General features: G+C 40.2%; 1 protein-coding gene across 1 annotated transcript; it reads left to right on the top strand.

The window, feature by feature from the left end:
• Positions 1–61129: 61129 nt before the first annotated feature.
• On the top strand, positions 61130–247214 carry tsnare1 (T-SNARE Domain Containing 1). The gene is made up of 12 exons (XM_029505222.1): positions 61130–61199; positions 102830–102951; positions 136764–136841; positions 137585–137654; positions 156136–156226; positions 156333–156407; positions 156592–156648; positions 162079–162234; positions 181232–181304; positions 190684–190766; positions 213830–213943; positions 246898–247214. The coding sequence occupies exons 2-11, from the start codon at positions 102867–102869 to the stop codon at positions 213923–213925; spliced, it is 864 nt and encodes a 287-aa protein (XP_029361082.1). The 5' UTR covers positions 61130–61199; positions 102830–102866; the 3' UTR covers positions 213926–213943; positions 246898–247214.
• The last annotated feature ends 41144 nt before the right edge of the window (positions 247215–288358 follow it).

The following is a 288358-nucleotide window of genomic DNA, read 5'->3' as shown; positions in this document are numbered from 1 at the left end:
AAATCTTACCGAAATAAAAAAAGACAGCTGTGTTGTCGACATATGACTTGCATAGTAAACTTGAAGCCGAAGGTAAATAATGTGGTAAAGCACCAATTTACCTTGAGTGAGTTAGCAGTCCCTTTGATGCACACTGTCAGTGGTCAGAAGTCGGTGCATTCACAGGCATTCACCAATTCCTCACGCCAGGAATAAGTCCTAGGGTAAGTCCAAAAAACGCATTGTTTTAAAAAGAGATCTTGGGCTTTAGCTGGTTCGAATAAACGGCAGAAAGAAGAAGGGAAAGTCAGAGAGTTAGTCCGTTAGTTCCGACTGCGCTTCGTCTTCAGAAAATCCCGAATGCGTTCATTGACTCTTCTCTTTTTCTCACATTGTTCCAAAAAAAAAAAAATAATAATAATAATAATAAAAATGTGTGAATAAAAAATCCCCTTTCTGTTTGGTTTTGCTTTGTTTGTTTGTTTGTTTGTTTGTTTTTTGTTATTCCACAATGGCCCAGGTCGCGGATGTCACACTGAAAAAAAAGTTGTCCAGGTCTATCATCCCTGCTGTGTTCAGGGGATACGGCTCCCCAGCGGCACGCGGAGGTTCACCAAGGCCGGCAAATGAAAGAGGGCTCGCGCGACTCTCTGGAAGCGTCGTCTCAGGCTCCCGGGCTCTGGTGCGTCCTTGTCTGTCTCTGTGTCCGCGCGCAGCAACAGCCGGATTCCTTATTTGGAATCCCGGGGCTCGCGCTACTGTCAAGAGAATCAAAATTATGGCAAAATGACTTCCAGTCAAATCTTTCAAAATAAAAAGGGCTAATTGAGAGAGAGAGGCGCTGCAACGCTCAGGAGCTCTTTTATTTTAAGCGGGGCTATCGACGCACGTGCATTTAAATGAAGGTTCAATTGTCGTATCAATAAATATATTTCTTGTCTGTCCTGTCCTGTTCAAAAACTGCTCATATCTGAAAATCAAAGGAAAAGATGCGTGTCAGCCATTCAGAGTTTGGAGGATGAGTATACACACACTGGCTTCCTGCTGCCAGCTGCAATGCCTCCAAGTTAAAAAATGCGTTTTTTGCACGAAATTGTCTTTGTTTTTATCGCGAAATTTGTCATTAATTTGTTTGGTGAATCATTTTTATGACGTCATAATAGCAAAAAATAATTTACAAAAGCATGGAAGTTACGAATACTACCATTGGGAAAGCTTTTACTTTGAAGGCAACACCGTCTACTTTCCTGTCAGATTGCTCCTTTGTGTTCAAAGCTGAGGGGTTCCCTTTCAATAGAAAAGTCGCCCATCAGCCCCCTCTTCTGGAGCCGAACTGTCAATTGGATGTTGTGCGGTCTCTGTGTCACCACCTACATCTGCTACACAAAAAGGAGAATGTGAAGAATGAATGGCTAGAGCAGGGCTTTTAGAAAGCATTCTGGGGTGTATCTAATTCAGCGATGCATCAGTATATGAGAGAGTTAGAACATCAGCAATACACATTGCACATCACACTCCTGCCTCATCAACAAGGAGATTTAGCCACAGTGGGATGTGCAGACCCCCCCCCCCCCCATATGCTATATTCTAGCTGAGATCAAACCTTTGCAAGTTTGCAAGTTGTAATTCAGTTACATCATTTTATATGAGAATTAGGAAGTTAGATACCAGGCAATGTGTGCCATGCCAGGGTTTCTATCTTCATGAATGGTCACTGAGTCCATGAGATAGTGAGCACAAGCTGGTGTGATGCGTGAGAAATAAAAGTCATCAGACATTTTCCGGTCACTTTCATTCAAACAGATCCCCATTTACAGGGCACACACAGCCCGGAAACTCCATTTACAACCTCAGCATTACGGCTGGCAGGTACATATGATAGTACTGAGCTGTCAGCTGAAAATATGTTCCATCTGCTTTTCCTGCTGTTGCCTGTGAAGAAAAGCACCATTCTACAGACTTCATATGCATCCTGTAAAGACCCTCAACTTTGTTTCCCATATGTGCTAGTGTGCAGACAGTTGTACAATAATTTTGATGTTACTAATCCCTTTGATACGTTCAGTATCACCCTTGATGCCAAAATATTACATTGTTGAAGGGTATTTCCTCTTAAAAACACCAACACCCTTAACTGTAATACAAAACGAAGCACCAAATGGAAATTTTCGCTTAGTCTCTGTGACAGCAGGCTATCCACATTCCTTGAAAGTTTTTGAAAAGTTTAGTTTATAAAATATGTAAAATAGTGACTTTTTTTTTTTTTTTTTTTTTTTACAGTGTAAACAAGAAGGTTCAGATAAAAGATGAATGATCATGGGCTTTGGATTAGGATGCATGAAAAAAAAAAAAACGTGCTTTTAGAAACGTTTTTTTTTTTTTTTTTTTTTCAATTACACCCAAATCTTGAAATAATTGCATACAGTCATTTATTAATTGCATACAATAATAGCCATGTTTACATGTGCAACATTTCTTCAGTCTGATTAAAATTCAAATTAGAGCTTTACTGTTCACATGGACCCAAAAATAATTGATCACATCATGAATAAATTATTTTGACATGCACAGTATTGTCAGACATGTTGTCTGAATTTAATAATTCCAGTAACATCTTTCTGTTCTCTTTAACTTCGTGCCTTTCACTAGCTCTAGTATAGGCAGGAATATGTTGGGTAACGTAACAGACATGTAACAGACATGGGCAGTTAAGCTCATTTCTACCAAAATTTAGGAATACGTGTTTACATGCACAGCAACTGGAATAACCATCCATCTTGATGAAAAAGGAAATTTTGATCCGAATGAGTATGATTGGGTCAGAGTCAGCCGAGTGGCGTGTTTACATGAAGCATGTTTACTCTGGTCAAGCTTTTAATCTGATCACCTGTGTCTGCATAAACATATCTAATGAATCTGTAGAAAACACGTTGGCAGAATCTGTACTGAAACACATGGAAAATTACATTTAAACTGGAGCATTCATAGCAGTTTCATGCCCTGTAATGAAGAGAAAACAATATAAAACTGGAGACAAGTCATTTCCTTATTGAACCAGAACATCTACCTCAAGCAATGGGGAAAGACAACGGATGACCAACAGAACTCAATCAGATATGTGGGGAGTGATTAGACTGAAAACAAGAACCAATCAGTAACGAAAGGAAAGGAAGTGAAGTATTTGGTGAATGGAATAGGAAAATTGAAGGTTTATTACAGTCATTTTTTTCCAATTGTCTTTATATTTACTTATATTTCTTCAACAGTATGAATTTAAATTGGCCTTTCCCCCCTCTGATTCATTTGAAGTTCACTTGTTGATAAAAAATAAAAATAAAAAAAAGGAGCACCATTTTCACAATAAACATCTATCTTTTTAATGCCTCAGGACCCTACATAGAGTCACTATTGTTATCCTGGGCATTTCTTTTTTTTAAATATTATTCTTCTTTCGTCAGAATTTCTATTTGTCACTTGTTCAAGGTTTCGCAAAAAACCCAACAAATTATATGTCAAAACGTGCATCTCAGTCTCGATTGGTGTCCTTTGTATTTTCACATACACATTTTTGGTGGTGTATGCAGCAAAAAAGGGGCCAAAATGGCCATTCATCACCGTTTTCAACAATTTCATATCCTTTATACCTTTTGGGCAGCAAACGTTCAAGTGTCATGCTCAATTCTGACAGATGTTCAGTTCATAATGAGTGTGTATTGCACTGAATGTTCAGAGTTAGAGTGATGTATAGTTTCACTAGAGTGGAGAGTTGAGGCGAAGAGTTGAAAAAATATTAATACATCGTCCTCATAGGCTATTTGTCAGAAACAGTCTTGCCTTGAAGTTGGTGGTGATTTCTGCTTGGCAAGAGATTCGAGCATGGTTGCATTTACAAGAAAAGAGGTGATAATCAGCCTGTTTAGCAAGGCAATGTCTCAAGGGCACACTGGAGGCTATGAGAACAGACTTGACCAAAAGGACCCTTGATGCAGAGATGGAGACAGGCGATGTGAATTACAGTCCAAAGTCAAAATCAGTGGTTCCGTCAGCTCGGGCAGAGGGATCAAAATCGTTGGACACTGATGAGATGATCTGGCACAAAAGGGAAGGAGAACAGAGTTTATACACACAAAAGGGCGGCGAGACAGTAGGACACAGGTGAGATACATACGGGTAATCCCAAAGGCAGGAACTTCAGCAGACATGGAGAAGGACAGACTACTCGACAAAATAAAAGAGGAAGTGACACGCAGACACTAATGTGGCCTGACAGAGGCCACTATTAGAAAGTAATGAAACCATGGCAAGCTGGTTTGCATGCTTAGTTCAAAACAAGAAAAGATCGAATAGACAAAAGTTTCAATTGTCTTTGTTTCCCAAACCTGGAGACAGATGTTGCTGAGTGTGGTGGGAATTGTTTTATCATATCCTGGTGAGAAAATAAACAGGCTAAACTGGGTCAAGCTTGAATATTTTATTATAAAATAATAATAATAATAATAATAATAATAATAATAATAGGCAATAACAAAGCATGCAACAAATTTGGAGTCACATGCTGTCCGGCCAAACAGGGTGAATTATTTTTCCCATAGTGGGTTGAAGAAGTCTGACAGCTCCTCTGTGGATTGAGCTCACTTTTATACATGCAGTTTACATGAGCCAGATATTGGATACCACATGAGTATGTTGCTTGGTGGAGTTTGACCACTCCATCCTGTTCTGAGACCATTAGACTACATGACTGTCTTGACAGCATGCTGAAAGATGTTGAATACTGGTTAATCATTCATTCAGGACAGGTCAACAGTCCATTGCAGGACCAACACACAGAGACAGACAGAGACAAACAACCACTCACATTCACACACAGATCTGCAGTCTATTTAGAGTCACCAGTTGGCCCGAACATGGCGTCTTTGAATGGTGGGAGGAAACCAGAGTACCCAGAGGAAACCCACGCAGACACGGGGAGGACATGCAAACTCCACACAGAAAGGACCCAGGCCCAGGCCCAGGAATTGAACCCACGACCATCTTTTTGTGGGGCAACAGCACTCACCACTATGCCATCGCACTGCACACTGGTTAATCAATTAAGACCAAATGTTTCTGAAAGAACAGTACTTATACAACCAGAAGCAATCAGTCAATCAATCAGTTCAGGTCATTCAGTCCAGATTCCCTCAACAGTGAGTGGAGGAATCAAAATGCTGAATAATGTAAATAGTTGTTAGCTTGATTGTCACATTAGCTCTGTAACAATGCAAAATGCACAAAGAGCTCCAAACAAACAAACACAAACAGATCATCTGAAACCACCCTCAAGTTTTCATATATACATTGTATAGCACACAATAAAACAAGGTGAACAGTTTCTAAAGTGGGGCTCCAAATGTCACACCATTATATTAATGTAGTCTCATTCCATAATTTAGGACATGCTTTTTTCCTTAATGGTATCAGGTGGGGGCAGCACAGTGGCGTAGTGTTGATGAATGAATGATGAGAACCGAGTCGCAGTATATGTGAATGGCTTATGACATCTTTCAATTTCAGAGTTGTCCACGACACTCTCCATTCATGTGAATGCATCTATGCACAGATGTATCAAGTTGGGGGAAGAGATATAAGTGAGATATAAGCGAGCGCTGCCTGACTTGCTCAAAAAACCCTGCCACATTGCTGCTCTACCATAACAGGGAGGAGGAGATAACATGGCCAGCATTGCCCAACAACAAAAAAATAAAAAATAAAAAAAATATAAAACATTGCCAAAATGAGCCAAAGAGAACATGGCATCATCAAATGCATTGGATGACAAGAAAGGTAAAGCAGAATTAGACATTTACCAGGAAAGCATCTAATTCAAGTCCAGGTCAACAAACAATGAAAACTTAACACCCGACAGTAATGATGTTGTGAAAAAAAAAAAAGAAAAACAGACTGACTCCTGCACTAATGAGAGTGATGTCTCAGTCACTGAAAGTCTCTCTACTTTCACAGATTCAACTAGTTCTGCCTCTACCAGAATGTGGTATAAGACGCTAGATCACTATTATTCGACAGTATCTTCAACACTAGCATCAGCCAACGCTCCTTCAGACACCACTGGGCCTGGCCAAATGAAATTATAATCAGTATTTCAGAATAATTCCCACCAATATATTTGCTGGGATGTGTAGTTTCAATAATTATGATCCAAATCTTACCGTATAATTGCTACCAGTGATTATTTTCTTGATAAAAATTTGTTACCCTCAGTTGACTTCGAAAAAATAAATAAATATAACAGCGAGCCAGTCTTTTGAATGGCTCTTTGAAAAGAGTGGCTCCTCAAGCCATAAATCTCATCTCTATTTGAGATGTTTCACTACAGATTGTGCTTAGATTTCATGACCAAAATAGTCACACACTCTGCCATTGTGCTAATTGTAATTGCAAACATAGTTAAAATAAATTACCCTCCTGAGGAACCCATGGGCACATCTGTACCCGATTTTGAGAGCCACTCCATTAGGTATATCTGATATTCGCACATAAGCTGCAACAATTTGAATAAAAATGAGGTCCAAACCACAGTTGTTAGTAGGTTTTTGCAAAACATTTTTTGGATTTGCATGATTGGAGTCTCTGGTAAGCATGGAAAATCTGTCCAGTGCTGTTTTTCCATTGCTGATTGTGGATGGATCTGGCAGGTCGGTGGTATGCTTCTCTATTTCAGTTGACCCTCTTCCAAACTATTCAGCCATAACCCTTAATCACTGCCACATTATATTGTTATTTTATAGAATTGTGACCAGATATCAGAAAGCAAAAATTCTGTATATGTAAGTATGTCTACCACTTCAAAAATGTGACATAGAGCAAGAAAACTCAAGAGATTTACGCGTGTAATTTATTTCAACTTGACCAAAAACATGAGAGTGTTCAATACAATAAATGTTCAATGTTTTTTTAGATTACACTATGAGACTACATCTTTACTCTTCAGTGGTTTTTGAGTGGTGTGATTGGTAGGGCTCGATCTGGAATGATTAGCCAACCGTGATCAAGTGACCTCTCACACCTTAAGCTATTTTAATTCCCCATAGAAATCCACTGAAGAACCCACCTACAGTCACAATGATGTAACTGTTCTGTTACAAACTAAGATAACTAGAGAGAGAAAAAGAAAATGAAAATATACCAGAGTCATTCAAACCACTCTAGTGTGTCTATAACAACTGTAAGCAGCCAGCTTGAGTGGTCAGGAGGAAGCTTGCTGGACAGCTCTAAAGCTGTGAACCACACAGGATCAGGACCACAGACAGCTCCACAGTAAGCCGTAAGGTTAGAAGTGAAATAAATATCACCTTTATTGTCATTTGTCTTTGCATAGTTACCTATCAAACTAATGTTGTCATTGTCCATTGTCTAAGGATAAGTCAGATTGTATTGAAATCAATGGGAAAATTTTCTTACTTGATTTCTCTGCTCAGGAAATGTTCTCCAAATTAATTTGTAGCCTTATTTTAAGTCTTCTTCAACACCATGATGCTTACTTTTTTAAATTATGATGCTTTTGAGGCTAATAGACAAGAAAGCAGGCTATGCATACATGAATGGCAACAATGTCATTGACAGACTGAGGATACAGTCCAGAGCAGGTCAGATCCAACCCTCACTCCTCCACCAGCTCCACATTTTCTTCCAAACATTGTTTCTTCTGATTGCAAAAAATCAAGATTGCAAAAAATTACAAACTGGAAGCATCAAAACAACATTTTACAAATCAATCAATATCTCACCATTCTTTTGTACAACTACTGCCCAAGTTCAATAATGAGAGTCTTTAATATGTAAGACTGATATTAGAATATTTCAAATATGTGACACAATTCTTTCACTTTCTTCTTTTTGTCCTTGTTATGCATTGGCAAAGATACTAACACTACCCAGCACACGATTGCTCGCCCCTTGTCCTGCAGTTGCCCAGCATTTCCATCGTTCCTTACTGTGACTCCTATACCCAGCTGGACATTTGTTTCCCATTCTCTCATCAGTCTTGTCATGTTTATAATCACATGAGATTTATTTATATAGTGGCAAATCAGAACAAAGTTACATCAAGGTACATATAGAGCAGGTCTAGACCAAACTCTGAGTAAAATGATTTAAAGAGGCCCAACAGACCCCCCGATGAGCAAGCACTTGGCAACACTGGCAAGGGAAAACTTCCTTTAAGAGGCAGAAACCTTGGGCAGAACCAGGCTAGTGTTTTCATCACGTAGCAGATATGACTGAAAATGAGTTACACTTCAGTTGGTTATGAAGGGTCATGGGAATAATCCTATTAAAATAAACAGCATTACTTTTGTACAGTAAGTTTAACTAATTGCTGTTTCCATCTTGACAATGCTTTTGGCACTATTAACAATTACTTTTATTACTACAGTATAACCCTTGTGTTGTGTTCATGTTTTTGTTACAATACTAACTTTTTTACATTAGAATAGTGAAAAGATGTTTAGTTCATCCCAGTTACAGTTAATATTTGTAATTTTACCTTAAATAGATCACATTAATGAATTAAAGTGCTTTTTTAATAAAATGAAATAAAAAAAAATCTGTTACAATCAAGATGGATGAATAAAATTCAACAAATTTTATAAATGAAGTAAGGTCTTTCAGAACTATAGATTTATTTATTTGAATCTCATTAGAAATTTACAGTCTACACAACTGAAGCTGAACACACACAGTAACCATGCCAGTCTAGACAACTTGACTTGGCAGGCCTGTTCTCTGTAGTTAGACTGATTTTTGTGTATTGTTCCCACCATGGTCAGCAACGTCTTTAGGGGCTTCTGCCCCAGCCTGTTAGGGATAAAAACATTTTCACACTCATTGTGTCCAACGAGTCCCTGTGACAATTCTCTTTGCTTGTTTTCCTTTTTTCTTTCAGGGATTCCTCCATGAGCTTTCCCTGTACAGACTTGTAAATTCCAAGCATATGAGGAAGTGGCATCACATTCAGATCTTTATATCATATTTTGCAGGTTTAGATGGTACTTCCTAAAGGGGCAGCGCCCCCTGAATAAGCATCAGCTGCTCATCAATGGTGACATTAGGCCCAGAGGTAGGCCGTGCACCCATTTATCCCACGCTGTCCTGACAGCATCTAGCTTGTCTCTCTGATCTTGAGGTAGTTGGTTGTCTCACTTGTAGACTTTGTTGTACTGAAACGTTTTCTGACAGTTTCAGCACAGACAGTTTGTATTCCCCTTTGGACTGAAAACTCCAACGAGGATAAGAACCACAAAGTAGGCATGTAAATGTTGGCCTATCTTCTTCTACCTTTCTCCAAAAACACACTTTATTTCAAAATTAGTGCAATCCAGAATAATTTTCTGGACGGAGTCTCAGATGAAAAGGTCAAATGAAGACCTAATGTCCTGCACATGGGCATCATCTCGGCCCTGATTGCATCCTTATCAGATTGGCAGCCATGTAGGCTCATTTCTTGGACAAGAAGACAATTTAATTTCACCATTTTTTGACGTCCATATTACTTCACTTGCTGACTGCTGATGAACTTCTGGTCCCGTAGCTCCTTTTTGTTTTGGAACTAGCTGACGTTAAATGTAATATCTTCTTCAAAGTCACTGTCAGACTGAGCATTTTCAGAAATGTGATCCTTACGTCCTGAAACCTTTTCCTCTACATCATCATCAAAAGCTTCTCTCACTTCCAAAATCAACTGCAACGGCCTCTGAATAGAGATTTTTTGGCCATCCTGTTTTTTGTGATAAGGATTTATTGTTCCGTACTGGAATTTTGCAACAACGTTGTAACCTTGTGCTGGAATGGCGGGGGCAGAAACACAAAACTTACACTGACACTCACACCAACAAACACACACCAAAATAAACAACAGGCCCAGACAGGAGGACAGAGTCAAGGTACACAATTTCTGCAATTTATTTGGCTGGATCCAGTAGACTTGACTATGTAATATAAATTTGTCTAAATGTGCAGTAGCTTGCTGGATAATACACACCCAAACCCAAACCTGTGCACAATTAATACAGAATAATTTTTAACAAGTGGTTCATTTCACTTTGTCTTAATTTTCCAGGCCATATCCCATCAATATATATCAGTATCACATCACTGCTGAAATAGTTTTATTGGGACCTGCACTTTAAAACTGTGGTGGACAGTACAGCAGCTTCTAACACTGTAGTAGCTTATCCTTAACACTGTGTTTTGTTTTAGAAAGTTTAATTAAATTAGCAAGTAAGCATTTAGCTCCAATGCATCACTATGCCTGAGTGTAACACTACAGAAATTCCAGCAGGGCGACAGAGGGCCCATGCTAATGGGCTAGTTCACTGTAGTCTCATCAACATAAGGCAACTGGTGGACCCTCATGGACAAAAAGCAAATGATTCTTTCTACTTGGGCCTCCTTAGATGCTCATTCGCTTAGTTTCAGCATCAAATGTTGTATATATTCAGATACTGCCCTTTTTTTTTTACACACACACACACACACACACACACACACACACACACACACACACACACACACACACACACTATACATGAAACATGAATATATGCTTTGAGGTTGGCCACAAATAATGGGAAACCCCTCTGGTGTGAAACCCAGAGTGATATGAGAGGCTTTGAGAGGTAAGACAAATAAACATATCCGCCTTCCTTCAACATTATTCACCAGACATGTACTAGAATACATACTGTAAAGAATCACAGACAGAATTCCATCTGAAGACCACAGTGTTCTCAGGGGCAGGCTGTTTGACTTATGAATATTTGATTTCATTTGACAACTTAAGAATTGCATGTTTATAAATATTTTCTTTAGTATTGTGATGTCTGCTTTTTTTTAAACATATTTCATCCAATTTTCTCTTAAACATGCATAATATAACACAGTGTATCCAAAACGCTTGCCAACATCTCCTCCTTTTTGCTGCACCCATGAAGCAATCAAATTCCTGGCACAATCTCCTGCAGCCTCGTCATGAATTGCATTTACAAGAGGCTGAGAATGCATTTTCTGAGGTCTTTTGTGTTGGAATTATGTTCAGCTAGAGTCAAAGAGTACAGGGAGAGCGCAGGGATGAGTATGACGGGCTAGGCAGCTGAACTAATAAAGAGCATTTGAGAAGAAAAACCCCCATCTCTTATTGCCTGACACTGACTGACATAGAGGAATTAATGATTCCCATGTTTTCAGGAATATGGCTTGAATGGCTATATCCATTCATGCTTAGCATGAATGGATATAGCCATTCAACATAATTTAAAATAGTAAAAAAGCCATCTTCTTATTTGTGCCAATAACATTAAGTTGTAAATTTGGGCACATTGGTTTAAATGTTTTGACATCGTTTTATGACCTTATGGTGACGCAATATTGTTTCTTTTACTCGGTCAATAGATGTGGTCGCACATTACATACATTGCTTACCCACTGTGATTATAGAGTTAAACACTTTAATTTTTAATGCAAACCTTTACTGAGGAATGATGAAGAGTGCGTATAAAACATTACAATTAACTACACATACTTACAAGGTGCATAGAGAAAGGAGCACTTACTGTTTTGAGTAAATTAACAAACGCATATTTACTTCATAAGTAAATATCCATTTTATAGAAGCAATATCTCACTTCAGTCCACTCTGCGAACATTGCACCTTATTTGTGAAATAACAAGCTCCTTCCTCAGACTGTCATGGACTATTTCTGAAATAAAGAATGCAAAGGACATTGAGAACGTTTTCATAGACCGCTAAAGCTTTTAAACTATCTAGAACTCATAAAGGAGTTTGAGAAGCTCCTTGATATTCTTTAAATAATGTACCATCATGATGATTGAGATTAAAGGAAAATCTAGCATTAAAGCTCCAACACTAACGCCATGAGTGACACATTGGACATGTCGCTCCAAAAAATATATTGAAAATGTAGTAAAATTGGGTGATATTATTCTTTAAGGACTGAATGAAGCCATCAACCTGTCACAGTCATCCTCTGTTCCTCAGCATGGGCTCAGTGATTCTCCACTTCCCCTCCCCCCCAGCTTACTCTACACATCTGTCTTCACTCATCTGATCACCCACCTGCAGCTCATCCAATCAAGCCCTGTATATAGACTCCAACCTCACACTCATCCTGTCACCAGATTGTTCTTTGCCATGTGAGATGCTCCAGTAATTTTCTGCCCGATTCCTCGGTACCCTGACTGTCTCAGACTTATCTGTTTTGCCTCCTGAGGAGTGTACTATGAAGGAAGCTCAACAGAGCTGGGCTTTCTTTGGTTAGCTGGCTCAACAAACCTGAAAGCTCCAACCAGAGTATCCCAATGGTGGTTATCAACTTGATTTCCTCATCAAGCTCATTGCACGTTCACATAAAAAGGGGCGTTTAGACGTCATTTGACACCATTTCATCAGAAAAACTGTCCGATTACGTGCTGCATATTTCAACCAAGAGGAGCAGATTACAATAATGGAGCACTATGAAGAGTTCGGACCGATAAGAACAGCTAAAAGCAACACTTCTGCTGCAAAAAATTGTAGATCATGTAAATGCGTAATATAGCTGATATACTATAATGTGATATATATATATTATATAATTTTAATTCTCTCCCTGACATTGTCTCACAATAAAAGATACATGGAAATCAGGTTCATCAAGGCAAAATCAAAGTGAAATCCATTTCATTTGTCTTATTTGTAAAGTCTAAGCAATTTTCTAATTGGTGTGCTATTATTTGTAGTGCCAGCAGTGCAAAACAGTCTTGGCAGCAAATCCAGACTAAGCACAAAAATATAATCCAAAGTGGTATGTATTCATCACTCATTTAGTGTAATGTGGATGATACATGCATGTTAATATTATCTCAAGCAAACAAGAAGAAAAATGAGAGGAGAAAGAGTGGTGCTTGATGTCCTATTAATGCTGCAGCAGACAATGTGAGGGCCCTCTATAAAAGGAATCTAGAGCTGGATAATCAGAAAAAAAAGAGCTGGAAATCAAGAAGCTAACTGGAGCATGAGAAAAAGGCACTGCAGTAAATGGTACTTTAAAATGTTTTGTTTAGCATGATTGACATTGTACACCTACTTTTCCCAGAAAAGGCAGAACTTTAATAAATAATAAAACACATCCTGTGATTGGTGGTGTTTTGTTTAGTTTTTTTTTTAATTGGGTGAAAAACTGCTCCTGATAGCTGAGTTACTGTAAGTGCATGGCTTTGTTTGTTACATTACATACATATGGTTCAACAAGATTGTATATATATAACATATTCCCTCAGCTGAGAATCCGTAGCCTATCACTCATAGAGAATATCGTCAGAAAACACCAACGGATCACTCCGGTCTTAAAAAACTCTCTCCCTCCGAAGAGCACCTGCAATAATTTGAACACCTAAATCAACTGGATCGTCTACAAACCAGGATACCATGTTCAAACAGTTGATCAGCGAAAGGCTGATGCTTTTAATTGTGGATTTTAAGCCGACAGACCAGTTTTTGTTTGTTTGTTTACCCCGGTGATATAGCCAGTTTAAAAGAGCGCCACCTTCGTGACATGAGAAAGCTGGCTTTAGGCTCAACATACCTCGTTCAGGCACTAATCTCACTTTGTAGTATACCCCTCTGTGAAATCATCTCAGCCTTTTGTCCCTGACCACGAGTTTTGCCTTTGCCCTCGTGGTTCCTGTTTCCTCCACTCAGGCTGGCCTGATAACCTTATCAGGCAGCGAATGCAAATTGCCGCTCCGATCAAATAACACTGCAAACATGCCAAAGTGATTCCCCCGCGAGAAGAGGACTTCACAGCTGTTCGAACCAACGAGATAATTTGGCTGAGAATTTACACAGTCCATAGTCATACGTTTCTGATTTTCCACAGCCAGTCAAGATATGCATGAAAATGTTCTTTTCTTAGTTCATTTGTTTGTGTGCTCTGTGATGTCGTGATTACCTAATAATCATGTAATTGTGTTTTACAGTGAATCAGATAAAACCATCTCCACCGAAGTAACCACATCAAGAAGAGAAAAGTGTGCTTATCAAAATGATGCATTTATCTTTGTTTTATATATAACTTCAAACTTGGGTGAATGAAAGGCGTAGTTAAAATCCAAACACCGCCCTTGCTATGCCCTGAAGTTAAATGGAGAAATTTGATCTGGCCGACAACCAGACCACACCCGTGGGTCGGCCCCCCAATTAAAGTAGTGAAAATGAAAGTTTAGGTGGTCTTTAGGTGGAGTTCTGGGGAAGTTCTAAAGAGGAGAGCGGAGACCGGCACAAGTTTGGCTGCACTGCACTCAGCCTCCAGCGTCTCGAGTCGCCATGGTAACCAGGGCCTCTTGTGCCGCCTGTGGCTCTAGTCTGTTTTCATCAGGAAAGAGAAGGATAATTTGGATATTAACTTAATAACCAAGCCAATTGCATGAAAGACAGCCACTTCTGCCAAGGACCAGTCTAGCTTGGGAGGCCACAACAAAAGACCTCGACACGGCCGCTCTCGTCAGACATCTCCTGCTCTGCATGGCCAGTTGACTCCTCTATCTTCTATCTTCTATCAAAGTAAGGTGGTGTTTATCTGCTTCCCCAGCGGGTAGTTCTGAGTGGTGCAAGGAATGGCTAACAGACAACAGTGAATCAAATTTTAGTTTTAGAGCTCTCCTTCCTCAGACAGACTCCCCCTTTGTATTTTGATAAATAATCTGCCATTCATTCGCCCAAATCCTCAAGAATCACCAGAATCAATTATCATTGTTATATCATGCCATTCCATTTAAATATCCAAGCTCACCTGTTTCTCCTAGTTTATGCTTTGATTTGCACCTGTATATAAAGAGCATGTTTAAGCCATATTTACACTCCTTCCTTCAGTAATTGTTCTTAAGTCAATCCACAGTAAAGAACATTCTTTCGAGATTGAGACTTGATAAGAGGCAATGCTATACACAATCCTAGGCACAACTTTCCTGTCATTGGAAATAAAGAGCGTAAACACACACAACATTAAGTAGAAAAGAAACAATGAAACCATCTCAGGTCCAGTTTCCAAAAGTAGAAATTGGTCCTTTTGTTGAACTCTGGCACATTTACATCAACATGGACGTATACATTAATTATATGTATTATTATTTTAAGTGCAACAAGGTGACACTCCAAAACAAAACCAATATTATAATGTCCCAATCAGCACTTTCCCTGTTTGTTACCCACACAGATTTTCTTTTTCATTCAACCATCCATCTTCGACTGCTTTTCTGTTTTCGGGTCACAGATTGCTGGAGCCAATATCAGCTAATGTTCCGGGCAAGAGGCAGGGTACACCTTGGACAGGTCGCCAGTCCATCACAGGTCCAACACACAGAGACAGACAGAGACCAACAACCACTCATACTGAGATCTATGGACAATTTAGAGTCACCATTTAACCTAAACATGATGTCTTTGGACGGTGGAAGGAAACCCACACAGACATGCGAAGAGCATGCGACCGAGGCAGAGAACCCGCAACCTTCTTCTAATTTGTGGGACTAACCAATACACCAGCATGGACTTGTCCAGGGTGTACCTTGCCCTCGCCCGATGTGAGCTAGGATCCCACCCCTCCGACCCAGAAATGCAAAGCAGTAGAACATAAATGAGTGAATGAATGTATCGAAGTCCAAGTGAAAATGACTACTTTTCATTCCCTCACTTTTTTATCCCCAACGTCTACGAAACATAGATTCAAATCTCATTATTCAATAAATGTGTAGCCACAAAAGGAAGCCCTCTGCCTCATTTTTATTTTCTGCTTCACTTCACTTGACACTGGACGTTTGTGTGCTGTGCAATGATCAACAACAGACACTGGGCTGCATATGATGGGAAAAAAACCTTCATGGATTGATGACTATCTTTCTTGGGAACAAGATGTTATTATGTAAGTCAGACAGCTTTTGAGTCAGCTCACATAATGACGGAGCAATAGAAGCTGTTCTCTAGTCCTCTGGCTTTTGTGCCAGACTCCAACAGGCTAAACATAGCCTGAAACTATCTCTGCATCATACACAGATGAAATTGATATTGATTTTCTTCTGTGACCAGGTTTTACAGAAAATAAGCATATTTCCTTTAAATGTGACTACAGTCACACCGCAGGCTTTAATGTTGAATCTGCCCATTTTCTATGACAAAAGCACCACACTTAACTCTACTTTTCTATTTGCTAATATGGGTGCAGAGGTTGTGCTGCAGGGCTCTGGATACTGCAGAGACCTGTCATCTGCATTGCACACCATTATCAGACATGACTAATTCAGACTGTGGCCAAAATAGTCTAAATGTGTAATTTAATATTTAATAAGGCCACAGACTACCCAACTGCCTTCTGTGCAGCCTTTATGCACCCTTACCTGAGCACACTGTGGCTCTCAGGGCTTGTTCTTGTCATATTTGGATTTGCTGCTGGTCAAACGTAACAAGTGTTGTCTAGGATTTAATATATGCATGTGAATTTTATGGAGAGAAAAGCTAATCATTATGTGAACCATTACATACATCATCTTATGTGTACATATGTAGTCAATTTGTTTCTGTTGCTGTTTTGCTTAGACTCAATCTGTTACTGTATCTAATCTCAGGATGCAGCTCCATGCCATTTGGATTTTTGTAGAGTTCATGCTGAATTGCACTAACTCAGGGAAAGGCAGCTTCTCTTGTAGTGAGGATTTCTTCCTGAGCCTGATTTGGCTATTCATAGTCCTTTCCTTATGGACGCTGACCTGTCCAAACCTTACACAAACCTAATAACCTTTTAATTTGGAAGTAGCTATAACCAATGTATCTTTAATCACAAATCACAAATAGTTTTTTTTTTAAGAGTAGACTTTCGCACAAGGCTTATTTTAAGTGATGCTTTGATCCTCTGTGTCTGGGTCCATTCAGACCGTGTCAGACCCATCATGCTGAGCTGGGATCTGGCCCAGTCCAGTTCCACTGTGGTTGGGTCTGGCTCCAAGCCAGGGAAATTATTGCCATTAAAAATTACATGATTTTGTTGAGAATATAGAAGATAAGGGGGGCGCCACTGATGTCTGTGAGTTCATGGTGCATGCAGTGAATAAATTGCATCAGTGAGTATGTGTTGGGAAAAGTTGACCAGAAAGAGGGAAGGCTATTCATAGATATAACTTCGGATGTGCTGAATATATCTTTCTTGGTGCTGCTATTCCTGCAAAGAGTAAAAAGTGAAGTTCCATAAGCAACTCTAAAGGTTAATAATTTCATCAACATGATAGCATCAAACAAGATGAAATGGAAGCATCCGCATACAAAGCAAAAAATCTAGATCCCCCTAGATGCTTCAGTTTTCAATTTATCCCATGATATGAAAGCTTGGTGGGAGTGGTGTTTAGTAGATGAACAAAAACTGGAGGATACTGTTTGTGTACTGCGCAGTAGAGTGCAGAGCACAATGGTCGTGAGAGTGAATAACGGATGTTACACAATAAAAAAACAGCTCGCCTTTAGCAGAAAGGGGAAGTGCTGTGAAATTCAGGTGGCCAAAGGAAAGAGGGCCCTCCTCTGGTGTTCAGTGAGGCACTTAGTTATTCTGAGTCTCTACATGCTCTTCTGGCTAACCAGAACACTATATAGAGAGCGGCTGATGTTGTCCATGATGGAGAGGAGTTTTGACAACTTCCTCCTCTCAGCAACCACATGTGGAGGGTCCTGCTCCTCTGTCAGGACTGAGTCAGGAATCAATTTGTTATGTTTGTTTGTGTCAGCCACCCTTAGGCTACTGCCTCAGCAGATCAAAACGTAGAAAACGACACTGGCCATAAAACATCCGCAGCAGGATGCAACAGAAGTTGAAGAAGTTGAAGAAGCTGAGCATTTCCTGTTGTGTAGTCCTGCTCCGTAGACATCCAGGTGTGTGAATTCCAGGCAGCTGAGTGATCATATTCTGGGTGTTCCCCACTGGGCCATCCAGGGGGGTTGTGGGCATGACAGAGCAGGAATATGATGGTATTTTCCAATCTGACACAGCTGAAGAAGCCCAATGAATTCATGAATTCATTCATTCATTGAGCTACCAGTCTTTCAATAGCCTCCATGATGTGTGATGCTAATGAACCTTTGTTGTTGGTGGCACCTCCATTACAGGAACCATATCGCATCCTCCGCAGTTATTTTGTGCAAAAGCAAGTTGAGGTTAAAAGCTGTTTGTAGGTTGAATTTTTGCAGTTATCCTTCTGCCTGTTGTCTCTTTTCATGTTCCCATCTACTGTCTGAGAGTTGGGCTTGCAACCAGTGGTAGTCTTCATGGCTCTCCAGACATCCCTATTGTTGTTCTCCCACAGTCTCTGCTCCAGCTTACTCCCAGCAGTATTTTTTCATTCTCTGTTTACTCACAGCTGTGTCCAGACTCCCTGTCTTCTGAATGTGATTTACTGGTCAATGTGCTCACTATTTAGCACATCCTAGTCAATGCATTGCAAGTAACTGATGAAGGGGCAAATATGTTCAAATGGTGGTCCTTGTTGGAAAGTCATGGGTCATTAAAATCAATGGAAAACCTTGAAGATATAAGAAAAAAAAAAACAGCTCTGGACCTCTATAATGCTCTCACTATGCCCACTCTCAAGATGTCGCATTTCTAATTGCCTCAGGCTTGACCTGTGATAATATGGAGGTGGAGGCAAGGTATCGAAGGTTATGAGAATTCACACCATCACTCACAGACATGCAATTAGTCCAATAATGCATACACATCAAATACTCGAGCCGTTCTGCGAGCAGTAGGGACAGAAAAAGGAAACACTATAGAAGGCTTGGTTCCATCCAATAATTCCAGAAAAAGCTGCTGTTACATCCAACAAAGACATCGTAATTATAAGCATGATACTGACAAAAACTATTTTTATTGAGACAGTAGCACCTCTGGCCACGACAGCAGTAGGCTAGTTGTTCTTAATATTACAACTCCTAAAGCAGATGTATGAAATCAATTCACTTCAAAAATGACACAACCAAAGCAAACAGATACAAGCAAATTTTTATTTATGATACCTAGTATGACAATGCTGATAACGATTCTGAACATAGCCAATGTGATATTAAGAGGGGGATTAGTTGATATAGTTAATGAAAGAGGTAGGCAGTGGGAAGTGGGAAGTAGGAGTTAAAGCAGTTTATCGATGAAGAAAAACATCAATGGATAAGATGTGGGAAACTCATACCGATTTTAACTAAGTAAACTACTTGGGTGATTTCATGGTGTCTAATCTAACATCACATCATTGTTTGTTAGAACACCTGTTTATTGAAAAGCCCATATCATTAGATTAAATGTAACTATGACCAGACCTGCTCAAGCTAGGTGCAGATCCTCCTCTCTAGTCTTCACAAGTTGCTTGTTCACCACCCAGTGTTAACACCAGCCAGCTCACAGTATCACTACTTTTGACTTTGTTGTTCTTTTTTTGGAACTTTTTAAATCTGGGTTCCCCTTACAATATCGGCCAGTTATTACCTACCCATGTCTAGCCTGCAATCTTTTCCGTTGTCATTCACCAATGCTCTGTCTACTCCACCATTTACTCATGTTTCCAGGACCTGGCGGAAAATCATTCAACATCTCCAGAGAAGTCCACAGTCCTGAATTTCAACTGAGTCTCAGCACCAGTCTGGAACTTGAACTTCTTTCCTGCAACCTGTGAAATGTACACCAGAGATCAAAGACTTTGGATGTGCACATATCTCTGGCAGGTGCAAGTGCAGAGCTCCTACCACCTACCGTGAGTCCTGTCTTCAGTCAGTTTCTCCAATTTCAGCCCTGTTCATTGTTTTTTGTTTTGTTGTTTGTTTAACCATTCAAACTATACCAATGGTTTCTTCTTAGCTTTGGATCCAGGAACATATTATTCGTGATTATAAAGTGTCACATCCTGAAACTTTTGTTCCTAATTTCCTCATGTTCCTATTCTCCTTGTTTTTCAGTTTGCTTTCCCTTCCTCTTGTGCCAGTCTGATTGTCTTTCCCTTTGCTTGCATCTTATTTGCTACTTTGCTTTGTTTCCTCAAAGAGTGATTTTGGGTTGAACATTTTAAATAAAACATTTAATTAACATAAATATAAATTGAAAAAAAAAAAAAAATTAGCTGCTTTGTCTCGCGAGTTATGCATTTGGGTTCAGATTCATACTGTTCAGTCACTAAGTCAGAATGAAGAAAAGACGATATCAACGGTTGCCATGAAGTTCCTATTTAGATTTCTTTATGAAATACTAGCTTTGAGTGAATGCTTGATGTCACTAAAAATAGTTAGTTACCTTGGGCCCGGCATAGAGTCAGTGGAGTTTTAGAGTAATAGTTATAGAGTTCAATACTTATCCTGTGTGTTTCTACCACTTATTATTAGTCTTCTTCCGTCAAAATTTCAATTTGTCACTTGTCCTGGGGTTTTGAGAAAAACCCAACGAATTATATATTAAAATGTGTGGCTTGGTCTTGTCTGTGCTATATTTCCTCTACTGGATATGTGTTTTTTGGCCGAAAGCCAAAAAACAACTTGCAGCCAAAGCAACCAAAAAAATAATGGTTTATTAGGCTTGTGCATTTTTGAGTAACTCAACTCTCATATATTCAGCTTTTTTCAAACGTGTACTATTTCCGCATGCTTACAGGTACAGACTCTATTTGAATTTGAAAACATTGACAAAAGTCTTTTCTATTCATAACAATGTTCAGCTGTTTTATATCTTTTATAGTTTTGGAGCAGCAAATGTTCAAATAGCATGCTCAATTCTTACAAAGTTTCAGATTGCACTGAATGTTCAGAGTCAGAGTGGTGTGTAGCTTCTTTAGAGTGGAGAGCTGAGATAAAAATTATCTGGAAAAAAAGATGAATAAATCATCCTCACAGGCCAATAGTTGGAGCTAGCCACATTTTTTCAAAATAGTAGAGATTCTTGCCCTGCTTCAGACCATGTGTCTACTTTAACAGTGAGTCAAACCCGGTTGGGATGAGAGTGGGAGAGAGAGAGAGAGAGAGTGAGACAGGTATTGGAGGGGGGGGGGGGGGGGGGGGTGTAGGCAGGAACATGTTGCTGCATGAAATTCATGGAGTTGAGCTGTAGTACAGAATTCATGCTATATGGGACCAGCAGGTGTTGCAGGAACATGGGATGGCGATGAGTCACCACCTGCAGGATGAGGACAGGGAGAGAGAGGAGAGGAACTGGGAGAGACAGAGACTTTGGCAGAACATGGTTAGTAAATGCAGTATACATGCTTAGAACTGGGTGAAAGTGTGTTTTTTAAGAAGGATGGTTCTTATCAACGCATGCAAGAGGGGAGGAAGGGAGAGCGAGCAAGAGGGAGGGAGAGAGAAAGAGGGAGAGGGGGAGAGAGGGTGACAGGGAGAGACAGGGAGAGACAGAGAGAGAGAGAAGCTCAGTCCTTCCCCCAGCAGCCTAGGCCTACAGCAGCATAGCTAAAGAGTAGAGGACTTTAACTTTTTAACTATAAGCTCTCTATAAACTTGGTCTTGAAAATTACTAAAGAGTCTACCCCCTGGACCGATACTGGAAGTTGGTTCCATAGAAGAGGAGCCTGATAACTGAACAATCAGCCTCCAGATTTACTCTTGAAGACTCTAGGAACCACAAGTAAACCTCCATCTAGAGAGCGTAAGGAACAGGAACAGGAACAGGACAGCAGTAAGTATGAGCTATGAGCTCTCTGAGATATGATGGCGCTTGGCCATTAAGAGCTTTATATGTTAAAAGAAGGATTTTGAATTCTACTCTATATTTTACTGGCAGCCAATGAAGAGCAGCTAACACAGGAGAGATCTGATCTCTCTAGTTCCTAGTTCCTGTTAATATTTGTGCAGCAGCGTTCTGAATTAACTGAAGGCCTTTTAGAGATTTGTTTGGACATCCAGATAGTAATGAGTTACAGTAGTCCAGCCTAGAAGTTACAAATGCATGGACTAGTTTTTCTGCATCATCCTGAGAAAGGATGTTTCTGATTTTCCGAATGTTTCTCAGGTGGAAGAAAGCTGCCCGACTAACTTGTTTTATGTGAGGGACAAAGGACATGTCCTGGTCAAAAATTACTCCAAGGTTTCTTACAGTGGAGCTGGAAGCCAAAGTGATGCTGTCCAGACTGATGAGATGATTGGATAGTATTTTTCTGAGGTGTTTAGGGCCGAGTACAATAACTTCAGTTTTGTCAGAATTAGTAGTGAAAAGTGATGGGTCATCCAGACTTTTATGTGTTCAAGACATGTCTGCAGTCTGCCTATCTCACTGACTTCATTTGGCTTCATTGATAGGTACAGCTGAGTATCGTCTGCATAGCAGTGGAAGTTGATGCTGTGTTTCCTGATAATGTTGCCTAGAGGAAGCAGATAAAGAGTGAAGAGGATTGGTCCAAATACCAGACCCTGCGGGACTCCATGACTGACTACAGTACATGAGGAGGAGCTGTTGTTAACATGAACAAACTGATGTATGATAAATAGGATTGGAACCACCTTAGTGCAGTTCCTTTAATTCCAATTTCATGTTCCAGTCTCTGTAGTAAAATATTATGATCTATGGTGTCGAATGCAGCACTAAGATCTAGAAGGAGAAGTATGGAGGCTGATCCATTGTCTGAGGCCATTAGAATGTCATTGGAGACTTTAACCAGCGCTGTTTCTGTGCTATGATGGGCTCTAAATCCTGATTGAAACTCTTCAAACAAACTGTTCCCATCCAAATGGTCATGTAGTTGGATCAAGATTTGGCTTTTTAAGCTGGGGTTTGATGACTGCGGTCTTCAGAGTCTGAGGTACATAACCCAAAGATAAGGTAAAATTAATCAGGTCTAGAATGAACGGCTCAACTGAGTTAAAAATCTCTTTAAAGAGGCTAGTTGGTTCTGGGTCTAATAGACAGGTTGACGGTCTGGATGATGAAACTATAGGAACTAGCTCTGAGAGATTCAGAGGTGAGAATGACTCCAGATGTAAAAGAGGCGTTGCAGTAGATTCAGGAGTTGCTGTATTCAGTAGGAAATTTTTATCTAACGTAGGCAAGAGCTGATAAATTATTTCTCTGATCGTGAGAATTTTATCTATAAAAAAGTTGATAAAATCATCACTGCTTAGAGCTAAGGGGATCACTGGTTCAACTGAGCTATGGCTCTCTGTCAGCCTGGCTACAGTGCTGAAGAGAAACCTGGGGTTGTTCTTGTTTTCTTCTATGAGTGCTGAGTAATATGAACTTCTAGCACTGCGGAGAGCTTTTTTTAAAATAAGTTTTTAACCTTTCTCTCCAGGCTTCCAACTACTGGAACACTCTAATTTCCGTCTCCTTTAAGGCATGAATTTGGGAATTATACCAGGGAGCCAGCCTCCTCCTTTGATTACCTTCTTTTTGAGAAGGGCTGCATCGTTAAGATTGTGTGGCCATAGTGCTAATCACAAGGTCATCAACCTGTGCATGGGAGAAATCCTCATTTGAATTTAGATATGGCATCGTTGGGCCACAGCAGCTTCAGATAAACATCTTCTATAGCTGAATTTATTCCTCAATGCTGTGGAGCCCATTAAAGTAAACTCAAATGTAATAAGGTAATGGTCAGACAGGAGAGAGTTTTGAGGAAAAATTGTTAGCTTGTCAATTTCAATGCCATATGTTAGAACAAGATCAAGGATATGATTGTAGAAGTGAGTGGGTTCATTCACATGCTGGGAAAAGTCAATTGAGTCTAGTAGGGAAAGAAACCCAGAACTAAGGCTGTTGCTTTCTACATCAACATGTATATTGAAATATCCCAGTATAATGATTTTATCTGTACTAAGTACTAACTCTGATATAAACTCAGAAAACTCTGATAGGAATTCTGAGTACGGACCAGGTGGACGGTATACTGTAACTAACAGAACTGGTTTTTCACCTTTCCAGTCTGAGTGGGAGAGACTAAGAGTGAGGCTTTCAAAAGACCTGCAGCCAGATTTTGGTCTGGGGTTGATTAATAGGCTTGACTGAAATATCACAGCCACCCCCCCTCCTCGACCTGCAGTATGAGGGACATGAAAATTATGAGTGGGGGCTGTAGCTTCATTAATGCTAACGTACTCATCCTGCTGCAGCCACGTTTCAGTTATACAAAATAAATCAATACGATGATCAGCTATGAGATCATTGACTAGTAGAGATTTTGATGATAATGACTGAATGTTCAGCAGTCCACATTTGATTGCAGTGTTATATGAGATCAAATTTGTGACTTTTTTGATTTCAGTTAAGTTTTTGATTCTTAGCTCCTCTTCTGTTTAATTTGGGTTTATTAACTTTTCTAAATTTAGGTGGTCGGGTGGACAGACACAGTTTCTATAGACCTAAACATAGACAGAGACTCTATTCTATTCTCAGCAGGTGACCACTCTGACTGAGGCGCAGAGGAGCGTGTTAAACTGCAGCTCTGCCTCCTGGTCTCGACTCGGGATTGTCAGGGTTTTGGCTTTCTAATAAAATCGGCCATATTCCTAGATATAAGAGCGGCTCCGTCCAAGGCTAGCTAATTCTCGCCTCCATTTCTGCCATTATCCTGCATCTATGACAAGAAGTACTATAAAATAAATAACAACAAATAACAATAACAATAAATTCTCTGCAACCATTTCCGTGTTGATTGGAAACAAAATATGATAGTCCAACCTTAACTGTTAGCTTAAATTGTCTAAGCTATAGTCAAAGGATTTACAGCAAAGCATTTGCCAGTCCCTTTCAGTGCTGAATTTCAGAAAAATGCAGCTCAATGCAAATAAAGTATTAGGCATGCTGTGCAAAGCTCATTTCCTTATATCTGGTAAGAGAGTGCACTCAGAGGTCAGAATTAAGTACAGAGCGGAGGCTGTTTACTTCCACCTCATATGCTTGGTTTGTCAGTCAGCTGACTCTTTGCTGTGCCCCATTTGATGTTTTTCTCCTTGCAGATTGGAGGAACAGACTCAGTCACAGACTTACTTTAAATGACCCCCCCATAGCGGTGAAGGTCACAGCCCTGAAATCCAAGCATGTGCTCCATGTGTTCAAGTCAGGATGCCTGGAGGTAATGCTCACTCTGAGATAACATGCCAGAAAAATGGCCCACATTCATTGCAACACACGGACACACTGATACGTATTAGCTTTTGTACACACACACACACACACACGACTGACATTACACACATACACCCAAACAGCATATGTGCTCACTCACCCAGTTAGACACCCTTCGCCAGCAGCTACAGCCTGTAGAAGATATTTGATTCCAGCTGCTGTGTTACAGAACACACAATCTGATGTTGCACTAAATTCACTTGTTTGACATCAAAACTCGCTAGCTTTAAAATCAATTTCATTTTAAAGCTACTCAGTTAGCTCGCTGAAAAAGGGAAAATAGGGAAAATAATATATTTGTCTAAAAAATGATTAACTGCATTTACTATTTTTTTCTATTTGTTAGATGAGATTGGCATCACACTCATCTCAGTACATTAAACATTAAGTCTGAGCCAAAATAGAATAATTTTTTCTTATCAAGAAAACAAAGAAAAAAAAAATAAACTATTAAACTACTATAAAAAATAAATTATTTTGCAGTAGGCAGAAACAGTTTGGTTCTGAAAATTTACTGTTTGGCAAAATTGTCTGGGTGCTACTCCCTCACATGGGATAAACTGAGCATGTGCAAAGGGAAACGGGTGATTGGCAGCTTGTTCCTGACCAGACAAGATAATTTAATATCAACAAGATTTAAGCTGACAATATTTAATATAAATCAAGCTTCACTGTTTTTCTCTCAATAATGATAGTTTTACAAGCAAGGTTTACAGCTAAACAGTTCAGCACTTTCAAAACCATGATATTGCAACCTTAAGAATTTGACATGAAAGAGGAGACCCCGACGCTTTGAAAACAACTTTACAGTTCCATGGTGAGTGGTCAAGCTCAACATGCTGAGAAAGATGTCAATATGATCAAAGGCTCAGGAAAGAGACAAAGATTATTTCCTTTAGCAGCTGTATTAGGGGGTGTTTCATGAAGGTGCCTTGTAGCACATTTGTACATGTTTAATTTCATTATAGATGAATGAGGAATATTTCTCTCTACACAAAGAATCAGACAGATTGTCTTTCAGTAAAAAAAAAGATGTTTTAAGTGGCTGAAATATAGCAGGATATATATCTTCCATCATGGATTTCCCGTCCATTATAAGTACCCTTCTAAGATCCATTTAGCTAAATCAGACTACTGAGGCCTCTTTAGTGTAGCAATACAGGGCAGTCTCGCCAAGGCCGGTATGTGCATGACATTACATTCAGATACATTTGAGATAATTCTGACCTGCCCTTTAAAAGATTCAGTCAGGAAAGTGTTTAGCCTTGATTAGCTTTGAGACCAGAGGCAGGGGACCTGCAGATAGCCTTAATTAAACTGCAAAACAGACACCTCCAAAGTTCTTAAACACATATCTTCAAAGGTTGCAAGCTACTCAGAGTCCTAGCCCTCAGAGTATATACTAACATGTTTCTGCAAACGCTGGACTCCTGGAAGTAAATGAATGGCTCAAAGCTGTCAATGGTTCTTTTGAATCTCATTTGTCTTTTTTGAGTTGAATGAGCAAGAAAATATTGTTGGCAGGTGTGTGTGCCACTACAAGGCTAGAACTTTCACTCTGGTTCTTGTCAGGGAAGCAGGGTACAGGGTACCCAAATCAGACTCATACGAAGCAGACTCTTGGCACGGAGGTAACTGTGGTCAAAGTCACGATTACATACAACTATATAAAGGCAGGGCAATCAGGCAAATATTACTGGAACTGTTAGCACAAATGGACAGAAATGCGCAACTTCTCCAGGTTCCAAATGTATATATTGCGATGCAGTCGTGGGGTTTCCCATTCCCCTTGTTTTGCCCCAACCTGCCTGATGTGATCGGGTTTATTGGCATTACTGTCTCCATTATCATGGTCGACCTTCTGGACCCACTGAGCTAGCCGTGCTGGACTCTCCTATGTCTTTTCTGTCTGAGTCTGTGATTCTCTCATTTTCCTCTGCTCTCTAATTCATTGGTGCAACTGTCGAAAAACACACAACTATGTATCTATAAGGCTTGATTGAGTATCAAAAAAACATTTTTAAAATTGTATAAAACAAAGTAGCATCAACAAAAATAGAAATAAAATAAATAAATGCTTCATCTTAAATTATGAATGTTGGATAAAATCAGCAGATTTATTTCCTGAAATCCAGTGATTACTTTAACCTAAACTCAATCAAATCTTAACCACAGCGAGGTCACATCACATTGTTACTTATCCTTGAGCACAAAGGGTCTCTAACCTTTATTATATGTGAACTGTGGTAAATTTGACAACCTTAGCCAAGGAGGGTTACACGTGAAAATATTTGTATGTGTTGGGAATGACCACTAGTTGCACAAGTTAAATGTATTTTGTGTTTGTCTCAAAACCAGGAAGCTATATTTGGAGGAAAAAGTGCAGTTGAGAAGGAGTGAGAGCTGAGTCTGACCTGCTCTGTAATCTATCCTGATTCTGTGGCACAGTCAGTCACACACTAATTCATCCCCTGCTCTTTGACCTATTTTCCTCTAAATGCTAGTTTAAGAAATTTGGCAACATGCTGTATTAAAGAATACTGCTGAGAGACTCAAAGACCTTTAGCATAAACTCATGAGGGTAACAACTTATAAGGCCGTAAATCAAGTAAGAATGATATGGTGAGCTTCTTAAGAAATGGTTATTATTTGTTATAATGAGAAGCAACAGTAGCAGTAGAAGTAGAAGTTGTATTTGTGTGTGAATGTGGTCTTGTAGCTCTGTGTTTGGCTTCATTCCCTTCTTCCTGAGGGAGACGTCTGGCTCTTTGCCTGCTTGAAGCTCCATTTTGTCCAAAATCTGCTCTCTGACAGCCTCTGTCTTTGCAGTTTGGTAGTGGGCAGTAATGGTTTGTGTGGCTGATAATGTTGAGAATCAGGAAACTGAAACTAAGTCGTTTATATGAAAGACTGTGCATTGCATGCATCGTTTGTGCATTCACAGCTGCAGTTCAAAATATATTGTGTCATCAGTTTTGCAACCCGTTTTGTAATCACAGAATGTCACTGTGTCAGTTCAGCTAACTACCTGAGTAACTGGATATTGAAATTAAGGGTCTGATGTCAAACAAGTGCATTTAGTGAAACATTAGAGTGTAGATTCTGTGACACAATACCTAGAATCAAATATTTTCTCCAGGTTGTAGCTGCAGGGGAAGAGTGTGTACATATGTATAAGTATGTGTGTGTGTCTGCCATATAAGCAAAGAGCCGTGAATGTCCAGTGCTCATGATTGTGGTCACCTGGTGGACAAAGCAGTCCTATAGATAGGCCTACAGCTTTGGGGTCAGACGGCAACAGCTGTTTTAGGGGGGCTTTGACCAGCCTGCTGACTTTATAGACACACTGTTTGTTAGGTAAAACTTGCATGGAAGAAAGCTCACAGCCACTGATATGCTTCATGACCCTCTGCAGTGTTTTGTGCTTTAGGGCAGAGTAGTTCCCACAGCATGCATTACTGCCCCCTCTCAGAATCCTGGGTTCAGACCAAAATGTTTATTCGTTTTAAAGCATGAGCACACTATGGGTGTGAGGGCAAACAGGACGAGAGTCACTGAAGCATGTTACCTTGTCTTTTACGAACCATGGAGAAGGAGGAGTTAAATGTGTCTCAAAGCATACCAGCCATGTATACGGTATATGTTCTGGTCACAAAGGAAATTGGACCAAACAGAGTCCAATTTCCTTTGTGTGTTGATGTGTGTGGATGACCTGAATAGTCATGGCCTAGGTGTTAGAACTTCTCTCCAGGAGACTGATAGCCTCAAAGTGGCAAAAACAAAGGCTTGTCTAGGAGGGCAAGCTGTTAGCTGAACAGCTTGGTGTCAAGCTAATGTCTAGGTTCTGATCCATGTGCAGAGATCATAACAGTTTTTTTCTTTTGCTCTGCTTTCTTTTGAGATATCGTAGTGTCATAGCACTATATCTCATCTGACAAGTCTCTGAGGAAAATGAGGCTACAATCCCTTGTTTCCTGCTGGATGGAGATCCCTGCTCTCAGCTTGCACAGCTTGTTATCCAGGGATTGACTAGCAGGATGCTGAGAAGCAGGAGGCCGTTGGCATGATGCCTCAGCCTCAGCAGCACCCTGGCTCTTCTCCCTTGCACTGTTGTAGTGTGAAAACCATCTGCAGTTAGAGTGAGCAGAGCATCCCAGTCGAGAAAGTCTAGACTGGAAGTAATCACTAAATCTGTTATGTCCAACTTACACATTTTACAATTTTTACAGATAAGACATAACATTATGACCACTGAAGAGAAAGAAATAAAACTGATCATCTGAATACCATGGTAAATGAACATTGATGGGAAATGAAAAAACATCATCTATCAACTTGTGAAGGACGCAGGAGTGCTGGAGCCAATTCCACCTGACTGGTGATGAGCCTGAACACCCTGAATGGCCTGATGTACAGAGACATACAGCAACAAACAACCCTTAACTCTTACACTCACACATTCAGACAACCTCAGAGAAACAAATTAACGTAAATGTACATGTCTTTGGAATGTGAGAGATCAGAAAAACACACAATTTAGATGACTTCAACTACAAAGTTTGTTCTCCTCTGTGCTCAAACTCCAGGCATTAATGTGTTGCTGCTACAGGCTCCATCCTTCTGCTTTCAGGCCTTCTGACATATGTTCAACCTGGCTGCAAGGATTTGCTCTCATTTAGGCACTAAATTCACATTCCAATTCATCCAGACCATGTGACCATGCAGACCAGTCAGTCTGTTCTAGAATGTAATCATGGGGAGCTTACACAGCACCATTCAGTGCTTGCCATTGTTCACGGGGATCTAGCTCTTGTGTGTGTGTCATGAAATTCCCAATGAAGACTGATGGTTACACTTCCCCCTGATACAGGCTTAGGCTTGGTAGTGAGAACTGAACCCAAATCTCTCAACACATTGCACACTTTAGCACGTGGCAGACCTGTTCTCTGAGCTTTTATGGCTAATTCTGCAGCAGCTTAGCTGTTGCTCCTCCTACTTTTCCACTGTACAATTAAACCAATGTGATCTTGGATGGTACTGACATTTTCTGATGCCCAGCAACTGCAATTTGTACACAGACTGCATGGTAAATACTTTGATTCGATGCTATTATGTATTTAATGGCAATAAATGTTACTGATAATGCAGTTGTGTCATATAACATTTTAAGTGTAGACGGTAATCAAATAATTATAGGTCCCACATTTAGCACTTTACTTATATTTTACCTTGATGTGTGTTGATATCCATAAGATTATATGATTGTGTTCTGAAGAAGCAAAACCTATATCAGTGTAGATTTATATCCCTCTGCAGCTTAGTGATAGCAGATCAGTGACTCCTTCCTCTCTGATTAAATACAAATAAATAAATAAGATTTTGGCGAGACCCTCTTTGTGATGTTACAAAGAGATGGGCATGATGTTACATTGTATACAGTCATACAGCAGGTTAGTTGTCCTCTGATGTGTCATAACATACACATAATCTATAACTAATGTAGATGTAGCCATACCAAACTGACTTTTCTGACTACCCCATTCTGTCTGACCAGAAGGGATCACACCAACACTGAGAGGCCTCTGCAGACATTACACAGCCAAAGCCGTAGGTATCTAATCCAATCGCATCTGTCTTGCATGAGAATCCTGGCAGAGTAGAGCATTTGATTTTTGGATGGAGATCAGTGAGCACATTTAAACTGAAATTGTTCGATCCTACCCTGCTCTAGTAAACACAACACCCCTGACTACTAGAACTGTCAAGTCAATGTCTTTACTGTAACTTCTCACCTGAACTAGACTCAGGTTCTAATCAGGGGGATCATTGACCAGGTCCCCTAACCCAATGCTTTATTAATGAAGTAAAGACCATGGTACAAATATATCAAAGAGTGAGTTAATCTGGCTGAGTGCAGGATGCGAGTGCAAGATTAAACTGTCCACACAGTCTAACGGTAGATTCTTTGACTGTCCTGAGAAAGCATCAAGTTCCCATCAATCTCCAGAAAGGTGCCTGACAAAAGAGAACTAAAATTCGGGGGGGCTGTCTTTGGTTCTTAAACCTGAAAAAATATCTTATTAGTTGTTCTTATTGCTTAAAAAATTATCTTTGTGCATTATATAAAAGCATTGTCATCAACTCTTACTTGATGACAATGTGTTGGTTTGCCTTCTAATGAAATTGTCCTAATGTGTGATGATAATATATGACGGCCTCTGCAGTTAGTGCAATTCATATTTATATATACTGTATTTTGCGGACCATAAGGCGTAATATCAATAAACGGGTCTATTTTCATACATAAGGCGCATAATGAAACATATAAAGCGAAGCACAATACGTACCAGTTTTACAAAAAGTGGCGGAGGTAAGCGTACTGCGTTCTGTTCTCTGATTGGTTTATCGATGCCAGCGATAGCAAACACCTGAAGTTAGTGTGATGTTGGAACAACATTGTCTCCCAACATTTGATTAGAATTGGATAATGATATGGATTTGAAAATTGGGTTTGCGTTAAAAACCTAACGTTGGCTTGACGTCTGATCATAGTAAGGTAACACTGAGTAAATGTTGGATGGTGGTTGTTCCCAGCACTACATAATTAGTTATCTAACATTGTTTTACGTTCTAACCCAAATCCAACCAAGCACCGACGTTAATACAACGTCCCTGTGTCAACTGGGAATGCTCAGACAATCCATCAAGCGAAACCGCTTCGTCGCACTAAAACATTTTGACAGATTTTTGAGCGCAGTGTACAACATAAAATTGGTTCCTGTAAATGATCAGAACTGCGATTGATTTCAGGTCTGTGCTGTGGGATTGTACCATAACCACCAGGTCTGGTGTTTAAATGGGTTTGCAAGATCCCCATCACTGCTCAAAATGTTACATAATCAATATCATTTATTTGCCACTGATATCAAAAAGTATAGTATTGAGCTGTGCATGGGTTAGCGCAACATTGACCCAGTCCTGATTTAAGGCAACTCAGACAGCCGGGAACCTGATCCTCTCCTCTCTGGGGTCTCTGCTTTTTTCTCATTCAGTGTGTTCTGAAGTGGTTTTCTTCCTCCTTGTGTAACCATCCTCTTCCTTTTTATGCACTCTCGCTAATCTGTAGGATTAATTTGGTCTGCATCTACCTGTATTCTTTGATTATTGCTGAAGGCCTGAGTGCTTCAAACTGGCTGGGATTATCTCCCAGCGGAGTGTTTGATGCCCCCCTCCTAATGAGACTGGCAGCAGACAGCTTTTGCACTTAAAACCTTCCCTTTTATGTTGATGTAATGCTGTAGACATTTTAAAAGCAGTTATTACAGAGCCATCGTATTCACTCAGGCATGTCCATTCCTGTATCAATTTAAGGTCACACTTGGGTCAAAACGGTTTCTGTTCTCAACATCTGGTAATAGTTTTGATCGCTTAAGGCAATGCTGAGGGAAGCATTTTGAGCTGCAAATGTTAAGCAAATGCAAGATAGCACAGACACACAGAGCTTAGATTATTGACTGATTAAAATATGCAGTGTGTGTCTAAACGAAATTATCATATCAAAGGACCAGAGACTTAGACTGTAACACTTCTCTTCAAACATGAAGACTCCCATCTTGTTACAGGGTTGCGCTACAAACCGGAACCTGCTACCAAACTTGATTGCCCCATACATCAAGGTTCTTCTTACATTATCAATCACTGTGGTGCCCCCTTGGAAAATGATGCAAGAAACAAATACTTCAAATCTTTGCCAGTTTCATCAAGCGTCAAAAGGAAAGTAATCTAATTATGTTTTTGTCTTCAGTTAAAATAAGAATTGTTTTCTAAAACCATTGCTGCAGTCAAGTCACCAAACCAGTTCCCTTTAGTAGAGCCTGGTCAGCAAGTTGAGTCTTTTCTGAGATTAGTTCCAGTTCTTCACCCTGCAAATTGTCATGTCCAAGAACTCATATTAAGTTATGTTGATTAGTTTTTGTCTTGTGTGTATGTTGTCTTGCTATGGTTTCCTGTTTTATTTTGAAATCTAACTCTCCTCTCGTTTCAGGTAACTTTCCCCTTCCCACCGGTCTGATTGTCTGCCCCGTCCTGATTTTTCCACCTGTTTCCCATTACCTTGTGTGTGTGTATATATAGTCTGTGTTTCCTGTTGTCTTGTGCCAGTCTGTCATGTCTTGTGAAGTCAGAGCACAGATGCCATTCTATGCTACAGCTCTTGCCTGTTTTTTCCATAGTTTTTCCAAGTTTTTCCTCAACAGAGTTGTTTTTTTTTTTTTGTGTTTCGTCCCAGTGAGTGATTCTTTGATATTTCTGTAGTTAGCAGCTATTGCAGTAGCAGAAGACACAGGATTAGATGACAGTCAGCCAGTTGACCAGGCTATATATATATATATATATAATATAATAATATAATATATATTAGTTTGTAACAATCAGCTGACAGCAGCTGGTTTCTGATTCTGTGGTGCTGTCCAGTGCCAAAAAGCAGACATGGAAATAAATGAAGTGATGACTGCCACCTGGAATCAGAGCAAAAACTCAGAGGACTATCATGTCCTAGTTACACAGTATACTATATCGTTTGCATCTCTCTTACAAATCAGGAGGAGTAATTCAGGGTCTTGTGTGTAGCAGAATATATTTTGAAATTTTACTGGTAATGCAAAGAATAAAAAGTGAGAGGATGCATCAGTTGGGCCTAGATGTGAAAGGAAAAAATGGGAGTTGTATGAATGTGTGAAAATCCCCACGTGTGTCTCCTAATTGTTGGGTCTGATGTGTCTCCTCCTCTGTATCCAATCAGGAGCACAAATCCTGAGCCTGCAGTTTAAGCCACCGACCATCCCCCCTATATCTTCACACAGCATGTTGGATTGCCTTTTTGCCCACAAAACTCCAACTTCTGTGTGGATGGTTGTGCTGGAGTCTCACTGCTGACTCATGTTGTCCACATCAGCCAACTGAGACAGGTTTATCTGATGCCAGGTGGAAACACTATCTGCTCTCCCAGGTCTAATGATAAATATTATTCATTGGGTTGGATTTTAGGTGCACGATTATTCATTTTTAAAAACTTAAGGGTCTCAGTGTTTCTTCCCTTTATCTCTCTGTGTTGCTGCTGGTCCACATTTCTTTACTCTGCAAAACATTTTGTAGTTTTGAACTCGCCTCTGGTAACAATACAAAAGGAATTAATTGCTGTTGAGGAAAAATAACGTTTTTAAGATTCCTGCTATTGATTCTGTAAAAGACTTTATTTCCTTGGTCATAAAAGAAGTATCATGGCTAAAATCAACCAGTATTTGTCTACAGCCATGAGACCAAAAATGAACAACTGGGCTGTGCAGAGAGTAAATGTGAGGATTTGGCCCATCACCAGGCTATAGTGAGACGCCCAAATAAACTTCTAGACAAAAGAGTTAATAACATCCTTATCAAAAAGAGGTAGTTGACATGAGCTTTTGACTCTGTTTGAAAAATTTTGCAGCTCTACCAAATTTGATGCAATTTAAAAGGAAGCACGAGACAGCATCAATTTTAACCATTTGCAGTGCTGACTGCTCATCTAAAAGTTACATCTCTTGATTTCACTGATGGCTCTTATTCACAAATATACACACAATACCTAACAGATATTCAACTTTTACCTTCAAATGGGCTGTTGTTACTTCCCAAAACCCATGCAAGTCCAACTTGATCAGTGTGGCAACATTTCAAGGCTTGTGGTAAACAAGCAAAACCAACTCATGCAGTAAATGAACAATGAATTAAAGCTACAAGGTAACGTGTGAGCTAATGAGAAAGCTCGTGCTGAGAGATGTAACAAAGTTTGAAGTTTTGGTTCATATACTTGTGTAACCAGCAGAGGTTACACAACTGTATTTTCATGACTGAGGTTGTCACCCTCCTTTCAGTAATAGATGTGGATCGGTGAGGTTTATCTGGAATAAAATAATGAATGCTCTTGTTATCAAATTGGTTTGTAGTGACAAACAAAGTTTTTTTCTACATGGTTGGGCATTTTGTGCTTTTATTTTGATGGCTACAATAAGAGAGAGACAGAAATGCAAGGACCACAGGTTGGACGCAAACCTGGAGCATCCCACTGACTTTAAATTCTGTCTTTCCTCTGACAATTAACCAACCAGACCTCCAACCTAAACAACAGGTCATTTTCTTCACCCCCCCCAAACCCTGTACAGGCCACAACAGTGTCTCCTGAAGCCAACTTGTCTTTTAGACCTGATACCTACCAGGCTATTCATTTTTTTTTTTTTTTAATCAAAGTATTCTTGATCTAATCAATGTGAGTTTATGTCTTGGTTATGTACCAAAGCCTTTCAAGATATTTTCAGAAAGCCTCATCTTGAGCCTCCAGCTCAAACATCCAGGATGCAGAAAAATGAGTCCATGCATTTGTTACCTCTAGGCTAGACTATTGTAATTCATTACTATTAGGGTGTCCTAACAATTCTCTGAGAAGCTTTCAGTTTATTCAGAATGCTGCTGCACGAATATTAACAGGAACTAGCTTCTCTACACTGGCGCCCAGAAAAATTTGATAAAGAATAGAGAATAGAATCCAAAATCCTAACATACAAAGCTCTTATTGACCAAGTTCCATCATCAAGCTACATCATAGTTCGTTACTGTCCTAGTAGGCCACTCTGCTCTCTAGATGGAGGTTTACTTGTGGTTCCTAGAGTCTCCAAGAGTAAATCTGGAGGCAGATCTTTCAGTTATCAGGCTCCTCTTCTATGGAACCAACTTCTAGTATCGGTCCAGAAGGCGGACTCTGTCGCAGATTTCAAGATAAGGCTTAAAAACTTCCTTAATGACAAATCCTACTGTTAAAATTTTAAGATTTGATTAATGTTTTGTTAGTTGCTGTTATAAGTCAATGCTGCTAGACTGAGAGCACGAAGAGCACCTCTTTCTCTCCCCCAGTCACGTTAATCACAACATTCCAAGTCACTAACTTTGTTTCTTTTTATCCTGTGTTTTGATCCTCCTGTCCTCTCTTCCTGTCCCTGTCCTACATTTGCTGAATCACCTCTGCTCCACGATCCTGTTCATTACCTGGTGTTGCCATAGCTGTCATTAGCTATCATTACCCACTTTTATTCATTTACCATTTACTTCTTCTGCTAAAAACACTGTTAATTTTTACTAGTGGACACTGAGTGCTACCAGGCTTCAATCACTATTTACATCTATAAACTTTGACTGCATTTTTATGCCATCTTCTCTCCTCCTGCTCTTCTTCTCCCTCCATCCCTCTATAAATTTGATTTGATTTAATTTGGGGCAGGGGTAGTGGACCATCATCATCCTCAATATGATAAAGACAGTCATAGCATGCTTAAGTCTACAAAAAGACATTTATGTGGGTCACCTCCTCATTGAAACAATGAACAACCATGGATACCAGACACAACATAAACTGCTGCTTTGAGATGGGAATCAAACAATACTCTCCTGCAACATATTCATTTGTTTTGTTAACCTGTCCATCCAAGCACTGCCTAGCAACAAAACCTGTTGATAGATGACCTCTGTTTTTTTTTTTTTTTAATAGATCAGTTTCTCTGCTCACATTGTTATTTGTTTGCCATGGAGAGTTTAGTTTTTTTCCCACTGGTAGCTGACATCTGTGCTTATCAATATACTAAACTATTCAGCACACATGTTATTCTTACATAGTCTGGGTGGATATCTGACCTTTTCAATACACAGAACAGAATCAGTCACTCTTTCTCAAAATGAATGCGTTTTCAACAGATAGGGACGAACTGAGGAAAAGGGGTCAATAGACTCTACTATTCATTGATAATCAGAGGAAGAGCAGAACAAAGCAATCAATGGCAATGGATGTTTTAAATAATAAGGTCTTCAAACCAAGCACTGCCCCCTGATCCTAACCTAAGCACATAAACCTTTAGATGAGAGTGCAGTTTGCAGACCGGAAAGACACAAATGTCTCCTGTCCCGTCCTAAAGCCTGATGAAGAACTACAAAGAGAGCTCATTATTAAAGGTGGTGATATTCTCATGGCAACACTTCATCCTGGGTTAAGTGTTAGCAACATGATCCATTTTTTCCTTTTTTTGGTCTTTGCCTAATGACATGGTGGGGGTCATGCCAGAGTGTATGAGTAATTGCTGGGTGTATTGATGAGAAAATTATGCCAGTTGTGGCTCCAGGTCAACAGAGAGCCACGATCCTCTTCTTCGTCTATATAGTCTAACTGTTCCAACTGCTCCAGAGGCAACCAATGAGCCACAGTTCACTAAACTGACCCCCCAAAAGACCAGTCACGCAAGGCTGAATTTGTGAAACTGATTGGCTGGAAAACCATCATCTAAGCAAGTGGGGGTCACAGTGGCATTCTCATGCTCTTGTCCCTTGCTTCCTTTTCACCCCTCCCTCGTCTTTCGACAAACACAAGGAATAAAGCTTGCATATGCTTCATGAAAGAGAAAATGAGAAAGTGCCCTTGTGGAACCATATTGATCCAGAAACGTTTTATTGTGTTTCTATAAATGCTTCTCTCATCAGATTCTACTCTCAAGTTGAGCGCTCAACTCAGTAATTTATTCTGCTTTGATGACGTAAATAGGGAATACATTATGCCAAAAAGATTCTTCTTGTCAAATCATATGTCAAATCCTGAAAATAAAAACAACTGCACACAAAAGAAAAGTAGTAAAGTGAAGTCCAAACCCCCTTTTCACAGCCATCGGTGTCTCGTTGCAGAGCTGTGATTGATTCTGTCATGTAGGTGTCGATGGATGATAAAAGTGTCTGCCAATTTATAACCTTTTGCAAAACATCATCAAAACACATGTTCTGAGGGGGAAAAATGTCTCAGTCCTCTTCATAAAGCCAAAATGTGACAGGAAATCAATGTCTGTCGCATGCAATTAAAAGCATGCTGATTTGGGGAAAACACTCCTACTTTATATTTTATCAAGGCCATAAAGGAGCTGAGGTGGTGCTCAGTACTGGCCTCCAGAACAGCACCCAGGCGCACACACACAAACCCACAGACATACACAGACACACATATCCTATAGATAATAAAATATGTACATGCATGCAAAGGTGCAAACCAGTAAAAATGTATGCGGAAGAAGAAAGAGAATTTCAGAATTTTACATTTCTGTAATCAATAAAAGATTTTGCACATAAAAAAACACTGAAGATCATTCTTTTTATTAAGCTGCAAAGCACACACACACTCTCATTCTTGTAATTCTATCTTTGTGAGATTTCACATAATGCATTCCCTTGGCCTTTACCCAACCCTGACCACCGCAGCTGAATGCCTAACCCAAACATGTCCTCTTTGCAAGATCAACCATCTACCACCTCACTTAGTCGAACAATCCGCTCACATGGCTTTGCTTATCACTGCTACATTTATCAAACCAAGCTGTACCTGCGGTTCCCACCCGGTGACCCCTTCTGATCTCAGCATGTCTCTTTGAGATATTCCCATGGATAATCAAACATCACTTAAACTCAATTGAAATCATCCCAAGCAATTAGTATCTTCATCATGATATCTGAAACAAAATGATTCTCTTCATCACTTACCCCAGCCAAGATCAAAAGAAGCATGGGTGTCATGTTCAGTGACCATTTCTGACCATTTGTACCATAGTTATCTTTATTTTTACCCTCACCCCTGTGTACCTGAATCCTGGACAGTACCCACAAGTACACCATCTGGTTTTTGGCTATCTTGGTTACTGCCTTGACTACTGTCGTGCTCTTCTGGCTTTCCTCTGTGCTCAGTGAAACCCTCACATATCGATCCAGCTTATCTGGTTTTCAGTAACCCAAAGACATCATCTTAATCATCTACGAATCAACCCATGCCAGCTGCACATGTTCACCCAAATCACCTTCAAGTCTTTGACCTTTGCCTTCACAGACAAAGTCATTCAGCCCAATGCTCCAGCTGAGCTATTGTATTCCCCCGAAGAATGAGGTCTGGCATCACCATCCTTATCCATAATACTAATACATAGGCCTTCTAAAGCAGTAAAATCCCTCATTGAATGTTGCTTTGGATGGAATTGCCTGCTAACTGAGTAAATGTATATGAAATGAAATGTAGGTTAACCATTAACCTGGGCTTAATCCTAACCCTAACCCTAAAACTGAGTCTTACTCATCAAACACAAAAGTCAGAGACCGTCCCCCAGCCCGAAAGGCTCCAGCGACTCGAAGCTTTTTCCTGCTCAGGACCTTATTCCATGTCCTTTTCTGTTCTTATATAGCAGACTGAGGTACAATTTACACTTGCACTCATTTGGATGAGACTTTGTCACATACCAGTTTAGGTAGCTTCTTGCCACTTCATTTGTCCAGATCTGGGCCTCTGTGTCTGCCTCAGGGTCACACAATTATCTGCTGACTGCATCATGAACTTGGTTGAAGTTGCAAAAAGATCAATCTTATTGATACATCTATTTGAAAGCTGCATCATCTTACACACAACAAAGAACTTATATAAATAATATAATATAATATAATATAATATAAATTTAGAAAAACTGTAGTTCCTGGAATGAAGCTTTGTAACTGTCTGATGATACAAGAATCCTGGGAGAGATGAAATTAGATGACATTAATTAAAATATTTTTTGCCAACAATCACTGAGATTTAGTTGTGTTTAGGTGTGTCTTTAGAGTATCTCGCAGCTGACACAACCTTTATAACAGCACTGCTAAATGGGATTGTGTTCCTGTAGTGGTGTGATAATAGTTGTGGTCCAAGGGAAGGAGAAGTTGTATCCTGCTAGGACTCAGGGAAAACCTGGGAAAACAAAAAAAAAAAAATAAACAAATGAGAAAAAAAACAAAACAGTACGTTCAGTGTATGTGTGGGTAAAATATGCTTATGGGATGAACATGAATAGGTGAATGTGTGCGTGCATGTGCATATAAGTTCTTTTCTCTCTGCTTTTAACCAGGAAGGAGGAACTGATGCTTGGAACATTGTTAAATAGGAACCTCTGCCTTTATCCATTATTAACAATCTCCCTCTTTTCCAGCATCCGTTAAATGTATAAAAATTAAAACTTTATGAACATTTCATGCATGAGCAGCTTGCTAATAATAAATAAGTTAAAACACAAATGTCATGTCGTCTACGGTTTTACATTGTCTTCAAGAGGAAACATTTGAGTTCAACATTAGCGTTTAAACATTGAGGCGAGAAAGAAAAGCAACATCTTCTCCCTTCCCCTTCCTCTGATGCATTCCACAGTAATGGCTTTTTTAAAAGTGGGGACCAAAAAAGTGGTTTTTCGGAAGAAGGGATCACACATACACACACAGTGTACAATTTTCAAATTTAAATGTTGTTGGGTACTCGTATGTTTTTCTGTGTGTTGTTTAAGCTCTGGATGTTTCTTTCTTACCTTATATACATCTATTAACCATAAGGTTTGGACCACATGCCTAATTTTGTGTAGATCCACTTTTACTGCCAAAACACTACTAACCCATTCAGTTCTGGACTCCTCCAGAAATCTGAAGGTGAGGTGTGATATCTGACAATAATATATTAACAGCAGATCCTTTAAGTCCTTGAAGTTGTGAGTCTATATGGGTCAGACTTGTTCATCAAGTTCATTCCAAAAATTTTGGATTGGATTGAGATATGGCGAATTCGGAGCCAAGTCAACACCTTGAACTCGTTGTTGTTCCTCAGATCATTGCTTAACTGTTGTTGCAGTGAGGCAGGTAGCATCACCCCGTGGTGTTTCCCTTAAGGACTGGACTCCAAACAGAATATTCTCCAAAGCATAACTCAATCTCCACCAGTTTGTAATCTGGCTTTGGAAAGATGTGGATCTCCACTGTTTTCTTACTGACACCTGAGCGTCATATAAAGTGTAACTGCTTAGAACTGCTATGTTGTCCATTAAGGGAATGGGATATTATGGGTTTATGTTTCTCATCATAAACACTCTCCAAGAAATATTTACATGTTTTTAAGGTAAGTAAGTCTCAAAGGTTTATGGCTTTTCCATGGACATAGTAGTCAACATATCAAGATGCCATGGAAACTTTGTGAGCTTCACTCATCCCTCTACATCTCTTTTTTTTTAACATTATTATAGATCTTTGAAGTGCTCTTGCAATGGATCATTTTCAAGAATGCTTTGATTTAAAATCATGCCCTTGATGTTCTTACTTTCAAATTATTTCATTGAAGCCACTGCGTACTTGAAAAATAGATGTTGTTGGGTTCAAACTAAACACAAGAAACTTGTGCTAACTCCCTAAACTTAACAACAACCTTGCGACCTGCCCTACGTGTCCTAAAGATAACTATATCTAGCCCAGTGAGCAGTGATAACTAACATGTCTTTGGGGTCATCAGGTGGGAACCTCCCTTCACTGGTGTTTCAACTAGTTAGGCCCACAACACCTCCAGGAGGCTGGACAGTGATCACTGGCATCCCAGAGTCACTGCCCTAAAGCCAGCTATCACCACTCCTCACACTAAGACAATTATCTCAAACAACACTGTCGTCAACTACTCCGACCTCTCACCAACTGCACCCCCCCTACCCTGGTTCGGGTAGGGGGGAGAAATAGAATAGGAATGTAAGTGTAAGTAAGGAGTGTAAGCTCTATCCTCTCCATTCAGTCAGAGTGGAGTCACACATTTCATTTAGATAAAATCAAAACTATCTGCCAATATAGTTCCATCTGAGGATTGGGAACTAAATTTGTATGTCTCATTTGTGTGAATCAACTGTTTAAAAAGTGTCCAGTTTACAATTGAATAAATAATTTGAAAATGACACAACATGACAATGGTCAGCACAGGCAATCTGGCGAAACAGATTATGTGATTTCCATTTTAAAATGTGCCGGACTTGCAGGCACACAGTGTATGTACATATTTGCATATATGCACACACCCACACACATTTGTGATGGAAACCATAATTACAAAAATGGAGGCAGTTTTAAACAAAAAACTACTAATATGAGCAGCAGGAGGCCAGTGTGATCCAAGCAGCCTAACCCAAGCAGCTGCATTATACATCCTCATACACATGAGCTGCATGGCTCAGTTCAGTCTATTAGCCTCGTCGCACACTTCAGTAAGAGTACCTGGAGAGCAGAGCGGCACTCAAACAGAGTGAAGCTGAAAAAGCCACCAGAGACTTCCACTGGTTTAACTTGAATGCATCAAGGTCCCAAGATAATAAGAATCTTTTAGGGGTGAATCTACATACATAATTGTTACAGGGCCTTGAAAGTATCTATTTTTTATTTTTATTGTTTTAAGAGCTTCATTTTGTATTGAAGAAGACCTGACACATTCAACCCTACTACATAGCAAACTTTGTGGTTGTCACACATTAAGAGAGACCTTTGAGATAAATTTGTTGATATTATTTGGAATATGGTGAGTGACAAAAAGCATGTACATATATGTTGTGCACTAGTGGGGGTAATTTGGAGATTGGCAATGAATATCAATGATTATGAAACTGATTATTGATATCTAAGAATATTTACTATAAGTAGTAAATTTCGGAGCACCACCCTGCTACCAGGGACCAATGTCCAAATTAGCAAAATCAATATCAGTCTCAAAAGGGTTAACAGAAGGAGTGAAATCCGAGCACTGACAACGAAAGTTTAACATATAACAGAATTTATCACCAGCAATTGTGACGAGATGGAGATTAAGAACCCACGGGCGGGGGATGGGAGCAGCCTCTGGGGAAAGGTAAGCCACCCACACACAGCACAGACAGGAAAAGGAACTCCGGTGACAGTTTTTCAGAATAAAGCTATGAGTCCAGAACCACCACAGTACCCCCCACCTCAACAGACGCCTCCTGGCGTTCCTCAGGTCCATAACCTTTCCAGTCGACCAGGTTCTGGAAACCACGTCCCCGAGGCCGCACATCCAGGATCCTGGAAACCTCTCTGACCCCTCTCCAGAGGCAATAAAATGACCTGCTTGGCCACAGTAAATACACAATATCTGGGAGATTCTTCTCTGTCTCTCTGTGGGGTGCAGCCGTGTCTGCCCTAGCTGCATAGGCTCCTCTTGAGATGTCTCAGGCTGACCTGGAGTGAAAGGTTGGGGAGCTGATCTGACTCGAACTACAGGGGGAGCTGTAACACTAGGGGGAAGGTGACTCCTGACCTCTTTTCCCTGTGCCTCTCTCTCAGGTGACTGTCTATGTGGATAACTAAGGAAATCAAATCCTCCAACGAAGCGGGCTCATCCCGGGAGGCGAACTCATCTTTGAGTTGTTCTGATAAACTTCTAACAAAAATCCCTTTTAGCCCCTGTTCCCCTCACCCGCTCTCTGAGGCTGCTATGCAGAACGCAATAGAAAAATCGGTGGCTGACTGGGAACCCTGGGAAAATAAACGTTTAGCCGCCTCCTGGCCCCAAACCAGATGATCAAAAACTCGGCGGAGCTCTTCCGCGAAAGTAGGAAATGAACCTAATGTTGGGGATTGTTGGTCCCAAATAGCTGTAGCCCACCTAGCAGCTTTGCCTCTTAACAGGTTGATCACACGGGCGGTCACACAGAGTGGTCGGAAGGGTAACTAAGGGTTTGCTGACCAAAAACTAACAAACATCGTAACAGGAATCCCCTGCATCTACCTATCTCTCCTGCATATGGTTCTGGAGGAGGAACATAGGGTTCCTTGAGGGAAGGGGAAGATGGAGTGGGAACTGGGTTAGCAACAGGAGCGGATTCAGAGGATTGAGGTGGAAGTTGAGAGGTGAGTTGGTCTGAAAGGTGAGTGACTTGTGTACTGAGCTTTTGAAGTGAGTCCATGAGCATAGCATGTCCTGGTGTTGTCCTAATCGGATTGCTTGATTGGCGACAGCCCTTCTGATGGGCTCTGGGTCCACTGGGTCCATGTTTGGCCAGAGTATTCTGTGACGAGATGGAGATTAAGAACCCTAAAGCAGCCAGACAGGTGGAACGGTAAAACAGGTTTTACTGTGACACAAAGTGTTGGAACAAAGGGTTAGGGTTAGGGTCCAGGGTGGAACGAAAAGGTGAGAGAGAGTGCTGGTCTGGGAACGGTTGTGAGGCACAGAGGGAGACACTTGAAAAAACAGAGAATAGGCAGATTAGTGTCAAGGTAAGTCAACACAATAAAACACATACACATACAACACAATAAAAAACAAAACCGCCCTTGTGATGCCGAGGAGCTAGGAAGAGAAGTATGATTGGACTGAATTTGCGCTGACAATCAGACCACGCCCATGGGTCAGCCCTCCAATAAATAGACCATACAAACTTTTATAATGGGCAGAAGTTGGGAAGAAGTTGGAGAGAGGAGAGCTAAAACAAACACAAGAGTTTTGTTCCCTTTTGGTCTACTCAGAAGTCAGGACTTGGTCACTTGCCAACGGAGGAGACTTGACTCATAGTAGAGACCGATGGCGATCGGGACAAGTTTGGCTGCAGTGCACTCAGGCTCAGCATCCCAAGTTGCCTGGGCAACCACGGCCGCTTGAGCTGAGCCTGTTCCCATCTGCCTTTCCTCTTTTTGTCTGGGGTTTTTGTTTTTATTTTGTCTTTTTTTGTTTGTTTACGTAAGAAGAGATGAATTCAAACGTTATGTGGATTACCAAGCCAGCCGCACGATAGACAACATTGCCGCTGAAGAGGGACGAGCCAGACTGACAGCCACTTCAGCCGAGGACCCTCTAGCTTGGGAGGCCACGAGTCCGCTCTCGTCAGACAGCCTCTCTGCCCTCTGCATGGCCGGTTGAGTCGTCTTCCAAAGTAAGGTGGCATCTATCTGCTTCCTCAGCGGGTAGCAAAGAACATTAACCCAAATTTTAGTTTAGAGCTCTCCTTCCTCAGACAGACTCTCCCTGATACTTTCATAAATGATCTGCCTTTCATTCGCCCAAATACTCAAGAGTCATCAGTCGCTTCATTAGCATTGCCCTATTATGTCATTCCATTTATGTATCCAAGCTCCCCTGTTCCATGTAGTTCTGATTTAGTCTGCACCTCTATATAAGGAGCACATGTTTTGACGTATTCCTCGCTAGTTATTAAAAAAAAAGGAAATTTTAAGATATTGTTACACATTCTTTTTAGTCAATCCCCAGTAGATAACATCCCTTCCAGATTGAGACTGACGAGAGGCAATACGATACACAATCCTAGGCACAACAGACCAGAGACCCCTGCTGAGGGCGCTGGTGTCCAGCCAATGCCCTCCTGTTCAAACTCAGATCCACACCTTAGGGGTGGATCCTGGGGTCGTGGTGCCATTTTCAAACAGGCAGACAACTCATTGCCCAGGCATCAGGAGGGACATGTTCTTTTCAGAGAGTCTCAGGTGATCCCAAAATATACTTACTATACATATTTATATATATATATGTATATATATATATATATATATATGTGTGTGTGTGTGTGTGTGTGTGTCATACACAGTACAGGCCAAAAGTTTGGACACACCTTATCATTCAAAAGAATAGGAAACTTTTGGCCTGTACTGTAGATATTGATTCCATTAATTACTGAAAATCTTCGACCAGACTGCTTTGTTATCCTCAGACACGTTTTCAACTCAATAATAACAATAATGTCAGTTTTATTTATTTAGCTCAAAGTTCACAGACTTCCAGCACTTTACTATCCGAGACTGAGCACAAGCTCTTTGCCCCGCGTTTTTACATGCTACTTGCAAATATTTTGCAGGGCGACTTAAAAATCCATTTCCCACTTCACGTCCTTGTTGGCAGTCCATCCGTCTTGCCAGCATTCCAATGTTTTGTGTATTGATTTGCTGCCGCATGCTGTCATACACCAGACCAGTGAGGACTGTAAGAGGAAGAGAGGCCAGTAATGGAGTCATGTCTCCCGCCTCCCTCCCTGTTTTTCCCACTCCAAGGCCATGCTGGACTGACAAATCTGACCTTCCCCTCCTTCCCAAAAACAAGAGATAACAGGTTGGCCTGCTGGCCAGTGTGTGCCACGCTTCTCAGTCAGCAATGTGCTTAGTTCTCCCTGCATCTCTGCACGCGTCATTTTCCACAAACTCTGTGATAAAAGCAAATGTCAGAGAATAAAATGAAAAGAGCACATGGAAGCACACCAGTATACAAGGCAACACACAGAGAAGAACTATAATTTAATTCATAAGCTAATTTACATAACTCCAGTAATTTCTCCCCAGACCACTACAATCTGGTTCTAACAGTGAGTTAGTCTCCACAGACTTCCATGTTAAAATGTCCAATTTTACAGCAGACATAAAAAATAACTTACAATATGATAAACTTTATTGTCCCTGAGAGTATATTCACCTTGGGCTTCGTGGTGCTGCATACATTAGCATAAATCATGAAAAAAAACCCAATCAATAAAATAAGCTTTAAATAACAACACTTTCAGCAAATGAACAATCCATTGATGAAAGCTACTTTCAGTAGGTACAAACAAATAACATTACAATAAACATATGAATGAATAAAACATCCTACACATTGTGTCACATGGAGAAAGGCACAAATGGGTTTCTAAAACAGCTAAGTCTACATTTAGGGAATCTGTATCTCATGCCTGTTGACAAAAGTTCATATTCAGCGTAAAGGATATGGGAGGAGTTACCTAAAAGCCTCTGTGCTCCTTTTAAAACTGACTGCCGGTAGATCGTATGGATAGATAGATATTCTTTTCGCCCTATAATTTTCATGGCACTCTTTATGAGTCAAGCCAATTTCGATTTTGTTGTATAGATAAGTTCCCATAAAATGCCTGAATTTCATAATGTACCAGACTTTGTAGTTCTGCCTGTTAAAAAATAAGGAGTCTCTAGTTGACACCATACAGTCTCAGTCTCTCAAGAAGTATAGATGCTGCTGAAGTCAAGAGCACTAGCTGTCAATAGGAGTTTGCCAAGTGAGTGACGTGAACTCCCTAAAACTTATATGAACGGACCTGTTTCATTTGAGTGTTATGGATGACCAGAGGGCTCTGGTCACCTATTGCTTTTGGCTCAAACACATTTCCTCAAAAGTTTGCAGTCTGATACAAAGCAGTTTTTGTCTCTGTAGCTTAAGACACACAAGCAAGGTGAGTCATTGCAGGCCAGCGTTATAGTGTACATCAATAGAAACAAACAGGAAACTGAATTGATCAACTGAGAGAGAGTTGGAGTAACACAGAGGTTACATGCACTGGGAAGACAATTGTAACTGGCAGCAAGGGAGAGAAAAAAAATCAACTCAAAGACTGGGCAGAAAGTCACACAGAGGGGATGATCTGGACAGTTTTAAATTGCTGTGAATGAAAGTGACTTGTAACTAAGTGGCAACCTGAAATATAAAGCCGATAGTGAAGAGCTAGAACTTGCATTTCTTCTACACTCTACTAGAATTAGCCCACATCGACTCCCATGCTAAAATGTCTAGCATGTCTAGCAGGTCTGTCCAGATATAAATGGTCCTGTAGGTTTTGGTTTTACTGGGTAGCTACTACAGAGTGATGTGAAAGTGTCTTCTTGTAAACCAGAGGAGGGAGCTTCACTGTGTAATACTCCTGAAATTGTTTTAAAAAAGGAAAGTTCCAACAGAAGAGAGAATTAATATGTTTCTTCTCTTCTTTTGGTATCTATAGCTAATTTCCTAGCAAGTCTACAGCGTGAACCTTTATATTGCATACTTGCAGGCTCACAGTTTCATTGCAACGTGAGGTTAGATTTAATTGTGGCTGTGTTGTTTTGAGTGGCAGGTGGGTGAGTGTATAAGCTGCATGCAACAAAGCAAGGGAGGGGGCACAAGCATGTGCACATAGACAGTGTAATACAGTGAGACTTTGGTCCACATTTAAGATGCTGTGCATGTGCTACACTCCATGCCATGTTCAGCAATGTTACCATGAAATGAAACATGACATGTGGTCTGGCCTTCGTCAGCAGGACAGCATGTTGCTTGACAACTGCAAAATTCAACATCTGTTACTCTTTGTTTTGTGTAAATTGTCATTTAGACTACACACTGATGCAATGTGATAAAACAGATTGCTACACAAGGAATAGCATAAATTGATTTGGATGCTTAGATTCCTGTGAATGGAATGCACGCCAAAATTCAAAGTCTGTGCTTCTTACAGAAATACTTCTTTTTTTTTCTCATTGTTTCTGGTTGCTACAACAACAACTGTGCTGTGAGCTGATGCAACAGCTATGTCACTGAAGGCTGGTTAAACTGCCTATTGCCTTTACCATTGTAATGTGTAATTGTATATGATACTGTAATATTCATTTATATAGTTTTGACCTACACTCCAATGGCCATAAAGGATGTAATCTAGAATGAGAAATCAGTAAGAGAGCTGTTGTGTGTGTACCTTTACACACAAAATAACAAAAGCTCTACTCATATGAGATATCTTCAACACACAGTGTGCTATCAGTGAATTTCTTCCATCCCCCAAGCTACAGCTACTTCATACAGCCATAGTTGTGATGGCAGCAGGTCAAGCAAGGTATTACAAACATTCTTCTCCCAGGCAATGTCCTTCTGGGCAATCCCAGGTTGTTCGTAGCCAAATGAGATGCATAATCCCCCCAGTATGTTCTGGGCATGCCCCAGGCTTTTCCACCTCTTGGATAAACCTGGGAGACATACACAATGAGATGCCCACACCCTTCCCAGATTCTCACACAAACTGGCTCCTTTCAATGAGAAGAAACATTGAGTTTACCAAAATATCATTCCTTCTCGTCTCTTTACCCTCCAATGCTGAGCACAGCCACCCTGCTGGCGAACCTTATTTTGGTCACTTGTGATTTCTACCAATGACCAAATGAGGAAGGAACATCAAGTTTTGCTGCTGATGCAGCTCAATCCTATTCCCATAAGCAACTTTTCCACAAATGGTAAACATTATTTTGTTGATACCAATGATATGTGGGACATACTCACAGATAAAAGTAAAGTTATACTCATTAATGGTTTGACAGCAGCAGTCCCTGTGTTTTACTATATATAATTCATTTTGCAAACCCTAGCAAATATAAGGTGTAGACTAAGAGTGTGCTGGAGAGCCTGCACATTCCTCTGACCTATTGGAGTCCACTCAGAGAGCTGTGGCCATCCCCTGGGACACACATTAACTGCGCTATCAATGAACAGCTTATACCCCACTGTGTCAGGTGAGACGGTCAGACAAGTTGCGTTAGGATGGGTCTCTGTGTAGCTCCGTGCCAAGATGCTTGCAGCAAGAGGCAGAAACTGGCAGGCCCACTGAGAGAAAGCCATGAAATGTTTCTTTTTGGAGGAGTTGTACATCCACTTACAGACACAGTCATAATAATGGACACAGATTGACTTCACTTATAGAGATGCATGCTGCATTATATAAGCTTGTACCATTAGGGAAGAAAATGTGTTTTGATAATCAACAAACTTTTTGCTCTGTAGGTCTCCCTCTGTGGGAGAGAAAGTGACGGTGAGTGCACCTTTCATTCACTTGATAATGTGGGTGCTTATTAGCCTGACTGAGAGGTTCACTTAGTACTCAGTTTACATACCCCTTCTTCACTCTTACTCTGGCTCTTTCAAGTGTCTCCAGGATGATTACTGTGTGAGTAATTCCTCCACTTGGTGCCATCTGGGTGGGAGGACAGGAGCACACAGCCATCTCACCACCAGGCCGTCTGCACAGCGCAGAATCATACAGCTAGCCACGTGTGAGCTGCTGCAACACAGACATGAGAAACAGCTGAGAGCCACATACTGGAAACAACATGGCGCATGTTAAGTACAGAGGACTGACATGCTATCAGGCTTTACAAGGCACAGCTATAGCAAACGTTTTTTGTCTTATATGTGCATGGACATTTACATTCCCAAGTTCATTTGCTGCATTTTTTGCAATATCCACGTAAGTTAGTTGTGTCTCACTTTGCCCTGGTCTTCTTTATTCCAAAAACCAAATGATGTCATAATATCTACAATTTAAATTTTATTAATTTGGTTTAATGGACAATATAACCTAAATTATAGCATATATGAAAACACAATACATATTTGCATGGAGTAGGATTGTGTAATATATTAAAAAAGAAATGTGATGAAATGCAAAAAAAGATGCAATGTGTCATATTACTGAGAAAAAAAATATGTACAAAATTGTATATATATAATTATGTTGAAAACAACACATGTCAGGGGACAATTATGAGTGTTTGTAACTTAATTAACATGCAATGAAAGAATTATTAATTTAGAGCGGTGAAACTACAGCTATGGGACATAATAACTGACTTAATTAATGGAAAGTAATCATGACACTTGAAGCCTGAATGTTACAAGTTTTAACTGTCAGATAATTTATCAAGCTCTGGAATTGTCATCAGCCACCAATTTCTATGATCTGGGTGTAAATTAAATGATACACCTGTACCTTAGATGTTGTACATTTTGTATCAATACAAGTTCAGGAAATAACAAGAAAATACATATTTATGTGAATAAAGTCTATTGTATTGTATAAACCTGATTCTGGTTTTGATTCTATAACCAGTATTTTCTTATCTTCTTTACACGCTTTGGACAGATTCATTCTGTCAGTCCAGGTATGAAACAGCAACGTTGAAGTCATCAGAGGATTTTTCCTGAGCCAGTAAAATAAAAATGAATACAGGCACCATCAGACAATGACAGATTTAAAATATGATTTCTATAATATAGAAGCAGAATCCAGTGTACATGGTTATTGGGACTAGTTCTACTGGGAATACAGATGCACACTTCATGTTTGCTCTAAAGTCATTGAAGAGTAATGTGAATGGCACAGTTAACCTGAGGGACTGTATTCATTGTAGATGCACTGGGCTGATGAACTATGGATCTGCATGAAAAGAGTAAGCTTGTATGTATCTCTTTGTGTGTGTGTGACACTGAGGAGGCCTGACAGACTTGTCCTCTGTCAGCAGATGGAGGCATGCATAATTCAATCTGGAGGCAGTTCCATGCTGTTTCTCTTCCTGTCTCATCACTGTTCCCAAAGACAGACAAAGCAGGATTTGGCTATAGAGGAAAAGCAAAAGCTACAAGATGTACTCTCTCACTGGCCCTGGAGTTGTCTGGTACCACCCACCCCCAGCTCCATGCAACCCTCCCACAAATGCACACACAAACACACATTAAGCATTAAAAAGTCAAATAGAAAGACATATCAAACTGATTAAGATGTGTGGGCTTGGTATATACTGTTCACAGATTTTACTCTGTGTGGTTGCTTTGCCAAATGTTACAATACAGACACAAACAACTGCTGGCTGGCTGAACAGTTATCAAGCCATCGTCTACTGCTCGTTATGTTTGCATATTGTCAATCTATTGCTCATTCATTTATATTTTCTCAACCAAGCTTCCAACTTGCAGCAACACATGAATGCACAATAAATAGCACAATTGGTTTTCAGCATACTTTGTAGATTCAAAAGCATTGGCATGAAATTATAAGGAATTTATCAAGGCCAAAAGGACACAATCAAGCTGCACCATCTCAATGACATCACCCACAGCGTCCTGAGGGCTGGTCTGACTCCACCTAACTCCTGCCTAATCCGAAAATGGGCAAAGAGGTGGAACATATGTGAGAAGCTGCGCTGTCGAGGCAAGCCAATTCTTAGGAAGCATACGGTCACCCACCTGTCACTCACAATGGCCAAACAATGGTAAAAATACAAAGAGGGACAACTGATATAAAGAGAGAGAGAAAATAAGGTAAAAAATATATTACATAAAAATATAACTTTAAATATGAATTTACAGTGCAGATTGAATAGTGCAAATGTGGAAGTGGAATTAAATAAACCATGTGTCATTTTACAGTTGTGAACTTGAGTGCTCTGGCTGCACACTGTTCATCAGAGTGACAGCCTGGGGGCAGGAACTGTCTCTGTGGTGGCCTCTGCAGCGCCTGCCTGAGGGGAGAAGTTTAAAGAGTTTGTGTCCAGGATGTGAGGGGTCTGCAGAAATGTTTGCTGCTCATTTCCTGATCCTAGACCTGTGCAGGTCCTGGACAGTGGGAAGATCAGCACCAATAATCAGACCTGATTATCAGTTGCAGTTTGACCCTGTCCTGTTTTGTGACTTATCCAAACTAGACAGTGATGGATGTACACAGGATAGACTGAATGATGGCATTGTAGAAGATGAACAGAAGCTCCTGTTGCAGATTGAACTCCCTGAGTTGCCTGAAGTACAACCTCTGCTGGGCCTTCCCCCGACAGTGTTTACCTCAAATCAAAAATGGATCCTAGGAATCTGAAGCGATCCACACTGTGTTGTTGAGGATGGTGAGTGGGGGTAGTTGTGGGGGGGGGACTTCTCTGAAATGCCATCGTCATCTCCACAGACTTGAGCAGGTTAAGCGCCAGATGATTCTGACTTCACCAGTGGACCAGCTGATATTCCTGTGTGTATGCACTCGTCACTGTCTTGAATCAGACCAATTGCAGTGGTGTTGGCCGCTCAATAACAGTCCTGGAATTTTAATCTTTAAAAAAATGTAATGACTGATTTGTCCATTGATCTGTCTTAAATAGTTTTGCAATGATTTTTGTTCAGTTTGTAAGGTCTGATCAGGGTGAATCCTTATGACTTTTGTGATCCCACATGTTTTCCAGATCAGCAATTAGTATGATGTTATTTTAGTAATTGTAATTTGTAGTGAGGTCCTAAAATAGAATGATAAGAAATGTGTTCACCTCAGAAAGAGAAAACAAGCATTCTCATCTCACTTGCTGCAGTAATTTTTGATTCTGTACAATAAGACATTCCCATCAGCCTCTGCTGTATTTTGTGTTCAGTCGAAATTAGATACACTAAATTCAGAGATCTATTGTAAACTAAGAGCCTGTTAATTCAGGGTCTCGTTAGTCAGAGGCTGCATTTAAAGAACAATGGAATCACAGTCACTGTGACTAGACTGTCCCATTTAGAAGACCGGCCTGCATCAACAAGCAGCCTACAAACATGTCTAATTTTCCTGGGAAATAAAGACTCCAATAGGTGGACAGGCCTGTCCAAATGATTCACAATGGTTATGAAAAGTGCACCCTAGGAATGAAATTAACATGGTGACAAAAAATTCCAACAAAGAGTCAGGGGACCAGACTGTTAATGCAAGCATTGGATTTTTGTTGTAATCTGGACCTTAAAAATGTAAACAACTTTAAGTGATGTCAAGGTCAATAGACATGTTACGACCCCTCTGACAGACTGGCTCAAATGAGGGTGCAACATATGAAAAAAAAGTAAAAACACAGTAACAAAAAAAAAAAAAAAAAAAGGACGGGGATCTCAGCGGAAATAAAAAAAAGAAGGAGAATCGCTGGGCCAACCATGCAGTGGGCCGTCGCACCCAGCTATCCCCTCTAAACTATCAAAAATAGAGAAAAAGGAAACTAAACCTAAATGATAAAAGAAAACCAAAAACGGATCTACTGAAGATCCCAAACCTAAAGCAAAATAACAAACAAGGTAACAAAAGAATCCCCAGCACAAATACCTGCAGGGAAAACCAAAAAAAAAAAATGTGTTCCTGAGCAGCGGCTCAGACGTGAAAGAGAGCAAGAGAGACCCCTTCCCTCTCCTTAAGTAGATCGGTTAATTGGGATTGCCATCAGGTGTGCCTGCAACAAAAGCAAAAGGTTAGGGAGACAGGGAGGAAATACCTTTGACACTGGCCCATTATGGGACCCCCAGTAACAAGACAACAGACGCACAGCTTTACAGTGCAGCGGTAGGTGGTAACAACTGTACCAGCAGAAAATCCTCTGTAGACCTCATCATCCAATGCTCTCGGTCTACATCTTCTTTGAAGTACCACACCTTCAACATCTGAGCTGGGACACAGCTAACGTCACATTAGGTGTGAGTTACAGCAATGCTTGCCTCTCTCTCACTCACCATAACTGAGGTGCCCTTCCCTCGCCTCTTAATTCCAACTGCTGTTGTCGAGCAGCTCAGGGATTGTGCTCCAGATTTACTGGGATGCTTCCATGTGTGAACGTGCATAAGTGTGCAGTTTTTACCAGGCACACATTGTCAGGGTACAGTGTAACTGCTCTGCATGAATAAAGATGAATAATAATAGTCAGTCCCCCCGTCCATCATGGTATTGTCTCATTCATCAATTTGTTGCTGATCACAACAGCAGCATTAAACCTAAATACCATAAGCAGATGCCAGGATAAAGACACAGATATGACCTAGCAGCTCAGCCAGTGATCTTCACCACCACTATATTTGGATCAATAGGAAGGGCGTTTCTATTCAACAAATCAACATGTTATTTTCTGTTGAAGAAATGTTGGATTTGCATATTTACTAGTGAAATGTTGATTTTTTTTTTTTTTTTTTTGCCAACTGCAGTTGAGTTCCTTTTCAGAGCCTTTACTTTGAAACATTGTAAAACTGAACATAGAAAAAGAAAGCATGTCGGTCATTTTATAAAATAATAACAACTGAAATCTCGTTGACTTTATCATACAATGGAATGAAAATGAACAAATGCGATAGCTCGTAGCCAATTTACATTGAAAATCCATTGAAACTCCTAATGCCAAGCAATTAGCATTAGCGGACTTACCTGATGCTTTTCTGGCACGTGTGAAACGACAACCAATACAGCAACCAAATATATCTCCCTTATGTAGATCTATGATACATAATAATCATAAATACACACAGTCAAACACTTTTCAAAGCTCAACAAAGAGATGCAAAGGACACATGTATCCACATGTACTATGGCATCTCCACTAGGACATACCTTGAGCAAATTAATACTTAAAACTGATATTTAAATGATAACAGAAATTACATATTGCAACTAAACAGCACTAGATAATCTTTTTTAATATGAACAATTATGTTGATTAATGAAGTGCGCTGTTACTACGTTTATTTATGGCAATAGAATGTGACTGTGAGTACTGGGTGAAAAGTTAAGTGCACTGAGATGCAACATATTCTTGTGCTTTTGCCGCCTTAAACTAAACTCAGATACAAAGCAGAGTGTGCGTTGTCATGAGCATTGTCACCCACTTGTCCAAAGCCTGTCACATCCCTGCTGCTCTGCTCCACTCAATGAATAGGCCTATAGTGCTTCATTCATTTCATAAAAAAGGCCATTATGAAACAAAACCTTGGCATTGATTACACTTGTCACAACAATGTCATCAGAAAGCCAATTTAGAAAGATATAATTGTAATTTCTAAGAGAAAGGGTTTATTTCAACCTATCACGTTGGCATATGTGTATAGCATTAAGAATGACTTACCTTTAACCCTTTAATGTCCTCACTAAGAAAAAAGCAATGGAAAATTATTTATGTCCATTTTCATTTCCTTGGGGCAATAACAACAACAAAATAAAAACATTTTTTAAAGTTTTTAAAATATAGGCCTCTACTGAACTGTTGAGCAATACATTTAAGGGTTACACAGACTGACAAGGTAAGACAAGACTCATTTCTTTACTTTCCCTTTCCAAAATATACACTGATCAGCTTCAGCATTAAAAGAAGTGAGTCATTTTAAGTTGTGGCTGATTTCAGGCAGGGTGGATATGACTGTAAAACACAGTGTATTTGCTCTCGCAGACAGCCTCAGTTCTCCTTGGAGCTCTTTGGGCGCCCTATGCAGAGCTGAACTGTGATAATGTCTGGAGCATCTGTCCTGTTAAATGTCCGTCTGCTCCCGTCTGTACTGCCACTCCCTGCCGCTGCTCCTCTCTGCTCATGTAATTAGTGTTTGGCATATGCTCCCATGATTTCCCCCACTCTTCTCTGAGGCATTTTAAGTGTGTGTGTAGAGATACACCACCGCTGTCATCTACGCAGGGTGCCCTCACACTCACATCAGTGTCAGATATGATATTTTTCTTTGGATCGGTGATGCTTTTAACTGTGGGCAGCAAAATAACTTTGTCCTTGGGACATGATATTACTTTGCCTTTGTCCTGTGGAGACTGTTCTACTTTTTCCCTGTTTTTCTTGTTAAGAGATGGGTACTGAAACTCTAAGAGGCAAGCCTCATGATCAGTGTTCTACCTGAATTGTATCTGATAACCATCAGAGGGCACTGGTTTTGAATAGAAGTCAGATTATATTTAAGTCAATGTGAAAATGGTCTTACTTCTTCATAGTTGATGTTTCCAATGGTCACATTTAGAGGAAAATAAGTGATAAAGTGAACAGCATGGCAGCATAGTGGTTAACTTTGTTACCCCACGATGAGAAGACCCAGATTCTGTTCAAGGACCTGTGAAGCGTTTGCATATTCTCAGTTTACTCCGCCCCCTCCCCATCATCCAAAGCACGCATGTTTACGTAGACTGGTGACTCTAAAATGCCCGTAGCTTTGTGAGTGGTTGCTCGTCGCTGTCTCTGTATGTTGGCCCTGCGATGGACCTTTCTCAAACCCCTGTGACCTGGAAACGCGTAAGCAGTAGAAAATGAATGAATGAATGATAGGCCATAAAGCGAGGGGATGCTTTGGGGAGTGGCTATTATGTGATAGTGGGACTGTACCATGAAATCAGGACAGAAAAGTGTGGGTCAGATCCTACCCTTACTCCCCCTTCACCTCCAAATATGCTTCTTCTGATTCCTAAAAGCCAAGGTGGCTGACAGACAGATCTAAAACTGGAGGCTTCAAAAAGACAGCTCACCAACAATGGCTGCCTTTGCAACCAGACTTAGTAATTTTGGACAGAGCTATGGTTGTAGGGCATTGTCCATCGTGATGATATCCAGTGAGCAGCTGTAGAAGAACTAAAGTAACAAAAAAAAAAAAAGTCTCTGTTATTAAGTTGCTTGAAGATAACCCACAACACTAAATTAAAGTCACAGGCTGAATGGGACTGAGAGTGTGAAGATTGAGTAAAGACAAGAGAATCCTCTGTCATCTGAGTCACTGACTGGCTGCGACCCAAAGACGTCATTAACGGCTCGATAACCAGATATATTAGTCTCACTGTGGACAGGACAGCTGGCCACAGTCGCTGGACATTTTCTCACCATGAACACCACACTGTTCAGGCAATGAGAGGCTATGAAGGGCACTTTGGTGTCAGCAAGGAAGAAATCTCTGTGGACACGACGCCATCGGAGAGATCCTAGTTTTTGGTTAAAGAAGCTTCAGTCTCACAACAAACCAGAATACCTGCCACATTTACAAGAAAGGGTTCAACAGCAGTCTGGGTCACAATGGTGAGTGGTGATGAAGTGATTTAATTTTATCTGGCCATGCTGTGGATCAGCCTGTAGGACATTTCAACTCTCATTTACATAGAATCACTTTCACATTCTGGAAAGATGAAGAGACTGTTGCCCATAGAGTCAGATCTATAATATACATAATAGAGTTATATATTATATAACTCTACTATCTGTACATTTGGTCCATGTTGTGCTGAGTGATAATTTCTAACCTGTGAAACTGACTACTTTTGTTAGGACCTCAAAATGCAGATCAGAGACTGGAGACAGAGGTTGGAGGAAGGAAGGAAGGAAGTCTATTGTCATTGTGGTTATTCAACAAAATTTAGTTTGGCACAGTTACGGGCTCTTGCCCTGCAATGTTAGCTGGGATCAGCTCCAGCACCCCCTGTGACCCTGATGGATAATCATTTGAAAATGACTGAATGAACACTTGTAGCAGAATTGAAGAAAAAAAAAAACAAAGTTGAGGATGTATGAGTATTAACAATACCCAAAAACAAAGGTGGTAGTGAAGTGGGCAAGATGTTTTCAGAGCAGGATGGTTTTGTGAGGGAACCAGAGTTGAATCCTGGAGATGTGAGGCGCTGATTAACCTGACCAAGAGCACAGGGAAGCTTAGAATGGCCACAGGAGCTCAACTCTGATAGTGGGTCATGAGGTCGGCATAGAATGCAACAGGAGGATAAATCCTGCAGCCAATGGAAAACAGAGGACAAACAGGTAGGCTGATAAGCCAGGAACTGTAGCCACACGAACAGAAACACAGAGAGGGACAGATCAGGAACTAACCACATGAGAGAGGGAAAGCAGGAGGGGAAACATGGAATAAAGGAGGGAAAAAAGGGTTTGAACAGCCCTCCCTGCTTATTTATTGCTCTGCTGCCTGGACTCTTATGGATAGTTCAGATCCCTTTACTCTAAAAATCATTTTGGCATAAACTTAACTTGCCTGAATTAGCTTTGTTTCTTGTGTCACTGGTAATTATTTAATGCTACCATGAAGAGAAATATTTTTTTGCAAATATTAATTCACTACAAAACTTTATGTAACTATCCAAACCCTTGATCTGGTACAACTTTTCCAAATAAGGGGTTATGTTGCCTCACAGTAAGAAGCGTATGGGTTCGATTTGTGGGCTTTAGGCCTTTCTCTGTGGAGCTTGCATGTTTTCTGAGTACTCTGGTTTCCTTCCACAGTCCAAACGCATGTATGGCTGGGTCGATTGGTGAGTATGAGTGGCTGTTCTTTCCTGTCTGTCTCTATATGTTGTCGAGCTGGTCGGTTAGGCTTAGGGTTCAGACACCTGGGTTACTGATTTGAACCTTCGTACTGAGGAATGAATTACAAGTCTGAGGTCTCCATTAACCCAGATCCTATGAGTTCGCCGGTTGGCTGCTGCTAAGTACACAATGCGAGTTGGCGGACTCAGATGATGTGGTTCGCTGACTTCACTCCAGTCAATGAATTTAAGATAAAATAAATAGGGGGGGGGGCACAACACTGACTCTAATGATTCAAATGAAACTGGTGACCTGTCCAGAATGTACCTCACCCTCATGTACAACTTTGACTGGGATTGGCTCCAGCATCTCCCATGACCCTTACAGATAAGCAATACAAAATGAGAGAGTGAGAGAGAGAGAGAATCACAATTTGTAAGGTCCTTTCAGATTATGAGCACTTACCAACATGGCCCACACCCGGCAATATTTCTGTTCTCTATTTTTGCAGCAGCAGGACTCCGACTCCCAGCTGCCTTATCTCCTGCCAGTCTGCACACTACAAGCTGCTGTATAATTTATTCATGTAGCCCAGCAGAGTCAGTTTTAGTTTGAAATGTGGAGCTTTGTTGCCAATATGATGTGATTAATGCAGCAGTTTATCAAGATTTATCTTGGTTATGGACTTCTGCTTTATGACTGTAACAGAAATTGTGTCACTGTATGCATCTGCTGCCAACCAGGCGTGGCTCCATGGAGAACGTTCACAGGAAGCTGAGAGGGAGCAGCTCAGATTTGGTGTGAGAATAGTGAGGTAGTGTCCAGCTGGGTCCCTCTTGGTTTTAAGCTCCAGCACAAGATGCCTATCCAACCTGGCCTTAGCATATGTTCAAAGCCACTCTTTACCTGTAATATGTGTTCAGGAAAATCACTCTTGTCTAATGTGCAAGAATCACAATGGCAGATGTCCGTCACCAAGAAGCAGCAGTGAACGCCATGCTCTTCTTGGAGAGGAGGGTATTTGATCCAGCCTCAGAGAGAGCACATTTGGTCATTTGCATCTCATAGCACCCTGTTATAGTCTGTTGTTTTATGACTATTGATTTGTTACTTGTCTCCTGAGGGACTGCAGCTGAAAATCAACCATATGGCTGATGTAATGAAGGACATTATGGCCCAGTGTCAAAAATAAAGCTATTGTCACATGTGTTGGATGCATGATATACCTGAACAATTTCAGGACATATTAACAGTCAGACGTTCAGAATACCTTTGAAATAGTATTCCACATCAAACCTTGCATATGTGCATATATATTTAAAATATGAATTCATTCATTTTCTACCGCTTATTGGTTTCCAGGTTGTGGGGGGTGCTGGAGCCAATCCCAGCTGATATTCGGTGAGGGTGGGATACACACTGGACATTTTGCCAGTCCATTGCAGGGCCAACATACAGAGACAGACAGAAACAAACAACCACTCGCACTCACCTACAGACCTACAGACAATTTAGAGTCACCAATCAAACCAACAACAGCACTAACCACTATGCCGCTTAATATAAACCTAAATCTAAACCAAGTTATATTTTAATACAGTATTGTGGCTGTCATATAAAATATTCTCATGATATATGATTTTTTTTTTATGTCTATGAGTCGACTAAAACAACATAAATATTATTATATAATATGCTAATATAAGAATCATATCAGCTTATTTATATTTTTCCTGTTGATCTCTGGTCTTTTGAATGCCTATTGAATTAGCAGAAATGTATAAACCTATGGGCTAGACATATATGTCAAAATATATTAAATGTTTTTTGATATAGGATCCATGCATAATTCATGTATATTTATATATGTGTGTGAATAAAATTTTACATATGCATGAGTAATATGTGTGCCTTTATTGAAGTTATACATAAATATGAATTCAATAAATAGACATATAATTCCATATGTAAAATGTTATTTGTATTTGTTTTGCTTTAAAAATAATATATATATATATATATAAATAAATATATGGGAACTGAAAAATATATTTTTTTATATTTTTTCTTCATATTTCATTACATAATTATTGCTACTGAATTCTGTCATATATATATTGTCATCTGATTGTTATGACTGATTGAACATCAAATTATAAATATTCATAATAATTTTGCTGTTGATCCAAATGTTTGGTGTGGCTCTCCTTAGCTGCTTATGTTATGGCTTTCATGTAAATAACATTCAAATATCACAAAATGAAATAAAACACATCATATACACATATACACACTGCACACAAAGACACACTACAATCTATTCAGGAGTGAAATTCCCTGTTATGCTGTGGACTACATATCCCAGCAATCTTTGCCTCACGCTCTTCTGGTCATATGACCAGGCAGTAGGAGCAGGTGGTTTGTGGTCATATGATGATGTTAGCCGAGGCTGAGGAGCAGCACCATCTGAGCTGAATCACATCCCATTTTCACTCCCTACGTTGAAAGGTAAAGCTGGAGAAATTTTTCCTTTTCTCCATTTGTTTTTCTGCCTTTGACAAATGTTGCTGCCTCACACAGACACTGAAGAGGAGGAGAGGGGTGGAGGCTGGGAGGCAGGGATAAGGGGGATGGGTAGGCCATCAGGGAAGCTTCACCGTTGCTTTCAGTTGGAAAACAAGGAAGCACAGATGTTTACACTGTGAAAATCTTCATGTGTTGTAAATACATTGAGCCTGAGGTTGTGCGTGAGGATTGTGCATCTATGGATGGATGGCAAATTGTTGATAACATGCAGAGATCTGTTGCAGAAGAGTGTTGGATTCATGTGTGTTACAAGTAGTTTCTCCTGAATAGAAGCTAAGCTCCTGAAAAGAGCTATTAAGCTGTTCTTCTGCCAGATGATAAACATGGATAAATAGTTGCTGTCTTCCTCCTACTCTCATTTCTGATCCTCTCTCCTTCAGAAGCGAGCTTTGTGTGTAGCATTTTCTGATGAAGTTTGGTATGTCTTTCACCACTCAGGCCATTTTTTTGCATTCAAATGTTGTAAAATAAGGGCAGGTAAGGTTTCTACTGACAGCTATGATGTATAGGTGGACACCTTTTATAAATATATTTTTATTTGTGTGGGTGTATATGTGTGTGTGTGTGTGTGTGTGTGTGTGTGTGTGCGCGTGCTGCACTGCTCCTGGTGGTAAACTCGTCATTTCAGATCACTGATGGTGCTGTTTGACTTTCTGTGATTATCTCTGTGGGTTTCTGTGGTTTAAATCAGACTGAACTCACAGTCAGTTAGTTAAGCATTCCTTTTTCACTATTTTCTAAATCACTCGGGTGATTCCTTCGCTCTGCTAACTTGTCTTAGCAATTAGCAATGACCACTATCTCCTTCTTTCTCTCCTCTTTGTCCTTCTCCCTCTTCTGCTCTGTGTGCTTCATGTTCAGTTCCTCCTCTGCCTCATTTAGTGAAAATGGTTACATGTCATAAATGCAGGTTGTTGATAGATATGGAGGAAGAGTTAATGAGTCGGAGTAGTGGCTCCGCACCATAGCTTGTCCATCTTATTCTACTAGTGTAGCTAGCCGGTCCCCAGTAGTAGGTGTGGGCTGACCTACAGCAGCTCCTACAGAAACTCAGAGAGTTACTCCCCTCCAGCGGCTCCTGATCAGCCAGGATCTAGTCAGGGCGGCTGGGTGACTGTCCGAGACAAATGGCTTAGCCGTAGGCAGCAGCCACCGGCTCACCACCAACCGTTCACGCTTTCCAACAGGTTCTCCCCACTCAGCGACACACCTACTGAGAAACTAGCTCTGGTTATTGGCAAATCTGTTCTGAGGAATATGAAGTTAACGACATTAGCAGCCATAGTTAAGTGCGTCCCTGAGGCCAGAGTGGTCGACATCCAGTCTTATCTGAAACTGCTGGTTAAGGAGAAGCGTAAATATGGTAAAGTGGTAATTCACGTCAGCAGCAACGACACCTGACTATGACAGGCGTAGGCCACGATTCATGTAGAACCGGTGTGTAATTTTGCTAAAACGATGTTGGACACCGTCGTTTTCTCTGGACCGCTGACCAATCTGACCAGTGATGACATGCATATATGAGTGTTGTCATTTAAATGCTGGTTGTTTAGGTGGTGTCCCGAAAACCATGTGGCCTACATAGATAACTGGAAAACTACATTTTAAGCCTTATTCACAGCTGTGCTACTTCCCTATACTTACAGCTATAGACCATTTAAAATGTTGACAAAAGTCTTTTCTATTCATCGCAAGTTTCAGCTGTGTACACGTAATGAGTGTGTATTACACAGACTGCTCAGAGTCAGAGTGGTGTGTAGTTTTGCTAGAGTTGCTGAGGTGAAAATTATCTGGAAAAAAATATGAATAAATCATCCTCACAGGCCAATAGTTGGAGCTAGCCACATTTTTTCAAAGTAGTAGAGATTCTTGCCCTGTTTCAGACCATGTGTCTACTTTAACAGTGAGTCAAACAGAATTTGATCTGTGAGCCTCTGAAGGACATGTCCACCATCTCTTTCTCCAATTCACTCCAATCCAGTTTCGCAGGAGAAAAGCCAAACTTTCTGTTTTTCACATCGTTGTCTTGTCCACATTTTGGACTCTAGAAACACCAAAGACCATCCACTGCTTCAGGAACTTGTTGTAGCAGTCACTGTCTGCTCAGTTCTCTGGTAGGAGTTACCTTTTTGTCTCAGGGCTTTGACACAGCAACCCTGGAGCTACAGGTGACAGCTGCAGGTGTGAGGCAATGACTTCAAGACAGACTGCTGTGATATTAGAGCAGCTGATCAACGGACATGGACACACACACACAGACGTATAAAGACAGATATATACACCCACATATTCACACATGAACACACTAACACACCGACTGACATACACAGACATATACAAACATATATTCACACAGACACACACACAAATCACAGTTTTTCACTATGATCATACATGACTTTTGGAAAGAAGTGACAAACACAGGGAAAAAATGGGTTAGACTTCATGTTGTTTGCTTTGTTCATTACCGTGGAACACACACAGACAAAGAGACGATTAAATTCCACAGATGCTGTGAGGACTTACTGCTTTCTCATAAATGGCTCCAGATGGAGGGCTTCAGCTCGCCAAAAATTGGCTTGTTTTGGACTCTCTGTCTCCACTCTAAGGCAGTTGTCCCTGCAACCCTGGAGCTTCAGGGGATAACTGAAGCTACAGGTGTGTCTGTGTGTGTGCTGCAGGTGGAGAATCTTAAATTAGAGTAGTTTATCAGAGTACTTGAACACACACAACAGTGATGAAATTGACCAATTAATATTTCCCTACAACCCTCTTCTCTCTGAGCACTACTTAAGAACATTTGATTTTACAATAAATGGCTGCAAAGCATTTGGGAATAAACTCAGCTATCACAGATGTTTATCTGAAAATGCTGGAGTGAAATTCAAGGAGAACATTGAGACATTTGCTAAACTGCCATGTCTAAAGTCAATAGAGGACTTCTCCCTACACAGATTGATGACCTTGTGAATAAAACTATGGCCTTAATGTGTTTAAACCCTGATTCTGTGGCCTCTGAAAAAGAAAGTAATGAAACAGAGGAGGCTGGAATCTTGTTGTAGCCCTCAAATTTGTGCCTTAAAGCAAATGTCAAGAAAATTGTAAAGGAAGTGGCCGTCCAGTATTGCAGATGAATTCTGCTTGGCTGGAAAGAAAGCTTGAAAACGTATAAAAAGGCTCTTTGCATTGCCAGAAGCTCCTACTATTCAGTGTTGATACAAGAAAAGCAGAACAATTGTTTAAAACAGAAGACTAAAAGGTTACCAATGGAGGTAGTGTGAAAGTAATGGCCACCATTTGGAGGTAGAAAGAGGGGAATGGGCACTTATCTGACAAGAGGGGCATGTCAGAACGCCACCCTCTGCCGCTGTTAGTTGGCTCCCCCTCACTCTGCCACCTCGTGCTGCTCCAGCTGACGTCCGTAGTGGGGCTGTCAAACACAAGGCACAACACGAGTCTCTGGCCACACACAGTCAGTCCCCTCCTAATACCTGGCCCCATGGCCGGCCTCAGTGTGTCTCACGCTCTTCCTCGGTGAAAACAGGGCCCCATTATGAGAACAATCCCAGGTTTCTCTTCAGTTCTGTTGCCAAACTGACAGAGTCAGAGCTCAGTGAACGCATTGATTCCTTTAGCTCTTAGCAGCGATGATTTTATGAGCCTTTTTACGAAATCTTAGCAATCAGAACAAAAATTCTACAGCTTTTACCTACAACTGCCAGCAGTCCACCAACAAATGCAACAGTTTCTTAATCAAATTTAAATCTCACTGAGCTAGTTTCTAAAGTCTCATCATCTAAACCATCAACTTGTCTTTTAGACCTGATACCTACCAGACTACTTAAAGGTGTTTCTCCACTAATTAACCTGTATATTCTGGAATTATTGTGAGTTTATCTCCAGGTTATGTACCAAAGCCTTTCAAGATTGCTGTTATTAAACCTCTCCTCAAAACACCTAATCTTGAGCCTGACGTATTGACTAATTATAGACCCATATCTAACCTCAATTTAATCTCCAAAATTCTTGAAAAGCAGTTGCAATACAAACATCTGGATAGGAAAGGTTTGTTTGAAGAGTTTCAGTCTAGTTTTAGAGTAAATCATAGCACATGAAGAGGACTGGTAAACGTTACCAATGACATTCTAATGCCTTCAAACAACGGATTGGCCTCCACACTTGTCCTGTTGGGGCAGCACGGTGGTGTCATGTTTAGCACTGTATCCCCCCAATAATTGATAAGTATAACTGGAAGAAAGTTGCGGGTTTGGTTCCCAGTGTTAGTACTCTGGTTTCCTCCCACTGTCCAAAGATATGGATATCTAGGTTAACTGGTGACTCTGAAGTGTCTGTGTCTAAGTGTTGTTGTTGTCTGTAAGTTGCCTTTCTCTGTGTGTTGGCCCTGTGATGGACTTGCTCAGAGTGAGCTGGGGTTGGCTCCAGCAACCCCAGCGACCTGGAAATGGACAAGCAGTAGAAGATGGATGGACTTCTCCTGTAAGATCTCAGTGCGGCTTTTTAATATGCTGTTACAAAGGCTGAAATGTGAAATTGGGATCAAAGGAGCCGCACTAAGCTGGTTCAAATCATACTTATCAGCTACTTTGGTCATGTTAACAATGACTCTTCCTCAAGCACTTTAGTTAATTGTGGAGTTCCACAGGGTTTCCCTTAGGCAATGGTATCCAGAAGCACAGCATCAATTTTCATGCAGATGCAAATTTTTATGCAGATGATACTGAGTTATCAAACTATGAAACTAATCAGCTAATCAGACTTCAGGCATGTCTTACAGACATTAGTTCCACTCTTAGGATCCTTGCAGTCATTTTTTATCAGGACATGTTCTTTGTCTCTCATATGAAACAAGTCTGTCGACACTACTAATTTAGTAGTCTACATGTGACAGTCAGTAGTAATTCATTACTATCAGGATGTCCCAGCAATTCTCTGAAAAGCTTTTAGCTGATTCAGAATGCTGCTGCTTTTGCAGCCAGGCAGTGAGGCTAAACTCTTTAGGACCCACAAGGCAGAAAAAAAAAAAAAAAAACTCTGGAATGTTCAATACAACCAAGAAGTTTAATTAAAAATATAATCCAGAAGGCAAAATCAAAATCACTGCACAGGCCAGGGGCACAAGAAAGTAATAAACATAAAACCACTGCAAAGCCTGGAAAACAGAAATCAGCAATATAAAGGTAACAACAAAAAACCACTGCAGAGCAGGGAAAGCACTTCAACAGTCCAACAGTTCAGCAAAAAACAAACCAAAAACCACTGCAGGGAAGCAGGGAGATGAGAGTAAAACACAAAAAGTATCAGCTGAAAATCACTCTGAGCAGGAAACAACTAGGGACATAGGTAGCACAAAGAAGACAGGGAAAGCCAGAAGGTCAGGACTGGAATGCAGGGACACAAGGCGAGAAGGCAATACGACAGTCTGGCAGAGAACAAAGAGTGATGAGGGGTATATATACAGAGAGGGAGCTGAGTAGACAAGGGACAGGTGCAGGGCATGAGGAAAACGAGGAGGTGATAGCACAGGGGAACACGTGTGCTGGGAAGCAACAAGAGACAAGTCAGGAAGTACTACAAAATAAAACAGGAAACACCACTGAAAGAAAACAGAGGGATTCTAACAGCTGCGCAAATATTAACAGGAACTACAAAAAAAGGTCACATTTCTCCTGTGTTAGCTTCTCTTCATTGGCTCCCAGTGAAATTCAGAATAGAATTCAAAATCCGTCTCCTAACATATAAAGCTCTCAATGGCCAAGCGCCATCATATCTCAGAGAGCTCATAGTTCCTTACTGTCCTAGTAGGTCACTTCCTTATCTGGATGTAGGTTTACTTGTGGTTCCTAGAGTCTCCAAGAGTAAATCTGGAGGCAGATCTTTCAGTTATCAGGATCCTCTTCCATGGAACCAACTTCTAGTATCGGTCTGGAAGGTGGACTCGGTTGCAAATTTCAAGATATAAGCCTAGACTGCTCTATGATTTGCAGCGTAAGATGATGCAATAGGTGAAATGTTTTGGAAAAGCCCTTTGGGTTTGCACTCAGCAGTAGTTCAATAGCAACATGTTGGGCAGGTGACAGATCTGTATGATGTAGAGTGACAGTGTTGTGTCTTTACCACTCCCTTTGTTTGCTTAAGAGTTTTCCTGATTAAAGGCAGTTTTTTTCTCTCCAGTGTCATTCAATGCTGCTAACTAAAGCAACTGTTAGGTGTCTCTCCACAATACAGTCAAACAGACCAGTGTTGCCAGGTCTGCTTGATTAAAGGCATTTTTTTTTCTCTCCAGTGTCATTCAATGCTGCTAACTAAAGCAACTGTTAGGTGTCTCTCCACAATACAGTCAAACAGACCAGTGTTGCCAGGTCTGCTTGTTATAAACGACTCTGGTCTTGTTGTTGTTCTGTAAAGGTTAATGATTTGAATCTTCCTACTGAATCATAAACCACAAGTCTGAGGTGTCTACTAACCCAGATCCTGAGTCCTCTGGTTGGCTGCTGTTCATTACACAAGGGGAGTCGGCAGACTCACCAGAAACAGTTCTGAATCAGATGATTCAGGTGCAGCGGTTCATGTCAATGATGAATGATGACGTCTGTGAGTAGTATTGGTCATGTGATCAGGTGCTGTACTCCATTCACACTGTGACGACTTCAGTCATGCTTCTCTTGATGGATATTAGTTCTTTTCTGACACTGTGTTAGTTAGTTTTGTGTTCATTTGCCAGTGTTGGTTAGATACAGCTGTTTCGAATGATTTGGTTGTGGAGCCTGTTTGAAAGGGGAAGAATTAGCCTGTAAAACTGCTGATCAGAGGCTAGTTAGCACGAGAGAAGTTGCCTGGTGAGTGTCTCCATGGTGACAGTTGTCTCCTGCAGTGGTTCTGCATGCCCACATATGCATGAACGCACGCCTGTCTCTGCTGTGACTGTCGCACATGAATGAATCTGGTGGACCGCGCTCTCTTTTGTATTCTTCAGAATATGTCTTGCTTTCCTTCAGTGTGGATGACAGCTGCTATCAGCAGCCTACAGCTCCTCACACCCACTTCATATGTCAGCCTTCTATTTACACTCTATTCTACTATCCCAAATGGCAAAAAGAAAAAAAAAGCATGTAAAGGAAAGCAAAAAAAAATCTATGCTGCATAGCACAGCAGTTTACAGCAATATTACTGTATATTCAACAAATGCTTTCTGGTGACATCTCTATAAGTTCAATTTTAATTGTGTTTCCGTACTCACTGTAGGTGTACATTTTCATGTACCAGTGATATCAATAATAAATATCTGACTTTTTGTGGCGGTGGTTGTCCTTGGAATGTGTGTGTGGAGAAAATATAATGCACAGACATATCACTGAGCCTATGTAATGAGTGACTGGGTGGTGACTATATTAGCATCTGAGCTAGCTCAGGAAGTATGGGCTTTAGTCATGGAGATGTTGTTTGTAGTTAACATGGATTTTCCTGTAATATTCCTGTTGAGTCTGAATACAGAGTGTTTCTGAGGCCTACAAGTGTCAGCGTTCACATCATTCTTATGAGACAGGCAACATCTGCTCCAAACCAGAGCTCCAAACTACAGTTCACCACTGTCAAACAAACAAACAAAAAAAGTTACATTCCCAAATAGTATAAATATATTAAAATAGTATAATACATTATGGGGGCAATTTTCTAAATACCCAGAGACACCAATTACCTCTAAAGTGGTGGTTGCTCTCTAACTCTCCTAACAAACAACTGGTCATCAACCTATAATGACCAATGACCCTCATCCTGGGATGCTCAAATCTCCCCAGCCACAGCAATTAAGGAACATTGCCTGTCTCACATTAATTTGAGAACAGGACACTTGAGGTAAAGTGAGGTCACTGTTGCTCATCGGTGTGGCTGCACAGTGTTGAACTATCCGCAGCCATGCACTCAGACAATCAGCCCTGTCAGCAGAACATGAGAACCACAGACTTCTTTGTGTATGATGTTTACGTATGGCTCCCATTCAGAGCTGCCATCTGTCGTGGTGTTTGTACAAATAAATGAACATCGTTTGGCAGTCACTGTCATGCTGTGTCGATCGTTTGTTTTTACTTGGTATTGTGTGATTATTTCAACAGTGACAACACTAAAAACAACTCGTGTATCATGACCCAAGCGCAAATGTCTAAGTAGACGAATCTTCATGACAACACTGCATATTTGTTTACAGAGGCAGACTCTCACATCCAGTAAGTGAACCTGTATTTAAGCTATTCTGGCATTTTCTTTCCACATTTCCACATGATAATCAGATGAATTATTTTTCTTTTTTTGTGCTTGTAAAAAGATATGTCTTTATGTTTTAAATCTGTAATTATTTCATTTAATGTGCATAACCACATTGATTGTGTGTTAGGCTCTTGTGAATCCCCAAAACTGACTCACTGTGCCTGAATGCATCTCCTAATTTGGTGCTTCCACTAAACAGACTGTGTAAACACTGTGTTCTTCAGAGTGAGATCTAAGGTGGGATGTGAGATTGACGTTTGGGTTTGTGCCACACTGGCAGTTTAATATGGTGCATTAAGTGAAGGAAGCTGACCCTCAAAGAAAGCCTTACCTGTTGCCACAAGCTTTACCTGAGAAAGCCATGATTTGCTTGAAAAGAGCATTTTTGCTATGGTGCTTTATGTTTCTATATCTGTATATATCTAATATATTCATCATCTCTCTCTTTCTCTCAATACACACACCCACATACATATCATGGAGGTGTACAATGATTATATATATATATATATATATATATATATATATATATATGTATGTATGTATGTATATGTGTGTGTGTGTGTGTGTGCGTGTGTACAATAATGTGCAAAAGTTCTAGGCAGTTAGCAGTTAGCATGCTTTCAAAAATAATATATATATATATGCTTACTAGAGCATGAACTTGCTGGACAGTCCATGAGCTTTTGCTCTAAGACCTCAGACTATAATATCTACTGTGAAAAAGTATTTGCCCCCTTCCTGGTTTCTTACTTTTTTGCACGTGGGACAAAGATAACCCAAGTAAATATAATGTAATTATTTCTTTTGTTAAGAGAAAAATACTATCCAACCTACATGATCCTGTGTGAAAAAGTAATTGCCCCCCTTGTTAAATGATGAGGTAACTGTGATTAATCATATTATTGTGGAAAGCTGAGTTCAGTTTCATAGCCACACCCAGACCTGATTGCTGCCAGACCTTTCAAATCAAGAGATCACTTAAATAGAACCTGTTTGACAAGGTGAAGTAGGCCATATTGAACCAAAGACATCATGCTGCAATTCAAAGAAATTCAGACGCAGATAAGAGGAAAAGTAATTGACATGTCTCAGTCTGGAAAAAGTTACAAAGCCATTTCTAAATCTTTGGGACTCCAGCAAACCACGGTGAGAGCTATTATCCACAAATGGAGAAAGCATGGTACAGTGGAGAACCTTCCCAGGAGTGGCTGGCCTACAAAAATTACCCCAAGAGCACAGCAATGACTGATCCAAGAGGTCACAAAGGAACCCAGAACAACACCTAAACAACTGCAGGCCTCACTTCCCTTAGTAAAGGTCAGAGTTCACGACTCAACCATAAGAAAGAGACGAGACGTTCCAAGGTGAAAGCCACTGCTGACAAAAAGGAAAACGTCTCACTTTTGCCAAAAAAACATCTTGATGATCCCCAAAGCTTTTGGGAAAATATTCCATGGACTGATGAAACAAAAGTTGAAGTTTTTGGAAGGAGAGCATCCCATTACATCTGGCATAAAATGAACATGCCAACAGTGAAATGTGGTGGTAGTGTCATGGTTTGGGGTGGCTTTGCTGTGATTGAAAGAACCATGATGTGACGAAAGGCCTGTTACTGAGGAGAGACAGCACATGGCACTTAGTAAAACACACGCTAAAACGTGTGTGTGGTTCAATTAACTACGTGTTGGTCCAGAGGGAGGGGCTTGGTAGTTAAAAGGCTCTGACCATTAAGGCTCAGAGTCAGTCTCGGGGTTGCTGCCAAACAGAGCAGGATAATATTGTTTTTTGTTTTTTTTTCCTCCCAAACCCTTTCATTTGTTGTATGTCTTAGTTTCTTATTTTCACTTTCTTTTTTTGTAAATGAAACAGCGACTCCAGCCATCCCTTCTCCCTTAACATGAATGTGAATGTCCGGCCATCAGTTGGTGACCTCAAGCTGAAGCACACTTGGGTTCTGCAGCAGCACAATGATCCAAAGCACACCAGCAAGTCCACTTCTGAATGGATTAAAAAAACAAAATGAAGTTTTTGTAGTTGCCCAAAGTCCAGACCTGAACCCAATTGAGATGCTGTGGCATGACTGTAGAAAGGCGGTTCATGCTTGGAAACCCTCCAATGTGGCTGGTTTTAACCCTGATTTCTAACCCTAACAATTCTGCAAAGAAGAGTGGGCCAAAATTCGTCCACAGTGATGTGAAAGACTCATTGCCAGTTATTGCAAATGCTTGACTGCAGTTGTTGCTGCAAAGGGTGGTTCAACCAGTTATTAGGTTTAGGGGGCAATTATTTTTCACATGGGCCATGTAGGTTCAGATGGCTTTTTCCCTTAATAAATAGAACCTGCTCTTAAAACTGCTTTCTTTTTTTTTTTTTTTGCTCACTTGTTATCTTTAGAAACTTGTATTTAAGTTAGCTTGATCGGAAAAGAGTGACAAAGATTCAAAAAAAGTAGGAAATCAGTAAGGGGGCAAATACATTTTCACAGCACTGTATGTGGTAGAGAAAACATCTCATCAGCAGATTGCCAACAAGTCTGTAGCAAATTCATTTGAAGCAAAAGATAAACCCTTTTCATTACAGCGATCTCACGGCCTGTCCTGCAGCACCAGGTACTCGTTATTATGCTGTCTGCTATGTACAACACTGCAATATGATAGGATTTAATCAACTTTGTAGCCCCGAGCAAGGCTGCACACCTTTAGTCTTGTTATGACACAAACAGTGCTATTAGGATGCAAACATTTTCCTACTGCCGGTTTGAAAATGATGGCGAGGACAGAAGTCGTGGTGTAATAGCTTAACTAAGTGACTTGAATGCTTGATGGCCACCAGTGAGGACAAGAAGGGAAGGCAAAGGAGCCTTTCTCTGGATTTAATTTGTGGATTCAGGGAGACAAGAGTCCTTGCTGTCAAAGATAACAAGGCTGGGTTCTTTGATGTGTGAATATTGGCTGGACAGAGGTTTAGACATCATTAGAATAATCAGTCCTGATGTGGACAAAGATGCATGACAATACAGGGGAGACCTCCTGATGGCTGATAGTGAACTAATTAAGATGCTGCTGGCGTACCGCTCTCTCTTTTTGACAATATAGACATACTCAGATCCAACCTCTGCCTTGGAGTTTAATTTTAATATGCTCATTGTTGAAGTCTGATATCATTAAACATCCTATATCTTTATTTTTCGTGCATGGGTTGCGCTCTGTTGTGATACAGCACTGTTGGGCGGTTTTATATTTGTGTATTCCCTGTTAAGCTTTTGCGAAAAGTTCAGCTCCAGCTTATTCCTGCTGGATTGTATTCAGCAAATTTGAGGTTTTATCGTATTCCGTTTCTCATCCTGCTGTCTGCCAAATTTGAAACCCCATTGATCATATCAGAATGGTTAAATAATTGATTGTTACTGGTTATTAACCTCCCAGAACTTTGGACCTGCTCGCCAGCTACGGAGAACTGCCTGTAATCAGTCACAAATGGCAGCTGCTAATGAAATTAGTTCCTGGTTCTGCCTCACAACTTTGTTTGTCTCACAAAGTATTGGCAAGGGCATAGAGATGCCATGGTTTTCTTTCCCTAGAGAATGGAGTGATAGAACAACAGAATGCAGATAATGAGCTGCTCGGTCTGTGTTGTCTCTCTGTAATTACTCATGTGTCTGACCAAAATATAAAGATTAGCACATGAAAAGTTCAACTTGCTAAAGTTTATTTAATGTCCCTCGAGTCACAAGTTTTAGGATGTACTTCAGATTCTTGAAGGCCCTTTTCATAATTTTCTACCTCCATTTACATTTTCAAGGCAGCAGATAATTGGTAATAAACCAATTTGGTTTGGTTTGTAATTTGGCTGTCCTCCATCTTTTCTTGTTTGTTTAGTTTTTTGAAACCAGATCAAATCATATATGAAGGTGGAGGTGAAACTGAGGAGGAGTGAGGAAAGTTTTTGGACATCATCAGATAGGGTCATGCCTACAAAAATCAGGATTTGACTTGAAGAGGTCCAGAAATACTCTAGGTTTTGACCTCATCTTGTATTCCTCAGACAGTTGTCCTGACATGACTGCCACAGCTATTTCAGAGAAAACATTTAGGAATATATCTAGTCCACCCCAGTGGCACATGAGAAGATTAGGGTTTTCATACCTTTACATCCAGCAGATACTCATAACAGAAAAATGTTGAGCTAGTCTCTGATCAACCAGCCCAATAGCAGAGGTTTGATATTTCTGACCTTGCAGAGTCGATATAGCTGAACAAACTCTTTATTTGTTTACTCATCAAACAAACACAGAGCAGCATCTGAATCAGAAACAGAATCAGATCAGAAGCAGCAGCTGTATGGATCCATCCACAGGATTGTTAGCTCAGCCCCTAAAGGAAATGTCTGGCCCTTTAGCTGCTGAATCCTCGAGCTAACCTCCGACTTCATTTGATTATCATCACATTAATGTAGTTTAAAGAGTCTTCAGGTAGAGAGGCTAGACAACATGTAGGATCAGAGGTAGGCTTATATACACTGAGTTACCTGTCAACTGTAAATCTGTGTGCCTGCCAGATTTTTCCGCTAAATGCAAACTTACTTCTCCCTCCCTCTGCTCTGTTTGCCTTGTGGATTCCATGTTAGTGGCTTTTTGGTTATTGCAGTTTTGCTTTTTCTTAGTTTGTGTCCAATCCAGCTCAACTGTCTCCTTATCAGCTTTGTCTCTATTAGCGCATGTTTTTTGCGTTCCCACAGGTTGGTGTTGCTGGTATTGAGGACGTGTCTTAGCTAGTGGTGGTTGAAAGTCTGCAGTTTATTGGTGATGTTATTGGTGATCTTCCAGGTTTCTGATTCATACATCAGTACGGATTTGATGTTGGAGTTGAAGATTTTGAACTTGGTATTGAGTGAGATGTTTTTGTTTTTTGTTTTTTTTCCAGATCCTATTCAATATGTTGAATGTTCTTGTTTCGCATTCTTGACTTCGCATCTTCCTCTGTCCCACCATCCACACCAATCACACTTCCCAGATATGTAAATTTGTTGACCTCTTCCAGTGTCTGGTCCCCAATGTTTATCGGACTCATGTTTTTGTTGTTAATCTGCATAATTTTAAGCCCCACTCCATCTGCTGTGGCTTCTAGCAGTTCGGATTTCTCTTGCATCTGCTGGTGGCTATGTATTTGCTTCATGGTCCAGTCAATGCATAAGAGGAAAAGGAAAGGGGAAAGCAGGCAGCCCTGTTTCACCCCAGTGAGCGCCATGAATGTTTCTCGTGCCTGTCCCTGGTGGAGCACTTGGCATTGCATGACCTGATACATGTACAATGTTTTGTGAAGTGATCACAGAGTCCAGGTTTCTTCCCTACACGTTTCCTTAAGTTGTTTAAAGCTATTCAAGCATGTTTTCTTTCTGCCTTCTAGGTTCTATATTAGTACAGTAATAGTCTCAAAGGTCTCAGTCCCCAGAGAAATACTGAAAACCAACTGACAGGACTTTGAGATTCCACATTAATATGTGACTGTTTTCAGCCACATCCCAAAGCCGCCCAGCACTGCTGATCGTTGAAAGATTCCCATTTTTTGTATGTTTACCCCAAATTACATAAAACAACAATCCAGCAACAATGACTGACCGGTTGTTGCTGGAGCTTGAGTGAGAATCTTGAGAAGGGATGAGAGGGATGAGAGTCTTTGGCTCTTAAAACCATTTATATATCTTCAAATGGATAATGTAAAATGCAGGGGTGACAAATTAGATCAAATGAAAACTGAAAACAATGATTAATAAAAGTACATCTCTCTAGTGATATATAAGTTTTCATAGGTTATTTTACATATTATTCAGAATAGATAATAATAAATATGATAAACCACAAAGTGCTTCCCAACAAAATAAAACAAAGATCACAAATCAAAACAAAAACAAAACACAAATTCAAACCAATGGGTGTAAAACAGCAATTTATCGAACTAAAGCCATAAGACATTTTGCAGTTTGCAAATAAGTTAACTCCCATACACAATCCTCAGTGTTCCTCTGAGCAAATTACCTCCAATGTTGTGTGAATGCAAATAACATGAACACAGGCCTATAAAATGTGGTTTCAGAGGTTAGACAGTTATATTTGCACTCTTATCTGTATCCCCATGCACAACTGTTACTTTTAAATTAATTATCTTCAAATTAGCATCCAATCTAATGCAATGGGTGCGTGTAGCTAGCTTTGTAATTGTTATTTCCTTTGTGCGCAGCCTTTTCTCATATGTGCCTTCCACCATTTTGACCACCTGCCTATGCAGGTCATCTACTACACACTGCGGCGCTAATTTGATTGCAAAATAATCAATCGTGTTTGCTTTCAAGGTATTTCACAGATTACCACAAGCTCATCAGTCAGCCAAAGCAGACCGATTGTTTCCCAAAAGCATGACCAGATGAGAGCTGAATATTGTGTTTGGAATTGCCTCTGATTATCTCGTCACAACCAGAGTGAAATTCATTCCATTCGGCTTTTGTTGAGCCTTGACTGAGACTCATCTTATTATCAAGTTCTAAGTATTTGGCTTCATGACATGAAATCTAAATATTAAGGAACTTTAAGAGAAAGTGTTGGCAGTTACCCACTGTGCAGCATTAACAGTATGTATAAGGCTGATAAAAGCATACCCAACAGTGGCTTTGGAATGCCTCTTGTGGTGATTTAGGGCTTCAAAAGGATTTGAATGTTTGTGTGTATGTGTGTTTATGCATGCTGTGGTCTGTTCAACACAATTGGGATTGTGTAGTCATGGTGACGGCTGTGAGGGTCTGTCAGAAAGCGATCTCCAGGAAGTCATAGCCGCAGGGTGAAGCATATGTGGCATGAGGATGGCACCAGAAGGCTGCGTCATGGATGTCCAGTTGGCCATCTGTCATCATCCTGCAGCCAGGGCCAGGAAGGCCCCCCCATCCCCACCCCTCTCCAGGCCCTCCTTCAGAAAACCACACAGGAAGAAACAGCAGTTCCAAAATGCCAGAGCCCAGGACAGAGCTGGCTTTCCCCCAGGAGCCCTCACCATGGCACAGACACTGAGTCTCAGACGCGCTCAGTGGGACTTCCAGAAAACCTCCTCAACTGGAGCGATGACTGTGCGGCGTATTTGTTGGTTTACAGAATGAGACTGCTAAAATGGAAGCAGCCGCCGCATGGCTCGTTCATCGGCCAAAGATCATTACTCTTCCTTATCTCAGGCCAAGTCCTGAGGCTGCCCCACTTCATTCCAAACACGGAGCCCATTACCAGGCCACGTCATCGCAGGCCAGCCCACAAGGCCTGAAGAGACCCTTGGCATTCCACCGCTGGCAGGATGTTCACTGTTACAAATATCTCTACCACCATTTGCTCAAAAATACTATCAATGAGGTAACCATCACAAGGCTAAGAGACACACAACAGGCCTATGGGGAAGATCACATAAAATTCTAGGACTATGTGGTTTATGTATATGTTTTTTGTGTGGATGTTTATAAACTTCCACATGGCTTAGATATGCTAATTCATGTTTTGTCCAATACAATGAATAGTTTTAAGTATTAACATGACAGCACACCTCATCCGTAGAGGATTTTTTTCATAAATTGCCTTTATGAAAACAGACCAGCTGGTACAGGAATGCCCTTCAGGTCCTTTATTGTTGAAACAAACTTGTAACACTAAATAACACAATTTATGCTGATGGTTGTAATTTAAGTTCACATACATTAATGTTAAAATATATCTACAAGGTATAAAAATATCATGAATATGAATAAATACACAAATATTGCAAAGCAGGAGCATTTTGGCAATAAAAAAATATATATTTTTATTAATTTCTACATATATTTATTAGTTTATTTAGCTTGTTTTGCTTTTTGTGTTGCCTTAACAGTGATACCAACTTCATGACAATGAAGGCCTGGAGTTAAAATTAGTAACTTCTGAAATGGTAATGCCCCATGACATAGGCAAATAAATAAACACTCATTTTCCAGAGCGTCAGAGTCATTCCAGAGACTCAGTGTAGTACACCTTTCCAAATGCTGTGACAGGGAACAAATGTGTGTCTGTACTCTGAGATTCTAACAGGAGAAGAGATGAAATTCAGTGGGGTCACTCAGGTATTTACATCAATGCTGATCAGAGCCACAGCAGAGTTCATCCTGCTCCTGTCTGCCTGTTGCGAAGCTAGTTCTACCAGTAATGTTGCACTTAATTATAACTGATGACAGTGCATTGGGATTGCATGGATTCACTTGGCTGAGTTCACATCATGTCACATCATCTGCAGTTTAAGCCTCTGAATTAGACAAACTGAGTTCCCATCTTCCAAAGTTCTTATTGTTTTAATTGTAAAAATGTATGTTGCCAAAAAGAAGGAAATGCAGTTGGAGTCTTTATATTCAAAAATGAATTCTTGAAGCTGTCTGGTTAATTTATTACACTTACATTAACTTCAGTTTGTCAGGCTGGAATTTTAATCAGAAATCCTGCTTTATAGACTGGGGTATGTTGGTGTGACAGACACGGTAATCAACAACCCACTAGGAGGGGAAGGACGTGCTACATTGTGGTTGGGGCCAAAGTTTTTAAAATGTTGCTCAACATTAGAAACTAGAAATCAAGATATCATGTCCTTTAAGTCCCTTGTACTTTCTCCAAATTCAGTCTGTATGAAATGGGTGGGATTTTGCTGATGACCTCATCGAAGTGTACAAAAAACACTTTGATACAGAAACCTTTTTCTATCAGGGACAATCAGTTTGGTGTTTGTAAAATGATAATTGCTCGAAGGAGTAATAAGAGAAGTTCTGTCAGCAGCAGTCACTGTAATGTGGCTCATTATCCTGTGTGTGATGTCTTTTTGGTGGCACTGAATCAAAAATACACTCCAACATATAAATTGTGCCACAGCGTTAGTATAGTCCAATATATACCTTCTAGTTATTTCCTTTTTCCTCATTCAGGGGCCACTATTTAAAGAAATAAAGTCAGCTGAGATTGCTTTTGAAAGTCAGACTTGAGATATTACTGTAGGTATGTCGGTGCACATTACACAACCCTGAGGTAACATAATAGCTACTTTTTCAAAGGTCAGATAAAAAAGAGGCCAGATGAAGTCTCCTGCACGCTCAGCTGTCCTTTAGCGAAAGGCCACAGCCAGATTGGGAATGAGAGGGCGAGAGAGACTGATGAAAAAGAGAACAGAACAGTTCTTAAACACAGATTAGTGAGAGGAGTTTGTAGAATAATGAGCAGTTTCCCCTTAGGACCATCACCTGCTCTGCACCACTTTCATATGCATGCAAGGCAGGGGTGGCAGAAAACTCTCATCCTGGCATTGACAATCCAATCAAATAACTGCACAGAGGACGACCTTTTTGGTCCTTTCAAACAAATGAAAGCCGTCACCATCTGACTCAAGGTCACCTTTCCCTGCTGCGTCCCTGTCTCACTGTGGGACAGTGTGAGCCCCCCTTTCACTAAAGTGTTACTGATAATCAGCTGTGAGTGTTGTGCCTGGACACCTGCCTCACCAACAAAAACACAGCTGATTCCTTTCAGAAACAGCAAACACTGGTAAAGCATTCTAATAATCAGAGCTTATTGCAACAATAATTACAGTTTTCACCTCATGGTAATAATCACATTTTACTCCCCAAGGTCAGTGAAATCTGAAATAAAAAAAGATCAGACAGGCTTCAAATAAACCCTGAGGTCAGTAAAACGCATTTTAGAAAAGAAAAAAAAATATGGAAGATAATGGAATATTGTTTAATTGTTACAATATTATCTGGTGTAAACATGCATTTACAGTTTAATTTCCTGAGCATTCTACTTGCCTCAGTGCACATGCACAGTTCAGTGTGCACAATCATGGACTATTATGAACATTTCGGATGATAGCGCCAAATGATGTGGTTTATATTAATAGTTTTGAGCCTTGGGGGTAAACTGTTTTCGGGGTCGAAAAATGTTTCTCAGAATAATTGAATGAGTAACTACATCCATAATTCAAAGAGGCAAACTCCTCACCTTTTGGCAAAATGTATTAATTTGAGATCAAAATAGGTCACCTATGAGATTCGTGCCGATCCAAGAAAAACTGAAACATGTGTTTATCTTCTCTGTGATCTACATCCCTCATTTCCACTTTTTGTCAACCAACACTATCCAGCTAGAATTCAAATATATTAGATTGACTGATAGATATTACAGCTATCAGTCAATCTCATAAAATGATAATATATTGGAGGCTTAAATTGATGGTTTAACGAGAGATGATTTTGGACCTGTCCCTCAAAGCTTGTAAAATCGGTTGCAGCTGTAAATGAAGGAAAATAGTTAACTTTGACATTGTTGACATTTGACAGTTTTTTTTTTCCCCTTTATGTACCTCATGTACCTCAAAGAGCAGGAAACATTGCTTGTGACTAGGCAATATTAGAAACAGTTCCAGCCTCTATGATCCACTACAGAGTGGAAGAAATGGCCCTGGAAGTCTATGGATGACTGTCTCCATCAGTAGCTCCGCCCTAATAATGTCATTCCTAACCAATCTAACTGACAAAGGCAATATATGCAAATATATTTGTAATAACTAGAAATGGCTCATGATCAGGGATGAAATCATTCCTCGAGTAACTCCAGTTATTCGATTGCAAAGGCCTCTTTTAATTCACTTTGAAACTCACGTCACCTTCTCTCCACTTCTTTTGCCTGGATGATTTTTAGTGTGAAACAACATGCTTACGTCACCCACACAGCACAAGGGACGCAAGGAGCTGGCGGTGAAAATTAAAAACAAGAGACAGTTGTTTGTTTGGTGGTGTTTTGGCATATAAAAGCAAGAGCAGGCTGCAAAATTGAAGCTACTAAGAGCGATAATGACAATGAGGAAAGAGAAGGAACAGTCAGGGGTAAACAATGAAAAATGTCGAAGGTCTGGGTTCATTATAAATTGAAGAGCAAATATAAGGCTGTGGTGTGTGTACACTGCAAGATGGAGCTGGCTTACTACAACAGCGTAACAGCACAGGCCAAGCCTCAGTTCTGAGCATGTTGACATGCTCACCTGTCTACATTGCAAACATATGCTCCTTACTCACACACACTGAGAAAGAGAGAGAGACATTTAAAGAGCCTTTTCTCATGAACACAGTGGTTTAAAGCACACAACAAAAATGTCTAAAACTATGTATGCATGGACCAAGTTTCTGTCCATTTGTTTTTGCCTCCTTTAACGCCACAACACATTCCAAGAAGGAGAGGATAAAGGTCTATATTGTGCCTGAGCTGTTATTGTTGAAACTTGTAGTACTGAAAGTTAATTTGCACAACTTAAAAGGCAGTGTTTAGGTTTTATTATTATTATTCATTTTAATGTATGGCTTAGTTTTGATACTTCATGATATTTCAGCTCATTCAACTTTATCTCATACCACAGCTGTGAATGCTGAAACTTAGACTTCTGAAAGTGAATTTGCTCAACTTAAAAGGCAGTATTTGTGTGTGTGGGTTTTTATAATTACTATTATTTATTTATTGTCTGCATTGCTTTTGATACTTAAAAAAAATAAATAATTCACACGGTTTTATGGGTTCACAGTGCAAATTCAGACAGACCATGGTCAACAACTGTTTACTTTTGACATATGCATTGCATGTTAAGCAATTACATAAAATGTTAATTTTTCTAAAAAATTAAACCAATTCGTTGTTCATATTTTATCTTGTATATCTGCTATTGCGCTTTAATTATACAAAATTACATTTTATCTGATTGCTCGATTAATCAATAGAATTTCCGGTAGCATACTGGATTACTAAAAATTCGATAGATACAGCCCTACTCACGATCATTATGTTTTATGACTTTTTTGAAGTGATGGGGTGACATTTTAATCACTATTAAATAAATAAATAAATAAATGCAGATGAAATTGAGGAATAAATGTAGAATTGCATAAATATGAGTGTATATCGAATAAGTCAGTCAGTCAGTAAACATTAATGCGATAGCTTCATAAATGATATTCAAATATTATGTTTTAATTATTACAGTGGACTGTTATAATTTGTCAGGTAATTATTTCCCTAGACTTGTATTTCCAAATATTATAATCATTTCCCAGTTCTTTCAATGTGGTTTCAGACCAACAGCACTGAATCATACCACCAAGTCACACTAGGGAGCGAAAGCTACAGTGCCAGACTACTGGGTGATATGGTTTGTTTTGTTTAAGGTGAGGTTTTCTGGATTGAATTCTGTATTTCTACAGTTATACTTCTATAACTTAGCGCCTCTATTTCAGAATTGAATCCAAGGTGTATTAATTTATTTCTAATATTTTTTCAATATTAATTAAAATGCCTTTCTACTTTAAATATAAGTAATCATACAGTCAAAGAGATGAGACAGCAGCAGAGGCACAGTCTGTAAGAGGGTGGGGCACCCAGTTGAGGCAAATCACTGCAAAATGTTTCTGTGTTGGGTTTAGAGGGGGGGATAAACTAGATTAGTGTTGCAATCCTTCCCTAAACTCAACCAAGAGGTCCCCAGTGCTTAGACCAAACCAAACCTTAAGCATAAAAAAAACAGTGGAATACAATGAAAGTGATAGTGACTTATTTTATGTAGCAAAACAGACATGAACTCTTTCTTAACTTCTAAGATCCTAGTTGCAGCGTTAAACTGTAGTCCATGGTGAGAATTGTATCTGGGTTTACTGTAGTGCCAGAATAAAGACAAAAAGAAAGAGAGATATTTAGAGCATTAGAGGCTTTGGAGCTGATTGCACCCCCCCATCATTACTGCTCTTTCTTTGTTTAACTTTCCTGAACATTTCTTATTTAAAAAATAAGGAAAATGTCATTGTAATTGTATGTATGTTCTTTTATTAGCCACTATCCCCTATTGCATTAAACAGTGGGCCTTTGTTGACTTTCTAAAAATAGCTCTACTGTATAAAGGAAAAAGAAAATAGCATCGATGTGAGTTTAAGAGTGTAAAATTGTTTCAGCTTATTTAGAAACGTGTTTTTTGAAAGATTATAGAAAATTGGTATACACATATTAAATATACCTGTCTGAAGTCTTATATTTTTGATTTGTGTTCATGTATTCCACTTACACATGTGTGTGAGACATTGTTCATTAACACACAGAGAAAAAGCTGATAGAATGTGTCTGAAATCACAAATAATTTAATATAATAATAATAATTTAATCTTTAACTGATCAAACTTTGTGCCTCTTGTGCCCCCTGCATTCATAGCACTGTCAGGCAAAATGAGTATTTTGTTTTCTCATTACCACCCTAATGATAGACAAAGGGAGAGTTCAATCAAGCATTTAGCACAATTTTACCCCAAGTGTTTGGCCATTCCAAAACCCCCAGAATGTTTGTGAAGGATTCTGTGGATATGCACAGTGTTAATGGGAATCTTGATTCAGCTTTGACAGTGCAATACCAGTTATCCATAAAAAAAATAATCTCATGGCTAAGATATACAATGTTATATATATAAGATGAAGTCAGGAATACTGTCCAGATAGAGCGGAAGGCTGAAAAGCCTGACTGTTACCAGAGTGTTGTGTACCTGCATCTTCATGGACAGAGTGGTGGGGAAACATGTTTCAGGGAATGGGACAACCACAGCCCTGAGAAACTTATCAAACAGAGACAATGAAGCTGGCCACCACTCACAGCTGTCTCCAGGAAATGGACAATGTCAAAGTAAGACACACTAAGACACTCCTGAATCACAGACGACAAAGAAAAGCCTGACCTGGACAAAGAAGAATGATCTACTGTGTTGGAAGTCGACACACCTTCAACCAGAATATATGAAAGTTCACTCTGAATTGAATTACAAAAAAGAGGCAGAATATTCCAACCTTTTGAGATGCACAGTCATGAATGCAGACTTTTATTCATCTGGCCCCAGATGTTAAGGTGGTATTGTTTTAGGCAGGCTTTACTTTGCCCGATTTAAATTATGGTGTTTGGCTTTTTTAAATAGTCTAGCCAAATTTGAGGCTGGTAAATAAATTAAGGTATATTTGACTGAGCACATAACAAAAGAACCTATCTCACCACAGCACAAGTCATGCTTGGGAAAACTGGCACATTGGTTTCATTCAAATGAAACGGATTCCTAAGCCACAGTCAAGCTGCATTGATGGATTTTTGCTGTCATCTTTTAAACTACTGGTATTGGGCTGTAGCGCAGATGTCTGTGAGAAGTTTTCTGTGAGTGAAGGAACACATTCCTTTCAGTCACATCTGCTTCACATCTTTCCCGTGGCTGAGACGTCTCTGTCACTATGAAGCCAAGGCCGCCTCACTTGGCGTCATCTCCTCTATTGAAAGTGTCTCTTTCAGCTTATCAGCTCCCAGACAGAGCGGCAGTCTCCATGGTTTCCAAACCTAATTAAAAAGACTATTCCAATTAGAGAGTGGAGAACTTGGGTGTGATAGTAAGAGCACCAAGACCCTGCCCTTGCCAAGCAGGCTGGCACCCCCCTCCAGAGTGCTGCACTTTTGTGTCTTAATTCACAAGGTCTAGACAGCCATCTCCATGGCTCACAGCTGTGCCAAATTGACATTCCACAAAGAATATTAATAATAATATGTGATTATGTGAAAAGGTAGTTCTAGTTCATATTGATGTTTGGATAATGTACACTAACATCTGGGCTGGAATCCATAAACAATCAATAAAGCATCAGCAACAAATCCTCACATCATCATGTGAAAGCTAATGAAAGCAGTGAGTTGTGTTCCTCCCTCCTTACACAGCGTTGTGTATTGAGCCAGACTCCCACTAGTGTTTGCCTTCCTAAGGCCAAAGCTGCGACAGAGAACAAACACAGATAACACATCCTTTGTGTTTGTTAAAAACCTCCCCTTGAACCATTTGCTTCATCCCCCCAATCCACACATGCGAGTGAAGAAGAAAGGTGTTGCTGTAGATAGACCAGATCATGTTTGTTGACAACATGAAATGTTCTATAGGGCAAGGAAGATAAAGACAGCCAGGCTAACTGCTTCGCATTACTGTGTGATAGCATTAGCAAACCCATGCTTAGAAACTTTGTGGTTTCACTACAATCCAGATAAGTGATATGGGATGAATGGATGGATGATGGAATGTTGAATGGTTGAATGTCATTGAAACAGACTCAAAATAACTGTTTTGTCTGAATTGGTTGCTGCTGCTAGCTAGTCATTGAATAAACAGAAGCATCCCACTAGTTTTATGTTGTTCTTGGCTTGGTTGGTGAGTCTCTCTTAACAATTACCCTTCGTACCTTTCAAAATGCACTAAATCTAAATTGTGAAAGAAAAAAAACCCGGTGATGGAAACATGAATTTTGAAAAACTGAACATAAAGGCAATCGGTTTCCTCTCACAGCCCAAAGTCCAACACATGTATGTCTAGGTTGATTGATTACGCTAAAATGACCATAGCCATGAGTTTGAGTGAGTGTTTATTCATCTGTCTGTCTCTGTGTGTTGGCCCTGTGATGGACTGGCGGCCTGTCCAGGGTGTACCCCGCTCTCACCCGGTGTGAGATGGATAAGTGGTAAAAGATGAATGAATGAATGGAAGTGTCTGACTGACTGGATCTTGTGTTTTCTGTAACACATTTTACACTTACTAGGTTTCCATATTTTGCTGAATGCCAATGAAGTTGTTTTCATTTGCTGCTGTTGTGTTGATCTGCATTAGTTTTAATAAATGTGGGACACCAAGATATTTGTGGCATTGTTGAATCCACCAAATGCAACAAACATTGGGAATCAGTGGCAGTTCATACAGTCAGATAAGCTTCATATTGCCGATATAAAAAAGGTTTTAGTGAGTATCTTGGGCTTTTGTAACATAGCATTTAGACAGGGACTCCTGCAGCATATTTTACTGCCTTGTTCAAACAGATTCTGCTTTGGGCCTCACAGATTCACAGAAAAAAATATAAAAGTTAACCATGCAGCCAGAGGCAGAATGGAGTCCTCATGCCAAACAAAGCTTCAGTCAGGAGAGTACATGTGATGGCTCAGCCTGGATGGCAGGTGCCACTGGAAGGTAAGCTAAGGCAGAGTTTTATTATGGAATAGAATGGGGTGATTTATCTCAATAATGACACTTTTTTTGTGTGAGGTTTTTTTTTTTCACTCTCCTCTCGAGTCGAAGGTTATTTTCAAAGGGAGGCAGTGCTGATGGAATGGCCTCAGATCAGACTGGGGATGAGGGAAGAGGCTTTGGTAAACACACATGAGCAATCCTGAAGTTTGGCTGTGTCAGCTGAAGAGGTGACAATAAGGACAGGCGATGAAGGAGAACCAGGAGAAGGAGTAAGAGAGACTGGTTTTAAATTCATATTCCCTCTCTTTTCGAAAATGTTACTGTTGAGGGCTGAGCCCCAAAATACTTTGCCTTTTGATTTCATCCTTTGCTTTGATCTTGTCTTACAAATCTGCACTGTGGCTGCGCCTTTTCAGTACGCAGATAAAAAAGCTTGCAATCAAACCCACCCCACCACTTTGTGGTATCTGCAAAATTTCCTTTCCCTTTAACCTCAAATTACAAGCAGGCATGTGGCCTATGATATTTAGCTTTAGGATTTGGGAATCAACATCCACAGTGATCTGGGTTCACGGTATTTCAGGACTTAATCTTCAATAGCGTTAAGGAACTGGAGGTGTTATGAGTACATAGTGTTTGCTGTGAAATTCCCAACATGATTTATTTCGCACAGAAAACTGTGCAGTCAGAAATCTAAGGACGGGCAAAGGATTTTTGAGCAAACTGAGAAAGAATACAGATGATTACCTCTGAATATCTGAGCAAGACAAGTGGACATCAGTAAACACAAATATGAAGCTGAATCATGTAATTGAAAATGTATGTTTTTTTTTGTTCTGACTCACTAATTTTATATGATGAAGAGTGTCTTAATTTTCAGTTTGTTATGCATCTGTGGACAAATGTAGCTGATGAGAGGGAAATTGTGGCAGATTTGTGGTAGTAAGAAAAAAAATGAGTCTAATGAGTCATTGATGTGTCTTAACAGTTTTCAGTTTCCACCTTAGATGCACATTTGTGGTTGAGATAAACTGTAGAAAGCTGTAAATATGGATCATATTGCCTCCATTTTCTGCTCGCCTCAGAATATCCTCTGCCATCACAGGTAGACCTACCTGAAACCAATTTATTTTGCCATTTTTCAAGCAACTTTTTCTTGTTAACTCTGTCCTGAATTTTGCAGGTTGGTACCAAATTTTAGGAGCTTTCTTGGAAGAGATGTCAAGATTTATGACTGAAACATAAAATACTTGGGAATACAGTGGGATCAATAATTATTTGATCCCTTGTTGATTTTGTAGATTTGTCCATTTACAAAGAACAGAACTGTGTAGAATTGTAATTATAGGTACATTTTAACAGAGTTAAAAAAAAAAAATTACATTTAATATTGTTTTTTCAGATGAAATAAGTATTTCAGCCACAGAATAGGACTTAATATTTGCTACAGAAACCTTTGTTGGCAAGCACAGAGGTCTGTTTCCACCAGGTTTGCACAGTTCTTTGGAGGGATTCCCTTAAGGTTCTGAGGCTGTCACTTGGCAACTTGATGTTTCAGCTTCCTCCACAGAGTTTTGATGAGATTCAAGTCTGGAGATTGGTTAGGCTACTCCAGGACCTTAACATGATTCTTTTTGAGACACTCCTTTTTTGCCTTGGCTGTATGTTTTGGGTCATCGGGATCCACAACCCATTCTCAGTGCTCTCTGTGAGTGAAGGAGGCTGTCGCCCAAAATTTCCCAGTACAGTACATGTCCCATTCATTCTCCCCTCGATACGGTGAAGTCCTGTGCCCTTAGCTGAGACACACCCCCAAAGCATAAGGTTTCCACCTCTAATCTCCACAGTGGGCATTGTGTTCTTGGGGTTATTGTCATGGCGTTGAGGGAATGAGGACCCAAAATGCAGGAGCCAGACTGGGTGTAGAGGTGAAGGTAGAACTTTAATTGCAAAAACTACAAAATAACAGAGGTAAAGGGACAGCAGAGAGACATCGAGACAACATTACCAGTGACGAGAAGAAGATCTGACATAGACTAACCTGAAGACAGGACTTAAATACAGTGACTAGAAAAGACACAGGTGAGCCACATTAGGGCAGGGAAGGCAATCAACAGGCGAGAACAACCACCAGTAAAGCAATGGGCGAACCAGACCCCAGAACCCAGACTTCAAAATAAAAACAGGAAGTCACAGACTGAACACAGTAGACAGAACTCAAAACATGACAAAACAGTGAAACTCAAAACCCCGACAGTGAAACACAAACCAGACCAAACTCAAAACCTGACCACAGAGAAACTCAAAATATGACAGTTATACTCAGCATTTCTCTTCCTCCAAACACAACGAGTTGGGTTCATGACAAATAGCTCTATTTTGGTCTCATCTGACCACATCACTTTCTCCCAAGCCTCCTCTGGATCATCCAGGTGTTCTTCAGACGGGCCTGTACATGTGCCTTCTCATGATGATTGAAATCCCACGAGGCAAGATCTTGCATGGAGCCTCAGACTGCGGGAGATTGGCGGTGACTTAGTGTTTCTTCCATTTTCTAATAATTGCTTCAACAGTTGTTAACTTCTCACTAAACTACATGCTTATTTCCTTGTAGCCCATCCCAGCTCCTTTGTCTTGCCCATGGTGGAAATGTTGGAATCTGACTGTTTGTGTGGACAGGTGTCTTTTACACAGCTACATAACGATGTAACGTGTTGACACAGGTGTTTTGGGTACTGAGTTTAGATTAGGAGTGCTTCTTAATGGAAACCTAACTGGTCTGTGGGAGCCAGAATTATTGCTGGTTGGTCAAGAATGAAATACTTATTTCATGCAAAAATATGATAATAAATATATAAAAATGATACAGAGTTGTTATTCAAGGTTCTTGTGATATTCTGTTTTCTCATTGTTAAAAATTTTACCTATGATTACAATTTAACACAGTTCCATTCTTTGTAAGTGGACAAATCTACAAAATCAGCAATGGATCAAAAAATTATTGTTCTATATTTGTGCTAAGAATGAATAAATCCATCAGTTATACCTTCCTTCACTACAGAATAATAATTTTGGTGTTGGCAGGCAGCTCCTTTGTCCTGAGTTTAAAATGCCTTCCTCTGATTAGAGGTTGGTGATACCTTGACATAGGAGGTTAGCTTTGCTGTTTTTTTCTTCTCCACCTTACTATTACAGAGTTGTCCAACTTGCCAGGGGCTACAGATAAACATTGGATTTAAATGAGAACTATTACTGCTCAATGTGGAATATGGAATAATTCCAGCAGACATTTCTGGGTTGGTAAATGAATCCTATCCAACACATTTATATGACCATTGACTTAATGGAGTCAATTAATCAAATTGTATGCACAAGATAATTAGACAGGGAGCTTCCATCAGAACTCGGGACCAGGGTGTCTTTCAGGTCAGAGTGTGCAGATAGGGCCAAAGCAGCTTGGCTGATTAGAGTCAGCACTGTCATGAAGAAACATCATCAGTGTTAATGGTCATCATGTCTCACAGCTTGATTCCAGACCACTGACTATAATGTGATGGTAGTACTCATTCATTCATCTTCAACTGCTTTTCTGTTTCTGGGTCGCAGGGGGTGCTGGAGCCAATCCCAGCTCACTCTGGGCGAGGGGCAGGGTACACCCTGGACAGGTCACCAGTCCATAGCAGGGCCAACATCCAGAGACAGACAAAGACATGGATTGGGAGACAGATACAGAGAAATGGGAAAGAAGTGTTTCCATTACCCTTTTGTAATACACTTCTTTATTGACACGTCTGGAAAAAACTGTTCTTGTGAGCATTAAATATCTTTCTTCTTTGGTGATATTTGGTTTTTCAAAATTCACTTGTTTACCGTACCAGGTTTTTATTTCACTATTTAGATTTTGCGCAATTCAAAGAAATGGAAACGCACTTACTGACACAAAAATTTAATGTCAGAAACACTGTACAGAAGGGTAATTGTTGAGAGGGACTCACCAACCAAGCCAAGAACCACATAAAACTAGTGGGATGTTAGCAGAACTAGACCACAGAGCAATGGTAGAAGGTGGGTTGGTCTGACGGATCCGGTTTACTTGAATGTAATGCTCACTGCTGTGCTGAAAAAATGGTTCGGGAATTCCCCAGATCTCAGTCTAATCCAGCATCTGTGGATTGTTCTGGAAAAACAAGTCTGATCCATGAATGCTCCACTTCACAACTTCCTGGATTTAAGGGATCTGCCGCTGACATCTGGGTCCAGATACTACAGCTTAGCTTCAGCTCTCAAGTCCATTTCTCGTAGAGAGTGAGTTTTGTTTTGGTAGCGAAAGTGGGACAAGCACAATATTAGGCACGTTTGTCATGTTATGACTCGTTAGTGTATTTAAGTATGTGGTCACTTTTTATTGAATAATATATTGACTGGTCAGAATCTGTTAATTTTCATTGCACAACAACAATAAAAACTGCGGAATGGGATTTAAGCGTTTTACATAAAATGTCAATGCATAAATTCTTCCAACTATGCATCAATAATACACAACTTGTAAAGAAATTGCTAAATAAATAAGAAGATTGTATGCAAAATTAATGGAAAACAAATGTAAAATAGCAGTGTGTATTGCACATAATGAACCAACATATTGAATGTTAGACTTAGGCCAAAAAGTCCTAATGAATGGAGGCAGGGTGATAGTGGAGTGGTCAGAGTCTCTTCGGAAAAAAAACGTTTTTAACTTCAGTCAGTGTTCACTCCCTAAATTGTGTATCCTTGAAGTTTTATTTAGTGTCTTGTTTAGTGTTTAGTGTTTAATTGAATTTTATAGCTTCAAATCTATAGCTGGGCAATAAATAAAATTTTGAGTAAACACTTGAAATGAAAATGTTCTGTGACATGACAGGCTGCCACCTTATTACCAACTTATTCCTCTGATTCACACAGCAACAGATTGGACACATATACAGTATTTACTGAGTTTACCAAAGTGGGGACTACCCAAGTGTTTCTGATTCTGTCATATAAATATAAAATAAAAGGCATCGTGATCAATCACTTCATGCACACGTCTTCTGTGTGGGTTTAGTCAATCCAAAAGTGGAGTCAACATTAAATAGAGAAACCACTGAGATGGAGTATTTGAATGTAGGGGCAGAGGTGTGAATGAAAAAGAGCTGATGCAAATGCTCAGACTGTCACTTTTCAGCTACCATTACAAAATTTCAGCTATGTAAATACTTTCAGGAAATGGTGTCGACTTGAAGAAGAAATGCATCAGCTGAGATACATGCATGTCATGACTACTCTTGCTGTGAGATCAATGTTTAATTATTGGTAATGTTAGTTTTGGTAGACAGAAATGTAATGAAACCATCAGTGTGTTTTTTTAGCATAACCAGGAACATTCTTGCATAATTTCAATAATTCCCAGCATAGATATTTATTTATAATTCCTCCCCTCAGTACTAAACCCTAGGGATGAGTACACCACTGTCCGTATCTGTTCAACCATCTACATTATCTGTATCCATATTCATGCTTGGATGGGGTGGGACTTACACCAGAAGTGGGTGTGTTTCATGTGAAAGTTGTATGTTTAAGACTGAAATTGATATCTTCCTGACTACCAATAGTTCAAATTTGTCATCTGTGGAGGGCATTCTTAATCTCCCACCCGCTGCATACAACTGAAATAACTCCTGTTGTTATCTACAGAGGACATTTGGGGCTTTTCAATGACAAAAAATGTGAAGGGGCGGGGCTTCGGTACCTTTCTCTTCCTCATTCATTTTTTCTATAAGTCTCTTTATAACACATTAAAATGTTGTCTGAATAATTTTAACTGTATTTAAGCATAGTATTAAAGTGTTTTAAAAAATGTCCTCCGTAGTGGACATTTGTAGTTAGACAGACCATTTTGGTCTGTTTTTTCAAATGACAAGAAAGGGAATCATTCTCAGAAGAAGAGAGAATTTTACTGCGAATAGTTGATGGAGACTCAGATATTGAGTTATCTGATGGAGAAGATCAACATGCATTGTTTGAGGCAGAAACAGAGGAAGATGATTCAGGGCAGGGCTAGCAGATGCAGAGGAGACAGATCAAGCAGAACTGTCCACTCGGCATCCACTATGGAGCAAGAGTACAAAGTACACCTTGAGTTTGTATTAAAAATTAAATAACATATGTTCTCTAACAATTGAGACTGATTTTAACTTTTTTTTTGTCTGTATTGCTTTTTCTTAAGATTCAAATTCCAACTCGATGATGCTCCCATTATTCAGAGCAATGATGCCATGACACACCAAAACTGGACCCCAATGGACTATTTTAAGAAGTACATTGATGACACCGTGTTTGAAGGAATGGCCCTGTGCACCAATCAGCGTGAAGTCCTTGTGTCTAGAGCAACACTTAAAACCACTCCTGAAGAACTGAAGACATTCTTTGGGAATTCTATTTACATGGGCTGTCTAGGATGCAAACATTCAGATGTATTGGGCCTCAAAGACCAGAAATTGTGGCAGAATTGATAACCAAAAAGTGGTTTTACAAGCTGAGAAATTCCCTTAAGATCGTCAACGACCTTGATGTTTCAGATGATGAAAAAAGCAGCAATCTCTTGTGGAGAATCAGGCCCCTCTTGACCAAAGTAAGGCAATGATGTCTGAGTCTGCCTAGAACAGGAAAATTGTGCATTGACCAGCAAATGGTTCCATTTACTGGTCGATGCCCAGTGTGCCAGTATGTACCGGGCAAACCAAACCCAACTGAATTGAAGGTGTTTGTCTTGGCTGCACAAGGGCATTTGAGAACAAGCTGTTCTTCATTTGCCAGAGTCAGTTCACTAAGGAACCCATCTGTTCTTTGACAGGTTCTTTACAACGATCAACCTCCTTGACACCCTGATGGCAAAAGGGCTGACAGGGACTGGAACCCTCATGAATAACAGGGTTCCAAAGGAGTGCAAGATCATAGGGGAAGCCCTTCAAAAAGAAAGGAAGAGGGGCATCAGAGATGGTAGTCAGATGAAGCCCTCCTGAATATCATAAATCATAAAGGTTGGACAACAAGCCAGTGAACATGGCATCCTCTGCCTATGGCACTGAACCTCAGGAGAAATGCAGAAGATGGTCCAAGAAAGACAAAAGGTGCCAAGACCACTGGCAATTTCTGAGTACAACACCAACATGGGTGGTGTGGACTTGGTCAACCAAATTTTGAATTTCTACAGGATGGCCTCTCGCACTAGGAAATGGACAGTGCATGCACTGTTGGACCTTGCAGTGGACACATGATATTTTAAAAATAAAAACCAAAAAAAAAAAATGTTTTCAGTATTCTCAAAACATTTTTTTTCAGAATTACCTTACAAATATTGGGGAATTAAGAAAAATATGATTGGACAATTTTTTTTTCTTCTGGTAGTCAGGAGGATATGGGTTGGTCAGAAGTTGCTATATTTATTGTAAGCCTCAATACATTTTTATTTACAGCTTTATTTGTATGACACCAAGGTAAGAAGAGGGAGCTGACCGGAAAAAAAACTGACCCGGTGAAGAAACAGTGAGAATGAGAAACACGATGTGGGCTGCATGCAGCCCTGTCTGTGACACAAGCAGGTTTTTACCACATAACCTCATAAAGTGGGGCAGATTTGAAACGTTTGGGTTATAAAGAGCTATTTTAAAATGATGATGCAGTAGTGTGGATGTGGTTAAAGGATGATCTTGCCGGGGGACTCGATCAGATAGTTGTAACTATCGATGTCACCTCTGGCCATTCAGTGGGATAATTTCTCCATGAAAATGAAGGCAAACAGAAGGGACAATGAGAAAGACCCACAGATGTGAGTTTTTCATTGTACCGTTTTTTCTCCGGTACAGCTAGCGTGTTAAAACATGACATGACATGTTGAAATAATGTTTTAAGTGAACTACTAGAAAGTGCTTTTTAAACTGTGCCGCAGATTTTCCCCTCCAGTGGGCGTGGCTTTTGAAGTATGACGTGTTGCGCTCTGTCTCTATCACAGGACGCCCTGAGGAGGACTCTCTTTCAGCCTGAGCACAGATTGACTTGTATTAGTCGTATGATACTTGTACTCTTCAAAATTGCTATATCCGTACAGGATATTCGTTTCAGCTGTATCTGGCTCAACCCCACTAAAAACTCACAAAGTCATCCTTGGTTCTGTCGAAGGACTCAAGCTGTAGGTGGTCCGGCATATAATTTGGTGCCATCACTAAATATGAGTCTATTCACAGGGCATTTATTGGCTCCAGTGCTACCAGTTTAGTACACTGACATTAGATTTAGATCTTGAAATGACCCCTATTGAGTTTACTGACCCAAAAGAGCCCCAGGTCAAGAATCCTCCTACATAGAGACTATTTTCATTTGGATATAGATATAGATAGATATTTCCTGACGATATCATATATAAATATTTCACGCATCATTTCCAGCGGTGCACTGCATACTGTCTCTATGGGATGTGTAGGGGATTTACAGTTCTCAAATTTTCTATAGCATATTTATGGTGCCAACAACAAACAATATTATTCTCACACATTTTACCTTAAAAAAAATGCTCCTCCTGCAGTCATATTGCACTTTTTTATCCAAAATCATATATTTAATTGTGCAGCTGTACTTGAAGTTTTGTGTTATTTCCACTCTCAAATCAAATCAAATCAAATCAGATTTATTTGTACGGCGCCAAATCATAACAAAGTTACATCAAGGCACTTTACATATAGAGCAGGTCTAGACCAAACTCTTTATAAATTTATTTAAAGAGACCCAACAGATCCCCCGATGAGCAAGCACTTGGCAACAGTGGCAAGGAAAAACTTCCTTTAAGGCAGAAACCTCGAGCAGAACCAGGCTCAGGGGGGGCGGCCATCTGCCTCGACCGGTTGGTTTGAGAGTGGGAGAGAGTGGGAGAGAGAGAGAGAGAGAGAGAGAGAGAGAGAGAGAGAGAGAGAGAGAGAGAGAGAGAGAGAGAGAGAGAGAGAGAGAAAGAGGGAGAGGGGGAGAGAGGGTGACACGGAGAGAGGGGGAGAGAGAGAGAGAGAGAGAGAGAGAGAGAGAAACTCATTCCTTCCCACTACTACTACTACTACTGTACATCTCTTACATTGTTACAGATATTGTAACAATGAGGTTTGAGGCAGCAATTTGAAATCAATTAATGCAATGAAGGACCAAGTTTGGTGGCTCATTATTGTCCAGGTGTCCCCAGTGTTCTCATTCAGGTAATTTTCTGTAAGGAGGTAATTTTCTGTAAGCAGGAACATTCGTCAAAGAACCATGTAATTTTAGTTTTCGCATAATTTAGTTGGTGAAAGGTGTCCAAGAAAGGAACCAGCTAAATGAAACTAACCAAAATATATTAATTGCTAAATGATTTGAATTAAATTTTAAACTTTTTTTGGATGAACTTGACAGAATATGACCCCACCATGTTTGATGTGAGTACAATTCAAAGGCTTTCTTTGAAAACTCAAATAAATATTAAGTTCTTGGTTTCTGTGCCAACTGCTGTTTTGTCACTGTAATTAGAGTATAATTGCTCACTCCTCTGCAGGAATCCTGATGAAAAATACAAAAATATCACTTCCTGCCTAGGAAACTATGAGAAGACTAATGCAACTGCACGTTGATTTCCGTAAAACAATACAGCATGCAGAATGCAAAGCCTGTCAAGACGAACAGTAATAATCTGAACACAACAATACGCTCTGGAAAGTTGATGGCAATAATTTAAAACTAGATGTATAGGACAAAAAGGTATGCAAAGTATATACAATTAATATAGTTCAGTGGATCTGGTTGAAAAGTTTTAAAACCCTGTGATACTTTGAATGGCCAAGCCTTGTGTGAGCTTACCTGTTCACTCTGTGCTTACGTATACAGCATTTTAATCCAACTGAATTCATTTACAAGTCACTCTCTTATTTGTATGTCTGGTTCTGTTGTGATGCGTACTTAACAAGTTAAACAACAACTGAAATGCAGGCCATCAAGACTGCCTGTTAAATTCCAAGGTTGATGTTATTTGTTGTGGCATCACCTAAGGAATCACCTAACATGTCAGTGTAAGACTGAGACTGTGCCGTGAGAAGAATTATTCTTCAGAGAGAATATTTGTTAACTGCCATGTGGTCAGCATAGAGATATGGTACTCTGTAGTAAAAATACTATATTACTATTATTACTGTCTTCATTATATTAAAATTGGCAACTGTCTATGTGAAGTACGAGGCTTGTCCAAAACGTTACAAGAAAATTGTCTGATCGGTCAGACGAAACAAAGGATCACATATGCCATAGCCCACAGTGCTGACTGTAAGTGTAATGGGATGAACTCATCTGACAGTGTGGTGAAGGGTGGGGGTAGAAGTGAACCAGCAGGAATAACTGATGCGTTGATGCTCTAGATCTTCTAAACAAAATGTATTTCCCAGCTGCTTACAGAGGTAACAGAACCTGTGGCAGGGATCAGCACACTTGTGATACGTGGGTACGTCTTTATATGGTTGCAATGTAAAACACAAGCACAATCACTGAAGGTAAGAGCAGCGTCTGGAGCCAAATTGCAATTCAGGTAACAGCAGAAATGCAGGGATATCAAATAAAACATTTCATGATCTGAAATAAAATCACACATGTAGGTGGAGTTCGTGTCAAACTCAGGGTGACAATTTAATCCATGGTGTTACCCTGTCCTTGAGAGGAGATTATACAGCAGGGGTCTTTTTGATTAAATGACCAATGACACCAATGAATTTTCCATCTTTTGTAGTGTTTTAAAGATTCTTTTGAACGTAAATGGCCACAAGTCACAAGGCTCAATGTTTGTAACAATGGCAAGTAAAAATCCAAGTTTCTCCTTCATATGAGAGACCTGACAGGGCATCCAGACCTATTTCACATCAGTGCAACCCTTGGTGCTCCCCACCTGCAAGCCTGACACAGCCCTGCACATAACTACCTAAAATAAAGAGCTCATACATAAATGGAAAAGTCAAATTTTTGCTGCAAATTATTAACAAATTAAACCACTAGTCAACACCGAAGCAAACAACCGAAGGAAAGTAACGTTGTGGGTCCGGCGGGTAATTACTGAGGTGAAACAGACAGTAAAGCTCTGTGAAGCCAAGGCTTACTAATGCTCCACTCAGCTCTGTGTGGGTAAACGCTCATGAAATGGTACACGTACCAAATTTGTCCAAATTGCAATGGCCACCAAATGCTGCCTAGAAACAAAACCTAAATGTGTCATAATAACCAATAATCACTAATGTTATGCAGACTAGTATTACATTTGTCCCTTAGGATCAGACTGCTTAAGTTGACTATAAGTCGAGTTACAAGCCTTGGTTGACGTACACCCTTTAGGGTATGAATCCATTGGCTATAAAAATCAATGAAATTGTATTGAAGTCAATGTAAAAATGTTTCTATATGTCACTCGATTTATTATCTCTGTAATCTTTTCTTGATAAGTTTCTGGTCTCAGTCTCCAGTTTCAGGTGTTCTTCAATACAACATGATGTTTTTCAAAAGATGGCCCCATTTAGAGGAAAACAGACCATAAATCAGGGGCTGAATAAATAAAATAAAGGTTAAAAGGTCAGAATTTTGTAGTTAGGTTTCAAAAAGTATGACAACACACATATTGTTGGTGACTCCTGTCTTCAAATAATGATATCAACCTTAGAAAATATCCATATCATTCCAAACCTCTCACACATACGCATGCAAACACACACACGAGCACACTCACACGCACAGTCCTGCTTCAGGTTGGACCTTGCTTATTTGTGATAGAGGCAGCGTTTGTGTCTGGGATGTAGGTTTATTTCTGCTCAGTTGCCTGCTCTGGCTAAGCTAAGCCCTGTGTTGCTGATAATGAAAGCTGTGAAAGGAGTGGGGGACTGAATGAAAACCAGTGGGGGTGGTGAGGAGCTGTGGATCCAGTCACTCTGCCCTGCCAGGTCTGCATTTATCCTCCAGTGTCCTGCAGTGTCACGCAGGGGTGCACTCGCTCTCCCTCATTTCACCTGTTTACCAGCAAAAGGGTCTATTTGTCTCTGTAAACAAGAGCTGTCTTCATTTAAAAGTGGCATTTCATGTGCCAGAAAAAACCACCACCCAGACTGCTCTCTATATATTTTTGTTTGCTATTCTAAAATGGCTCAAGACAAGTCAGGCACATTACTTGAAGAGGGAAATATTTTTTCCCATGCAGCATGCTGTCATTTTGCAGGGGTGCGATGGATGTACATTCTTCTGTAAAATGTACTTGATTATGAAGCACTTTGGAAAATATTCATACTGTGATGTGATGTTAACTGTTTATGTGGTGTTATCCTGAACAATGAGAAGAGAAGAACAATGACAGGATGGTAACAGCACCTCATTCAACTATGTTTTATTCATTTCAAAGACAACTAAACAATCAGCAATCAGCAGATTTCACTTTAAATTGATGCAATTTTTAAAAATGTCACCAAGTCTCCACATATTCCGAATGAGCACATCCTCACTTAATAATATATGTCCTTCAATAAAGACTCCATTCACAGAGGACAGAGGACACAAAATGCAGAGCAACACAAGGGGTGATCAAACACAATCAGTTTATTATGACTCGGGGTCAAACCAGGCCAGCAGTCCAGATCAGGCAGAGGTACAAAGACACTAAACAAAAGGCAGACAATGAGGGACGGAAATAGAATCAAAACTCACAGTATCTTCCATGAAGAAATGCTAGAAGTCTGGCACAAGGGACAAGACAATCTGGTACAGAAGGGAAGGGAAATGCAGTTTAAATACATGAGGGAGAGGGAGTCAACAAGACACAGGTAAAAAACGTTAGGGTCATCAGTAAGGCAGGAAAAAAACACAGAAGGGGAAGTAAAATGTAGACAACACAAGGGAAGATGAGCTTTCAAAATAAAACAAGAAGTGAACTCAGCTAAACAAACAACATGAGAACTCAAACGCTGACAGCAATAGGGCTCAGACACGAACATGACAAAACCATAAGTTACAAGTGTGTTTGGGGTTTTCTAAAGCTAATATGAAGTTTCTACCTTTATCTGATCAAGAAAAATCTGCTCCAAAGCCTCTAATGCAGGTAACTGTTAGTCCTCTAAATGAGACATTCCAATCACACCACTGGACCCAGCAAGAGTGTCCAATGTAGAGATATATAGATATATAGAGATTCTTGATGTCACTCATCAGAATCTTACCTAACTTTGTTCACATAGACTGCATAGAGAGCAGTAACTGTTACACACAGACATTGGAGCTTGTTAGAAAATAACAATTCTCTTGTTTTTAAAAAAAACTAAACAAAACTAAATCACATCTGGAGTTCGAACCATCGTTGACTAGTAAAGCTCAAAAGACTTCCATGGGCTTGCTCAAGACACTTGCCACCATTAAAAGGCACACTTTGTAGGTTGTGCATTTTGGTGGAGCACAGCGGACAGCTGCTGTCAAAGAATGTGTTAATAAAGTCATTAAATTTCAGCCTCATGAAATAGTGCCTTGGTTTAAACTTAGAGAACTGAACTATATAGATTTTTTCATCCACTTCTGTTCATACACTGTAGGTGCATCTCAAAAATGTTGCTATTGTGGGAAAGTCATTCTTTTTTAGTAATTTCATGTAAAAGCAAAACCCATTCTCTTTTGTGTTTTTAGTTTTTTGTGTGTGAATGTCATGTCGAGGGGACAATGCCATCGTCAGTGTGACAGGGTGAGCTCTGATGACAACACTGAGGATGATGCCATCATGTGCATGAGCAACGGCACAGCAATATTTCAAGTTTATTCATTAATTTCAGTTTTTGCAGTGTTTCATCACCACTCTAATGACCTTAGTTTTCATTTGTGTGAATGATTTTGTGAGCAAGCAAAGGGATTTATAATTCTACACAGCAGTGGAGGGGAAGATTATCTGTGTGTCTGTATGCCCACAGACATGAATGTGCATCCATGAGTGTGCATCTTGAATGCAGATTGCGGCAGCGTGTGTCCACACTTCAGAGGGACATGAGGCACATTCACTGGGCTTGAAATCAAGCAGAGTGAAGATTGTTTATGGACTGCCAAAAGTAATTAATCTCCCCTCTCTATGAAAATTAATCGGATTAACTGTTCTTTTGGCCCACTGAATCTATCTCTGTGTAATGTGTGGATGCCGAATCTCTGTTTGTTCCTCTGTCCCACTTCATACCCATAACTCCAGTCCTATAGGCTGGATTCACTGGCTTCACCACAACAATGGGCAGCACAGTGACTCTGTGTAATCACATTTTCCCGCTTGTCTGAATGCTTGTCTTTCACGGTGGGGAAAGAGTGTCAGCCACTTCACCACACTAGCATCATATTGTGACTCTTGAAGGAGGCGCTGAGAGAGATCTGTTGATCCAAGTGTCATCTGTGTGTCTCTGGCCGCGGGTTAAACACATGTTCACATGATGAGTTGACCTTTTCAGCAGAATTCACATGAGCGTGTTGCACCAGCTCTAATTTCCTGAGGTCAGTGGGCTATTAAGTAACAAAATGTTAATGGAGTTCCTGCACAGTCATCCGCTCCATCTTGTTTTGTTTTTTGTTGTTTTTTTACCTGAAGAAAACCATTTTTGTAGAAGGTAGCAATGAAGAGGAGTGAAGGCAGGTTGTTGTGTTTAGTACTGTCTGTCAATCATACTGTAGCCACACCCCTAATTCACCCCAAGCTTTATGGTCTGCTTGATGGTCATAAATGGAACCATCATTTAAATAATGAAACTAATGTTGAATTGAAGAAGACAACTGTGATAATAAATCAAATGAGAACAAGGACTATTTTCTCCACACACCTCCAATACAATCTGACTTCTTTTTACAACCAGTAGAGTTGCCCCCAGTGGTCCTTAAATACAGTGTATGTTTCAGGCAGTTTAGGTGTAGCTTCACTTTAGAGACTCAAAGGTGTCATTTCTCATACAGTCTACAGCTCCAGGGCCCATGCTGGCCCCTTGAGTCCGTCATTTTAACCCAGAGACCAAAGAAAAAAAAAAAACAATTGCATGCTTTTCGTTTTTGGGAAATGTTTAAATGTTGAGCCTCCTTCATTATATAATGAAGAGGATTTTATGTGGTAAGTACAGAGCTGGAATCACAACATGGCTAGCCTAGTGTTGTGGTACAACTTACATTAGTTGATAGTTCATTGGTGCCTGTTTATCAAAAACTGACTTATGTAATGTAATCAATCATATTAAAGCAGAAGGAGTTGGCAGCACGGCTGTATAGTCGTTAGTGCTGTCGCCCCAAAATAAAAAGGTTTGGGGGTTCGGTTCCCGGCCTGGGTTCTTAAGGTCAGGGTTACTTCCACCCAGGGCGAGTAAAGCATGTGTGAACACACAGCAATCAACAGCAACTCCTTGTGTGGATATACAACAACGTAAACACATAGAAGAAAGCCCAACAGAAAAAGTAACTGTACAAGGGTTAACAGCCTGTTCTTAGCTGTGCTTGTTTTATACTAGGTTGGCCCAGTAAACATTACCCAGTTCTTGGACAAGCAACTGTCCTTCCTTATGTTTTGTCCAAGTCCAGAGTACAGAGCTCAAGTGGTTGAATTCTTCCCTAGTTCCTTCAATTGGTTGTGTTGCTGGTGTTGCAGTTAAGTTTAGGGCTGCTGCTGCTGCCGAACATTTTAGTAATCGAGTATTCTACTGAGAATTCCATCGATTAATCAGATAAAACTTTTTTTTTTTCTTAGTTAAAGTGAAATTATAAACATACATGAGAAAATAAGATATTTCACTTAATAATGAACAATTGGTTTCCTTTTTTAGACAATCAACATTTATCTTTATCATCGCTTTCATTGTCATCATGTCTTTCCTTCATAGAGACAGAGACCATTTACACTCACATATCAATAACAAATTACAGATCTTTGGATGCCAATAACTCTTTTTGTAAGTGAATGGATCCAAGTTGTGGTCCACCATCAACCAGCCGACTCTGAGTGCCTAGGCATCAAGACTGATGTGTAGCCGACGAAGGCGCCACTCGTTTTACTGCATGTATCCGCTTCTCTTGTCTTAAAGGTTGATTTTTCTGTCTGGCAGCTTCTAAAAGCTTTGATCAGTGTTCTTTACCCTGTTAGTACTGCACCCTACCACACAGCAGCTTTTGGGAATTTGTGTGTGTTTGCTGGCACACAGAGAGTGACAAGAGACACCTGTAGTCTGGGTGAAATAACATGCTCTGTAAAAATTAAACAATTCGAGGCAGAGGAAATTCCGCAATAACTTTTTGTAATCAAGGTACTTGAATAATTCAAGGAATCGCTTTAGCCCAAGTTAAGGTTAAGTTAGCCGTTGATACTAACTTGAGGGTCGTTGCTTGCAGGAAACAGCAAGGAGACATTGCATCAAGTCTGCTGGCGTTCAACTTGTCCACTCAGAAATCTTGTGCAGGACCTTGTGTTGCTACAATGAGAGTGAAGAGTTACAAAGGAGATCAGGGCCAACCTCCGAGTCAGGAGAGCTGATCCAGGAATGAAGAGAGACGGGCACAAACAGGTGTGAGGGAAGCAAGATATTTGGGAGAAGAGAGAGAGGAGGAACAAACAGAGGTTTTTATAGGTCACATGTCATACAGTGACCAATAGCAGCTGGACTTAGAGTTTGTGATTGTCCTGTTACACATGTGAAAAGGTGAGCATTGTGGGGGAGCTGAGTTTAAAGGACCCTCCTATGTCTGTGGAATAAAGGAGCAAGTTGTCTTGTCCCTTTCTTGAATGGGTTGTTTCCCAACACTAGTTTTGCATAGAAACTAAAAGCTCATTGAAACAGGTACTCTGTCCGAAGAATCAAAAAAGAAATTGAGCAACACGTTTTGTCTGTTGTCTAATTAAAAAGAAAACTTTATTCACCTCAATAAAAGTGGCCCTTTAAGGATTGCTAACTGATAACTGATCAGACTTTTGATCCACACTGGACTGAATTCACAGGGGGGTCGTCTTGTAATACCTCTCGAACTAGACCTTGTATCCACAGGGCTCATGTCTACAAAAATATTCTACTCCTTCATTTTTATACTGGCTGATTAATGGGGAAATGTATAATTGTTTGGTATTTCTCCTTCCACAGACGCCTGCAGCTTACACGTCGCCCACCATCAGACAAAATGTCGTACGGATCCATTGATGGAGGTTCCTTTGGCAGTCGCAACCCATTTGGTGGTCCCACGAGGCAGGGCTACCAGCCAGTAGGTAAGGAAAAACAATGAATTCTTCATGGTGTCATGCCTTTGAAGTGTCTTACATGTAGTATTGTAAAATGGTCAAAAGAAAACAATTTTAATGCAATTTGAGACAATAGTGTAGTTAACATAGAATTAGCGAGAAGAAATAAGACAATTGCTGAGACGATTTTACTGTCTTAGATCTGCTGGCAGTGAGCTCCAACCCTAAAAAACCCAGACAGAAAAGGCCTGCTCACCTTTAATGACAATATATCCTTGGAATTGTAGGCTCTATCAGTGTAATTAGTAGTTTTGAGTGTTGAGCTTCAAAATATTTGTATTCCATAGAACAAGCCTTTTATTGTTCAGGAAGATGAGTCAAAAAAATGCATGAAAAGTAAACAAAAAGCCCCGCATATTGTCACTACTTCACAAAAACAACTACAACTTGCAGAGATGCTGAGATCTTGCCCAGTTTGTCTGATACACTGCCAAAGGTATTTGCTGCCAATCCAATGTGATAAAGATATCTCAATCCCAGCAGATCACAGATGTAGGCAAAATTCAAACAATAAAAAAAGGAATTCTGAAAGTCTCCTCTAAAACCGCTAGTGAAATGCAGCAAAGACAGCTTTGATGTTATAATTTCTCCAGAAACAAGGCAAAAGCATGAACTTAAGTCTCTCCATTAGAGTTGTCTTGGAAAATGCTTGCATAATCCAGTTGAACTGTACATAACTAAGTTTGTGTCATGAAACAAACTAATATTAACAGATAAAATGGTCCAAGTTTTCCTCTTGACTTTTAAGGTTTAGTTAATTGACTTCCTAAAGGAAATCATGCATCCACTATCCATTCCTCTGTGATGGTTTGAGATGGAGACATGCTGATGCTACACCAGATAATCAGATCTATTTAACAAGTCCTCATATGTTGACTTCACTTCACTGACTTCAGTGGATGAGTTCAGGGATTCAAGGAACTTTTAGTGTCATTCCAGTCGCATTTACATGAGATGGGAACAAAACTTTTTGATTCCGGACCCGGTAAATAAAATCTAACAAGATAAATTAAACTAGACACAATGAGAGAAGAAAGAGGGAAGAGGAATTACTGTGGTCAAAGTACCTAACAAAAACACAACATAACCTGTTGAGTTATACTGCAGAAAGACTGGTGATGTCCAAATAATGATAATGTGCAAAATGGCTTTTAGTACAATAAGTACAATAAGTACAGTGTATATTCAGTGTCGTCTACGACAGTGACGACCAGGTGTCCCGCTTTGTGTGGGACTGCACAGCATTTTTATTCCTTTTTCTGCGTCCCATGATTTGAGACAATGTCCTGCATTTTGATTGGCTCTAGTTTTCAGAAGTCACCACTGCAGCAGAGACAGTTTTCTAAAATCTGGCTTTTACCCAATGACTTTGAAGAAAGAAGGGAAAGTCTGTCATCACGGGGCTGTTTGATGTCAATCAAACTGGGTACAGGTGGGGTCAAGTGCAGCTTAACCTGTCACCGTTGTTGCTGCCTGGCTCCACCCAATGGGGAAAACTGCAAGGCACCACAAAATCGCATATGATGGACCGTAACACAAAGAAAAGGAACTACAGCTACAACAAAAACTGGGAAACAACTTATAATTGGGTGAAGTCTGTGCAAGGAGATTCTCAGAGTTGTTTTGGGAAATTTGCCAGAATTATTTTTCAGTTTCACACGGAGGAGAATATGACTTGAAGCGACACATTGCATGTAAGTCTCACAAGAAACATGCGGCTCCAAAACAGATAAGCCTATCTATGGATATATTCCTGCTGAAACCCAAAGATAACTGCCAAATAGATATGCAGGACAGGATAAAGTATAACAGCAGGAACACCATTGAGTGAAATTCTGTTTAATTTAAGGATGGACAAAGTGTATATGAACACTTTTCATGCAAGTGAAGGTCCTTGATCAAAAATCAAAATGATCAAAAAAGCACCAGTAAACTGGAAAAAACGGAGGCCATGACTTGAATCCCATGTCAGCAGCCTGTCTGTTCTGTTTTATTGTACACAGTTTAGTCAGATTCAGTGTTGATGAGAAGAAGCACTGTAGTTTTAACAGTTATTGGGATAGAAAAAGGGATTACATGAGTGCAAGCAGACTAGGGTATAAGATCATAAGAACTTTGAAACTTAAGCTTCCTTTTATTCTTACTGTATTTACTTAGTGTGGGAGCTGGGGAAGTTGCATTCAAATAAAATATACTTCAGTCCTTCACAAGTTAAAGGCCCAACCTGTCACCTGCATAGCCTATTGTGAGCTACTGAATCAACTGAGGGCAAAACATGACTTACGGAGCAGAATAAAAATGTTTATTTTTTTAGGTAGGTAGGTAGACTACCTCTCAGCATTGGTAACGTATCATCCTGAGAGAGGATGTTTCTGATTTTCCTAATGTTTCTCAGGTGAAGAAAGCCTCCCTACTGACTTGCTTTATGTGAGGGACAAAGAACATGTCTCCAAGATTTCTTACAGTGGAGCTGGAAGCCAAAGTGATGCTGTCCAGACTGATGAGATGATTAGATGGCGTTTCTCTGATTTGTCAGAATTTAGAAGTAAAAAATTTCCACTCATCCAGACTTTTATGTGTTCAAGACATGCCTGCAGTCTGACTATCTGACTGACTTCATTTGGCTTCATTGATAGGTACAGCTGAGTATCGTCTGCGTAGCAGTGGAAATTGATGCTGTGTTTCCTGATAATGTTGCCTAGAGGAAGCAGATAAAGCGTAAAGAGGATTGGTCCAAGTACCGAACCCTGCGGGACTCCATGACTGACTACAGTACATGAGGAGGAGCTGTTGTTTACATGAACAAACTGATGTCTAACTGATAAGTAGGATTTGAACCACTTTAGTGCAGTTCCTTTAATTCCAATTTCATGTTCCAGTCTCTGTAGTAAAATATTATGATCTATGGTGTCGAATGCAGCACTAAGATCTAGAAGGAGAAGTATGGAGGCTGATCCATTGTCTGAGGCCATTAAAATGTCATTGGAGACTTTAACCAGCGCTGTTTCTGTGCTATGATGGGCTCTAAATCCTGACTGACACTCTTCAAACAAGCTGTTCCCATCCAGATGCTCGTGTAGTTGTCTTGCTACAGCTTTCTCAATGATTTTAGAAATAAATGGAAGGTTCGATATGGGTCTATAGTTTGCCAAAACATCTGGATCAAGATTAGGCTTTTTAAGCTGGGGTTTGATGACTGTGGTCTTAAGAGTCTGAGGCACTTAACCCAAAGATAAAGTCAAATTAATCAGATCAATTAAGTAAAAAAAATTCTTTAAAGAGGCTAGTTGGTTCTGGGTCTAATAGACAGGTTAATGGTCTGGATGATGAAAGCCTGTCAGCCTGGCTACAGTGCTGAAGAGAAACCTGGGTTTGTTCTTGTTTTCTTCTATTAGTGCTGAGTAATATGAACTTCTAGCACTGCGGAGCTCATGTATTTATGTTTTATATATTTATTTTATGTGTATGTTTTTAAGCTATCTTTCCAGGCTCTGTGAAACTCCTCCGACTTAATGGAACGCCAATTTCATTCTAATTTCCTTGATGTCTGCTTTACGGTACTGATTCGGGAATTATACCAGGGGAGCCAGCCTCCTCTGTTTGATTACCTTCTTTTTGAGAAGGGCTGCATCATCAAGATTTGAACGCAGTGTGGCCATAGTGCTAATCACAAAGTCATCAACCTGCGTATGGGAGAAATCCTCATTTGAATTTAGATATGGCATTGTTGGGAATGATGACCAAATGTTCTCTTTAAATTTAGCCACAGCAGCTTCAGATAAACATCTTCTATAGCTGAATTTATTCCTCAATGCTGTGGAGCCCATTAAAGTAAACTCAAATGTAATAAGGTAATGGTCAGACAGGTAAGAGTTTTGAGGAAAAATTGTTAGCTTGTCAATTTCAATGCCATATGTTAGAACAAGATCAAGGATATGATTGTAGAAGTGAGTGGGTTGATTCACATGCTGGGAAAAGTCAATTGAGTCTAGTAGGGAAAGAAACCCAGAACTAAGGCTGTCGCTTTCTACATCAACATGTATATTGAAATCTCCCAGTATAATGATTTTGTCTGTGCTGAGTACTAACTCTGATATAAACTCAGAAAACTCTGATAGGAATTCTGAGTACGGACCAGGTGGACGGTATACTGTAACTAACAGAACTGGTTTTTCACCTTTCCAGTCTGAGTGGGAAAGACTAAGCGTGAGGCTTTCAAAAGACCTGCAGCCAGATTTTGGTCTGGGGTTGATTAATAGGCTTGACTGAAATATTGCAGCCACCCCACCTCCTCGACCTGCAGTATGAGGGACATGAAAATTATGAGTGGGGGCTGTAGCTTCATTAATGCTAACATACTCATCCTGCTGCAGCCACGTTTCAGTTATACAAAATAAATCAATACGATGATCAGCTATGAGATCATTGACTAGTAGAGATTTTGATGATAATGATCGAATGTTCAACAGTCCACATTTGATTGCAGTGTTATATGAGACTGAATTTGTGGTTGTTTAGATTTTACTTTTGCTTTTTTTTAATCTCCTCTTCTGTTTAATTTGGGTTTAGTAACTTTTCTAAATTTAGGCGGTCGGGGGACAGACACAGTTTCTATAGACCTAAACATAGACAGAGACTATTCCATTCTCGGCAGGTGACCACTCTGACTGAGGCGCAGAGGAGCATGATAAACTGCGGCTCTGCCTCCTGGTATCCTGGTTTTGGATTTATAATAAAATTGGCCATATTCCTAGATATGAGAGCAGCCCCACCCACGGTGGGATGGACACCAGCTCTTCTAATCAGACCAGGTGTCCCCCAGAAGGCCTTCCAGTTATCTATGTAGCCCGCGTTGTTTTCAGGACACCACCTCGACAGCCAGCGGTTAAATGACGACATGCGGCTGTACATGTCATCACTGGTCTGACTCGGGAGGGGGCCGGAGAAAACTAGTGTCCGACATTGTTTTAGCAAAAGTACACACCGATTCCGACTGGTGAAGTTGGGTGTTGTTACTGCTGACATGGATAACAATTTTACCATATTTTTACCCTTAGCCAGCAGTTTCAGATAAGACTGGATGTCGCCTGCTCTGGCCCCCGGGATACACTGAACTATGGCTGCCGGTGTTGCTAACTTCACATTCCTCAGAATAGAATTGCCAATCACTAGAGTCGGCTTTTCAGCGGGTGTGTCACTGAGTAGGGAGAACCTGTTGGAAATGTAAACTGGTCGGCGCTGAACTGGGGACTGCTGCCTACAACTATGCCTCTTGTCTCAGACAGGCACCCAGCCGCCCTGACTAGATCCCTGCTGCTCAAGAGCCACTGGCATATGACAAGAGGTGCTATTATGAAAGGAGCCAGAAGAATAGCTAGACATGAGGCAGACAGTACAGGAGAGGAGAGGGAGAAAGAGGAAGAGAGAGTGGAGAGAGAGAGCTAGAGGACATTGCTAATCGTGTGGTTTGACAGAATGGGTTATAAGCTTAGGAAAGGGGAGAGATATTGAGTTCTAAAGCCATGTTAGTGTGACAAGAATTTGCTATTGGGTCAATCAAGCAGAAGAATGGTAGAGACAACACACGAGGTGCCACAGAGCACAACCTCCAGTGACCCGAAATGACGTAACACGCTTGCGGCAACCAGTAACCAATCAGTCAGTCAGTGAAGGATCTGCCTGGCCCGAGTTCAACAGTCTCACAGCTGTCAAAAAGAAGCTGTGCCTTAGTCTGGTGGTCCTGCTCCGGAAGCTCTGCAGCCTTCTCCTGAAAGGAAGAGAGACAAAGAGTGAATAGCTCTAGGTGAGGTTATTACTGAGATGAACGCCTAGGTGAAGCTGGACACAACTTCCACAGCTTCTCCTCCGATGTGCAAGATAGGAGTGGGTTGTTTTCCCATCCTGGGATCCACCGTCATCTCCTTTGTATTTTACACATTGATGCAGAAGTTATTCTCTCTGCACCAGTTCTCCAGGTGTTTCACATCATCCCTGTATTCGGATTCATCTTTGCTGGTGATGCATCCTAAGACTCGCACTTTTCGTCTGCAAACATTTTACTATGTGACAGCTCGGGTTCTGGGCGGAGCAGTCATATGTCAGCAGGGTAAACAGGAGGGAGCTCAGCACACAGCCCTGAGGGGAGCCAGTGTCGAGATTGATGGGAGAAGAGGAGATGTTGTGGATGCTGACAGTCTGTGGTCTGTTAGTTAGGAAGTTCTGTGTCCAGTGTCATAGGCAGGTGCTCAGTCCAAGTGGGTGTAGTTTCTGCACTAGGGTACGTGGTATGATTGTGTTGAAAACAGAAGTGAAGTTAATGAATCCTTACTCTCCTGATGGGTAAGGACCTTTTGGACAACTGATGAGATGGCATCGTAGGTAGAGTGGTTCTGTCAATAGGCATACTGGTGGGGGTCCACAATGAATCTTTGATGTGGGCCAAAATTTGCCTCTTGAATCACTTTCAGACTGTCACAGGCCGATAGGAGGAGATACTCAAAGGCACAGCCCTTCAGTATCCACCCTGGGATGCTTTCAGGGCTGGCAGCTTTGGGCAACAGGGATTTTGATTCAGGTTGGCAATCACCATTTTGATGGTGGTGACGTCAACACATTTAGAAATAAAGCTGAGGACAGATGATGAGTATTCCCCCATTCCACCTCTGAAAACATGTCACTCTGTCCACTGGAAACAGTTCTGGAGCACAGACATGGCATCCTGGAGCCACACAGTGTTGGTCTCCTGCTCTGATCTGTTTTGTTTTAGCTGGGGATGAAAGGCAGGGTTCATCATAATGGAAAGCCCAAGATGAGGCCTGGGGAGGGCTCTGTACGCACCCAGTCTATTTTTGTACACACTGTGCAAAGTGTTCCTTCCCTGTGTTGATATGTGGAGATGGTGGTGAAACCTGGGCGGAGTGTCTGTTAGCTTGATGTGATTAGAGTCCCCTGCAAGCAAGTAAAAGGCTTTTTTGCTTTTGTGTGCAAGACATTGATTCTCATCCTCCAATGTAGAGACATGACTTTTAGATTTATGTCTCTACATTGGTCACTCCCATTGGGTCCAGTTGGTAACAGCCAATCAGAGTCCTTCTCAGAGGCCTAGCTGTCAGCCTTTATTGCCAAAGACTCTGTTTTTCTGATCTCAGAGTGGGGAGAAGTTGGTCTGAGTTTATTGTTTTGATAGAATAAAGACAGAGAGACATGAATAATATGATATTTAGAGGATTAGAGGCTTTGGAGCTGGTTTAATATCAATGTTAACCAAAAGAATGAGCAGAACTCATGGTCCCATGTGGAAGTTTGTGTATTGAGGTTTTTTGCTGATAATGGTTAATAGTGTTTTTAATCTAGAAAATAAGCCAAAAAATTTTTGGATGTCTTACTTTTTTTTCTTTTTAATTAATTACTGTCTCCCATTACAGAGGGGTCTTTACTGAGTCACATATGCAATTAGCTGCAATTAGTCATTCTTGATTAAAAATTACAGCTTCATAAGGAAAAACACAAATATATGAAAAAGACAGAAAAGGTGTACGACAGCTGTTCAATGGAGGCGATTCTTCAGCGGTCAGAAAAAAAAAAAAAAAAACTGAAAACATGCAAGTAAATGAACTCATTCAACACAAACTGTTTGTGTTTATTCAGCTGCTGTGTGACAAATGTCACTGAGCTGATGAGTGTCATGAAAAAAATCAAATCAGATTTATTTGTATTGTGCCATCTGCCTTGACAGGTTGGGTGTGTGTGATGCTGCATCATATTATCAAACTGTTCAGGCAGTCAGTGTTACATCTGATCACATGATCAGAGTTTACTTTAGTCATGTTAATTTATCGCCATAGCAACAGTAATTACGCGACCTTTGAAGTAAATGCAACTTCTCTGTATGCGTGCATTCCAGTTGTGTCCAGCATATAAGTAAACAGCTCTAAACTGCCACATGGTCCAGTGAAGCCATCTCTAAGTCTGAAGATAGACATGTGGCTGCATTTCAGTTTTGAAACAAACCATGTGCCATTAGTAACACAGATTAAGTGCATATTTCATGACATGTTGCCGACCTCAAATGCAAAGAAATATTTAAATAATGCTACAGGTTACAAACATTTTACGGCATTAGCGTCACACTCAGCTCACACTCACTCACCTACGGCCTCACCACCTTATCAGTCACAATCTCTCCACAGCCAGAGCTCCTCTCCACCCCCCAGCCAGTATTTTAACAGCCCAGATCCTCCAACACTGCCAGGTTATTGCCGTGTCATGCACTACTGTCCAGCGTGCTTTTCCGAACTGGTCTCCTGGTATCCACTCTGCCTGTCCCTGACCACATCTTCTAGTCTCTGCCCTGGAAATCTGGCCTGCCTTTTGTACCTGTTGCTACCTCAACCAGCCTGCCTTGTGGCTGAGTGGTATCATCATCGTGTGTCGATCCAGAGAACTAAGTCCACATCCTGGCAAGGACGCTAAATTGTTGAGAAAATTCTTTTTTGATTGTTGCAAGGATTTGGATTGCAGGATCCCGCTGCTGACAAGGCATTCAAGACCCTCTGCACCCATCCTCCAAGTATCCGATTCTTGGTTTGAACAAACACCAGTTTGTGGTCGAAGTCGACACCTCAGATGTAGGGGTTGGCGCTGTACTGTCCCAAAGTTCTGCTGCAGACCAGAAGTTCCATGACTTTTTCCTTTGGTGCATGTCTCCGGTTGAGAAAAATTATGACATCAGCAACAGAAAAGTGATCACTAGTTGGAGGGCACCAAGGAGCCGTTCTTGGTTTGGACAGACCACAAGAACATCAACTACCTCTGCTCTGCTAAGCGACTGAACTCCTGTCAAGCAAGCTGGTCTGTAATGGGTGAGGTTTGGACCCAAAAGCAGCACCAACAAGACCAGGTAGATTGGTAATGACTTTTATTGTCAGCAGAAGCAGGTAAATAAGCACAGTTCAGTTCAAAGTGGAAATGGCAGTCCTTAAGGGGCTTGGGGGGAAATCCGAGGGCCCTGAATGAAGCTGTTGGTGAGGCAGCAGTACCAGGCAGAGGGCAGGTTGTAACCAGGCAGGGGACCGAAGGACCAGCAGGTAAGTTAACACAGGAAACACTCACGAGGATACTGTCCCAGTGATGATCAATGGAGAGACCAGGAGAAATCACACGCTGCAGCATTGGAGGTGGAGTCTTGCATGGGTGCAAAGAACAATCTGGCAGTGAGTCTGGAGGAGAGTGGCACTTTTAACCTGGCTGGCTGAGGAGCTTCAGCTGAGTGAACAGGTGAATGAGTGACTGATGAGGTGGGTGTGGCTAGCAGATGGGGTGAGCAGGGGAGTAGTGAATGGAAAACTACTGGAGGCAGGTATATATGGAGGACAAATCATGGCATGGTCCTTATTCTTCACTCCTCTCCTCTCCTACCGCCCAGCATCTTGCAACATCTAGGATATTGAGGAAAAAGTGAGAGCCACCACTGAGGGTCATCTGGGGGCCCAGCGCCTGCCCTATCAACTGCCTCTGCGTTCCAGAACCCCGAGGTTGGAAGATTTGCAGTGGGCCAGGTTCCTAACACACACGAGACTTCCTCTACCAGTATTTCTCGTGGCCCATCTTGGAGAATGACACCCGTGACTTCATCAAGGCTTGCTCCATCTGCAACCAACACAGGACCTGCAGGATTTCTCCAGCCACTCCCGATTCCACATAGACCCTGATCCCAAATCTCCCTTGATTTCGTGACTAACCTTCCTCTTTCTAGTGGCAACACAGTCACTCTTGATGTGATCCTGTACCAGGTCTTCCATCTTCAAGGCCTTGCTGTGGACCGACCTGACCCTATGCTGCAAAATCCATCCTCCTGGTCCCAGTGGCTGCGATGGAATTCGCTCACAACACCCTCATCAGTTCTGCCACCTGTCTCCACTTTTTCTAACCCAAAAGAGATAGAGGTAGCCTGCACAGCTACCAGAGCCTTTGTCCACTGCTATTGCTGAACGTGGGACCAAGCTCGATCCACTCTCCCAACAATCCATGGGGTGCTACACCACTTCAGCCAATAAGGACCACGTCTCCTCCTCTCTACCCTGACCTTCCTTCTGCCCCTTCTGTGAGTTCTGCCTTTGTTTCTACTGGCTCCATCCCTCCTGAGAGGAATTGCATGCTATCCCTTTCAAGACTCCTTCAAGTTCCTGCTGCCGCCTCCGCTAGCCTGTCCTCTTGCTGAGTAGTATTATCACTGTCTGCCACTCCGGAGAAGTGGGTTCAGGCTTAGCGTTAGGGAATTCGGGGACACTACCTGAATTCTTGTTCAGCTATTTCCAATTTCTTGTGAACATAAACTTTTTATATATATGTCCCTGCTGGTGTGCTGCTTTTGGGTCCTGCCTAAACCTGTGACAAAAAATTCTGACTATCAAATTTATATCCATGGAAAATTTGTATTGTAATTTGTATGGTAATATTTAGGGTCTCTGGAGCCACTCCCAGCTCACACTGGGTGAGGGCGGGGTAAACCCTGGACAGGTCACCAGTCCATCACAGGGCCAGACAGAGACAGACAGAGACAAACAATCAGACCTACAGACAACTTAGTGTCACCAGTTAACCCAAAGATGACGTCTTTGGATGGTGGGAAGAACCTGGAGTAGCTGAAGAAAACCCACGCAGGCACGGGGTAAACATACAAACTCTGCACAGAAAGGATGATTATAAATATATGCAGATGATAGCAGTGACCTGATTTTGGCCAAGTATCTCAGTTATCAAAAAGAGCCCTGCACTACTTTAGTAACCAGAAGGACTGAGTCAAAAACAGGAAGTAACAAATTCCACTTTTGTCATTACTCGATCCTTATAGTGAACAACGGCAGTAGCTCTGACACCAAAACTTGTCAACATCAGGGGTTTGTGAAGTTTGCATGAATTCTAGTCGTCATGCACTTTTCCCACTCGTAAGCTAGTAATCAGAGTCAGGTGTTCCTGTCATCACAACACATTTATTATTCATAAAGAAATGAATAATTCAAGCAATCAACACTACATGTACATGTACAAAAATACACCTAAAAATATGACAATTACATGCAAAAAGTGCATAAATAAGTGCTGAATAAACCCCAGTTTTCATTTCTCCATGTGACAGTTTTCTTACATGTGTATGTGCTGTCCATTTCCTCTTTTGCTCTATGTTACCCAAGTGTATCCGAGGTCGCAGCTTTTTATGAGGGTTAAGCAGTGTGGGAAGCAGCTTCATTGGATTTGATCCTCTCACTGCTTTCATTAGCCCTGTAATGGGGCAAGAGCAAGCGAGAAGCCCTGAGGCAAAACATGTTCCTGTCCAAACTGAATGTGTGTGTGTGTGTGTGTGTGTGTGTGTGTGTTATAGAGAGGGAGAAAGAAGGACAAAGAGGGAGAAAGGGAAGGGAAGATGGATGGATTAAAATTATTATTATTGTTATTATTTTGTATTGTTTTATACCAAAGTTATGGCTGCCAATAAATACCTTTATCTACTGCAGTAATTTCTCCTGGGTTTGAATGCTGATTGTAATCTATGCTTATGTGATGCTAGCAGGTCTCAGCTTGTTCTTGACCAATGAAAAAGAAACCAAATACATTTATTCCAGATCATTTCAAAAAGGTGTTGAATGAACATATGACAGCATTTCATTGCATTAGGTAATTATTTCAAGTGTGAGGTACATTTCCTACTGTCCATACATACTGTAAACCAGACATGCCTGTGCAAAATAATACAAAATAATGTATTTTTTGTTAAATTGGGCTTTGATTTGCCTTTGTATCCCTTGGCGATAAAATATGATAGTTATCAATAGATTTTTCACCTGAGTGAACAGATTAAGTAATTTATTTTGCTGACTAGAGGCGAAAAAAGACTTTAAAAGGAGATTACAGCTCATGGAAACACAACTCTCACATAGTATTGGCTAATCAAAGGTAATGGCAAACAATATTGCAGTGGAGTCTTTGTCGACTCAATCAATGTTAATCTAATAATCAGGCCTCGTTTGACTCACCAGCCTCGTTGGTATACCAGCTTGGTATGCAGAAGACAGGGATTCGATTGCCCGATGAGAAACCTCAGCCACAAGCCCACTAGTGATACTCTTGTGCCGATCACAAGTCCGGATAAATGGGAGGCATGCGCCAGCATAAAAATTTTTGCCAAATCAATCATGCAAGTCCCTGAACAGGAAAGAGCTAAAAGAGGGGGGAAAAAAGACTAAGTACACCACCAGGCTCTCAATCCAAGGCATCAGCTACTGCTGCCGCACACAGTGAAACCCTGACACAGTGTCTAGTTGCAGCGGTGTGTCTGGTGTTGGGTTTGCCTCAAAGGGCACACAAAGAGCTGCCCATTGACTTACACTAGCTACCTGTGGCCATTGAACTGAAGCATCCACCCTTTTCAGCCTTCTGCACGCCATCACGGAATGTCCCATTCCAGACTGTTCAGGGGCCTCATTTATAAACGTTGCATACACACAAAATGGGACCTAAAACTCGTGTACATCATTTGTACACAAAGGTTGTGATCTATAAAAAACAGACTTGTGTGTGCGGAAACCCCTATGGTAAATCTGACCCATGCATATGCACAGTTTGGAGGAAAAGGGGAATTAGCAACACAGACGGTGTGGTGATGAACTGAAGTCAGATTGAAGAAATGAGAGTGGGAAGAACGATTATGTTTTTATTATTGCCCTTCACACATTTAATTTCAACCCGTATCGTGCGTTAGAGATGTCATCAGAACGATTCAATTCAATGTCGTTACTTTGCATTGGACTGAATAATTGCTTCAGAAGCATCTTTAACAGTCTAACGGAAAATTCTAAATCAAAATCTCTTTTCTATATTTAATCACCACCGTCTCTGTCATATTGTCCAATCCGCAGGAGCAGGAGGAGAAGAGGACGGCACGGCTAAAGCATCTTGGTTTTTTATCCAGGATTTTGAGTGCTTGTTTGTATAAGGATATGACTGGATGTAAAGTAGTGGAGTTTTCAGTGGCCCAGGTGGGTAGACAGTAATTAATATGAGATATTATGAGAGAAAACGCACCGTATTTTTCGCACTATAAGGCGCACTTAAAATCCTTAAATTTTCTGAAAATTTGGCAGTGTGCCTGATAATCTGCTGCGTTTTATGTATGAATTTTTGTTGTGCTTACTGACCTTGAAACAATTTTATGTGGTATACTGCGCTCAAAAATCTGTCAAAATGTTTTAGTGTGACTTTGGTAAGCGATGAAGCCGCTCCGCTTGATGGATTGTTGGAGCATTCCCAGCTGACACAGGAACGTAGTATTAACGTTGGTCCTTGGTTGGATTTGGGTTGCAATATCAGACAACATTAGATAACTAATTATGTAGTGCTGGGAACCAACCACCATCCAACATTTAGTCAGTGTTACCTTACTATGATCAGACGTCAAGCCAATGTTTTTAACATAAACCCAATTTTCAAATCAATATCAGGGATTTGATGGATTTGTGAAAGAAGAATGATTTAAAATGTGAGTGTATTTTTCTGCATTTGTCACAACTTAACAGTATTCTCAGTTATTGTGAATGAGCTGAATAAAGCTCAACTTACCAGGCTGTTTTGTTATATAACCCGGTGCGCCTTGTGTATGAAAATAGACCCGTTCATTTATATTGCACCTTACAATGCAGTGCGCCTTATGGGCCGCAACATACGGCTTGTGTAGACATGTGATTTCTGAGATGTCTAGAATTTGCGATTGTAGATTTGAGAATTTTGTTCACTTTTTTAACATGATGTTTAAAAGTGAGGTTACTGTCTAACATAATGCTAAGATATTAAATTCATTTCCAGTTCGGATTCTCTGTCCAGATATAAAAACATCAAGCTCTGTGTATGATTTTTTTGTTTTGACAAAAAACAGCAACAGTTTTGGAGAAATTAAGTTGTAAATGAGATATTCAACCAGTTTGACCATTTACCATGACCTTTGTAAGGTGTGCAACAGCATCAGAGTGATCTTCACCCTTTACAAAAGTTGCAGTATCATCTGCATACATAATGACCTCACAGCTTTGGCACACTAATGGTAGATAGTTTATATACTGTATACACTAAAAAGGATTGGACCCAAGACTAAAACCTTGGCGGACACCTGTGATAAGAAATTTGAAAGTAGATTTTGTATCTTAACACAATAAGTTTAGGTAGTCAGATATGATTTGAACCAATTAGAAGTAAAGTGGGAAAAATTAAATTTACCAAATTTAGACTGAAGAATTTAATGATTAACATTGTCAAAGGCTTTTCAAAGATTGAAAAAACTGCACCAACCACACCCCCTCTGTCCATTAGAGGCTTATGCTGCGTTCCAGGCCCCCCGTAATTCGTGTTTTTCTCACCTGTAACTCATGAAAGTGCCCTGGAACTGCAGTCAAAATTGTAACTTCCCACTTGTGTATTCGTATCTAATCAATGTACTACAAGTTACGAGTTACTTGTGACGTCAGATTGCTTCCTAAACAATATGGCAGCTTCCATGGATGCGGTGGTACTGCATGTGACACATGGACTTTAGAAAAATTTGAATTAATTTGCGTGTTGCAATCGCAATATTTCTTGTGTACTACAAACTGTTATGTAGCCAACTTGGTGCCCAAATATGACACCAACAAGAAATAGCTAGTGCTAGCTAGCAATAGCTAATACTAGCTAACGTTAAAAAGTCGATCATGCTAATTAAAAAATAACTATGTAATGAACAATCACTCAGCTTGGCGTAATTAAGCATGCAATGTTAATAATTTAAATTATTCTTGTATTGTCAATCAATTCAAAATGCATTTCAAAACAATGACAAATAACATAAAATATAAAGTATAACCTTCTGTTAACCTTTGTGCCGTTTCCCTTCTCCGTTTCATTTAAATGAGCATGGTGCAGGCACCTTTGGCGATCGAAATGATTTAAAAATAAATCTCATAGTGTCCATCATGTTGGCTTGTTTACATACCAGAATTCCTTGCGCTCAAACATAAGTTGTAACTTGCCTAAAATGCTTTGAGGTTGGAACTCGGAAATTTCAGCTGAAAAGTTTCAGAGTAGTCTGGAACACAACATTAATCTTTTCAATGAAGTAGACAGTTGCTGTTTCTGTGGAGTGGTGGGCCCTAAAGCCATGTTGCATAGGATGGAGGAACTGACTAAAGTTTTGATGTGAAATTAGTTGGTCTGCCACAAATTCTTCAATGACCTTGGACATGACAGGAAGGATGCTTATTGGCTTATAATGTGATACTGAGTAAGGATCATCACTCTTAAAAATGGGTACAACAACTGCAGGCTTCCAGTATTCAGTGAAACTCCCCTGGCCCTGAGTAAATGCAAGATTCACAGAGAGATAGGTTCAGTCAATAAATAGGCAAGATGCCTGATCATAGCAGAGTCCATTTCATACCTATACTTTGACCACTTAGGTTTGAACCTAAGTTCAAACCTAAGTGAGTCAACCATCTTTGCACCTTGAGTTTCAGACACTTTCGAGATTAAAGATGGGTATGGCAGAATTTGGTACCTTGACCCTGTACTGCTGGTGTAAGGGCGAACTGTTGGATACAGTAGCTACAGATTCTACAAAATAATGATTTGAAGGCTTCAGCTACATCCGTCATCTAATTTTTTCATCATTTTTGATTGATGCTCAGTTCAATCTGCTTTCTAACTTTATTTTGTCCAGTTCATTTCTTTATTTGCTGCCATATAATTTTGGAGCAGGGGTCACCCAACTCTGATCCTGAAGGGCTACTGCCCTGCATATTTTAGATGTTACCCTGCTCCAACACACCTGATTCAAATGAGTGGTTCCTTATCAGACCTCAGCAGAGATTGATGACAAGCTGATCGTTTGAATCAGGTATGTTAGAGCAGGGTAACATCTAAAATATGCAGGGCAGTAGCCCTCCAGGACCGGAGTTGGTGACCCCTGTTTTATATTTACTATTATTTCAAGACAGTAGTTCGCCTCGGCTTTCCTAAGTTCTCGTGTCACTTTGTTTCTTAATGAGGTAAATTTGTGCCTATCAGTTGTCAGTTGTCAGTTTGGACTCCAATGATATTTTTAGATCTGAACTATAGTTTCATTTATCCATGGAAGGGAGGCCCTTTAATTTTATTTTAGATGTTTTTGAAAAACTTTAATAAGGTTATGTAACTTATCTGTAAAGTGGTATAGTCCAAATTATCAGATTCTTCTGTCTGACATGTTGCTGAAAATTCAATCAATCTATGTACTAGAGGAACTGGTAATTCTAGTTGGTCCATCAATTATTTGCATTACATTAAAACTGACAGTTACTAAGTTGTTTTCTTGAACACATATCAATTCACATTCATATCTTCGATGACTATCACCTCTCTATTGAAATCACACACTTGCAATAGTTCTCTAAACTTTTCGTAAAAACTAACATTTATTGAGGGTGGACGATTGCTCACAATTAGAGTGAAGGAAATTTTTGGTGAGAGTACAATATTTAGACCCAGATATTCCAGTTCACAGTTCAATTTGATTCCATTGCATCTAATTGTGTTCTTTACATAACACATGACGCCCTCACCTTTTTTATGTTTACGATCATTCCTAAAAATATTAAAGTCACATTACAGTCGCATGTGGTGACTTTTCATTAAGCTATGTTTAAGATATAGCTAAGAAATCCAAATTTGTTTCTTGTAAGAGATGCTGTAGTTGTTCACATTTCAAAAGAATACTTCTAATATGTATGTGGCCACCTGACAGTCATTTTGGGTTGCTACAGGAGTCCCAGTTTAACCTGGAGTTGTTTACAGTTTTGAAAATGTTCCATTTCTGGTGTTTGATTATGGATTTATTGATGCACCGATTAAACCCAGCTGCCCGTACAACTCCAGTTACCATGCCCCCTGCTTAACAACATCTTCCGAGTCTTGAGTTGCACCAGCCACCATTCGTCCAAGATCGTTCCCCGGACCACTAGTCTCCCTGTTCACCACCTCCCCTCCGCGACCGCTCCGTAAGCTGAGGCTAACAGCCACACCAGCTGCCACTTCCATGGGACTTTTCTCCGAGCACCCAGTCTCCAGCAGCCCGCCCACTCCTGTCTCCTCTCCTGGTACTGGTCACAGTCATTATCCTGGCGTTAAATCAGCAGAAATATCCACATCAGTTGAATTGCAAATTTAGTGGAAGTGCCCAGATCCACAGTGCTTACCTGAGGAATCACAGCGGTGCTCCTGTTGAGATTTTCGGATACATGTCCGAGTTGCAGGCTGCCATACTCATCATTCATTTCACATGTGGGACACAGGCCGGGACACTGGTGTATATGCCCAGAAATTAGAAGGCAGATGGCAATTGAAAAAGCCTCAAAACTCTGGCATTTAGATGCAGTTTTGACATTTTTCATTTTGGCATTTTGAGGCTATGTGCCAGCTCAGGTGCCGAAAAGTGGACAGCAGCGCAAAACTGCCATACCTAAAATGTTTGAGGCTGATTTTTTTCCATTCATGAGAGAAACACTTACTACAATGAGGCTGTGAGTCTACAAATTTAGGCCCTGTATCTAAAAACTTTCAAAGCAGGCAGTGTACCAGAGTATACCTGAGCCTGCGGCTACAGCCATCTCTCTGACACACCTGGTGTTTGTCAAAAGACATCAGGCTTTCATATAGTTGACCTGCCATCACATCCTTCACTGACACTTTATGAAATTATTAGATTCTGAGATTCTCTGGACACACATTCAGCCACATTCACAGATTTATGGGTAGATCTGCAAACTGTAACACATCCAAGTCTTCTCCTCCTCCACAGGATCCTACCAGCATAAACTTACCTTAAAATAACCCAGGCTACGGAAAGGGACACACAGGGCATAAATACTGTCAGGGGTAACGAGAGAAGGGAGGTAATGAGACGGGATGAAGTAAAGAAGCCAGACATGGCACAAGAGGGAAACTATCAAAATAAAATACGAAACGACAAGACACACAGAAAATACTAAGGCCTGGGGAGCTTTGTGACAAAAATGCAACATGGGACTTATAGTCCATTTCAACCTGTTGCTGCCGTGGATTTTCTATCAAAAAGGTTATTAAAAAAGTTATTATGTATGTCACACAATATTGTCTATATTCCTAGCTCTTCACCATAGATCACTATGGATCAGTCAATAGTTCACCATTTTGCTTCAAACTAAACTATCTAAAATGTTTCTTTGTAATTCAGACATTTAAGTAATGATTAGGTAAAGTAATCTAAATAAAATGGAAAAGACTTTTTTGGGTAAACAGGTATGTGTTGATGTTTAGCAAATTTTATTTATGGCTTCAAAAGATTTGTACTGCAAATGCAGCTTTTATAGGCTGCCATCCTGTAGATTTGCTTTAACTCAAATTGTATCCATCCAATGAGTAACTGTATTTGGCCTGTCATGGAAGAATTCCAGGAAGTCTTAGTAGCTTTTCCTGTGGGATCTCAAGGAGCTCCCAGGCAGACATCCCCAGGCAGCCTCCAGCAGAAGGCACCTTGGAGACATTCTTATGAAAGACCCAAATCACCTCAATTCCCTTTTATAAATGTGAAAGGAGCCAGTTGCCCCTGAAAAGACTGACTGATGATGGAGACCTGGTACATGCTGTCTCCCAGTATAATCCGCTGGTAGACTGGTCATTAATATCTTGTCAAATCTTATATTATTCCTGCTATCCACGTCTCTATTTTATTTTTGATAACCAAATATTGGCATGCCAGCCCGCTGAGCAAAGGTGTTGAATTAGATTACCATAATATCTACTAGCTGTCATTTGATTGTGCCCTTTGATTGTGTTTTCACAGATTTTGGTCATGTAAAGTTAAGGCTCTCGTTCCAGCTGAATTCAATTACTTTTCCTCAACTGTTAGATGCTATTTCAAGCCACATTCATAGGCTGTATAATGAACATGTCGACAAACTATGGAAAATGTAATCATAATGTTTATCTTTGTTGTTTGTCACTGAAGTAATCCTGATTCCAGCAATCACAACCTCAGGCAATTTATGAAAAGGCTTGAATTAATGAGCAGAAAATGTACAGCAACTCATTTGGCTAGTCAGGGCCAAAACAATATGTAGCTGGCACAAGTCATTATGCTGCAGTTCAGATACACTGAGAAGAAAAAAGGGAAGATGTGAAAAACAAACATCACATATGCTTTTTTCTCTTGACACAAATGTGTGCTGTGAAATATTCACCTTCACTCCGACTGACAGTCAACTTCTCTCTCCTAGTCTTCTCTTTGTGGGCAGACAGATAGTGTCAGTCACTAGAAAGGGGTCTTTGATCACAGTGAAGCCTGGGTACATTATGAGGGATGTGAGTGGTGCTGGTGGGGTAGGAAGGGGAATGGTAGAGCAGGAGCCTGTCAGATTTGTGGTTTGTTACTGGGCTTGATCTGAAGGGGAGCTCAGGAAATGATCAAAGCACAGGTTAAGTCTCTAATAGAGCTGTCGTTTAGACTAATCTCTCTCCTCCCTCTTCCAGCAAAAGCTCTCAGCCCTCCACCCTGCTCTCTGAGCGGTGGAGTGTCAGCTGCAGCATAGCTCAACACATCATACAGGGCGATCGGACATCATGGTTCTTCGCCATCACATATTGAATTTGACCTTGTTTTTTTATTATTATTATTTTTTTTTTGTTTGTTTGTTTTTTGGCCTCTCTGGCTTTATTAGTTATGACAGCTTAAGGAATGACAGGAAATAGAGGAGACGTGTAAAATAACCCTGGCTGAATCAAACCAGTGTTGCTACACCAACACTCCATGCCTATGGCTTTTAATAAGTGCTGCACTGCAATGAAAAACGTGAATAAGCTCACTGTTATTCTCAACAGTCACAGGATGAACATATTTTTTATTAGTTTTTAGACAAAGTTGCTTAAAGTACCCTCATTATTTTTTCGTACGTCCAGCTGCTCGGCCCAAGTTCTCCTCCCTGCATTGAGATTATGGTCTGAGATTCATGCGTATATATATATATATATATATATATATATATGTGTGTGTTTGTGCATGTGGCAACCGAAAGACTGAAAAGAGGAGAGAAAACATATTGTGTCAGTTCTTTATGAAAGATATTATATTGGTAAGTAAAATAAGGCCATCCATACAACCATTATCCACATGACTTTCTCCATGCATTAAACCTAATTAAGCTAGCCTGCATGTCTCTGGACTTTTCGAGGGAGCTGGAGAACCTGGAGGGAACCGCACAGGCACTTGGAGAACATGCAAACTCCATAGAGAAAGGTCTCAGGCCTGGGAACAAATCTGGATCAGTGGGTTGAAGCAGAAGTGGACCCCCAGACCTCCATACTCTCCAGAAGATATCACACATAACAAATTCATCCCAATTTAAAGAACATAGTTTTACATACAAACACGATAACATCCTCACTGATTGTACACATGGGTTTGTGAAGAATATGATCCAGGGAGGTCTCAAGTAACGACCAGTCAAGCCAAACCAATTGCACTTGAATCACATGACCTCCCTTCCACTGTTAAGTCCTGAAAATAGGACAAATTACACAAACGCCCGAGAGGCAAACACAGGCACATCACAGCACAGCTCACGCACACAGAGAGTATGGAGGAAAGGGAGAAAGACACAGCTTGGGCTCCAAACCTCTGTTTAATCCCTATAGCACATTAGAGAGACGCTATGGTTGTTATGTTACAGTAATCTGGGATGCAGAGCAACCTACACTACACTATATGTACATGCGAATGGGAAAATGGTAACACAAAAACAGAAAGTTGAGGCATGAAGAGAAGTTTATACCAATCAATCAATCAGTATTATTTAACCAGGTATAAGATGCATTGGGATAAAGAACCTCTTTTCCAAGAGTGAGCTGGCCAACATGGTAGCATAAAACAGAGTTACAAGTAAACACACATAAACACATAGTTACAACAAAACCCACATGCCAGTAAAATACTGTCAATCGCACATTGCAGGAAAACCATAGTTAGATTTACACCTGACAATCACAAGAAACAAAAGAGCTAATTTCCCTAGCCTTTAGAATTGACTGGAATCTCCCCAAAGTTATAAATACTGACAGCTTTAAGTCCTGCTGCATATTATTCCAGGTAGCCGGGCAGAAATCTAAAAGCCTTTTTCATTGATTCAGTTCTGGTGCCTTCGAGAGGCACAGAACCCTGGAGTAAGCTACAATAAAAGATTGGGGAGTGTTACATTCACTTTTATTTCACAATTATTAATTAGTATCAATACTTTATTAGAATAACACAAAAGAAACACGATTAATATTGAACAAATATTAATCCACAGCAGCTATGCGATTAATATGAATAAAACTTTAGTTTGACAGTTTAGTTTGACGTAAAGAACTGTGTCATCAGCATACAAATTGGACACAGATTCAGACGTTATAGCATAGATAGATTGTTAACATAAATTGTGAACAGCAATGGTCCTAATGTGGAACCTTGAAGCACTCACATTAAAACAGGGAGGAAGAAGGAGAAAGACCCAGCAGCCTAGACACACTGTGTTCTACCTGATAGATAATTTGAGAACCAGTTTTCAGTCTAGTGAGATGAGCTAATCTTGCAAAGTATTTCCACCAAGATGACATGACTCCCAGAATCAAAAACCTTTGACAGGGTGTTGAAAAGATCTGCACAGTATGTTCAACCATCTAGTGCTTCAATAATAGTGTTCACCACTTTTATAGCAGCTGTTATTATACTTTGCTGTTTTCAAAAACTTGACTTATGCTGTGAAAGGAGACCCTTTGCATCTAAAAACCCTTTAAATTGTTCTGAAACCAACATTTCAAGAACTTTGGAACTTTGGATTTCAGCAGAGAAAGCACATAGGCAGACTTCCACATACTTGTGATCTTATTTTCAGAAAGAGCAAGATTAAAAATATTACATACTGTAGAGGTTCTACTATAAAATCTGCAGCAGAATTCAAAAAGAAAGGCTTGCATTTATCAGGTCATGCAGATTTAGTAAGATCCAACTGCAGCGAAGCCCTATGGACCTTGGCTACATCAAATGGGTTCAGATTAAATCCTGAAGCCAGAACATTAGTAGGTGGTAATGGAAGGCAAACCCCCTGCACATTTGATTGATGTGGATGTAGGGACTCAAACAGAGAACCCAAGGAGACAAAATGTTCATTAAAACAATTAAGATAAGCTGCTTTGTTTGTTAAGTTGTCTCTGCCTTTTACTATGAAGGCAGGTAATTCAATTGAGGTTTCATCTCCAAATGAAGATTTAATCACTTTCCAAAATTTCCTAGGATCTACCAGATAGCAGCAGATGATAGAAAGCTCATTACAACCAGAAGAGACACAAGACTTTCATTTTTTAGAGACTTGAGACTTGACTTGGACTTGTTTACAAATTTACATATTTCACGATGAAATATGAAATATCCCAACCATTTGAAGTTCATAGATGGTGAGCTTCTTCTGTCATTGTAACTGTATTAGTACTAACACTGATTGCAAAAAGGTTGTGAAGTTAATTTTGGACATTTTCTACATTTCTATAGATACTACCACCCTAAAATTAGGCTTTACATCACAAGCTCGCCTCAGGTAGTGCAACATAGTAATCTAATGTTGCACTCTATTACTGGAAAACCTTGCTTCACTCTGTGAGGTGGAGTGGGGAGGGAAGCTAAAAGGACTACCAACATCAACACTTCAAAAAATGTGTGGAGTCAGGAGAGGGGGCCCAGGGACCAGAACCTTGCTGTAACATTGAGCAGTGCCCAACACACCTGTGATAATGACCAAGCTAGAGCATTTGCTGGTAATATTTTATATTCTTTCATTTTGTCTCATGTGTGAAAACAGAGGAAATCCACGTAAACCCCATCCTCCACAGCCCTTATTTTGAGATCTGTTATGTCTGCAATTATCACATTTAGTTCACAATTGTATTTATATATGTTGAAAAGAAGCAACAAATCCTGTCCTTAGAAATGATGACCTAACACTGTTATATTTTTAATAACTATTTGGGCTTTAGAAAGGACAACAGAATTAAATTCATTGTCAAAATAGTTTTCAATTGGAGTGCTGGTGGTCCAGTGGTTTAGAAGAAGAAACTTTATTGTCATTGCACCTTGTTGCAACAAAGTTTTGCAATCAATACATGCCATGTGATCACAATGTCCCTTGTTTGAAGTAGGGAAATGTTCCCTTGCCCTATTTTCTGTCAGCCTCTACCAGTTAGTGAGTGGAGTAAAGGCATGAAAGCCCCAATTAAGTGTAAAAAAAAGATTCTCAATCTTTTTCTGTTGATCAACTTATCTGTTCATCATTATGTTGCCATGGTGACTGCTGAAGTCGTCCTCGCTTGACTGCAACAACACATCCCACCTACATAGACAATGGCAGTTTAAGGAGTCCCACCTGCGTCTCTGCAGCAGACATCAGAGTACTGGGTAGACCTGACCCGTGGATGTGTTCACATCATTAGCTCCCTGTGATGTGCCCTCTGGAGACAGGCCCCTGCTTATTTGTCTTGAATGAAGCGAGATGGCGGAGTGGGAGTGACAGCGCTGTGATGAGCACTTGCGTCTCCAGCTCCATGTGCTGCTGATGGGCAGTAAGTGGCCAAAGTGGGCCACGTGCTAGACAGCCACGCATGGATTAATAGCCCAACTGAGACGCCATTGATCTCCAGTCCTCTGTGACTCTGCAGCCTCATATGTGGGCTTGTGTTAACTCTGGCCTCACTGTAGCCTGTGCTGTGTTTCTGATTGGCTCTGAAGCACAATCCAGAGAGCTTCATGGATTTGTTTCCTGGACTGCATCATTTTGACTGACTTAACTGTAACAATGACAATATAGCAAGGTTTAGACTTTTTGTGCCAATATATAAACGTATAGCTTATTGCATACTGAACAGGCCAGCTAAGATGGTTATAAAAAGGAGAAGGTATCGGGTCTTTGCCCAGATATCACATGTAAATGTCTTTGTGTTGAGCACCTTCTTATGAGTATGTGGTGTACTATATGTAAATGCATCCAAGAGCCTTTTTTGAAAGAATATTCCCTAAACTCTTAATGAGAAACATGCTTACTCCATCCATGCTTTATTTCACAAGGATAAAGTTGTTGTGAGTGGCCCCATCAACGTGAAAGTGAGTCCAGTTTAGCCTGTAGATGTGGATCCAGCAGGCCACCCTTGCAATGGGTAGAACAGGAGCTGAGAGTACAGCTCAGCAATTTTCTGAGCAGAGATGATGTGATGGAATCATGTCAGCATGTGCATGAGTCTCAGTTTGAACAGCTGGTCGATCCATGACATGATGAAGTGAGGCAATTTGAGAGCAACAAAGTTCATGGTAAAGTGCTTGGTGAGTATAGAATGATTTTCACATTAAGGTACATCCACATATACATTTCTGCAGCGGTTCCAACTCGTAGCCCACTTGATAATCTCAAAAATGTTGGTGGCCCCCATTCCATCACAAACTCAGGATAGAACTGAAAGCAGATGAAGCTCAATAGCAGGAACATGTAGCTTTTTACAGTTGCCATACAGTTTTGGTGAAAAAACAATAACATGAGTTGTTTCATGCTTTTAATGAATTTAAAAAATTTTCATTGAACACAAATTGGTCAATTTTTGTTCACACACCACAAAAACAACCTAAAGTCATAGTTCAAAATTCCAGTTTGTGCCCAGTTAATATTATCATTCTCTAGTTTAAGTGTCTTCATTAAAACATGCTCATTTTTAAATGATGATAAATGCCCCTCTTTAGAGGCAGCAGCACAGCGGCATAGGGGTTAGCGCTGTTGCCACACAGCAAGAAAGTCATGTGTTCGAATCCCAGGCCTGGGGCCTTTCTGTGTGGGGTTTGTGTGTTCTCCCAATGTTTGGGAGATGATGACTGCTAAGTTACAAATTGAAAGCTTTGAAACACAGTCAGCACCACAATAACAGTTCATATTTTTTTAATGAAAACTGCCTGTATCATTGGCAAAGTTGCAGTCAACCCATTGGCTGGCGTTACCTTTGCCCTCCCTGCGCAGCCTAACCAATGAAAGGAAGGGCAGTTGTGTGAAAGGTTACAGCAGTACCAGCAGACAGGTTGAAGAAAAGCAAGATGTACCAAACCCGTCTTGGGTGTAACCTTAAGTGGAGGGTTAAACCCGAGACACACAGGAGTTTTGGCCCTTGGTCACAATGGGTTGACAGTTGGCTTTGAGAAACAGCAACTGTCTTCAGTGTCAGTTTGGTTGATGTAGTTCACTCTTGCTTTGATTCCTGAAGGTTTTCCCTATTTTCCCTCTTATGTTTTGGACTTCCTGTCTACTTAGTATCCTCCCCCCTCAGAGTATAAACCAGACCACATATCTGAATCAGCCGCTACATATTTGTATTTGGGTTCCCCTTTGTCTGTAACTGTAACATTTCCAGAGAGGATGCAAATTGTCTTTTTGACTGATGTCACCTACAGCCTTCTTGCCGTCAGGCAAAAGCGCTTACCCCATATGCCGCCATCCTGCCCCCATGATGATAACCATTATTGTTGATTATCGTTTTCGTTGGGTGTAAAGTCTGGACAAAAGACAATATCATGTTTATTTGCTTTAAAAACAAAGTGGTTATAAATTAATAATAAGTGAATGAGTGAAGAAAAAAAAACAGCTACAGGGCAGAGACTCACTTTGCATTTTTTCCAACTGCTGATGAAAAACCCCAGTGAACTGATTATAGACAATGATCAGTTGGCTGCGGTTGAGTTTTTTTTTTTTTTTAAGCAGAGTTTAATCAATACAAAGTGCCCTGATTTCTCCTACTGTAATGAGGGAGAGTCTTGAACACGCAGGGGATAAATTACCATCATGCCCTCACAGAGTAGCTTGTCGATAGCGCAAATGTGCTATCTGCAACATGTTCAATTATACTCTCAAATCAGAGACAAACTTAATCAAGAGCTCCCATCTCATTATGCCGGAGGTCAGTGGCTGTCTCTCCTCACACAAGAGGGACATTTTTTCCCCAAAAATCTGCAGTTCAGCTGCTGAGCAGCTGATTGAGGGAATGAGAACGTGGCCTGCTCCCAACAGCTGTTAACGGTTATTTTGCTGAAGGTTTTCCTGACACAAAGTCTGAAAAATACCAGTCTTGTCAGGACACTGCTTACATTTAATTGTTGGTTTAAATCTCTTTTAAAAGGAGAACTAATTGCAGGGTATCATGACAATCAGTTGTAACGAAGACAATTTAAGGCTCAATATTAACCATGTCCTGTAAGATCATCATTTGCCCCAATGATACTTTGAGATAATGACATTGTCACTGTGTTTACCTGTATGTAAAATATTTAGAATTTAGTCCCTGGACAGCTCTGGTACAGGAGATTATTGTTAATATTAATATTATTTGGCATATTCAAATATACTTTAGAGCAACAAAGGAGCAACTCCTACAGTGAAATTCACCTGAACAAACATCTTATTCTTGTCGCTCTCCAATGTTACTCATGGCTACAAGATTTCAAGTTGGGAAACACAACTTGTGGGGTTGATCTGTCAGGAGAAGCAAACAAGGTAAATGAAAGGGCCCCTGATAGTCTCTCACACTGGCACATTTTGAAGCTATAAACTATATATAGCTATAAATATCAAATTATATAATATATAACTGGCAATTCACTTAAAGACAAATTTAATAGCCTTTGTCATCAATAGAGAAACTAGTATAGTTGGTGAACAAACCTTTGGGTGCATTGATAGCTATTTAGGGTGAATTATTGGGAATGCCAAAAGTCTTCTGGCATGACTAACACAGATTTCAATAAGTTTGACACGCATTCATTTTCTTCTGCAAAACCAAGATGGGGTCCTGGTGGTAGCAGGTCATGTCAGGCAAAGCAGACCAAATAGCCCAGATCCTGTAGAGTCTAAAAGCATTCTCATGTCAGATGGGAAATATGTGATCTCTTTCTTTCCAAAGCACATGACCATAGGTCAAGATCAAAGCAAAGATTAACCTTTTTGCTAACTTCCTTCCTCACCAGGATGTGTCAGTATAATAGCTACTTCATTGCCAATCCTGCCAAGGCTACCCATCACTCCTACTCAGATCATAACCCTAGCACCCCATACTGCACCAGCACAATCCCCCAAGGGACCTAGTTGGGGGCTTTCTTTAAGTCAAAAAAGCATGCACAATCTACATTTACAAACATCTATGGCCACTCATTCACCCTCCCAATATAAAGGGCCAACTGCAGTATATTACATAATTTCTGACTTAAGTCATTGATGTGGCAAAGACAACGGGCTTAAAACAGGGTTATTTTCGGCAGATCAAGTTGGAGAACCCTGTGGATCGTGGTGAGCACACCATTGGATTTCATAAAAGATTTATCTTGATTTCACTGAGAATAGGCGTAACCCCAACTCTGCAAACACAAACACACACACCCACTGTGCAGCACCACCCCCCTTCCCCTCCATGAAGCCGTCTGGAGGTGTTCTGCTCTGTTTAGTGTGCCACCATGTCCCTTGCGGCCAGTACGTGCACAAAATGCAGACCAAGATGAAATCATTATCATGAGAAGCTTTGTTCTGGTGTGGCTGAAAACCATGCTCTTCAGAAGCTGCAGTTTGGTTGTATAGTTTCATTTTTGGAAAAAAGCTTCCTGAGAATTTCACCTCACTCTTCTGCTAAAACGGAGCTGGACCATTGGCAAATAGTAGAACGTTTGCAAGCATAAAAAATTCAAAGTCACCAAAATTATTGCAAAAAAAGAAGTGATTACTTATGTTCCATCTCTATAAAATCCTAAGTTTATGTCCCTGAAAATCAAATGAGACGATAAATTCTTGTGAACTGAAAAAAAAAAAAAGAGCAATTAGCTCTGTCACATGCAGAAAAGGAAAGATTTTTCAGTTGCTGCACATTTGTTTCCTGTTTAAACCTGATGGATTGTCCACATTGTCACGAGGCTATGAGGCCAGTATAATTACGTTCATGATCCTTCATGCTTTCTGTAGGCATCTAAAAATAACAAATCACCCATTGCAGGATTTGATACCAAACAAGACCTTTTCACAAAACAATTATAGCTGCGCACAAGACAAATGAATCTATTATGAGTTCTTTAATGAGAAGAAGACTTCTCTGCAACAGATAAAAATAAATTTCAGGTTTTAAAAACATTGGCAGCTCAACCGGGGAAAAACATTGATGGGACTTTCTTTACAGCCACAGTTGGAGCCGATTCTAAACATAAATTAGGCCTTACAAATCTTCATCAAGGTGTAAATTAGTCAAAAAAAAAAAAAAAAACCTAAATCAAAATAAAAATCCTTTAAATTATGGCTTTTCTACATCATTTGAACATGTCAGACTTTAATCTCTCTGACAGAAGGTTCATAGAAATATGAAGGCTGAGTATGAAATTCAGTTTGAGCTTAATTATTCTGCAAATCAGTAACCCATCAAACTACATTAGTCATTTTCATTTATATTTTTGTGATTTCCTGAAATACAGTAAATTTTGATTTTTTTTCTATACAACCAAAATGCAATTTGACTATAAACTACAAAAAAATATATATATATTTTTGTGAGAACGAAAAAAAAAAAGTTCAACGGTTCAGCAACATGAGGAGGATCCTGCTGTAACCACAGCTCAAGGTCGTGGGATCAGTAGGTGTCCAGATACAGATGCAGCATCCCTCTCTGAATGATAGTGTAGTGTTGTCTATTCGTGACAAACAAATGTCAACCGTTGGTTTTTGTATTCCTCAGTTAGGCCATCTTTGTTTTGTGAAATGCACAATTATTTCAGACCTACCACAATTAGATTAAGAAACTGTAGATGCTACAGGACATACAGGTGATGCGACCTTCCACTCTGGGGGAGGTGTTTCAAAATAAAACACGAAATAAAGAGTCACTCGAGGCAGATCATAACCGAAGAAGCTTTTGTTAAATTAATGTTCTGAAACAAACTAAACAACCAAACACAGACAGGTGATTATGAGGATTCAGGATTTAAAATGGTGCCCATGATTTTTATATTCCTTTCCAAAATGTCTAAAAATGTCTGAAGGGATGTAAAGCAGGACAAATTGGAAGTTGATGAAGCTGAATGACTATGACGATACCTTGCTTAAATCACAGGCAGAATAATTTTGTCAAAGGCAGTGCATGTTAAGAAGAGCTTTTAATTGATATGGCACGCTTAAGTGTTATATGGCATGTTAATATGAAGACACCATTTCATATGTCAAATAATAAGAAGCAACTGAAGTGATCCAAGGCATTTGATTGTGAAATAACGCTCTATGAATCTCTCAACCTTTCAGGAAACTGTATAAGTTCATGAGAGAAGCAGGAAGGGAATGTTAACTGTTAGTTTCACCCATTCAGTTTGACTGAATGAGTCAAATGAACAACAAAGATCTTAAATAGGACTATGTTAACATTTCTTCACTAAAATCTCAGTGAGTGATATGCTTTGTTGGGTTTTGTTCTTACATAGATATCCCCATCAATTCTTTGATTTGAATCATGCTATGTGCAGTTTCTATTGGTTGACTCCCAGGGATGTCATAATCTTTGTGCCTGTGTTTCTCTGACAGAAGCTCAACATGGCCATTTGTCTGATTTAAAGTCAGATTTTTAAGAATCACTTCTTCCACCTTGGTGTGGTTCAGCTATCTATATTTGATGCAGATGAAAGATTTTAGTCTTCATGGGACAGGATCTGATTGAGAGACTTATGGAGACAGAACCTTTATATTTCACATTTAAATTTAGTGCACGTCAAAGTTATTACTATTGATTTAAACATCCACACGGTTTCCTTCGCAACTCATATATTACAAAACAACATGCAGAATAGTTCATATTATAATATCAAGTACATTGTTTCTCTCCTTGACATATAAACATGATATACTATGTGGCGGATTCACATTTTGAGAGACAGAGAGAGAGACCAGTTAATTAAAACTGGAAGAATGAAGGAGAGAATTAGGAATAAGGAAGGCTGAGAGTAGGAGGAAGCTATAGTGCTGTGAATCAGGACTCACCTAGCGGCTTGGGTAGATGCACAGGACTCTTTAGCTAACTAGGTGGTCTAGCTCAGTGATTTATGTCACAGAGCATAACCTTCATAACATGTTATTCCTGAAAGTGACAGCACAAAAAATCTTACTGTCCTGGCACAGGCACACTAACTGTTGTTCATGGCCTGAACCCAAGGCCTGTTCTAGCAGCTACTCTGTATTGTATCAGTGTTTATTGTTGGATGTTTGGTAATGTGGCAGAGTTTCAGAAAAAAACCTATTGCCCTCACTGAGACAACCTCATTACCACCTCATTGCTTCCCTGCTGGGGATGGTCTCTGGTGGATCGTCTCTGGACTCTACTGAGGGACTAAGATTCAAGATTGTTCCCTCACTATGTGTTTTGATGACAATGGGGGAGAGAGCGCTGTCTAATATGATATCTAATATTCCATTTTAATCATCGTCAAACCATTGTGGGCCCTTCATTCCTGGGGAAGTTCATCCTAGAAGATACCTCCTTTTTTACTAGAAACCTTCCCACTGAGGGGGACAGTGTAAACAGAAGATGCAGCTGTACTGAATTGCCAATGCAGGCATGACATCCACGTGTATGTAACTGTGGACAGGCTGTTGCTGATGACGAAGTTTGGTAATGTTTTCAGCTGCTCCTCTTTTCTACCGTCATACTAATGAAAAACATCAATGTCATTAATTGTCGGACCTCTAACTGACTTCTTTCACATTGATACAAATGCCAAGGTCAATTCAATCACTGTTCTAATTCAAATACCAGTCTTCAGTCTGTGCCAATTTGAACTCTATTTATACAACCATCCTTTAAGTCTGGTCTACATCCACTGTAGCATGAATAATGGACATTCATCAATCATGATCAATGAAAGATGTACAAAGCGAGTGTTAAAGATGTGTCTGCATATTGAGATAACATTAAAATGACACTAAAGGGCTTTCAGTTGAAAAATGACCCATTTTCAAATGTATCACAATCTTGTAATTCTGCTCGAATGACTGCATGCAATCCTGCTATTACCTGGGCGATTTGTCAGTATAACTCAGTCAGTAGAGTTAATGACTTGTGATGTGCTGTTGAGGTCTCACTTGCTCCTTCCTCCTCCACCATTTCATTGTCTAGCTTTTGACTTGTGTGACTCACTTTATTTAATATTAATATTTGATCCCTTATTGCTGAAATACTGCTGCTTTTGCAGAAATTCTCACTTCTATGTATTATCCCTACACCCATACTTTTGACAACATCAGAAGAGAAAATGCAAATTTCTGCGAGCAGCATTTGACGAAAGGGTGTGAGTGATGGCATATACAGGTTGTGATGTTGATCTCTGCCTGGTGTAATGGCTCCAGACTATTAACCATCCCTGTCATTTGCAATGACATGTGCTTTTGAACAAGGAAAATGGTCCTGCCCTCATAACTTATACAGCAGGCTCACCACTCCTGCTGCCAGCCCGTGGCTTAGTGCCATGCCATTTTCCCTGTCCAGTCAGTCATCGTCTCTGCAGACAGATGCGGCATTCGAGACTCATGCAGCCTTTTGATGTCCATTCAGTTTCCACATCTATTCATTACAACAACAGAGTCTTTCAAATCAATTAATGTAAATGTTGGTTTTCCTACCATCTCCTATGATTAATTAATGTAACTTTGACATGTCAGTTCCTTAAATTTCAATTGTTGTAAATTCACTTTTTTCAGCTTTGCCTCATTTGTTTAACATTTAAGAAGGAAAATAATGCTGCTGTTTGTTTCCTGTGTTGTTTCTTGATCAGCAAGAACAGAAAATAATGTAAAAATTTTAAATGTGAGCAAAATGTCACAATGCGGAAACCATTTCACAAGAAAGGTTTTTCATTATTAGTTGTTCAAGTGTAGTCACCTTTCATGTACAAATACCTGTGACCACAAGACTGGCCCAGAAAATCTGCCCAGAGGTCAGCGGGTTTTTATGACATCAAAATAGATTTTGTTGCTGGGCAACATCTTGTGGTTGTAGCACTGATGACCTGAGCAAAGGGAAACATTTGGTGATGTACTTTATTGAGCAACAAAGGAGGTTGGGAAAGGTGGGCGCGCTCGGAGGGAATTATTTGATTCCCATTTTGTTTCCATGACTACATCATAAAGTTTACCACAATTCTCTTATTATTGTGCAAATGACTTACCAGTGCAGTGCTATTATAAGTCTTCTGACGAACTACTGTGTCTGCTGACACACATACACATAATTCCTACACCAATTGCTCAAGCTGTAATGCCTGACACTGAGGTGAACAAGCAGTCCAGCCCTTTTCTTGAAAGTTCAACTGCTTGGTGTTGACAACCTCACATTTCCTGTCAGTCAAATTCATTCATCCTTTAACATTCAACATTCATAACTCTCAGAAGATTATCTAATATTGAGGAAGTATCTATTTTAATCTAAACCACCACCTTTTCATAAAACTAACTTTATTGTAATCGTGGTGATGAAGGTGCAGGACACAGCCAAACATTGGACCGAGAAGGACACTCTGAAGGTAGCATTAGAGACTTAATTTGATTTGGGAAGCTGTGGTTGGTCGAGGTCGATAGGCACGGGAGTGATGTTCTCCTTGAGGCTGGTCAACCACCACATTCTGGATCACTGGTGAGGGTTTCCTCATACATGAATACAGACACTTTACTAGGCAAGTTGACAAAAAAAAAGAGGACCTGAGTCGGGAAAGGCCTGAATGCCATGTGTTTTGCAGGTATTTCGGAAAAATTTGGAAAAACCTGAAAATTGTAGGATGATAATAGAAGCAGATGGCTGTAGTTCTTTCAGTAGAGACCATGAATGTCTGTATAGCCGTTGAGAGTTACAGAACCTGTGAAATGAGTTTTCATTTGTTTTCTTCTGTTCTTCTTTTAGCATCAAATTACTGTCTATTTCATTTTATATATAAGTAACATACACATTCTAATAATGTGTCTAGTCATGAACTGGCATGTTTCAGTTGTTTATGTCTTAGTTAAATGATATTGAAGCATCATAAGTACCTCACCTTGCCCCAGGGAAACTCTTAAGTCATTTTGAAAAGTATAATCTGGGATGTGTGTAGAAGAACATGGACCAAGTGAGCCGGTTGAAGTTTTCAAAAGCATTAATGGCCATTAAAAAGTCATTAGGAAGTAATATTCACAACCATGACAAAACAGTGCTCGGCATTTGGAGAGCAGTTACATCTATAGTCAAATGGACTCTGCATCAACTCCAATATGGTTTTAAGGAACATTGCTCTCCAAACTAAGTTTCAACAGATCCATGATTTCTGTCAATGTTATATTGCACATATTCGGAAAATTGCTGTCATACTTTAGACAGGAGTGTTCTCTGTCATCAGAGATGATTAATAATTAATAATTAAGACAACACACATTGGGATACTGACCAAGTTCAGCCAATCTCTACCCTTTTCAAACAGTCGAAAACCGAGTGTGAGTGACAGTCAAGCCTTACCATATAAATCTGGATATTTTCCCGTTCTTTGTGTCATCACAGTAACCCCTCTATGCTGCTGTGTGTGCTCAGCTCTCCCTTTGCTGCAGTGTCACACTCCACTAGGCTGAGAAATGTTTGCTGATTACATGTTTTCTCCAAAGCCACACAGGTCAGTCCCTCAGAACTGCAAGATGTGTTTCAGGAGACCTCCTCCAACATCTTCCAGATCAACGCCAACGGTAAAAACACCTTTCATCAGTAAAACTGTGCATGCATTTGTCCTCCTCCTCCTCCCATATCCTGATATAAGTACTCACAGGCCTCTGACCCAGTTCCCCTGTATGTAAATGGTTTCTATGATGAGGATCTGGGTGTAGTGATGAAAGCAGGGCAGGTTTAGATTTTTAAGGACTACTGCTGGGATTTTGGTGTAACATTCCTAATGGTTTAGGATTTACATAAATATTAAAACAATACCACATCTTCACTTCAGGATGTATTGGTGGAACAATATCTTTTGTCTACTGCTTGTCCTTGTTTGTTGATTCAGAGGCTGCTGAATAAAGGTTTTTCTATCAGCATTGCACCAGGTCAATCTTTACCTATGTCATTTTAGTATCAGGTTAAAATTTATGACAATTCAGACAGATTATTTAATAGCTTTGATTAAGGGTCATTGTTAACAAGCAGCTCTAGGTTTGCATTAGAAGTCATAAATTTAATTGAGGATTATGTTCTTAGGTAATTTTTTCTCTTTTTATGTGTCACGTTATTGCTCAGCCATTTCATAGGGAGGATAAAGAGATGTGTGCTTAAACACAAAGACAGATTTCTTTAGACTAAGTTTAATTATTACATTTTTTTAAACAGTGTTCAATTAAAACTTGAATTAGTTTCAGAGAAATGTTGTGGGATAAATGAAAGGGTCAGTGCTGTTCAGTTCACACTCTTAATGTTTATAATGTTGATTTGTTCCCCACAGTTGTCACACTAGAGAAGAATCTTCAGTCCCTGGGAACATCCAGAGACACAGCAGAACTACGTCAGAGCCTGTGAGTTAACACCCACTCATCCACAGGCTACGCACTTGGATGTCCAGCTCAGTGCAATTGTTACATTTGTCTCTGCTTCCGAGAAAAGTGCTTATTTTCTCTTTGTTTCATGCCCCTCTTTCATATTGATTATTCTTCTTTAGTTGAGCTGCCAGCAATTACCAGATTCAACACTGATGACAAAGTGGCCAATCTAAGATGATTGCATCTGTTTAAAATGCATTACATCCCACTGTGTTGGCTGGCATGTCATCAATTCTATTGAACATTTTTTATGATCGCCTTGGAAACTTACTGACAATGCTTGGCTGCTTTTATTTTTAACTTCCCATTTTCCTTCAGCAGCAGTATTGATGCTGGATGCAAACAGCACATCCAAGTGCCGCCGACTGATGCAAATTACATCCATGCTTTTTGTTGTTCATCGGCTTGCAGTGTTTAGAAAGATTACTCCAGAAAACAGTCAGGAGGTTTCCTGTCTCTTCTACAATGTAATGGTGACTTTTGGTGCTCATTAACCAGACGCTTTTGTTTTGAGCAAGAGTTTTATATTGTTTTCAGTGACTTTAGCATGAAGCATGACTTGAGACTCATTTTTATCACATTTAACACATATTCCACAATGACAATGATTAATGCCAACATTATTCCTTCATAATGTATGCTGGCATTAAAGCAGACAAGAATAAAATTCACATGCAAGGACACAAACCATTCAAGCCTAAAAATGGTGGTGAGAATTTTGTCTTTTGTGGTGACAAAGACTCACCAAGCACTTTCATGTAACCAACATTATCACTGACTAAACTATCATTTCTTTTGTGTTTCCATTGACTCCACTCTTGTTTCGCATGAGAGCTTCTATTGACATGTACAGTTAGCATCAGGGTGATTGATAGTTTTAAAGACATTTGACGCAAAGTACTGACAACAGCATGGGGTAATAAAGAGGTAGGAGACGCTGGTTCTAGATGTATTTCTGCTTTATTATGCCATCTTCAACGCCACAATGATCATTTATGGTCATTGCATCAGCCGCAGCTTTTTGCCGCAGCTTGTCATTTTTCAGCAGCTGCATCAGTTGCTGATAATGATGTGACATTGAAAAGGTGGTAAGATTTTCTTCAGCACAAAGTCAGTATGACCTTTGAGCCTTAGCCTTTATAGATTATTTCTCATGGAGATAGGTTTGTTTCAGTTTTTTTTTGTGAATATCTCCTTAACATGAACAAGTTTCAAACTGATATTTTTTAATCAATAATGTTTCTGGGAACTGAAAAGGATTGATAGATCTTAATTCTCTTATTGTAGATTTGAATTGGGGAAACTTTCTGCCAATCTGAATGAAAAATAACTCGTACTGTTTGGCTTTTTTCAGAAAGCACCTAATCACAGTTGGGAAAGGCTTTTCTGTTTTTCTGCTTTGATATATAAATCTAAATCAAAGTTAAGAACTGAGATCCACAAATAACTTTGTGATTCAAAAATGGAAAATTGATTCACAAATGTCTGTTTTGAAGTTGTTAAATTCAAAATTTAGTTAAATGTGTTCAGATAAATTCTTTTTTCTGGATTTTTTTGTTTTTGAGAATCCATTTCATGTAAATCTTATTCACGAGATATTTTTGTGACTTGCTGATGCGTTTTTGATATTTTCTGATGTAGTTGTTTCTTTACAGGTTTCGCATTTATAAACTGATTTTTTGACTTGGTCATACAATCAATACTCACAAATCTACTGCCATAATCTCTAACCACACGCTAATTATTCAACCAACCCTCTGGAGTGCTCACCTGTCAGTCACCTAAGGTGCAAGAAATGAATGGCACTTTCCTGTTCGGAGCACATGGATGCCTCCACTCACTCGCTCAAATCAAATCAAATCAAAAACTATACTGTTAAATGGCCAAGATTTGTGATGAGAAAAAATGTGCATGAACCCTTTGGAATGAGCTGATTTTCTCAATTAATTGGTCTTAAAATGTGAGCTGACCTTTATCTAAGTCATCTGGATTCTGCCAACAGAACTGCTCCGGCCTCACACACATCTTAGGGTGTTTGGTGTGAGCCATTCCAGAGAAACTCACCTGGCTTAGGGTCCAGGCTCTGACTGGGGCAGAATGTCTTAGCTTGAAGCTTGAAGTCACTCTATGGTGGATTTACTGCAGGCTGGAGAGGTGAATACGCACACTGTCACTGCCCTGGAAAATACCTTTGTAAGCTTCAGCTTCAGGTCCAGTGATGCTTTTCTTTTATCAGTGGCTTCATCACAGACTCCATTCTCTATGATTTATGTTTGTGAGACCTATGACCAAAACAACATGTGCATGCATTTCATTTCCAATTTCCAATGGCAACGAATCTGAATCAGAAATAATTAATTATCAGTAAGTTAGCCCTATGATGTTACCTCACGTTCTCACAGTTATGATTAAACTGTATGTTTGAAAAAAGCAGTGTGATTGACAGACTGTATCACACAATAAGTACAGAGCCAGTCAGATTTAGCCCTCACTCCTCCTCAGTTCCACCTTCTCCTTCAAATGTGGTTTCTAATTATTCCAAAAACCAAGAAGAGGATGGAAAAAAATGCACAAAATGGAGGCTTTGAAACAGCAGCACACTAATTGAATTGACCTCCTGGTCAAAAGTGACTGAAATAATCTATTAATGATTACTTAGTTTATGTGTTGGTGCTTTGTTTTGAATGTAGCATTTGTATTGTCAGTAAGGAAAGGCATTAATAAAGATGTGCATGAAAAGGAAAATTTCCTCCAATTTGTCACGCTCCACCTGTCATGTCTCTATTCCCTAGTGTCCATGCTGTGGTCTGTTCTATAAACCACAGCAGTAATTGGTGGTTTGGGACTGACAATCTAGTCTTTTGAAAACATGATGACTAAAGCTATGTCCTTCATATCTCAAGTTCCACTCATCGCAGCTTGGTTTTCATCATATTTTGTATATTTAATGTGAGCAGTACAATTGTGGTTGTAAATGATTTTTCAGAAGAAGAGATAGATTGATAGACTCACCTTTGAGCAGTGTCTTTCTCAGTTGTCCTGTCATGTCCTTGTCATGTCCTTGCCATGTCCTGTCGAGTTCTATATGTGGCATAAACAAATGGTGATAATATTCATACAGATGATAATTAACAGTATTGAGAGACAGAAATGCCAGTAATTCCAACTTTTAACAGGGGCAGAAGTTGAGGGTATAGATTTTTTTTTTATATATCTCCAAGGAAAAATAACTGCATTGACTCTGATATATCCAAACACCCTCTGCTTCCATCTCTTCCTCCATCATTAGCTGTTGTATCATATTGAGGGCTACAGCTAACTGATCTCCATGCAGGCATAGTAAACAAAGCCACAGACATGCTTATGCGGCAGTACTTTTGCACACAGCAGATCGTCACGCACATGTTCCTCTGCACGAAGAAAAACAATCCAAACTTCTTTAAAAAAAAAGAAAGCAAGTCTTCTTTGTGCCTAACTTGCCATCTGTACTCCACAGCTTCAGGCAAAAACACTCAAATCTCACACTTAATAGAATTTGACCCACCTCTGTAATCATGGAAATGCACACGGCAAAAGTCTAAGTGGATTAATGGCCAGCACCCTCTGAGTGTCATTGTCTTTGTTAGCGCATTAGACATTCACTGGTGCTGTAACTGTAACACGCCGGAGGACATGGGCCTGTGTTTGGAACAGAGCGCCCCCAACTGACGTGCTACAGTGCATGACTAAGCCTCTAATGAAGCCACAGCAAAAAGAAGCGAGCTAAAGAGAGGCATTAGTGCTGACACAACCCCACTCTGCTCTAAAGAAGCTGTTGCAATCAGATAAATTGTTATATGAAAATCATAGCGTTCAGCCCCACCCATCCACACCACGCTGTGCTCCCTGGTTTCAGGTCGTCATTTTACGATTCCATATCTTTGGAAAACCCTCAGGAAACGTCTCCAGATTTGGCACAAATGTTCACTTGGATGCAATAACAAACTGATCAGAATTCAAAGGTAAAAGGTCAAGTGCATTGTTTCCTCATTATTCCTGACTATATTTCACAAACACATGCACAAATTATCACCTGGGATTTTGTCTAAAAGTGCATGAAAAGGGCATGTGAAGCCAATCTTTTGAGGAATAATGAAAATGTTCTTCAGTTCTCTTACATTTTTGGACAAACAATTTTTTTCATTTTTGACAGCTTATTATATAATTTGTCAGTGCTTATGTCCATGTCATATCTGAGTTTTATTATTTGGAGAATGGGGTGTTAAAGTATGAACAGATGACTTTCCTCTTTTTCTCAATTTCAAGTCTGTCTGTGAACTCTGCAGTGCTTCATCCTGCTAGTGATGAACCAGCCTTAAATTAGCTATTGTTATTTCACAGTACTTTTGATTAGGAACAAAATGTTGTGTCATCGGACAGATTAAATTTCTTGCAAACAAATTTAGACAGATTTTTTTCATGTGCCATGCCAGAAATATCAGATAATTTTACTTCCCCATTAAAAAGACAAAGCTGATGAGGTGTGAAGTTTATCATTCAGAAAACAAAAATGCTAAGTATTCTGCTGAATGGATTCTACCATATTAGCACAAGAGAAAAAGGCAGGAAAAACAAGTCCCAATTTCATGTGACCTAATTAGACAGAAATATTTGTTTCATAAAATGAATTGAATGATTTTTACGTTATCATTGCGCACAAGTTCAACAAACAGAGATACATTTCATTGTTATTTGTGCATACACACTGGGAGTTTTGTTCTCTAAGTGTGTTGTTTTCTAATGTGCTTGCTGCGTTTGTTCAGTTTGTATATTTTAAATATTCATTTTTTTATTGATTTTTTTTTTAACCTTAACTTTGTCAAGTTGACGGGCAACACAATGCATGCACAGACCCACAATGCATACACACACACAAAATAAATGAATACATTTAACAAATAATTGATTTCTTTTTAATGTAGATTTACCCAAACAAAGATAATCATATTTTTATGTATAGTAACAAAATAAATTTACAGGTAGATAGGAAAAATTGTAAATTCAAAAACATTAAAAAATGAAATGAATAACATAAAATCAAAGAACCTGAGGAAAAGCACAACAAAGCAAAGAAAAGCACTTAAAAAATGAGGTGAGACTGTAACTGAACACAGGTGACACACTAATGATGGGGGCCGACAATCACACTGGAGGGAAAATAGAAAAAGGCAGCAAGTAAAAATAACATGCAACACGCAGGATGAATCAAAAGGTCAAATTAAATCACCAACAGCCAAAATTAAGAGTTGAAGGTCAGTCCCTCAGGGCAGACCTAGCTAACCTTACCTTACTAAACCAAACTTGACCCTGACTCAAGCTCGATATTTCAGGAATATATGTCAATTCTTACACACATTGTGTTATTAAGCACAAATCTAAAAGCACTCCTGATGATGTTATACAAGGGCTGGGTACACCCTGGTCAGGGTTCCAGTCTATTTCAGGGTCAACATGTACAAAGACAATAGCTTTAGAGACATCAATTAACATACACGTCTTTGAGTTGTAGGGGGAAGCCAGACGTCCAGGAAGGAACCCGAGCAGGCACAGGGAGAACATGCAAACTCTACACAGAAACCATTTCATCTGAAACATGATGCACATTGTGGAGCAGGAGATTATCTTACAGCTGATGACTAAGAAATAATCAGAGTAATAGTTCAATTTGAAAGTAAAGTTTAGATTATAATTAAACAAAATTATCTTTGGAATGAAATTCTGAATGCATATAAAACCTTGCCTTCAGTAATGTTTTTGGGCCAATTTTTGTTTTTAATGTGATCACAGCCTGGTGCATTTCCATTAACATTCTTGTGTTTTCCACCTCTGTATTTACTTAATTATCTTAAATCTGTATTGGCTCTTAGTTTTCCCCCTGCTGCGGATATTATCTGACTAAAAAGTCTTAGTTAAATCCGGCCCTGCATTCTCCTCAATTCATCATTATTTGTGATTAAGTTTTATGACCAACGTGGATTGGAGATTGCGATCATCTAATTGCAAACGTATACATTGCTTCCACTGTACAGATAGCACAAAAATAGGAAAGTAAGTGTTGTTGAAAAAACTTGTAGCAATTAGTGTGTGTCAGTATTAGCTGCTGCGTCATGCTGTCAAAACCAGGAGACTTCCACCAGACCTCTGCTACACAAGCAAATGCTGGATCCCCATTCAAATCTTTCAGTCATCATCCCTTTAGGCAGTCATATGGACCCATCACGCTCTCTTTCATTGGTTAGTTCGATGTTTCATCTTTAGGATCATTGTTACATCTCGTATTTGTTTCTGTGGTCTCAAATTTCACTGTCCTGGGCATCCTTTAACACTCCAGTGCCATACTGAGGGTGGCCATGTGAAAATACCAAGAGAGAGACCTGTGATGGTTGTCTGCCATCAAACACTTGGACTTGGTTGGTGAAGACATTTTACCATTCGTTCAAAAGGAGAAAGCCTTTGATGAGAGGTGAAACACTGTAATGCTAACTCAGGTATACCCTGTTGAACTCCTCTGGACCTTGACTGACATTTTACCAATTGTCGACCGCTCAACCAGAGAAAATACTTTCTACTGAACTTTTATGTTTGCGTTTTGTATTAACAGATTAAGAGCGTAGAACCTATGGCTGGAAGTTCTATTTGTAGTGATTATTCTGCAGTTTCACTGGACACGAGTCATGATTCCTTATATTTGGGGTCAGATATTTTCATTCATTGATTCTCTGAAGTTTACAATGAATAAACAGAATATACTGGCCTCGAGAAAAACTGAATTATATCTTCAGTTTTCATTTTGTGAAAAGTTGACCTACTACTTAGGAGTCGTCAGGACCTTTTCAAGTGAAGACCATCCCACTGCTGTGCAATAAAAATAACCTGGAACTTGCAGCTCTGTGAAGGGGGCTGCAGTTGCATCAGTTGGAAACAAACTTAAAAAAATATACCAACATCAAATATTTTAGAAGCCAGAGCCAAAATTATTAAAATGGGTAACTATCTCCAAGCAATCCAGTTTCAGTCACAGTTTGCCTCTGAAGTCCTTGTTGTAGATGGAAGAATTAATTTATGATTTTAACCATGAAGGTTCCACAACTATCAAACAGGGGACTAGGATATTGATTATATGAATCAAAGCATTTCTTTGGCCGAGAGTATCAAACCCACCCAGAACGGACTCAGGCCAGACAACTCAGGCAAGGTGAAGGCAGACAAAACTAAGAAATGAGGGTTACTGGGTGTCACAGGTAAAAAAAAAAATATATAACGTGACCTTAAAGATGGGCTGGAGCATATCAGAGGGAATGACTGAATAGACTGGCATTTGGAAATTGCTCTCTTGGTATTTTGAAACCAGAAGAAACAATATATTTACAAATATGCATAGCCACACCTTAATGCATCCCCTGCTTTATGGCCTGAATTCTTCTAAACGGGACCATCGTTTAAAAGCATCATGTTGTACTGAAGACTTAAAACTAGAGAAGGAGACAATAAACTCATTTGGGAAATGATTACTGAGCTAATAAATCAAGTGAGAAATAGGGCCCTCGGACAATCAGTGCAGTTGCCAACTCATGGTCATTAGATAAAATGCAGGTTTGAGACTCTTTGCCATTGGCTTAACTTTTCACGGCTGGATTCTATATCCAATTTTACATAGAGTTTGTTCCTAACCCCTTTATAGACAGTCAGTGGTCAATCCCATCCACACTGCCCTTTTTCCTGTGTCTCCTGTAACTATACTTACCTATCAGATAGTAAAGGCATCACAAATGACATATTTGCAGATTCACAATCAGAAATCTGTGGAGGGAAATTCTGCTGTTTGCTATCTTATCTCCCAATAGTTCAGGAGTTTTAAAGTCTGATGGAAGTGGAAATGAATGATATTCTGTATCTTTCTGTCCTGCATCGTAGATGGATTAATCATCCACTGCTGTGGTTTCTCTGATCCATTGGAATGTTATGTTTTGGATGGTCAGAGTGTTTTAATGATGGACAAGATGGTCCGAGATGGTGCATCACTCCACGAGAGCCCCCAGTTCTTTCTACCAGGTTGTCCATGCTTCTTGCATCCTTTTGTTTCATACTGCAGCATAACAACAGTATACTTCTCACAGCAGACTGGTAAAATATCTTGATCATCTTTCTGCAGATACTTGAGGATCTGAGCCTCCTTCAGACGAAGAGGTGTCACTGTCTCTTTCTGTAGAGTCACATCTATGTGAGGAGATCAGTCCAACTTTGTTGTCCAGGTGTACTTCCAGATATTTGTAGGGTGGCACCACCTTGAAGTCCACTGCACCAATGTTGATTGGCTGGACAGGGACCATGGACTTTTGAAAAGCCAGTATCACTTCCTTTTCCTTTGATTTGTTCAGTAGGAAGTATTATTTATTAATCCAGTCAAAGAAGGCTTTCATAAGATCCCTGTGTTCAGATTCCTGTCCACCCCTGATGCACACCACAATAGAAGTATTCTGAGAGTTTCTCGTGTATCCCTTTGAGCTTGTCTCTGAGGATGATTAGTCTATGTGGTTGAATACACTTAAAAAATCACATAATTCTCACGTAAGTGTCAGATTCTTCGAGGTGAGAGCGGGCATGGTGGAGCATGTAGAGGACAGCATCATCCACTCCAATGTGTTCTTTGTATGCAAACTGCAGGGGGTTGAGTGCATCTTTGAGCTTGATTCTCAGTTAGTGTAGAAGCAGCTACTCCAGAGTTCTTGATGTGCAACGTGAATTCCACCGCTCTGTAGTTGTTCAGCTCAGCTGAATATTTTATTTTTCGTACCGGTAAAAGATGTTTTCCAAAGAGTTCGGACCCACCCGAACTGTGCACTCAGTTGCAGATCCTCTCGAGAGGTTCACATAGTTGGGCGGCACCGTCCTTAAGCATCCTTGGACATGCACCATCTGGTTGTGAGTAGGGTTACACCATCTTAGGTTCATAAATAAAGGGTCAGTCCTTCACCTTGCCACAAGCTTAAACATCTTGGTCTGAACAAATCAGAGTGAAACAAATTACAGGATTCTGAGATGCTTTGGTTCAGCAGGTTTCAGTAAAGCTGCAAGCCTGCATGAAATATATTCTTTAGAGGTCCGTACTAAAATCTCCAGCTCATCACTTTTGTTTGGCAAGAAATTGATATTTCCCAGGATGGCTGACAGAAAGAGAGTTTTGTATTTCCATCTGCTGGCCTTGACCTTTAAACCAGCACAGCAACCTCGAAAGAGCCTCTTTATATTAAATGGGATAGAGTGGTATTTTCCAGATTGCTTTTTTAGAAAAAGAAGCTGCTTTTGTAAACCCTTCACTCCAACCAAACCAACACAGCTGTGATCGTAATTATAAGACTAATACATACGTTTTAAAAATGGTAGTGCCATCATGCAAGCGCTTGTTAGCTGACTTAAACTGCTTTTTCTGTGGTAGTCAAATAAGTCACACCGACTGAATGGCAGCTAGCTAATAGTTACCCCTAATCAGGAGGACCAGAATAAAATCCTGTGTGCCCGTCTGATGTTTGGGCCACAAGGGTCAGTGTTGCCAGTACATCACAGGGCCAACATACAGAGACAGACAGAGATGAACAAGCAGTCACACCCAGACAAAACCCACACAAGCACAGGGAGGATACACAAACTCCACACAGAAAGGCCCCAAACCTGCAACCTTCTTATTGTGGGGCGACTGTGATAACCACTATGCGCTGTGCTGCCCTCAAACCCAGGGCTTCAAACTGCCATCTCTCTCACACACAGACTACCCTGCAGCTTCTGTAGTCCATCATGTGATCAGTGGTTTTCCTTGGGTCACTGTCACAAATAAACTCTTTTGACATTGAACTATCTGCCAGTTGATTCTCTTCAGATTATAGAAAATACAAAGCTGTGTCTGTGCCTTAATTACAGCAGGTTTCACTAAATATTTTCTGGATTTAATTTTACTATATCAATGCAGTCTTCCAACAGTATAACGGGCAATCTCTAGAAAGCATTGAAATCTAAATCTATCAGACTGCACCAGGGACATGCAGGAAACAGGTAGAAATGTCACAGCCCATCTATTCAGACTCATATTATGAGTGTGTGGAGGCACCTCTCAACCTCTTCCTCCTCCACTCTTATACAACAAACATGCATCACTCTGGCTCTCAAACCCACATTAATGCACGCTCTCATACAGCCTCATGTTTATGTGTGAACTAACAGTAGGTGTATGTTCTGCTTGCGATATTTAATATCAGATGGACTGTGAAACTGCTATTGTGTGTGTGTGTGCGTGAAAAAGAGTATTTTAGATGTAATGTTATAGTGCTGGTGAATCTCCTGTTACTCTCCCTGGAAGTGTCTTTTGACAATAAGAATCAAAATCAAAAAATCCCCAAAAATTGGCTGATCACTTGAAATATATTTGTATAAATATAAAATGTCAAATATGTTTTGTGAGCAGTTTCTCCCTGTATGTATTTATCATGTCTGGTGTTTTGTCGGGTTGCTCAGTTCCCGGGCTGGGGCCTATCAGTGTGGAGTTTGCATGTTCTCCCCATGTCTGCGGAGGTTTTCCTCCCACCATCCAAAGACATCATATTTGGGTTAACTGGTAACTCTAAATTGTCTGTAGTTCTGAGTGTCAGTGTGAGTGGTTGTTGGTCTCTGTCTGTCTCTGTGATGGACTGGCGACCTGTCCAGAGTGTACCCCACCTTCGCCCGATGTGAGCAGGGATTGGCTCCAGCAGCCCCGCGACCCACAAAAAGGAAAAGCGGCTGCAGATGAATAAATGAAAAGTATATTCCCAGTGTTTCTCAACCAAAGTGAACCAGACAGTAAAGAGAAGATATTACAAGCATAATAGTTTTGGTCTTCACATCTCATGATGAGTTGTAATTAGGTCTGATCTCAGTGCCTAGCTCCTACTCCAAGTTCCCATATAAAAATTCACCCCTATATCAGTTGTCGTCAAGGAGGACAAGCTACAGAGCTACAGAGACCAAAGAGTCTTTGTACCAGGCTGAAGTGTTTATTTCTGCTGGAAAGCTTCCATTTTAACATCAGAGTCGAAGGGGACTGGCTCATTTTTGAAGCGATTTTGGCATTTTGACAATGTTTTCAACCTTGTCATCAACCATCTTGACCATTAAATAAGGATGTTATTCTATTTTGTTTGAATATATATGTGCAATTTAAACATTTTATATGAATCCTGCCTTGGAGAGACAGTCAACATAAGCCAATAGGCGATATACATCGCCCCACCTTTTTAAATCAATAAAAGGAACGAAAGAATTTTAATTTACCATATTTATTTCAAAAAATTTTAACAGCACTGTGCCATTAAAAGTAACATTTTCCCAAAGACATAAATTATATTGTAGGGATTTGAACTGTGATTTTCTTATACCCCCAGTGCCAGAGCCACTAACCATCAATCAGGAAGGGTTTCCAAAGTCAAATGAACTGACAGATTACTGATTATGCAAATGATGATTTATTTTCCTATTGAATTAATTTCTTCACTTGGCCTCTTTACAACAATCTGCTACATTTTGAGGTTTGTGATGAACTAAAATCATTGGTAGACTCACTTATGTCTATATGAGCCTTTTACCCTTTGCACTATTGCACTGACAGTGAAATTAATTGCAGTCCTGCTACTGATGGAACTAAATGAACTAGAAAATAAAGTTTTTGGTTAATATCCCTACAATGGATACCACACATAAATTCATGCTTGAGAAATTGCGTTTCAATTTAAAATCCTTTCAGTCATTTTCAGTGCCAGAATGGCTATTTATGGTAAGTCATTCCAACAATTGAGTGTTATGTAATGTAAATAGAAAGGATGGGCGTGAATGTGTGTATCAATGGTTGTATGTTATGTACGCCCAGTGATAGACTAATGACCTGTTCAGGGTCTACCTTGTCCTTGTCCAATTGCATCTGTTCTCATAAGTGTCCCACAAGTATGTACTAGATGGATGGATGGATGTCACTTGTACATGCCTGTCTTTGTATGAGAGTATGAGAGTTAGAAAGCATCACCTTCAAACCAACTATGCTACATAAGTTTAATAGCAGCCCTGTCTGCAGTGGTTCAGGTGAATACCTCAGAACACTTTACCCTGTCCATTCACTGCTAAGATTAATGTATCATATGTAATAATCAACGATGTCAAGTCAGGCTCCAAAAGTGTTGGTATGGAAGCCAAGATGAAGAAGCTGGACACATACAGTAAGTCTTGCCAATGTGGTGGGGATTAAATAATATTATCCAAGTTATTTACAGTCAGCACGTTTTTTTCTCAGCTTTTTTTTCTTCTGGCAGCCACAACTATGTTACTTTTTGCTTGACTTATTGATTTATAGGCTTTATAGCCTTTGCTGTGTCTTCTTCACTATGTTGGAGGTGTTCAAAGTCCAGGTGAGATAAACTGGGATGTGGATCCTGTACAGTAAGCATACAAAACATTTTGCTTGCACCTAGAATGGATGGTCTGCGTATGTCTGCATGGCTCCCTCACCCCTGCATTGTTCGTGAACAATAAAACTTTCTAATGAGATACCACACCCAAAAACCAAATGGCTTCAAAGCTGTTTAATGCAAGTTTCGAACGCTTGCGAGTTAAAGTGATGCTTCAGAGAGGTGTCGGTGCAACAAGTTTCTTGTGTTTACTTAAAATTAGATGTATAATAAATATAGCAGCGTAGTGGTTAGTGCCGTCGCCCCACAATAAGAAAGTCGCAGTATTGATTCCCACCCTGGGTCCTTTCTGTGTGGAGTTTGCTTGTTCTCCTTGTGTCTGCGTGGGTTTGCTCCGGGTATTCCAGTTTCCTCCCACAGTCCAAAGACATTCAGAGAGGTGTCTTTGGACTCTCTGAATAAGTGCTGACTGGTGACTCTAAATAGTCTGTAGGTCTGAGTGTGAGTGTGAGTGGTTGTTTGTTTCTGTTTGTCTCTGTGTGTCGGCCCTGTGATGGACTGGTGACCTGTCAAGGGTGTACCCCACCCATCACCCAGAACGTTGGCTGGGATTGACTCCAGCACCCTGCGATCCGGAAAGGAGAAAGCAGATGAATGGATGATGAAAATCATAAACACTGTGTTTTCAGGGAACAGGTATATTTTACAGGTGAGTTTTACAAATGTCATGCCTTAAGAGAGCCAGTTGGAGGTCAGCAGTGTGTGTCAAGCAGCTTCATGTTGGAGCTTAAATCCTTACCAGAGCACAGTACAAGCAGTGCTCTGTCTTGTAGTCCGGAATCTCTGATTGCAGTTGGAGAATGGTCCACCCCCACCACTGTGTCTCCCTCTCTCCATCCTTCACACCTCCAGTTCGCCCTCACTGGGGCTAGAAGAAACACACAACAGAGGTGACTGATTGAAATTCACAGTGTGAGCAATTCCGATCTTTTGCTTGCTGTTTCTGGCCGCCTGGCTCTCGAGCTTGTTGTGGGAGAAAAGTGTGACTAGCAGATGTATCACTGTGCAGTAATATTGCAGAGGTCCTCTCAGGGGTTCTCAGTTGTGGGCGAGCTCTGATTGTTTGGTAACAGCATGTCAGTGGTAGGAGGGGCTTCCACTGACTCATCGGTGATCCATCAGAGCTCATCAGCAGCGAAACACATCTCAGACGGTATTTTTAGCTGTTGGGCCGCAGATTTTATTGGATTCCCTTTGCTACTTATCACTTCTATCTGTCAGATAGAAAAAAATATCCCTCTGTTGATAAAAAGTTGCAGTTAACTGAATCACTTCCTGAAGTCTCTCCAGTCTTATGCACAACTGTTGATTGTCAGCTGGATGGTTGTCCATCATAAATCTGGGAAACTGGCTCAGTTTTTTTTCTGTGACTCCTGGACTGTTAGCTATCGGTGTTGCACTACCATTAACCCAATATCACAGCTGAATTACAGTACATAGCAGGAGCAGTAGGACCAGTACCGGGTTGAGGCATTCTTGCAAAACCGGAAGACATTCCCCAATACAGTATGTTATTCCCAATTTATTCCCAATTTATTTAAACTGAAATAAATATAATCTTGGAGTCATAGCATGGTAGGGGGATGATATTCCACTTTAATTTACAATCTGTTGTGTTCCTACATCTGATGATAGTCTTGTGACACCAAAACATTGTGATGACCTATCAATTGGGATGCTGAACTATGGTGCCATTGTTTTTTCCAGAACATTTTCCTTTTATACTTGCATCAGATATCTGTGTCAATAGTATCCTCTTGAAAGATTGAAAAAAAAAAAAAAAAAAAAAAAAAAAAAAAAAAAGCCAGTACACTTAAAATCAGAACACACTGAAATAACAGAGGAACAAAAAGTGTTTTAGTAGTTTTTCACAAAAAACGTGACAGAAGGGAGGATAGTTTGTGGTGGTGATAGTTCAAAAGGGGAGTTTTCTCCCAGGAAACAACATTTAATAGGAAATGAACTCACTGATATCATTGTGATGTCATCAGGAATGTCTCAGGCAAGGCTTGAGCCTACAAATTTGTAACACAAAATACGTTACAAGGTTGAGTTTTGAAGTTTGGGAATTTGCCAGGCAAACGGGATTATGATGAAAAATTGCTGTTGAGTTGAATAATGGGGAGTTTAACAGGCAATGCTTTTGAAGTTCAATGCAAGGGACTAAAAGTCAAGAAATCTCAGACTCTGCTGCTCAGATTTGTGACTGTGTGCCATTAAATCAGCAGAGTGCCCCAATAAAAAGTTTTTTCCATATGAATCTCTCCACATCTCACATGCTCCATAACAGCTGCACATCCATACTGAGATACATTTGTCATCCTTCCAGGTCCCTAATCCGGGGTGCCAGCCATTCAGTCTCTGCCCTGTTGTGTAATTTTGGCAGGTAACATGACGGCGCATTAGCTTGCTATGATGTCAAAATAATCCTTCACATGCTTTGCAGCTAAACGATGACACATCAGCCTGAGATTTAGCAGTTGTTAATCTCTCTCTTGTGTGTATCTGTATATGCAAGTTTGCTCCCATATTCTGGCAGAGGATGAGGATGAAGATGCATTCCTAATCATGCAGCACACACACTCTAATGGCTGCTCAATAGTGCAGGGTATACAGTACTTAGTACTATGAATTAATATGAGACATTTTTCCTTTAGATTTATAACAATGAATCATATTTGACCATGCAAACTGCAGGCCGGCTTTTCCTCCCACTGCAGTTTGTGTTTTTTAGACATCATGATTGAACAGTGTTGGGTATGTTAACTTAACAAAAGTAATTAGTTATAGTTACTTGTTACTTTCAAAACGTAACTGACCTAGTAATTGAGTTGGAGCATTTTAAAAGTGACTAGTTACCCGAGAAAGTAATAATTAGGTTAGATTATTTATTTATTTATTTATTTATTTTTACGTACAATTTAAATTTTTTTATTTATATTAAAAACATATATATTTTGTTATCCATTCTTTAACCCCATTATGCCTGACCTAAGAAATAATGGACAGAAATTTGTAATTTTTTTGAATGTGAAGTCTGTATTTGACCCTTTAACACAATGTAAAAAAAAAAATTGACCCTTTAACACAATGTAAAAAAAAAAATTGACCCTTTAACACAATGTAAAAAAAAAAAAAAACATATTTCCTTTTTTAGTTTATGTCTTAATTTTTACATCGGGCCTGACACCCAATTCTGCTAATACCAAGAAATTTTCTCCTTTGCCATCTTTAACATCTACATCTTGATAACTTTTTTTTCAAACTGCCGTCTTTTTCAATCTCTATTTTCTTTTTTTTGGTCTCATAAATGGATGCATAAATGGATGCACCAAATATGAAATGCACCGCATTTTAGGGTTTAACTCAATTCAAAGTTTATTTAATCATTAATGATAAAAACAGAATATTCCACATTTCAAATGAATGAAATGAAAACCTAATAGCATACATTTTTGAACAGAAAACTTCCAGTTTGTAAATGCTATCTTTGAATTGTCTGCACGTGTCCCGGGTATTTGTGTGTGTCTGATTGTGGTTCATATGTGACCTTCTGCCCACGTCTTCCTCTGACTGGCTTACCATTAATTTTTTAATTTACCTTAGCTAAGCATCATTACTTACCATGCCCCCTCCAAAATGACTTCTGTGTTGTGTCTGGGTGGAGTAGGACATACAGTACAGGCCCAAAGTTTGGACACACCTTCTCATCCAAATGAATATGAAAGTGTGTCCAAACTTTTGGCCTGGACTGTACGTGAGTGTCTCTTCCAACACAGAGCTATTTATCAAGTTAGGAGTGGGGCCATGTGTTAATATCCCACCTTATTACATCGTTGTCTCCCCATGTTTTGTTTTTCTACACGCTCTGACTGTGATGCACCTTGTAGCTCATGTCTATAAAAAGTTCTGTACACTACCCTTACAATTGTCTTACAATATCCCACATTCAGAATATTGAGTTCTTACGATCACACTGACTGAACTCAACTATATACAGATTTACGATCTTCTTACAACTGCAATTTACAGAAGGACACCATTCAGGCTATTTAAAGTCATAACTCCTGATTAGAGTTTAAGTGTACAACTTTTCCATGTTGAAGAAGCTGATTCTATCTGTTATGACTTTGGTCAGGGTGCGGAGACTGGCTGCAGTCCAATTTAATTATTTCCTTACGATTAAACTTTTATTTCTGCAGTAAAATTAACTTCCACTCTGTCTACCTCCCTGACTCAACAGATCTCTTTAACCCTGCTCTGCACAGATTTGATGGTTGTTGCTTTTCAGGTATTTTTTTTCCCCGCTGTGACACTTTTTTTTTTCTCATGAGAGATACAGAAGTATGGTCCAGTTGCTCTCTCCCTGCCTTCAGTCACACATAGATCAATATTTGATAGTCCCGAGCAGTGGCTCCATGTGTTTGTGTAGCCGTCTGTCTCTGTGGAACAGCCTGTTATAATGTCAAGTCTAGAGGATGGGTGTTGGCTTTCAGGGCTAGTGAGAAAGGAGTGAGGGTGAGGGCCGACCTGTCAGTGTAGACATTTGATAATGGTCTTAACCCTGAGCTCCAGCGGATGTGCTGGAGAGTTTTGAGTGCGACAGCACCTTCAACCTTTCACCCCGAGTGGAGCTTCCCTGGTAAAACATATGGAGGTGTGGAGAAACACTATTAATTGTCTATGAGACAGTTGTTAATACACGTCGCTCTGTTCCAGCGTAATCTCAGTCATACAGCCTCACACTGTCCTGCAAGGGTCAAGATGAAGAGTTGTCATGGAGTGTATTTGTTTCATCTTGAAAACAGCTTCTCTGTTTCCCAGAACACCTGTCAGTGGGGGATAATGTTAGGGCTTGGGTTAAGCCGCGGTGTCACATGGCGTCACATGTTGCTGTTGTTTCACTGCATTTTCATCTATTAAGGAAAACATATTTTCACAACAACTTTGTTATCATTTTTTGTGGTAGTTCAGATCACATTGATACTGAAACCTGAATAAGGGATTAGCATTCACTTCATTTGGAAGTGAGACTCATTGAGAATGGAGTTCTAATGTAACGAAGACTGTGATTGTACACGACAGACAAAAAAAGCTCAGAACTGAAGAATCAAGTTGTTCTGTGACATGCATGAACAAACAGGCCTGATTATTGTACTGCTCCCATTTGTTTTCTCTTGATGTTTGTCTAATTGTTTCACTGCTTCTTTCTGTTCCATCGCGTCTCCTCTTCAGGGGGGAACAGTCAACTACATATTTTTGGTCCTCTAATACTAACTATAGTGCTAATTATACTATCTTTTCAACAAGTAAGCAGAGTAGTTATGTTTATAAAACTGTCTGAAGTTCATCTATTTCCTGATTGGGCTATCTGACTTGGCCCCACCCACCACCTGCTTACTCCAGGTTGTCAGATGAAAGATCAGAGAGTATGAAAATGGTTAGAGGAAGATACATCAGAGAGTCTCTACCTCAGTGCAAGCCAGACCCTCTTGAGACTAGAATCATCAATCGTCCAGCAGATTTATCAAAGCTGTTAGCTAGCTTACAGCTGGCAGTGGCTGACCCAACGTCAGTGGGTGTGCTATTGGTAACTCTCTGTACATACAAAATTTCAGATGTGCTTAGCCCCTCACCTGTCTCCACAAGTTGACAGGATTGGTTCCATGGGTTTTTGCTCTGTGTGATATATGGAATGAGTTTTTATGTCATTGGTTGACTGCAGTTCAAAGTGGAAACATTCAACTTCCTGACTGATTATTTTGCTTGTATGGTTTAAAAATGCATATTAACAAGGTTAAAAACTCTCCGTGCTCATCATATACTGATTCAGAATATCACCGCCTGGCAATGGTTGCATAAAAAGAGAATTGCTTACAACCTCATAGAATTCTCATTTTCTTTCTGTCTTTCTTCCTATCTTTTCTCCACAGACACTCCACACAACAGCAAACCAACAAAGTCATCACCAGTACAAGCCAACTCATCAAACAGCTCTCTGATATAATCGGTGGCTCTTCACGGGTATTTTATGCTTCCATTCCTCCCCCATCCGATGTCATTTTGAAGAATAAACAGTGGATTAAACAATATTTGAGCTAATTAAAGCTAATCTTGTTTGGTTTCACAGCAAGACCGACTGCGCCTGACCAGACTAAAGACTGAACTCTCAGAGTCTGTGCAGCGCTATGGGGATCTGCAGAAGGTATATAACACACTCATCGCTTTTACACATGCGCTGCTGTGATTACTGACTTCTGTCCAAATATTTTCAGATAGATGGAGCTATTACATGTACACACACACACTCAAGAACTGAAAAATGTGAGATCTATGAAGAAGAAAAATTAATCTTCTTGACCCTGGCTCTTCATTTGTTCCTATTTCAGAAAATTGCAGAACGCTCAAGGGCCCTGCTCCCTCCAGCACAAAAAGATGTGAAGAAGGTGAGCTGATGCTGAGTGAAAAACAGTCCTTTGTTTCAGTCTTGTTCATAAAAGAGCAGGATGATGAGATGGGATTTCTCTGCTCGATTGCATCTTAACAAGGGCTCTTTTGAAGCTATGTCTGGCCTGTTTCACTCTATTATATTACAATGGACTTCATTCATCACATCCAACTCTTATGCACTGCAGATTTTTTTTTTTTTTAATCTGAATCTAAATCAGTTACGAGCTGGAGTTTATTTTCTCTGTGTAGCATCATGAAAAAGAAGCTACTAATCAGTAATTTTGTAGAACAAATAATAGTTGATCTGTATTACTGCCAGACTGAATGTGAATTTTTAATGGCTAAAAGTAGATCATCAATTTAAGGTTATTGATCTGTGTTTGTATATGAGGTGATAGAGGCTTTAGAAATCATATGTCAACTGCATATATTTGAAATTTAATTATATTGGAGGACTCACTGTGGACCTACTGGAGCTCAAGCACTGGATGTGACTGAACATCTAGATCAGGGTTCACCAACTCCAGTTCCGACAAGCTATTACCTTGCATGTTTTAGATGTTACACTGCTCCAACACACCTGATTCAAATGATCAAGCTCTGCTTAAGCTCTGATAAGGAGGCACTCATATGAATCAGGTGTATTGGAGCAGGGAAATAGCTAAAACATGAGGGGCATTAGCCCCCCAGTACCGGAACTGGTGACTCCTGAATTACATGAAGGCTCTCAGACAGTGTATTCACTGATATTTGGGACAGTGGTGATGCACAAGCTTAGGGAAATTACTCAACATTTGCATGGGTAAATAGAAGATGTTGCGTTGTGGAGCCTCTGTAAGAATCACCACTTGAATCCCAGCACATTTACAGGTTATTTGCAGTTAGTCACTGCATTTGGGCAGGCCAGAAGGTTTAATTTTAAAAAAGTACTTCAATGTATGTACATTCTATCAAAATTAGCTGCTTGTATCTGCATCTGAGCTGAAACATATCTGTCACGTCTCATCTCTGATGACGCATTCTTCAGTCTGTGACTGTGTGCTGATTGTCACAGCAGGTGTGAGTTGTTACAGCAGGAGAACAGAACTGGTACCGAATGGTGACCCGAATGGCATTTTGCATTTCAGACAAACGTGCAATGTTAGGACTTTTGTGGTTCTTTGACCAAAGAAAAAGGGCTTCCGTCATATTTAAACAAAAATAAACAAATGGCTAATTTAAATTAATACATGTATTATTTATTTAGCTAGTTTGTGCAGGGTCGTGGGCAGCCTGAGGCCAATTTAGCTGACATTGACACTCACGCTTACACTTACAGGCAATTTAGGGTCACCAATTAACCTGCATGTGTAGGACTGAGACAGAAAGCTGAAGAACCATGAGGGAACACACACAGCAGTAGGAAGTCCACTCATCAGTGCAGAAGAATCCATTACTACATTTAGTTTAAACAGGCTTTTTCAGAGAGAGGGCGTGTGAGAGAAAGAGGTCATCTGTCATTTTGAATATAACATCCATTAAGAGATCATTGAAAAAATGTATTGATTGCTCCCTAGCCACAACCTAAAAGTTACGTCATCAGTCAACAACAGGAAACCTAGGAAACTGTGCACTTTTCCTCAGCCTATAAACTCATGCAATCCCCTGTCCAGAGTCATTCCCGTCTGTGCGATGCACCAACTTGTTGTGTAGAGTTTGCAGTGGGCATGTATGTGGATGAGTGAGTAAGATGAGTTTGCCGAGAGGAGTGGAGTGGTGAGTCAGATTGCTCCCAGTAGACAAAGCGCTGTGACTCAGCCCAGGATGCTCCCTGCGCTGTGACCCCTTCCACCATGAATCGGCTGTGCTGTCAACCGCACAAAGGTGGAACACATTAGCAATGCAAAGAAGTCAGCTAGGTCCCTCTGTGGCTGTGTGCCGCCCCCCCGTCCTCTGCTTGTGTGTGTATTTGAGGTTTTGTGCACATTCCTCAGGTTTTCACAAATTAGCTGCCTCAATGTCAGCTGACCTCCTAAGTGTCTCTGAACCAAGGTAACAAATATCAGAAATCAGTAACTGACAACCAGTTTCAGAATATCTTTGTATTCTAATGTCAGGACTCAGTCTGGTGATTGATTAAGTGTTCAATATATATTTACGGAGAGCTGGATTAGGGTTAGCTGAGCTGTCTAATATTTATTTAGTTCTCCTCTGAGAACGTCCAGAGACTGAAATTCTCATCTGATTTAGACACAGGGCTAAAAAAAAAAAAAAAAAAAAAAAAAAGCAAAATTAAATGAACAAACAAACTGACAGACACACAACAACATAAACTGATCTTTTGTTTGGCAAACACAACCCTGACAGATGAAAGGTATAATAAAATTGACACACAAACAATGAAAGGAGCGTTTACATGATTGTTTAAGAATAAATTGAAATTTTTGGGATGATTAAATGACACAACTCAATAATATATGTATATACCATAACTGTAATTGTTTATTTTGTAACACCTTTGAAGGTTGAAAGCTTGATAGGACCAGTATCTGGATGAACCAAGCGTCAGCCCACCGTAATGTCACCCATTGGTTTGTGGGCCAAAGGGCCAGATGTGGCCTGCTCTGTACTCTATCCTAATTGGGTGGTAACCCTGACCTTAGCTCACCTTACAGCGCTACTATTATAAACAGTCAGTGGGATGACATAACCATTGGCTAAAACACAAAAGAACACCCAAATGTTTTACAGGAATGATTAATAGCCACAGAAAAACATAAATTGGGACCCCAAAACAGATTCCTTTATAAAGTCAAATCAACCATCAACTTTTCCCAGCTCTTTAGTTCCATATGTGTTAATACCTTTGAGCAGGAAATGTATTTGGCCTAAACTAGTTGAATGAGTGAAGACAATTTTTAGTTCCATTTAACTAACTAATAACTACTTAATTCTTCTCTTTCTTTTAGTTTTTATCCACCCCTCTAGCTTTTTTTTTTCTCTGATGTTCAGCCTTTTTTTATTTTATCTTCATCAGAAGATGTACTTTGACTGTAATGCACTATTGGAGCTCAGAACTAAATAAAACAAAATACAATACAATACAAATACCTCCTCGATCTCAAATAAAACATAACCGTCACTAAATGAAAAAAAAAAAATCATACAATTGTAATAGTCCTTATTCCTTACAAGGCTTTTACAAGAATTGCTGGAACATTATTTTTCAGTGCAATCACTCTGCAAAATCCTGTTGAATATGTATTAACTAACTACAGTTGCTTTTTTGTCACCCAGATTAGATAATAATATGAAAACCTCAAACTTCACGACATGACTTTAAAAGAGGCGATGGTTCGTTTGAAAAGATCAGAAAAGATTTTCCAAACTTGTGTGTGTGTGTCCAAACCTTCCAAACTTCAAAATAGGTCAGTACATCCTTTGAATTGCAAAGATTGTTTGTTTCATCGTGTTTGATTCAGAAGTATGCACTATTCATCCAATAATCCATTCATTATGTATACTGCTTACCCACACAAGGTTGGGAGGGACAGGAACTATTTGCACCACAGAAGGGTATTTTTTCCCTTTCATTTTGGCTGAAAATTGTAAAAATTCTGATTTCTCAGGTCTTATACCTGACCTTTTTAAACTGTGATTTGGCTAGTACACTTTCAAAATTGTGATTACAGTTCTCAACTTTCAAAAGAATATGCTATAATGACTGAATTTCTAGAATGCCACAAGTCTTAATTTCAATCACTACAGCAACTGACACTGATAATCTCTGGGTTCGGGTTAAGGTATTTTATTTTGACATTCAAACATGTTGAAGAACACGATAGAATGAAAAGTGCCTCCCAGGACCAAGGTAATAAAAAATAGTTAATAATCTAAAAGCCAGTCCTTAAAATCATATCATAATAAAACCAACAAATAAAAACATGTTAAAGTGTGGCATATTGGTATAAAGTGCAATAATGAGTAATGAGGTACAGAGGAAAGTTTGTATCACAAAGTTCTTAAGTTCATGAGCCTCACGGCCTTAGGGAAGAAGCTACACCTCAACCTGGTTGTACGAGCTCTGAGGCTACGCAGCTTTCTGGAGGGTGAACAAATCATGGCCTGGGGTCTGCTGCTCACCACTGTTCTCCCACCTCTCTCTCAGACTGTGGTCTGCCTGTCCAAAAGTCCAGAACCCAGTTGCACATTGATGGTTTTAGCCCCATCAGCAGCAGCATTTGGCTGGCTAATGTCTGCAGGATGATGGTATTGAACTCAGAACTCAAATCTGGAAAGAGCAACCTGACACATACAGTATGTCCCAATCTTCCAGGTGAATGAGAGCAGAGTGATATTGCATCAGACATAGACTAGTTTTTCCCATATACATGCTGTTGTGGGTCCACACTGATGAGTTCTTGATGTGGGTCAGTACCAGTTGCTCCTGGCACTTCATAACAGTCGAAGAGAGAGTCCTGGTTAATAGTCATTCATACCTCTCACTACAGAGGTTTTTGGGATTGGGAAAATAGTGGAGCTCTTGAAACAGAGCAGCACCACAGCCTGGGCCAGAGAAGTGGTAAAGGTGTCTGTCAGTACCCCAGCAACTTCCTGAACACATTCCCTCAGAAACCATCCTGGGGGGCCATCTGATCCAGCTGCTTTTCAAGTAGTGTCCTCCTGATGTCCACATTTGACACGCTGAGGGACTGCTCCCCAGGTAGAGCCTGGTGCAGTGGGTGGAGTTGCATGACTCAAAGCGATTGCAAAAGTTATTCAGACCTCGGGCAGTGATGGCTCTGTGGTGCAGTCAGCATTCCTCTTTTTATGGTCTGTGAGGCTCTCTATACCATGATTGGTCATATCCAAAAAACCCTGCCCCTTTAATGTGAACGCACACTGATCCAAAAGGGAAAACCCTGGGTTCAATGAAAAATTTCATAACTGTTGTTGTGAAACCGCTTATCAAGCTTGTGAATGTCTAGGTAAGTGAGGCCAGATAACGAAAAGAGATCTGTCAATGTTAATACAGGTTGGATTATACAGGCCCCAGATGCTTGAAAACAGTTTGAAAGGAAGTTATTGCCTTTTTTAATCATTCTTTTACTTTCACTCTGGTGTACTTCAAAGCTGCTACCTTATATTTTTCATTAGGAAACCTATAGGTCGCATATGATGTAACAAAGTGAGATTGTAATATTCCAGCGATGGCGGCAAAATATCTTTCTTTCACTGACTCATCTGAAATCAACTGGTTCCAAGAAGTGGTGAGAGAAAGGTGAGAAATGAAGAAGTGCAAAGTTGAAGATAGTCTTCATGTTAAAACTTACTCTCAGCCTCATTACATGAATAATGTAGAGAGCCCTGGGAGCTGAACTGCTGTTGTTGTAGTTATGGTTGAATTGACTGGCATTTCAGTACTGTGTTTGTGTGTAATCCAACAGAATGTGCAGACCCCATCTAGCGAACAGACAGAAGAGGGTCCACTATTTGGAGAAGCAGCAGGGTTGGACGGGAGAGCTCAGGCTTTCTTGTCTGAGATCAGTGAGGAGGACGTGGAGGTGCTCCGCCAAAGAGAAGAGGCCCTGCTGCAGATCGAGGTGAGCACTCTGGAATTAGATCAGTTTGGACGTAGGCAGATCAAAAGCAGCTGGGGATGAAAAACCTGACTTTGGCTCTTCAGTAGTGGCCACAGGCACTGCAGCTTTTATTTATGTTGTATTGATAATGAATGCAGGAGAGTGGGTCCATTCATTCATTCTTTCATTTTCTGAAGCTTATCCATTTCCGGGTTGCGCGGGGTGCTGGAGCCAGTCCAAGCTCACAGGGCAATGGATCCAGTGGCATTGAAATATTGCCCTGTTAACATGAAGCAGTTGCCCTGTCAACATTAACTGCTGTTGGTGGAACAATGCACCTTCACTCTTTCATTTGTTCATTCATTTTCTACCGATTATCCATTTCTGGATCAGGAGGGTGGTGCTGCAGCCAATCCCAGCTCATACTGGGTCCCTAGTCCATCGCAGGACAGACAGAGTCACCAATTAACCTAAACACTCTCTGGACAGAGAACCCAGAAGAAACCCACACAGGCACGGGGAGAACATGCAATCACTGCACAGAAAGGCCTGCGACTTTCTTGTCATGGGGCAACAGTGCTAACTACTATGCTGCTGTCCACCTTCACTCTTCATATTATTTATTTTACTTTACAATAGGAATGGAGAGACATGAATCTGAGGTTAAATCTTCAAGCAGAAGAATGTGGGCTGCGAGGGGTTGCAACATATGGCCAAGACAGGGCAAACCAATTAGTCATGAAATTATGGCCACCAGCATTATGTTGTCTAGGTCCCCTTTTTGCCTCTACAATAGTCTTGAGCTATTGAAGGATGGGGGATTGATGGAGTCCTCTTGACCTCTGAAGATGAGCTGTGGTATCTGGACCAAGATATAAGCACCAGAGTCTTGGAGGTTGTCAGAGGAACCCTCCATGAAACTCATAAGACTTTTTTGTCCATCTCATCCTCTCAATGCTGGATTGAGTTGAGAGCTGGAGACTTTGGAGCCAAGTCAATACCTTGAACTGGTTGTTGTTCCTCAGATCATTCCTCAACGTTTGTGTCAGTGAGTCAGGTAGCATCATCCAGCTGAAAGAGGCTTCTGACGTTATTGAATGTTGTTTCCATGAAGACTCGGTCTGATCAATGTTTTGGTCAGTGCTAGGTAGGTGGGTGGTACGTGACAAAGTAACATCCGCACAAATGGAAGGACTTAAGGTTTCCCAGCAAAACATTGTTCAAAGCATCACAGTCTCTCCACTCCCTGGTCCTCTACATACACCCACACATCCAAACATCCATCAATCAATTTTTTACATCATGTAAAGAAAACCTGATCTATCAGACCAGACTACCGTCTTTCAGTCTTTAACTTGGAGCTAGTTCAGGCAGCATAGCAGATAAGGCAGAATAACCGAGTGGTTAAGAGTGCAAAGATTTGGTTAATGCAAGACCACACTGGCTCAGGTGAGTGTGAGAAATACTACAAAGAGGTGCATTTCTTCAACAATACTGACACAAAGGTCAAGACCTTGCCTGACAGGAGAACTCTTGGATAAGGATTAAAGCGATGAGTGACCCAAAGTCAAGTTCAGAACACAAGTGTATTCAGCAGGGCTGAGAAGAAGGAGGCTGGTCAGACACAGGATGGGTCAAAACCAGGAGAGAGAATGATGGGAAGGCTTGCATGATGTAAAAAACTGTTTGAGAGACTGTGTGAGGCGTGGCAGTGAGTTTATAATAGACAGACAGGTCATAATAAGGTAAGTCAGCTCATGTGAAGATAATGGAGCTGATGAGCAGGACTGAAGTCAGTGAAGTAACACAGTCTTTCAACCTGTACTGAGCTATGCTGTGTAAAAAAGTCCATATAGTCTAAAAGCAGACTTCCATGTGTTCTGTAAATATAAATAAGTTCTACATATGCTATAAACTGTTTATGCTGTCAAAGTCAGCTGTCTGAAACTTTGTGATGTCACAAAAAAGCATTCACTGCCCTACACAGACAACTGGACACATATAACTGTAGGACTTGGTTTTATTGACCTGAAATCTGTTTACTTGAAATCTGCTGTATTTGTATTAGATCACTCAGAAAACACCCTGATTCTATCATAATTTCAAATGAACACTTATTAAACCATTAACCTTTAGAGTTTACCAGTTTTAGAGAGTTGTTGGTTTTGGTCTTCCAGCAAGCAAAGTTCTTCACTTTAACTTCTCATCCTCAAGTCAATTTGCATCAGGACAGTTTGTTGGGGCTTTCTGATTCTTATGGGCCCAGGAGACAGACAACTTCCTTTCTTGTGTTGCATTTCGCCTAAAATTTTGTCCCTCTGCAGATTTAATATTTCACACATTTTCCAGAAGATAAATATTTGTCACTGGTGGTTCAATCTTCCCACCCATGTATTCCCCACCAGTCTCTGAAATCCAAAGGGGCAATATTGTGATTGTAAGCCTGTTTACATATACTCTCTCGGGGCCACATTTGCTAAGCTGTTTGCACCATATGTCGGATGAGAAATGAAATCCTGTATATTCATGTGCATAAATCCATCCCATAGTCCTACACACAACAACAACAACAAAAAGCCCTGGCTATTTACCTTTAAAGTAAGGTATCTTAAATAGAAAGCCTGATTTTTCAACAACCACCAAAACATGAAAAATATCATCCGATATCGCCTGCCCGGTGGCCAACGTTTGCCAAGTTAGTAACAAGAAATCCAGAAGAGCTCTGCCTTCTTCTGCTGCCTCTGAAAGCTTATTAGTATTTTGTCACAGTACCCCAACGCTGCTGCAGGATATTGAATGCTTCCCAATTAATAAGGTTCTTATATAGACTTGTTTGTTCCTTTACCTGGGCGAAGTGTGTTTGGAATCAGAATATTTCCAGACTTAACTTTTAAAGGCATGGATGAGCATTTCATTATGTTTAACACTGAAATCATTTAAAAATAACTGTAATGGGTTAGGGTTAGGGTGATGAGAGAAGAGAGGAATTTCTTTCCATTCCAAACTGCTGTATGAACTTACAGAATCCTTTTCTGTCCAATTCTGCTCCCAAAGGAATCAGTGTCATAGCATTGTCTGAATCAGCTGCAGTTGTCATGGTTAGAAAAGTAAACATTAAGAGTGTGCTGGCAGCATTTCTGCAGATATTTATCACCATGATTAGAATAATAAATGGGCATGGCTCTGGCACAAAGCTTATCTATACAGTCTACACCTAACCACATTAAAGATATGTATTGTTACCCCTGAGGTCCTGAACATATGCCCAACATCCATCTGAACCCCCTGCATATCACAACCCACAACAGAAAAATCTTTGCCAGAAAACATTACTGCTTCAACTACAAAATGAAACTTTATAGCTGGCACCAAAGAAAAACTGTGATTGACACCTAGGAGGACCATTTTGCTGTCACTTTGATAATAAAGCCTTCCCTACTATGGTTCTTGGGAAACGGTGTGTAAATCTATTGTCTTTATTGTGGTGGCCCCTTGATAGACCCCTTGATGTCTGAGCTTTGTTGAACCTACCTCTCCGCATTTGAGGGCGACACCTTTGACAGATGCAAACTTAATCAACAGTCTCAGAGGCATAGAGTTAAGCCAATAGAAGTCTGACACTTGGCTGCAGTCTGCTCTTAAAATGAAAATCCTATATGCGGCAGTCCATCTTTAGGCTCTGGCTCGCCATCCAGTGGTTTGAAGACTAATAATAATGTTTTGGAGCACTTTGCAGTGTAGTGAAGACATATCTCTGTTCCCGGGCAGAACAATCTGAACTTCATCAATGTTTTAAATCAGTTAATCCCGCCATGGGAATTGTGCTGAATAGGAGCAAAAAAGGAAGCGCATCAATCTCTCCCCGCAGAGTGACACAGTGCGAGAACCACAGCACAGATGACAGCTTCATTTCAGCACATGCGCCGAGCTGGGCCAGCCAGATGATTGGTGTTCAAACAGGCGTCTGGCCTGCGCTTTAGTCATCGCAGCGTAGATAAATGCCATCGTTGGTAGGTGGTAGGTGCTGATGGGCTTGACGCTGTTCCTTTTTGGAGAGTGATAGTATCTGACAATGTGCTTTTCCACCTCCATATCACCCTCCTCCCCTCTGTACATGTTATCCAAACACAATCTCATCCCTCATAGCACTAAATCAGCAGTGTTTGCTGTGAATCCAAACAGCTCATCCCACAGGACCAAGAGCTTTCTGTCTGTCAGAAAGACAGACCCACCCCCCATCTCTCTCTCTCTTCCTCGGGTAAAGGTTTGATGTTGTTCTGTGGATAATTCTTTCTTCCTCAGAAGATGGAAGTATGTGTGAACTGGTCGTAAACTCAAAGTGCACGACTGTAAGCACAGCTGGTCTCAGTAAGGTTTAGTTGACTAAGCCTTTACCTACTGATGTCCTGACATCTGTCATGTTTGCAAGTCCTCTCCAAGACTAGAGCTCTGTTCATTGTACATGGATACAATCTCTTGTGCTTATACAACAAAAATCAGGTTTTGGGATGAAAGATTACATGGATCAAGAAATTGTGTAAGCAAAAAGGTAATTTATAGATATACAGGCTGAATTGCAGAGTTTAGGTTAGGTTTAGTTTGGGTTAATTGGTGACTCTAAATTGTCGGTAGGTGTGAGTGTGAGTGGTTGTTGGTCTCTGTGTGTTGGCCCTGTGATGGACAGGTGACCTGTCCAGGGTGTATCCCGCCCTCACCCAGTGTGAGCTGGGATTGGCTCCAGCAGCTCTGCAACCTGCAAAAAGGAAAAGCAGTTGAAGATGAATTAATGAAAAATGTATTAATTAGCACAAGAAGTGGGGAAAACGGATATGTAACTTTAAAAAGCGTTTTAAAACTTACTAAACATGTTTTTGTGTTTTGTTTTTTTTGTGGACATAAATAATTAGTCATATTTAAGGAGGTTTAAATTTGTTACAGTTGAGCTATATAAATTGAGCATATACTCTTTCTGTATTAAAAGCAGTCATGGACTGTAGAGGGAACTTGATGCTGAGGACCCTCAAACCTGCATTCAATCTAATGACCATGCAATGACCAATGTTCGAGCCAATGTTCATACTGCGAGCTCAGTAACCATATCCTGAATGAGTTAATGGTCTCAGTCTATAGTTTCAAGTCTTTAGTACAATATGATGTTCATGTTTTAGATGGTCCCATCCCATTTAGAGGAAAATAGACTATAAAGCAGGGAATGAATTAGTGTGATTGACAGACTGTACCACACATTCAGCATAGAGCACAGAGCATGTAAAATCCAGCCCTGTCTTCTTCAGTTGCACCCTCACTTGAAGATCAATACCGCTATCATGGAGTGTTACAAGAACCAAATTACATAAGAATAATTTTCGCTTTGAGCATCCTGAGAGATGGATAACTTAACTCTTGCACACATTGTCCTTCAGTATAGTTAGGTGTTTAGAGATAAGTCTGGTTTCCAGCCTCTGCATCATTTTCAGGAAAATTCCAGCCCCAGTTCAGGGTATAACAAAGGACAGCTTTCAAGGACATTCTGAATACAACGCCTGGCCCAGCAGACAGAGGTAAAAAAAAGACCAAAGCAAGGTGTGTCTGTCCTACCAATGTATTCTCAGGACAGTGTATCCACAGAGTTTACTTTTCATTGAAGACAGGTATAGTGGGAAGCCCCACCAGATGAATTGTTCTGTTACACAAACAAAATGACCTTTAGACTTTCAGCAGAAAATATCTTAGAGAAAGTTATTTATTAGCTGAGAAATGTGTTCTTAACCCAGACAAATAAAAGAATATTGATTTCCCTCTGTTTCCACTGAAGCCAATGACATGGGCGATCTTATACCATCTGCTGGATCCCTCAAGAAAATGACAGCATCAGCTTTTTGTGAAATTGGAGTGCTTCGATTCCAGTCAAAGTCGATTGTCTGCTAAAGCTCAGTAAACCAGGTTTTAGTTTACCAATGAATGACTGCACACAAGGTAAATAGTTGTAAGTATTTCTAAAGTTCAGTGAAATTTTTGGAGGGGTTCAGACAGTAGTAAGATATTCTGCTTCTAAGCTCAGCTGAAATTTAATTAAAGTGGAGACAAAAGTGTTGGTGTGAAAAGCTGTTTAAATAAAAGATAACTAAGATTGCCGCAGCTCTTGGAAGCAAGAGACAAGAGCAAAGAAAGTATTGGCTGGGACAAAGACAGGATTGGGCTCAAACAGTGCTGGAAAGTTTGGCTGCAAAGAAAATCAGGTAGAGAGCAAGTGCAAATGGATTTGTTCATATACTAAACACACTACTAGGGGAGTTGGGGATAGGAAGGAAAAGGAAACAGCAGAAAATTTTGTGATTCTACCGATCCACAAAGAAGGAAGGGGAGTGTCATGGTTGGAAATGAACTGCAATGTGTGCACACCTGGACTGAATTAATGAAAAGGATCAATAAGCAGACAGACACCCATGACTTATTTCATCTGAACTGTGAAAAAATATTGACTGAGATGAATTGAATTTGAAGTGGATTGATATATGCAGAATGTTGAAATTTAGGGAAGTTGATACACTCTCACCCCTGCATCTTGATACTGGCTAAATTTCCCTAGCTGTTACTGTGGCAACTGTAACGCCCCTCCATGCACTCTGCACTAATGGACCTCTCAGTTGTAAAGTGTGCCTGCATGAATTTTACAATGCTTTACACTGACAGTCACTGTTTTGTGCTAAGTATGTGTGAATGAATTTAATAAATTACACAACAATAAAATGCAATAAGGCATTCAGACCAATACAAAAAAAAAAAAAAAAAATATATATATATATATATATATACGCCCCACATCACTGTTGACCCCAGTTCTCTTTCTCTCAACATTTGACTATATTTGTATCCACTTGCTATGGCATTTTATTTTTCCTCTAGGGATTATATTATTAATAACATCTCCCATGTAGTTATCTGTTTTCCTCATCATTTTTTGTGTTCAACCAGCCCTTTTTATGGGCACCACATAGGAATGACAAGTCCTTTCAGTAGGGAACAAAATGGCTACAGCCTGTTTACGTAAGGAAAGCAAAGCTAATTGGGAACAGGGGGACCTCAAAAACACCCCAAAGACAAGTAAAACAACCACTGACACAAAAAGGTTGGGTTATAACAACAGAAACACAGAATGATTTCAAGCATGACACGACATTATCATCGAGCAAATTAAATCAGAACCTGTCTGTCACAACATACTGTGTGGTCTGCCTCAAATTACATGAACGGACAGATTCAGTGAATATTGGATCCACCACTAAGATGCATAAAGCTGTTCACCAACTATAAACAGGAGTGGATGTATTTTGCTGTCCCGATGTGAGCTATTTTGAAGTCAGGAGAGAGGAGACACGCTGAACCTCTGTCTCAAGTATTTTCAGCTGGGTGTCCTTGCTGGCCTTGAGGACCCGCTACTGGCATTGTGTTATGATATTCAGGGCAAAAGGGCAAAAGAGATGCCTATCTTGCAGCTGGTGTGGCAAAAAAGCCATCGTTTTTTAACCTTCCTCCCTTTTCTCACCATTGAGCGTGTGAGTAAGTCTACTCAACTTTTCTTTCTTTTTTTTTTTTTCTGCTGTGGCGGTGTCACTGTGTCCTGTTGCCCAATGCCTTTGGGCTCAGGTGGGAGATGTAGGGAGAATTTCATATCAGCATTAAGCATACATTTCAAACAGAATGAGAGAGGGAGAAGAGGGGGGTGGTTAACAGAGCATCAGAGAGAAGAGGAGATAAACTTATTTGTCTTTTGTCCAAGTCACTTTGATTATCCATAACCATGCTTCTGTAATATGTACCAAGATTAGAAGTTATCGTTGGCATAACTTATTTATGAAGACTTCTACATTAACTACTCGTGCATGTGACTGGCCTTGAAAGTATTTCTTATCCAGGATTTCCTTACCCAGGAAATAAAGTGGTATGTAAACTGACTTTACAGAATGATGCTTAAAATACCTTTATCAGCTTGAGAATGTGTCCAGGCTCCTTTTATGTAGTTTGTGAATAAGCGATGAGACAGGCATAGAAACTGTGTACCTCCACGCTCCCCTCCTGCCTTGGCCTGCTGTAAGTGTGTGTGTGTGTGTGTGTGTGTGTGTGTGTGTGTGTGTGTGTGTGTGTGTGTGTGTGTGGGTACGTGTTTAGGAATATGAGTGTCTGTGTGAGCTTTGTGTTTCTGCCTGCCATTCTCCCACAAGGTACCAACATTGTTGCAAAACCAATACTCTCTGTTGTCACATTCCCCCACTGTAATTTAAAAATTTAAAAAAGGAAAGAGGAATGTAAATGCAACTACTACACCTTATATTATGGACTTTATATACCTATTAAATGATTATCACAGGCTCCTTCTCCCTTATCAAAGAAACACTCCAGTGACTTCTCTTTGTGGACCATTTTGGTTAGGGTTAGCTTGCCAATTTAATAAAGTGCGGAAAACACCTGGGAGTTAAGTTGGAAATTTTTCATAATAAAATACCCAGAAAAGTGTTTTTGGCCCGTTACCAAATGGTCACCGGCCCAGTATTGGTCCACGGCACAGGGGTTGGGAATCCCTGATGTAAAGGAAGACAAAATTCTGTCTGACAGTGACTTTCAAGAAGATATTACATTTAACATCGGCTAGTTCTAAAACAAAGAGGAGCTACAGGACCAGCCTGTCAGCAGCCAACTCCAGGAACAGAAGCTCATTAGCAGTCAGCAAGTGAAGTAATATGGATATCAAAAAATTGTGAAACTAAAGGTAGAAGAAGATAGGCCAACATTTACATGCCTACTTTGTGGTTCTTATCCTCGTTGGAGTTTTCAGTTCAAAGGGGAATACACATAATCTCTGTGGGGTGCCGAAACTGTCAGAAAACGTTTCTGTACAACAAAGTCTTTGGAAAGCTTCCACAAAATTTCCAGGATTGTCCGCTTCTACAAGTGAGACAACCAACTACCTCAAGATCAGAGAGACAAGCTAGATGCTGTCAGGACAGCGTGGGATAAATGGGTGCACGGCCTACCTCTGGGCCTAATGTCACCATTGATGAGCAGCTGATGCTTATTCAGGGGGCGCTGCCCCTTTAGGAAGTACCATCTAAACCTGCAAAATATGATATAAAGATCTGAATGTGATGCCACTTCCTCATATGCTTGGAATTTACAAGTCTGTACAGGGAAAGCTCATGGAGGAATCCCTGAAAGAAAAAAGGAAAACAAGCAAAGAGAACTGTCCTGGACATGATTCATTTTGTCCACTCATTTTGTTTATGACTGATTTTCTTTTTTTATTTAATGCTATTAAACAAAGACAAGAACAAAAAAGGTAGCATTTGAATTCATGACTTTGATCTGACAAAGGCAGAATTGTAAATATTTACAATATATGCTGTTTATAATGGCTATAAATGGGTTGAAGTAAACATTTGTCTAGTATTTCAATGTATATATAGTTTTGATCACATTGTTGCAAACCCAAAATAACAATGGGTCCACAAGACCCACAAAATCAGCAAAATAACAAAAACATGAACACAACACAAGAGTTAAGTCTTGGAAGTTGTGAGGCGAAGTCCCTCCATCAGCTGGTCTTCATCGTTTGGTGCATCCTGGTGTCATGTCTTAGCCAGGTAAGAGACGCACGCACGCCTGATCATCCTCATAATGTATCAGGCCAGACCACGTTCCATTGCTCCATGGTCCATGGACAGGGGTCAACCTGGACACCCTGTCTGGTCTGAAACTTTGATGCTCTGTGTGTTCTGACCCCTTTCTATCGGAACTCGCATCAGCTTATTCAGCAGTTTGAGCGTCAGAAGCTCTTAGATTACGTTTACATTTACTTATTTTAGGCAGTTCGAAAGTAACGTACCAAGAGGAACATCAGCAAAAGTTCGGTGGTACACAATCAGTCTGCAGATGCATTGATTGAATATCAAGTACTGCATCTATTAAATACACTAAGTTGATCGTATGAAAAAGTTCGACAAAAGTGTCACTTAGACTTGAAGGTTTTAGGAGACAAGCTGCTCATGGAAAGACAGAGATTTCCAGAGCTTTCTGAAAGTTAAGAGCAATGATCCTGCTTTCATAGGAATCATGATCGAGTTGCACCATCTGGGAACCAAGCTGGTTTTATTGAAAGTAATGTTAGATCAGCCTAGACCACATTCCTTTGGGGACCACAGCAGTTCACTCCTGTATATGACTTCATTGGAGAAGATGTTGCAGATCCAGAAATCTCTCTGAAGGCAACCATCACATACTTAAATGCGATTTAGGTGAACATGGGCAGCAGGCATTGGCCAGTTAGTAAATGATCAATGTTATGTTTTAGGCTGATTGAAGACCAGACAAGCTGCTTCATTCTGGACCATCATCTGTGAAGGTTTTACTGAACACAGGCCTGATTTTTCTGATGTTGTATATAGTGACCAGACATGACTGAGACACAGCTGCATGGTTAGAGAATGGTAATTTGTTGTCAAACATGACACCTAGCAGTTTAGTGTTAGATGGAGGTATTTAAAGGCGATGTTCTTTCATTGAGAAGGTCTTGCTGAGTCCTGTGGATAAATATATAGGAGTGGTAAGACAAGTCTTAATTGGACCCCAGGAGACCCAAGGAGTATGTATTTCAAGAAGGGAGGGTGGTGTCCAAGAACCAAACCTTGGGGCACCCCTTTGTGGACGTCGGCAGGCAAAGGATTTTCCCTTGCTGCAATGAGTAAAGTAGGATTTCAAGCCAAGAAAGAATGGTTCCATGCACCCGATGTTGGATCAGACCACATGGTCCAGCCCTCACTCCTCACAACCATCTATGAATCTTGACAAATGATTCTATCTCTAATCCAGTGGTTTTCCTTCCTTGGACCACTTCTGGTAGATCCTCACCAGTGCAGACCAGGAAGATCCCACAGAGCTGCAGTTTTGGAGATGCTCGAACTCAGAAAGTGATGGCAGAATTACAAACAATGATCTTTGAAAGGCAGAATAGATGATCACTTCAATTTTATCCCAAATCCAAAGACGTGCAGGTTTAGGATATTGGTGATTCTAATTTGCCAGTAGATATGAGCGTGTGTGTGTGTGTGCGTGAATGGTTACTTGTCTGTGTGTGTCTCTATATGTCTGCTCTGGAATCGACTGGAAACCTGTCCACCATGAACCCCAGCCTCCTCATGTCTTAGCTGGGATTGACTCCAGCATCCCCTTGACCCTCATGCATAATCAGTATAGATAACGGATGTTTGAATGAACTGAGGATGGAAATAAGGATGTAGAAATGATTATTGAAAAGATCAGGTGTTTGGCATTGAAGCCAGAATGCTCTCTGACTTGGCCTCAGCTCGGGATTCTGGCACCTGATAAAACTGCCAGTTGGATGTCCTGCTCAACTAAATCCAGGTCCTTGAAGTCTTGGGCCACAGGGACACAACTGCATAAAGTGTTACCTCCGTCATGAAAATGCTTTTGTCAAATTGGTGGTCGAACGAATGAAGAAAATGGAATGAGAAATAATAAAAAACATGATGACTAAAACTAAATTAAATGCAACCGACATTTTCATCACCCAAGAAAAACTTGGTTCCTTTTTCACTTAAATAATGAAGCCAGTAATTCACTGTCTTCTCAGTAATGCACACAGAGAACAGTAAAGAGATGCTGCATAGTTGATGTAACTTTTCTATGCAATGTGCAGGGAGGGATTTATAAAACAGATCTTCGGCCTTCATGTTTGTGGGTGTGGAGGTGATGAAGAGGTCTCTCTGCTTTTGTCAAGGAGGGGCAGTCTTTTGGTTTGCCTCACATTCTTGAGCTCTTCAGAATAGTGTGCTAGTGCAGATCTAGAGATAAACGAGTATATCTGGACTGCTCGTCACTGTCACAGCCCCACAGTCTGATCTAAACCAATAACTTGTCTGAATTTTCACATTAAAAATGATTCATTTTCCAACTGGAGTTCATCAGAGGATACATACTGATGTATTATCGGGATTGATTGGGAGCACAATGTTGCATTGAGCTGCTTGGCACACTTTAAATGAATTCTCTCCCCTGTCACAGGCTATGGATTTGTTAGAATGTAGCAGGATATGCAGATGGGACTTGAAATGGCAGTGAGTGACTAAAGTGCCTGTGGAGAATGGATACGTCATTGCGAAATCACAACTGTCAGTTAATGTTCTGCTCAAATCAGCCACCTGAGATACACAACAACTTGATCCCTAAACACCTTGTGATAGTACTGTTGACAAAGTATGCAGTACTGTTTCCTACAACCAGTAACTCAGAGATAACGCCTCGTTAATAATAAGGAAAATTAGTTAGTTAGCTATTAGTGAATAAATGTATTTCTTATCAAAACATTATGAGTTACTGTGGGGAAAACATAAAAACTTATAACATTATTGTCACATTGAACCACAAGTGAAAGAAAAAAATGCACTACTCCAAAGACAAGAGGCAAGTTCAGTTCCCAAATCCCAGACTGATACACAGAAAGTCCAAACTCACAGGCCAAAGTATCCAAAACCATATCCATAAGGCAGGGGTTAAATCCATAAATAGGCACAGATCCGATCAAAAGGTCTAAAAGAGAAGACCAGGTAAATCTGTTGGAACGTTGACACAAGGTACTCGACAAACTGGCACCAAATCAGGGTAATCACACAATATTCTCAGACCAGGGAGACACTAGACAGGCACAGCAGCATGAGCAAGGGACAGGTAATCACACAGGAGGGAGACATAGATAGGCAGGAGGACAGAACCCAAACAGAGGCTGCAATGCTGACATAAGGTATGGATATAAAATGTAACTTTACAAATTGCCAGGAGGAGCAGGAAATAAAAGTTTCATCACTTGCAGTAATTCAAAAAGATATTTTGCAGTCTTTCCAGGCAGTATCCTACGATAGTGGATGAAATCACTGTTGATTCACTTTAGTCTAGACTCAATGGTAAGAGAAAAACGTATTCACGCAGCAGGTGTGCAATAGGCATAAGTATGTTAATAAGAATATCTTAAATGAAAGACATTCTCACGAAATCCCAGCTATAGCATGCAGCAATTTTCTATCCATCAGATACTGATATTGTTACTTATTATTTAAATGGCATCATCTGAAATCATATCATATATTATCATTACCGTCAGTTATGATGCATGCACACACTTTTTGATGTGTTGCTATCCATAACAATATATGTTTGTGGTAGAAGAACCAAAAACCATAAATGCAGTTTTAAATCTCCTCTCTCCTCCTTTCTGGAGCTCAAGTAACAGCAGGTCAGTGATCCAACCGGAAAAGAGGATCACCGACCCTCTTCCAATTGACTTACTGTTTTGTGAGTGATGTAGCGAAAATGTCAGCCAGGGAAACCCAATTGTGTAAGGTTTGCTGGAGGGTCCAATGAGCCAGACTTAGGGGCATGGCAGAGGTCAGGGACTGCTTTGTTGTGACATCGCAGTTTCTGAATACAGACTGTGTGGACTGAGACATTTGAAACTTTCAGAATCAGAATCCAAATCAAGATCAGCTTTATTAGCCAAGTATGTTCACACATACAAGTAATTTGACTCTGGGGCCGCTTTGCTCTCAGCACTCTCGACACATAAATAAACTAACTTTGAAAACTAAGAAATGAGGGAAAAAAATAATAATAACTGAACAACAGTATTAATAAAATATTAATACAGTCTAGTATTTAATAGATAACTTAGTCCTGACTTACAGCAAAAGGCCACAAATCTTTAGACTGCATGGACCTTCAAGCTCTAAAGCAAAATGACAACACATGAAATAGTCAGTCACAGTTACAGGCCAACAGTGGATAAGAAACCTCATTTCAAAAATGAGCCTTGTCACAAAATTGTTATGACATGACTAACTGTGATCCCGTGGACACAGTAACTGTAGTTTAATCATCAATTGGTCTGGTTTTAGGATGCAGTGAAAATCCTCTCTCTCATTGAAGTCTTACTCTAATTCCTCTGCATTTATTTTTCCAAAAGAAAAAAAAATAACTGGGAGAGACTACTCGGAGTTCCAAAGAACTTCTCATAGTAAACAAGGTACGAAAAATCCTTGAATCGCCCAGACACCTCTTCAGGGGCCATGCTGTCTATCAGCGCTTTACCTCCTTGTGGCAGACTTGCATACTCAATCAGCCCTCAGTATGAAGGCTTGCTCACCTTGATGAGGAGCACTTGTCTGTGCCACACTTCCCTCTGCAGGTGCAAGAGGAAACCTCCAAGCTTTGCCTCATCGCAGTTTTGCAGTGTGAGACTCAACGACATATTAGCATGTGTTGCTGCTGATTTCCATAAAGTGCTATCTCTGAATAAAAAAGTCTGACCAGGATGAATTGTACTGCATGCGGCCCCGTCTCTAATCTTCACAGCTTGCTATCACTCACTGGAATATAAATCATCTTCATTGTGCTGATAACTTGCAAAGGTATCAAACTGTGCCTTGTAGAGTCGTACTGTTGTAAAAGAATGTAAGACAGAACCACAATAGAGTAATCGTACAGGGGACACTCAATGGAGCAGTCTCTGGATAATACAGACATGAAAATATCAACAAAGAGGAGTTAGCTTTGCTAATCACCTATCCAACGATCTGCAGGTTGGAAAAGCTTTGATTTTTTTTTTTTTTTTTTTATCGCAGCCTCAAGTTAAATTTAGTTTTTGCTGTCTTCATAGTGGCGATGGAACAGCTGTCTGAACTGAAGTCCAACTTTTTATTCTAATAAAATACACAGACTCTTGAGCCTGTCACTTGTTCAAGTACGTTCTTTTCATCAGCCCCACGGTAACAACAGTGGCAGGGGGACTGACATTAGGTGTCACAGGTGAGCTGAGGATGGGTCTGACACATTGGCTGCATCAAATCAATCTGAAAGAAGCAATAAAATTTTGCTGGCACTTTATTGATCCCAACACAGAAAGTTCACTTCTGCATACCGTATATACCTAACTGTAGGAAGTGAGAGTCAACAGCTCAGGATTCACTCAAAGAGAAATGAAAGTCATTTCACTTATCCTGGCCTTGACTTTGGTGATTAACAGTTATTTATTTATTTATGAAAGGAAAATGAGAAAAAGAACCTCAGCTTTTATCTGATATTCTCCAACATGGTTTCCCATGTTGGTAGCCGTGAAAATTAGACATAACTGAGTCATTCTTTGTTTTGATTTGTATATTATATTACAGCTTTCTGAGAAAACTGTGAACTAGTGAAATTTCCGTTTCAGGGTCACAACAGGTCATCAGTCCATCACAGGCCACAGGTCACCAGTTAACGGAAACATGATGTCTTTGGACAGTGGGAGGAAACCCACATAGGCACAGGGAGAACATGCAAACTCCGCACAGAAAGGCCGGGCCGGGAACCCAACCTGTGACCTCCTTATTGTGGGGCAACAGCACAAACCACTATGCCACTTGCTGTCCAATTGAAAACACAGAACTTACTTAACCAAACAAACAGTTTGGTACTCAGGTTACATATAACAGACACACATTAAAAAGACACAAAACATATATATTAATAATAAACATTAATGACATATATTCATAGAAATTTAAAGTTAAAGCTACTTAACCATTTAATCTAACCTTTTATTCTATTTTGTGAGGAGAGGTTGAGGGGTCAGTGGTGGTCAATATGAATGATTTAATATGCATATAATTATCAGAGGAGGGAAAAAAGTGATAACACAATCACAAACACATATGTGTGTATGATAATAATATATATGATGTCATGCTAATGTAAGAGAAAAAATGTTTATGATAAAATAATTTGAGTAAATAAGTAAAAGTGAACAGTGATAGGTGTTGAAGTGAGGTCTGTCTGCGATTTTGGTCCTCATCCTGGCCCAGGGACACCAGCAGAACACAGGAGGCAGGCAGGTTACTGTGGTATGATAACATGATGGATGATGAGCTCCATCAAAATGTCTTTGTTAAGATTCTGCATTTTCTGTTGTCCTTACAAGGCAGACATTTTTACCCATCAATAACATGTTCAGAAATCAAGTGTGTGTCCTCTTAGGTCATCAAGGACAAATACACTGTGGACTGAAAATCTCCTGATAGGTAGTATCTAGTGATTACTTGTGATGTGCAATGTGTGAGGACCAAACAGAACTAATCTGTTGTCTTTTGCTTTAGTGCAGGCCAAGTGAACCAAGTTGGAGCAGTGAGAGAGACCTCAGGTGCACACACTTTGTTCTGAGATCCATGACCTGGGTGATAAGGAGCCTACTGTGCTAAACCTGGTGAAAAAAACTTGGGAAAAAAAATCCTCATTCCTGGTCCGGAGCAGTGGTGCCTGGATCCAGTGCCCATGACATTGGCCATGAGCAGAATTTAAAGCCCATGAAATATGGAAAAGGGCAGAGTGTTGGCCCCAAGCCTGGCCACCCACTCCGCCCCCAGGCAGGGGTCCCATCCCATCACATCTCTGCCGTCTCCTTGTGTGTGCATCTCCCTCTATGCCTATTCGAATTCACTTCCACACAGACTTTGCTAAATTGGTTACACACTGCTCTGTCATTATGATGAAATGAGCCCTGATTGCCCAGTGCTTTGCCAGGTAAAATAAATGTGTTATTCTGCTTCAGCATAGACAGGGTTGCCCAAAGATAAAAAATAAATAAATAAATAAATAAAAGTCAGGCATCACAAGGTTTGCCAGGGGCCATTCTGGCTCCATTCAAATGGTTTTTGCCAAGTGGCAGGATGACTGCCAGTTTCCACAGCAATCTCCGCCACCTGTGATGGATGGCCCAGTGGGTTAGGCTACACAAACGCAGCTGTGATTGCACAGAGCTATAATGGAAGAAAGGGGGGACCTGTGAGCAGGAGATAGACAGAGATTTTATAAGCTTTCATATTGCTTTGAGTTGAACACTGAGAGCGGATTCAAAGCAGTGGAGACTGTTGAGAATTAACCGCGGTCAACCATAGCTGCAGTAGTCAGTTCTGAACGGTGACAGAGAAATAACTCAACACATATTTTGAGCACCTTTTTATTTTTTTTTATTTTCAGTAAACACAAGCACATTACATTTCAGATTGAACACAAATCCAGCAAGCTTATCAAATAAAGGGAGAGGAAATTAGATTTATGTATTTATGAACCCATTATTTACTTACTTACTTTATTTTTCTCTCCTATCCTAACTAATCATTTTATACCAATATATCAAACATAGAAGTCAAACACAAACACACATATAACTTTATCGAGATGTTGGTTCTTTTGTCCCACTGCAGAAAGTTTCTTGGCTTGGGCCCCAGGCCTTTCTATGAGACTCGTTTTCTTTTCTGTATAAAGTTTGCATATGGTCCCAGATTCCCCAGCTTCTTCCCACAGTTCAAGGACGTGCACCAGGATGAAATGTAGCGTGTCTCTAAATGTTGACCCTGCAAAAGACTGGTGACCTGTCCAGGGTGTACCTCTGGGACTGTCTTGTGCAGATTCCGGACTGTAGAGCGCACCTGAATATAAGCTGCACCCACTAAATTTAAAGAGAAAAACTGTTTTGTAAATATATAGGCCTCACTGATTTATAAGCCACAGGTGTCAGAAATATGGGAGGAAATAGCATATGGCAGGAATTATGATTTTGCCTTTTCGCCAGATCGATCAACTTTAATTTGAAAGCTGCATCATTTGAATTGCTTCTGTGTTTTCCATGATAAGGGTGTGTGCTTGAAATGCAAAATAAATGACTGATCTGAAGAATTTAGTGTGGGTGCGTTTAATTTAATTCGAACAATTTAATTGGTCCTCTGTGACCTGTTCGGTAATTTCTTTGGTATGTGTATTGGCGGCATGAAGCTCGTTACCCTTAAACATCCATAAATTAGCCACAGGGTTCAAAGCGTGTGAAAAAAGTAGCGGTTTATATTCCGGAAATTACGGTAACCTCCTATATCTTTATTTTGCATCCAAATCAATCAAATTTTACAACACTATATATGTATATTTTAATCAAATCTATATTTAGTAATGTTATTCATTGTGGAGCCTCATTAAAGGTAACTGACGTGTTTCACAAAATTCAACTAGGCGAATAGAAATAACAACAAAACAACAAATTGATTCGCAAATTGATTTATTTGAACAAAATACAGCAAGTTAATAATTCTTTGTCTGATAGTGAAACTGGACCTGAAGGGTTATCGTCACAAAGGGTTTTTCTATTTGTTTCTGCTTGATATATAAAACAATAAAACGATTGAATTATTGAAAACAATGAGAACAGTTGATACAAAATCGATGATTAGCTGTCTGGCCTTAGACACACAGCAAAATGAGAAAATTTGAAAATCCACTTCGGCCTCATAGCTAATTTTCCTGAAGCAATTATCTACCCAACTCGACGTCACCCATTGGTTTGTACAACAACTACTTTGAATCCTTTCATTTATCATTTTTCTATTGACCATCTTGGTTCAACCTGTAGAAAACATATTATAGAAGAAGGTGTAGCTGAAGAGAATTGAGGGCTTGGTCTGACCTGCTTTGTAATATCCTGATTCTGTGGTACAGTCCGTCAACTACATGGTAGCCACACCCTGGTAGGGTTTCCTCTGAATGGGACCATTATAAAAAAAGTTGTGTCATATTGCACTGAAGAAGGCTTAAAAAAAAAACAAACTACATACTGACACCATAAGCTTGAGAAGAAAACATCCATTCATCCATCCATCTTCATCCACTTATCTGGGGTTGTGAGAACTAGGGCCATTTTAACAACGTCACTATAATTGGACTAAACCACTGGAGGTTAATGTTTGTTCTTTTATGTTTTAAGGCAATCTGCAACCGTCTGTCAAACATTAAATAAGAACAATTGTGAAGCCTCCAAAGTAATGATTTTGTATTTTCTGTACCTTTTAATGCTCATCTCCAGTGATGGAGCTCCAACAGACTGTGTGTTGAATAGCAGTATAATATTTCGGTATACTGTGTGCTTTGTCCACAGAGAGACATGCTTGACGTCAGTCAGATCATGAAGGATCTGGCCACTATGGTCCACGAACAAGGAGATGCCATAGGTAAGATATGAATGCATGGTTAGTGTGTGTGTCTGAGTGTGTGAGGAATATTGTTTACATTGTTGTCCCTGAATCAATTAGCATGCATAACCTTTGTGGTCTTATTTTAATTTGATGTGCTTGATTAATAACACCAGCTTGAAAATTCTGCTGGGCAAAACAAACTTTTTAACCTCCACCTTACTGCTGCTGCCGCCACGCTGACAGATTCTATGATGAGAAACAAAACACTGTGGGTTTACAGACAGTAGCTGGTAAGAGAAAATCCATTTAGAGACCCTGATATCTGTAAATGGCTCTCTGCACCCTGCAGTGATTGTGCCTTGGCAAAAAGAATGAAAGTCAGCATACAGATATAGGGCAGATATAGAGGCTTTGGTGCTGGGTCACAAACCTGCCATGAGCAACATCAAACTCCATCACAAATGTTTACTGGAGAATTGGCTTTTACTTAATAATGTCAAACAACGGCGGAGAAAAATAGATGTACCTGAAAAGTAATGTGATGGGTTTGAAGATCAATTCTGAGAGGAGGGGAAAGGTGTGTTAAGGCAGATTATTCTTCAAATTTTAATCTAAAGCCTTATCTGCAAAACACATTAAGCAGAGGCTAGAAAAGTCGTTTCATTCACAGTTTATTTTCTAGCTAAATGAACCCTTTAATCTTTAGTTTTGCTTGACCCCTAACCGACACACGTAGTGGTTTTCTATCTGATTGTTATATTGGTGAAAAGGAACAGGAAACAGGAAATCGGCCTGAATTTCAGTCTCTGCTCCAAATCAACTTGTTCCGCTTGAAGATGTGAATCCTCAAAATGTGCCAAATCTGTTGGTGGGACAATCAGGATAGGACCTTAGACATTCTTTTAATTGGCTGACTGTTTTCTAAGAGATGGACAACCAGCTCTACAGTGTGTAATAAACTGTAGCCTGCTACCATACCATTGCATTGCATAGTGGCAATGAAGCAGTGGCACACGCCGGCACATGTTTGGGATGCAGCTTCTTTTCCCTGATGTCCAAAGGGAAAATATCATTGGACAACCCAAACAAAACAGTTGTGTAGAACTCCAGAAATCATGTCAGCTGTTTTTAAAGCTCAGTTGCTTAACACAGGCTGTGAGAATTTTTCTGTGGCCTGAGACCTCTGATATTTTAAGTATAAATAATAATATTGAGGATTAATATCAAAAGTAGACATGATTTATAATCAAAAAAAAGATGAACATCCACCTTTAAACTTTATGAATCTTTAAAAATACATTGCCTGGTATTCATTCATATGCTCTGCCTTTGCAGTGGAAGCTCTGTGATTACATAGGCCTGAGCTCAAAGTGGGTGGACACTGGCCTTAATAGTTTGCTTAATTGCCTGCAAAGTTCCCAGCTTCAACATCACTGTGTGTCTGTCAAGTTGCATGATGAGACTTATTTAATGGACATTCCTAAATGATACTGATGCCCTAATTAGTGATAAAAGGAGTCAATGAAAGTTGATGTAAAGTTTTGTAACTTTTTAACTTTTCAAACTGCTCTGACTCTCAACTGTCTTTGTGGCAGCACACCTATAGAACAATGAAGATGTATTTATGCAGTAACCTGCAAAAATTATGGTAATTTTATGAAATTTGATTACAATTTCAGTTCATGTTATCCTTGTCTATAAGAAATAACATCTTTCAGACAAGGCTCCTTATAGAGCTGTGTGTGTTCACATCAGAGGCTGTAATCAAAAAGGTTATGGTTCACAAAAAAAAAAGAAAAAAAAGAAATCCAAGGCTCTAAATGCTTTATATACATCCCAGCTTAATGGTGCTGAACCATTAAAGTGTAAAGACTGTGCAGCATGCATGTGTGTGTGTGTGTGTGCGTGTGCTGTTTTCTGAAGGAAAAGAAGAGCAATAACTTGTGCTAATTGCTGCCTTTTGTCTGCTGCCTTCAATCAGGCTAATGTAGATGCCCTTTAAATACCCTTTAGAGTCTGGCTGGCTCAGGCTGAGTTCAAACTCTCAGGAGTGCTCTGTCTGTAGCCACACCCAGATCAATGACATCACATGGGAGCAGGTACTTTCCATCAAGATAAAAATATAAGAAATGCTGTGCTTCAATCCTTTGTCCAGATTTAATCTGAATTTTCATTTTGAGATCAGATTTTTACAACTAACAAAAGGTTTTTCTCATTTTGAAAAAGCATGGTACTGAGAATGACTGACTGTCACATCAAATCCATACCAGCTTCATTCTTTTTGCTACATTCTGTCTGACATGTAATTGCAATCACAGCATATGTCATTACACTGTGAATAAAAAACAAACAAACTTTGAAGTATTCAAAAGATGTTGCCATGAATTGGGATGCTGCTATAGAATACGTGGAACACTTCCTTAGCATTCTCCAATCTTTCTTGATTCTGTTTGAAAATTCTGCTACGTGGCGTGTTTGTTTGGGACAACCAAACACAAAACAAACCACAGTGAGTTTTTAACCATCTAATCATTTGCATGTGAAAGACTGTTCGATGTGATGTTTTGGACACAGAAGAAGAAGGAACAAAATGTACCTCCCCCTGCCCCCTCCAAATGGATGAAGGGAGAGATGGAGAGGAGTGCTCTGAGAAAGACTGCAGAGTTCACGGCATTATACCACAGCAGAAGTCTAATCTGATCATTACAGAGCCATGCAATAATGGACCTCAACCCATTAAAAAGAGATGCACTGAAATTGCCTTTGGCCTTTTTTGAACAAGGCTCTCTTGGTGTAGTAGCGGATATGAATAATGTGTTTGCTGTGGAGGCGTTTGTCGCAAAAGCACCAGGTAATACAAAGAAATGAATAGGCTCAAGAAGGAAGGATTAGTGCTTTTACAGTTTATTCATGCTGGCTAAGGACACACTATATTAAAGCCTGTGAGTCAAGATACACCATCAGCCTCATTGAAACTCTGGCACCTTACACAGAGGTGTTGAAACTAGTTTCATTTGTACTCATCAGAAGAACCAACTGCTTTTTTGGGATTGGACACTGATGACTTGTTTCTATTGGATATTATCATCCACTACAGATGTGTCTTCATATGAAAGGCCTTTGTGGAATATATGAATGAATTATTCCAGATGGTGGTAACAGAAATCTCAGTAGGTCTCATCACAAGTAATGCACCTGAGGGAAAGGAGAGAAAAAAAGATCTCATCATCTTGAGACTATGAATGCTCCCAGATTGAGGATTTGAGATTATGTTTACGTGCAAAATTTTCTACAATTATTAAGAAGACATTTTGTTGTTTTCACTCCAGTCATCTGACCTAGAGATGGCGGTAACTACATTCCAACACAGAGAGAGAAGAAGCCTTGACTCCAGTAAAGTTGCTATCATTTTAGTCATGAAAACAAAAATCTTTGATCATAATTATTTGAAAACCAACCATGATTTCTTTGTGAAGCTAATCATGTAGCTTTTGTGTCAAAGCCTAACATAGGCATGACCTTAATAATTGCAGCCATGCTGAGGTATGTTCAGTACAGCTCTCTAGTTACACTCTGGATGACTATATAAACCATGAAAACCTGCCTACCACATAAAGGGCACGTTTTCTGGGACATCAACATGGGTCATATCAAAGTTCCAAAAATCATTCATTTATTCACCATCTACCGCTTATCTGTTTCCGGGTCATGGGAGGTGCTGGAGCCAATCCCAGCTCACATTGGGGGAGGCCAGTACTGCACATAGGGACACACAGAGACAAAAAACCATTCACACTCAGACCTACGGGCAATTTAGAGTAATGAATCAACCTAAACATGCATGTCTTTGGACGGTGGGAGGAAACCGGAGTACCCAGAGGAAACCCACACAGGCACGGGGGAACATGCAAACTTCACACAGAAAGACTCCAGACTGAACCAAACTTTCTTACTGTGGGGCAACAGTGCTAACCACTATGCCACCATGTTCCTCTGTGTCTGTCTTCTCTGGCTCACCCAAAGGAATAAATGCATCTAGCCAATCAGCACAATTCTTCTCCCAACCTCTGAATCTTTCAATTCAAAAGTTAATTCTCTACAAGCTGTGTAAGTGCAGTAATTATCAGAAGCCATCATTGCAGATTGAAAATGTGAGAAGTCTTAGTCTATCAATTTGTTGAAGCCATTTTAACCTTGCAACACCAAAAAGATCAATAGTAGCCTTTTGCAAACACACACACACACACACACATATATATATATATATATATAGGAGCATTCAGTTTGTTAAACCAGTTCTGCCTCATTTCATTTACTTCTGTGTATCGACAAGCTTTCCAAAAACGGCTGCTGTTTTAATGGTGTAAGCCACTAGACCAGTAGTCCTTGGTAATGCTGGATGTGGGGGGCGTTGTTGTCACATAATGTGATGTCAAAGCTTTGCATGTGTGTGTGTGCTTTGTGCGAGTAACAAAAAGAACAAAAGTCTGCCCTCCAGTAAGATCAGGGTAATTCAGCAATGTAGGATACACATGTATGATAACTGTATGGAAAGGATTCCTTTCTCATGATTGAAACCATTTTCAATCAATATTATCAATGCAAATCCCTGATTAACCCCTTGCATTAAATGTTCATTAAATACATCGATTTGGAAATGTATTCATGTAAATCCAATGGTCAATTCAAACGAGATCTGAAAATGACATTTTTGGCAGCATGATTCATGCAAGGACCCAACAATTATTGTATCTGATCCAGAGCTGGTTGGCATGGCCTAACTCAAACATTGGAAACTCAAGTACAACTCAGCTGACTCTGTACAAAAATTAACCAGTTCAATACCAGATGAGACACCAAATAATTAGTCCCACAAGTGTCATCAGATAAATAACAATCACAAGGCTAAAGATGGATGCCAACTAATACATGATCAGTGTAAAATTTGTGCCAGTATGCTAAATTAAGTTACACATGCAACACAGCAAGGGGAGGGATAAGTGATATAAATGATTACCTTTGGCAACTGCATTGTCAGCACCATCATCATTTCACTCTTCAGGGAAAGTATGAGGAAACTTCAGTGTGTCACCAACCATGCCATGGGTGATATCACTGTCAGGTAGGGTGGTTAAGCCCTGTAGCATAACATTTATCTTGGAAAGTGAGTCACTAAAGCTTCACCCTGTGTCCAACAGGTGTGTGTGTGGTTGAAGTCCACTGCTGGGCTAAAGTAACTTCTGCCACTTTGATTTGGGTGATAAACTGAATTAACATCCACATACTTTAACTATTGGGGATTACAAGAGCTTTGAGAATGCCAGGGAAATTTGAATGCTCTCTGTGTTTAGTCATTATTTACACTTGATGCTAACTGGGAGCAGGTAGCATTAATAACTCCCTATCCTGTACTCTGAACTGTACATGGGAACATGATGGACATGTATCAAGACACTTTAAAAAAAAATATTTTGCTACCATTTAATGGGAGAATGAAAGCAATAGCAGGCTGTGGTATAGAGGCTTATGTTACAGATAAAGGATGTTCATCCCAACAAAAAGCAAAGCACCAACAACCCCTTTATGTGATATAAGCATATGTCATGGACTGCAGTGGGTGATTGCTTTTCTAAAATGGTTTCAAAAGCACTTCCGTTTGCGCTGCATGTCATTTCCACATTGTCCTTTCTGGGTTAGGTTCTTCATGTTGCCAGATAAGAGCTAGCCAGACAGTTTGCATTTGTTTTCATTGTTACAATGTTGTCTCAGTTGCAGAGTGATCAATAGCAGTTGTATAAACTTGTTATAACCGTCTAACAGCTATGAACCAATTGGAGAACTTGATGTGATGTACTTATAATAAATATATATTTTTTTGTTTTAAAAAGAGAATAATTAATATTTTACTTTCAGTCACCTGAAATTAGACTCAAATTTAGACATTGGACCCTTTACGCACAACAAGACAGGAATTTGATGTCACGACTGAACAAGGACTTGAACCCAAATGCATGACTTGAAAGGCAATTTCAAAAAATAAACTCTTAATGACAAAGTATCAACTGAAAAAATAAATAAAATAAATTAGGGGAAAAAAAACTCTACAGAGGAAAAACTATCCAAGACAAAAAAAATCACTCACTAGGAGCTGAAACTACAACAAAAAACTCTGATGAGGAAAGTATCAAAATAACAAAGACTATGACAAAACCTAAGCAAAGTATCAAAGAATACAAACCATGACTTGATGTAAAAAGGGGCATGGGCTGGCACTGGTTCACAATCTTCACAAGACAAGACAAACTGGCACAGGACAAAGGGAAACAAACTATATATACAGTAATGGGAAACAATCAGGGACACACAGCCAAAGACACACTAGAATGGTGACATACCAGTGGCCAAGGTGTGGAGTGAATTGTGGACATATTCCACCCACACCAGGTTCTTGCTCCAGGAAGCTGGGTTCTGTGACACCAGACAATGAAGGCATGCCTCCAACTTCTGGTTGAGACGTTCCATCTGGCTGTTCGATTCTGGGTGATACCCAGATGTGAGGCCGATGGTGGCTCTGATAATCTTGTAGAACTCCTTCCAGAATCTGGAGATGAACTGGGGCCCCTGGTATGAAACAATATCCTTAGGAAATCCATGGATATGAAACGCAAGTCATCATAATTTCAGCTGTTTCTTTGACAGAGGGAAGCTTGGGTAAGGCAATGAAATGAGACATCTTAGAAAATTGATTCACCACTGTGAGGACGGTGGTGTTACCTTCTGAGACTGGCAGCCCCATTACGAAGTTGAGAGAGATCTCAGCCCAGGGATGAACAGGAACAGGGAGTGGCTGCAGCAACCCCATCTGTGCTCTGGAGGAGGCCTTCACATATTCACCAACCTCTTGCTCCATGGAGTGCCACCAAAACCTCTGGGAAATGGCATGCATGGTTCTTTTGACCCCAGGATGGCAGGGATGAAGCTTGTTGTCTTTTTCAGAGTGCTGCGAGAGTACAGCTCAGCTTTTAACCAAGGGAGGCTATACAAATGAAAACACGAGTTCATGGCGGTCAGCAATGACAACTGTCAGTGGTTCAGTCTTGTCAGTCACTCAGAATAATAAACTCCCATCGAGAGCACTGGTCTCTATAGGCTGGGATAATTATTTAGCTTTCAGATTGAGTTTTATGGCAAAATCTCAGTTCATGAGCCTCTCATCAGCCCCTGAGTCAATGAGGACCCCAAGACAAAGTGTGGTGTCCTGATGTTTTACCTTCATCTCTGTTAAGGTCTGGGGAGAGAATTCAGTGGAGGGGAAGCGGCTCACCAATACTCTCCTGTCTACTGGTGAGCCTGCCTTTTTGCCTTTTTGGAGGACACCTTCCTCCATGGATTTGATGATGAGGAGCATGAGGAACTCCGCCAACTGGGTGTAATGGCTGCAGCGCAATCCCGAATGCAACGAGCTGACGAGGCTGTTTGGCTTCAGCTTTGTTGTCGCGCCTGTAAACGATTGTGAGTTCTTATGGCCAGAGTAATTAACGAGTCCAGGAGTCCATACCTTGTTTAATATTGCTCAACTCACACACCTTCTGTCGGTCAGAAGAGAGGGGATCAAAAGCCCTCCTCAGAGCCTGTTTGAACTTGTCGAGGGATCCACAGATCAATGGCGCAATGATGAGACAACTCAGCTGTAACACACATCCTTGCGGTGAGATGGGAGATCATAAATGTCACTTGGAAGGAAAGGCTGAGGACAAGTGCTTATAATGCATTTTGCAGTCAACGATGAAAGATTGGCATTCTCCAGACTCACTGGAAGACTTTACCGATGGAGAAAGGCAAGGAGCCATGGCATGGAAAATCGGGGCAGATGATGATCCAGTAGCTGCCGGAGACTGTGTGGCTACTGTGTCAGGAGAGGGAGCCTTTGTGAGGCTAGCAAGCACCTGAAGTATTTGGGCTGCCAGGAGGTTCACTTGGTTGGCTATGGCTGCTTTGAAATCCTCCTGACAATTTGCCAGCCCCTTCACTCCACTGTGCAGAGAGGATATCTGCTCCTCCTGCTGACTCAGGTGGGCATTTTGGGAGCAAATGGCTGCCGTCAATTGTTCTGAGTCAGCTGGGTTTATGCAAGCCAGTTCGTACTGTCATGACTGAACCAGGATTTGAACCCAAATGCACGACTTGAGAGATAATTAAAAAAAATAAACAATTGTTTAATGACAAAGCATCAACTGAAATCACTCTACAGAGGAAAAACCATCCAAGATAAAGAATCACTCACTAGGAGGTAAAACTGCAACAAAAAACCCCGATGAGGAAAACAGGTAAGGCAAAGTAACAAAATAACAAAAGGCAAGACTACAACAAAACCTAAGCAAAGTATTAAATTATGCAAAACCTGACTTGACATGAACAGGGGCACGGGCTGGCGCTGGTTCACAATGTTTGTGTATATACACAAAAGGGAATGGGAAACAGGCAGAAACAATCAGGGCAGGGTAGAATATCAGACCAGTGGGAAACACAGTAGGAAACGACAGGAGAGTAGGATGTCAAAATACAACAGGAAGCCACTGGACAAAAACTAAACATAACATATCTTCTTGGTCATGACATGTGGTACAAAAATGACCAACCAAAGGAGAAAGGTACCCTGCAAATTCTCCTTTATTTGAGATGGGATTGATTGGGTCTCCCGACAATAGAAATGTGATGCAATGACAACGTTTCGGATAAACTATTGGATAAATACACTCCTGCAACATCAGAGGTTGGGTGCTGGGGGCATAGCTAGAGGGTGCTGTGTTTTGTTGTGACATCACAAAGTTTCAGAAGTCCTGTGAGAAGGTTGTGAGCATTTTTCTGCAAACCGAGACCATTGATACTTTTACTGTATTAATATAGAGCTTAAACCTGATTTCAATGCAAAGACCACAAGGAGGTCTACCTTTAGATTATGTACTACCTTTGAAAATACATTGACTTGTTCATTTATTCACATCACCTTTTGCACTTAAAGTACAAAAGGCCCAGGCTAAAACTAGGTGGGCACTGGCCTAAGCAGTTAATGGTCTGGTTAATTTTCCAGCTTCACTACCACTGTGCCTGGACGAAAACCTATACCACCTGTGCTCAGTGGTGAGGCAGATGGGTTTTTAAATGGTTACAGCAGGTGACTTGGCATGGAAGTGGAGACAGAAAGTCTGTATTTATAGTCAGGAGGCAAGATCAGAGGATCTATACAAAGACACAATGAAGTTGCATTATCGAAAGTATTAGCCATGTTTTCGTAACCAAATGAATGGCTTGTCACATCAAAGTCAAATTGATTAACGTTCATTATTATTGTTATTTTGTAAATTGTAGTTCTTGAATGAAAATAAACTACAAAAAATGCTCTTTGTTTTCACAGACAGCATTGAAGATTACATCCAAACAGCATCGTCAAATGTGGAATCAGCCAATCAGGAGCTTGCAAAGGCCAACCAGTACCAGGTACTCTCAACCTCCCCGTGCTGTAGTGTGTGCCATGGTTTGCATTCATTTTACTGTGTTTTAATGTTGTGTACTTAACTGAGCTTTAGCATTGTAATGCACTCACAAGAAGCTTAGCTTGATCAGCCATGCAAACAGGGACTTTACTAACTAGATTACACAGCTTTATCATATCCCCCCACAGCATAACAACAGAGATGATGTAATTTCATGTCATACTTTAGTAGCTTTTGCCTCAGTTAAATTACTCTTATTTAGAGAGGGAAAATATTAAATTCTTGCCTGAAGTCTTAATGAAATCACAAAACATATATTCCACAGTTATTTCTGTTCCATTTACAAGTGCCATTTCTACTGAGATAACTGATATAAATTAGCAATTTTATCTTGCAAGTATTTAGACTTCCATTTTTAAATGCAGTTATGGACGAAAACTGCAAAAAGAATTTAGATAGATTGTTCCTCCTGTTGGCAGCAGGCCGACATAGTGGTTAGCCTTGCCCCACAACAAAAAGGTTTCTGTGTGGAGTTTGCATGTTCTCCCCATGCCTGTGTGGGTTTCCTCTCACCGTCCAAAGACATCATGTTTGGGTTAAATTGATTGTGATTCTAAAATGTCCATAGGTCTGAATGTGAGCACGAGTGGTTGTTGATCTCTGTCTACTGGCGACCTGTCCAGGGTGTCCCTCGCCCTTGCTCAATGGAAGCTGGGATTGGCTCCAGCACCCCCCCAACCTGGAAATTTATAAGCAGCAGAAGACGAATGAATGTTCCTCCAGATGTTTTGCAGATAGCTCAAAATTTTGCTTCAGAGTAAATATTGGAGAGACAGTTTATGAGGAAGCCAAAGTTCTGCTTTTGTTTTTTTTTCTTTTCAAGGAAATATGTGTGTCTCCTGCTCTTCTGTCAGGGACTATTTCAGTAGGCCAAAGTCAGTTTAGCTCAGTGCTGTGTAGGTCCCTGGCTATGGTAAATAATGTATTGACTGAAGGGTCGCATGGTTAATAAAGAATGCAGCTTTTTTTTTTTTTTTTACATCGGCTACATAGCCTTGGAGCTGCATTTTACTCTCTAAACTCAAGTGCCTTTGTCAGCCATGGAAAAGATCTTTCATGGGATCTTTGACAGTTAGACCTTGAGTGATGGTTCTCTATCATAATTCTTGCCAATGAACAGTAAGAGTGAAAATGAAGTTATGGGAATCGGATGAAAAATCTTGAATGACTGCAAGAGAGCATGGACTTACGTGGATTTGCGACATCAGTAGCTATTCAATGTGAAAATGATTGCTGGGCTGTTTCCAGACTCGTGGCTGCAGTGATTTCTTTCCCCTCATGTTGCTGCTCTAGCAGTGAGCGAACAAATGAGCGAAAGGCAACAGCTTTCACATTAATTGTCATTTCATTATCTCAAGGAGAGCTGAGCCGTGACCGAGCTCACACTGAGCAATTTAGCTCTCCACCAATCCTGACAATCACTGTCGCTGTAGAAGCAAGAGCGGCTGGGTAGAAGAAAAACAACAAAGGGGAGGACAGACAGACAGACAGAAAGAAAGACAGGCACAAGGATTCAGATGCATAGTGATGGACTTGGGGGAGGCAAGGTCCCATTAATATCACCTTTGTGTAAAACAATGAAAAATTATACCGACTGATGATGGACTGTGTTAGTTTACATCTTGTCACCACTTCATGGTTTCTCCCTCTGACAACTCACCAGGCTCCAGGTGCATAAAACTCTGTGAACACAGTAAAACTATGTGAACTCACAAATCCAGGGACATGCAGTGTGGGTTAGGGTAAATCTCACTCTGAGAAATTGGGCACATGTGGACAAGCTTCTTTTCCTCAAACATGAATAGATGAAAACACTCCCATAATCCTAAACTTCAATTTATTTAAGACTTAGAAAGGAACAACAAAAAAGAAACACAACTTTACTGATTGTTGGTCAGGTTACTGTTACTCTGAGCATGTGTTGTGACCAAAGACGTCTTCATCAGAACCAGAGACATCTTCATTAAGCTACAGAGGCTGTGAAACTGTCATCTCTGAATATTAAAATAGCATCTAATGCAATTACTCACCATAATGAGGATATTATATGAAACAATGTTAAAGGAAACACCAAGCAAACAAAGACAATTATTTCCATAGATGCATTATCACGTTTGTCCTTGAGGGTCATTAGATAGATGCAGGTTTAAGGCCCTTCAGTATTGGCTTTAATATCCATATTTATACGCAGCCAGTTGCTACATAATAAAGAACATTTAATTTTTAATGTCTATTCTAGAAGAACGCTGTCACAAAGTTCCCAGTTGATAACAACACGGAGCCCCTGTGTTCCTCCATCAACAGTCCTACTCATTGAAGACTTCATATTATAGAACATTACAGAGAAGTAGGAGACCATTGTGTGTCTGTACACATGCATTGTAGCACCTTGAAACTAAGGAGGATAACATCACTATTACTTAACTTAACATTACTTACTATTTTTGATTTAATTATCCTAAATGTACAAAAACAAGTGTTTGGAGTAAAGCTGATTTATGACTATCACAGTACTAGCACTAGTACTTGAAGGTTCAACAACTCATACTTTCTGATTTGTTTTCACTGATGTTTTTATCCCTCAACTGCCTTCACTGTTACACTTGATAAAACCTCTGTTACAGTGTAAGCAGCTCTCAGTGGTTACCAGTCCATTATTTTTTCCAGCTGTTTTTATCTCTTTCTACTCTTCAGCTGAGTACTGTGTTGGCGTCCTGTGACCTTACATTACAGCACTGTACTGTGTTTCTCTCAACAGTACTTTACTCTTCGGTACAGCAATGTAGTGTACTGTGTTTTATCAAGCTTGTTTTTACCAAGGACGACTTATCACACTTCAAAACATCCCCAAAACTCCTTCAGTAGTGCTTGCGTGGAAAAATATTGGATACATTTTTTTTTCTCAGATAGTTTTTATTGGATAGTTCAGTGATAACAGCTGGCTGGAAGAGGGAAATATTGTAAAAAAACAAAGAGTCTAGCTGACTAGAACTCTTTGAAACAAGGTTACAAAGGCACCTTATCCGCTCAGCTATACATTAATCAGTGTGAGATGTAGAGAGACATCGAGTGGTGTTCTACAGTATGTTTGACTGAGCCCATTCAAACATTGTCCAGATGTCAAACTCTGGACATCATGCTGACAACATCACGGTAAAACTGACCGCTTCCTGTTGTGTGTGTTGAGTTGGAGGTTTCAGTTGGTTCTCTCGAATTGACTTGGTCTTCAGTCAGTGATTTAGCTGATTGTCAGTTTCTGATACTGAGTAGGCTGCTGATAACTGGAGACATTTAGCTTAATCCCAGAGCAGGTAACTGCTAACTCACTGTTAGCCTCATTTCCTCTCAAATGTCAGCTCATCATTTCTGATGTGTCTGGTGAAACACAAACTGTGACTGATGAAGCAACCTGAAGAGACAATGTCTCAAACCAGTCACTTACACTGAGTCCAACACTGGAAAACACACAATTGAGGTGATTTAATATTAGAAACAACAGGGAGCCCTGAACCTCTCAGTAGCACTGTTTGGTCTGTCGGCCACATGGCTCCATACGTCAACCAAAAAATGTCTATTTTGTGGCTTCCTCTGATATTTTGAATGCTTTCATCACTGAAACTGCTGTTACAACACATTTCAGCTGCTGAATTTTATTTTCTAATGAAAGCTTACTTCATTTGCTTTAACTGTTGAGCACTGGACTAACTGGCCCAGTGTTAATGAGAGAATGAAACAAAATTCCTGATGCAGTCACATAGAAAAATGACTGATAGCCACCAAATATAAAATGACAGTTCAACCACTTTCATCTTATTTACTATTCAAATATTTGTATTGATTTTCACACTATGCACTCACAGTAGAACTCAATATCCCAGAGGGAAAGTGAAAAATAACACACTAAAATTCAATGTATTATTTTTATGATAAAAATGAAAAATCTGGAAAAACAGATTAATTATATAAAGTAGCTATTCGTACACAAATATGTATAGATACACACACACACACACACAAAAGGGGGGGTGGGGGTTAGGACACTATTTTGAGGGGAATTCATCTTCAAAATACAACATAAATGGTTGCCAGACTTGGGTCTATGGGTAGTGCCCCGGGCAGTGTATTTAAGTTGTTCTTCCAGCAAAGGTGTATCAGATGTTGAGGTAGCAGAGTGGAGAATGCTATAGCCTCAGCCTGGTGCCTAGATATTGGTGTCTCCTAAGTGGTGACCCCAAATAATGCAGTCAATGGGTTGGGACTGATAACTTTATTCCACATGCGTGAAAATTTATCAAATATGCCTGTCCAAAATAGATCTAGTTCCAGGCAAAACCACAACATATGCCTGGGGTTAGCTGGGTCCGGCCTGCATTTGATGCAAGTTGGGTCTAAACCAGTGTGGAGTTTGAGTAGTTTACTGAAATGTTAATAATGTAAAATAAATGAATGAGTAGAAGAATATAATAAATGTAAAATAAATGTAACTGGTGCAGAACCTTAAATTGCAGAAGTCCATGTCAAATGCAAATCAAGGAAGAGTGTACCAATCTAATTGCTGCCTGCCAGATTGCGTCTAAAATGGTGGTTCATGCTTCTTCCTCCCACAGCCTTGCTATGTGGTTAAGTGATACGACAGCTACCCTCTGGATATTATCAAACTGCACAGACACCAGACCTCTGTTAACTGGGTCCATGGTCAGACATTCATCTATCCATGTACTCTGAGGGTTGTCAAAGAGAAGTGTGTTTTAACATAACTCTGCACCTGTAGATATCTAAAGAAATATGACTGAGGGATACTGAAGTCTTTCTTTAGCTGTTCAAAAGAAATACAGTGCCCTTCCTTAAAAAGGTTCATCACGCATTTAATCCCTCTCCTATGCCACAATTGTAAAAAATTGATCTGTGAGAAATGGGGCAAAATTAATGTTCGCTAGAATAGGAGAAGTAACAAGAACTTGTTTATGCTTAAAATGAATTCTAAACTGCAACCATATCCTCAAGCAACTGGAAATTATTGGGTTGTTTGTCCAACACTGTTTACTTAGGGGTAATGGGGAGCAAATAAAGGGTAGAGCAAAACTGGATTACTCAAATACTGTTCCATTGGGCACCAGACCAGAGTCGCCATCTGACCCAGAGCATCAATATGTGGACATTGGTTGCCCAGTAATCACACAGAAAATTGTGTAGAGACAGCCCACCTTCTCCCTTCTGTCTTTCTAAGTATTCCTTCCGTATTCTGGGTACTTTTTTGTTCCAAATAAAAGTAGATGTGGTCTTATTTAAATCCTTAAAAAATATTTAGGTATAAATACTGGTATTGCTTGGAACAGAAATAAAAATGATAGTCGTTTTAACTGAGTTAATCCATCCGGCAAGTAACAAAATAGAGGGTTGGCCATCTCTCCATGTCCTGTTCGGCTTTGTTAAACACAGTTTTGAAATTGCTGCCAAACAGATCCCTATACTTGTGAGTGACACGTATAGTCACTTATATAAGTAAGTAAAACTACCCTTATTAACAGAGAAAGGGAAGTCCTGGAATGACATCTGGCGTGCTTTGTCATTTATGGGTTAGGGTTAGAGAGAAACAGGATAAGGTCATCTGCATAAAGACATATTTTATGTGAATGCCCTGCCCTTTGTACTCCAACCAGATCAGCGGTTTTCCTTAACATTATTTTGGGGGGCTCGATGGCAATATCAAATATCTGGGGGCTCAAGGGACACCCTTATCTTGTTCTTATTGAGAGAGGGAAATAGTTCGATATAACCTTGTTCATTCTCATGGAACAATATAATGTTGAATACTCTGAAGGTTGCTTGATAGTTGTCTGCCTAAAACCGGTCTGATCCGGGTGAATCAGTTTAGGCATAATTTTCTGAAGTCTATCAGCCAATACCTTCATTAGAATTTGATATTGCAACACAATTAGCTGACCGGATAGTAGGACTCACATAATAGCGAACCTTTATTCTATTTTAATAGTGTCATAGTTAGGGGAAACCCTTTTTTATATTTCTACAGTGCATTGGAAAGTATTTTGTTATGTTACAGCCTTATTCCAAAATGGATTAAATTCCTTTTTTCCCTCAAAAATTCTACACAAAATACACCATAATGACAAAGTGAAAAAAACTTTTTTAGAACATTTTGCAAATTTATTGAAAATAAGATACTCAAATGTTGCATATACGTAAGTATTCACACCCTTTGCTATAAAACTCAAAATTGAGCTCAGGTGCATCCTGGTTCCACTGATCAGCCTTAAAATGTTCCTCCAACTTGATTGCAGTCCACCTGTGGCAAATTCAGTTGATTGGACATGATTTGGAAAGCTACACCTGTGTATATAAGACCCCACAGCTGACAGAGCACAAGCCAAGCCATGAAGTCGAAATAATTGTCTGTAGACCTCAGAAACAGGGTTGTATCGTGGGTACAGATCTGGGGAAGGTTACAGAAAAATATCTGCTGCATTGACGATCCCAAAAAGCAGAGTGGTCTCCATCATTCAGAAATGGAAGACATTTGGAACCACCAGGACTCTTCCTAGAGCTGGCCACCCAGCCAAAATGAGCAAGCGGGGGAGAAGGGAACTGGTCAGGGAGGTGACCAAGAACCCAATGGTCACTCTGACAGAGCTCCAGCGTTCCTCTGAGGAGATGGGAGAACCCTACAGAAGGACCACCATCTCTGCAGCACTCCACCAGTCAGGCATTTATGGTAGAGTGGCCAGACAGAAGCCACTCCTCAGTAAAAAGCACATGACAGCCCGCTTGGACTTTGCTAGAAAGCACCTGAAGGACTCACAGACCAGGAGAAACAAAATTCTCTGGTCTGATGAAACGAAGATCGAACTCTTTGGCCTGAATGCCAAGTGTCATGTCTGGTGGAAACCAGGCACCGCTAACCACCTGGCCAATACCATCCCTGTAGCGAAGCATGGTGGCGGCAGCATCATGCTGTGAGCACATTTTTCAGCAGCAGGAACTGGGAGACTTGTCAGGATCGAGGGGAAAATGAATGCAGATAAGTACATCGACATCCTTGATGAAAACCTGCTCGAGACCTTAGACTGGGGTGACGCTTCATCTTCCAGCATGACAATGACCCTAAGCATGCAGCCAAGAAAGACAAAGGAGTGGCTTCAGGACAAGTCTCTGAATGTCCTTGAGTGGCCCAGCCAGAGCCCAGACTTGAACCCGATTAAACATCTTTGGAAAGACCTGAAAGTAGCTGTGCACCGACACTGTCCATCCAACCTCACTGCTTGAGAGGATGTGCAAGGAAGAATGGGAGAAACTCCCCAAATCCAGGTGTGCCAAGCTTGTTGCATCATACACAAGAAGACTGGAGGCTGGAATCACGGCCAAAAGTGCTTTGACCAAGTATTGAGTAAAGGGTGTGAATACTTATGTATATGCAACATTTGAGTGTCTTCTTTTTAATAAATTTCCAAAATGTTCTAAAAAGGTTTTTTTCCCTTTGTCATTATGGGGTATTGTGTGTCAAATTTCTGAGGGAAAAAATAAATTTAATCCATTTTGGAATTAGGCTGTCACATAACAAAATGTGGAAAAATTGAAGTGGTATGAATACTTTCTGGATGCACTGTATAGCATTATGTTAGCGAATCAAATTCTGTCTAAAGTAAAATTCTCTATCTGTAAGGGTTCTCAGAGGGTGATGTTGAATGTAATTGAAATCCTGTTGATCAACTCTGAAACCCTTTCAGATTTCTTTTTATTTTCACCAGCAGTGTAGGATATCACTTGTCCCCATAAATACATTTTCATGGTTTCCCAAAGCATGCAACAGCTTATCTCAGGGGATTCATTGTTTTGTTCTTTTTTTTTTTTTTTGGTATCGAGAGTAAAAACAAGAAACTTTTGCGACAAATGGACCAGACTCATTGACCAACTCCCTAACAAATTTTCGCCCTGCCCTGTGTGCCCGAAAGATAATGTCTAACTAAGCCAGTGAGCAGTGACAGCTAACATGTCTTTGGGGTCATCAGGTGGGAACCTCCTTTCACCGGTGTTTCGTCTGGTTAGGCCCACAGCACCTCCAGTAGGTTAACAGTGATCACTGGTGTTGCCCTGCTAATGCCAGCCATCACTCTGACCTCTCATCAACTGCACCAGTGAAAGCAGGGTGGGGACTCAGACCATGGTTTGGGTGGGGGGCGATAGAAGAGGTGGTGATCAAAATAGGGATGGGATACAGACCCTGGTTCAGGTAGGGGATGTGAAAGTGTAGAGGGTGAAGGAGGTGGAGGACAAGCTACACTAGCAGATTCAGCAACCAAACTCACCTGAACAGTCCTATACTCAAACCAAATCAAACCAATACAGACCAACTCACCTGGGTTAACCGCATGGTCTCAAAGAGGCTCAAACAGGCCACACCCTCCACTTAAATGCACTTCCTCTTCCTGGATTTCTTCCTCTCCTTCTCACAAGAGTCTGTCTATCTTAAGAGCTCCTAATGCTCCATCCTCGCTGCTCAGCATCCTTACCTAGATCTGCATACCTGAGCCTTTTCCTTTCATATGCTTCTTCAACTAAAATCCTCCCAAGGCACAAAATTATATCAGGCCTTCGCTTTGTACAGGCTATTTCCTGGGGAACAACAAGCTTTCCTCCTAAATCTATCTGCATCTCCCAGTCACTAGCATCCTCTAAGCTGCATTGCCACCTTGTTATCTTATTAACTTTCCGTTCTTCTTGAGCAAACTGAATTGCAACTCTCTTTGTCTTAGACCCTCTTATTTTTGCCTGCCTCTGTATATCTTCAATACCTGCAGCTAAGCTTTTTAAAATCTGGTTATGTTGCCACGTATACCGTCCTTGTGACAGACTAACCTTTAAAACCTGACAAGATGTGCGTTAGAGTTGCAGTACCAACGAACATAACGGGTCTCCATTTACCCAGAGTTTTAGGTTCTGGGGAGTTGGCAATACATCATATGTTACCCCTATCAAAAATCTCATACTACTTTCCTCCATACTGCACAGCTCTTTCCACCTAAGCTTTTTCTTCTCTACACCTTCCCAGTTCAACCGCTGTCCCTGCTTAGCCTGCCCCACTGCCCTCGCACTCGCACACCGGTTTGCCCAGTTTGCCAAGTCTACTTGTGTGTTGATGAAATCAACAATTTTTTTATATGCAAGTAGTCGTGAATTAAGGCGCCATGTATGCTTAGTAAGTGTATGCTTAGTAAGTGTGTTTTCTGGGAACCGAAACTGAAAAAAGTACCACAGTATTACAATAGTGATGTGTCGGTTTAGCTTTAAGAGCCGGCTCTTTGAAATGAACGACTGGAACCACATCCTGCCTGGCTCAGACTCGGTTCTTTTTTTCTTTTTTTTTTTTCTGTTCCGCACATGATTGGTCAGCTACATGAGCACTGAGCAGGAGAGGAAGGGCTGGGGGCTACACACAGCATAGAGAGAGAACAGTCACCAGCACACCCACACCAAGATGCTGGAAAGAAGTGGGAATTGAAAATGAGTTGAAGGAAAAGAAGCAAAATTTCGATGCATTTCAGTTTCATCGATCAAGCAAAGGCAGAATGGGTGACCAAGGCTTCAGTCTACCCACGCCTTGCACATGTGATGTCCCGGGCGTAGAGTGGACCCAATTGCAGCATAAATAAACCATCTGGTTGCTGTGTTCCAGCAACCAGAAGAAGCAGAGCAGAGCAGAGCAGGTGAGGACGGCGGGACTCAAACCCAGGTCTCCCAGGTGCCAGGTAAGCAGGTTAGTGTAGGACCACAGGACAGGCTTGACTGAGCACGAACAGGCTGAATGCCACCCAGCCACAGGCAGACGAGTAGTAGAAAACAGGCAGGCAATATTTCTAGTTGGGGAAAGAATGCCGGTGGATTTTACCGGGGCAGAGATGTGAAGCAAAGGTCTGAGGCAGGTTGGGTTGATACCAGGTAAACAGTCCTGGAATAAATGCTGGACATTCTGGCATGAGAACGAGAATAATCTGGCAAGGAGTGAGTGGAGTGAAGCTGCATATATCCTGACTTGATTGGAGTTGGTGAGCAGTAGCTGATGAGGGGTGTGGCTGAGCAGCAGAGCAGAACTTTGACACACTTAGGGTTGCAGACAGTGGTTTAAAACGAGGCATTTAAGAAAAGAGAGATTTTTTTTTGTTCCAACAAAACCACGTCTTTACTTGGCGCTACCCGTACCAGAAGCCTACTTTCATCTTATTTGACATGAGGGCTCACACACACATTTTGCAATCATCCAGGCTTTTCTCAACTTTTTTTTTTTTTTAATAAACATTTCTAGAACACGATCACTTCTTTATTAATTGTGTTTCAGTTTCAATCTGTCAGGTCAGTGCTGGATCTACACCCAAGACCTCTAAATCTCTTTTAAATTCCGCTGAAGGTTCCACACAGTATGTTGTATTTACCCAATACAAGGTGAATGTAGCGTGACGTTAATGGTGCTATCGTGATCACATAAAAATTCAACAAGGCTTGGGGGTGGGTTTACAAGAGCTGGAGAGAAAGAGATTGTACACACCGTAGCTCCGATATAGACTTGAACACTGGTCTACATGCACCACTGCATCTCTACCGATGGTCAATTAAGAGCGGATGTCATTTTCTCCCAGTGCCCCGCCTTGTCTACTCACTTTACAGTGAAAATAAATTAAATTTATAATACTTTATCTGGAGGCAGATTGCTCTCCCTGCAGCAAGTTCCTCTTGTTACCATGATGTTTTATCACCTCATCTGTGCTCAGTGGAACACAATGAGTTCTGATGAAAGCTGTACAAGATGTTTATAATTACCAATAAAATGGAGATGTTCTGGCAGTTTAGTGAGAAAAGACTGTAGAATCTTTACACATAAAAAAAGCAAACAAAATCACTGAATTCACTATTGATTTGACAGTCGTAGGAATGGGTGGGTGGGGGTGGGGGGCACTGTCTGTGCCTCTGTCATTGTTACAACTTAAAAGTCCATCCTTCTTCAGAAGTGGAAATTGATCTCCTAGTGAGTTACTACATCCTTCTGAGTTGTGCACAACATCAATTTCACACACTTTTTTTCTCACTAAATGAGGGATAATACAGAGCACAGGCCATTGTGATTCTTTAAGGAATAAAGGGGAAGGGCAGGACAAAAAAAAAAGAAGATGGCATGAATGAATGGGCTAATGGATGAATGGACCCGTCTACACACAGACACTCACAATTTGTTGCCCTTCTGACAAATAAGATAATGAAATGGAATAACCTAATCACAGTGGTGAGACACTAAATGATGACTGCATTTGGACTAGAGTTGGGGGTAGAGGGCCAGGAGGGGGTCGATTGCAAATTGCAGGAAAACTGGCTCTCCAGTCAGTCACTTTCCCCCAAGTCCCTCTGGACTCTTTATGCTACTTTGAAGGATATGGAGTGGAAATAACAATGTTTGAAGTTAGCCAGGTTGATGTCAGTGACGCTCCTCTGGCTCTGACCCCATCAGCTGGGGCTGAGCTCAGCCTTTTGAAGAAAGAGGAAACCTGACTTCAAATGATACACATATGTGTCTTCTTGGATTTTTTGGTTATTTATTCATTTACTTTTCTGGTTTAATTAAAAACAATACTACAAGTCAATTGGGTGATGTTCAATACACCCAATTATGCAAAATTGCCAGATGGAATAATCAACATAAAAACTATTCTGGTATTTTTACTGCCTTGCCATTTGGTGTGATGACAGATAAAAACATGCGGGGTTAATTAACAGGGTTTATCCTCTTAGGAGTGTGAATGTGTGAAGTGACCTTCAATAAATTAAATCGCGATATGGGCAAACTGGATGTTTTGGCCTGAAGATGTGCAAAATAAATAGGAGGATCTATCTTAATACCCACACTTTTGATGCTTGTGATGGGCCGTGTAACTTAACATATTTAAGTTGACATATTTCAAGTCAATGCCCAAGTGTTTCAGCTCAGGAGGAGACACTTAATTAACAGTGATATTCCGTCATCACTGCATATACGTTAGAGTGAGTCAATGTACTCTAAATCCCGTACATGGCACGACTAACCTGAAATCATTTATTAAAACAAATATCAATAAATAAGAGTCAAAGTGACTGAAGACATGCAAAAGAAAACACTCATTACATAGCTCATAAATATATTTAATAGAGAAATTAAATCGTATGCTGCAGGAGACATAACATTGTGTGTTATAAAGGATACATTTCTTTAAGTGTTTGATAAAATGACATTCTGCATTTTTAGTCCATGTTGTCAGTGTTACAAGGGAACAGGTGGGTTAAGGGTATACACAAGGGTGTACACAGCTGGTCATGCAAATCAGACATCCTGAGCAGGTCAGACCATCACATTTGAGTAAAATGTCCCTGAAAATGTGAACTGCTAAAATATTTATCACTGTATAAAATTTTAACAAAAACTTACCAACAGGTGACACAAATTAATACCAACTCACCAACAAAGCCACATTAAAAAACCAAAAAGCATTATTAAAGCTGTGTGACTGTTTGTGGGGTGGACGGCACAGTGACTACCTGACTGTCTCCAGTCAATATAATTCATGCACTGAGTCACCTAATTGTATCTTTTCATTCTCACGCTCACTGTGTCCATATCTTTGCATGCAAGTCCGTACCAAGTCTGTTTATTTCAATGTTATTTGATGGTTACGCTTTTTAGCAACTCTGGAAAAACCTGGAGCCAGTGCTCAACAATCCTGTCAACTCACCATAGACACGAGTTCTTCTTTGTCACTCTGATACCAGTAAACAAACATTTTGCACTTTACACCTGTAACATTTGACACAGTCAGAGATAAATGTTGTCTTTCAGTCAGTGATTATTGCACAACAGAAGTGGAAATGAATTGAGCACATCAAAGCCTTTCCGTTTGTTGTTTTAAGTATCTGATAGACATGAAGAACTCCTCCTCAGGCTACAAAGTGGCATCTTCTTTTCCTCACAACAAATAACTGTGTATTTACAGTGAGCTCTGCTGACAATGTGCCACCTACAGAAACCTGATTAATGGAAAATCCTAAATCAGAAACCCAAAAAAAAAAGAGGAGTCGCAGGAGCAATCGTGCTGTTTGACTGACAAGCAATCTGTGGAAAGTGCATCGCAACAACAGAAAGCAACAAACTGGAAAGTGCACACACTGCACAGCACTTTTTACATGCGGTGTGGATTCATCTGGTGTTTTTATTGGTGTGTGCTGTATGTGAGTCCCCCTTTGCCATCCCCCCATGAAAATTAATGTCTCCCTCAGATCCTGACTTTGCTGTTGGCAAATCTGGAAGTAAATGTCTGCCAGGTTGAAAGCCACAGCAGAGGGACTCTGTAAGAACAGCAATACAAAGCCAGGTTACACTACACTGCCGGTGCTTTACCATGTTTGACTCACACACCCACAGACATGATACCACAATGAAGCAAGGCTTAGCTCTACTGAGTGCAATCTGATTTTGCACACCATAGTTTGCTCTGTGCTCACTTCACCATTCTTGTTGAAGATTAACGCTCCATAATAGAGATGAAGATGCCTTTGTGAGTCAAAAGTTCATGAGTTTGTCTTTATTATAGGATCTTAGAGCACTGGTGAATGAATCACTTTAGCATAAATTGTTTTTTTTTTCGCTTTAGACAATTACAGATTTTTTGTGAAGGCTTGCTTTGTTGTGCATAGTAGGTAGACTTAACAAAGGAATTGTTCATCGCCATTTTTTGACTATTATTGTGCACAACTCTTACGACAGGACCAACAGATTTTAAATAGTTACTTGTGGTGTGCAAGTTATTCACAAGATTAATATTTTTGTCATGTATTTTATATCATATGCCCACTGGCAGATGAGGTGAATAACATTGCTTATCTGGTTTCCATGGATACCTGAGTTGGGATCGCCTCCCATGTGCTCTGAAAAGAACAGCAGAGAGGCCTACATGTCCCTCCTGAAGCCTGGGCCGGAGTTGTCTGCTTGTTTGGAAACAGATCACACCTAGAGTGTGGTTCTGAGTTTGAACAGGAGGGCATTGACTGGACACCAGCGCCCTCAGCAGGGGTCCCCGGTGACATCACACGTGATAAAGACGCACGGCGGTCCTCCACCTTCGCTTCTGCTCTGTTTCTAATAGAGAGCTGCCTCAGCTTTTGTCTTGAAGGGAGAAACACCAAACATTTGGATCCTACCATCACAAAAACCCGGGTCACAGTCTTCAACTCCCAGGACGAGCTCAGACTACTGTTTTCTTTTTTGTTTTTCCTTTTTTTCTCCCTCCTCGAACCAAGCACGGACCACCACACGAACAGCTGATCCACAAGCTGAGAGGACCAGCAGGCCCACTTTGCTACCTGAAGCTAACAAAGAACAATTGTCCTCCGTGAGCTTCCCCGCCTCCGCAGAGGGAATCATCAGGTCGCCGTTATCTGAGGAGAATCCGGACTGCTTGCGGACACTCGGAGCGGATCTCTCTCTCTCTTTATCCCCCTCACTCTGGTGGAGCGGAGCAACCAAAGTGAGAGGCTTATGTCTGGGCAGAGACAATTAGCATAGCGTCCATTGCGTTTCGCTTTACCGTGTCTTTTGTTTATTTGGGATTCAGTTCTATCTGTTTGTCACCATCTTGGCTCTGACAGGTGCGCAGTCGAAGTCACTCCGTCGCCATCTTGGCCATTAAAGACGTCACTCACGTGACTCTCCGGCCATCTTTACTGCTCACACACACACACACACACACACACACACACACACACACACACATACACCCCCCCTCAAGATCCATAGCTAGACTGGTGCGAATTTGGTTGCTGTTCCTGTGGTCTTGTGATTGTCATCGCTATCACTATTCATTATTGTTGCTGCATATACTATTACTATTGTTACTGCTATAGCTATCACCATCACTAAGGCTATCCATATTGCTAACCCATTCTTATTACATGTGTGTTATCTGTTGTAGATTAGTAGCTGATGTGTGTCATTGAATAATCAGACTATAACAGCCATTTATCCAGAGTTGTTATTTTGAATAATTCTTGCTGTGAATAAGTTCTGTTATAAGTTAAACCGTCGTTGTTTGTGATTATTGTGACTATAATTGTGACAGTTGCTGGATTTATAACAGTCAGTGCTCAAATTCACTCCTTCTGTTAACCCTTTTGAGACTGATATTGATTTAGCTAATTTGGACATTGGTCCCTGGTAGCAGGGTGGCGTCCTGAAATTTACTACTAATAGTAAGCATTCTTAGATATCAATAATCAGTTTCATAATCGTTGATATTAATTACCAATCTCCAAATCACTCCTACTAGTGCACAACACCTGTCAGTGGGTAAAAATATTGGGCCACAGGTGAACATGTAGTCCTGAAGTTTGTGTGGATGCAAGAAAAAGGTCAAGTGTGTGAATGTGAGAGTCTTTGATAAGAACCAAAATGTGGCGTGTCAACGACTGAGTCAGAGCATCTCCAATACTGCAGCTCTGTGGGATGTTCCTGATCTGCAGAGTTCAAGACCCACCAGAGGTGGCCCAAGGAAGGAAATCTACTGAACTACAGACAGAGTGATGGGTCAAGGCTCATTGATAGTAAATGCTGTACTGTAGTGTTATGAGCCAACAACAGAGCTACCGTAGCTCAAACTGCTGAAAAGTTGATGCTGGTTCTGATAGAAAGGTGTCAGGACATGCGGGGCGTCACAGTTTGGTGTGTATGGGGCTGTGTAGCTGCAGAACAGTCAGGGCAACCATCAATAGCTACATGAGCATCAGAACTGGACCACAGGCCGATGGAAGAAGGTGGGCTTTGATGGATCGGGTTTTCTTTATATTTTGTGGAAGGGTGTGCACCAGGGTACATTATGGAACAAGACCAGCTGGTGGAGGAAGTTTGATGCTCTGGATAAGGTTATGCTGGGAAACCTGAGGTCCTTCCAGTCATTCTTATGTTAATTTGACATGATAACAATGATTATGGTTATCATGATATGGTTCATTTATGAGACAGGCCTATCAGAAACCTGTGATAGACTATCAAGCTGTCCAAGGGCACCCAGCCTCGCCCAGTGTGGGATTGACTCCAGCAACCCTTTGTGACCCGCAAACGGATGAGCGATAGAAGATGAATGAATGAATGAATGAAGGCCTATCAGAAATGATCTTATAGTACTATGGTGATGTAGTCAAAAGGGCAACAAAATTATGTGTTTAATGCCATTTGAAGTTGCCTCGCAGTCTTCAAAGAGATTAAGTATTTCACTTTGCCAGGCGAGTGCTTTAAAGTTGGAAAATATCACCTTTTCGTGAATGACTGTTGATGAGTGGTTCTGTTCTGTTTAAAAACACCCAGACATTACACTTTGATTTTGTAAACGTGGGTAAACTCACTCATGAAAGCCGAGTGATTCATTTTCTTCTGCCAGTGCACGAAGTGAGGATACATAACTTCAACTATACACTGAAATGTATCTGAGGGACAATGAGTTGCTGGCCTCCATACAAACTCTCATCAACCAGTTGATGCTCCTGAATAAGAGTTTGAGTTGTCACGAGACAATTTGAATCGTGAATCTGCTTGTTTATCTGTTTCGATATCATGCTGATATATTGTTTATCAGCATCGATGAGCCCTTGCAATGAAGCTGATGTGTATTCCGCAGTGCTGACAGCAATGTCAAAGTGCAGTTACAACCACGTAATGCTTGCACCATAACATGCAACTTTTCCCAGAGCAGTCTATTGTGTAGCCTGGTCTTATCTGCTACTATTGTTGGTACAGTTGTCATCCCACCACAGATCATTGGTCACAACATGGGCTTTTAATATATAAATTTACAAAGCTTGATAAAACTGCTCAGTCTGCACCACTTTTCTGTTACTCTGACGTAGAGGTCAGAGATACAGCATGACTGACTCATCAGCAATTTCAAATAAAAGACCATTGCGTGTTTAATGAAAGACCAAAATGCTGTGCTTGTCATTGGTGTTGTTCCATTGTTGACAATGGCTGTAACAGGGCCTCCTCCGTAGATGCCTCGATTGTTCATGAAGTTTGTGTTTTGCAGCTTTGCTGTATTTGCCGCTCCTCTTAAATATCATAATAAGAGTGACGGCATGGGACTCTGAGTTTTATGTAAATTGCATATAAGCCGATTACAAGTGAAGCAGTTCTGCTCTAAACATTATTTATTTTATGAACTTCCAATTTTCCCAAGCAGATGCGATAAGGGGAGAATAATATTACGGCCATTATCATTGCAATGCATTATTGTTGCATTATGAGGGTATTTCTCATGTCACACAAGGTAAGTAGTTTTTCTCTCAGAGAAACAGCAAGTTTGTCTTCCATGTAAGGGAGGTAGAGATGAGATTGATTGTTTGTGTGACAGTGCCATCAGCCCTAATGGTTCTAATGCAGTTTTTCTCCCGTGGAGAAAGAGGTGTTTTTGAGATTGTTTACAGTTGTGGAAAGTCTGAGGCAGCCAACGATATATTGAAAAATGGAAAGGTGTACAAGCCATTCATGCTCCTTTCCCCTCTGTCTCATCTTTTCTTGAATTCATCTCATTTTGCTGCTCTTGATCTGCAGTGATGACCTTGACGTGCACATGTGGGAAACAAAAACAAGTCTTCCTTGACTTTTACCACTATCAGTATAAACAGGAATGCATATGCATCCCATTCACCCAAATGGTTTGGTAAATGACTGAGCCTTAAGTGCCTGAACAGCATCACCAAGGAGTTGTTAAACTGAATATATTGGTTATTTATGCTGGGAATTTTGAAGCTGTCTGGGTACTGAAGTCCTTAATATTCTGAAAATGTACCTGTTGGTGTAGAGTCCAGCTAACAGCAGCAGCTCTATTTGCTGTGAACACATTTTAAAATATGAGAAAGTGGTTTGCTCGGATTTTAGTGAATTTGTAGTTCAAAATATTCAGAACATGTAGCTCATCAATCTCAGAGGGCAACAGATGCAGCAATAATTGTGTGATCTAATATATAATGAAAACAATAACACTTTTGTTTGCAATATAGTTGGTATCTTGTGCTGGTGTTGTTCACAAAATAAATTGTTTTGTTTTTTGTTTTTTTCAAATATTACCCAATAAGCACAGTATTATCAGAATAAATTTTGCTATAAGATTAAATAAAACAAGGCATTTTTGTTTGAATACTATGTTCATTTTGAGAAATAGCAATGTAAAGGTGTAAATCTTTACAATATTGAAATTTTTACACTGTTGTAGCTGCTCATGATCTCAGATTCAGTACTGTAGGTGCATTGCAGACACTGTCCTGAATGTGGATCAGTGGACTTGCTCTTCTGTCAAATAATAAGGATCATGGCTGCTCTGGGTCTTGGGGGAGTGTTATGACTCTCTTGAGGTCTTCAGTGATAAATCTTTTCTGTTGCGGTGCTGGTTTCTTTTGCAAAAACCTAAAAAAATAAATAAATAAAAAATCTAACCAAATCTGTTTTGGCCCTGGTTTCCCTTTCGCACATTTTCTATTTGGTACTGTAATGGAAAGAAGTTTTAGGTGCAGCTAAGAATTGGAGTATCTACTTTGACTACCCCCGGCTTGCAGCTCAGCTTTGCCAAAGTGCTTCTACTGGCTTTGGCAGCTAAGTGTAAAATAGTCAGGATGAGCGTTAGTACTCCCCAGTCTGAGCCCAGTATTAACCCCCCCCAAATTAAACAACCCAAATTGCACCAGCTTTATGTGCACCAGAGTTAAGTGTAATTGGTAGTATTTGCACCCTCACTAAAGATTTGTTAGTTTGTTCATTGAAAATATGAGCCATGAATTTTGGGCTTTTTCATAAGGATGAGAAGTTTAGACTTTAAAAACCTGAGCTCTCTTTTGCTCAAAGCAGCCATTAGAGTTGATTCTGATCAGGATGTTTCCCTGGACACCGTGAATCCTCTTGGGAGACAACCTTGGTGCAGCCCCATCACGCACTGCAGGGATGTGTGGGAATGGCCAATTATCCCCTAGCTAAAAGATTTGACAAGGGAAAAGGATATCTGCTTCCTCTTCTCCCAATGCAACTTGACTCTACTTGTGCAGATTATAAATACTTCCTCAGACCAAATGGCACAAGAACTGATGAGTAAAACATTTTAAATGCTGAATATTTGGCTGACTGTACTGCGGCAATAAATATCAATTGGAATAAAGTAAAGATCCTATATTATTTCAAGGTACATACCATGTCATCCACAGAGAAATGCTCAGTCTGTACTCAGAAGCTGAGCCTTACTGTAAAACCAGCTGTCAGCACTTCTTGGACTTTGGGATATCACAGCAAAGCAGCCACGCACATGGGACACCAATCCAACTTTTCTAGATTCTCTCTTTCAAATAATCTAATCGCTCACATAGTTATTCAATCAGAAGAGACTCAGGTCCTCTCTTGCCTCGGTTACCTGCTGTTTCTAGAGCTCCTTTCAGTTTCTCCAAGAAAGCACCGGAGAAGTCAAGTCATTTGTAAGCAAGTAGCACAAATGTGTTGCCATTTGCAAAGTTTCCATTCAGTTCTGACACAAATTTTCGCAAAAATGTCACAAAATCTGCAAACCAGTAGGTGACCCCCCACCCCCCACTACTTGTATGTGTTCTTGTTCCGCTGATTTTCTGTTAAACCACTGGAGAAGTGAGCACAGAATGATTAAAAAAGCCCCCCAAACAAATGAAAGTGCAAATATGAAAATTACATTTACTTGTATTCTGTCCCTCTAGTGTCCTGTGACATTTAAATTATGCTTCATCATTATTTATTTGAAAAATCTGTTTGCATTGTTTTTACTCACATTCTGCAGTTTTACTTTCGACTTTTCCATATTTGGGGTCACCACAGCAAGTCATCTCTGTGACTTGCATGAGTGATTTTGATAGTTTTTATGCCAGATGTCCTTCCTACCTACCATTGTTTTGTCTTGTGACTGGGGGTTGAACCTCTCCCACTGCTGGACTCTGCTATGTTATCAATACACAAAGACAAAAACGATTTGTTATAGTGATAGTTGATGTGATATATATATATATATTTAAAATATATATTTAAATCCAGGCGGATGGTAAAACTTGTTGAGTTTCAGTATTAAATATCTAGCTTATATTGGATGTTAAAAATACATAAAAATGGTGATGAGTGGATCACGTCTTCTCCCTGTGGGTATCCTGGGACCCATTGACCCTGAAGTGCTGGCTGGCACTGAGGGCACATTATCTGGCAGATTAAGTCACTGGCAATAAGAGCATCCCTTCTCTCTCCGCCTCCACCTCTCCTTCTGCAAGTCACTGTGTCCCGCCTCTCCGCCTGTCCTGTAATCTGGAAAATTCTGGTTTCAAAATACTGCGACACTTCCTTTGTTATACTAAGCCCTTTTTTTGTTCCCTCTCTACCTTATTTATTTTCTTGTACTCCCCAAATAACAGCAATGCCAGGATGAGCAAGCAGCAGGAATAGAGAAAGAATTTGGGACTTTGGATGAGAGAGGGAGGGAGGGAATACAGTATATAGAGAGAGGGAACAACTCAGCACTGTCAGAGCAAGCAGGGAGAAGGAGAGGATGGCAGAGAAAGTTTATAAGGCGTAGTTTAGGAGGAAATGCATGCGAGAAGCTGGGGAATCTGTGGTGGCCAGCTGCAAGAGGGGAGATAGTGGAGAAAGGCTTTTAATTCTCAATCCCCACAGAGCCTTTGAAAATTACCAATCTTCTTATCACAGACGCAGGGCTGCTTATGCAAATTGTTGTGGAGTGGAACGTTTAAACGGAAAATTACTCGACAGCATTTTTTTTCCCTTCCTTTCCCCCTCTCCCTCTCTCCCTCTCTCTTCCACACAGAAAGGCTGTTTTGAGTCTCAGATAAGAAGATGAATTGCTCTCTCCGTGCTTTGAAGCGCGTCAGGATTTAAAGACTCCAGCCTCGGCTCTGGTCTGACGCCGCTGCTCTCGGTGCCTTTGTAGCAGAAAACAGGCAGGAAAAAAAGGGGGGAAAAAGCATTTCAGAACAACATATATTCTGTGCTCCAAGACATCATCACTGCCTAAGGAGACAAGGAAATATATAAATATTCCCTTAACCCGACTCTTCACTCTATTTACTTTCATATTTTGTGCTCACCCACTTTACAGTTTTGTTCCCAATAAATAAAATAAAAAATTGCAAGTAATTGACATGAATGAATAAAGCTTGGGCACTGTGAAGGACTGTTTGAAGCATTTATCTAAATTACACTAGAGGCAATATTGGAAATGAAACAGAAAATAGTTCTGAAAATCATTCAAAGCTAACAGACTCAATGCAACTATGAAATTGTCAGGTTTTACATGTTTCTGTTATGAAGCAGTTTTTGATGTCGGCTTCGTCCCTCTGTATCCACTCACAGTGAAAACTCGTGAAAACAAGTTCTTAACAACATTATAACAACTACCACCGAAAGAAATGAAAATTCATCTTAAAAACGTAGCCAATCAATAACATATTTTAATCTTTTATTTTTTATTACTTTTGCAGAAAACATCACTGTACAATTTTATAATAGCAAAGCTAATTCTTCACAAAAAAATATAAATATAATAGCATTAATTGCATCAATACCCACATTGAAATAATACATAAGACAATATACTGTGAATTCAAATATAATTAGAATTAGAATTAGAATTTTCCTAACTACTATAACTGGACAAACAATATTCATTGTATTTATTTTATGATTATATTGCTTGGAAAATCCAAGAGCAAAAAGTTGACCACACATAAAATAAGTTACATTTAAGAGAGAGAGATGATAGATATATACAATGTCTGTAATGTGCAACTTTATTCCCATTTAAAGCTGTAAACCTGTTGAGAAAATAAATGGTTGTAAATTATCTTATATCTCTGTGTTTTAAAAAACGATCATCGGCGACTGATGCACTTCTCCTTCCTGTCTGCTAAAAGCATTTTCAGGTTCAAACACATCCTGAGCTAATTTTTGCATTCACTGTGCTTTTGAAAATCGCACAACTAAACATTTTTGAAAAAAAATAAAACAAAGAAACCGTGGCTCAATGAACCACTTGAAGAGAATTCAGAGCCTGGTAATAAGGTGATAAACCTGCAAAAAAAAAAAAAAAAAAAAAAAAAAAAAAACAAATGCTATTTTATCTCTTTTGCCCCCCCTACGCCTCCTATTTTTAACTTTTGAATTTAAGTAGCACGACCACTAAACAGGCTAATTATCTCCATAATACGTGGGTTGGATGAATAAGATCAGAGAAGAGGATTGTGTTTGTGCATTTTATCTGCCAGCCTGAGACCTCTCTTTGCTTCCTCCACTCAGTAGTGTGTTTGAGGTTGGTGTCGTGAAGCGGAGCCATCACATTGGTGACTGCACACTACACTGATGGAAGGAAATGCAGGCAACCACTGGAATTTTATTTTGACACTCATCCCATTTCTGCAATTTATCTGTATCTGTCAGCATGACCTTAAACCTCCCCCGTTCCTCTACAGCTGTGTTTATCTCAACCATTGAAATGCCACTTTCCTTGTTCTTTCACATTCACTTTCAAGATGCCAGTTTTGCTCCTTTGTGAGTGGATGTAAACATGTGCTGTGCTTCTGCATTGAATTATTTCAAAAACAACAGAAGGGCAGTAACAGGGCAGTTCGGCTGTTGTGGCTATGTGATAATTAAACTGGAACTTGACATTTACAGGGCTGTTAATTCGCCTGGGCTTTGGCTTTCATCTGGGTGTAGGCCTGAGTATTTCTCAAGAATCATTGCTCTCTTCAATAAAGCGGACAACAACTGACAAATATGCTTATTTTTTGCTAAAACAGGTATGCAAAAAACATTTTTATTTTTATTGCCTTTTCCCCCAGATGCAGGTTTTCCTTTTGGAGGACACAGCAGAATAATATTCCTAATGCTTGAACTGCACCCATATATTGAATCCTCTTTCCCCACAGAGGCAGCTGAGGAAGAGGAAGTGTTACCTCCTGGTGGCGGGTGCTATAGTCCTCACCATCCTCACCATCATCATTGCTGTTTCAGCACGGAAATAAGACTGGCTGGCTACTGAGGTAATTTCCATCATCCACAATGCAACAGTGCCACCCCTAACCTGTGAGTGAAGAAAATAATCAAATTAAAATTGTAATAGTAATTGAAATGAATGTGAACACAGGAACACAGGATTTCAGCAAGCTGCAGCTGTAGACAAGTCTAAAGAGTAACAGCACAACAATACATATGCAGCGTCAGTATTGGCAATTGTCAGTATTCTGTGTGAATACATAGATTGGTTTGAATGGGTGCAAGATGGGCAAGTTTGGAATGCATCCAAAAATCTCTGTGTTTAGATGTGCCATAGTCACCAGTAAACAGGCTGCCTAAGAGTTTTACGTCAGCTGATGCAGCGGTAGCCTGTGAAGTCATCAGCTCCACCGCTGCCAAACTACTGACTGAACACCCAGATGCATTCATGTTATATATTTTATTCCCTATGTGTAATGCTGCTGTTACACTGCAATTTCCCAGTCTGGGATATCTATCTATCTATCTATCTAATAATCTTCTGTTGAAGGAACTCTTCTGGAGACAGAGAACTCATGCATGGAAAGAAGACAGGTCTTTCCAGTTGATTCTTGTAGGATACTCTTCCAATAATATCATACACCTCTGGTTTATATGCCATCCTCTCTCAACAAGGAAACCAGCCAAGTTAGGAATTCAACAGAAATAGTCACATAATCTCCTCAGTGTCAGCTGTTAGTGTCCTGAAAAGAACTTTATGACTCTCAAGCAACGGAAGAAGGAAGAATGTATTTTCCTGATGAAATTTTGTTTTATTTTATTTTTTTCTGTTGACATGTTTCATATTTAGCAAGTTGCATTTTCTGCACAACTTGTAAATCCTGTGTGGAGTTACTCATTAAAGGCAGTTTGACATCATGATGTGTTTGAATGATCAACAATAGGTGCAAAATATGAAGGAAATTATTGGCAAAGTTTGGGTTGGTAACATCTAAGTATTTGGGAGAGTACATATAAGACTGTGAGATGAGTGATTCCCCCCTATATGCTACTCCTTAAAATAATAATATTCATCAATAGTATGCACAATATTTAATGGTAGAGGACAACAACCTCACATTCATTCTCATTGGAATGACGTGACGTGATGGTGTCAAAATCACCTGTCAATCGTTTGGGCTGATGGTATGAAATAATCCTTAATGGTACAGAGCAGGGCAGGGAAGAAACTAACAAACATTCAGTGATATCACGCAGCATCTTACTCCTTGCCACACTGACACTGTTGTGACTGCAGTTGAAAATGCTTCCATGTCTTTCAAAAAATTGGACTTGCCATAGTGGTATTGGCTGTAATGGGGAAAATATACTCAACCCCAGTGGACCCCATCTGAGGCTTTAGTGGAAGCAAAATTTGCTCTCAGTCATGGAAACATTCTTGTTCAGGAGCAGCACAGAAGAAGTTGTTTTGATCTCATTACACATCGTCCCATTTGGTACAAAGTAATAACAGCCCATGGGTTGGAGTGGTATTTGTGTAAGAAACGCGGGCAAACAAAGACAGACAGGCCTTTTCTCACCATTTGCAAAGGTGTTATATATCTTCCTGCTATTCCAGTATTCAGTTCGACATAGCCTTCAAAAGCTAATGGAAATGGTTGAATCTTGGTGAAAGAGATAAGGTAAGTAAGGTGAGAATCGTTTTTTTTTTTTTTTTTTCAAAACAGAGCTGGCTTAGCTCAGCTCAGAGTAGCTTTTCACGAAATGCTGCAGATCCTCACATGAAGTTGCAATTTTTCCCATGAAAAGTATCATATTATTGATTCAAAAACAGGTCTGATGGGTAAATTCAATCCTGAACTGAAAGGTGTTCATAATACTAACCATAACACACTGTATATCCTCCCAGTCTAACTTGTTGTACGCACATGTTGTTGTGCTCTGAAAAGAACAATAGAGAGGCCTACATGTCCCTCCTGAAGCCTGGCCAGAGTTGTCTGCCTGTTTCAAAATGGTGCCACGACCCCATGATCCACCCCTGGTGACGTCACACAGGTGATAAAGATGCTCCCGTACCACAGTTGCAGCAGAGATCTGTCCCAGCTTTCGTCTCAACCGGATCGCCGAAGGGAGCAACACCAAACATTTGGATCCTGCCACTACAAAATCCTGGGTCACACTCTTCAACAAGTGGAACGAGCACAGACTGCTGTGTTGTTTTTGTATCCTCCTCAAATTCAATCAGCTGATACACGTGCTGAGAAGACGCACGCCAACTTTGTTACCCGAAGCTAACAAAGAACAATCATCCTCCGTTCCCAGCTGCCACTAAGAATTCATTCCTTCTGTTAACCCTTTTGAGACTTGATATTGAGTTAGCTAATTTGGACATTGGTCCCTGGTAACTGGGTGGTGCGCCGAAATGTACTACTTACAGTAAATAATTCTAGATATCAATAATCAGTTTCATAATCATTGATATTAATTGCCAATCTCCAAATTACCCCTACTAGTGCACAACGTAATTGGTGCCCTGTTTGAGGTTGTTTTATTCCAGCTGTGTCACAAGAATAACACAATAATCCAACAGTGATAATTGAGAACGCTTTTGTTCACAATTAAAATTTTTCAGCAACATTATAATGATATTATAGTATACCCAATATTATAATAGTTATAATAATTGCTGTAATATTTCGGATTAATTTCACACCATCACATTACTAACTATTAACTAACTACTGACGCACTACATCAGTGGCTCTACTGTAGTGAGGATCGCAGTTGAGGTTTCATAAATTGAATTATACCAGAACACGGACAGTGTTCTCTCTCTGAGTCCTGTAATTGGAAAGCACGCTAATTACTAACCACTCACAGAGGCACAGGACCACCATGTCACCTCTGTTGAGATTATTTGCAGCTACAGTGAAGACACCTTCTCAGGGTCTTATAGGCTTTGTTAGCCACAGGTTAAAGGCCAGCTGTGCATCCCAGCGGAATTTGAGCTTGCTTAGTAAGCATTGCTATTAAAGGGTATTGACACAGGTGTATGACCCGAAACTGCAGTCCGCAGTCGCCAGCCTTATGAGGCTATCCACTGAGGATCTAAGTAACCTAAATTGCTACACCATTAGTCAGTGTGAAGGCCGGTGAAAAACACACCATAACACAGGTTGGCTAACACTGCTTTACAATCAGAAAGCCAAATTGCTGGCCGCAGAGAGCATTGAACAGCTTCAACAACGTCATAACTCGATCCTGCAGGATGAGTGCAAGCAGACAGCAGGGCTCTTGACAGAAGTGAATGAGGACATTCAGGACCTCCGTCAAGAGTTGCAACTTCACCTCCATGCCGTGAAAAGCAGAGCGGGAAAGGAGTTTATGGGAACCCGGGGTCATAGAATGACAGACGTCAACCTGTCTGACACCACTTCTGATCTGGATGTAGCCTCCACCCTGAAAGAAATAGGTAAGGCTCAGCTAACAGAGCCCTTAGCAGAGGAGCTAGGGGCTGAACTCCATGCTTTCCTAGCGCGGGCCTTAAGAGCCTTAAGCAAGGAGCTTGACGCCGCGCAGCGGACTACTCAGACGGTCCAAGGCATACTGGCTGACCAGAAAACAAGGGGCAGAGAACCGATGCCTGCTGAAACTTGGTCTGGTTACGCCACGCTTGACCCCTACCCACTGACAATGGCCGATGGTAAGTATGCAAAGGAATCTTACCCAAGGAGCGCACCTCAGCCGGTCTGCCAGTGTTCCATTTCCCCTATTTGAGGGGAGAAGAACTCCCACCTTGACGGAATCCAACCACCATCCTCACCTCTTGAACGGCGATTGGGACTTTGCCTGTATCAGCTGGTGAAACAAATGCATGGCATAGTCCATGCCCTCATTCACAAATTCCGCTCCATAGGTGCCTCCGGCACCGCGGAAAGGGGTGTCTTGTCCTCATTACCAGGAACCAATACACCAACAAACATCAGATGATTCAGATGATGCGGGTGTCCACCGAGAACAGGGCATCTTGAATCTCTTGCGCGAGATTTAGAACGCTTCGACCTTGGGAACCAGGAGTCAACAATTGAAGACTACTTAAGAGAAGTAGAACGCTGTCTCCTTGACTTGCCCCGTGCTTTTGCCAAAGAGAAGCTGTGGAAAACCACCTCCAGAAGTGTCCATGTCTTCATGGAGACTCTTCTGCCGGTGATCAGAGACTGCTATTCAGCGTTCTGTCAAGCCTTGTGGGAGGAGTAATCCCACTTCACTGACCCGGCTTCTGCTACTCAACACTTTTGGCATTTTGAAGAAACGGCTGGAACCACTGAAAGAGTATTACAGACGTCTTTCAGCAGCGTACTTCCAGGGCGTAACATGCCTGGCTTAGAAGAAGACCATGCTTTTCTCCATAACTTACATGAAAGTGTGCATGTCACATGATGTGACCATGCACTGCCGTGCCAGCAATCTCACTATGCAGGAGATTAGGAGGTACGCGCAATTAGCATGGGAAACACAAGTATGCCCAAGCAAAGCATCAGACAGCAGTGCCAGGGTCCTGAAGATCCAAGCACTGGTGCTGGTTGACCTGACACTGGAAGGCCCGAGAACCCCTGTGTCAAGGTCGATGCCGCTGATCAGGTCCGCCAACAAGGCGGGCACCTGAGCCAAAGAGCCAACGATCGCAATGAGTTCCACAACCAAGGCAAACAAAAAGGCGACAAAAAAACTCCTTTCAAATGAACAGAAAAGTCCACTTTGAGCAAAACAGCAAACAGGTGTGAAAAGAACACAGAACTACTTCAAGGATGGGGACTTCCAGCAACAGAGCATGGAAGACTTCGTACGGAAGTGTGTGGCCGAAACAGTGCAGGCAATGGATGTCTGCAATCGCCCGCCAGCCCAACCGGAAGCACCTAAGGAACCTGATGTCAAGCAGCCATCAACATGACTAGGCCAGGTACCCTCTTCACTCTACCCTGTTCAAAGTCTACTTTGTGGATTGGGGAAGAGGACCAAATGGACCCAGCGCACTCCCTGAGCTTCATTCACCTTCAATAACGACTAACAGCCACCCTGCTCCCCTGACCTTCTTGGTTGACCTTGTCCGAAACAGCCACACACGCCGCATATACACTTCAGTGGTGATAGGGGCCTGCACCTGCTCCCTGGCTCTGCTGGATTCTGGTTCTGAAAGAAGTCTCATGAATTCTGATTTGTTTGCAGATGTTGCCAGAGCAATGCCCTCCCTCGGCAAACTATCTTCCTTGGAGACCTGTGACATTAGCATCACTAGTTACATGCAGGATAAATCTCCCAGCTGTTGATTAGCAGCACTTTCCATGAAATGACCCTGGTTACACCCCTTGCACATATGTGCGACACAGAATCGGCACAGAACCCCTGCTGATTGGACAAGACCCGTTGGATCGCTTGGTCCCTCTCAACGACTGTCACCAAAGGGCATATCTGGGCTCAGGTTAAAGTCTTCTTCATGCCCACCCACTTTATTAGTGTCGTCTCAAAGCTTTTGAGATTTGATATTGATATTGATAATTTGGACATTGTCCCCTGGTAACAATGTGGTGCCCCGAAATTTACTACTGATAGTAAATATTCTTTTCATGCAATATTCAATAATCAGTTTCGTAATCATTGATATTAATTACTAATCTCCAAATTACCCCTATTAGTGCACAACACCTGTGTGCTCACCTTTTATTCACTAGACAGCTCTCTGTTGACTACCTGTTTTAAAAATCCCACTAACTGTCCACTAACTGAAAAAAATAATCAGCAGGATGTAATATCACAGCTGGTCACAGCCAAATATTTCCTGTGTGGTGGGCTCTTTACCTTCTTTACTGTCTGTAAATTTTAGTTAAGGCAGAACAGATGCTCATTTTTCTTTATAAACTACCTCTTAAAGGCAAGGAGAATAACGAGAATAACGAATAAGTCGGATTTACAAATTTAATAAAGCTGAGAAACTGAGCTTAAGTTCCTTGCATTACACTTGACCAGTATCATTTCAATTGATTGCACTGAATTTGAAAAGACATCCACTGTTACAGTCTCACTGCTCACAACGCACCCTTGCCAATACACTGACAGGGTTTAGCAAGTACTGTACACACATTTTTGTTTTGTTGTTGTTGATAGAAGTGTTTATCTCATTAGCTGTAAACCTTCACTCATGCTGGACCATCAACAATGACTTGGCTGTGCAGTTGTCCTGAGATCAGTGACACCTGCAGTTACTTTTTTTTGCCTGACAGATAATGAATAAGTAGACCAGTTAATATGGACAGATAGCACAGCCTTCAAACGTTACAGCCACGTAGAATGATTAAAAGTGACTACCTTTGGCCTTCAAGGTTTCTGGTTTGACGCCTGCCTTCAAATTCAATTCTTCAGTGGCAGGACATTACGTATATATAGAAGTTGAATGCATGTTTCGATTTCTTTTTATTGCCTCCCCCTGCTGTTTATAGGAGAAAATAGATTATTACCAATATATGTCAATGGAAGTTGAGAAACTAAACACGAAAGAAGATTAAATGATCAAACCTAAAAAAAGCAAGATAAAATGCTTTATTACAATTTTAAAGATTTAACCAACTGCCATATGAAACTAAAGAGTTTTAGTACTTTTTTCATGGCTGAAGAAGATATTTTGATGAATATGTTTTTGTTTTGTTTGTTTCTATTCACTTGACATTCAATATAAAATGTGTCTGCTTGCATAAAGTATTGATCACAACCTATTTTCCACTGGGGGAAGGAAAATGGAAATCCTGTGGAACAAAGCACTCTATTCATAAAACAGCAGGCTGAATCGATGCTCCCGTGGCGCCTGGTCCATGTTGAGGCTCAGCAGTCGGCGGTCGACAATCAAATGGCTAGACACCACCAGTTACCACAGCAAGAAAATCTTAGAGCTAAAAAAAGACAGGACCATTGTGAAGACTGTTAATGACTGTTGTGCACATGTTCAAAGTTTTATTGATGTTCTGCAGAGCTGTCAAAAAGCAGCAGACACACTAATGACTGCAGGTCAGTGGCCACGTATAGTATTGTTATCATCTCAAATGAAATTTTGACACACCATGGTTGCTGCTGATCTCCTGACATTTATTGCAACATTTAATGAACAGATTCAGCTTTATTGTAGTTGCATTGTGATTTCAGTGTCAATAGGAAAGAACCCAGGAATTTGATGAGTTGGAGCAGGAAAAGTGCGAGGATGTGAGTGATTTTGACAAGAACCAAACTGATGTGTAGACTGCTGTGGGATGTTCCTGATCTGCAGAGGTCAAGACCTACTAGAAGTGGCCCAAGAAAGGAAAACCACTGAACCACAGACAGAGTCATGAGTCAAAGCTCATTGATTTTCCTATAGTGAAGGCTGGACTGTGTGGTCTGATCCAAAAGAAGAGCTACTGCAGATCAAAATGCTGAAAAAGTTGGTGCTGGTTCTGATCGAAAGGTGTCAGAAAACACGCAGAGCATTGCAGTTTGGTGTGTGTGAGGTTGTGTATTTGCAGGCCATTCAGGGTGAACATTTTCACCCCTGTCTGGACTCTTGAGCATCAGAACTGCTATGGAGGGATGGAAGAAGGTGGTCTGCTCTGATGGATTAGGTTTTCTTTACATCTTGTCACGCGCTGTGTCCCTTACCTGGGTGTGGGATGAATTATGGGAAAAAGTTAAGCTGGTAGAGACAGTGTGATGCTTTGGATAACGTTCTGCTGGGAAACCTTTGGTCATTCGTGTTAACAGTACTTTGACTTATAGCACTGACCTTAACATTGTTCAGACCAAGTCCAGTACAGTGACCACAATGTTCAGGCTGTAAATGTGTAAGATAATCTGCTGTTTATTTTGCAGGCAGATGTGACATTAGCACACATCCCAAATCATGGCCTTCTGTTCTGTCATGATCATAAACTTATAATTTTATATTCAACATCTTCATCCTAACTGCTGATAAAAACAATGTTCACACAGTTTGCTGTATAACATTGATTGATACAAACTGACGCATATGTAAATGAGTACATCTATACTGTGAAGTCAATTTTCCGATTTGCATTAACATAATGTAATAATATAATATATTGTTAAGTGAAATTTTTACAGCTACAGAGACATGAGGCATAAATAGGTCAGTATGTGTACAGTACATACTGGAGCAGGAAAAGAATCGTGTCTGAGGACACACAGTCTACACAGGCAGCCAAGTGTCTGCACGCTGTCGGTAGTAGCTTATTTTTATTTTTGTTTTTTGCTTGCTTTTTTTTTTTTCCTTTGTTCAGAGTCCGGGACAGCACGGCGGTATAGTGGTTACCACTGTTGCCCCATAATAAGAAGGTCACAGGTTTGATTCCTGGCCTGGGGCCTGTCTGTGTGGAGTTTGCATGTTCTCCCTGTGAAACGAAAAGCTGTAGAAGATGGATGGATATTCAAAGTCCATAGATTATTCATTTATGTCCTCCTCAACCATTGCCCTGTTGCCAGTGTGAAAAATATTCTATATTTCCTGCTAATCAACAAATGATAGCACACTAACACACAAAATTTGCATCCCTGTACAAACCACTGTCTCTACTGTAGCAACTAGAATGACAGTGACATTTTTGTTTCTTTGGATTCTTCCCTTTTCAGTGTGAATTCTTGTATTTTATTGGTCATTAGTGTGGAATTTCATCACTTTTGTGATAATAATGTATTTGCTCTAGATTTCTATCTCGAGTTCCCACACATTTTTCTTTCCTTTATTTACCCAGATCTTAGATGAGTAGCTCTTTCTGTTCATGGAAATAGACCAAAATCCCTGTTTTAGCAGATGGGACAGGATTACCAACCAAGTGTGTGCTAGTTGTACCATATTTGTGAAGTCCTACAGTTTTGTGTGGAACCAAAAAATGTGAATTTCATCAGTTTAAATGGCCGTTTGAACATTCGCGCTTGGTTCAAGGTTTAGAATTAAGTTTGTATTTGGTTTGCACATGCTGATGTGATGGTTAAGATTAGGGCAAGAAGCTGTAAGAAATTCATTATGACAATGATGGGTCCTGTCTGTGGGAAGAAAGAGAAAGATAGAAAATATTATGGAAATTAACTTTGAAGGAAAAACATATTACAACCTGTTATTTGTGTAGAAGTGGTGTATTTACACAGTAGGACACTTATAATCCTGGCAAAGTCAACAATTTTATGCGTATACTCAGCTGGAAGTTTATCTATAAGATCCATATGAGCATAACACATTTTACATTGGCTCCACCAAATATTTTAGTGGCTGCAGAGATTTCTCAATTTATACAGAAATAGCTGATCAATCAATTTATTATACATTTTGGGGATTTTAACTTTAGAAGTGTAAACACACAGATCCTTCATTGTTAAATTATATTGGCTCAGAGAGACAAATTTATTAATTAATTCATTCATTCATCATGGATTTTACAACATTTTCCACAAAATTATAATGACCTGTATAGCAGTCAGTGTAGCAGTAGACAAGGACATTTCCTGTTCCTGTTCATGACTTTCCAACGCAACACTAAATTCTCCTCCAGGGAAGCAACACAAGGTCCAGCCGAATATTCTCAAGAGTGAAAAATTTTAAGGCTAGCAGATTTGGTACAACATCAGCTCTGGACTTGAACAAAAACACAGGGAAGGGCAGTTGCTTGCAGAAGAACTGAGTAATGCTGACTGTGCCAACCTAGCATATAACAAGCACAGCGGAGAATTAAAGTTAGATTAGGTTAGGTTACCCTCTCTATTAGGCTCTGTTGTATTTGTTTAGGTTGTCAGTTTGCCCCGCAAGGAGATGCTGATTTTTAGATGCTCATAAATAACATAAATAAACAGATCATCTATTTCAGTAGCTGTCCACCATAATCTTTCTGTCACACTTAACAATGATCCGTCCCTGGTGTCCTGAGGTCAATAACACCCACAGTTACTTTTCACATGCCTGACAGAAACAATTGAATTAAGATTTACGCCTGAATTTAATGATAACATCCATTTTATTTACTGGCAGTTTAGCAGCGGAGACTACCACAGGTCTTCTAGGTTTTTGTATTTTAGATACATTTTGATAGTTGCTTGTAAATATTTTTTTATCCTCTATATGTTTTTATGAGTGACTAAAAACATCAAATTCATCAAGGAAAACAATTTTTTGAACAATATTATTTGTTGAAAAAGCAAGCAAAAAACTACTACTACAGCACACAACGATATTTTTTTTCTTTCTTTGCTCTTTTCGGTTCCTTTAGAACAGCAGAGGAAAAAGTAAACACTCAGGACTCAATTATGGTGACCTTCAGCTATGTTTAGGGGATGACAGGGGACAGGCAATCTGAGTGGTCCGAGTCTTTTCCCATTGCAAAGATGGCTGCAAGACTGTCGGTGCTAGTCGCGGCAGTAATCGCTGATCCTGCTGGTGGATATTTGAGTTGAGGGATGACGTCAGACTGAAGAATGTTACCTATAGAGCAATGTAAGCTAACAGCTACCAGCAGTTTTGGCGGCCACAGAGGCAAGTCTGCCAGTTAGTTGAACCTCAGTTTCAAGAGAAACAGTGCTATTTTCACCCTGGCCATGGGATGGTGTACCAGCTCTATACCCTCACAAGTGTGAAGAGTGCGTGGGAGTTTGCCCAACCACTACATGCACTTTGTTGATGTAGAGAAGGTGTCCCTCAGGTAAACCTGTTGGAGGTGCTCTGGGAACATGGGTTGGATGGCCTTCTGCATTTGGCCATTGTTTCCCTGTACTGTTGGCAGTAAGTCAGACCCATTCCTAGTTAGGGTTAGACTCCTTCAGGGCTCCCCCTTGTCACATTTTCTGTTCATAATTTTTATCGATTTTTATCATATGGGTTCTTGTCCACCAGTGTGGGGGAAATGGAGCGGGAGATGGATAGATGGATTGACATGGCATTTGCACTAATGTGGACACTATACTGTCCCACTGTGGTGAAAACACCTTGCAGGTCAGTTCTTTACTGGTCTTTCTATGTTCTGATCCATACCTGGTCATGAGGTGGAGGTGACTGAAAGAATGAGTGGTTGTGAAAGCACGTGCCCAAAATGAACCTCCTCCATAAAGTAGCCAGCAAAGCCTTACAGACAGGGTAAGGAACTTGGCAATATGGGAGGAGCCTAAAGTAGAGATGCTACTCTTCCACATCAAGTGGTGCAAGATGTGGTGGTTCTGGAATCTTGTCATGATGCCTTATGGATGTCTCCCAGGGGAGGTATTTCAGGCATGTCCATGAGGTAGGAGAACCTGAGGCAGACGCTGTATTAAGCCACAGCTAAAGATTAGCTGAGTGAATTGAAAAGAGCTAAAGTGACGTTTCTTCTTTCTTCTTTCCTAGAAGAAACAACATTTCTTTCTGTTTTTGTATTTTTGTAGTAGGGAGGTTTTTGTGTTTTTTTAGAATGTTGGATGTCATCATGACATCTATAATCCCAGGAGAGAATATGCTACGATGAGTGGCTGACCACGTCATCACTCATTACATTTGTACCTCTTCAAACATTTTTCTTGAGGCTGTCCATCACCACCCATGTCAATGTCCAACTCAGAGTCTGACTGCTGTGCTTCAAAAGGTGAGGAATGCAAACTGAAAAAAGCACAGAGGCACTACAAGGTTTTACCAGGAGATCACTCACAAACAAATACCATGCAGAAAGATTTAGAACAAAGATATCACAAGAACCTGGAAATGTAATGGAAGAGTTTAGGCTTTCCCAACAAAGACTTAGTAACTTAGGAGACCAAATATGACCACAACTGAATGACATGGTATCTAGAGTACATGTTAAGATACCATTTCTGCAACAAAGACAATGAAACCCTGAAAAAGAATCACTCACCATAATTCTTTTATTTAGGGCCAACCAATAAAAGTTGATGTCCACATATGAACAGAAAGATTAAAAGTCAGCATTTTACGATGTTAAGTAGCAAAAATGCATGTTTAGTTTTATTCTACAACAGTGAGTTTTAGGTCATTATTTAGCTGCCTGGCTCACGAGATCACTGCCATGTACAACTCTCACAGCTATTAAAACTAATTAATGCGCCAGCAGTTTTCCTACCTACCAATTATATTCAAAATATTTATTCAATAACATACAAAAAAATGTATTGAAATGTAAGATTTCAATAAAAACAGAAACTTTAAATGACCTTTTTACTCCTTTTTATTGAAAAAATATTTTCTTCTTTGAAATGGGCTGAGCTGTTCTCTCATTCCATCACTATGTATCCTATCTTTGACTTGGTACCTCTGTTGGGATGCCTTCAATTATCTGGACTCCCATCTCTCAAGAGATCTACACAGAAACCCTCTGGACTCTTTTAATCCTGAGTGAGGTGACAGGAAAAGCACAGCATCCTTCAATCCACAAGTTCTTACCAGCACCTGCTTCCCTTCCCCTGTCCATCCTTCTGCATCTTCTCTGTCTTTGTTCCTCCCTGCTTTCACTGAGCTGTAGCATTGCCCTCCCTGCCAGATAAAGGTCATTTCACTCAATAATGACCAACAAACTAGTTTCCAGTTAGGGCTGATGATGGACTGAAATAATAGAATATTTAAATAATCGACTAACTGCATCAATCTCACAAAAGTTGACACAAAAAAAAGAAACAACAAAAGCTTTTCAGTAATTTTGCTGTTTTCCCGTTGACTTGCAAACTCTCTGTCTGGCCAAGGGCTGTGCTGGAGCAAATTGTTCATACACCTTCTGATGTGTTATTAGGAGAGTGCTATCCTGCAGTATGACCATATACTGCTGCTTGATCCTACAACATAATGAGCCAAAACATTGGAGAAAATAAAGAAAAAAAAAACCCTGCAACCTCTGGAAGTATAAGTGGGAACATGAACTCTAGGACCAGCGGATTTCCACTGGTGAAAAATATAATAGGTGTTTGCTCTCGGTCAAACATGAAACTTCTCTGTAAAATTACTTCTATTTGTTTTCTTACTTCCTAAACACAGAGACAGTGTTTTGTGTAAATATGAGATAAGTTGAGCAGGGGTTATATTATTATTATTATTATTATTATTATTATAGAGTAAAACCAACTGAAAATCTAATAGTATGTAAATATTGCTTGAAATAAACTACTGTACATCATACCTGTACTTCCTCAACAGTACTTTATATAGTTATAGTGGGTTTGTAGGAAAAATGAGTGGTTGATAAGCAAATGTTAGCATGCTAACACACCAAACCTATATGATCCATTGTACATAATCAAACATTGGCATGTTGTAATCATAATTTACTTGAAAACATTGTGCCTATACAGCCTCACCGAACCTCCAGTCCCACCTCAGTAAATTGTTAAATAGTCCAAGAGGTAGACTGGGTCAATGAGTAATTGGTCCAATTTCTGCACCCTTCAGTCTGCGTTTTGAAGTGCTTCTGGGATAGTGTTTCTGAAAACCAAACTCTATGTGTGGAAATGTGTGTGTGTGTGTGGAAAAGTGCTGTATGAATGTGTAGTAAAATGCACTTGCGGTTCCTTTGTCAAGGACTTTGAGTTTTCAGTAAGCCTAGAAAAGCTCTAGTCCCTTTATCCTACTGTCCTGGTAACAGGAGCTAGACTAACTAGTTAAACTAGTTAAAAAAATGTTATTGACAATGTGTTTTGTTTTGTTTTTTTCTGAATAGACAGCCAGAGTGTATACAAGGCTGACTGAAAGAATGACGGTGAACAGAAGCAGGAAAAGCAGAAAGGAGAAAAGCAAGTGCCATACATCAGTTTAATGGGAGTGACGATGACAGAAATAACTGGGGAGCTGCTTCTGCTCTCAAATCAATAGCCAGGCTCTTTATGACACTCTAAGTAATGCAATAACTGCAGCCTGACACTTATTCCTATACCAATTATGTTACTGGAACTGCCCTCATATCTTGTTCAGTGTCATTTGGGGATTTCTCTATATACATGCACTAAATCTATACCCATCAACTGACCTGGGGTTGCTGGAAGTTAGGTTTTGCTTTTCTTCATGTCTGGGGACTTGGTGTGTAGAGTTTGCATGCTCTCAGCATTTGGGCTCCCTCCTGGTAATCTGGCCCACCCCAACAGTCCAAAGATATGCACCTTTTATTACTTTGTCACTCTAAATTAACTTAAACATGACTCAGTGCGAATGGCTGTTTGTCTCTGCATGTCAGCCCTGTGATAGCCCAGCGACCACCAGACCTTCATCGCTGATACGTAAAGCCCACAGGTCACATTTATTATCCTGCGTGTTTCTTATTTTTACTCTTCCTCACACAGATTTTAGAAAACATAGACAGATTTCTATCAAAATGTGCAGCACACAGTCAGGATTGGTGTGCTGACTTTTCTCTAAAGAATACATTTTTTTGGCAAATCTTTGACAAAGTCACAAAAACATGGTGAAACAATCCCATTCAAACTGAATTGGAGAGGGTGAGAAAACTAGAATTTTAGGGCTTTTTCAAGTCTCAATTTCTTTTGGATACGTTCAGCTACAAACCCCATTCAAACTTTAAAATGTTAACAACTTTACAACTTCTCAGTGTATTCATGTATGTATTTATTTTTTGATATCTTACATTTTTTCATCAGCCACATGGGTGGAGGAATGACTTAATGACAGACTCCTCTAATATGAGAGCAGTTTATCAACTATTACACTGACACTGATGTTAAAGGCCAAATCTCACACACACACACACACACACACACACACACACACTGACTGACATAGACACAGACACATTTATAAGGTTAAACCGTTGTACACTTAATTCACATATTACTGTGGGAGAGAGATGACACATAACACACACCCACAGCTTCAGCTTAGTTGTTCATAATTGCACTGGAGAAATTTCCTTCCATCCTCTAATTCTGAATGATCCCAGTCTCCAACCCCCGCTATTATGGACACGAGTGGGCTAAAATAGAATGATAAGATTCAATTATTATGTATACTGTACATGTTAAGACGTCAGTAACTGAGCAGTTAGTAAAAGGTCTAAAATTTGCAACCATTAATGAAAATAGAGTGTAACTGCTGTGGCATTTCAGAGGAAATGCAGATATATGACCGAGTGCAGAACTGTGGTGTCAGCCACCATTATTGTATGGCATTGTCTCTGCATTTAAAGGTCAGATATTGCATAGAAAGTGAGATTTCCATGTCTTCATTGATTGTAAAGCAGGTGTAGATTCTGCATTAATAAAATTACAAATCATAACCTCATGTTCTTCAACTTACAGTAGCTCTTGTCTAGCCCTTCGATTCCTACATTAAGGCCTTTGTGTTTTTCCTCATATGACTATCTTTGAAATGGCTTTAAATGTCATCAAGTAGCCCCAGAATGTTTATTCACAATCAGCACAATATCAGCTGATCACATTTGTCACTCAATAAGACATAAGACAAAAAGACTATTCACTAATAGGGGATATTAACTCATAAAACAAGTTTCTCATATGTATCTGTGCTGTATTAGAGCTAATTTGAGGTTTTCATCTTGATCAGATCAGGAGTCTCTTACTGTCCACGTGTCTATGTCATTGTCACTACAATAAACTCAGACTAATTTCTCCTCACTCTGAGATCATAAAAACAGGAGTGATCATAGAGACTTTGGCTAATCAAGTCGCTGACAGTTAGGGCTCTGAATGCAGCAACATGTTCCTGCCTACACCCCCCCCCCTCCAATGCCTGTCTCACTCTCTCTCTCTCTCTCTCTCTCTCTCTCTCTCACTCTCTCTCTCTCTCTCACTATCTCAACCCAACCGGTCGAGGCAGATGGCCGCCCCCCCTGAGCCTGGTTCTGCTCGAGGTTTCTGCCTCTTAAAGGAAGTTTTTCCTTGCCACTGTCACCAAGTGCTTGCTCATCGGGGGATCTGTTGGGTCTCTTTAAATAAATTTATAAAGAGTTTGGTCTAGACCTGCTCTATATGTAAAGTGCCTTGATGTAACTTTGTTATGATTTGGCGCTATACAAATAAATCTGATTTGATTTGATTTGATTTGATTTGAATGAATCGCTCTGATTTGCATCATCCACTGGAGCAGAAAGGTGGATCCAATGTAAAGACACAACTCAATACCTTGCCAGCTAAAATGGAGAATAAGAATCAATATATAAACACACAAAAATAAATCACCAATTATCCAGTCAACGGGTCAGACTGCATCAAATGTAACCTAACTCGTTCATTAGTGTAGGGATGGAAGTAAATGTTCACCATTGTCAGCAGGGATTTCTCTGTCCAACCCTGATGAATAAGCTGTATAACTAATGGATGGATGGATGAATGGCTGAATGGATGGATGGACAGATGAACCAGTATTTCCCTATTGGACATGTTGCCTGTATAGTACAATAAGCAGTCAGAGCCAAGTGTTCTGCCCCTGAGAGTAACAGAGACATTTTTGGCAACAATATCCAGAGTATCTGCATGACTGGACACTGCCTGGAACAAATGGAGAAATATTCTTGTTTTTTGTTTTTTTGTTTTCTCTGTGATTTTGATGAAATGACCCTCAAATCTCTAACCTTTTCAAAGAGCTTTTCTCTGAAACTGACACATCACTTAGGTTTAATTGTAAAATGGGATTTTGAGGTGAATATGTTTGCTTTAACTTCAAATCAAATCAAATCAAATCAAATCAGATTTATTTGTATAGCACCAAATCATAACAAAGTTACATCAAGGCACTTTACATATAGAGCAGGTGTAGACCAAACTCTTTATGGAGGTGTTAAAGAGACCCAACAGATCCAGCACATACAAAAAAAATACTATATTTTCCGAACAGAATATAACTGTTGATATTAGAAATTGTTGTTATATAAGAAAAACCTTCTTCAAACTCACTCAAAACATAAAACTTTTTCCACTCCACTTTCTAATATGAAAAGACCTTGCATCTGCGGTATTTGTGATTAGTCTAAAGCATCTGAAAAGGATTTAAGTTCCACTGAGGATTGCAGGGACATGCCCCACTCTCTCTTCAAAATCCTCTTTTTGTTCTTTCACTTTTATAGTTTCCTGTCAATTTCCACCACTATGTCTCAAAACAGTGTCCTCTAACTATCAAGCTAAGAAGTTGACACACTCATCGGAGTGGTGTTCAGTCATTTCCATTGGCATTAGACCATTGACTTAAACTGACGTCGACTCTGTTGAAGAGCCATAAACCTGCATTCTATCAAATGGACAAATACCACTAGCATCACTCAAATATCACTGCTAGCAAAAATTATCCAGGTTGTATTGAAATCTATGGGAAAAAAATACTACTTCTATATGGATTTATTATCCATATGATTGTTTTCCGAATGCGTTTCTGGTCTCAGTCTCCAGCTTCAAATCTTTTTCAATACAAAATCATGTTCATTTTTAAAATAATGGTCTCATTTAGAGGAATATGGACCATAAAACAGGGAATAGATTTTTATGGGCCTCCTGAGTGACTGACAGACTGTACCACCCAACCATTGTGCATCAGTCATTGCATTAGTGAGTACAGAGCAGGTCAGATCGAGCCCTGATCCCTCAATCCACTTTCTCTTCCAAATAGATTCTTCTGGTTTTAAAAAACAAGATGGCAGACACGGTAAGTGCTGCTTGACCACAATAAGCTTAAGCAGCAGCAGCAAGTCCTTTACTGATTTACTTTGACTTGGGTGTCACATTTGAGGCTACATCGAAGGTATCCTAACGTATTGTGACATTTGTTGGAGCTCTGTAAAGGTCTGAAGGGTTAGCCCATCAAACTTTCAAAGGTTTGCACTGCATTTTTATGTCTTCTGTATTGATTTTTTTTTTTTTTGTTTTTTGTTTTTTGTTTTTTAATAATGCCATTGATTAGATTAAGCTATTGTGTTGTTTTGAAGGCAGTCTTTAACTGATTGGGTGGGACTGTTTTGTTTTGAATTAAAAAACTGGCAGACTTTCTATGAAACTCATTCAACAATTTGTTGGACAACGTAAAACTCAGAGAATCTGAGAAGTAGAAATCTTTGAGATTAATACAATATTCTTCTGAGCACAGCTTTTTTGTTTTTTTAAATCAAGTTCAGATTTACCTTACTTTCCTTCCTTTAAATATGGGAATTACAGGATTCTGTGCATGCTCTTAACTCAAGGTTTGTTTAAACAGGGCCAGAGATTGGATTGGGTACATACCTGGCTTCACACAAGTATTAGAGGCTAAGAGGATAATGGAAGGACTCCTAGAAGAGCGCATCAACCCACAATTAAATGAGCTAAACCTGTTGCAGCACACATAACATACACTAAATACACTAAATATCTCCCAATGAACCATTTTTTCATGTACAATGACAACAATAGAAGAACACAACATTTTTTTACACTCATAGTTTCCCTAAATTTGGTTAAGGTGAGAAAACACTGCTGACCAATCTTTATCGTTGTTTCATTTGGTACTGCAGTGATTTGCGTTTTAGACAAGGATTGCAGCAGCAGCCTTGATGTGAATATGTGGTCTTAAATTTCACTCAGAACCATCAATCTCTGAGCTTGTCACTGGGGAGGAGTTCACAGGGTGAACTAAAACCACAAGCAAAGATAATTAGGCATAATTTGATACAGGCTTGTAGTGACCCAGCCTTGAACTAATTTTGAACACTTTTTCTGATGTCTGTTTGTGCATCAAATGAAGATCCCTCATGATTTCAGTCCAGATCTCTACTTGTTCTGACAAAATACCATCATGTAATAAACGGACTGTCAGAAGGTTGACAAGCACCTTTAAGGGAACGAACCCTGTGGTGTTTACTCCAGTGCATCATAAAATTGTATGCCTTATATTACGTCTGTCAACAACAGCTGTTGATAAGTTGTTCATTCTAATGTCCTTTGTATTATGGCCTGTAGTAGGAACGTAGTCTTCTGTGGGAACAAACAATGCTTTAGAGTTTAGTCTTGTTAAACATTAATTGATTATCATCAAATTAATTATGTTCCCTTTGTATGATTACTGGAGGCTCGAGGCTAGTATTATCTCATGTTGATGGAATTTTGGTGCTTGTGTTGCTCCAAATTAAGACCTGTCTAATAATACCTCCCTTTATTGCCTAACTGGTAATCAGCGATGTGATATTAATCATGCAGAGTAAATGGTTAAACAAAGCCGTCTATTCGATCTAACTGAGCCTTATAAGTAGCAGGTTCTTACCTTTGTTGGTGTTGCTGGACCCAGGCTGATGGAGCGCTAACTAGCTTGTTACCATGTGGATATTACACCCCTTCCACCTTTGCTGGAGCCAAACTGACTGGATGAGAAGCCCTTTAGCACCGGGGCAGAAACCGTGTGTCACTCTTTCTTCCAGCTGCCAGCTGCTGCTTCAGCTTTTGTTAGCTGTGGGTCCTTTTGAAATCATATGATACTTATGATACATAATACATTTGACATTTAACGTATGCATTTTCTGCAAATATTTTGCATGTTTGAATAAATTGTTTATTTTTTCTCCTAGATTTCTCAGCGTGCAAGTTTCTGTCAAATCATAACACAATTCTCTTTTGACCAACTCTCAATGCGAGGGAGGGGGGTGTATATGATCCAGTATGTCTGAAAATCATACTATGTGTCAACTGGTTTTAGTATAGGATACGATAAGTGTGTTTGCACTTTAAAAATACAGTAATCAGAGAAAATGTGTGCATAATATTCTAAAGGAAGGAAGGAGGAAAAAAATAAATCAGTTTTGCTCATGGTCAGAAACAAGGAAAGGAAATGTATGTGGTCCAATTTCAGAATCTGTAACATTCAAAAGTTGTAGTTTGATTTAGGATTTTATTTAATTCCCTGTAAAAATATGTCCAGTGCAGGACATATTTTTACCTTGAACAACATGCTCTTTTTCTCCTAACCCGGTAGGTTTTGTGTCTAAACCTTCTATTGTGTAAATTGTTTCATGAAATTCATTGTTAATGATTCTTGAAGGCACAACAATGTCACCCTGCTAGCAGAGACGTCTGATTAAAAAATAAGATAAGCTATTCCTTTATTTATTTATTTCAAAAAATGCTCATGTGGGTTGTCTTGAAAGCTAGCGACATACAACTCATTGTAAACATGCAGATTCTTATCATTAAGTTAGCTGCAAAGGATTTAATTAAACTGTCAGCATCTCTGCGTGACTTTTGGATTCTGCCAGCTTCCCCTGCAGACACTTTGTAAGAGCTTTGTCTAATGTAACCTCTGATAGCGTCTCTGGACTGCAGCTGCAGTTAGTCTTGGATCTTTGGGGATTTTCAGGTGGATGAGCAGGGTGAGTAAGTGCACTGTATCTTAGAGCAGAAACATCAAGGGGAGCAAGAGCAAGTCGCTCAAAAGCTGTCACTTTTCTGTATCACATCCAATCCTGTAGTGACCCAGAATAGAATTAACTGAAGAAACAACATGGATGGCTCACCAGAAAACGCTGTCCATTTCCCTTTTAAAGCCTCTATTTGTCATTTCTCTCAGAGTCAAGTTGATTTACATCAGGGATGTTTTACGTATCTCCACAGCCTGTTGTTGCTTCTGAGCATCATACAAGTAAGAGTAAAAGCTGAAATTGCCATTATTGATCGCTCAGTGGAGTGGTAGGAGTGGTAATCCAGTGTGGGCTGATGTAGATTTTTCAGACTGATGAATGATTGAATGACTGAATGATTTATGCTTTATGTGTGCATGTGTGAGTGTGTATGTGTTTGTTCATGTGTGTCAGAACTTGAGCAGAAGTTGTGTATATTTTTGCTGTTTTCCTACTGAATTTTAACTGTAGATTTAAAACATATTTCAAGCACCTTTCTCCCCAGTGATGAATATTAAAGCATTAATGCAGTGGATGCATGTTATATTTAGCCTTCAAAGCTGCTTTAGTCACCATGAAACACCGCAGACATGCTCACACTGAAAGAGGCTTATTCAAATGATGGAAAAAACTTAAGTTGACAACACAGCGCAGGAATCCAGGAGCTCTTTGATTATACGATGTAAACAAATGAAAGCAAAATCGATATTCAGGCAGTGAGAAGGGAGTCATTTCCAAAGGGTACAAAAACTACCATCATATTTGGCTCTCTTGTCTTCTTCATGGTTGAAACAAGCATGACAAGCTTGAAGAAATTATTTTGATGGATGTGTAACAATACTGCATTGGACAAGTATTTGTGTGTTTTAACCAAATAATGTATATAAGGCATTTTGCACTCTGTCAGAATCTCTGTCCCTCTAAAACAGAGATCTGAGCCAGTGAGGGGGAATTGTGAGTTGCTGCCACAGTTAGTGGAGTTCTTTAGGCCTGGTATCGTTAATCCATGTCTATGAACAAGTGTGACAATAAGCTCTGTGTCTGAACAGCAATCCTCTTAGGCAAAGCTTTGTGGGTACACTCGCCTCATGCAAATTCTAAACCCCATTAGCTTTGAGGAACTAGTCAGCGGCATTGAGATTAATGGCCAAGTGACTACTTGATTTAATAGGGTTATTTCACATCTTCCAGGGGAAAAATAAACAACAAAGTTAATGCAAGACATTTGTCACTGACGTCCTCAATCTCTCTTCTCTAAGTGGGAGAAGTTTCTGGTACGTTGAAATGTGTTACCTATTCAGCCCTGTGTTGGTGAAACAGGGTGGAAGGTTTGCAGAAGTTTAATGTATGTATACTTGGTCTTCAATTTAAAAAATAACAAATAAATAAGTTTGAGTTGTTTGAGCTCTTGAAAACCCAAGGTGGAAGGTTTTTGTGCATTGTGGTAAATTACACCATGGTCATATCTGAAAGTGTATTAGGAGATAAATGCAGCAAGGAGAGAAAGTGCTATAAAATTTTCCATAACAGGGTGAAAAAGGAAAAATCCTTATTTATCTTTTTTCCGTGCCATCAGCTTACTCCAAACTTTGCTGCAGGGGATTACTGGAAGGCTGGGTACGGCTCTGTCACCGCGAAGTGGGAGACAACACACTGTGACAACGGGGATCTGAGAGCTCTACAAACTCCTCCAACTTACAGCTAAGGAGGAATGACTCGCCCAAAGTTGAGCAGGAGCATTTAAATACTTCCTTGCGACCTTTAATCCCCCAATCAAATTAAAAAAAAAAAAAAAAAAACACCCTTCCCGCTGCTGCAGAATACAAGCAAACCTTCTGAAACCTGTGTGCCTGCTCAGCTCCCAGCATGCACTGCAAACAGCTTTCTGGGAGATCTGACAGTACGCAGAGCTGGCTGATTACCTAAACAGGCGAAATAAGTGTCATCTTTCACTGAAAGGTTTAGTGGAGGAGAACTTCAGCTAAGGGTCATAATATTGAAGTGCTTCACCTGCCTGGAACAGTTTGAATGTGTGAAGTGACTTCAAAACAAAAATGGCAGAAGTTAATGAAGTAAACAAATAGGGTCATCAATACACAGCACATTTTGTTGTTGTTGTTGTTGTTCTCCATTAAGATAAGCAGAATCAAGCAGCATCCTGTGTGGATGAAACATGAGACTCCAACAGCCCGTGAGTCCCCATAGACTCCCAAAATGTCAAACTTTCCAGCAGAAATAAACATATTTACTGCTTTGGTCTCAAAATAATTTCCTCCTTCACAACAACTGATCAGGACTGAACTTTCATGTGGCATGTCAGGGTTTAATCAAGGATTAAAATTATGTATAAAGGGATTCCATAAAGGGACAATCCAGCCAATATTTGGACAGATATTTAAGTCGACTTACTGTCAATAGTCAGGAGGAACCTCTGCTTCACCTTTCATGGTTTTTTGCTGGCATTTCAACCATTACATTAACGGCATGCAAAAATATCAGGCTTTAAACTACATGATGATTGTCAACTGGCTCTCACTATTGTAAGGTTTTAGCATGCAGAACAGTTTGTTTCAGAAGATTCCACTGGAATTCACTCAGTGACCACACCTTTGCTTTCTTTCTTTTATTTTGAAATTTGCCATGGTCAGTAATCAGGTGCAAAACCTTCAAACACAAATACAGACAGGATTTCAAGAAGACAATATTAATTCAAACATACAATGGTCTTAAAATTATGGCTTTTAACCCGACAATCTTCACAGCTTTAAATGCTCCTTTAAATACACACATATCACATCTGTTATCCAACAATTTCCAGCTCAAATAATTCTCAAACTTGTATCCAAACCCCATGATTTCTTAAATACACCACACCCCAACTTGAGGCACATGAAGTGAATGCAACCTCGCCGGCTCCTTCTTCCTTGTTATAACTAACTTCAATTCTTGCTTGAAAGTACTTGCTGAAACTGAATGCCACACATAATCAAATGAAAAATATTGTTGTCATACATATGCAAATAATTTTCAAATGATATTTCTTATTTCAACCCTGGGGAGCTCATTGGAGAGTCTCTGCTACCAAATATCTTCTTCTGTAGAACGACATATGCTGTTATTTCATGTTGAATAAGAGAATTTAATTTGAGCCCATCTGTCCGTGTCACTGGATACTGCAATTCTAGCACAAAACTTTAAAAGAGATTTCAAACATTACCAGCAAAAATGTTACAAGGCTAAAGCGTCCCAACAGAAAATAGTTTGTTCCATTCCAAAGGCTTCTTCAAATGTGGCTGAGAAATGCAGCCAATGATCTGTTTAGTGGTGACAATGTTGCATAGTGCTCTCTGTCCCTCTCTTATCATTGCAGAGCCTGCTCTCTCCCACTTCTCTCACAGATATGTTTCCCTTTGCTATCCCCCGCTCATCCCTTCACTCTCAAACACAGCTTCACTTTTTGTTCACATTTCCTCTCAAAAAGTCTTTGCTTTCCCCTGCAGATTCCCCTCAGACTCCAACTCCACCGTGGATAATGTTCTTTAGCTCCTTTATTAAGTTCAATTTTCTCTTCCTGGCATTAGTTGATTCGGACTTATAGATTCATGAAATTATGATAGATGTATAAAAGTAAACTTGTACAGTTCTTGCTGAGAAGCTGCATGTCCTTTTTTCTCCTGTTAATGGCAGTTGCAAAAATAACTCGAAGATTGGTGCTGTTGCTTTGCCTACAATTTACTGTTGACAAAGTAGCTGAGAGAGTTCTGAGGTTAAAAAAAGAAAAGGGTAAGGGTAAGGGAAAAAAATGTTGAACTATTGTGCATTCCATTGATCATTTGTTCAATTGCTGTCCACCACTATCAGGCGTTTTACTTGTTTGAGTTTCCCTTTGATTGACTGAAAAAGGTCATTATGTTACATGTTTAACTTGGATTACAACCTAGTCATGTCCCTTTAACTGGCAAAGCCCTTTTATTCAAACTTCTGAGCAGCTCTCAGATAACAAAAACTGGCAAAGACAAACGAATGCAAAATAAGATAAGGAATTATCAATACAGAAACAAGCACAACAGCACACAGAGACATGATGGCTGAGATGAGGCATGTGGGTGGTGGGTGGTGAAAGCGATGACAGTCAGTGATAACAGTTTAGTTCCTCAATCTGTGGCTGTTTATGTCTGTTTTAAATAACAGAGAGAGGTAACGGCTATGATATGTCAGGCTCTCTCACCCAAACATTTTTCTGGAACTAGAGAAGAATAATCTCTCACCACAACGTCTTTAATACTGTGGAGTCTTGCTGATTTCTATCTTGTGAATAGAGTGAAAATTGAAGGCAGGGGTTATTGTTTTTCAGTTGGTGGCCATCACCCATCACACAAAAATATCTATACGCACACATTGCTCGCTGGTCATGCATTTATGTTTTTATATATATATATTAATTAAGTTTCCTTAGAGGGTGGAATCAGAAGAAAGCCCAGTGGAGTACATCAGCATCATCTGAAATCAGCTCAGAAAAGAAAGGAACTTCATTAACAAGAAGAAATAAGTCTAATAATTCAGAGAGTAACATTCTTTAGGTGAGTGAAATGTGCCATAGTAGAAATGAGAATTCATACATGTCTCATGGCTCCATGTATGAGCCAGCGACTTAGTTGACTAATACGATCGCTGCAGAGTTTCCTTTTCACATAAATTGATGATGATTGATGATTTTGGCAGAAGATTTGGTTAAACAATTGCAGTTGTAGCCTGAAAGTTAAGATTTCATCTTAATGGAATGTCTTTCATTCACTGTTCTGTTGTCACAACAGCAGAAAGACAAATCTAAAAATTACAGGTTTACTGGAGAGCTGAACCAGCTGATGGAAGGCTGAAAAATAATATAGCATGATTATAACAGTTGATTCCAACAGTTTTTATCTTAATCCTCAATTTTGTAAATTGAACATAAAGGGACCCTATCAGCCTATCCTATCAGGTGTTGTTATTACCCCATTGAGACAAAGTTTAAATTTCATCTTTACTGGACATAGGGATAATATGAAAGCTTGAATAAACCTACAAAGATTGAGTTAACTTAAAATGGTCAATCATAAAGAATTTGACTAGGTCAATCATTTCCTGTACCCTATGACTTTTACCATCGTAACTATGATTTGGTTACTTCATATTTCAAGTTGTCTGTCAGGGCTGGATGTACATTTAATAAGAAAGCTTTGAGTCTTGTGGAGACACCCAGTTATTCAGTCTGCACACAGACTCTTTTGGTTTGGTCCTACTCAACATTACAGAGATGCCATTCATCCAGCTGCTGACTGGCAATCAATGGCACTGCCATGGAGCCACTTTTGGCTGTGATTTATACAACCTATTAGCTTCCTGCATCTGGACTCTGTGTTTTGGAAAGGAAGAAGGGCAGCATCGACCAATTTGTCTATATTGATCTGGACTAGACTGAAAACTCTAAATCTCTCACCACTGTAACTCCATTACTCACAGAGACACACACATCAGCTAAGGCTCTGAAAACAGCTTACTTGTTTTGATGCTGTGGCTCGTTGGTGTTGTTGAGTGTTGTTGGTGATGCTTGCAACTGTGAAACTACGTCGCCCACACGACACATTTGGGTAGGACACAATCGACCACGCAGTCAAAAGCATCATGGGTGTCAGCAGCAGTTTACGGAGCTCGAGACATGACGTGGGGGAGAAAAAGATATAATGTGTGTGCGAAATACAAATTTGTTACCTCAAAATACCAATTTGTGGCCACGAAATAAATCTAACATGTCATGAGGAGCCTTTCTAACAATTTAGTGTGACTCTATTACTGTCACATATTTTATGCTGACTTTATGGGCTCATCAGACAAAAATTAAAGAAACAACAGCACCATTTTCCAACAAGCTAAGTGCTTTTAAACTTTTAAACTACACGTAAAGTAAGCTGTAACTAACTCAGTGACTGGCTTATGCTTTGCACATCAGTTATTCTGGCTTTATAAGAACATTTTGTTGGTTTCCAGGGCGTGAAAAATCACTTTGATTTCTTATATGAAATTTGATATCTATCCTGGTGTCCAAGTCATACCTCTGCCAGTGAAGCGACCTGACTCTTGTTAAATGCCTCTCGTTAATGAATCGTTGCAATGCCAGGCTTTTCAGAATGTCTTTGTAGCTCATCCCCAGACTAAAATAAAACTCATTCTATCCCTGTCTATTTAGTTACCCAGCTGTCCAGTAATGATATTAATATCATTAATTAACAATTAGTATTTTGTGGGAACAAATTAGTATTTCATGCATACGTTATATCCTTTTTTCTCCCATGTCATGTCTGGGGCTCTATAGCAGTTTAATCAATTAAGCCCATTGAATGTACGTCGGTTGTCCAGCCTGGTGTAGAAAGCGCTTTGCAAACATTAAATTGTTGAAGTCAATGTAGTTGATTTTAAGTGAACTTTCCATCATATACAACCCCTGTTTATATAAACTCACAAGGAAAACATTCACACACTTAACATCCAGTCCAAGGTCAGAGTCCTACAGTAGTGGTATGTTTTGCATAAATGCAGATTTTTTTTTTTACTACACAATCCCTATCTGTGTACATGTGGACCAAGACACAACATTATTCCTAACATTCCTCTTGTCTTTATTTGCATTTATTTTCTTTCTTTGTAAGGCTCTAGGGAAAGTCAGCAAGGGCAGCACAGCTCATTGTATTTAGCGATTCAATAAAAGGCAAAGAAAACAATATAATTATCACTGCAATGTCTAAGGGACTTCAGTTTTCTTCATTAATTACTTTTTTATAATCAATAAGACACAAATCAAAAGTTTCTTCTGAAATTCACATCACTCACTCTTGTATACTCTTTTCTCTGTATTCAGTAAGCTTCATGTTGAGATCAGCTAAAATGGGAAATTATTTACATCAAAATTTGTTGGCAAACACAAATCACACAAACATTCATCCATCAAGCCAATAAACAATACAAAAATACTAAAAATAAATAACAAAAAAGTTAAAACCTTGCTTCAAAAAACCAAAATAACATTGTACTTGAAAATATTTTATATTGCTGTTCAAACATCATCAGAGTCAAGATAAAGTTCTCCTTTACTAACAAATTTTTAATTCATGATTTTTATTCATTCAACTGCTTATCTGTCAGGGTTGCAGGGTCTGGAGCTAATCCCAGCTAATTGTCATTTTCATCCATTTAGCTAAAAATGAAAATGTACTTAAAACAGCTTGCACAGTCAATAGAGGTCATTTGGCAGCAAACATGCACAATACGTGTAGGGATTAGCCAGCTAGCGCCTGTGCTAGCTTTGCTATCCTCATGAGAGTCTCGCTGACATTTAAAGTAGTGTAGACAGGACACTTGGCTTTTTCACAGCCTGATAACCTGACTGCTCGCCATTCTTCCTTCATATTTCAGCATTTGCTTTAGTGAGGATCACAACGGAGAGTTCCTTTCCAAAACTACCGGAGCAACCAATCATTATTAATCCCCCAAGGTTAAGACAAAAAGAAGAAGGGAATGAAGGTCGATGGGTAGAGACTGAGGAATGATTGTAGTCATAGAAGAGTCTGTGTGTGTCTTCAGGAAGTGGCGGGGTTGGGGGGCAGAGCTTTGATGTGGTTGTGACTGGGAACCTTCTCTGACACTGAGCCAGGCGGACACACCCCTGGACTCTGATCTCTTGAAAGAACTATCTAAACCTCACTCTTTCTTCATACATACTACCTCTGCACGTGCAAACACAAACACACAAACACACACGCAGAGATCAACCTTGACATAAATCTGCTCTTTCTCCTACTGAACTGGCATCCTTCCATGTGGTCAAGAATGAAGCCCTGTGCAGATGGGCACAAAGTCACTGCTCGAGATATTTACATTGTAGCTGCATTCATTACGTCACCGTTCTCCTATTTCTCTTCCTCTCATACTCTCTTCTCTATTCTTTCCTCCTGCACTCACCTTGTTGGCGTTCTGCTCTCACTCTGAGAGGGTGTTTTCTTTTTTTGTATCCCTTCATCTGTCTGACAGAGAATTTCTTGGCACGATCTGCCTGTCAGTTGGTTTGTCCAGTGGCATTATTAGCATATCTGTCTTTGTTTTGTCTCCACAAAAGCATTTTCCAGTCATATTTGTCTGGGGTGATATTCAAATTTGGTTTCCCTGTGTTTGGAATTTTTGCATAAGCATGTGAAACACAACACTATGTGATCTCTCAGGCTCTGCTGCATTTTCCCTTTTTGCTTAGTTCTATTCATTTAAATCTTCTGTGCCTGTTTGACCCAAGCATTTCAATAAAATTCAATAAAAATGAAAGTAACTGCCGCAAAAAATATAGCAAGAAATAAAACTTTGCTGCTGTGACAGGGAATGACTGCATAATGTCTTTGTTGTGCCTTAGTGAGTGCTTGTGTGTTGGCTGTTACAGTAGTTGAAGGATGGTGTGATGCTGCGGGTGGTTCATTCAGTGACTGTTTTGAAGAGTGTGACTAAAGGTTAGAGGATGGAAACGAGTTAAAATGAGACATCAGCGGATACAGATTATCACACAAACTTTAAGGTTGACTGTACGACACAGAAGATCACTTATATGTGTGGTTATGTGTCTCTGACAGAGAGTCACCTGCTGTTTTATTGCATCTCTGAGTGACTGCAGTCTCAGGCTAACATGAGGAAATTCTTCTATGAACCAACACTAGCGGCAACCCACTGTGACGCACAACACAGCACCTTGTGCAACTTTTCTCCTCAATGTTTCTTGCATTTTCTAAATGTTCATACAAAAGCTCCTAGTCACATTCACTGAACTCCCTAAGCCTGACAATTACGCAAACTTTAGGTTTTATCGATTAAGTTTTGAAATTAAGACAAGAAATGAATCATATCCCAGCATGCAGCACAGGTGCTGGCCACACTGCAGCCCAGCCCCATTCATCCCTTTTTCCCCCTTCACACCCACACACTCACTGAGTATCCTCTGGATCAGCACACCCCTTATTAACCCCTTATTGACTGACTTGACTGACTCCTGGACTAATTGACTGTCCCCCGTTTCTTTTGGACCGTGTTGAACACGGTGGTGTGTGAAGAGGAGGTTCACTATTTCAAATCAAGTCGTTTTGAGTTGGGGTATTTTGGTTGTTGTTTTTGCTGAGTTTGGATTAGGATGTTTTCTTTTGATTTAACTGTCAGTTGAATTAGTGGAACAAAAGCAGTCTTTGTCTGGTTGGATCCAAAGAACTTACGGACTGGTGCACCAGCTTTTAACTTCTATCTCATGTAAAGCAGAAGCTAAGATAACATAAAGCTAGCTTTGTGAAGTGACAACTTTACAAAAACTGGTGTTGTTTACATTGTTTATAATTTGGTTTATTACAAATTTCTATTTAATATATTTTTGTATGGCCACTCTTTTTGTTTAATTTATTTATTTATTCATTTTCTTTACTTCAATACATGGTACCTATTAAGCACACTTCAGACTCAGGCTTCCTTTGATATTGCCTCATTATAATTTCTCCTTCTTAGATGAATCTGGCATTCTTCTGGTTCTATAAGTTATATCTACACATCTAGCGTATGCCGCACAAGCATATCCACACTGAGGTTGTATGAGAGGAACAGGAAAAGGCTGGAGAAATTGGCCACGACTGGGAGTTTGGTCCTGGACTGTACCCTGGAGTCTGTGAAGGACGTGGGAGTAAGAAGGATACAGGCCAAGCTGACAGCCATCATGGACAACCACACTCACCCAGTGCATTAGGAGCTCCTTTAGCAGTAAACTGCTCCACCTCACTGCATGAAGCAGCATTTGTCACCAAGCTATCCATTAAAGAAACAGACAACAGTATGCTCTTGAAATTGGTGGCCGTCTTTGACTTGACACCTTTAACTTATCAAATCACAAGATAGTTTACAAAGAACTTGTTTTAAGGCCAACCAGAAGTACTTCGCCATAACCCCTGAACTCCTGCTACTGTCACCTGAGCTATAAAATGCAACAGCACCTCCTTAAATTCGTAATGAAGCACAACCGGACCACTATTGGCAGTGGCCCCTAATGAAATGAAGGGGTTCCTCTGCAGCATAATGTGAAATGCGGTGCTGAAGCCTCTAGAAATAGTTGGGCTAAGCTGTCTTAGCTGACACTCCGCAACGTTGGCTTGAGTTCGGGAACACAACAAAGTCTTTATCTCCTCAGCCCTTTCAAGGTGCAGCTGGAAGGGAGAAATTGGCTTCTTCTATGATTTTTTATTTTTTATTTTTTTTTAATTTTCCAGATGGTGGCCTATGGTTCACAATAGAAAATTGTGCAGATGGGTAAAAAGTAGCAGAGATTCACCTCCAGCTCAGAGGCTTTGATTCCCTGCCAGAAAGTGGTGTATTGCTTGCTTGCTTGCTTTTCCTCAGTGTGTGCCGAGAGGGGAGCTGAGCAACAAATCTTTATTCTCCACATAGAGGTATGTTGGCTGTCATGGGAAAAGTCCTTTCAGGTCTATGTGAGCTTTTAGAATTGAAGTTAAACATCAAGCTTAAGGGCAGGATTGAGCAGTCTATGAGCAGCCTACCCTGTGACATGAGACTTCAGGAACATATTCCCAGTGGAAAACGTCAGGTGCACTCTTTTCTGATCATTTTCAGGCGTTAGAAAAGAGGTTTGACTGCTGTTTTCCACATGGAGCTGACTGAGAATGCCCTGAATATTCATTCATAGCCAACTATACTGTTGAGCAACATCTTTGTTTTAGTATTTACCGTTGTGACTTGGCATCCTCTACTCCACTATGCATGAGGAGCAACTAGGGTGACCAGGTGTCCCGCTTTGTGTGGGACTGCAAAGCATTTTTATTCTTTTTTCTGTGTCCCACATTTGGAGACAATGTCCCGCATTTTGATTGTCTCTAGTTTTCAAAAGACAGACTTTTTCTCAAATCTGGCTTTTATCCAATGACTGTGAAGGAAGCAGGGAAAGGCTGTCATCACGGGGATGGGGACAGCAGCAGAGTGTGGACTGATGGATGGAGATGTACCAGTCCAACTCTAGGCACTGCTAAAGCAGCGCCTTCACTTCACTCTGGAAAAAACAGTGCCACCTCTCGCATGTGCATGGTGTGGGGCCCTGTGTGTGTGTTTGTCTGTCTCTTCCATTTCCTCTTTTGTAATTTGTTACTGGATTAAACTGGGTTTTTGAATTATTTTTGTTGAATATTTAATGAGTAATATCATTGTTTAATTTTTAGTAAATACATACAAATGCTTACACAGTAATAAGATAGATAACAGTTAAACATTAATTGGACTTAGTGGACTTGTATGGTACAGATCTGATGTGGATCTTCTTCATTATTAACCCTTTGTGGCTCTTTTTTTTTTTTTTCACAGAGCTACCAAACTTAACCACAGAATTAAAATGTACTCACTGTTTGGTTTTAGAAATTGTGTAAGTTTCGTGATATTAGACCTCTCCTTTGCAATACCTTCAAGACTCAACCTTTGGAGGTCAAAAGTAAACTGGACTGCTCCCTAAACGTGAATGGCATTTATCGAGGGACTGGCCCACACTGCAGGACTGAAAGGCTTAAGAGATCCTACATATCTCAGCTCAAAGCTCAAAGAAAGTGATTCATGTCCTGAACTAATTAAATTTTTATTGTTCATGATTGACTAATATCATCACTACTAATGAGCTGGTGGACACCTGGATTTACCTTAGGGAGTAAATAAGGAAAATACACTACCAGCCAAAATTTGGACACACTTTCGTATTCATTTGAATGAAAAAGAGTGTCCAAACTTTTGACTGATAGTGTATATGTAAAGACATAATACAAGTGGCCAATCAACACATTGCAAAGCCCAAAAACTGCATTGCCCAGGTGCCAATTATTCATGGACAATACTCTCAATAAACGTGTCAGTGCTTTTCTCTCATCTATTTTTGCTGGCTAACAATTCCTGAACAGGAATTCCTTTCTCAGTAGGATTTCCTGCTGACAGTAATGTTCATCAAATGCAGTTCAATCTATGCAGGAAACCGTCGACTTGAAAACAGACCAAATATTTCTCAAAAAACACAATTTTGTCATCTCAGGCTCAGATCAATAAACTCGTGCTGATATTAACTTCGATGCATCAGTCAGTGTACACAGAACTGATTCTAGATTCGATTTATTTCTGCCCATCAAACACTGACATAATCGTTTGACTCTCGTCTGCTTGGAGAGGCTTAATTCACGTTTTCATAAGACTTATAAGTGACACCCTTTGGCCTTTCATGTACCAGATCATCCTGCTAGTTGGTGATTAATGAACCACTTCCATCTCCTGCACCATGAACTGTAGCCTGGACTTAATTAAAAGTGGGCCTTTTACCGGCAATCCTAAATTACTTTTCAAACCTGTGACACTTAAAGAAAGAACTAAAAAGAATAAATTGGTTTTTCACCAATTAATAATTCACAAATGAAAAGGAATAACAATTGCAGGGCCATGTTCTGCATCCACACTGTGCTTTGATAAAGCTGGCAGCACCACCCTGGCCATCCCAGGGTGGTGCTGGGTGAGTGATTCATGCTGTCTGCTCTGCTTGTGTTTTTCAGGTTATTACATTGTGCCTCAGTGCTCCTGCCCAGTCTGATCCCTGAACTGAGCATCTGGGTTCCAGTAGGAGAGACCTTTCCTGCCACAACATCTCTACTCCATCATCTCTGGCTCTGTTTACATGTGTTTCAGTGTGGGATGGAGGCCTTCCTCAGCATACCAAATTGTTAAGAGGTCACCCCAGCCTGGAGCCTCTCATGTAATCATCATTGTGCTTCTTTTTTTGTGCATATCGTGGCTGTTTTCTGTGACTTGGGTGTTTTTTGCATCAATGCTGAAGTCACAAATGTGTGTTTAGTTATCACAACAGAGGCACAGAGGGGGTAAGTCACACAAACAGCAGCAGCTCCTAACTGTGGTATTTTTCTTTGGTAAAACCAATGAAGATGGAGTAGAAGCTTCAGAGTGAGACAAGGCAGCTCGAGCTTTATTGTATGCTGTTTCTTTTGTGTATTTTTACTTGAATAGACCTCATATTTATCAGCTTGTTGTGTAATTTAATCAGTGATATATTATACTGTTTATTGACTAGTAAATATTGTTTGACAAAATATATCTTCCAAAATAAAATTTCAACTATAAGAGAAAATGTTGTGTTTGTGCTTGTGTTGTGTTCCACTTCATTTACATTTCCACTGCACATTCTACTCTAAATTTGTTTTCAAAATATCCAAAATTGCTGGCGAGTAAATTAAAAACTGGTTGCTTCGAAACAGCAGTTCACAAACCAGTAGGTGAGGCACGGGAAGGTTGACACTTGATGAAATTCAATTTCAAACTTTCTCTCTGTACAATATCTTCTCTACATCAATAAGCCTCCTCACAGTTTGCTTGTTACCCCCCACTGTCTCAGCCATTGTTAAGTTTGGTTGTCTCAAAGTGAAGATGAAGTTCAGCTGAACTGTGCATTTTGGAAACCTTCCTGAGACAGAGAACTGTTTGGTCAATAATTTTTTTTTTTTTTCTCTCTCTCTTTGTCAGGCCAAGACTGACTTTGCTGCTTTTATCAAAATAAAGAAATGGCCAAAAATAACAGAAAAAGCCTGACGCTTTTAACTCTTACTGTAATTACTGTAATTAACTGGCAAGTGGTTCGCCCAGAAAGTGTTGTGTTTCTACAGGCTCTTAGTGTGTTTTAGTATAACAAAAAAATAATTTGTAGTTTGGTATTGCCTGAAAAAATATAGTTCTATTCATATTTATTTTAATTTACACTATGCAACTTCCAATTAGCACAATAAGAAACTGTTATTATTCATGACATTAAAAAAGAAAAAGTGCAATGTTCATATATTTGCCTGAGATGGCTGAAAGCTCTTTCTGAAATAATATATTCAAAGTTGTGGACATTTTTTTTTTTTTTTTTATTAGCGCAAAATGATGGTACAACATACATCTTTATTAATAAAAAGACATACAGCCAACTAGATTACTAATATGGTGGTAATGAAAGTTCCAAAATATCTCATAACTCACCAAGGCCTCTTAATTTCCTGCAAGTGGTGATGATTGACTACAGCTAGTAGCTTCTCTGTCCCAAGATTAAAAAAGGTTTGTTTACAGTCACTCACTGAATTGAATTAGACAATGTACAATGAGAAAGTCCAATGCGTTCAGTACATATCTGAGACAGAGAATAACACAAGTCAGGAGTGTTTCTTGGAGGCTTTTTTAAACAACTGCAGAATCCAAGCTCATAAGTACAAACAAGTGTGGGTAAGTACAAGTTATTGGGAGGTGGTAGGGTTAAGTGTGAAATTTAGGGTTAAGAGCAAAAGCATAAGCTATCAATCTATTCTTGTTCAGCGCACATTATCATAAGTACACAATCTGCAAAGTGTTGAACACGTGACCCATTTGTGACAGGTTTTCAGTTTCCTTCAGAAGAAATTAATCACACAGCATATAATTTTATTTTTGTCTTTATTGCATCTCATTTGTAGCAGGCAGTCTCACTCAGGGACAGCAATGGGCTCAAACTGATCTGAAGGCGACTGATTACACTGCTGTGTGTTGTCCCCTGAGGCTGCTCACAGATAAGTATGATGTCACACTGCGCAGCCACAGGTTCAATTCCACTTTTCCACGACTGGAACTGAAAAACGTCAGTGCTCCTTTAATACTTGTCAATCGCCCCTGATCTTTGTGTTTGATATTTTAGAATTACTGACATCTGAAAGTGCAAACACACTTCAGTCAAATATATTTTCCTCAAACCACACAGACCCTGAACATGATCAGGGCTATTATCATTTTTTATGTTTTTGAGTTTTTAATGGCCAAAGAAGAAACAAAGACAAGAAAGAGGCAATAGATAGTGGTTGTTCTTTTCTCTGAGACATATTGTAATAACACAAAAATGGTAAATTCAATCTGTCTTTGCGCCCGTTTACTGTTGAAGTGGGCCAGAGAAAAGTTTCTTTCTGAAGCTATATTTCTTTGCTTTTCTACTCGGTTGAATATGCAGCAGTAATAATGGAGAAATGGCAGCTCAAAAAGCTTTTCAAACATTTGAAAAAGCAATCAAAGTCAGGTTTGTCCCCTGCTCGAGGCTGTGGATCTAGATTTAATTCTGTGCAGGTTGTAGGACAGACTTAACGTGGTCTTGATTGCTCACAGCGGTTTACTGTCTGATAGCCTGCTGTCTCTGTAAATACAGCATGACCAAGGGGATAAATCTCCCAGGTAATGTGGGCTGAGGGGAATTTCAATGGCAGGTGGAGCGGTTATCACCTCTTTTCAATGTCTGGAATGTTAACGAAGCTGAAAGACCTAGAGGAGGAATGTGTTGCTCTGAAAGGGGATAAGCTCAGTGCCAGCATCATTAATGGAACACGATGGTGTTGTCAGAAGATAAAGAGAAGTCCCCCCAACTGTCAAAAGATAAGTCTTCAATTACAAATCATGTGTATATTTTTATATAGGATTTATTTTATCACATATTAAATACTATGACACACTGCTGTAGACTATAAACACGCTATTTATTTCTTTATTTCTTTTCTCTCAACATTACCGTCGATTGATTGCATGAATATAATGTAATGTATAACGGATCATGGACCTTACTGTGGCTGACTGTGTAACATACCTGGTGCAGAGAGAGAGCAGGGAGGGAAAAGTCATGGTGTCGAAGATATCACATGCTACAGAAATCCAGACAGGAAGCATTAGTGGTCATGTGAACTTGTGTTGGGAGAGCAGGCAATGTAGTCTTCAAAAAAAAAAAAAAAAATAAATAAATAAATAAATCAGAAGAGAACCTCGCAAAATGCTGCAAAAAAAGGTTTTCCAATACAAAATGTTCTGGCTCCTAAGCTGTCTTGACTGTATTGATATTGTGTTCATAACGCACATGATATTATTATGATAACATATTTATTTGTTCATCTTTTTACCTTTTCCCTATCCATTAAGAGTAGTTGCTCTTTTTGCACAGTTGCAGTTACTGTCAGGGCCAGACAGAAAAATGTTTAACCCAAAAGCACGGCCAGAGAGGCACTTGTCAATCAGGTAGTTTACTGAATGACCATCAATAAATGCTTAACCAGTGTTCCAGATGAACTGACGCGCCCACAGGAACAGGTGAGGAATCTAATGCTGACAAAGCTGAGAGATGTGCTCAGGCAGGCAGGACACTGAATGGCAGGGAACAGGTAGCAGAAATGGTCAATCTCAATATGGCAGTCAGAAAAACACTGGTAAGTAACTACTATGGAAGAAAACTAACCGGCAAAGAGAAAGGGACACACAGGGCATAAATACTCTCAGGGGTAACAAGAGAGAAGGGAGGAAGTAAAGAAACCACACATGACACAAGAGGGAAACTACCAAAATAAACAGGCAATGACAAGACAAACACCAGGACCTGGGGACAGATTTTCGCACACAATAAAAGTTTGCTTGAGTTGAAATTGACTAATGTATATTTTTTTAGATATCAAAATCATATAATCACTAATATTCTCACGTGACACAACGTTTGTAATCAAAATCTAATATAAAAACTTATTATAAATTAATATATATGAGCCATAGTCCTTGTGTCTGAAACCTTTCAACTCAGTTTCATTTGACACTTCATCTCATTTGGGCCATGGCATGTTCTGCAGATCTGCTAAGGCTCTGTCAGTTTGGAGGGGGAACCACTGGTGGACAAACATTTTCAGGTCTGTGAGCTTCAAGCCAGTCCAAGTTCCCAGGCTCTGAACCAGGTTTTCATTTAAGATATTTCTGCCTAGCTATGCTTTGCTGTGTTCAACCCTGAGTCAGTGTTCCAGTCCCATGAATATTTTGTAAGAAATATTTGAACAATATGCAAATCAAAGTTTATTTATTGTTTAAACATTTATGCCAGGTCTGGTCTGTGAGGGGGGAGCTCAGTGCAAACACACAAACCAAGCAGCTCTACACAGTCCAAACCATTACAGACAGAACAATTACTAAATCTGAATTTAGGTTGTTTTTTTTTTTCTAAAATTTGGGGATGAATAAATGTTGATATAATGGCATTTAGGAAAAACAAAACACGCTTCCATTAACAAATTTTTACTCAGCTGACCTGTCCTGCGAGTTGTGCTTCTCATGCCACACCTCGCTCTTAACTGAACTATAGTTTTCATAAATCTAAATGTGTGTGTGGAAGTACGCTGGCTCTCTTTACTACACAGGAGTTCAATATAGCATGACACATGGAAAGAAGCATTTTCTTTTGGCAGCTTGTGTGGAAATGATGTATCCCTTCAACATCATGTTCTGTGAAACTAGAACATGTAATTTCTAGTGAGGATGGATGAGTTCATCCTATGACTTGTGTTTTTTTCCCCACGCTTTGGACACAAAGAGTTGGTGATTTGCTCCTGCTATTTCAGACCTCATTAATCATAATCATGCAAAGCCTGCACACAGGACTGATCAGACCGTGTTGCTGCCTGGAGCGAGCAGACCGAAAGTGACACACTGAAGCTGCAGTTTGTCGCCTGCACTGCTTTGCTTGCTTTGCTTGATGATTCAAGTTTCATAAAGTGAATTCATTCATTCATAAAATGAAACTTGAATTATCAAAGCAAGGCAAGCAAAGCAATGCGGGCAGCAAACTGTAGCTTCAGTGTGTCAATTGACTTTATGAAATGACTATCAGCTAACTAGAATTAAGATATCTGTTAAACTGCTGAGAGGTCACTTTCAGCTGCAAACATGATCATTTTTTATTCTCACTTTCATATATTTTCAAATCGTATTTGATTTGAAGTACTATCAGTCCTTTCAGGATGCTGCTGCTAACTTTCTGCAGACTGCTTCACTTCACTCTTCCTCAACAGCAGTTCCATCTCTTGCAAGTTTAGCTGAACAAGTTTAGCTCTGAGTCTGCAGCCATGAAACAAAGTCTGCCAGTCGTTTTTTTGTTTGGTTGTTTTTTTGTCCAAAGCAGCAGGGGGGTTACTGTTGACCAGCTAAAGAAAAACAAAGGACCTTAAATCCCCTGTGGAACTCCAAGGACACAGGACTTGACTCAACTTGAGTCTGCTTCTTTTGTTCACCGCCATCTTGTGAAAGTCCTCCCTGTGGTTGACGCGTGGTTGTAGTGATCACATTGAGACGTGCATTTTGCCTTTGTTGATGTCCCCACACACACTCCCCTAATTCCAGATAATCTTTTCTTATTAAGATGATTAGCTTTAGATTTATTATTTAAAATAAATGTTCATACTATTGGTACATTTAACATTACTGATGACCAGTAATTTATTCCACATGAACTTGTTTTTTCTCCCTTTTTAAGGTTTGATCAAATGCTACATGAACAAATGGATTAAATCCTGATAATAATTACTTTGTGTCAGATCTTGGAGGGTTTCCAACTTAGAGATTGAGTTGTTGATTCCTCTCCTTCAAGTACCAGATGACTGATCTATATTTAATCGTGAATTTTGCATGTTCTCTCCATGTCTGCGTGGGTTTCCTCCGGGTACTCCAGTTTCCTCCCACCATCCAAAATGTTCAGGTTAAGTGGTGACTCTAAATAGTCTGTAGGTCAGAGTGTGAGTGGTTGTTCGTCTGTCTGTCTCTGTGTGTTGGCCCTGTGATGGACTGGTGACCTGTCCAGGGTGTATTTTCTGACAAAAAAACTAGGCTGATGCTTGCTGTGTTCAATTGAGGATCTAGTTCAAATTAACATAGTCATTTCTTTTGACATGAAACTGGTCCATCCTAATGAAATGACCAGTAGATAACATTATACATGCACAGTATGTAAAGTTTGGTCAAAAATAACAAAGATGGCATTTGGGGATGTTTTGCTTACGATAAAAATTGTGCTGCACCACTAGTTTATACCACTACTACTGATAATAATAATAATCATCATTATGGCATGTGTATAAAATAGCTCAGCAACTTAACAGACACCGGTGTTTAACCACTTGTTTGTGCAATATTTATTTTAACTTATTACTTAGATTCAGTGACTGGGCAGTCAGTGAACCAAATCATCTGATTCAGAACTGTTTCCGGTGAGTCTGTCGACTTGAATTGTGTACTTAGCCGCAGCCAAACAGAGGACTCATAGGATCCAGCTTAATTGAGACCTTGAACTTGTGATTTGTGATACAGTACACAGAATCAAATAATTAACCTCAGTGATTCAGGAACCGACCAGCTCTGGAGCACAGGGGATATGCCATCAGTGTTACTGTGCTTAAAGTCAGAGAATTCATAGAAAGATTTGGACAAATATAAAAGACATTCATTTTGAGAGTTGTAAACTAACTGAACACATGACATGACACATGTTATAAAGAGGCATATGACTAAATATTCTAAAAATCTATAATTCAAATTTGAGAAGAAATGTTTTGGGGTTTTTTCTGTTTTTTCTTTTCATTACCAAGGCCTTTCAAAAGATAACATTTCATTCAACTGGAAAAAGTCATTCAGTGAGTAAGCTGCCCCATTTCTTTTCTTTTTGATGGAGGCTAAAACCCTGCTTCACTGTCTTAAACTGATAATTGCAGAGAAGTGGTTGTAAAACCTAATTTGCATGTGTTTTGCTGATCAAGTCATAATTTTTAATTAGTTTAATGCCCCTTCCAAACTAAACTTCTCTCTCACTGGACCATTTTTCTTTGCTCTCTTAAAAGGTGCCTGAAGAACATGCAAGTCTGTGTGTCTGCCACAGGGCTGGCAGGCTGGAATCATAGTGGAAACATTGATGCTAATTTCTTACTTCCCCTTCCATATTTAAACCAGTGTTCAAACTGTGGTTTAAATAGCTGCAGTACTACATCATTAGCTCCTCTCTAGGCTCAATGTGCAGAGCTGCTGGAGAGGGAAATAAATCAACATTTTATAGCTCCTAGGGGCACCGTGGATCAGACTGAGCTCTGCAGCAAGAAATTAAAGGCATCCTAATGGGCCACAGAGCAGAAACATGTTACTTTATCGGAGAACACAATGGCTTCCTCTTATATCATCCCATAGAAAAACAAGAATTTGAGTTGTGTCAACAAAACAACCCAGTGATGCTTCACTGACTTCTCCAGACATATGTGCAACATCTGTAAAACTGACACATAGAGGAGAATAAAGTCATAACACAGTAATATACTGGTTTTATTTTTTTTATTTGTGGAGCACTTACACCTCTTTAGGTTCATACAAATCTCTATAAACTAATGTTGTACATCAAGATCACTTTTGTCTAGACAACAATGATATTTCTCATTTTTCTAACTCCATTGCAGTAAAACCACCAGTGACTGAGAGAACAAAGCTGAGGCAGCAAGACTTAAAGTGTGAAGTGTCAGCACCCCCCTTGAGAGGATGCAGTATCCATTACACCTCGCAAAGTTACAGTGATGGACAAACTCATAATGACCCATTTAGTGATGACTTACTATTTTGGGGACCTTAACAGTTAATCAGGGAAAAAGCATGAAAGATTTTCATTCTCATTGGATGATTCATCCACTGCTTGATTACTTGAGGACATAAATGGAAACGGTTTATCCTCTGGAGAGCATGGTTCTTCACACAGGACAGATGGTTATGTGGAAATTTTTGCTCTGATGGTCAGAAAAAGGTAAAGTTGGTCCATCAATTAACACTTGAACTGAGGGTTACTGTATTCAGTTTTTGATTCAGATCCTTTCGGATGAATTCATTATTTAACCTCCCATCACTGATGGAAAAGGTCCGAATGAAACAAAAACAAAATGTGCTAATATTATCCAGTATCACAAACAACGACTCAATTCTATATCCATACTGCTTGCACCACACACTACACCCTGGACAGATGGTCAGCCTGAAAACACAACCACATATTCCCACTGGCATTCATACACACACAGGAAGCACATTCACACAAACACTGTACTGGTTGTTAAAAGAAGTCTGATGGTATGGAAGTCTTAGTGAAAATGCATTTAAACTTAATGCATTACCTCACAAAGAGATTCCCGAATAAGTTTAAGGTATTGGAATTCTTCTCCCCCCGATAAGTGGGCTGCTGCACCCACGCTGCCTGCTGCTGGAACAGACAGAAACTCACCCAGTCAAGATCAGTGGCAGCAAAGAGGAACGTACAGTAGATAACACTGTGCCAGTGTATTTGCAGTTTTTGCTGTGGTGACATTACTGTTTAATCACCAACAAGCACTACAAACCTGTTTTCACAGTTTAACTTTTTTTTAACACGACCATATGATTAATTATATATACATGATAGATGTCCACACTTGATGTTGAACCAATGCGATTTTCTGCCACTGGGGGTCTTTTAATTAATTCAGAAAATATGCTGTTATATTTGATGCTTTGTTGAAGCATGGGACCTTGTGGATTATTGTCTGCACCGTTACTGCTGTGATTGCAGTCATCTGCCGTCATTGCAGTCAGCATTCCCTAGTTAATATTCCTTCAGTGTCAATCATTTAAGAGGCTTTCACCTGGAGGCAAATTATCTCCAGAATTAAAACTTGTTTCATTGTCTATAGCTGCAGGCAGTGCTGCTGCTAACATTTGCTCAGTTGGTACTTGTGAATGCTTATGATCTGGACGATCAAGGGTTCTTTTAGCCAATCCTTTGCAAAGCATACCAGGAGATGTAAATCAATCCAACAACGGGGGGGCTCAGAGCTGAGATACAGCCAACGTTTACTCGTCTGATGTCTAAAACATGTTAAGAATATATTTGGATATATGGATAGTAACTACCAATGATGCTAAAAATGGAGGGAGAAGCAGAGGAACCATCACACGCCCTCAGGATCTACAGGACCCCAGTGGAGAGAGTGCAGACCTACAAATACCTCTGCGTCCGCATCTCAGAGGACCTAACATGGACCACCCACATCTCCCCCTGGTGAAGAAGGCAAGGCAGCACCTGTACCACCTCTGCTGGCTGAGGAAATTTAAGATCTCCATAGCACTGCAGAGGACCTTCTACACCGCAGCAGTCAAGTCTGTGCTCACCGGGAGCATCTGAACAGACATGGACAGGAAAGCTCTGCACAGAGTGATCCACTGTACTGAACGCACCACCAGGACGGCACTGCCCACCCTGCAGGAGATCTACATGAGATCCTGGACGACCCTCACCACCCCAACCGCAAACTCTGTCAGTGGCTGCCATCTCGCAAAAACTCCGCTCCTGCTTGGCCAAAACAGAGAGGCTGAGGAAGAGCTTCTTCCCCCAGGCCATCATGACACCGAACGTTCAACCCCCACATAACCACTCAGCCCCCCACTCTCCCGTCCCTCCAAACGCACACCATGCTCACTCCTCCCTTATGTAAATTTATATTTTGTATTTCATATTTTCAATTCATATTGTATTCTTATGTATACTTTAGTTTACTATTTTATCTTATTCCATTCTTCTCTTCCATGCACAGTTTGCACAGGGTTGCTGTACGCATATGCATTTCACTGTGAGTGCACCACATGTGACAAATAAAGATCTTGAATCTTGAATCTTGTATATATTTTTAGACTTCTTTTACACAGAAAACACCAATGCAAACACATGTGCAAACAGGATACATCGTCATTGATAGGTATCAAATGGTAGCTGTTAGCTCGTGGAAAAGGCCAAGAGTGATCAGCATACTACATGCTATATTTCAGAAAGTTGGTAGGCCAAACTGGTCCACCATTTTATTTGATCCCAGGTGTAGATGAATTTCCTAGATTCATTTTTGAAAGAGCTTGTACCACGAGAGGGTTTGTGCAAGACACGTACAGAATGAAATGTTTGCTCAGGCTATCCCACTGTGTGAAAATCATTGAAGGCGTGTTTGGGTTGTCATGTCACAGGGTCATTGCTCAAGTTCTCAAGCTGCTTGTTTTTGGCGTGTAGCAGGGTTGCTTGCACTTTGTAGACTGTAATACTGTTGTTTATATGATATTTTTAGTGATGAGAGAGGTAGTACAAGGATCCTCACTTTTCGTGAGTGTGAGTCTTTGTGCATGGCCATTGAAGCTGTTTTTTTTTTTCATTTACTTATTTTCAAAGCAGCTTGGAGAAGCTGAACCACATACTTTGAGAGAGGCTGGACCTGGTTTGGATTGTGAGGCAGCCAGTCCTGCAGCTGTCAGTCCTTTCAGTCACTCAGTGTTTTCATCTGTGGAGTTGTCCTATATGGTTGTGCTCAGTGGCAAAGTTAACCCTTTTTGGGGGGGCTCAAACCCATCCAAAATGAGCCCATCCTATCGTTTAGTCCTCAAAAAAAAAAAAAAAAAAAAAAAAAAAAAAAAAAATATATATATATATATATTCTTATTTTTTTTGTTTTGTTCTGAAATGGGAAAAGGGTAAAAGGGTAAAAAATGAAGCACGACCTGCATGCATCTCTTGTCTCGGATTAGTGAGTGGACGACTCCTGTTTTACAAAAGAAAAATTGCAGCCCGAGAGCACTAAATGTGTAGAGGCAGGGCAGATAACCTGCGGTGCAGCAGTGTGTTGTAACACTAATGACAAGGTAATGCTTCATTTTAGAACCTTGACATAATTTGTCAGGTGTTTATTAAAAAGCTGTTGGGAAAAATTTCATCAATGCCTCTTTCTTACGTTCAAATTTGCCTTTCTTGTGATGATGCTTGTCATTAAAAAATAGGGCACTAGGAACTAGTGCTAACTATTCCATTGCAAAGAGTTAAATTGTTGCCCAGCTGCAAGATATTCAGCAATGAAATGTCACTGTGTGAAACTGCGTCTTATGCCAAGTTAGAAAGCGTCAAATCATAACAAAGTTACATCAAGGCACTTTACATATAGAGCAGGTCTAGACCAAACTCTTTATAAATAAAGAGGCAGAAACCTCGAGCAGAACCAGGCTCAGGGGGGGTGGCCATCTGCCTCGACTGGTTGGGTTGAGAGTGGGAGAGAGAGAGAGAGAGAGAGAGAGAGAAAGAGAGAGAGAGGCATTGGAGGAGGGGTGTAGGCAGGAACATGTTGCTGCATGAAGTTCATGGAGTTGAGCTGTAATGCAGAATTCATGAAATATGGGACCAGCAGGTGTTGCAGGAACATGGGATGGAGATGAGTCACCACCTGCAGGATGAGGACAGGGAGAGAGAGGAGAGGAACTGGGAGAGACAGAGACTTTGGCAGAACATGGTTAGTAAATGCAGTATGAATGCTTAGAACTGGGTGAAACTGTTTTTTAAGAAGGATGGTTCTTATCAGCGCATGCAAGGGGGGAGGAAAGGAGAGCGAGCGAGAGACAGAGAGAGAGAGAGAGAGAGAGAGAGAGAGAGAGAGAAGCTCAGTCCTTCCCCCAGCAGCCTAGGCCTACAGCAGCATAGCTAAAGAGTAGAGGACTTTAACTTTTTAACTATCAGCTCTGTCAGACAGGAAAGTTTTAAGCCTGGTCTTGAAAATTGCTAAAGAGTCCACCGATACTGGAAGTTGGTTTCATAGAAGAGGAGCCTGATAACTGAACGATCTGCCTCCAGATTTACTCTTGGAGACTCTAGGAACCACAAGTAAACCTCCATCTAGAGAGCGGAGTGGCCTGCTAGGACAGTAAGGACAGATAAAGCGTAAAGAGGATTGGTCCAAGTACCAAACCCTGCGGGACTCCATGACTGACTACAGTACATGAGGAGGAGCTGTTGTTAACATGAACAAACTGATGTCTATCTGATAAGTAGGATTTGAACCACCTTAGTGCAGTTCCTTTAATTCCAATTTCATGTTCCAGTCTCTGTAGTAAAATATTATGATCTATGGTGTCGAATGCAGCACTAAGATCTAGAAGGAGAAGTATGGAGGCTGATCCATTGTCTGAGGCCATTAGAATGTCATTGGAGACTTTAATCAGCGCTGTTTCTGTGCTGTGCTGATGTGACTGTACTTTTCAGTGTGTTATATATGTGCCATATAGTGTCAGGTTTAATATTTAGAGATTGTGCAGAAATGGCACAGATGATATATTTTGTATATTTTATTGGATTTCTGTGGACTCTGGCTGACTGTCTACCTCCTGTGTTTTTATTTCTATGGCAATGGGAGAGTAACGATGACAAAAATATCAAACCTGATGCTATATGTATATAACACATTGGAAATATCAGTTAATAATTAACAGTTTAATAAAAAAGGTTTCATTTTCTTCTTCTTGTATCTTCTGTAGGATACAATCTTAAACACTGGAACATTAAACCCTTTGCAAATGTCTGCTTTTCTGTAGATGGACAGACTTTTTTTTTTAAGTATGAGAGAAGGAAACAGCTAAGTGGAGGTGAGAGGATGTAATGCCACTGAGAACTACAGCAACAAAATATTTCATAGATGAATACATGTTAATGAGTTAATATTTACTTATTTGTTGTTAGGTGTTGTACTGTATTACTTTGTCTTTTTGGTGGACAGTACAAAGAGAGGGAGATGAGAATAGAGAGAGAGGAAAGGAGTGAGAACAAGATGAAACAGGTGAGTAGTCAAGAAGGCCATCATAATAAGCATTTTTTTGGCCACATTGCTCATATTTAATTATTAACTGCTCTGTTGTGCTTTTATGAAAAATCTTACCCTTTTCTAAGAAATTAAAAAAATTGATTAAATTCAGTAGTCTCATAATTCCTTGTCAAGAGCAGAAGTCAGCTGTTTCCTGGGGGCTGAGCCTCCCCAAAGGTCAGATCCTGGAATCGCCCCCTTGAAAGTGGCAGAGGGGCATTTGTTGTTTGCCTGTTTGATTCTTGCCCTCTGGCTCAGCACATAGATGGTATGAAGTTGTTTTTGCCTGTCAACATTTTATCAATGCAGATGACTCCCCAGTGATGGGTTAGGGTTAGGGAACACCTTGAAAATCCTCTACGTCCAAAAGTGTTTTTTGTTTTGCGAAAGGACCTCATGGAACCCTCCCTGCATTGGTTGACAATTCTGATTGAAATGTGACTGAATTTGTGCTGATTGCTGAAAAGTGAACAGTTTGACATAACCTGATTCTTTTCCTTTATCACAGGATGGAGAACTCCTTTGGACATGTTGCTTTGTATGTTATTAAACCTGGCTAGACTGAAAAGGGTCCTGGAAAATCCTAATTACCTGCACTTGCCACAAAGACTGGCTAATGTAATCATTTTTATTTATTTGTCCCCTTTGGCCCAGACTAAATTACCCAACTGTTAGATGGACTTTTTCCTTTTTAACATGTATCCATAGTCCCCAGAGAATAACTCCCCCTGACTTCAATGATAATCAATCCTGCTGAGCAAAACTTGAAAACTTGAACTGATGCTATGCTAAAGATACACTTGAAAATAACTAAGTGTCTGAGCACAGGTCAATATGATATGTAGTTTTACCTTTTGCATTAGTTTGCAAAATAAAATCAAAATAATTTTCACAGTAATTAATGAAATGTTTGCAGGCTCTTCTCTAATCTGAAGTACTCTTTAAGAGTTTACTAAATTATCAACTGAATGAGCAGATTGAAGTTATAAAGTTAAACTGAGTCATGAAAATTTCTTGAATCTGAATTAGCACACCATCCAGACCTGAATAAATAAATAATGGATTAAGAAGAATTAGTACATTTTGGCAGAGTTTCTATTTTAGCCAATTTATCTCACATGACACCTTCATGTAACATACTAAGGCAATAGCTGGGGCTCAAGACAGTGAATAAGAGAGGAAAAGGGCAGGTTCGTCAGAGGAAATGAAAATTCAAACCATGGTTTTCAGCCAGAAAAAGGTGGCATCTTGTAAGTATTTTGAGGTCTTGTTCATGAGTGAGGATAAGTTGGAGCAATTGATTGCCAGATGGATCGGTCTGAGTATCAGCAGTAATGCAGACCTTGTTCAGGACCATTGCCATTTTTTGTTCCCACCCTCACTTCTTGTCATGAGCTTTGGGTAGTGACCAAAATAATAAGATTGTGGAAACAAGCAGCCAAAATGCCTCCATAGGCTCATTGGGCTCAGTCTTAGAGATAGTAAAATGCAAGTGAGAACATGTCTACTCAATGGAGGACTTTCAGTTCATGTCACAAACTGACACTGCCCCTATGGAAGATTTGTAAGGGATGGCCACTGTTGCCTTGCAACATTGACGTTGTATGAGTTTTTTAAAAGAAAACTTAAACTTGTGCATTAAAACAGAGTTTTGTAATTTGTCTGTCAGCTATGCTGTCTTTTGAAACTAGGAGGAGTTAGGGCTGGATCTGACCTTCTCTCTACTCTGTCCTGATTGTCAGGTAGGTTGTTGTGGCACATTTACTGAGGTATTAAATTAAGTGAGAACTAAAACCGTTTTCACCCCACATAGGGCCACTTGCCCCTTGTTTGTCTCAAGTGTATGTCTATTTCTATAGACAGTCTATGGTTTTGTGCTGCTATACAATTTTTTTGACCAGTGTTCAATGAATCATAGAATAGGTTGGGCCATGAAGGATCATCCCATTGGAATCTTCATGTGGCAGGAAAAGGTGAAAGGAAAACGTGTTTGAAATGAGAAGAACTGGTCAAATAAGCAGTTTTTTTAATTCAGCCACTGAGAGATGTGGTCCCAGCTAATATCAACACAACAGCAAAACATTACAGAAGACTCTATGGAGGCGAAGCCAGGCTGAACGATAGCAGGAGATACAGTTGAAGGAGACTTTTCTACATGTACAAAAAATTATGGCGTGCCATTTAATTCAGGTATATCATTGCAAGTGGATCTGCTTTATAAATCAAAGCCATATCTTTCCCTGTCTTTCTTTGTGACAAGACAGCAGTGTAGACAGTCGGCTCCGTGGTCTGCCGGTCAGCAATAATAGGCTGTCAAGATCTTTTCTTCAATTGGATTCTAGTACAAGCTCCCAATTAATGAGCACCATGGTTAGACTTTTAAGGCAACAGAAATCAGTTTCCAACAAATCTATTACAGTAAGTCTCAGTATGAAAAATGCTGCGTTCTGCTTTCATGTCATATATACAGTGATCTGCTTTCTCTGTCCTCTGGTTTGTTGTGCACGAGTAGGAGCAATTTGGAGATTGGCGATTGATATCAATGATTATGGAAAATGATCATTGATATCTGAAACTATAAGTAGTAATTTCGGGGCACCTCCCTGTTACCAGGGACCATTGTCCAAATTAGCAAACTCAATATACAGTCTCAGAAAGTTAATAGGAGTGAAATGGAGCACTGACTGTTATGAATCCAGCCATTGTCACAATTATAGCCACAATAATCACAAACAACGATGGATTAAATTATAACTGAATTTACTCATAGCAAGAATTATTCAAGATGACCTTACTCAGGATAAGTGGCTGTTGTAGTTCAGTTTTCCAATGACACACATCAGCAACTAACTACAATGAGTAACACACATGTAAACAAAATGGATTAGCAATACCGATAGCCTTGATGATGGTGATGGCTATAGCAGTAGCAGTAGCAATATCATATGCAGCAACACTAGTAAAAAGTGATAGCATTGACAATCACCATGACACCACAGCAGCAACCCAGATGGCGACTGGGTGCCACATGTGCATGGAGAGTGTGTGACATGTGTGTGAGGGGAAGAAAAGAGAAGGAGGAAGAAATCGCAGGCAACGTCACCACAGTTGATAATTACAATATCACTACACAATAGAAGAGCCGGCAAACGAAGTTCACTGGTCCGGTATTGGTCCTTTAGCCGGCACGAGATCTGTAGCACCAATCAATTTAGCAACTTATGGGATTTAGCAAACAAACAGATAGAACTGAATCCCAAATAAACAAAAGACAAAACAAAATGCAATACATGCTATCCTAATTGTCTCTGCCCAGACATAAACCTCTTACTTTGGTTGCTCCGCTCCTCTGGAGTGAGGGAGTAAAAGGGAGAGAGAGAGATCCGCGATGAGTGTTTGCAATGTGTTCTTCAGCTCGGTTGAGCGGTCCGTGTTATCCTCAGATAACGGCGACGTCATGAGTTCCTTGGAGGCAGCGGGAAAGATCACGGAAGACGATGCTCTTTGTTAGCTTCGGGTAACAAAGTGGCGTGCTGGTGTTTGCAGCACGTGGAATCAGCTGATTGTGGCAGACTGCACCAGGTTTGAGGGGAAGGGAAAAAAATGGGAAAAACAAACAAAAGAAACACTTTTCAAGTGAGTTGAAGACTGTGACCCAGGTATTTGTAGTGACAGGATCCAAAATGTTTGATGTTGCTCCCTTGATCCGGTTGAGACAGAAGCTATGACAGCTCTCTTCTGCAACTGGGGCACGGGAAAAAGTGAAGGTGGAGGGCCGCCGTGTGTCTTTATCACCTGTGTGACGTCACTGGGGACACCTGCTGAGGGAGCTGGCTGTTCAAATTCACATCCACAACTTAGGGGTGGATCCTGGGGTCGTGGCGCCGTTTTCAAACAGACAGACAACTCTGGCTCAAGCTTCAGGAGGGACATGTAGGCCTCTCTATTGTCCTTTCCAGAGCACATGTCCCAATAGTGGGTCTTTCTGCCACTGACCGTCTGTGATTTCAGCTAAAAGGGTTCTTTACCCCCACCCCTGTGTCCTACACTGGGTCTGTGAAATGAAGAAAAAAACAAAAAAAAATAGTCTCCAGTAGTTTCAAATCATATCCTCCCTGTCACACCAATGGCAACGCCCTTGGCAAGGCCTTTTGAAGACAAACGTGCCAAACAGGTTACAAGACAGGGGAAATATATTTTATTAATTGGAATAATGTCAAATGGTGGTAAATGCGTTGTTAAATATTACAATTTCAGTCAAAATTGTTGTTTCGCATTTTACTTCGCATTTTACAAAAAATGTATTTCATTGGACCGTTGTTGGGCTTTACACATACAGAAAAAAAAAAAAAAAAAAAAAAAGTAAAAGCACTGGCAGCAAAGCTTCCAATACCATAAAATTGCAGTAAATAACCATCACAGAAATATAATAACCGTAAAAATACAAAGCAGATTTTTACAATCAAAATCAATTAAAATACTATATATTATAGTTGATAAATTCCCATTTTACTGTAAAATATGTCAAATAACATTTAATCAGATACTTTTCAGATTAATATCTGTAATTTCACAATATACATTATTTTGGGAAAGAGCCAAGTCTATCTGTCACGTTTATGTGCAGGGATGAGGACCCAAGTGCAGGAGCAGGTGGAGGCAGGTTGAAGGAGGTGGCAAAAATATTTCATAAAAAAAAGAACAACTAACAGGACAAAAAAAAGGAAGGACTACACTGAAACAAATGCAAAAAAAAAACAAAACAAAACAAAACATAGCAGAGCTCTCAAGGATACTGAGGTCAGGACTCTCCAGAAAAACAGGCTCAACCAAAATACAGAACAGGACTAAGAGGACAAGGATAACACAAGATCAAGGATCAAACAAGGACTGGACAGAAACCAAGATTTAAATACAAACTGAACTTAATGAGACAACAAGGAGCAGGTCTGGAGACAGGGGCAGGCAGGGAGCGGATTGGTGTGCAGGCACAAGAGGAGGGAGACATCAAGACGGGTGAAACACATTAGGGCAGGGAAGGCAATGAGAAGGTGGGAACCTAACAGGACAAGGGAAGAGATGAGGACTTCAAAATAAAACAGGAAGTGACAAACAAAATCAAAACTGTCAAAAAAGGAACTAACATAACTTGACTGACCCTGACACAATCTCTAGTAATTTAGTGCCACGGGCTATAAGCACAGAGGCACTACTTAATATTGTCCATACTTATTATTATTATTCCGTCACATTTTCGGCAGCTAATGCGGGTCGTACCACTGGACGGAGCCCAACAATATATATATCAAAACGTGCGGCTCGATCGGGACAAGTGTGCTAAGTTCTGGGTAGTCAATATTCCCATTTTTCCCAAAGTTATTCCCAAAAAACCAGCCGAAATTTTCCATAGAGAATGCATGCGAGCCGACGAAAAATCGCCTCAAAATTTCACCTATTTTCTCAGTCGCGTAGCTCAGTCATACGTGCACATAGAAATGTCATTCTAACTTTAAAACGGAGGAAATCTTGTGCTCTTTCCAGAATATCAAACCTTTGTCTCCTAAATGGTACGATTTTCGAACTACGACCTCTCAAAGGAGCAGTCCGAATCACTTTTTCCTCAAAGTTAGAGTGGAGCCGCTCGTTAAGTAGAGTGAGAGCACTGTGAAAAAGTAACCGACATTTTCATGTTTAACTCGAGCTCACGGCCAAACCGTGAAAGGGAGACAAATGATTTTTTTGGCAAAACGTAGACACAGGTCTTGGGATTCAGAAAATCTAAGTTTGAGAGCTCTACTCCTCACCAAATTTAAACTGGAGGGCTCAGAGCGTCAGAAACACCTGTTTTTGGCCCAATTGTCTGTAATGCAAATCAAGGTTTCACTAAAAACAATTTCACTCTGACTTCGCACTGTCCCTACACGCTCATTTTAAGGACTTTTCAAATCAAATAAAGACTTTCGGAATCTCCAGACTCTTGTGTCTTTCACAGTGTTTTCGTTTTTGGTTTGCTCGCAATTCGAAGTAGTTCGGGACGTGGTCAAAAGCCACTTTTCGGAGAGTTTTCGGGAGAGTCTGAGCTCTGACCCGAACGAATTCTCAAATCACCGTGACGACCGCATCTCTCTCAGCTCAGGTCTGTGGATCAAACCCACCCCACTTTGGAGCCTCACTGCTTCGTCATACTTTGTCACAGAAACGCCGTTCAAAGTTTAAACGGGTCAGAAGACTTTGAACTCTGTTTGTGACAAAAGGCTTTATGATAGCTCCTACGCTTACTACGCAATCACAGATCAATTGTCATGCTGGTCTCATCTCACTCTGTCTGTGGCCTATGGCCATCACTTTGAATGATTTCTTCTCAGAGACACACACAGAGATATAGAGATGCAGACACAGACAGATATACAGACGCACACAGAGACAGATATCCAGACGCACTCACACATGTACACAGACACACACAGAGACAAATATCCAGACGCACTCACACATATACACAGACAGAAATAGAGGCAGATATACAGATGCACTCATACATATAGACAGACATACACAGAGACAGATATACAGATGCACTCACACATTTACACAGACATACACAGAGACAGATACACAGACACACTGACACATATACACAGACATACACAGAAACAGATATACAGACACACTCAGTGAATCAAGCTCAATCGGTTCTCCGAACGGACATTTCAGCAGGTAGGCTTTCGACAGCATGACGGTACGTGGGTTGCTCGTCCAGGTCAGGGGTGACGGGCAACGAACGACGGGCGACGGACGACGGGCCCCGGGTCCCGTGGCACTTCAAAATTTCCCTGGAATTTTCTAGTTTCATGTTAAAATACAAATTTTCCCAAGTACAATAACGTTATAATGTATCAAAACAAACTAGGTTCATAAAATTAAAAATAAATGTCTGCAAATGTACAGTATTTATCTGTCATTTTAGAGAATTACTAGATTAAAAAGCAACCATTGCACAGTGGAAAAACAAATCGCCTGCAGGGTGAGGACAGGAGCTGGGAGACACAGAGACTTCAGGAAAGCGTGGTTAGTAAATGCAGTACACATGCATAAACAAGCTAAATACATCAAAATGGCTACATTTAAGGACAATCCCTGTTAATTAAGGGTATTTAGTAGTCATTTCTTGTCCATCTACAATGATTTGTTGAATAACTGTGGTTTCCCCAAGTAAAAAAAAAAAACAATGACGCAATGTACAAGCAAAATATGTACATTTAATCAAATAAGCATTTCTGCACATTTAAAGTATTACAGTAGTTATTTTAAAGAATTGGACAATGGGAAATTAAACACTGTATACCAAAACACATGCTACCTGTAAATTTAGGGTATTTAACAATAACTTTAGTAAACTGAACATCCTCTATCATATATCAAATATATGTAACCCGTCTCCGCTTCATGTTTCTGTTGTGTCCCAAGTTGGAAGGGAGACGTGGAAGTCAGTACTGGATCTCTGCTTGGCATCTCTGGCTACAGAGAAACACAGAAGTTGTGAGCTGTGTGATAGCTAGAGAAGGCTTTTTAACATATGAAATGAAAAAAAAATCAATACACAAGATGGTGTGCCAACTGATTTGGTTCCACCCCAAGTTCCTGTTCCCCTTTACACTGATTTACTGCTAAGCTGTGCGTAGGTGCCACGTTACCATACGTACTGTCATGTTTGGTGTTGGGATGCAAAAGCAGATGAGAAGCAGCGGTGATGGTGAAGACAAAAAAATGTATTGTGGGGGAAAAATAGGGGAAAGGAGAGGTGGCTGGCTGCAAGCAAGCAAGCAAGCAAGCAAGCATCTTGGTACAAACATGGGGTCAGAGAGCTTAACACAACAACCCCAGTATGGCAAACTATCCAGCAGTGACTTGCAGGCAGAGTGGAGTATATATGGACTGATTGCAGAATAGGCCACAGCTGTGCAGGATCTGCTTGGGGATTGGAGGGTGGAGTCATCCATTAGGGAGAGTGAGTGAGAGACGGAGAGAGAGTATAGAAAAACATCATGGAGCTGGGACTGTGACACGTATTTAAGGAAGAAACGCAAATGGAAACACAGCTGGGTGTACAGAAAGCGAAACAGGGCAAACCAATGTGAACTGATATGTTATTTATTGCATTAAAACAATAAATTGAGAATGCATTTGTTCGACCATTCATTGCCAATCTTTATGTAAATGGATGCCAGCGAGCCTAGCTGTGCGAGAGTAGCCTACATTCAAAAAACTCACTGCTGAATCACTTACACTAGTTAGTCTGTTCAAATTGGGGTGCTCACTAACTGGTTAGCGTGCTCGACTGACGAATTGATGACATTATTTTTCACATGTAACATTACTATTGGTTACCATTCATTTGTTAACGGGGTGGACCGCCTGCGAATGACATATTTCTGCTCCTCGGAAACACCCACCGGATAGTGTCCATATTTCTTATAATTCACAAGCTCGTTGAACATAAGTTTGACCATTTTACCAGCATGGACATACAGTCACGTGACAAATGCACATTTTGGCCACCTAAATTTATCAACTTTGTGCCTTTGGGAAACTGAGTTGGGAATAAGTTTACGCCCTGGGTTCCAAGTAAGTGCATGATTTATACGAAAGTCAATGATCCATTCACTGAACACTGAACACTGAAACATTTTTTCCTGAAAGCCTACACATCATCTGTTCTCTCTTGCACGAAATGCCCATAAAATAGGCTATAGGCCTACATAAATTAATGATAATGTAATAATATATTATGGTAAATCACTTGTAATTCTAAAGGTAAATTGTAATTGTAAATTGAAAGGTAAATCTGTTCATTTACAGCTATTACTTTGTCTTATAGAAAATGGTAATAAGCCTGTAAAAAAATACAGAAACTTGTATGTAAAATTGCAGTTAAAGATGCCACAAATACAATAAAATGTCATTAAAAACATAATTCTGATGTAATAAATTATGGTTAATTAACTAATTTTAAAAAGTTCCTGAAAATATCTGTAAATCTGCTGGTATTTCATGGTTTTTCAGGGTTTATTTATTGATTTATTTTTTTTTACAGTGTAGGCAAAATTTCCACGTAGGCAAAGTCCAACCACATACACAGCAGAATTGCACATTTTTGTGAGCCAAAGCACTGTGACCACCAACAAACTGTGACGCTGTGAGTGTTCTGACTTTCTTTCATTAACTTTTTCCACAGTTTGAGCTTTTCTGCTGGAATGGACAGCACAGTCTAGCCTTCACTGATATTTGGTTCATTGGCTTCTTATCCTTATGAGGGCTATAAATGAATAATTGAACTTTATATTTGTTCTGTACCATGGCTGTACCATATTTAACTGGATTATATTACCATTATCTAAAGCATAAATACACAGTAGAGACTGGTATTTAAAAATGCCTTTTCTGCACGGAGTGGAAATCTTTTTTACTGCAACTTTTTTGTCAGTTCAATGAAGCATATTCCTTGATCTTGGGTTTTGCCATTCTTCTGGGAACAGAAAATACAAAAGAATAAATGATAACAGGGAGCTACTAATGGAAACTGCAGCCAGTGCTCTCTTTTCTGCAGCAAAGTGTGGTTTTATGTTGTGTCCCCCTCTGCCCACAACACTGGCTCAAGTGGGTGAGTTTATTCCTGAGTTATTACTTCCTGTCTGACCCTGACTTTCCTGTCTCCAAATGGCTGTTGCCATTTGCCTGTCCTTTCGCTACAGTCAACTCCACTGTGTCCCCTCCATGATTCCTCTATCTGACATCCACTCTGCAGTCCCATGTTTGACTCTTAACTTTTACGTGAATTCACTTTTGCCATCTACTCCGACTCCCGGTCTGAACTGGTTCTGGGGTTTCAGTTGTGACATAGTCACAAGCCCAACAGTTTTATGTCATAGAGGCCAAAGACTAGGCAGATTAGAATCAGAATTATGCAAAATTCTACTCTAACATATAAAATGTTTTGGTCCCACTGGCCAATTCAGTCTGCTGAGGCTTTTTATAAGCTATATTTATGCCATTTTTGTTAGTATTTCTTTCTTGAAGTCTAGTACTTCACATAGGTGCTTGGGAAATTTTAAAGATGAAGAAACAATAAGCGGGTTTGAGACTTAAAAAATCAATTGAGTGTCACAAAGGTGGTGGCGCCGGTCAGAACAATAGAGTGTCTGAATTACTTCTCAAATGATAATTGTGTGATCCTGTTACTGTTTTAAGTTAATAAAGAGTCTTCCTTCAGTTTCAGTTTTCCTTTTTTGGTAACTTCTGTAACTGTTTGAACAGTCTCAGTCATGTTTATGAATAGATGAATAATACCAATATAAACTAATCAAAACACCGCTCTCACATGTTATATCCTTTTTGGAAAGTCAAAAAGGCCAACCTACTCTCATGTTCAGGTTCAGGTTCAGGTTCACTTTATTCATACCTAAAGTTAAATTTGGTTTGTACTTTAGGGCCGAGGTGTGCACTTAAGACAATTTAGAAACCAAAGTCACTGGACACATGAATAAAAACTGAAAATTCAGAATAGACATCACGTAGGTTGCCATCCATAAAAAAGCAAAAGGAGTAACATAGTACGTTAAGAAAGTGAAAGCATATAAATACAGTAAAAATGCATATTCAAAAGTAGCCTCGTGCAGTTGTGTTCGCACCTTGTTCACACGTGTGAATGCAGCTGGAACAAAGCCGTTTTTTGGGACTGAACAATATGGAGTCAGAACAGTCTCAGTAATGAACTCTCACAAGGCTTTTCACAAAAGCACATTTTGTTTCATAGTCGTATTTTGCTGTTTCATAGTTTTATTTCGGACTTCACAAATGTAATTTCGAGGCATTTCGCTGAGCATACAAATAACTGAATGTGCATTTACAAAATCTGTATGTTGGATTGTGAGACTGACCCAACATCGCAGGTCAACCAACGCCACCATTGGCTGTGAAGCTGTCAATCAGTTGTATGTTTCTGATTGACAGATTTGTCAGCCAATCTGGTGTGTTTGCTTTCAGCCAAAAAAATATCTATCTCAACCTGTAACATTTATCTGACTATCCCCCCACCGTGAAAATCAGTTGAAGCGTCCTGCTTACAAAGTTAAATGTTTGAATGAACATAAACTATGTGACCATATGTTGCATGCTGCCTTTGCATAGCGTGTTGTTGATTGTTGCCATAACAATGACAGTCACCAATGTTTTAAGTGTGGAGAAATGTAAGGGGCCATATGGTTGGCTGAAAGCAAATACACCTGATTGGCTGATGACTATGTCAATCGGAAACATACAACTATGAAACAAAGCCCCGCAAGAAATGATATGAGACTACGATTTCAAAGGCTCCTTAAAATTTCACCCAAAAAGTATATCCTTCGTCTGCTAGAAACAAAGCTCCAGCAGACAAGTCCTTCTGGTCCAACAGTGGTTTTGGCTTTTTGGACGACAAATGTTCAAGCTGCTACGCTCAGATGTTGAGGCACAGCAGAAATCCTATGTAGACCAGCCTGTAGAGCCCTTGATTTGAACACATCTAGATAAGCAGTCAAAGCAGCCAGGTTGTCATGATAATGTTATTATAATTTTCTAGATATCACAAACGAACAAATGCACACAGCTGGTTTATCCCATACACAACCTCAATATACAACAAATATCAAATCAGATTTATTTGTATAGCGTCAAATCATAACAAAGTTACATCAAGGCACTTTACATATAGAGCAGGTCTAGACCAAACTCTTTATAAATTTATTTAAAGAGACCCAATGGATCCCCCGATGAGCAAGCACTTGGTGACAGTGGCAACGAAAAACTTCCTTTAAGAGGCAGAAACCTCGAGCAGAACCAGGCTCAGGGGGGGCGGCCATCTGCCTCGACCGGTTGGTTTGAGAGTGGGAGAGAGAGACAGAGAGAGAGAGAGAGAGAGAGAGAGAGAGAGAGAGAGAGAGAGAGAGAGACAGGCATTGGAGGGGTGTAGGCAGGAACATGTTGCTGCATGAAGTTCATGGAGTTGAGCTGTAGAACAGAATTCATGAAATATGGGACCAGCAGGTGTTGCAGGAACATGGGATGGAGATGAGCCTCCACCTGCAGGATGAGGACAGGGAGAGAGAGGAGAGGAACTGGGAGAGACTTTAAGAGGCAGAAACCTTGGGCAGAACCAGGCTCGGGGGGGGGCGGCCATCTGCCTCGACCGGTTGGGTTGAGAGTGGGAGAGAGAGAGAGAGAGGGAGAGAGAGAGGATGCTGTAATATGGAATTCATGAGGATAAGGGAGCAGCAGGCACAAGATGAGGACAGGAGCTGGGAGAGACAGACACTTTGGAAAAACATTGTTAGTCAGAAAGCTGACCTACTAACTTGGTTTATGTGAGGGACAAAGGACATGTCCTGGTCAAAAGTTACTCCAAGGTTTCTTACAGTGGAGCTGGAAGCCAAAGTAATGCCGTCCAGACTGATGAGATGATTGGATTGTATTTTTCTGAGGTGTTTAGGGCCGAGTACAATAACTTCAGTTTTGTCAGAATTAGTAGTAAAAAGTGATGGGTCATCCAGACTTTTATGTCTTCAAGACATGTGAGTGACTTCATTTGGCTTCATTGATAGGTACAGCTGAGTATCGTCTGCATAGCAGTGGAAGTTGATGCTGTGTTTCCTGATAATGTTGCCTAGAGGAAGCAGATAAAGAGTGAAGAGGATTGGTCCAAATACAAAACCCTGCGGGACTCCATGACTGACTACAGTACATGAGGAGGAGCTGTTGTTTACATGAACAAACTGATGTCTATATGATAAGTAGGATTTGAACCACCTTAGTGCAGTTCCTTTAATTCCAATTTCATGTTCCAGTCTCTGTAGTAAAATATTATGATCTATGGTGTCGAATGCAGCACTAAGATCTAGAAGGAGAAGTATGGAGGCTAGCTCTGAGAGATTCAGAGGTGAGAATGGATATATATCAGATATATAAGGCTGACCTCATCAGGTGTTAATAAAACCTGGTGGCGGACACGCATATGGCTAAAGCTATGCCAGCTCACTCGATGAGAATTAGAGCATCAGCTGTCAGCGTGTAGCTGCTGCAACTTCTTCTTAAAAAGGGCAAAAGACAAAGCAGGCACTTTAGAGTGGAAAAAAAAACTCACAAAAGCTCCCATGAGTCTGTTGTCCCTGTCAGTCACTGCTTAGCTCTGACCATTCATTCATTCATTTATCTTCTACCATTTATCTGTTTCTGGGTGGGGGGGCTGCTGGAGCCAATCCCAAATCACAATGGGGGAGGGCGGAGTATACCCTGGACAGGTCACCAGTCCATTTCAGGGCCAACATACAAAGACAAACCACTTACACTCAGACCTACGGACAATTTAAAATCACCAATTAATCCACGCAGGCACAGGGAGAACATGCAAACACCACACAGAAAGGCTCCAGGCCGGGAACTGAACCAACGAACTTCTTATCGGATTTATTGGTGCTGTGGGGCAACAGCACTAACCGCTATGCTGCCATGCTGCATGTGAATATGTAAATACATTTAACATGCATTGGGTCGCACAGGAAAATGTTCGGAAGGCTTAGGTTCTTTAATTGTTAGTGATGTTTTATGTGTTTTATTTTATTTATGTATTTATACTTGTTCTTATTCTTGTTTTCAACTGTTGCGTTCTCTTTTTATCTATTTTTATGCAAAGTGAATTGAATTGCCTCTGTATGAAATGCACTGAATATTTAACTGGCCTTGAAGCAAATAAACTTTTAAATGCAGTCATCAATCAGTCTTTCCTTGAGTATTTTAGCCAGTGAAAGGGCTCACACAACACTTCTACTCACTGTTGTTTATCTTGTACAGCTTTTTCCTACAAATTTCCCTGAGGGAGGAAACTGTTTTTTAGCTTTTGTTATGAAGGTCAGTTTCAGTGTCTTAACTTTCAGCCTGACTGTGGTAGGAGAAACCATAGGACTGTCGGTTTCCTGTGTTTGTTCTTCTCTCTTACTCTGTTTGTCCTCACTTATCCCCTCAGTCTGTTGTTGTGTCTCGTGTGTGTCTGGTAAGGCGTGGCTGAAGCACTTCTTCTCTCCTGCCAACTCATCCTGACACCTGTTGAAGATTCTACTGTGTGCTGTATTACAATCCAGCCCTCCTCTCCAGTTTTCCCTGTTTGTTGGTTTACTCCCTGTGTTAAACACCATTTGGCTCCTGATTGAGATGCCTGTTCAGCACTGTTGATTTCCCTGCCTTACCTGTTGTTTTCTGCACGCCAAGTCCACCAGTTCTACCTGCTCCATTTCCTGCCACATTTCTTTCTGTTTGTCCCTTCACCTGCCCACCCCCTCCCCCCCCCCCCCCCCCCCAAAAAAAAGAGAATAAAATGGATCCAATATAAAAAAAAACAAAGATAAAACAAAAACATTAAAAATAAATCACACACGCAATGAAAACCTGAAGAACTCCTCTTTGCTATCCTTTACAGTATTCCCAAACACATATTGATCAAAAGTCAACTCATGGTCAAACTAGACATATTCCACTACATCAACATCCATAAATAATGTAGTGATCCATATCAGTTCCTTCAGTCTCTCCATCCTTTAGCCAAATCAAGGTCACAGGTAGCCTGGATGTCGTGCTTAATTATTTTATTATCCTCCCAGATGTTACATCTGTGATCGACTGTCAAATAACCTTACTTATGCAACCGTGCAGCTGCTGTATATGTTGGTTCCTCATCAGCAGGACCTTTGAGTGGGTGCTGAGGGATAGATCCAGAGCCATGTGTACACATACCATATTGTTTCATACCTGATTCCTGTGGTCTGCTCTGAAATGTACATTAAAGAGTTTGATCTGCCGATGGAGATCACTTGCATGCTGCCAACTTCAATTTGTTACATGGCAGGGATCATGTTTCTAACAAAAACCAGAGCAGTGTGTATTAACATGAAGTCCTTGCAGCGCCCCATCTGACAAGACTCAGTCCAACTAATGAAACACATGACCAGGGAGAAGCCATCTCTCATCAGCGTGACACTCAGCGTATCATGAGAGGGAGCTTTGTGTAGCAATGTCTTTTTGTAAAGCTCATTCAGTGGAATTCTGAACAAAAAAAAATACTCAGCAGACACACTGGGTAGCAGAGAGATGAGTTTGAAGTCATTATAGAAGCTCTGTGATAGGATGCTTTGATTTAAGTTAAATGCCAGCATCACTGTTACATCCTCACACTGGCTATATGGTATGCTGATGTTTGGGTAACTATGTTACCATGGACACCATCTTAGTTCGATATTTTCATTGCTAGAGCTCTGTTGCCGGGAAGAAAAGAAGAAAAACAAGTATATAAAAAGACAAGTAAGTGAGAAAATGGAAAGTGGTCTTCTTCCTTCAGACATCTTCATTGGCATTTACTTTAAGAATATAAAACCCAAAATTTTGCCTTGTGCTCATCTGTCTCCACTGCGTGGTGAAACTGACCTTGCACTGAATTTATTATTTATTATTATGAATTCAGGACCAATTAATTGCAGAAATGAGGTGTATCAGCTAAAATTTGGGCCAAGTGAGCTTGTAACCTTTGTAGTTGTAAATAAACGTTTTTGACCCTGTGAGAAAATATGTATGAGAAATTCAAGTTTGTGAAAAACATAGTTGCAAAAGGAAATTTAAGCCGTAGGCAGTGATGAACGGGCTCTCAAACACTTGGACACTGTCAGCTGGACACTCCCATGATCAATAAAACTTCAAATGTGAGTATCCGCTGTGTGGTTGTTCAGCAGATTAGAATTTCTATTAGGAATTTCTATTTTATGGCAATTTTATGGCAGCATTGAAATTGGGGTCACAGCCACACCAAAAAATTTTAACAGATGGAACAGAAATATTTAGCTAACTTTTTATCTCCAAGGTCTTCAGATGATAATTAATGAATGTGGGTTGAAACTGGAGGAGGAGTTAGTTATGAAATGGCGTTAAAATCAAAACATGAAATCAAAATGGCTTACTTCCTGTTGGAGTTGGTTATGAGACCCTTTTTTGTTTGTCTGGGCATGATACAACGATATAGCTGTTCTTGTTCATCCACCATAATGTAGACTGTGCTGGTGTGCAAAAGTTTACTTAGCATGAATTTAAAGTGCCAAAAGTGCCAAAAGTCTGGATGTGTTGGAGAATCAGGGCATTTAAACACATCAGTTACAGGTTACATCATTGCAAGCATTTCACATTCAGTCACATATACTGTAATTGGTAGAGCTTTCACAGTCACAGTCATATCAGGAATGGCAAATTCAGCTGTTAGGGGAACCTGATACACCATAAAAACTGAAAAAAGAGGGTTTTCCAGCATTGCTGGAATGTGTTTATGCAGATAATTAAGTTGCATTTATGTCCTAAGCTGACTCTCCGTCCTAGAACCTTATTTAATGAGACGAACCAGACACCCAAAATACCTGTTGCTGTCCATGTTGAATTTTCACACCAGGATCTGTCAATGGGGGCTCAAGAAGTCGCAGTCTACCACCACGTTAGCATGTCCTCAGTACATCCAAGCTGACTTTGATTGTTTGTACGTGAATACAACACAGTGACCAGGAGCTCAGATGTCTCAGGCAGAGGTATTTCTTAAGCCAATGCACGGCAGAGAAAGCAATGAGCAGTAAAATAACAAGTAAATCACGGTAGGAGCCAGAAAATCTCCTGTCTGACAATGGGTATATAATTCTAGGTCTCTCACAGTCGCAACATTTACTACACCATTATGTAGAGAGGGTTTTACTTTAAGCAGAGCTGCCATTTGTTCTGAACTAGAGTTACAGTTATGTCCTTCAGTGCACTTAGTTTTCAAATAGGTCTGAGTTTGTGGTTTCTTTCTAACTCCTAACCTTTAAGACCACTGATATCTCCACCATGGAGGATAGAGGTGTCTCCAGTCACTTACTGTCATAATAGCAGCATCCACACATCAAACTATTGTATAATACAGTGCAGTGTTGTCTGTGGTTTTGTCCTCCAGAGAATCATTATCACCCTCATTCAGAGACACTACGTGACATGGTTGTTTTGTTTGTACAGTTGTTTATTGGTTGGTTGTGTACAACATCATCCTTCCCAGATTTGATAAAAAAACAACACTTCCTTGTGTTACCCTTTGTTACTGCACAGGACATATATACTTTCATTTGAAAATCTCAAAACCCATTTTTGCCAGAGCATTTTGTTGTTGTTGTTGTTGATTTTCTCTCCATGATCTATGTACAGTACCTTGCAACCAAATTAAGAAGCAATGGGATATCTTCAAAATGTGCAATAAAACCTCTTAAACTCTAATTAAAGCCACAGGGAGTCACCAGAGTCCCTCCTCCCCCTCCCTTCAGGGAGATAAAGACACAGTTACAGTACCCTTACCCTGCATACAGCATGTAACAGGGTGGATCTTACTGATGCCAGCATACCTATAAAAAACTTTTTTTTTTGCATGCTATGTTAATAGCAGTCACATTTTGCTCTCTATATTGAATTTCACAGCTTGGGCACTTGTGACATTCCTCATCTCAGCTTCGGCGCCTTCTTCCTGCTAGCCACTCAGCAGAAACCCCCATCATACAACTTAATGATGTGGAAGATTCATCTCAACGCCCAAAATAACCCATTATCTCACTGGCAGTAGACACATTTTGGAGCCCTGATACTCTATCATGTTGTCACCCTGTCTATTGATACTCTGGCTGCTCAAGGGATGCAAAGTGTTGCTGGATAATGTCTCCTCTGTTTCTAAATAAGAGTATTGCTGCAAATGAGTCATTATTAAGGAACCACAGAAGGATGAAGAATGAGAAAGCATCACATTTGATTAACTTTGCATTCCCTTCTTGGAGAGCCACACCAACAATGCGAGGTCATGCCACGCTTAATTGGTGGAAAAGATTGGAGGTTACTCAGGATCCTTTGTCCCCTCAATGTAAAATTATTACTGTGACGTCAGAAAATTTTCTGTCAGTGTGCAAATATGCATAGTGTCATAAAGGTGACTCAGATCAATTCTATCAATTTTATACCAGACAAAAAGTAAATGTACAATAAAAAGTGTGTCAGTACCAATGTGGCAAAAAGTCTACAAAGATGAGCGAAAACATTATGGGCATCCTTAAACTCTGAATTTCAAGCTGTTGGTTCTTCTTGTGACTTTAAATTTGTTGTGCCTAGGATTGTGTATCGTATTGCCTCTCGTCAGTCTCAATCTGGAAGGGATGTTATCTACTGGGGATTGACTAAAAAGAATGTGTAACAATATCTTAAAATTTCCTTTTTTTTTAATAACTAGCGAGGAATACGTCAAAACATGTGCTCCTTATATAGAGGTGCAGACTAAATCAGAACTACATGGAACAGGGGAGCTTGGATACATAAATGGAATGACATAATAGGGCAATGCTAATGAAGCGACTGATGACGGCGAATGAAAGGCAGATCATTTATGAAAGTATCAGGGAGAGTCTGTCTGAGGAAGGAGAGCTCTAAACTAAAACTTGGGTTAATGTTCTTTGCTACCCGCTGAGGAAGCAGATAGATGCCACCTTACTTTGGAAGACGACTCAACCGGCCATGCAGAGGGCAGAGAGGCTGTCTGACGAGAGCGGACTCGTGGCCTCCCAAGCTAGAGGGTCCTCGGCTGAAGTGGCTGTCAGTCTGGCTCGTCCCTCTTCAGCGGCAATGTTGTCTATTGTGCGGCTGGCTTGGTAATCCACATAACGTCTGAATTAATCTCTTACGAAAACAAGCAAAACAAACAAACAAAAAAAAGACAAAAGCAAAAACCATGTACAACAAGGAAAGGCCGATGGGGACGGGCTCAGCTCAAGCGGCCGTGGTTGCCCAGGCAACTTGGGATGCTGAGCCTGAGTGCACTGCAGCCAAACTTGTCCCGATCGCCATCGGTCTCTACTATGAGTCAAGTCTCCTCCGTTGGCAAGTGACCAAGTCCTGACTTCTGAGTAGACCAAAAGGGAACAAAACTCTTGTGTTTGTTTTAGCTCTCCTCTCTCCAACTTCTTCCCAACTTCTGCCCATTATAAAAGTTTGTATGGTCTATTTATTGGAGGGCTGACCCATGGGCGTGGTCTGATTGTCAGCGCAAATTCAGTCCAATCATACTTCTCTTCTTAACACATCTTAACACAGAGAAATGTGTCACTTAGATGAATAACATCATGGTCGACTCGGTGGGCGTGGGATACATCATCATCTGCAAAGCACAATCAAATAGTTATCTCTTGCTCACATCATCACAGCACACACAATACGGTTGAACAAAGAAAAGAACATTTTCGTGTATGTGTTGATTGGCTGGGGAGAATCTGAATTGCATGACCATGGACAGTATATGAAGTGTCTTTCTTTTGTTTTCTCTTTTTCAGACATTTATGAGAGGAATCCAAGTATGCAGGTTACAGTGTGGTGGCACCACACCATTGGTTCCGATGGCTTGCTGCCAGGTGGTGCTGTGGCTGCGTGATTGGAATAGTTCATTGTCTGGTGTAAGGCCTATCTCTGCCAAATCAGCTCGTAGACAAACGGTTCGAACAATTACGAAGTCCTCTTTTTGTAGGGAATTCAGTTCTGCGTTTTTGCAGTCTCTTGCTTGATCAGAGTATCCTATTTGTTATTATATTAACTTGTGTCCTTATGAGTATGGGTGCATTCTAGAGCGGCGATTTGCATTCGCTGCCTGATAAGGTTATCAGAGCCTGAGTGGAGGGTCAGAGAAGGGGTACCTCTCTGTGGGGTGAGGCAGGTTTATGCTGATTTGTGGCACTGACTGCAATCTAGTGTCTTGGGAAAGCAGGGTCTTTAGATGGCAGGTTCAGATAAGGCTCCAGGACGGCACTTACCAGAGACCTGAGAAATCTCTGTGGGAAGTAAATGAAGTTTGAGGGGTGTGGGGGATTGGAATCTCCATCCCCCTTTTCTTCGGACCTCACAACAAATTGCTATTTTTGTGAGCACAAATAGTTTTTTGGCTCTTGAATTGTTTTGTATGTCTCTATATGTCAATGAGCTGGTGTCCCATTGCAGGATGTTCCTCAGCAGGTGTCAGATGGGATTGTCAACCAGCACTCAGGACCCTGATGGATAACGGCTGTAGATAAAGAATAGACTGATAGCTAGGGAGGGTATTTCTGGGTTCTATGGGCCATTGCATGGCTCAGATTCACTCCATTCCTTCATTAGGCAAGGCAAGTTTATTTATAGAGCACAATTCGTACCCAGGGTATGAGTGCTTTACAGATACAGAAAAAAAATTACAATTATTTGTCTCACTTTTGATAAACTCTTCTCTACTACCTCTGAAGGCGCACTGTCGTATCTGGGTACCTGATACTGGATAATTGTATTGTTTTATTGAGCTGTTCTACTTCTTTAAATTTCATCCCATTGCGTTTTAGAAGCTCCTTTATAATTTAGGATGCTTATTTTATGAGCTTTAGACGGTGAAATATTTTTCAAGGTTAATAGCAGATAAAGAAAATATTAGCAAGTCCAACTTGCTACACACAGCGGCGTTTTCATGCCAGTGTTACAATGCACATTATTATTTTAAGCTTCCTGATTTAAAGCCACGCTCTATGCATCAGTGTAGCTCTACACACATTAGCATCAGTGCAGCACAGCAGATGGAGCAAAGAGAGATGTGTGTTTTGCGTCAGTAGTTGTAGTTGGTGTATTGAGGCAGTAACAGCAGTTCACGGTGCAAAGTGAAGCAGCGTGTCACTCATGCATAATACATCAGTCCTCCCGTCTCTTGAAAACAGTGGACTGTCACTCCTGGTTGCACCTAGTCTTAAACCATATTACACTCAGCCCCACTCAGTTCTCGCCACCTACCATCTGCATATTAACACGTCTGTTTTCATCATCACACCGTCCCACTTGGCCTCTGGTCAGGACAGTGTGGAAGCAAAGTTGTATTTAATGTGCTAGGACAAGAGTACACAATGACATGGTTCATTGTGGAACACAAATGCAAAGCAGCTGCTGAAGAACTGAGTTTGTCTATAGCATACACACCAGGGTCTTCTGTGTTACTCACTGGTTACAGTCTTTCAGTTCATTTTGAAAACATCACGTCTTCATGAAGCATTAACCAATCATCACATTTTATCCATTAATAGTTTCTCTAAACAGTGAAATGACCTCCACTGTGCAGAGGGAGATCCTAATAACTGTTTATCAAACTGAATATTTCAATGACCATCCTGGCATAGCAGCTTTCTGCAGATGCCTGTTGCCAATGGAGGATTTCTGCTGCAAATGCTCAGGTCTTGCCCATTGTCTCTACACTGTTTGAGCCACAGATGAGGATGAGGAAGACTGAGATACCTAATTTCATTAAGGACCAGGAGGGATAGTGATTAGGTTAAATTTGGATAGCTTGATCGATCTAGTAGAGTTGATGCAGTGAGAGCTAGCCTTTCATCAGGGAGTTTTAATTTGCCCTTTGTCTGCCCCCCCGCAACCAATTTCCCTTAGGAGGCCCAACCAGTGGCCAGTGCCCCCAGCAATACAGCCACCAGGATCACACTAACACTTTCATCACATTAAGGTGGTGATTCATGTGGAGAAATGGTAGAGTTCAGCTTGTTCTGCTTGACTGTCTGGCCCTAGACACAATGCAGAGATTAATCTGATCTCATCTAGTCTGGGACGTGGGACAGCATGGAGATGCAGTGATTAGCACTGTTGTCTCACAGCAAAAACGTTCTGGGCATGTATCCTGGCACTTAGGCCTTTTTGTGAAGCGTTTGCATGCTCTTCCTGTGCCTGCATGGGTCCCCTACATATCCAGCTACTCAATCATTTCCATGAGCAGGTTACACGTTTCATTTTCAACTACAATGTCTCTATCTTCTACTTATTCCTCCCATTTTTTCCACAAGTTTAACTAAAGTATGAAAAAATAAAAATATCTACCATCATGAGGGCAGCACAGCGGCATAGTTGTTGCCCCACAATAAGAAGGTTGCAGGTTTGCGTGCCTGTGCTGAGTTTGCACGTTCTCATGCTTGTGTGCGTTTCCTCTGTGAGTGGTTGTTTGTCTTTATCTGTCTCTATGTGTTGGCTGGTGACCTGTCCAGGATGTACCCTGACCATCGCCCATGAGAGCAGCATCCTTCACCACCTGGAAATGGATAAGCAGTAGAAGATGACTAAATGAATAAACACCATCATAAGATCTTGAGACTCAATGTGCACCATTCATCTGTTGCCATTGTCAAAAACTGTACACCGCTTGGACTCAAAATGCAGACTTACACAGTAAGCAAGTTCAAGAAACAGTCCTTTAATTGCAGCAGGTCAGAGGCAAGGTCAGAACACGAAACAGGTCAGGAAGTATAAGGCTTACTAAAGGAAAAAAGGCTGGAACGCTGATACTAAAGAACAAGACGAACTGGTACAGAAGGAAGGGAACACTGACACTATTTACACTGGGGGAGGGGAGACAATGAGACACAGGTGCAACACATTAGGGCAGGACAGCTAATCACACGTGAGGGAGACACATGGTGAGGGCAGGAAGTGAAGGACCTATCAAAATAAAGTATCAAAATAAAACAGGAAGTACAAGACAAGGAACATTGGGAGAAACAAAAAGATAACTCAGCTTTCCAGCTGGGGCATGACAGCCATCGTCTCATGCTGCAGCATCATGCTCAATTCGTAGAAGCTTAAGACTTCCCAGTTCTTCCAAGCACCGCATTATCACCAGATGTTTCACTCTGTGAGCAGCTGTGAGAGGCTGTGGATCTGTGTGTACAACTGCATGATGCACTTTCTGTCAACAACCAGTTACTTCATACAGCTGCTAAGGGGAATGGTCCACAATAAAGAACCCAATCACGTCTCTACGAGATGTGTTGCACTGCACACCAGATACAGACTAGTTTACTGATCAACAACACACCCCTCTGCCCTCTTCAACAATAAAGCTCATCTAATGCAAGTCCTGTTTCAAAATACAACTATACATTATAAAGTGGTCTTTTACTGTGGCCAGCCTGACACACCTGTGCAGCAATCACTCAGTGTAATCAGCAGCTTTATCCTCCACATCTGTTGGGTGGATGGATGATGTTGACAAAAGAGAAATGCTCACAAACAAAGATCTGAACACATTTTTGAAGAAAATTCGACAACAATTGCCTTACTAAGAACTCTCAGTTTCTAATTTCAACTCATGAAAAATAAGATCAAAATGTGTGTTCATATTTCTGTTCAGTATATTTTCTCATGATGTTTTACATACACAAAGGGCAAAGTTGTATATTTAATTGTTTCCTGCTAGTGCCCACCAAAACAGGTGCTGAATGAATCATCATAATTCTTATGCTGTAATTCCGTTGCAGGGAACGGCAGATTAAAAAAAAGAGTGATCAGTTCCTGCTTTTCCTCTGTTATCTTTGAGGAAAGGCAGAGTCTTCCACATTCACAGCCTTTTTATTCCAGACTGCCACCAAAAGGAACAACAGACAGAAGCATGTCAGCATCGCATTAATAAACTGCAGAAGCAATGACTGTGATACTGATTTGGGCACTCATCCTTTGTGTGTGCGCGTGTGTGTTTGTGCATGTTTCTGTCTGTGTTTAAATCCTGCCCTTATCCTGTAAAAGAAAAAAAATATGATCAGAAAGCTGCTGATTTTTTTCTTATTTCAACATTGTTTTTAATTTCTGTAAATCTTTATGAAGCGTAATTAATCAGAAATTCAGAATAAAATCATATATGCACTTTTTTTATAACTTGAATATATACATTTGCAATATGTTACCATCCAATTATTACCCCGCTATTTGAGAAGCACTGATTTAAACTAACTGCAATACGAAGTCGGGCTACATCCACACTACCGCATCATCATTTTAAAATAGCTCTTTATAGCCCAAACGTTTCAAATCTGCCCCACTTTATGAGGTTGTTGGCTAAAAACCTGCTTGTTTCTCATTCTCACTGTTTATTCACCTGGTCAGGTTTTTTTGGTTTATTTCTGGTTTAAGTCCTGCCCCATCCGAGTATGAATATGGATATAGATAATGTAGATCAGCAGTCCCCAACTCCCGGTCAGCAGGTCTTTTGAACTGGGCCGCACAGAAAGAATAAATAACTTACATTGTTTATGCTTTATTTATTATCTGAATCTGAACTATGTTTTATTTTAAAAAATGACCGGATTGTCTCTGTTACATCAGTCTATGACTCACTCTTGACGCATGTCAAGACGCTTGTCTCGGTCATGTGAAACGTTATCACTAAAATTAAGAAAGGACAGTTTCTTTGTGAAGGGGTAAAGGCCCAGTGAGGACACAGAAGAGCCTGAGAAAGCTGCATTTAGGTTTGGGGTCAGGGAGCAGAGAGGATGTTCTGACGACGCTGCTAATAAAGTTCCATACGAGTGCACAGTGGATTCACGTTTATTATGAAATTTAGAAAATAGCTGTTTTTATTCCGATTGTATTATTTTATTTTGTTGCATTTATGCACCACACCTTAAAGGCCAGTCTGTGGAAAAAAGGTTGGGGCCCGCTGGGTTAAATGATGATCTTAGCGTTTATTCACCAAAAATGCATAACCTCCATCGACCGATGCCGACCCTGAGCAAGTGTTAAAATGGTTCCTTGTGTGAGGCAGCAACGTCGACTCCGCAGATCCTCCCCTTTCACATTTTGTTTTGAACATCTGTTGAGGTGGCACAGATTTTGGTTGTTGCACATAAGCCCCATCCTCCTGGTCTGTGCGTTTTGGAAGAAGAAATGACATTCTGTCATTGGTTGGTGAAGTCCTCATCCTGTCTGCCAGGCTGTCACTGTGAGCAGTCAAGCGTTTATTCATGAAATGAAATTACTCCCTGACAATGGCACTGCTTTGCTTTTGAAGCAGCCTGTCTATTCCGAACTGTAAATCCCTTGGCTAGCACCTCTTCCCCAGCTGCCCCTCCCAGCTCTTTGCCCCCGCTAACTGCAGAAGTGTGATTGCAAAGACCCAAACCTTTCTTACCTCCACACAGAGAAACTGGATTTGTCATAAACATTTTCACACTGTTACAAAAACCCTGGGGATAAAGCAAACACTGATTTGATGATAGTTCCCATTTTCTCCCTGAATGCATTCACTGAGAGAGCTAGGTGAGTTTAAGTTCTACTCCAGAGTGATTTCCATTGCAAAAGAGAAGTCAAAAGTGATTTCCAGTAGAGGGATGTTAGAGGCTGAGCTCTGTGATTGGCTGACAGGCCCACTAACAGTCAGCAGAGTGGAAGTAAGCCTCATGAATAGCTTCAATGAAGTTACAGCCAGTCTTTGGAAAGATTTATTATAAGGAAAGTATTGAGGTTTTCTGGTATTTGAGAGTCAATAGTCATAATGAAGAAAATAACTTGACTTGATTAGTGAGACGGAGGAGGCAGCATCCTCTTCAGGACCCCCCCTTTTTGTTTTACCTTTATTTGTCTGCTTCCTCACTCTGATCTCTTGTATGGCTTGGATTTACTGCTTGTCCTAGTTTTATTCAATTGTACAACAGTGTCTGTTGAGCAATTAAAAGATTGATGATGTTTTTTCATTATGATGATTCATCATTCATCAATGAAGCAGCATAAAACAAGAGCATCATCATCATTGCATCATTCATTAAATTCAGATTTTATTAATTGTACTGTATCGTTGGTATTGTATAAATTCTGACATTCTTACTTTCATGACTTTCATTTTTTTCTTAAAACATCACTTACTGTTAACTGGATGTGCGCATTTTGCAGATTTCATCCAAAGTAACTTAGAAATGAAGGGTATCAGTTTGGCCTCAGTGGAAGATTCTTTCAGACTAAATTTTCCTCCTGAAGACATGCTTGCCAACTACTAACTTGGCCGTCAGCTGGGTTTGGATAAACACTGCAGATGACAGATAGATTAGTGGATGGAAGGATATTTTTTTTTAGATATTTTTAATCTATACTCTACATTTGATGTTTAGTTTAGACTTGTTATGAACATTTGGATATGTTCAGAAAAATAATCCTAAAATTGCTCAACAAAGAATTTCAACTCAGGAAAGACAGACAGGAAAGACTCATGAAACAAAACAGGAACTGGAGAAAAAAAAGTTTTGCTGTTGATGCTGTCTAAATCTAAATTGTGCAATGTAATGTTGATTTCTATGTGTTTTCCTGTTTGGAAATCATCACAAATACTGTTGTAATGTCAGTGAAAAGGAGATTTTCTGTTGCTGTTAAGTTTCTGATTAAATAATGTTTATTGATGCTTCTAATTTGATTAGAATCTGTTTTGAAGCATCTCCATATGCGTCAACATGTCAGTGCCCATATGGCATCTGTCATTAAGTTAATACATGTGTGACATGGAGGACAACAAAGGCTGTTTGCTCAGATGTATATTTCTGTAGCATATTTGTCACGCTGATATTGTGTGTGTGAGACCAATCAGAAGACATCAGTTTGGATCTGCTGGAGTGAAGCTCCCTGTTGTATAGTTAGCATCTGCCCTCTGATGAGTGTAATTTACTACTATACTAGTACTACAGTGAACAGGTACTGGCCTTTAACTGCCACTGCCTCTGCTGAGTGCTTCCCTTTACTGAATCCCAGCGGCTGTGAAAAAGCTTTGAGTCATGTCTGTGGAGCCTATTGCTTTGAAAAATGATCAAAGTGGTGCAGGCTAGTGAGGCCCATGAAACAAAGAGCGAGCCAAACATCAATTTGTATGAATCAAGCAGGCAATTCTCCCGGGGTCAGGAAAGTTGTCCTGTTTGTGCTTCAAAGGGAGAACTAATGAAGCCAGAAGTCACTGCTTTTGTGAGCGAGTTGGTGTGAGGTCAATTATTGTGACCCAAAGCCCACAGTAAACCAATTAGACATTAGTGCCAGGCTGTCAGACTGCTAATGAGAGCTGCATTCAACCACACACAAGGAAAGAGTTCAAATATTAAGTTCAAGCTAAGTTACATTGTGGATGGTTTTCTGCAGGATTGTGTCTGGGCTGACAGACCAGCAAACTACATAACAAATGAACTCTCTCTCCCTGACTTGCATGGAAATTCTTCACTGGCCACAGCCACCTCATCATGACAACCTTAACTGATTCAATAATAAATCTGTTAAAAAATGTATCAATCAAAGAAAATAATGAGCAAACTCTTATCTCGGACAATAGCATAACTCGTGAAACTGAGGGATCGCAGTGTTTAGGGCCCAAATGGAGAAAATGATAGGGAATTCTCAGGAGAATAGATCATTTAATGAAAGAAAGAAAAATTTGTTTATTTTCCTCCAAATGTGATCATCATTTAAAAACTAAACATCATGTTGTATTGAAGGCTTGAATCTAGAGACTGAAACAATAAACTCAAGTGAGAAATAGAGCCATTTTCCCATAGGCTTTGATGCAGTCATGGTGTGAATGGGTCATCCTCAACGCACCGTTTCATAATTACAGCCAGAGAATTTTGTCAGCATCATGTTATTCTGTTTCAGAATAGCCTAAGCATTGCAGGAATGCAAATTAATTCAAAAAAGATTTTGTACACTATAACAGAAAGGAAAAGTTGAAAAATGAAACATACATTTTTTCACATTAAATTAAATAAAATTTACATTTAGAACAACTAAACAATACAGCTGAACAATGAAAATGTGATGGGGGGGATCAATTTGTATTTTTGTTTTGATGGTTGTGATTGTGATCAATAATTGTCTAATTCAGCTCAGCAGGATGCTACTTTTACCAAAAATTCAACGTTTACTTGTTTACAGTAGGATGCCTTTGTTGAATTAAAGTTTGTGGACCGTTTAAAAACTGTGATGAACAATGCTGCTAAATGAAAGAAGAGTTAGATGGTAAGACTAGAACTGCAACCTCCTATTGTTGTGGACTTGTGTGCGAATAGATGAAAAAAGCCTGTGGAAACAGAACAACTTGTTTACTTTGACAAGAAAAGACAGCATTTAATACCAATGACTCGGCCATGAAAATTGTCAAATTCAAAACTGATTGATGGGGACTGAGAGTATTAATTACTGGTACAAATATTAGTTCTTAGGGACACTAAATAAGAAAGCTACTTATGTCATCTCCTGAAGACAAAAGCCCCACAGTTACAAAACAGCTCACAAATAACAGCCAATTTCAGCTTCTTTTGGCTGCACAGAAATGCTTTTTGATTTATTGAAAGAATTGCTGTTAAAGAATGTTTGAGTTTGGGCAAACCTGCCAAGATGTACTCAACAGAAAATAGTTGATCAAAATTGTCATGCACATGGTTCCTCTCCTGTCACTCAACCAAATGAGTCAGCCCCAAGTGATCAAGTCAAGCCCACTGTAACACAGAGCCCTGACCCCAACCCTTTATTTGATGAAGGATTAAAAACTAAGGTTTATTTTTCATCCTTTTCCTGAAGTGTTTCTGCT

The sequence above is a fragment of the Echeneis naucrates genome, chromosome 6, assembly GCF_900963305.1.
Source record: "Echeneis naucrates chromosome 6, fEcheNa1.1, whole genome shotgun sequence".
Lineage (NCBI taxonomy): Eukaryota > Metazoa > Chordata > Actinopteri > Carangiformes > Echeneidae > Echeneis > Echeneis naucrates.
Note: the sequence above shows the minus strand (reverse complement) of the source record. Positions and strands in the feature narration are given on the sequence as shown.

Bases quoted from the DNA above. Each gene is read 5' to 3' on its own strand.
- tsnare1 (XM_029505222.1), top strand. From the start codon at position 102,867: ATGTCGTACGGATCCATTGATGGAGGTTCCTTTGGCAGTCGCAACCCA. The intron at 181,305-190,683 runs GTAAGATATGAA...TTGTTTTCACAG, and splicing joins CGAACAAGGAGATGCCATAG to ACAGCATTGAAGATTACATC. The intron at 190,767-213,829 runs GTACTCTCAACC...CTTTCCCCACAG, and splicing joins CAAAGGCCAACCAGTACCAG to AGGCAGCTGAGGAAGAGGAA.